Here is a 288,358-nt window from a genome sequence, read left to right as displayed (position 1 = left end):
TTAGGGCTCCAGTTGGTTCAAAATGCTGCTGCCAGACTCTTGACGGGAAGCAGAAAGTTAAACCGCATTACACCCATTTTGGCATCTCTTTACTGGCTTCCTGTTTCTGTGAGATCAGATTTTAAGGTTCTGCTATTAACCTATAAATTTATTCATGGACTACCACCTAACGACGTAGCTGACTTGATAAAATCCTATGTACCCGCCCGGGCTCTGTGCTCTCAGGGAGCAGGACTACTTTGTGTCCCTTGGGTGAATAAAAAGTCTCCGGGTCACAGAGCTTTCTCTTATCGTGCACCTGTTTTGTGGAATGGTCTTCCTATGGAGATAAAACAGTAAGATTCTGTAGAGATATTTAAGTCCAGACTTAAGACACATTTGTTCTCCCTCTTGTATGGCTAGCATACTGGCATAGTATGGTACTATGCTTCCTATCCATTCAAAGTCATTTTATTAGCAGTGGAACAGGTCTTGGCCTCAACTTCATCTAAATTCTGGGTCTGTTAGTGAAGCTTAGGGCTAGTGGCCAGCGATCACCTTCGTATTTTCTCTGCTTTCCTGTCATTTTACTGCTGATGAATTATACTTTAGGTGTGTTTTTTCCGGCCAACTGATTCTGCTCTTTTTCTCTCTATCTAAGATACATATAATGTCGCTTAGGGCCTCTTCACACATAGTACGCATAAGTACAACTCAGGGCGAATTACGGTGGAACAGCTCATATGAGCGAACCACAAAAACAACAAGCCGACGGGCAAGCGTGAACAATGCCGCTGTGAAGGTTTCGTGTATGCGGGAACACAGTGCGAGCAGCAGCTGCTGTGAAAAAATAAATAAATAAAAAAAATTAAAAATACATGCTGTGATGGTTTGGTGCATGCAGGAACACAGTGCGAGCAGCTGCAAGATGTGGTCGCGCAGCTGCTGTGATAATAAAAAAATTTAAAATACATGCCACCTACGGGATTCAAACCTGCAATTTCCAAAAGCTCTGATTGCCAGCCAGAAACTTTACCACTGAGCTACCATCGCTGTAATGTAACAGGTGCAGGAAAATGGCTGATATCAAGGACATGAACGCATTTTAGAAAAAATAAAACCACACCATATAAAAACACCGCATTTTCTAGAATCCCTCTCATCAAGCGGGCAATACAAGTATGATCTATGTTCCTCTGTAGATGACCCATGGTCACAAACATAAAGTCCTGAAATGACATGAATGAGAAGCCGGGTGCTCTTATCATGTCCACATTTGCTGGTGGCACATTCAGCCAACTCCGCATGTGTGTCCTGCCCAATACACGTCTTGTGGACGGCACGCCGCAGGACAGACACCGCGTCATGTGGAACAGAGCTCACGTGGGTGACGTGACATTCAGATCGCCCACTGCGTGTTATGATCTGACGGTCCGTTTCACCTGGGATAGCTTGTCAATGTGTGCACCATGCGCACGCTCGCTGCAGCCCATTGCAACAGCGATATATGTTTTTATGTATATCCATGTGAGGACAGAAAGCAGACACACGCGCATCACAGTGGGCGGTTGTTAGTTCATGTCCGTCCAAACACGGTACATGTTCCCCAGATGTGATGTCCAGAACCAGGGATCTCCACAGCCGCTCTTGTCGGCGGACACACCCCCTGTCCGTTGCACAGGGTGTGTGTTTGCAAAGCCACACTTGTGGGGGCACTTAGACAAATTTCACATCCAGCTCGACAGTGATCGTCTGCTGACTGTTGTCGTGCTAATAGTGTGAATGGCCACACATTTTCGAAGCGCCAAATGAGCCATGTTAGATGTTTGTGTGTGTCAGCTGGAATTTGGCCGACACCTTGCAGCGAGAGGGTTCGATGGACTCTCACAGCACACACTCTGTCTTTCAGCCGCTGGTGTGCGCAAATAGTTGTAGCAACAGGTGTATGAGGCAGCTAAGATTTTACACATATTGCATACGATTCCTGCTTCATGCATATACAGTCGTACTATGTGTGAAGAGGCCCTTTAGGATTGTAGGACTGACTGTTACAAATGGCAGGGTGCCAGACTGCCTGTGAGAAGCCAGGCCTGTAGCTGTGCAGTCTGCGTTTGGCATGGATGTTGTCACAGGAACAGGCCTACTGATGGCATGAGGAAGCCTGGATGATCCCTGCCTGTGGTGCAAACACCTGCATGGACGTCTCTTCAAATGAATCTTTTTTCTTTTGTAAAGTTGTGTTGTTTGATTTCCTGTTTTCTGTTTCTTCAGCGTTGTTAACTTTTCAAAAACCTTGTAACTGGTAGAATAGCCTAAGCAGGAGGTCACCACTTTGAGTCCGGTCTGCTTGAGGTTTCTTTCTCAATATCATCAGAGGGAGTCTTTCGTGTGTGCTTGCTCTAGGGGTTAAGGTTAGACCTTACTCATGTGAAGCGCCTTGAGGCAGTTTTGTTGTGATTAAATGAGTATGTTGTTTTTGCTGTGGTATGTTTATCCTCGATAAGTTTTTGTGTAACTTTTTGTTTGTATCAAATCTGTCAATAAAGATAAAAAAGAAAAAGTTAGCTGCACGCTAACTAGCCAACACGCCCACTGTGCGACTGGGCCGAGGTGACACGCCTACACTCTGATGACCCCTCCCATTTCTGAAACATGCACACAACGTACTAATGTAACACAGCCTCAAAAATGGGAAGGAGCCAAAGCGCTGACTCCACATTTTTGTGTAAAAATAGCCATAAAAAAAAAAAACGACACCAGGTGGAAACTCAAAATAAGGACAGTCACATCTGAAAAGCATTTTCGGACAGAAGACAGTTTTAAGGCTTCACAGTGAGCAAACTTCACGTTCATGTTGGTGCAGATAAACAATCTGCAACACAAGAGCCAAGAAATCAACTGGAAAACATTTGAATCCTTTAACCAGTGATGTCAAATGAATTAAAGGTATTAAATCACTGCTGCTGTCTTGGTAACGGTGAGCCAGAACATCAGCAGCAAGATGATGATATTAAAACTAGAAAAGTGTCTCTTAGAATTCATAAATGTACTTCAAATCCTGCATCCAGATCCAGAATCTTTTCCACATCAGATCTAAAGCAGGTTTCTTGAACATCACTTCAGTACGTATTGATCAGGGGTTATTGATCAGTGGCAGGCTTCTGTGTTGGCTGAGAGATCACAAAATTTCTTTTCATAATTTATTATTTTCATTCATGATACATGTATTTTACAAAAATCATTCCAATTTATTTATTGACATTTAATGATAGTAGGCAATATTTGTACTCTGTCTGAGCCGTGCTGCTTCCACATCAGCTCATATGGATAATTCATTTTATCCAATCAGATTTCTCCCCACTGTCTCTGGGTGAAAAAATCTTCTGAGGCCAAATATTTGCAGGTGTTTAATTATTAAGATCCTATTGTCTTATGGAAACTTTGTACATGTGCAATAAAGCCCCTCAATCAATCAATCAATCAATCAAAAGCAATATTTACATTTTAATGGCGTCTGCAGGAGGCCTTTCTTGTTTGTGTGTACGTGAGCTTTTGACAAGAGCTGAAGTGAAACCACAATGAAGCCGTGGGAGACTTTTGTCAGATTCTGCTGAGAACTGTGAGATATGAAACCAGTCACACATTCTGACTGATTAATAAACAATAGTTATTAGAGCAGTACGTAACATCAAGAACATGTTTGGAGGCTTCAAGAAGTAAAACGTCCATTTACAAGAACTCACAGAGACAGAAAAACCTATTGACACACAAAGTTCAGCAAACATGGAACCAGTACTTTATACTTTTATTCATCCACTGAAAATCATTTTAACTTGTTATGCATTTGCCTGGATGGCCTACAGGAGGTGCTATATTTGCATGAGGAATCTGCTGGCAGTTAAAACAGAGAGTTTATCTTTGATGAACTTTGAGACTTTGGCTTGATGTTTACAACCAGTCACAAACTGTTCTGCTCCTGTTGACCTCTGATGTGACAGAAATAAACAAAGTCCAAACCCGGCATGTTTTTGTGTTTCAGGCGGAACCATAGGGGAGAACATGGGTTCTGCTGGTGTAAATAAAGCCTGTAAGGCCAAGGTCACATTGAAGAAAGCAGTTTGATCATCCATCATGTGTACCTGCAGATTGAAGTTGTTCTCTGAAGATGAGGACTGTGTACTGCAGTACTTTATGTCCACTGTAGAACGGCAGACTGAACATCACTCACATATTAGACAGCAGACACAAATCGACCCGAGACCAAATAGAGCAACTGAAGCTGGATTCACTGCAAGAACGATGTGGAAGGCAGAAGCTAAACTGTGAAGCTTAAAAGACTCTGAACTGAGACTTTAAATCCTGTACTCTGAGTCTGTCCATGGATTAGTCAAGACTGTGGTGGTTCGGTGGTTCGAGCGCTGACTTTCTGTGCAGAAGGTGTGGGTTCCTGTCTTGGTTGGGATTGCTACCTGGGGATTCCCTCTTGTTCCTCCAGCAGTGAAAGGATACCCGCCTGTTTCCACTGGGTTGCAAAGAAAGAAACCAGACACCCAGTTTCATCACGTCATGGCTGGCGTGCGCACTCCTCTAACGATAGTCCGATCAGTTTGCGGGATTTATCTTCATCCTACAAGTTGAACTCTGGCTCTGGATCTCTCCAGTCAGCGCCAGTTCTATGAAGTTCTGAGGTGAGCTTGGAAGTTGACCTCTAGGTCCTTCAGGCTCTGAACCGAGCCTAGAATTTGAACTCTGGCTGCCGTCGCCTCTGACCGAAAGCTGAACATGTACGGGGGCTGAAAGGTCAATTTCTTTCAGTTTCAGAGCAGAGGGAAGATAAATGGATGGATTAGGTAGGAGGAGATGATCTCTGTGGAGCTGAACATTCACTCCCCTCCCCCTCCATCACCTCATCTTTCTCTTTCTCCAGCCTGCTTACATCCCTTCTTTACATTTTCATCTTTTTCATTTCCGTTTTGTCGTCTCTAACCTGCTCCCACTAGCCTTCATCTTTCTCCATGTTCTTCCTCCTTTCACACATCGAATGACAGTGAGGGAGAAAAGAAAAGAAAGCAGCTGTTGCCAAGCAACCCAGCTAACCACTGAAGTGCAGAGAAGTGTGTATTGGTGTGTGTGTGGGGGGGGGGGGGGTGGGGGTTCAGGTGAAAGATGGGAGTGTGGAGGTGGGAATAGGCAAGAGAAAGGGAGGAAGGAGAGGAGGAAAGGAAACAAGGTGATCTATTATTATGCAAGTCCTGTCCACGTCCAGGTCCATTGGTGCGGTGGATGTGGTGATGCTCAGCACCACCAGGTGATCCCAGACATTACTTGACATAATGTTGTGTTCACTCCTGCATACATGAAATCACTGGAAGAGCTCCAGTTTGGAGCCGGACACTGAGCTACAGTTATTGATCGATATTGGTTGCGCCCAGTTTCCTGCACTTGGGCGTTTTCAGGGTTGTCATGTCTACAAAAGATCTTGTAAATTTGTGTCAAAAATGTGAATCCATGTCAGGAGACAGAAGCTATAAACGAACAATTTCATCTACATGCACCACAATGCAGTCTCAAACTGCATTATGGGTAATGACAAAACACCTCTTTGACCAGCTACAAGTCATTATGTCACCAAACCTTCAAGTGCCAGCCGACGAGCTCGGCAGCGTGGGTCGTTTTTATCAAGAGTCATAAGGGCATTTCAGCCTGAAAATGTCTGAAAACATTTCGGTACAGTACAGGGTCATGTGACAATCAGAGTTCTGATTGGTTCTGTGTGTTCAAAAGTCTTTACGGGGTAAAAGGTCTTTGACAGACTTTCTGTGCAGGCGTTTGGCTGGAAGGGTTTGTGACAGCAGTGATGAAGGAATGAGGAGGAGGAAGAGGAGGTGGAAGAAATGGGGAGGTAGAGGAGGAGGAGGAGGTGGTCACTGGCCGGTGATTGCAGGAGTCGCTCCGGCCAATCAATTTCAGCGCGAGCGTGACCAGGGCTGTGCACCATCAATCAAATAGACACTCGCTCCCTCTCTCAGGGGAAAACTCATTCATTACAGATGAATTTAGGAAAGTAAAGAGAAGACAAACAGAAGCGGAGACAGATGACGGACCTGCAGAGGACGCGAGAGTCCGTGTTTCTTCACAAGTCAGAAAACATCATCCCAACCCAACAACCATCAGTACACAGAGTACTTCCACCAGTAACCCACCTGATCTGGATCTGAAACTGAGGTCATGTGGCGCGCGCGCGCACACACACGCACGCACGCACGCCCCAATTTTTAGGAAAGATATGAATCAAGTTTTTAATTCCTGATCAAAAATAAATCAAAGTAGGACAGAGTATTTGTAGTTAAACCGGTAGCAGTAACAGAAAAAGAAGCATGTAGTACTAACAATACGATTCAGGTAATAGCACATCATGTATTAACAGCAGCACCACAGGTACTGGTAGTAGTACAGAAAGTTAGTAGTACTGGATGTACATTACATCTGGATACTATTCACAGTGCTTCACTTTTTCCACATCTTATGTTACAGCCTGATTCCAAAATGGAGCATATATATATTTTTCTCCTCAAAATTCTACTCACAACACCCAATAATGACAACATGAAAAAAGTTTTTTTTTCTTTAATTAATTATCCATCCATCCATCCATTTTCTTCCGCTTTATCCGGAGTCAGGTCGCGGGGGCAGCAGCTCAAGCAAAGCCGCCCAGACCTCCCGATCCACACACACCTCCCCCAGTTCCTCCGGGGGAACCCCAAGGCGTTCCCAAGCCAGCCGAGAGATGTAGTCCCTCCAGCGTGTCCTGGGTCTTCCCCGGGGCCTCCTCCCAGTGGGACGTGCCCGGAACACCTCTCCAGCGAGGCATCCGGGGGCATCCGGAAAAGATGCCCGAGCCACCTCAACTGACTCCTTTCGACGTGGAGGAGCAGCGGCTCGACTCTGAGCTCCTCCCGAGTGACCGAGCTCCTCACCCTATCTCTAAGGGAGCGCCCAGCCACCCTGTGGAGGAAACTCATCTCGGCCGCTTGTACTCGCGATCTCGTTCTTTCGGTCATGAGCCAAATCTCATGACCATAGGTGAGGATCGGAACGTAGATCGATCGGTAAATCGAGAGCTTTGCCCCCCTACTCAGCTCTCTCTTCACCACGATGGTCCAATACAGCGACCGCATCACTGCAGATGCTGCACTGATCCGTTTATCGATCTCACGCTCCATCCGTCCCTCACTCGTGAACAAGACCCCGAGATACTTAAACTCCTCCACTTGAGGCAAGGACACTCCAGCGACCTGAAGAGGGCAAAGCACCTTTTTCCGGTCGAGAACCATGGCCTCGGATTTGGAGGTGCTGATTTTCATCCCGGACGCTTCACACTCGGCTGCAAACCGCCTCAGTGCATGCTGAAGGTCCTGATTTGACGAAGCCAACAGAACCACATCGTCTGCAAACAACAGAGACGAGATTCTGTGGTTCCCAAACCAGACCTCCTCTACACCCTGGCTGCGCCTAGAAATTCTGTCCATAAAAATAATGAACAGAACCGGTGACAAAGGGCAGCCCTGGCGGAGGCCAACGTGCACTGGAAACAGGTTTGACTTACTACCGGCAATGCGAACCAAGCTCCTGCTGCGGTCGTACAGGGACCGGATAGCCCTTAGCAAAGGACCCCAGACCCCGTACTCCCGGAGCACTCCCCACAGGGTGCCCTGAGGGACACGGTCGAACGCCTTCTCCAGATCCATAAAACACATGTGGACTGGTTGGGCGAACTCCCATGAACCCTCGAGCACCCGATGGAGCGTGTAGAGCTGGTCCAGTGTGCCGCGACAAGGACGAAAACCACACTGCTCCTCCTGAATCCGAGGTTTGACCATCGGTCGAATTCTCCTCTCCAGTACTCTGGAATAGACCTTACCGGGGAGGCTGAGGAGTGTGATCCCCCTATAGTTGGAACACACCCTCCGGTCCCTTTAATTAATTTTCTTTAATTAATTCTGCAATGTTTTAATTTCTGGTTTACCGCAGTCTAGCATTAGGGATCTCCAATTGGTTCAAAATGCTGCAGCCAGACTTTTGACACGAAGCAGAAAGTTCAACCACGTTACACCCATTTTGGCATCCCTTCACTGGCTTCCTGTCCCAGTGAGATCAGATTTTAAGGTTCTGCTACTAACCTATAAAATTATTCATGGACTGGCACCCTCCTACCTAGCTGACCTATTTAAACCTTACGTACCGGCCCAGGCTTTACGGTCTCAGGGTGCAGGACTACTTTATGTCCCTAAGGTGACTAAGAAGTCTGCAGGTCACAGAGCTTTCTCTTATCGTGCCCCTGTTCTGTGGAATGATCTCCCTGTGTCAATAAAACAGTCAGATTCTGTGGAGACTTTCAAGTCCAGACTTAAGACACACTTATTTTCCCTTTCATATGGCTAGCATACTGGTACAGTTTTGTTTTATGCTTTTTACTCTTTTAATTCATTTTATCAGTAATTGGAGCGGGACCCCAGGTGGACTCCAGTTAAGCTATAGAAACATCTCAAGGATGATCAGTGGAAGCAGGATGCACCTGAGCTCAATTTTGAACTTCACCGGAAAGGCTGTGAATACTTATGTGCATGTGATTTCTTAGGGGTGTTTTTTATTTTTAATAAATTTGCAAAAATCTAAAAAAACAAAACTTTTTTTCACATTGTCATTATGGGGTATTGAGTGTAGAACTTTGTGGAAAAAAATGAATTTCATCCCTTTTGGAATAAAGCTGTAAGATAAAATGTGTGTGTGTGTGGGGGGGGGGGGGGGGGGGGGGACGCTGTGAATACTTTCCAGATGCACCTTTGAAGCAGGTGTTTTATGTTCTATTGACATTGAAGATGTGTTTTATTTTGAAAGGCATTTTAAAAGTTTTCAGCTTCATGCAGACTGACTGAGCTTCAGTTCTTAATGTCGACTTCATGAAACTTTAGATTATTTACGGTTTATCAGGCATAAAATTCAAAATTCAGAAAATTCAGATCCATATCAAATCTGCTTTGTTGACCCCAAGTGAAAAAAGGGAGAAGCCAAAAGAATTCACTTTTTAAGATTTAATTTTCCTCAAGAATTTCATCTTGACAGACACACAGACATAGATCATATATCTACAAACAGAGGAAGAATGTCCAATGCCAGAGAATTCAGACTCATTACAGAGCTTTATGATGTCATAAAGCACATCCTCCTCTGAGACCTGGGGCCTCATGTACAAAGTGTGCGTACGCACAAAAACCTGGCATACGTCCGTCTCTACGCTGCTGTTCAGATGTACCAAAGTGAAATGACCGTGGAACTGTGCAGTGCGTCACGCAGAAATCCTGGCTGGCGTACACACATTTCTACAGGTGTCCACTGTGGACATGTAAAGGTGATGCTGGGAACTTTTAATAGTGTGAAAACAAGGAGTCATCAGAGTGATGTGCACATCAGTGACACACTGATAAGCAATTAACACACCCACGTGTTTGCAATTATATGGATGGATATAAAAGCATGCGCAGTGATGCGTAAAATGGCACTAAAAATGGCTGTGTTAGCATTGTTAAAGCACTTTGCAAATGGCACAATCCAAGGTGAGCGTGTATTCAGGGAACGCACGAAATTACTTGCAAATGACGATAATTGACTCTGAAACTGATTTCGATTGCCAAGGCCACTGTTACTGGAGTTGCACACAGAACTGCAGCCGGCCCAGAGCACAATATGGCGAGGAGCCAGGAGTTGACTGTGCCCACACACATGCTGACCATGCTGGGTTTCCTGGCATCATGGGCATTCCAGCATGAGCTGACTGATCAGTCAGGAGTGTGCCAGTCAACCTTGAGCCGAGCCATGCCAACTGTGTGGAACACAATCACCTGAATATCATCCAAGTACATTCTAACATTACAGCGCATTTTGCAGCAAGAGCCGGTTTCCCGAATGTAATCAGAGCTATTAAATGCAGACATTTTGCTATGAAGGTGCCATCACATGATGAGTTTGTTTCTGTTAATAGGAAACATTGTCATTCCATCAATGTTCAAATCATGTGTGGTGTGCAAATACGCATCAGGCTGGAGGCTGCACGGTGCGCGATGGGGGGGGGGGGGGGGGGGCTGCTTGGTGGTTAAAGAATTTATCCGTGTAATGTCTTTTTCTTATTTTTGCTTGATGGAGAGCTGCAGAGCTTCTTAACAGGCTTCCTGTGTTTAGTATTTATCAATAAATGCGTTTGTAAATTGTGAATGTCACTGTCAGCGGAGGTGCACCTCACCTTTTTGAACGTCAGTGTGTATGCGCTGTTTTGCGTGTCGGCCTCACACACGCTCTGTCGCTCCCATGAACATTTTTCCAGTTTCATGATTAATCTGTTTAACAGCGTACTGAATAAACTATCCCTGCGTGTCTCCACGTATAATTTATTTTCTCTGGTCATGTTGTCTGATGTGACGTCGTGGGGAATCTCTGCTCCAACGGCCTATTTATATGAAATTGCATATTTAAATGGGGTGTGGCCAGGAGGAGTTTGTTTCCACGCTCAGTTCCACGTTGAGTGGGATGTACAAACAGAACGTGTATGAATTCAGGCCTATGCACACTTTGATACATCTATATTCAGGGCTTTGGCGTACGCCATGTTTTAGTAGAAAGTCCATGCACGTCTCTGTACATGAGTCCCCAGGTCAGTGTAGAGTCCACTATTGTGCAAACTTTTCTTTGAGGCAGTTTTTTGTGTTTGTTGAGATGCTTTGCTTTAATAATGATGATAAACTGTAGTTCTGAACTTGTTTAGGACAACATTCAAAGTAGGATTTGGACCTGGGCAGGGCTCAACAGTAAAGCTTGTCCACTCAAGCTTTACTGTTGAGCCCTGCCCATGTTTCACTGATGTTCCTGAGGCAACAGAAGTGTTTAGACTGATTTAGGACAAATGAAACCTGATTCTCTAAATCTGTACACATTTCCCCCTCACCTTGTCTCATATGTGCGCTGTCACTGGACTGAGCAACACACACTGCACAGCATTCAGCACAAACATGTTAAAAGCACATTATCACACAGCTTCACATTAATGCGCAACACATCACTAGTTTAATCACATCATCAGCAGTGAGTTTGCTGTTTCAGAGCACAATGCCAATGCAAAAAAGAAAAAGAAAAAGCAAAACTTAAATATCTATCTACAACCCCAATTCCACTGAAGTTGGGATGTTGTGTAAAATGTAAATAAAAACAGAAAACAATGATTTGCAAATCCTCTTCAACCTATATTCAATTGAATACACCACAAAGACAAGATATTTAATGTTCCAACTGATAAACTTTATTGTTTTTGTGCAAATATTTGCTCATTTTGAAAAGGATGCCTGCAACACATTTCAAAAAAGTTGGGACGGGGCAACAAAAGACTGGGAAAGTTGATGAATGCTCAAAGAACATCTAACTGATAACAGTTGAGTGTCATGATTGGGTATAAAAGGAGCATCCCCAAATGGCTCACCCCTTCACAAGCTGGGGTGAGGATCACCACGTTGTGAACAACTGTGTGAAAAAATAGTCCAATTGTTTAAGAACGTTTGTCAATGTTCAATTGCAAGGAATTTAGTGATTCCATCATCTACAGTCCATAATATAATCAGAAGATTCAGAGAATCTGGAGAACTTTCTACACGTAAGCAACAATGCTGAAAACCAACATTGAATGTAATGCCCATGACCTTCAGTCCCTTAGGTGGCACTGCATTAAAAACCGGCATCATTGTGTAAAGGACTCAAAGTGGAAAAGTGTGCTGTGGTCTGATGAGTCTACATTTCAAACTGTTTTTGGAAATCATGGACGTCGTGTCCTCTGGACAAAAGAGGAAAAAGACCATCCAGATTGTTACCAGTGCAGAGTTCAAAAGCCAGCATCTGTGATGGTATGGGGGTGTGTTAGTGCCCATGGCATGGGCAACTTACACATCTGTGATGGCACCATCACTGCTGAAAGGTACATCCAGGTTTTGGAGCAACACATGCTGCCATCCAAGCAACGTCTTTTTCAGGGACGTCCCTGGTTATTTCAGCAAGACAATGTGAAGCCACATTCTGCACGTGTTACAACAGCGTGACTTCATGGCAAAAGAGTGAAGGTACTACACTGGCCTGCCTGCAATCCAGACCTGTCGCCCATTGAAAATGTGTGGCGCATTATGAAGCGCAAAATACGACAACGGAGACCCCGGACTGTTGAACAAATGAAGTCGTACATCAAGCAAAAATGGGAAAGAATTCCACCTACAAAGCTTCAATAATTAGTGTCCTCAGTTCCAAAACGCTTATTGAGTGTTGTTAGAAGGAAAGGTGATGTAACACAGTGGTAAACATACCACTGTCCCAGCTTTTTTGAAACGTGTTGCAGGCATCCATTTCAAAATGAGAAAATATTTGCACAAAAACAATAAAGTTTATCAGTTTGAACAATAAATATCTTGTCTTTGTGGTGTATTCAATTGAATATAGGTTGAAGAGGATTTCAATTTCAATTCAATTTTTTTTTTTTTATATAGCGCCAAATCACAACAAACAGTTGCCCCAAGCCGCTTTATATTGTAAGGCAAGGCCATACAATAATTATGTAAAACCCCAACGGTCAAAACAACCCCCTGTGAGCAAGCACTTGGCTACAGTGAGAAGGAAAAACTCCCTTTTAACAGGAAGAAACCTCCAGCAGAACCAGCAGAACCAGATTTGCAAATCATTGTTTTCTGTTTTTATTTACATTTTACACAACGCCCCAACTTCATTGGAATTGGGGTTGTATCTATCTATCTATCAATCTATCTTAGATAGATAGATAGATATTCACTTGCTTTTCCTTCAAATATGCACCACGTGTTTTTCCTCTTGGCTGACACATAATAACTGAAATATGCCATGAGTATTACATTGAGTGTCCTAGTTTTACTCCTACAATTCGGTGCTAAGTGGAATTGAGGAACAATATAAAAAATGAAAACTATCACCCTGAGAGTGGCCGGTATCTTGCCAAAAGACGAACAACAGAGACTACCACGAGGAACGACTACCATGAAGAGGGACTGATGGGCAAGGGAATAAAAAAAATTTCAAAAATTGCAACCAGGAAAGTTGTTTTGTTAAATTTAGTGTTTGGCCTTCCTGTGACCTTGACCTTTTGCCATGAGCTTGGTCCTGTTGTGTGCTGAAAGGTATCTCCATATGACTGCAATGATGACTTACCCTTAAAAATCTAAATTTTGTATTTTTTCATGATGATGTCATGAAATGACATCATAACTTAAAACCTTTGCTGTGTGCTGCACCGCAAGGTAAAGTTGAAAAATGCAATTATTACAAAAAACAAAAAAACAAAAAACATAAAACAACATACTAACATATCTTGCCAAAACGAAGTTTGCAAGATATGTTAGTATGTTGTTTTTTTGGTTTCCTTAAAAAAAAGCCCCTAACCCTTTTCTTAAAGGTCTTTATTATTATTATTATTATTATTATTATTTCTCCTGATTACTTGTCAAGCGTCCACAATGGACTGATTTTTCATGTGCTTTCAATATGTTTCTGTGCAAGTGCTATATCTAGGAAAATACAAGTATCAGATCAGGACTCTATATCGGCAGATATGTATACCTTATCACATGTCTGTTTATGTATCATGCCCTGGGCCAGATATCATGATATTTGGGCATGATATCTGGGCCCTATCATGCTCAGATATCATGATATTTGGGCATGATATCTGGGCCCTATCATGCCCAGATGTATCTGTATGAGCCCTCATCCTCATCTATCTCAGCAACAGATATCTGAAGCATTTGTACAACAATCATTTCAAAATAAATTCAGCATGATTTCATAATAAAAGACGGGGACTGATCAGAGCACAGCAGACGTGCTGCTGCTGCACCTGTCATTTCAGAGCGTCAGTAGCGACTCACCAATTATCGCCTCATTTCTACTTAAAACTGACTTTAGAATGATTTAAGAGGTTTTAATGTGTCATCTGAGGGTTAATAATCACATTATTCCCTTTGATCGCTTTGGGTGAAGATAGTCAAAGTCTCAGATGCATGCGCAGTGAAGGCACAGTGAAGGCACAGTGAAGGCAGGGTGGACCAATTTTTAGAGGGGACCATTTGGTCGGTGACACTGGGTCACAGTGACATGTGAAAGAAGTCTGAGTGACATTATCAGACATCATGTTCACAGTGCTCACATCATAGGAAATGTGGGTATGGTGTATTTGTGTTAAATGAGGGTTGGACTTTTTTGAGGACATCAACACTGCGTTGTATTTCGTTACATTAAACACACAAACTGGTGAACGTGCGTTTTGATTTGTAAAGAGACGTTTTCTCGCTTGTCTTCCTCTAACGTACAGTGAGGTGATGTCATATTGATTTGTGCTGTCGGCGTGTAATCTTATTCTTTCTTTAATTAACCGTTGACTTGATTTATATCATATCCAGTCAGGGACACTTTGGACAGACACGCAGACTTTTTAATGACTCGATGGACAGGAAACACGAGCTGCTTTGCTCCACCTCTGTCATCTTTTCAACACTTTTTTGGAAAGTGTGCCGCCACACAAAGTGACCCCACCCAAAGGGGAGCTGGAGAGGGAGTCCAGGGGCACACACCCGTCACACGCTATGTGTGTGTGTGTGGACAGAACAATCCCAGTGTGAATATTTGTGTTTATGTGCACGTGTGTGTCCTCTAACTAAATGGACGTGTCTAATGACCTCAGAGGGAGGGCCCTCTTCCCCTTCCGCCGCCTCTTAACATTAACGGATATTAAGGGGCCCCAGCGCTCCCGCGGCTCCTACTGAGAAATGAAATACATGACTAATGGTTTATCCCAAACAGGACTAATGCTTTACGCAGACCTCTTAGCATGAATAAATCATCAGGTTTTACTGTGAGACTCCGACTGCCGGCAAACGCACACGTTTCACACATTAAACACAAAAAGCTCTATTTGGCTCCGTTTGTGGCCGAGACCTGATTAAATGTCTTTTTAGCGTCAGCAGCTGCTCAACATTTACAAACGAGAAATGTGGTAATTACATTTCATTCAATCAGAAACACCAGCAAGAGTTCATGAAAAACACAGAGATTAAAAACAACAAACTACAGTTCAGTCAGTCACATATACAACATGTGACTGATTTAAATCAAAAGGTGAAATGACGTGTCTTCATTTAAAAGACAAAAATACATTTCATTGAAATATTGTGACAAAAATATAATAAAAATAATGTCTCACAAAAGTACTCAACCCTCCCCCTACCCCCAATAACACTATAATATCACCTTTACAGCCAGTCAGACAAATCAGGAGATATAAGTCATGCACACATTTGAGTTCAATGTCCACTGCAGTGCACATGTTTGAACCCAATGTCCACTGCTGCGCATGTTTGATCCTGATGTTCACTTCTGTGCACGTGTTTGATGCCTGATGTCTCAGTTGCCTCCGTGTCCTCATTAACCTGTCTTCATCTCTCTGTAATAACGGCCTTGTTCTGTCTCCTCGTTTAAGTTTTCCAATTAAAAAAAAGAGCACGGCTCTATTAGCCCTGCGCCGGCCGCTCTCATTTTTCCAGCTGAATGTTGTTTTGGACAGGACCTCAGGGACGGACCCAGTAGTCATATTTCACCCTGGAATCGGTGTAGATTTTCATGTGGTGACAGTGAGCGGCGGGCCCGCGGCTGAGTTATGGCGGGACGCCGCAGAGGGCAAATCCTACGTTTGTGTGCAGTGCACACATGCACACACACACACAGACACTGAGGTAAAACACCTGCACCTACCTGTTTTTCTCTCTGTGTCTGTCTCCATCCGTGTCTGTCTCTCCGTCTGTGTCTCTCCATCCGTGTCTGTCTCTTTGTCTGCATCTCTCTCTCTCTCTCTGTTTGTCTTGTTTTGTTGTCCTGTTTGCTTAAATGCTAATTACAGTAAATGTTTAGCAGTTTTAAAGAGATGACGCAGCTTTGAGTGAAAGATCAGTTCATGTTTTTGTGAGCGAGACAAGAATAAAAGTATTTTTGTTTTGTATTCTTGACAATGAAGGAAAAACGATATGTTTGACTTTCTGAGGTCATGTGAATAAAGACGTGTTCTACACATAAACTGATTTGGTGAATGTTTAAACATGAGTTAATTGTGTGCTGCAGCATAGATTGACTGCTGATTCCAGTGTAAAACTGACCGATTTAAAACCGACCCAATGACAGACTTCTATTCTTCTGCATAAAGTCTAAATGATTTATTTGACTTATCTTCAGCAGCCTCATTACCCACATCACACATGATGTCACAGCAATGTCATTTGTCAATCATATCATCCCTTTATGTTATTGAAGACTCACCTCAGCAGCAGAGTGCCTGTTTTCATTACAATCTGTAAGACAGAAAGAAATTTAAATCAGCTGCAGAGTGGCACAAAAAAGGCAAAGACTTTCTTCTTCTACAGTTTTCGACAAAACTTACTTTGTGTCACTTATGACATAAATATCCATTTTCTTTACTCTAATAGTCACCTTGACTTTTAAAATAGCTGAGTTTACAATAATAAAGTAAGACCCTTCAGCTGCTCCCTTGTTTGCACTCGGGGACACCAGAGCAAATCCAAGATGGATCTGTATGTTGATTTGGCACAACTTTTACACCGGATGCCCTTCCTGACGCAACTCCACATTACATGGAGAAATTTGGCAGGGGTTTGAAATGGAAACCTTACGCACTGAAACCAAGCGCACTAATCACTTGGCTGAATTTATAATATTGTACAAAACAGGCTCGTCAAGCACGTTGTGATTTTATTTACGTAGACGGTCACACAGATTGTTATGGCTGATTTGCAAGCACAATGCTTTACCTTTCAAAAATATAATTATGTCAGGTGATAGTTTTTGGGCCCCATCATGATGATCATTAGCTTGCTGCATTTGAGGCATGTCCAACTCCACTGTGCTATTTACATGTCAAATAACAGGTTGTATTTACTCACCTGAAATAAACCCGTCAGGTTCTTTGAGGAGCTGGAATGTTCTGGAACCTGGTGCATTAATATTTAGACAGCAGACTTAAGTGAAAGGTTTTCTGGCAAGTTAGCAGACATCAAGACACCAAAGCTTCCTGAGGTGAAGCAGTAAGGCAAAGTTTTTTATTATTTCCATTCATATTTATTTTTGTTATTTCCACTTCCATCTCGTTGTGTGTACAAGCAGTATGGACACATTATGAAGCAGCATATCTGAATATTGTGCTGTATAAATACAGTTGTATGTAAAAGTTTTGGCACACCTGATGATTTCCATGATTTTCCGTTGTAAATAATTGGTTGTTTGGATCAGCAATTTCAGTTAAATATATCATATAGCAGACAAACACAATGATATTTGAGAAGTGAAATGAACTTTATAGGATTTACAGAAAGTGTGTAATAATTCTTTAAACAAAATTAGGCAGGTGCATAAATTTGTTACTGATTCCTGAACATTGTTCTCAAGAATCTGCTGATATTGACTTGAATCCATGTGACCCTCAACTTTAACAAGATTCCCAGTACCTGCACTGGCCACACAGCCCCACAGCCTGATGGAACCACCTCCAAATTTTACTGTAGGTAGCAAGTGTTTTTCTTGGAATCCTGTGTTCTTTTTCAGCCATGCCTACCGCTCCTTGTAATGTCCAAATAATTCAGTTTTAGTTTCATCAGTCCACAGCACCTTATTCCAAAATGAAGCTGGCTTGTCCGAATGTGCTTTAGCAAAGAGATGCAAAGAGGGGAAGCATTTGCAATTGGCCACCTTAAATACCCTTTGTCATGATGGATTCACCTGTGTAAAGCTGGGCAGACACTGTATGATAATTTCAATCATTGTACTCGGCTCCAGCTCAAACTGTACGACAAAACCGCAGGGTGTAAAAGTTCAGAGTGCATGATTTATGTTTGCACACTATACGGCCAGATACTCTGATGCGATCTGACTACTCACATTGTACATTCAAAAACCACACGTCAGACTTGTGTTTCCAGAAGCAAAATGTAAACAGAAGCTTTTTTTTTTCTTTTTCAAACTTTATTTACATTTCTTATTTTTACAAAAACTCTCAATGGGAGACATCAAATTTTTAAACAAAACAAACAAACAAAAAAAAGACTTTGCATGAGTTGAAGAATAAGGGGAAAAAAGAAATAGAAGCTGCTCTCCCAAAGAGATGATCACTGTTTATGCTCTCTCCAATTCCGCATTGGTGTTTGCACATGTGCAGTGCGAGAGGTTGGGGTAAATCGGCTTGTAGACGCTTGTAGCACTGCTTCAACAGCGTAATACCCTCATGAGGGCTGACCAGAATATCAAACAGGTTTGATTTTCATTCGACCATACGATTGCCGATCGGGAGGTGGTCGTGAGAGGTTAAACGCAGCTCGTTACTCCATGTATACTAAACGATGCAGGACGCACGATTAAGCTGAAACTTGGCGTGATACAAAAAATTCTCGCACAAGTGAAAAATTGGCACAATAAGGGCCAAAACTTGTACAGTGTAAGCCCAGCTTTAGGAGGTCAAGGGTCAATGAGCTCACCAAACCGATTTTGTGTTCCAGTAATTAGTGCTAAATGTATTCAAATCAATAAAATGACAAGGGTGCCCAAATTTATGCACCTGCCCAATTTTGTTTAAGTAATTATTACACACTTTCTGTAAATACTAGAAACTTCATTTCACTTGTCAAATATCAGTGTGTTCGTCTGCTAAATGATATATTTAACTGAAATTTCTGATCCAGACAACCAATGATTTATAAAGGAAAATCATGAAAATGATCAGGGGTGCTCAAACTTCTGCATACAACTGTAAAACCCTGCACTCGACTTCTGACCAGATTTTTGGTGGTCTGTGGTAAAATCACTTTGCGCAGCAGTACGGCGCCCAAACACACCTCATTTTAAAGCCAACATGGGTGCACAGATAAGTGCAAGTGCACACACCTTTTAAAGAATGCGCGCTAGACATGATACTGACAGCTGCATCAGTTGGAAACTTGCAACAACACAAATTAAGACAGTGGACTAATTTTTGTTTTGATTTAGCATTGAAGATGTTGTTGAGATTAGATCCATTCACTGTGCGGTCAGTCCTGACTGTCACTGGAGCTTCACTTACAAACCGGACTGTTTCATTAAGTAAAAATTTGCAGGACCACAGCATCTTTTTTTTTTATTGTCCCCATATAATCTGATTAATTAAAATTTTTTCCGTTAACATCACTTTGAGCAGGTGGAATCAGTTAATCAGTGAAATCACCTGGTGGAGTGGATGGTTGCAAAGAAAGCCTGTACTTTCTCTGCCCTTTCTGGAATGAGTTTGAGACCTCTGCTCTAAATGTTTGGATCAGGAAAATCAATGTTTTTTAAAAAAGTACATCCTGTCTGCGTGAGATGTCAGAGTGTTAAAAAGAGTTTGTTTAGAAAAAAAACAGTGGGAGCTTCCCACGCTTTGTTTAAGTGAGAACCCACATGGAGCCCGGCTGAGAACACTAACGGATCAATAGATTTACTGTGGCGTCCAGCCAGCGGCGCTCACACTCTGCTCTCATCAATACTTCCATTGGGTCAGCCGGCAGGCCCCGGGGCCCCCCACAGTGCTCACATTTATTTTTAGAGCGCTGACAGAGTCTGACTGCAGGCCTGATTTTTTCCTCTGTCTTAGCAGTGCATCATTACCGTATCGACCCCAGATCCTGCATCACGCCTAAAACTGCAGGCCTGAAGCTGACTTTTGTCGGCGCCGTGCACGTCCGCTTTCAAATATAACACATATGTGGCAACACGTTTATGTACTTTGTCACTGTTATTTTAAGAAATGTTCATTTGGGCTGGAACAACCTGATTAGTTGAATTCAGTGGTCAGCTGACAGCCTTTAAGCACAACAAACAGAAGCACACAGAATGCACACATGACTGCTGTGAGACATAACATGCTAGGCTAGGCTAGGCTAGGCTAATGGGGTGAAGTGTGCATAGTGAATAAGAAAACTGACGCACAGGGTATGCCATGTTCTGGCTCAGATTTAACTAACTGCCCATAAACATAATGCTCGTAAAACTAACAGGAAGTCAACTTATCAGAATCCTCACAGACAAACTAGGAGCGGATTCCTCCGCCGGGTGATTAACGGCCACCTGCTGACACAGGAGGGTTTTATACTCGCGATATTGTACCTTCAGACAAACAACGAACAGGAATGATCATGTGATCCGAGTTTATCTTATTTGCATGGTTCCCAAAAACTCAAACAGTGAGATAACAGCAACTTATAACAGTGGGAACTAAAATGTACTTCAAAGTTAAAAAGTCTCAGTATAGAAATGTACTCAGAACCAGAACTCTGGCCCCAGGTGTGGGAACTTTGACCAGTTCTCACTTACAGGTTACAGGTTACGACAGTGAGCTATTATAAAACATCTTTTGGACGTTGCTTTTCGTGGGTTGACAGAATTTTGTTCGTGCTTGTCAGCATACAGCGCCACCACAGGAAAGGAATATAGTAACATGTGAAATTCCTTTTGTAGCTTGTAAAAGGTTTGTTTACATTATAAAGAAAGAAAGCTGTAAAAATATATGACTGTAATAGTTATTAACACTAATGCTGGATTCACAGATCAGGAGGAAAAAAAACACTTAAGGCGGTTGATGAAAATGATGTAAGATTTATTTTCTCAATGTTCCTGTTTCACCATTTTTAAAAAGTAAATTGAAATCTGGTTTGTCTCTCTTTTGTGACAAATGGAAAAAGTAAAAAAACATTAACTTTTAAAATATTTGTAATGTGGTGGTGCACGGCTGATGCTCTCACCACCAACATGTGAATGCAGCACATGGCTGGACATTTATTTATTCAAACCATTATGACTAAAATAAGTGTATTTGTTCTTTAAAAGGGAAACGGTTAAAATCCCTCCACCTCCCTCATCCCACTGTTTCTATCTCTGAATGGATCAGGATGTTACCCGTCAACTGGAGCTTGATTAATTAGTCCTTAATTGGTTGTCATGTCACTGACCAATCGTGTCACAGCAGCCCTGGGGGCGGGGTGAGACAGAGGACATGAGAGAGAGAGAGAGAGAGAGAGAGAGAGAGAGAGAGAGAGAGAGAGAGAGAGAGAGAGAACTCATAATCTTCATATTAACATTTTACAAATAAACAAGAGAAAACATTTCATTTTAACCTGAGAATTATCTCTTCACCCAAACAATCATCAAAAGTCTTTGCTTTAAGGGAAAGTGTGCAAAAAGAAAGAGGTGCCAACATAAGTTCTGCACTCTTTTGTAGACTGACATAATTACACGGGCACCTCCACTGAAGGCGCTGCTATTATTTCCTCCACAAACAGAAAGCGGAGGGCCTCTGAATGTTGACTTTTCCCCGTCAGGCCTGCACTTATGTTCGGCCTTTAATGTTAATTTCCTGCAAACAAACAAAAACACCCCAAAACAGTGAACTATGTCACTGTGCGAACCCCATCCAAGACATGTGGGTGGAGACTACAGAGCTTTGTGATGTCATAAGGCCAGCATGCTGAAGGAGAAATCAAAAGAAATTTAAATTTAAAGAGAAATAAAGTCTTAGTAATATATAATAATTGGCTATAGTATTTAAAATAAAGAGCAATGGTGAATAACTTAATGAGACAGACTAAAACCTCAGTGTGTTTTTCGATACAAAGTGAATAAGACTGTATCGAGATAATTAGAGATCAGTTTTCAGTTTTAAAGTGGACTGATTGGCAGATGGACAAGAACCAGACAAATCCCACAAAGGCGTTCTCTCATAATTAATAAATGAAAGATGTTGTTAGTGCATCTGATCAATAGAGTTGTTAGAGAGAAGGAGCAATTGATTGGACGATGGGATGAAGCATGGAGGGGTGAGATGATGGAAATGTGGGGGGGGGGGGGGGTGCTTTTCGCTCTTGTGGCCGTTTCAAATTTTCGCCCTCATTCAGAACAAAGGAGTCTCCTGAGCCTCATCAGGCCTGATAGATACTTAGCACCATCCTGACCTTAACGGAGGAGGCAGGAGGCAGGAAACAAGGACAGAAACAAGGACGGATGTGGATGAACTGAGATAAAAAGGTTTTGTATAGTGAAACTCTACTGAGCTCAAAGACTGTTGATGAGATGAGATTTTAAAAAGTGTTTAACAACAGAAATCATTCTGTAAATTGGAATAAAATCAAAGTGCTAATGCTAATACAATAACGAATAAAAGAAGATGAAAAAGCAGATCACACCAGAATGTACATCACTAAAATACAAAAACTAAATAATGTGGAAATCAGCAGTTACAAACAAAAACATACAAATTAGTGGATTTCATCAGCGTAGAGTTTTCCCTAATATTTAATAAGCTAATGTTAGCGTTCTAGAAAACAGACCTGTTTTTAGTAATGCAAAATTATGAGAGGACATTAAATAATGAGAGGACATTAATGTGACCTAAACCAACCTGCTGCCAGATTTAAGAGTTTTTTTTTGTTTGTTTTTTTTTGGCTTTGCTTCTTTAGTGTCCAACTGTCTGTTCCAGCAGATATTAAACATTAGCTTATTGTCATTTAGCAGACATCTAACATTAGCATATTATCAGTTAGACATCTAACTGATCTAACATCTAACTAGACATTTAGCTGGGCGAAAAAGAAGAAGAGGAGGAGAACGTGTCCACAGACAGTGGGAGAAGAGGAAAACTAGAAGGGTGGAAGTGAGAGTAGGGACTTTGAATGTTGGCAGTATGACTGGTAAAAGGAGAGAGCTGGCTGATATGATGAGTGTGAAGTTGGAAATTGAAGGGATGATGATGAATATCATCAGTGCATATGTCCCACAGGTAGGTTGCAATATGAAGGAGAAGGAAGATTTTTGGAGTGGGTTAGATGAGGCAGTGGAGAGTGTGCCCAAGCATGAAAGAGTGGTGATAGGAGCGGACTTCAATGGGCATGTTGGTGAAGGGAAAAGAGGTGATGAGGAAGTAATGAGTAGATATGGTATCAAGAACAGGAATGTGGAAGGACAGAAGGTAGTTGATTTTGCAAAAGAGATGGAAATGGCTGTGGTAAATACCTACTTTAAGAAAAGGGAGGAGCACAGGGTGACATATAAGAGTGGAGGAAGGTGCACACAGGTGGACTACATTCTTTGCAGAAGATGCAAGTGAAATGAAATTGGACAGTGTAAGGTGGTGGCAGGAAAGAGTGTAGCCAGGCAGGATAGGATGGTGGTTTGTAGGATGACTTTATAGGTAAAGAAGAAGAGGTGAGTGAAAGCTCAACAAAGGATCAGATGGTGGAAACTGAGGGAGGAAGACTGTTGTGTGAAATTGAGTGAGCAGGTGAGAGAGGCACTGGATGAAGGTGAAGCAATGTTGGACAACTGGAAAAGTACTGCAGATGTGGTGAGGGAGACAGCTAGGAAGGTACTGGGTGTGACATCTGGACAATGGAAGGAAGACAAGGAGACTTGGTGGTGGAACGAAGATGTCCAGGAAGAGAAAGAGGTTGGCGAAAAAGATTTGGGATAGTCAGAGAGATGAAGAAAGTAGACAGGAGTACAAGCAGATGCGGCGTAAGGCAAAAAGAGAACTGGCAAAAGCGAAGGAAAAGGCATATTGCAAGGTGTACAAGACGTTGAATAGTAAGAAAGGAGAAAAGGACTTGTACTGATTGGCCAGAAAAAGGGACAGAGCTAGAAAGGATGTGCAGCGGGTTAGGGTGATAAAAGATGCACATGGTAATGTGCTGACAAGTGAGGAGAATGTGTTGAGAAGGTGGATGGAATATTTTAAGATGCTGATGAATGAAGAAAATGAGAGAGAGAAAATGCTGGATTATGTGTCAAGAGTAAATCAGGAAGTACAAGGGGTTAGTAAGGATGAAGTGAGGGCAGCTATGAAGAGGATGAAGAGTGGAAAGGCAGTTGGTCCAGATGACATTCCAGTAGAGGCATGGAAATGATGGCAATGATGAAGAGATGGCATTGGAGTTTCTAACCAGATTGTTTAATAAAATCTTGGAAATTGAGAGGATGCTTGGGGAGTGGAGACAAAATGTGCTGGTTCCTATTTTTAAGAACAAGGATGATGTGCAGAGCTGCAGTAACTACAGACACATAAATTTGATCATTCACAGCATGGTGTTATGGGAAAGAATAGTGGAAGCTAGGCTTAGGCTAGTGATCGATCTCCTGTCTGTATGCAGACTCATGCCCATCAGAGATGAGTCCGATAAGGATTGTATCGTCCGCGAACTTCAGGAGCATTACAGACTGGTGTCTGGAGGTGCAGCTGTTCGTGTACAGGGAGAAGAATCGAGGGGAAAGAATACAGCCTTGGGGGATCTGGTACTGATGGGCCGTGTGCTGGAGAAGACTTGCCCTCCCAGCTTCACATGCTGGCTCCTGTCCAACAGGCAATATGCAGCAGGCAGAAAGTAGATGAGTTTAAATACTTGGGTTCAACTGTCCATAGTAATGGAGAGTGTGGTAGAGAGGTGTAGAAGGGAGTGCAGGCAGGGTGGAGTGGGTGGAGAAAGGTGGCAGGAGTGATTTGTGACCAAAGAATATCAGCAAGAGTGAGGTGGAAAGGCTACAAGACAGTAGTGAGACCAGCTATGTTGTATGCCTTAGAGAGGATGGCACTAATAAAAAGACAGGAGGTGGCGAGCTGGAGATGGCAGAGCTAAAGATGTTGAGATTCTCTTTGGGAGTGACGAGAATGGACAGGAAACATATCAGAGGGACAGTTCAGGTGGGATGGTTTAGAGACAAAGTCAGAGTGGTGAGATTGAGATGATTTCGACATGTTGAGGAGGGACCCAGGGTATATAGGAAGAAGGATGCTGAGGATGGAGCCACCAGGCAGGAGAAGAAGAGGGAGGCCAAAGAAGAGGTTTATGGATGTGCTGAGGAAGAACTTGCAGGTGGTTGGTGTGACAAAGGAAGATACAGAGAACAGGGTGAGATGGAAACAACTGATCTGCTGTGGCGCCCCCCAATGGCAGCAGCCGAAGGAAGAAGACATCTAACATTAGCTTATTATCAGTTAGACATCTAACATTAGCTTATTGTCACTTAGCAGACGTCTAACATTAGTTTATTATCAGTTAAACATCTAGGCATCTTGACACAGGCACGAAACTGATCTCTGCACTGCCGAGGAATTCGTCATGCCAATGTGTCCCGCTTTGTCCTGCTTCACACCACGCAATATAAAATAGTCATTTCATAGCCGATGATGCATTTGCTCTCAGAATTTGGCAGATGAAACCATTCTCCCATAGTTCCCAGAATCACAGAGAAATTATCTAAAGCTACAGGTTGTCTCATGCGTGTCGTGCAGCGGAGAATGCATTTGGAATTTTGTCTCGAAGGTAATTATTTATAATCTATATATTGTAATGGATTGGTAAAACAGTTGCATTTACAACCCCTGGCAAAAATTATGGAATCACCGGCCTCGGAGGATGTTCATTCAGTTGTTTAATTTTGTAGAAAAAAAGCAGATCACAGACATGACACAAAACTAAAGTCATTTCAAATGACAACTTTCTGGCTTTAAGAAACACTATAAGAAATCAAGAAAAAAAAATTGTGGCAGTCAGTAACGGTTACTTTTTTAGACCAAGCAGAGGAAAAAAATATGGAATCACTCAATTCTGAGGAAAAAATTATGGAATCACCCTGTAAATTTTCATCCCCCAAACTAACACCTGCATCAGATCAGATCTACTCGTTGACATTGACCCTATGTGTCTTTTTACAAGGAATGTTTTCGCAGTTTTTGCTCTATGGCAAGATGCATTATCATCTTGAAACATCCCCAAACATCCTTTCAATTGTCCAAAATATCAACGTAAACTTGTGCATTTATTGATGATGTAATGACAGCCATCTCCCCAGTGCCTTTACCTGACATGCAGCCCCATATCATCAATGACTGTGGAAATTTACATGTTCTCTTCAGGCAGTCATCATTATAAATCTCATTGGAACGGCACCAAACAAAAGTTCCAGCATCATCACCTTGCCCAATGCAGATTCGAGATTCATCACTGAATATGACTTTCATCCAGTCATCCACAGTCCACGAATGCTTTTCCTTAGCCCATTGTAACCTTGTTTTTTTTCTGTTTAGGTGTTAATGATGGCTTTCGTTTAGCTTTTCTGTATGTAAATCCCATTTCCTTTAGGTGGTTTCTTACAGTTCGGTCACAGACGTTGACTCCAGTTTCCTCCCATTCGTTCCTCATTTGTTTTGTTGTGCATTTTTCGATTTTTGAGACATATGGTTTTAAGTTTTCTGTCTTGACGCTTTGATGTCTTCCTTGGTCTACCAGTATGTTTGCCTTTAACAACCTTCCCATGTTGTTTGAATTTGGTCCAGAGTTTAGACACAGCTGACTGTGAATAACCAACATTTTTTGCAACATTGCATGATGATTTACTCTCTTTTAAGAGTTTGATAATCCTCTCCTTTGTTTCAATTGACATCTCTCATGTTGGAGCCATGATTCATGTCAGTCCACTTGGTGCAACAGCTCTCCAAGGTGTGTTCACTCCTTTTTAGATGCAGACTAACGAGCAGATCAGATATGATGCAGGTGTTAGTTTTGGGGATGAAAATTTACAGGGTGATTCCATAATTTTTTCCTCAGAATTGAGTGATTCCATATTTTTTTTTCCTCTGCTTGGTCTAAAAAGTAACTGTTACTGACTGCCACAATCTTTTTTTCTTGATTTCTTATAGTGTTTCTTAAAGCCAGAAAGTTGCCATTTGAAATGACTTTAGTTTTGTGTCATGTCTGTGATCTGCTTTTTTTCTACAAAATTAAACAACTGAATGAACATCCTCAGAGGCTGGTGATTCCATAATTTTTGCCAGGGGTTGTATATAGACCATATTTGACCATATTTCATCCGTTCTTTCTTCCCTTCACTAGCTGCCAGTTCGCTATCGTATTGATTTTAAAATTCGATTGTTTTTAAATGTCTCAATGATCTTGCTCCACGGTATCTGTCTGACCTGCTCATGTCTTATTCCCCTTATTAGGTCACGAGATCAAGGTCTGCCTGTAGTTCCTCAGACCAAGCTCAAACTTAGAGATGATAGAGCTTTTTCTGTTGTTGGTCCCAGATTGTGGAATGACCTGCCTCTCTGTATCAGGCAGGCGGAGTCACCTCTAGTCTTCCAATCTCGCCTTAAAACACATTTGTTTTCTTTGGCTTTTGATTAGGGGGTTGATGATTTTACTGTTTTAAAAGCTTTTATCGCTGCCACTGTTATTTACCATGTGATTATTTATTTATTTATGTATTTATTTTGTGTCTTTGTACGGCACTTTGGTTAATTTTGTTGTTTTTAAATGTGCTCTATAAATAAATTGGATTGGAGATATATATATATATATATATATATATATATATATATATATATATATATATATATATATATATATATATATATATATATATATATATATATATATAATATTATACAATTATTGTTATTTACATTAATTATTAAGATCCTATTGTTTTATGTACAATTTGTACATGTTCAGTCAAGCCCCTCTATTGGGCTCTTACATTGTGGTCCTTCTGATAATTTCACAAGGACCACAATGGAAATAAGCGTTTATGCCTCATTGTGTTATCAGAGTATCATTGATACATTCAATTCTGTATGTTTATATTGATGTTGCAGAATATACTCAATCAATCAATCATAAACAAGATTTTATTTAGGTTTTAACAGCATCTGCAGGAAGGCATGCATGTGCGCATACATGAGCATTTGAAAAGGGCAGAAGTTAGCTTTGACCGCTTGTAACGCGTGTGCACACCGACATCCACGAGATGTCTTGTAAATCACTCCAGAGGTATTGTTAGGTTACAAAAACAGCATTTTCTGTTTTAGAAGTGTTTATTTGTTGCTTGCTTTTACATAATAATGAGAAAGAAGTTATATTTACACAGAAACAAAGCAGAGTTAGCAGCTAGCAAGATGTAACCAGGCTAACATCCACAAGATGTGTCGTAAATCACTCCAGAGTTATCAGGTTACAAAAACAGTGTTTTCAGTTTTAGTGTTTATTTCTCACTAGCCTTTACATAATATATGAGAAATGTGTTATATTTAGCCAGAAACAAAGTGGTTTTGGAGTGCCAGAGAGACCAGCCAGTGATGTCAGCCAGTGCTGCTCTACTCTGATTGGCTGCCCCCCACACACACCTAAAAAAAAAAAAAGCAAAAGCAACAGATTTGCATGATTCATAGCATAAAAATGAGAAAAAGATTGTGCCTTTTTGACCTCTTAAAATAGGTCAAGTTTAGCCATCTTTGAACTTGTCCAAGGTCTGTGTCCCAACAATGTTTTCCCTGTTAATCTGAAGACTCTGGTAGTAATAGGACTGGACTTATGCTGAACGCAGACAGACAGACGGAGGGAGGCAAAGCCTTTGCAAAGCCATACTTGATGGACATATTTTGATGGCATCAGGTAAACTAAAAGTGAGTTAAACTGAACTCTGAGTTGGTAATGACTTGAAGTATTCGATGAAAGGATTCCATTTGTGAAAAACTTAGCAGAGCAACCTTTCATAATTAAAGGAATCTTTTTTACATGAAGAAACGACATACGATCCTTAAGCCATAAAGAAACATGGAGGATTCGCTGTTTCGCAGTTGTGAATCTCACGCCATCTGGCGGTCCGTGACTCACGTGAGAGTTCAGTTTCAGCAGAGTTGCGGTTTAGGGCACAATGTAGAGACACCTCATGAAGTATGGACAACAAGACAACATCAGGGCATGGCAGAAGTCAATCACAGGTGCTCCTCTAAATAACCTTCTCAACTTGGGAGAACATATCATCATCATAATCGCCCTTGAACTTGCTGGATCAACGCCATCCACATACTCACTAGCCATTGTTTACATGACCATGAAACACCGGAACTCTGCTGGCGCCACTGTGCATTCTGGGAAGTGCAGGGGGATTATGGGAAACATTAAAGTACCAAATTGGGTGACTTCCAGAGGAGTAAAATAAGTCTCGTCAAAAGGGAAGTAAAAGTAAATATTTCATATTGCAAGGAGGGCGTTTTGAGGGGAACAGAAGAAACCTCAAATATAGCAATGAAAAGTTACAACTGTATCTGAATACCTAAAACATTAGATTGAAATACAAAACCAATCAATCCAATATGTTTGGATAACCTTTTGATAAACGAGACTTTGAAAAGTGGACTCTGTTTAATACCTTGAACTGTATAAGGTGTAAACTGGCACAAGGTGTGCCTGAGCATACATATATTAAGCACAACCATGTCCCACCATTGATTTGTCAGCTCAATACCAAGCTCACTCTCCCAAGCTGTTTTAATTTTGTTTGAACGAGGTATCAAGAGTCATGAGATCAGCATATGTACTAGATATAAGTGATGTCTGTTTAAATCCAAAGATCAAAAGGACATTCCATGGTTGTTCAGCAAGAAGTGAAGGAAAACATGGAAAAAGACAAGAGGCACAATGTCTAATTTGAAAATAAATAAGTGGCACATGGGTAAATAAAATTTGAAGACAAATCAGAAAAACTAATAAAGACACAATCTTTGTAAATGTCTCTGATCATCCCAATATCTTTCATGCCATAATATCTATCTGTGGTGCAAATTTGGTGAGAATCTGTGAAGTAGTTTTGATGCAATACTTCAAAGCCTATATAAAGTGAAATCTTAATCAGAATACAGATCCGGATCATCTCCACAATTCTGTGGAGTCTTCCATGCCCTAATCTGTGGTGTAAATTTGGTGAGAATCCATGGGGTTTTGCCTATGTTAATGGGGTTAATGGGGTTAAGCCTATATAAAGTGTAATGTTGATCCAGAATCTGGATCCGGCTCCGATCCACCTCCAAAATTGAATGGAGTCTTCCATGGCCTAATATCTATCTGCGATGAAAATTTTTGTCAAAATCTGTACATAGTTTTGACGTAATCCTGCTAACAGACAGACAGACAGACATAAATAAACAAGAGCAATCAGAGATACCTGATGTCCGCCAATCCAGATCACCTGCACAATTCAGTGGAGTCTTCCATGTTCTACTATCTGTGGTGTAAATTTGGTGAGAATCCATGAAGTAGTTTTGACATAATCCTTCAAAGCCTATATGAAGTGAAATCTTGATCCAGAATCTGGATCCGGATCACTGCCAAAATTCAGTGGAGTCTTCCATGCCCTAATACAGGGGTGCCCAAGTTCGGTCCTGGAGATCTACCTTCCTGACACTCTTAGGTGTCTCCCTATTCCAACACACCTGAATCCAATGAAAGGCTCATTAATAGCCTGCTAACAAGTCTTTCACTGGATTCAGGTGTGTTGGAACAGGGAGACAACTAAGAGTGTCAGGAAGGCAGATCTGGAGGACTGAACTTGAGCACCCCTGCCCTAATATCTATCGGTGGTGCAAATTTGGTGAGAATCTATGAAGTAATCTTGACTTCATCCTTCAAAGCATATCCGAATCAGGATCACCTCCAAAACTGAATGGAGTCTTCCATCCCCCAATATGTATCTGTGTTGAGAATTTCATCAAAATCCGTGTGGTAGTTTTGACATAATCCTGCTAACAGTAATCCTTCAAAGCCTATATAAAGTGAAACTTGATCCAGAATCAGGATCTGGATCCGGATCACCTCTAAAATTTTATGGATTCTTTCATAACCTAATACATATCTGTGGTGCAAATTTCATCAAAATTTGTGCAGTAGTTTTAAGGTAATCCTGCTAAATGACAGACAGACATAAATAAATAAATGCAGATAATTTTATTACATCCTTGGAGGACGTAAAAATGCTTTGGTAGGAACAAAGGGATGCACTGAAACAAAAAGGCCTGGGTAAAAAGTTTATCTTGACTATATTAATTTTAGCTATTTGGGAAGAGAGTTCTACCTCGGAAAATCTGCTTTGATCTGGGCAACCAGGGGAATAAAATTGCAGACTGGTTGAGTGACAGGGTTAAAGAATTTACAGGGTAACATCTTTAACAGAATGATTTTATAGTCTGAAAATAAACCAAACCTCTGCAACAAAGACAAAATTGTAGGAATACTAATTAGTGGATCAGATAAATATAAAAGGAGGTCATCTGCATACAAGGATATTTTAGGTTCAATACCAGAACAAAGGATGCCGTGAAATGAAGGAAAGGATCTTAATGAAACTGAATAAGGTTCTATGACTAAAGTGAAAAGGAAAGAGGGAAAGAGGATGGCAGCATCATTATTCTGACAGTTTTGTGGTTTCTGAAAAAAAAAGAAAAAAAAAACACAAACAAAACAAAATTTACCAAAAGAAAAAAAAAATCATCTTAGTTATTTAATAGTTTTATGGAGAAAAATAAATAAATTAATTAATAAATAAAACTAACTGAACCCCTAAAAAGGCACACACACAAAGGATCCTGGGAATACTCATAAGTAATTACTTAAAGGTGGCAAAACTCAAGTTTGAATGACTTTCATCTTCTGATGTTTTCAGGTTACTGTCTGGATTACTGGCAGATTTAATTTATGAAAAAAAAAAACCCCTAACATTTAATTGCCTCTGAATAGATTATATGATGATAATAATAATAATTTTATTTCAAGTTGTACAACTTTTTAAATAATTATTTCAGGAACACAAATAGTTGTTTGGATCTGTGATCACATCTGTGATGTTGCTAAAAATGTAGAGTTGAAGTTATGGAACAAACTGAAAACTATTTACTGGATTTTGAATCAATATTTTAGCTCCACCCCCAAAACACAAACACAAGAGATACTGTTTTCAGGATCGCATTTTGGTTTGTCCAAACCACTGATCTATATATATTACTGGATCGCTCATTAGCCCACACACTCCGTACCAACCGCTGATGCAAACTGGCAGCCATCTTATCACTCCCAAGTAGACCTAATAAATGTCTTAAAATAGTTGGTCCAACACAAAACACAACATGTGGCTACACATGTTGTGTTAATAAGCCACTTATTATTATCTTTGCCTATATGCTGGAATAAGGGAGAGAACTCTTCAAATTATTGTTCATTACTTCCCATTACAGTCATACTCACAGATGAAATGTTCATCCACAGCCTTTGATCTAGCAATTTGTGCAGGTTATAGCTGCACATGAAGGTATTTTTTAACAAAATTACTAAGAATAAAGTTGCGTGTGCCTCATTAAAGATCAATAGAAAAGAGCATTCAGGAGCGGGACATTGGAGTGGTAATATGGCAGCCGGTTTGCTTCAAAAATATTGGCTAATGAGCGATCCAGTGTTATATAGAGATCAGTGGTCCAAACCTGTACCAGTTATGTGACATCTTGTACACATATGCCTGTTGCCATGGTTACACAAAAACTGAAAGAATGACTCACCAGTTAATCAAATCTTCTGCTGGTTCACTGTCAACTTCAGAGAAGGACTTTAAAATTTAAACCCCTCACAGCAGTGACATCATCACGAAGACAACTTTGTAGTGAAAATGTGCTTTTGCTCCCTTTGTTTTGCTTGGTGTTCATATTTTGGTATTTTGTTGAGAAGCAGCCATAACATCATTATGGTGCCTTACAGTGCGCCGCTCCAGTTTTCAAGGATTAACCAGCGTCTGCATCAGCTACTCCTAAAAACATTTTTAAAATCTGCTGTCAGTCATTTCACTGACAGAATTTTAACAAATTCATCATTTTGTGGTGAAAAGGCGTTGGCGTCTAAAGGGTTACATGGATTTGCAACACGTCCATTAAGCGCTAACAGCAGCTCATTGCCATTAGTGCTAATGGACCGAACCTTTCGGGACCATCACTTACACTCTTGCTCTGTTGCTGCCAACGCCGACACGCCACACACACGGCTCTCTAACATCCCGGCGGATGGAAGTCAGGCCGTGAGGGGGAGCAGGAAGTGTTTCTGCAGCAACCATGAGAGCCAGCGGCGTGTGTGCCCGTGCTAATGATGGCAGCGCCAAGGGAAAACAAAGTGCCTGTTGCCTGTTTTAATCATTGTTTCTCCTCTTCACACTTCAGCAGAAAAACACACATCAGCGTCCAATCAGAGGCCACCGCCATCAAACAACTGACCTCAGAGGACATGATAGCGTCCAACATGGAGACAAGCATCTTTAGCTCTTTGACGTTTTGTGTAATCATAACACGAGTAATCTGGCAGTGAAGAATTTCATTGTATTTCAAGGAAACATTAAACTGGATCATTTGTGTTGAAGTTTGAAATGTTAATTAATGCCAGACACTCAAATGCAAGTAAAGCACATTGGTAGCCAACGGAATACAGCTAACCACTGTGATGTTAAGCATGTTAGCAGCTAACAAATTAACTTACTGTGATAAAGCACATTGGTGGCTAGTAGATTGGCTCCTGTGATGTACAAATAAGTAACTGTGACATAAAGCACATTGGCAGCTAACAGATTAGCTCGCTGTGATGTACAAATTAACTAATTCTGACATAAAGCATGTTGGCAGCTAACAGATTAGCTTGCTGTGATGTAAAGCATGTTACTGGCTAACATTAGCTAATTGTGACATAAAACACATTGGTGAGTAATAGATTATCTTTTTTACCCCATCTGCATATATAGTAATGATAAATGCCACACTAGCAGAACCATTTATGTACATTAATACACATATATGCAATTCATTCTTGCAAGACAGAAGGTATGTAGTGGGTGAGTGAACATGGTGTGCGTGTGTGACCTCCATCCGCCCTTCCCGATCAGCCTACACCATCCTACTCAAAGGCCAACCGACAACTTGTGTCAAGAAGGGCTGACCACCAAAACAACACGAAGACAGACAAGAACTAAAGACAAGTGGTGAAGGCAATAACTGTGAAGTGTTGAGAAGTGAGACATCGAGGAGACGGGGCCCCAACCATACAACTTACCAGGACAAACAACCACACATGAACAAACAGTGACAGCAACAATCTGTTGCCTAATTAGTGAGCATCCATACCTTAATCTAGAACACCAGAGTCCTGATCCCCTTGAGAGCAACCAAAACCGAGTAGTGACGGCCACAAACCCACAACCATCCACGCACAGAGACACAGATCACAGCTAAATATCCAATCACTACTGTGGCTGGCATGTTGGGCCAAGACAAAAGTACAGAACCTTACCATATGTGGACCACTCTGGCACGTCAGAAGTCAATGGCCGGGCGCATGTAATAACGGAAATGGGTCCACGACGGAGGGCCCCAGGAGAAACCAGGAGGAAAAGGGCAGCGGAAGAGCACAGGGGCCAGGAAGGGCAGCCACCAGAGCCACTGGAGCAGCACGACGAACCACCAGGGGAATGGCCCGGCGGTGCCAGAATGCAACCCCACATGCCCCCCCCCAAGGCGCAGGAAGCAACCCACACCCAAGGGAGGCACATAGGGTGCGGGCATGGGCCCACAAAAGGGGTGGTCCCAGAATCACACCATCCAGGCTACGACCTCCAAAGGGAAGAGCGAGCGGCGGCGGGGTTGGGTAGCCAAGGAGCCACTGCAATCGAATCCAGTGCGCGGGAAGGGACCACCGAGCCAAATGAGGGCGGGGTCCAGAACCCAGACGAGGCGGGACCCAACCCCCCAGGCCCAAAAGCACACCCAAGAGGCCCCCCGACACCCAAGTCTGCCCCAGCACAGCCAGCAGAACCCAACTCCCGCAGCCCCCAATCCACCCCCACCTGGACCCCACACCAAATACCAATGCCCAACATCGGGAGACCACCCAAACAAGAGCAGGGTAACACCCCACCCCACGGAGACCATGGCCCCCACTCCCCCAGCAGCTGTCCACCCCCCCCAGTGTCAACACCCACACCTCCCAATAACCACCCACCCCCCAACGGGCCACGGACCCTGGGTCCAACATGCCTCAGAGTAGCGCCTTGAGACCATGGCAGAAATGGCGAGGCAGACCACCCCAGAGCCCCAGACATCCCCAGCCACCCAGGGCCAACTCCACATACCACATTCACCCCACCTACCAACCCCACCATAGTTGTTATAACTAATCCCCCTTGCTGTGTACGACCCCCTAAGTGAGCAAAGATAAAGTGTTGCATTCAAAGCAGGGCAGGAAATGGCAGGTGGCAGACTGCCATGGGAGGCCGTGACACACCGCTGCACCACCGCCTAGTGACCCCGACTCTAAATTAGTGAATGTGTTTACTAGTGTGTAGAAATAAAGTGTGTGCATTAAAATGGCAGGGCAGGAGTAGAAGGGTAATAGATTATCTAGCTGTGATGTAAAGCTTGTTGGCAGTTAAAATATTAGCTAACTGTGAAGTAAAGCACATTGGTGGCTAACAGCCTGACTAGCTGTGAAGTACAGCACTTTCCGGCCAACATTAGCTAACTCTGACACAAAGCACATTGGTGGCTAACAGATTAGCTAGTTATGATGGATACTGTATTCAAAACCCTTGGTAGGTTGGAGATTCCGACCTTAATCTCGTGGAAAAATGACTTGAATTCTCTGTTGGGCTGGAATTATTGCTCAGAAACTTCTGAGGAAATTGAACAACCTGAGGTATCAGAGTTGATTACACTGCCATGGCAGCCGTGTATGTGACTAGTGAGACAACAATGTTACTGATGTTGAAAATGCATCTTTAAAAGAAAATTTTAACAAGACATTAGTGTAATATATTATTATATATTATTATTAGTGTAATATATTCACATTCTATGTAATATGTATATATATATCGCGGGCATGACAAGCAAAGCTCTTCAAGATCTCACCATGTCATTTAGGTCCTTCAGACTTTTTTTGAGTAAATGCTTTGGTGGAGCATGAGCATGGCTAAAACCTTTCAGCTTCTGGGGGTCTTTATGTTAGAAAGATTAAAAAGAAAATAAACCTTCACTGTGCCTTGTGATAGAATCACTACGGTGACTGGTCCAAGATGGCGGCCGCATTTCTTGTGCATCAGCAACCGATGCGGCGTCTACTCCTCTTTATAATGTCTGTTCATCTACCGTTGGTTTGTGGCTTTTTACGACAACGGTTTGTGGCTTTTTCCCCACTGGGGAGATTTTTTGTGCCATTTCCGGTTTGTGCCTCCGTCTAACATAGAGCGAGCCTTGCAGGGAACCGTTAATAGTATGAAAACAAGAAGTCATCAGAGTGATGTGCACATCTGCGACACACTGATGAACATTTAACACATCCACGTGTTTGCAATTATATGGAAGGATGTAAAAGCACTCGCAAAGCCATGCGTAAAATGGCACTAACAATACCGATGTTAGAGGACCTTGCAAATGGTGCAATCTGACGTGAGCGTGTATTCAGAGAATGCGAGGATTTACTTCCAAATGAGGATAATTGGCTCATAAACTGATTTTGATCACCAGGCCACTATTACTGGAGTTGCGCACAGGATTGTGGTTGGCACAGAGCGCAATACGGCGAGGAGCCAGGGGCTGTCTGTGCCCACACAGGTGCTGACCACACTTGGGCATCCTGGCATCAGGGGCATTTCAGTGTGAGCTGACTGATCAGTCAGGCGTGTGCTAGTCAACCTTGCGCCAAGCCGCAATTATCCAAATGTCATCAGGTACAGTCCAACATTACAGTGCATTTTGCAGCAAGAGCCGGTGTCGGAGCTATTAACTGCACACATTTTGCTATAAAGGCGCCATCACATGATGAATGTTCAAATCATATGTGGAGGCTGCACGGTGTGCAATGGGGGGACGGGGGTGCTTGTGTTTAAATAGTTTATCCATGTAATTGTTCCGAACGAAAACCAGCGTGGACACATTTGGGCATGTGCGCATTCAAATATGTTATTATTATTAATGTCTTTTTTATTTTTGCTTGATGGTGAACTGCAGAGCTTAAGAGGCTTCCTGTGCTCAGTATTTGTCAATAAACGCGTGTGTAAATTGTGAATGATCAGCAGAGGCGTGCCTCATCTTTTTAACGTCAGTGTGTGCGCGCTGTTCTGTGCATGTGTATGGTTTCACACACGCTTTGTAGCTCCCACGAACATTTTTCCAGTTTCATGATTAATCCGTTTAACAGTGTACTGAATAAACTGTCCCTCTGTGTCTCCACGTAATTTCCAGTCATCTATAGTATAATTTCTTTTCTGTGTTCATGTTGTCTGATGTGACGTCGTGGGGAATCCCTGCTCAAAGGGCCTATTTACATGAAATTGCATATTTAAATGGGGCGTGGCCAAGGAGGGGTTTGGTTCCACGCTCAATTCCAAGTTCAGTGTGATATACAAACAGAACGTGCGTGGATTCATGCCTACACACACTTTCATACATCTGAATATATTTGTGCATACGCCAGATTCAGAGTTTTGACATATGCCATGTTTTAGTAGAAAGTCCACGCAAGTCTTTGTACATGCGGCCCCTGAGCTTTAGCTCACAACTGCTGTGGGCAGAAGGGTCAAAGGTCAGCGATGTTACCAGCTGGTGGTTAATATCAGTAATGTAACAGCTCAACAAAACATAATCACAACAGAAACATGACAACGATACCGAAGGACAAATGTTTGTGCGTGAGGATCAATAAACTGAATTCCTTTATTTTCCCACACGTGGTTCCGCCTGTCAATCATGTGAGACATGATAAAGAGCAGCGGTTCTGCTTTTGTGACACCACAAAGACAATCAGCTTTTAATCTGAGTCCAAAGCGGCACCAAAATCAAATATTCATGCTGCAGTCTGGAAACACGGTCGATGGTTTTTCCTTCAGTGTATGAACCAGAAATCAAAGTTGCTAAAAGAAACATGGAGTAATTTTTAAACTGCTGCCCACAAACTACAGCAGCACTCAGAGAGCTGACCTCCGCCACCGTCCACCCGCCAAATGATGCGTCACTCCTGTGCTTTGGAACGCATTTTATAACCAGTTTGAACTGGATTTTCTTCTTTTTTTTTTTTTTTATTTAACTTTTTTTTGGGGGGGGGGGGGGGGGGGGCAAAGTTCAAGGTAACTGCGGTTACAGGTGAAAATTTAGTTTGCCAATTTTGGTCCAAATTGGATATATATATATATATATATATATATATATATATATATATATATATATATATATATTCAACAAAAATATAAACGCAACACTTTTGGTTTTGCTCCCATTTTGTATGAGATGAACTCAAAGATCTAAACCTTTTTCCACATACACAATATCACCATTTCCCTCAAATATTGTTCACAAACCAGTCGAAATCTGTGATAGTGAGCACTTCTCCTTTGCTGAGATAATCCATCCCACCTCACAGGTGTGCCATATCAAGATGCTGATTAGACACCATGATTAGTGCACAGGTGTGCCTTAGACTGCCCACAATAAAAGGCCACTCTGAAAGGTGCAGTTTTGTTTTATTGGGGGGGATACCAGTCAGTATCTGGTGTGACCACCATATGCCTCATGCAGTGCAACACATCTCCTTCGCATCATCTGTGAAGAGAACACCTCTCTAACGTGCCAAACGCCAGCGAATGTGAGCATTTGCCCACTCAAGTCGGTTACGACGACGAACTGGAGTCAGGTCGAGACCCCGATGAGGACGACGAGCATGCAGATGAGCTTCCCTGATACGGTTTCTGACAGTTTGTGCAGAAATTCTTTGGTTATGCAAACCGATTGTTTCAGCAGCTGTCCGAGTGGCTGGTCTCAGACGATCTTGGAGGTGAACATGCTGTATGTGGAGGTCCTGGGCTGGTGTGGTTACACGTGGTCTGCGGTTGTGAGGCTGGTTGGATGTACTGCCAAATTCTCTGAAACGCCTTTGGAGACGGCTTATGGTAGAGAAATGAACATTCAATACATGAGCAACAGCTCTGGTTGACATTCCTGCTGTCAGCATGCCAATTGCACACTCCCTCAAATCTTGCGACATCTGTGGCATTGTGCTGTGTGATAAAACTGCACCTTTCAGAGTGGCCTTTTATTGTGGGCAGTCTAAGGCACACCTGTGCACTAATCATGGTGTCTAATCAGCATCTTGGTATGGCACACCTGTGAGGTGGGATGGATTATCTCAGCAAAGGAGAAGTGCTCACTATCACAGATTTAGACTGGTTTGTGAACAATATTTGAGGGAAATGGTGATATTGTGTATGTGGAAAAAGTTTTAGATCTTTGAGTTCATCTCATACAAAATGGGAGCAAAACCAAAAGTGTTGCGTTTATATTTTTGTTGAGTGTATATATATATATATATATATATATTTCTGGTCTAACCCCCCAATTTTTTATTTTTTTTATTTATTTATTTGATAGCAACTTTTGTGTGAATTATTTCATTTGTTCAAAGTTAACTGATGAAGTTAGATTTTTAATGAAACTGTTAATGAGCCTAAAAACACAACAGCACTTTAATCCTTTAATCCGAGTTCTAATTTGTCATTCGGAGGCTTTTAAACATCTCTGTCAGTCTGTTCAGACTTTTATCTCTACAAAGTGTTTAAGTCGAACCGTCAACCTGCCGAGTTCTTAATCCTGGGAAAGTCTGAGTGAATAATTCAGCGTGGGACAAACAGCGAGCAGTCGATGTTTTGTGCGTTTAGCCGGAGGTTTAAGAGCAGAGACGCTTGGCAGCCGCACAGAACCTCAGTCCCTCAGGCCCACATCAAAACCGGGCCAAGCCCTGAACCGCTTCACTTTCTCACATCAGCAAACAGGGGCCCAAATTAATCACATCGGCCTCACGTTCACTCAGTAAGTCTGCAGCTTAGTGCCGGCATTAAGCCACCGGCTGCTGCTTTCTGTGATTGGAGGTAGAACTGGGAAAGTGATGAGATCAGCACGTTTAGTTTGACCGTTTAAACGTCCGGCTCGTACTTAAGACTCCAGAAGGATGACAGATGTTTGTCCGACACGTATCTGTCCAACGTTCTGCGTAAATCTTAAGGCAGTGATGGGCACAGCTAACCAAAAAGTTAGCTTTGATAGCCATTAATCCACTAATTGAAACTGAAAAGTTAACTTTTATATATATATATATATATATATATATATATATATATATATATATATATATATATATATATATATATATATATATAGCAGAAGTTACCGCTAACTCGGTCACAGCCACATTGGATTACACTGTCAGCTGCTAATAAACCAGTTTCAAATTTAAGCGCCGCAGGGGCTGCTGGGTAAATTCAGGATCACAAACACAAAACGAACGCAAGAAAATAAAATAAAAAATAAAATCCCAAACACGGTCATCATCTTTATAAAAAGCAGTAAATCACAGTTTTAATAGTCAAAGTTTATCTCTGTATTACATTTCTAAACTGTTACAGTAACGGCTCACCCGTGTTGCGTTCAACGCGACTGGTAAAATCTACAACTCACCTGTCTCACTGATCTCCCCATCGAAGAAAACCCATGTAAGTTTTGTCTTTACATAAAAATACAGCAATAAGTGTCTTATAACTTTAAAAAAGTAAAGATTTGCATGTACATGCTGCCTTTAAAGCAGACACACCAACTGTCAGACACACCAACTGTCAATTTACGCTATGGGAGCTCATCTCAACAGAACACCGGTGTCGCAGACCGAACGGTCCACCCCTAAAAATCAGTACCCCCCTTGCATCTGCGCATGCGTCATTTTGGAACACAGCAGCACATCTGAGACAGAGTCTCTTCACCCAAAGCAATCAAATGGATTAATGGGATTATTAGCCATCAGATGATAAAGGTAAAACCTCTTAAAATATTCTAAAGTCAGCTTTAAGTAGAAACAAGGCCGTTTTATGCAGAAACAAGGCGAAATTCTGTGACGTTTTGTAATGTCCGACGCACAGTGAATGCATCAGCTAGCAGCTCATTTAGCTGCAGCTCTCTGATCGCTTCCGCCGACTTTTATGATGAAATAATGCTGAATCTCTGTAGAAATGACTGTTGTACTAAAGCTTCAGATATCTGTCGCTGAGACAGATGATGATTGGTGTGCAGTTTGAAGCAGAAACGAGGTGTTAATCCGTGAACCGCGTCATCAGGGGGGGCAAATTTTTAGGGGGATCGTTCGGTCTGCAACACTGGCCTGACTGTTGCAGACACACAACAAACAGGAACTAACATGTATGAGTTTAGGGTTTACAAACGTTTTTGACCATTAAGCTTTACTCACTTTACCAGCAAAAGAAATGTTAGTGGACAGAAAGTCAGCGGAACTAAATTTAGTGGAAGCCAACTGGTCCGCTGATGGTTTTCAAAGTTATCTGAAAAGCTAATCCGCTAATGAAAAAGTTAGCTTTGCTAATTAGCGGTTAGTGGAACTGTGCCCACCACTGTCTTTAGGAATGTTGAACTGTTTGATTTCAAAAGAATTAACCGAAAATCAGATCGTTAGTTTGCAGCCCTTATAATGACTACAGTCACAGCTTATCGACTAAATGTGGAGCTGCACAGAGGAAAAAAGAAAAAATTACAGAAAGGGAGGGGGTTTGTTTTTAATGTGATGAGTTTGAACACAGGGTGAGCTCCTGTGACCCAGTCATCCACCTGTACCTGTACTTCTGAGCCAAACCACAACCCATCCTTGATACTAAATGCTTGTGAAGTGAAAACCTTGAAAACTGATTGTCATCCATCTGGACGTGATGTGTTGATGGGTTTTACTTCGTGGCACTGAGCTGATCCGTCAGTGCGTGATGGATCACAGAGTGCACGCTCTGAACGGTGACATCTTCAAATAATCATCTTCATTCAGTGACTGAATGAGTTTTCTGCCTACCAATATGGGCCCGCACCAAATGACTGGCGTGTGACGTCATGCCTCTTATAAACATAAATCCCAAAATATGTTGTTCGATACAGAAGTATTTATATATTGATTTATTCTTTTTTTTTTTCCCCTTTGTCTTTGAACAAAAGAAGCATGGGGCATTTGATTGGCCACAAAAACTGATTTGTAGGTTTTGCATGAAATATTTAAATGACAGGAAATGGTGAATGTTAAAAAATTGTCCCAGAAAATGTCCAAACTGGTACAGTGCTCCTTCACAATAAAAGCTTGCAGTTTACAAACTTGCTTGAAACTTTTCCAGCTTTTATCAGTTTGCTACTCTTAAAATGTTTGCAGCTAAAAGTAACATTCTCACATCCAGCTGTGAGAGTTTATCGATTACGAACGTCAGCAGATCTTTGATCTGTTTCAAAGTGAGATAAAAATGCAGCAACGTCTGAAAACATTAATTATATATATATACACTCAGCAAAAATATAAACGCAACACTTTTGGTTTTGCTCCCATTTTGTATGAGATGAACGCAAAGATCTAAAACTTTTTCCACATACACAATATCACCATTTCCCTCAAATATTGTTCACAAACCAGTCTAAATCTGTGATAGTGAGCACTTCTTCTTTGCTGAGATAACCCATCCCATCTCACAGGTGTGCCATATCAAGATTCTGATTAGACACCATGATTAGCGCACAGGTGTGCCTTAGACTGTCCACAATAAAAGGCCACTCTGAAAGGTGCAGTTTTGTTTTATTGGGGGGGGATACCAGTCAGTATCTGGTGTGACCACCATTTGCCTCATGCAGTGCAACACATCTCCTTCGCATAGAGTTGATCAGGTTGTCAATTGTGGCCTGTGGATTGTTGGTCCACTCCTCTTCAATGGCTGTGCGAAGTTGCTGGATATTGGCAGGAACTGGGACATGCTGTCATATACGCCGGTCCACAGCATCCCAAACATGCTCAATGGGTGACATGTCCGGTGAGTATGCCGGCCATGCAAGAACTGGGACATTTTCAGCTTCCAAGAATTGTGTACAGATCCTTGCAACATGGGGCCGTGCATTATCCTGCTGCAACATGAGGTGATGTTCTTGGATGTATGACACAACAGTGGGCCTCAGGATCTTGTCACGGTATCTCTGTGCATTCAAAATGCCATCAATAAAATGCACCTGTGTTCTTCGTCCATAACAGACGCCTGCCCATACCATAACCCCACTGCCACCATGGGCCACTCGATCCACAACAATGACATCAGAAAACCGCTCACCCACACGACGCCACACACGCTGTCTGCCATCTGCCCTGGACAGTGTGAACCGGGATTCATCCGTGAAGAGAACACCTCTCCAACGTGCCAAATGCCAGCGAATGTGTGCATTTGCCACTCAAGTTGGTTACGACGACGAACTGGAGTCAGGTCGAGACCCCGATGAGGACGACGAGCATGCAGATGAGCTTCCCTGAGACGGTTTCTGACAGTTTGTGCAGAAATTCTTTGGTTATGCAAACAGATTGTTTCAGCAGCTGTCCGAGTGGCTGGTCTCAGATGATCTTGGAGGTGAACATGCTGGATGTGGAGGTCCTGGGCTGGTGTGGTTACACGTGGTCTGCGGTTGTGAGGCTAGTTGGATGTACTGCCAAATTCTCTGAAACGCCTTTGGAGACGTCTTATGGTAGAGAAATGAACATTCAATACACGAGCAACAGCTCTGGTTGACTTTCCTGCTGTCAGCATGCCAATTGCACGCTCCCTCAAATCTTGGGACATCTGTGGCATTGTGCTGTGTGATAAAACTGCACCTTTCAGAGTGGCCTTTTATTGTGGGTAGTCTAAGGCACACCTGTGCGCTAATCATGGTGTCTAATCAGCATCTTGATATGGCACACCTGTGAGGTGGGATGGATTATCTCAGCAAAGGAGAAGTGCTCACTATCACAGATTTAGACTGGTTTGTGAACAATATTTGAGGGAAATGGTGATATTGTGTATGTAGAAAAAGTTTTAGATCTTTGAGTTCATCTCATACAAAATGGGAGCAAAACCAAAAGTGTTGCGTTTATATTTTTGTTGAGTGTATATATAAAGCTGCAGTTTGATTCTAGTCTGCTGCTCGACTTTTATCCATGAATACGTGAGGAACTGATTCCTTTCACAATTAAAGCATCTTAAATCTCTGGGGCTGTGACCATGGCTGTCTCGTGCTTCTGGAGTTCAGCTGTGCTCTTTGATTGGATGCCTGGTCTGCAGCCTGTGGGTTCCTCTGAGGTGGGGCAGATCCCTGATCCTGGTCTTCTCTTGCAGGGTGCTTTGGGCTCTTCATTGCTCGCTGGGGCTGCAGGACTCCGTGTGGCCATATTTGGGTTTTGGGGCTATGTGGCTTTGATGCAGTGCTCTGTTGCATTCCACATTATTACAGATCTGTTTTTTTCCGGGGAAGACCCAGGACACGCTGGAGGGACTACGTCTCTCGGCTGGCTTGGGAACACCTCGGGGTTCCCCCGGAGGAGCTGGGGGAGGTGTGTGTGGATCGGGAGGTCTGGGCGGCTTTGCTTGAGCTGCTGCCCCCGCGACCCGACTCCGGATAAAGCGGAAGAAAATGGATGGATGGATGGATGGAAAAAGTTCAATATGTTTTGTCGGATATTTCAGAAAGTGAAAATGTCATATATTCGAGACTCATCACTCACTCACCTTCAACCACTTAGTCCAATTAAGGGTTCCAGGGGCTGGAGCCAATCCCAGCAGTCATAGAGAGCAAGGCAGGGTACACCCTGGACATGAGTTCTATCTTAGAATTGGAATGTATAATCGAAGATATACCTTACTGAATTTTCATGATGCCAGTCTGTTGCAGGGCCACATATACACAAACACATTCACACCTGCACGCACACCCAGGGACAATTTAAAGTTTCCAATCCACCTAACCCGCAAACACAGGGACAACACGCAAACTCCACACAGAAAGGCCACAGGTGGGAATCGAACCAATGACCTTCTCATCGTGAGGCAACAGTGCTAACCACTAAGTCACTGTGCTGCTCTTTGAGACTCATTACACAACCAAATGTGTTTCAAATATTTCAATATATTTGACTTTAATTTTGATAATAATAGTCTCCAATACATAAAATGCGTATTCAAAAATCACAATATTTCAAGTTTGATTAACTCACTATTTCTGTTATGTGTTGGACGCAGGACGGAGAACCGACCAGCGTTTGAAGGACCCAGTATAAAATAAGCAGAGCACGGTACAAAGGATAACAGAGTTTAATAAACATAACAGTGATGTGATAAATATAAGAGTGCGCGGTCTGGCGTGGTGGAATGCGGTGCGTTCCCAGCAGCGCTAACGGTCCGGAGCCAGAACCAGTTCAGACCCAAGGACCCCACCGACACCCCCCAGGTGGCTGCGACAAACCGAGTCTGTGAATGAAGAAATCATCATGTGAGTCCACACTCAACACACAGAGAGACCGCTCAAAGGTGTACAAATAGCAAACACTTCCTGTCTTAATTACTAATCAGCTTCCCACCCTGCAGGCATGGAACACCCTGTTCACAAACTCACTGCAGTGGAAGCTGATTAAAACGACTAACATAACAGCTCAATATAATAAGGTGTGAGGGACACCACATTTACTGACTGTACAAATGTTAGTCACAAAACCTAACGTACCTCAGGAAGTGTGCTGACGAGCGTGAGACCTCACCCTCTCCTCTTTCACAGACCATGCATCAAACCTGGACGTTCTCTGCATCCACTGATGATGAGATGGCTCTCGAGACGACGATCTCACCCGTCTGGTCACAAGGTCGAGTCTCTGGCAAATACACACTGTGTACTCCAGACTTAAATGCCACCATGTTCCAATCCGTGTAGATGCACCACAGCTGTGAGTCCTGACGAGCCGCACCTGATCAGCCTCAGGTGATCAGGGTGAGGTCCTGATAACTCAGCCACACAGCCACTCAGTCCTAAATGCGCACAACCTGGAAGGAAAACCAAAAGACAGAAACAGAAGACCAACAAAAGCCAGCCAGGCACGCCAGCCACAACAATTTCTGCAGCATAAATCCCATGAATCTGTCAGTCTGGTTCGGTCCACACAACCACAATCACGGGGAAGCCTGCTGACCTGACAGTTGTTCAGAAGACGCTCACTGATGTCATCCACAAGGGGGATCAGACACAGAAGGTCCTTGCTGAAAGGGCCCATTGTTCATAGAGTGCTGGATTAACAGGAATTCATGGAAAATTGACTGTGGTCGGAAAAGATGCACAAGTAACAGGGATGACCACAGCCTTGAGAAGATTGTCCAACAACCAATTCAAGAACTTGTGGGAACTTCACACTGAGTGGACTGATGCTAGAGTCAGGGCATCAAGAGCCCCCACAGACAGATGTGTCTAGGAAATGGACTACAGGTGTCACATTCCTTGTGTCAAGCCACTCCTGAACATAATACAATGTCAGATGAGTCTTAGCTGGACTGTGGTACAAAGTATTCTTTTATCAAGGTCTCAGAGTCTGGAGGAGTGAAGAAACACAGAATCCAAGCGGCTTGAACTCCAGTGTGAAGTTTCCACAGACAGTGATGGTTTGGTACCATGTCCTCTGCTGTTGTTGGTCCACTGTGTTTTATCAAGTCCAACAACCCAGCAGTCTACCAGGAAATTTTAGAGCACTTCATGCTTTATGAGCTTTATGGAGATGCTGATTTCGCAGGACTTGGCACCAGCCCACAGTTCCAGGAAAGCACGTCGAGATACGTATGAGAGATTATTTTTGCTGAAAGAGAGATGATAATGAAAATACAAGTGAGAAAGTATGGAGAGAGCAATGGAAGGTAAAGAAAGTTCCAGACTGACTCCAGAAAATGTAGCAGAACCATTAACCCACGGAGATGAGGGAAATGGAGAAATAAAACATTTTGAGATAGGATGCAGATTGACTTATTTTGTGAGGAGCTGACATTTGAGTTACGCACGGCCACAATTTTAGAATGAAGATTCCCACAACATGCCCGACGTATGTCTTCATTATTCCTAAATGTTAAATTCAGCAGGTTTGTACTCTGAGTTTCAGTTGATTTAATGTTTACCTTCAATTTGTCACATTTTATCTTTGTCCACACACACACACACACACACACACACACACACACACACACACACACACACACACACACACACATATATATATATATATATATATATATATATATATATATATATATATATATATATATACACAACCCCTGGCAAAAATTATGGGATCACCGGCCTCGGAGGATGTTCATTCAGTTGTTTAATTTTGTGGAAAAAAAGCAGATCACAGACATGACACAAAACTAAAGTCATTTCAAATGGCAACTTTCTGGCTTTAAGAAACACTATAAGAAATCAAGAAAAAAAAGCTTGTGACAGTCAGTAACGGTTACTTTTTTAGACCAAGCAGAGGAAAAAAAAATATGGAATCACTCAATTCTGAGGAATAAATTATGGAATCACCCTGTAAATTTCCATCCCCCAAACTAAAACCTGCATCAAATCAGATCTGCTCGTTGACATTGACCCTATGCCATGACATTGATCCTATGTGTCTTTTTGCAAGGAACGTTTTCACAGTTTTTGCTCTATGGCAAGATGCATTATCATCTTGAAAAATGATTTCATCATCCCCAAACATCCTTTCAATTGTCCAAAAATATCAACGTAAACTTGTGCATTTATTGATGATGTAATGACAGCCATCTCCCCAGTGCCTTTACCTGACATGCAGCCCCATATCATCAATGACTGACAAAAGTTCCAGCATCATCACCTTGCCCAATGCAGATTTGAGATTCATCACTGAATATCACTTTCATCCAGTCATCCACAGTCCACGATTGCTTTTCCTTAGCCCATTTTAACCTTGTTTATTCTGTTTAGGTGTTAATGATGGCTTTCGTTTAGCTTTTCTGTATGTAAATCCCATTTCCTTTAGGCGGTTTCTTACAGTTCGGCCACAGACGTTGACTCCAGTTTCCTCCCATTCGTTCCTCATTTGTTTTGTTGTGCATTTTCGATTTTTGAGACATATTGCTTTAAGTTTTTGTCTTGACGCTTTGATGTCTTCCTTGGTCTACCAGTATGTTTGCCTTTAACAACCTTCCCATGTTTTTTGTATTTGGTCCAGAGTTTAGACACAGCTGACTGTGAACAACCAACATCTTTTGCAACATTGCATGATGATTTACTCTCTTTTAAAAGTTTGATAATCCTCTCCTTTGTTTCAACTGACATCTCTCGTGTTGGAGCCATGATTCATGTCAGTCCACTTGGTGCAGCAGCTCTCCAAGGTGTGATCACTCCTTTTTAGATGCAGATTAATGAGCAGATCTGATATGATGCAGGTGTTAGTTTTGGGAATTAAAATTTACAGGGTGATTCCATAATTTTTTCCTCAGAATTGAGTGATTCCATATTTTTTTCTCTGCTTGGTCTAAAAAAGTAACCGTTACTGACTGCCACAATCTTTTAGCTTGAGTTTTGTGTCATATGTGTGATCTGCTTTTTTTTTCTACAAAACAACTGAATGAACATCCTCCGAGGCCGGTGATTCCATAATTTTTGCCAGGGGTTGTGTATATATATATATATATATATATATATATATATATATATATATATATATATATATATATATCCATATCCTGGATCTCCTCTAGAATCCACTCAGCTCCTTCAGTGCACTAGATCCATGATTTCTCAAAATGTCAACGCAATATTGAGATGAGACTTTATCTGCAGAGATAAATAGAAGATTAAAACCTGAAAAATAAAACTAAATCCTGATCGCTCTTAAGTTGCCCAAACAAACATGTTTCAGAAGCTGTCAACTTCATCAAACAGATTTCATGGGTTTTTGAAAAAATAAAAATATCTAAGTGGATATTCTTCCATGACCAGAAGAGGACTTACTTTGGCTATTTGTCCAGAACACACTGTGACAGAAGTGACACGGGGGTGGGGGGTGTCTGGGAGTTATGGCTAGGGTACGAAATAGCAAAAACAAACAAACAAACAAACAAAAACAACACGGTCAGGAAAATATTAAAAACCCAGTGACCCGTTAAAGTGGGTAAAATTTACCTTCAAAACTTTAAATAAATCAGGCTTTGTATTTCGACTAATGCTGCTAGATCGTACCTTCCTTGTATGATCCTGTCTCATATTGAATACTGTTGCACAATATGGTCATTTGCTGGTATGACAGTACTAAAACCTTTAGAGCAACTTTATAAAAAAGCCATCAAAGTGTTTGCTAAAAAAACATATTCCACTCACTACTGTGAAATTCTGGAGAAATACCATCTTTTAAGTTTTAACAACTTTATAATGTTTAAGCGTGCTTGTCTCAGCTACAAAACTCTCCATGGCCTAGCACCTCCTCCTCTGGAGGAATTTATTAGACATAGAGAGCCTAACCTCAGGACTCAGTCTGCTTCTAGAAGGGACTGTGAGGTGCCCCTCAGACGAACTGCCACAGGACAAAACACCATCTCTGTGAAGGGTTGTACAAACTGGAACAGCCTTCCAACAACTATACGACAGTCCCACCCTGAGTGCTTTTAAAAATGAGCTTTTAAAAGTGTTCATTAATGTGCATTGTCCTCATCAAATAAATAATAAAGAAAGAAATCAGTGAAATCACCTGGTGGAGTCAGCGGCTACAAAGAAAACCTGCACCCTGTTGGCCCTTTCTGGAACAAGCTGCCCACCCCTGGTCTAAATAAATACATTAAAAAAGTTCTGACTTAAAAGTTTGTCTTCACAAAGTCTTGATGTGAAACTGCTGGATCAGGATTTTGAGACTCTGACTCCATCCGAGGCGCTAAAAAGTCACAGTTTAGTCAAACTTTTCAAACGTCTGCAGGTTGGTTCGGTTTCTGTTGCTCAGCTGCTGATCAATACGATCGATACGCACACACTGATTAAAGGCGCACAGCAGGAGATCACAGGAACTCTGCACAAAAAGTTCACATTCACTGCTGATGTTCCTGCACCATGTCTGGAAGATGTGCACACACACGTGCGCACTGAAAAACTGAGACTCTTCAGAGTTCCTGAAACATTCCACAGTTTGATTTCAGGTTTTGGTACAAACGTTCTTTCAGATTAACGATGAAAATATGAAGCCCAAAGTGTCCGAATGTTAAAAGATCAAAGCAATTACTGGAAATTATTGATCAACTGCTCAGTGATCACACACTTTGATCTTATAACCAGACAGCATTCAAGTCTCATTATCACATATTTAATGTTTAATTTACAACTTCTACCATCAACGATGTGAAAACATTTCAAAATAAAAGTCATACTTGAAACTATTCTTTCAGTGTTTTTCTAGCAACCCCCCCCCCATTTGGTTTCTTTTTGTCATTGTGGTTCAATTTGGTCATTTTTCTTAAAGCCTGATGATGAAGTGCTATTAGTTTATCAACCAGAGATCTAAAACAAACAAAAAACATCCCGGTTAACAGATTTCAGCTAAATGTGCAGGCCAAAGGTCAAAGCATTACGAGTGATTCAAACCAGCATCATCTGTGGTTCAGAAACCGCAAACTTACAAAAACGAAACTGTGGCATCACTTCAGAAGTTCCTGTCAGCCATACTTTCACCACCACACTTGCAAAAAAAAACAAAAAACAAAAACAAACGAAATAAGTGTAAACTTTCACAGAACTTTAAGACACATTTACACCTTTGCAGTTTGTGTGTGTGTTGACCTCTGACCTTGAGGTGGAACGAAAACTCACACTTTGACATGTTTACAGTCACCTGGAAGAAATAAACTTTAAAAAATTCATACAGGTGACGACAGTTTTTTTTTTTTTTTTTATTGGACACAAAGTGAACATGTGGTTCAGAATCACGACACGTGCAACAGTCACTTCTCAGCAACAAAATCAAGAAATACCAAAGTACATTAGCGTGACGGTAATAATTGGACGACTTCGGACCAGATACTGTTTTTTTAAAGAATTTTTTTCTGTATGTTGAAGCAGTGAAACATTTAAATGAAGCACATTCAATGTGTCGACAGTCTGGTCTGAGACCTGCTTCATGCTTCACTCTGAAACTCGGGTCTTCTTTCAGCCTTTTGGTGGCGCTGTAACAAACTATGTGAAACTCATGAGAGGGGAAAAACTCGTGATGGAGAATCACGCTATTTTCATGACCTCTAGGGGGCACTGAGGAATCATCCTGCGTATTTCGTTGTGATCCACTAAAATATTGGATTTTAACTCAAATTTAAAAAAAAGCCCCGCCTCCATGTGTTGATGTAAACACCGCCCCACCTTTATGACAAATGTTCCTTCTTCACCGCTTTAAAAGATATTAGTTATTTTTCTCACTTTTCCTCCTCAAGCATCCTGCAGTGAAACAGTTCATCGCGATGAAGAAAAGCAAAGCTCACAAAGTTGCTAACAGGTCTTTTTTTTTTTTTTTTTTTTTGGAACGTAGGGTGAGTAACTTGAACATGGTGCATTCACAGGAACGTAACAGCACTGGAAAAAGATTCAATCACATCGACGGCTTCAAAAACACACCAACTTAATAAAAATAAATACACTGTAAATTATTATATACGTATATATTTTAATTCTCTGATCAAACTGAGCACTAAAATGATTTTTAGGCAAGAAAGTTTGACATCTGATAAAGTGCAAAAATTTTAACTCAACTTCAAAAGAATCTAATAAAAGAGTTCAAATTGTTTCATTTTAATCAATACGGACAATTTCACCAAGCATCACGATGGTTAGCTTTAGGCTAATCTATCTTTAACCTACATGTACTGAATAATAACACTTAAATCAAAGTTTTAAACTTTTATAGTGACAATGAAACATCTCTTCTCACAAACATGAATCGCGAACGATGACGTCAAAATAGTCAAATCAGCTCTTCTCTCTGAAATTTGTGGTTATATTTTGAATCACCAATATCCTGTTTAAACAAGACATTTAACAGCAACAAGCAACTCATCACGCCTCTTGAAAGTTGCTTTTTTTGTGGTTTCAAGAATGTGTTTTTCAGAATATAGACATTGTCACTTTGTTTATGATGTTACTGATATTAAAATCTGACAGACCTTAATTAAACCTGAAACCTCATTAGGTCCTTCTTCATTATCAGAGGGTTTTTTAAAGCGCGTTCTGAGCCTCAGAAAAATTCACTCATGAGAAAAGAAAATTAAATAGACTAAAACAAAATTAAACTGACTCATTTTAAGAACTAATCAGTGAATGTTTTTCTGTTCTAAAGATTTCAGCTGCAATTAACAGGAGGAAATTACAAGTCTTAAATACAGAAAACATCTGAAAAAAAAAATCTGCCAAGAACTAGGATTTTTAATTTAACTTTGGGAAGATCTGGAGTTTTTCTTTTTAAAACAAGTTCATTTTCTGCTGCTTACTCGGGTCCTGGTGGAAGTAGACCAGCAGCTCATCCACACTTCCCTCAACTCAGCTGAGTCCTCAGTTATCAGGTAATGAATGCAAAAATGATGTGGTTTTGTTTTTAAAGCTCCTTGAATGCATAAAGATGTTTAACATAAGAGACTGTTTCAACATCACTTTTCTTCTGCAAAATTCACACAACAAAACAGCATCACTTTTACAGCAATTATTTGTGTCGATTCAAATTTGTTATAGCGAATAAAAAAAGATGGAAATGTCATTGCTAAAGCACACTATTTAACTTGGAGAACTGGTGAACGTCAGTTTTGAATGGCTAACGCGCAACGGCTGCTCAGAGCTAATGAACTAATGTACGTGATGGCTGCTAAGACATAAAAAAAAAAAAAACTCCCTTCGGCTGCTTCCTTGATTTCACTCTGGGTCGCCACAGCGGATCCAAGGTGGATCTGTATCTTGATTTGGCATGCCCTTCTTAACTCCACATTACATGAAGAAATGGGCAGGGTTGGGGTTTGAACCGGGAACCTTCCACACTGAAACCAAACGCACTAATCACTTGGCCATTGAAATTCTATGTATGCCAAAAGCTCATAAGCTAGCATTCTGTGTATGCTAAAAGCTAATAAGCTAACATTCACCATATGCTAAATAAGCTAACAATGTATGCTAAAAGCTAATGCGACTACTTCTGGTTTATGCTACAAGTGAATAAGCTAACCAACGCATTCCAAATAAACTAACACTATGTGTATGCTAAAAGCTAACAGGCTAACATTCAACATGTACTAAAATCTAACAGGCGAACATTCAACATCTGCTAAAAGCTAATAAGTTAATGTTTTACATCTGCTAAAAGCCAATAAGCTAATGTTCAAGGTCTGCTAAAAGCTAATACTCCAATGTTTAGCATCTGGTCAGTTTATTGCTACAGAACAATAGCTAGCTCCTAAAACAGGATGATGGCTGATACAGGTCACATGATGGATCACTTACTTACAGTCAACTTACTGCATTTAAGGGCTGACTGGAAAAACAAGTCAGGAATCAGATCCTTCTACAAGAAATCTGATCACCTCTAGGGTCGAGTTTCCCATGTACCTTTTGGCAAACTGTAGCTGAAATGACTTTTTATGAGAATCCTTTTGACCCGGCATGACGCTGTGCCTGGTGATGCAACTAACTGAGGTTTCTCCAATCACAGCCACTCCTTCAGAGTTGTCTGGGTGTCTTGGTGGCTTCCCTCACTTGCCACTTACCATATGATTTGCATTTGTCAATGATTGATGGAAATGTTCATGTGTTCATCCTCTGACTGTTTGAAGAAAATGGGCTGGAAAAGTGATGATGTTTCGTGTGTGTTCTGAGGTGGAGTGGTGGTCTGTCCAGGGTAAACCCCACCTCCTAACCAATAACCCAAATCCTGGTGACCCTTAACTGTAATAAGCAGGTTTAGATAATGAATGAGTGAATCTGTCACAGACTGACACAGGAATAATTTTACATATTTTGATCTAAAAAAAAAAAAAAAACACCACATTGCTACCACAAAAAAGAATGTTATTTATTGGTGGAATTAAAAACACATGATGTGTTTTTATTAGCGAGCTGACTTTAGCGATCTCGGACTCAGGAAGTGAAGGAAAATGTTTTTATTTCTCCACCTGACCGTTAATGGATGGATGTTTGGTCCTTTAATAACAACAACAACACATCAACAAAACAAACAGCTGAATGTTGTCGCAAACATTTGCTGCTTTCATTTCACTACTAAAACAAATAAATAAGGATTTCTGTAAACACGATCAGCGAGGATCTGATACGGTTCAGCTTCACAGGAAATAAAAATATGACAGTAAGTTTGAGGTGCGGGCGCTCAAACCCTGGAACCAGAAGCTGCAGGACCTGCGGTGGGTTCAGACCATGAAGCGGTGCTCCTTGCCATCGTGAGCCATCAGGATGACGTTACGGTTGGAGGTCCAGATGAGGCGAGCGAGCTTCAGGTGGTTCTGGGAGCCTGGAGACGCCGGCTGCACCGGAGGAACCTGGTAGGTCTTAATGCAGCGTAGCTGAGGGGCGGAGTTCAGCATCCCGATGCTCCCCAGGAGGCTGGTGTTCATCTGAGGAGGAGTTCAGAGAAGCTTATTAATAACCACGCCGTCTCATCTCTCCAGGTGAGAACTGATGATACCTGTTTGTTTGCCTTCAGTCCCTGTGTCCTGTGCAGGAGGCGGAGCCTGATTCTGAATCTGCTCTGTGTGTTTGTCTGTGTGTGAGAAAAACCCATCACCGTCACCCCTCCCTGTCCCTCTGGAGACAGACTCTGGCGGACACTTGTTACCGTGGCAGCCGTCTGGACGGTGCACTGCAGTGTTTACACTAACAGGAATACCATCGGTGTAGGCTGACAGGTCAAAGGGCAGAGAGAACAGTTTTATACCGGATGCCCTTCCTGATGCAACTCCAAATGTACCAGGAGAGTGGCACATGGACGGGTTTGAAACCCAGTGTGTAACAACTATGTCACTGTATAAGAAATAACAACATGAATGTTCGCAAATCCAAGATGTTCCCATAGGTGCCTCATGGAAAACTTTTTTTTTTCCTAATAACGCAAGTTTAATCTGTTAGAACTTCAAATTTATTTCCACATAACTTTATTTTAAAATAATATTTTGAAGATTTATTTCAGCTTTTATTCAGTGTTCTGAGATGACTGCTTCTTTAAACCACGTGGAGGATTCCAGAAACTGATGCCGTTCCTTTAAAAACGTTACGACTGGATAACCTTGAACACTGAAGTTTTATTGGCAAACATTAACTTAGCCTTTAAGCTGCAAATTCATGAATTTGTCAAATTAATATTTTAGTAATTACTATTTCCTTATTGCAACGTTAAAAGGAATCAAAGTCAACAAGGAAATAATTAGATATTGAAATTACTAAATGAAAACATGTCATCATGAGGTTATATTTATTTAGTGTCTTTTTTGCTGTTTGAAATGGAGATATGAATGTACACATTAAAAATGTACACATTACTTTCATGCCATTTTACAGTATTTGTATAAAAATAAATGTCCAAAGTTCATTATAATGTTAATCAAGAAATCATCTAATCTGAAACAACAACAGACAAGTTATGGTTTTAATTAACAGATGAACAGCAAATATTTCTAAAGAATTTTTTATATTTAAAACTATTTTAATTACAAGTTTTCTAATGTAAGAAATGTTTTTTTTTTTTTACTTCAAAATGTATAGTAATCACAAATTAATCCTGAGGTAAAAATAAACAAACAAACAAACAAAACATTTGTAAGGATTTACTTTAGAAAATGGCTGTGTACAAATCTGTAGCACTGATGTTCCCAGGGATGAGAATGGGCAAAGAAAAAACTCTGAAAATGGGTGGGGTCTGGGGGCCGCTGTAGGCCCCTAGCGGGGTCTGGGAGCAGTGCCCCTGGTGGGGGCTCAGAGGGCGAAGCCCCCAGAACCTCACAGGTTTTGAGCATTTTAGAGGCATTTCGGGGCCACTACAGAGACCTGATTTCATGAATTTCCATTTTATAGTTTTTGTATGTTGGGGAGTGTGGAAACCTGACTGTAATCAAAGAAACTGTCTATGTAGACCTTCTTTCAGTGATACCTGCCTCATGCTACAACATATGTACCTACTATAAATGCCATAGCATTGGACAGATATCACTGAACTTGCCAAAACTAACTTAAAGTCTCGTTCCTTAACCTGCAATGAGCTCTGAAATATACTGAAATTTCATATAACTATGTGTAAATCATTTAAGAGATTAAGAGTAAAAACTGAAGGAATTCAATTGTAAGGTCTGAAAGAAGTTTCTGTAGGAAGTATTTTAGCCATAAGGTCAAGTGAGGTGGGGAAGTGTTGGTTTTTTAAATACTTGAAAGACACTGGATTCATGGATTTAGTGCTGCTATAACAGACTGATGCAGCAGGTGGCAGCAATGCAACAATAAGGATGCTGGCTGCCGTTAAACGCCACAGAAGAAGAAAGAGTTCATTTGTTTTTCTCCATTGGGTCACGTTTGAAGAAAAAGCGCGTTTCGTGTCAAAATAAAGCCATAAGCCATATGGCTTTATTTTGACAGCTCGCGGTTTTATATGACGAAATAAACGGAACATGGAAACAAATTTTGATGAAAATCCGTATACAAACAGGGGTTTTGCAGTGCACAGTATAAATCAGGGCTGTGAAATGACAATTGTGAAATCCAAGGAAAATTTCCAGGGGGTCTGGGGGGTGCCCCCCCCCCCGGGGGAGCCGGGGTCTAGGGCCTCGTGGGGCCCCAGAAACCAAATAAAATTTTCATCTACTGATACATTTTCAACATCTCCTGGAAAAGCAAATCTCAAAATTAGTGCATATTTAAAATGATCCTAGATTCAACCTTTCATTTGAACCGTCAACGATCATGTTGAAATAACAGAATATGACGTGGAAGTAGGAACTGGAATGATTTTCCTTTTAATTGTAAACCAAATTATGCATTAACTCAGAACAATTAAACTACATGAAATTCATGAAGACTGTTAAAGTATTTCAAAAACCACAAAAGACTGTTAAAGTATTTCAAAAACCACAGCTATAGCTTGTAGAATATTTTAAAAATCAGGGTAAAATATCAATAACATACCTTATAGTAAAAAGCCACACTTTCTTGTGTAAATTCCTGTAAATCCACTCAAAGCCACAATGTCTTTTTTCCAATGAAAAAAGTCTACATTAATAAAAACTAATTTACATTGTTGTGTAAATTCATGTGGCCTAAATTCATTCAAAGCCACAATGTCTTTTTTTTTTTCCCAATGAAAGAGTCTAGATTGACTTCCGGTTCCAGCCATGGGAGAGTAAGTCGCAAAGTGTTTCGGCTCTGCAGGTAAACCGAGTAAAAGCTTCAAAATTCGACAAAGTATGTGTTAATCTGTCGGTCATTTAACCTGCTACAGTTATAAACCAAATACTACTCGTGAACACTGAATATGCCGCCTAAAAAAGGGACTTTGAAGTCGGCAGGGACTGATGAGGCGAGCGCAGATGAAACCTCCGGGAGGGGCAGCGAGGCCCGGGCTAATATGGACGGGACGAGTAACCAACAAGTGCTGGATGCTATAGCTGCCTTGCGCTCAGACTTATCTCAGGCAAAAACCGACATTTGTAGTACACTACAAGGTGAAATTGCTGCACTGAGGGCCGATAATGATGCAGCCATCTCCTCTTTGACGAAGCGCCTGGACGAGCATGGTGATAAGCTTAAAGAAATGGCGGAGGTGGCCGAGGGCACAGGTTACACTGTTGCCGAATTGGAGAACAAAGTTAAGCACCTATCAAGCAAACTGGAGGAGCTCGCAGAGAAGTGCATGGGCCTGGAGGGCCACTCCAGGAGACAAAATATTAGGGTGGTCGGGGTAAAAGAGGGCAGAGAACACGGTCAGCGGGTGAGCAGTTTTGTGTCACAGTTGTTACAAGAGACCCTGGATCTGTCCGAGCCTCCACTGCTGGACCGCGCGTACAGAGCAGGGCGCGCGCGCTCGGGAGATGACGGTCCCCCGAGACATCTTATTGCCAGAGTACATTACTGTCACACCTTGGATGAGATTCTACGTAAAGTATTACTGAAAGGTACTCTGAAGATTGGAGAGGACCCCATCTATATTTTTCGAGATCTGCCCCCAGAAGTGGTGAAACGTCGTGCTGCATTTACCCCAACCAGGAAACTGTTACGTGATCAGCCCGGGGTGAGATTCGGCCTCCTGTACCCCACCAGACTGAGAGTGACTCACAATGGATCAGAGCTTATGTTCACGGATGCGGACAAAGCCTATCGTTACGTACAGGAACACGTTGCTACAGCAGAAAGACAGTGACGTGAGGACACCGAGGTGCGCGGAGAGAAAAAAGTGACGAGAAGCACCAAAGTGCACACGGCGGACTTTTGCATTATATAATCTGGGCTCGGGGAAGGTATGGTACTCACTCTTACGTTTATATTTGAATCTAACGCCATAAAGATGTTTATTCACTGTAGAGGGACATTTGTTACGCATTGTTATGCTTTGTCCAATGAGACTATGAGCAGCTGCAGTTGTCTTTGATTGTGGTTTTGGAAGTTAAGATAAAGAGCTTAGTTTTAGTTTGTTTTTTCTTTTCTTTTTATAGTAGTGGCATCCCCCCTTTTTTAGGATGCAGTATTTACGTGTTATGTTTTGCTCTGTTTTTTGTTCAGTGGGTTTTACAAATGGGGAGGGGGAGGGACTGCACATGCACATAACAAATAAACGTGCTAATGTTTTATGTCAACACAAAGTCAAGTGGTTCTGTGACCTACTGTACCTGGAATGTGAAAGGTGTTAATGAGCCTGTGAAGCGAGGAAAAGTCTTATCCCATCTTAAAAGCCTCAAAGCAGACATTATATTCTTACAAGAGACTCATTTAAAAAACGATGCGCATAATAAATTAAGATGCAGATGGATCAATCAGGTATATCATTCAACATTTTCAGCCAAAGTTAGGGGGGTGGCTATTCTCATTAAAAAAGGAGTTGCTTTCAAACAGACATCTACAGTAGTGGATAAAAATGGGAGATATGTGTTGGTTACGGGAGAGCTGCACGCCAATCCAATAATTATGGTGAATATTTATGGTCCTAATTTTGATGACTGTGAATTCTTTAGAAAAATCATTAGCCTAATACCTGACATTCCTAATGTGCAATTAATCATAGGTGGCGATTTTAATTGGGTGCTTGATCCATATTTAGACAAATCACAAACTCGAAAAGTAATAAATTTTAATGCAAGGGATCTGGTTAAAGCATTTATGAAAAATTCTAATTTATGCGATGTTTGGTGGACTCAACCCAACTGGGAGAGAGTACTCTTTCCACTCTCAAGTACACAATGTATATTCAAGGATTGATTATTTTTTGGTTGATGGTAAAATACTTCCTTCCGTCAGTGAATCCAAATATCATAACATAATTATATCGGATCACTGCCCAGTGACTTTCACTTTTAAAATAGGCAACTTAGTGAACTCAGAGAGGGTTTGGAGGTTTGACCCTCAACTTTTAAATAATACAAAATTCAAAGATTACTTAAATCTACACACTAATGTATTTTTTGATACAAATGATTTGGAAGATACCTCACAAGCTACTCTCTGGGAAACCTATAAGGCATACATCAGAGGTTGCATAATTTCTTTTCAGGCTGGTCAGAGGAAGCAAATCATTGCAGAACAAGTGAAACTGGAACAACAGATACAAAATTTAGAGAATGATAATGCTCGTTCACCTTCTTGGGATAAATATAATTCTATTTGTGTTCTAAAGTACAAGCTGAATCAGATCTTATCCAATAATATTAAAAGGACTTTTACCTATATGAAACAAAAGTATTTTGAATTTGGAGATAAGCCACAAAGACTCTTAGCTAGACAACTAAAAAAACTGGAGAGTGACAGATCAATTCATAAAATTAGGTCGAGTATTGGGGAATTGGCAACAAATCACAAGAATATAAATGATTATTTTAAACTGTTCTATGAATCCCTTTATACATCATGTGCCACTGCTGCCCCCAACAGCATGCAGCATTTTTTAGATAAATGTAATCTATCTGTACTTAATCAAACAGATCAAAGTGCTCTTAATGCTAAAATTACATGTGAGGAAATAAATAAAGCAATAGACTCCTTGAAGAACGGCAAATGTCCAGGCCCCGACGGGATAGGCAATGAATTCTATAAACATCTTAAGCTGAAATTGACTCCATATTTACTTAAAATGTACAACAATGCATACAAGGTGGGGTGCTTGCCGCCAACTCTAAATGAAGCAACGATTACTGTTCTCCCTAAAAAAGGGAAAGATTTAGAACAAGTAGCTTCATACAGACCAATCTCACTGTTAAATTCAGATCAGAAAATCCTGGCTAAAATCTTGGCAAAAAGACTCAGCAAAGTGATGGGGAAACTGGTCGACTCTGATCAGACTGGCTTTGTCCCAGACAGGTGCTCACATAGTAATCTTAGGCGTTTGTTCAACATAATTTACTCTCCCAGAATGCAACAGGAATTAGTACTGCTTAGTTTAGATGCCGAAAAGGCATTCGACCAACTTGAATGGCCTTACCTCTTTGCTGTTTTGGAAAAGTATGAACTGGGAAATAATTTCAACTCATGGATTAAAGTGCTCTACAAGGACCCCTCAGCCAAAATACGTACAAACCAAACATTATCCTCCCAATTTTAGCTCTGGAGAGGTACAAGGCAGGGTTGTGTTTTAAGTCCATTACTCTTCTCACTGGCACTAGAACCCCTGGCAGAATCCGTAGGCATCCTCAAATACATGGTTATAACACAAAATATACATTCAATAAAATCTCTTTATACGCGGACGACATTTTATTATATGTGACACAACCACAGATTTCTATCCCGGCTATTCTTTCAGTTATCAATGAATTTGGAACTTTTTCTGGGTATAGGATTAACTGGGGTAAAGGTGAGCTACTGCCTGTAAGTTTGGACCGGTCTGATTGGCTTGCATCTCTCCCTTTTAAAGTGGCCTCAGAAAAAATTACATATTTAGGTATAACAATAACAAAATCTTATGGCTCACTTTTAAGCAATAACTTTACCCCAATTGTTAGAAAAGCTGAAAGATAATATTCTGTTTTGGAAAACACTTCCCATTTAACTTGTAGGCAGGGTGAACGCAATAAAAATGGTATTCCTCCCACAATTTTTGTATTTGCTACAAAATGTACCCGTGTTTTTGTCAAAGTCCTTTTTTAAAAAAATTCATTCGATTATTATGCCTTTCATTTGGAATTACAAAGCCCATAGAATAAAAAAGAACACCTTATAAAACACAAAATTCTTGGAGGACTATCCCTTCCTAGCTTTATGCATTACTATTGGGCTGTAAACATAAAAACAATCTCTTGTCTTCTTGATGATACAGCCCTGATCCCTAAAGGGCTGCAGATGGAACGAGAGGATTGTCTTCCATACTCTATAGAGGCAATACTGCTTTCTCCTACACCACAGACTGGTGAGCGTTATAATAATAATCCTATCATTAGTAATACGGTGAGAGTTTTGAAACAGATGTTAAAACACTTGAAACTTAAAACATTTTCGCTGTACCTACCTATCTCATCCAACCCTTCGTTTCACCCTTCATGTACAGATGGAGCTTTTAATTTATGGAGAGAATTGGGCCTGTGTGTGATTAAAGACCTTTATTTGGACAACTCTTTGTTGACATTTCAACAATTACAAGAAGGATTTGGATTACCAAACAGTCATTTCTTTAGGTATTTACAAATACGAAATTATATCAGGTCTTTTATACCACAATACCAAAATATTGTTCCAGATATATTGGATAGATGTCTAAGTGAAAGCTCAGGCCCCGAGTTGAGAATATCGGCAATTTACCTCCAAGAAGTAGGTAATCCATCGACTGTTCATATCAAAGCAGAGTGGGAGAAGGAATTTGGGGTAGCTATTAGTGAAGAAATTTGGAAACAGGCTTTACTCAATATAAGTAATATTTCAATAAATGCTCGTCACTGCTTAATACAAGATTGTGCATAGGTTACATTATTCAAGATTGAAAATTCATAAAATTTACCCAACAAGTTCACCTTTGTGTGAAAAATGTATGATGGAGCAAGGAACATTACTTCATTCCTATGCACTCTGCTCTAAGTTACAGCTGTTGTGGAGCAATATTTTTGATTTTCTATCAAAAGTTGGGGTCTCAAAAGAAACAAGGAATATGAACCATGCACAATTGTGTTTTGTAGCATACTCTTTAGTTATTGCAAAGAAGCTTATTCTACAGTTTTGGAAAGACAGTGACACTCCCACATTTATGATGTGGGTCACAGAACTGACAGATACATTACACCTTGAGAGAATACGATATTAACTTAATAATGACATAAACATTTTCAACAGGATTTGGCAGCCCTTTTTATCGTTTCTAGAAAATGGCTAGCATGTGCAGTAAGGGGTGGGTAAGGGAGGGTGTCAGGGGGTTCTATGTTCTGGTATTAATATTTGTGGAGTAATAGGACGTTAAGTTCAATTTTGATTTTTTTATACATTTACTTTTCAATATTATTACTGAGGAGGCAATGGAAGTGTGAGTGATGTATATATTTGTTTACTTAGCAAGCCTCGTTAATACTTGAAACGCATTTGTTTATTTTCTATTTATGCACTTTACGTTGCGCTCTGTATAATATAAAAAAAACTGTCAAAATGCATGTTTTAATACTGTTCATGCCTCTAATAAAAATATTTGAAACGAAAGAGTCTAGATTAATGAAAGAAAAAAAGGCACATAATGTTTTCTGAACTTCTGTTTGAACAGCACGATGTTTATTTTCCAGAGATAAAAATTCTTACCAGTTCGCTTTTCCCGTTTATCTTTCAGGTGTGTTCATGAAGCCAGAAACAATTCCATGGATTCTTGTCCTTATCACACTTTTTCAAACCGTCTTTCTCGCCATCTTCGCTCTGTCTGATGTCGCTCCATGACACAGACATGCTGCAAAATTCTTCTTTTAAAAACTTGAAAGTTCTAAAAGTTTGCGATGTCCACATGCTACGTTTAGCTAAGCTTCGCACAGGAGCTACACAGTGTCACCGCAGCAACCAACCAGTCCCGCTTTACGACAACTGCCACAACAGCCAGGCTTTGAGTGACATTTATTCTCCTCGAAACTCCATGGATCCGAGGAAACTGATTTACAGTGGTGGGCACAGATAACCAAAAAAATTACTTTGATAACAGATAATCAGATAACTGAAAAGTTATCTCAGATAAAGATAAAACAATAAACCACCCAAAAATGTATCGGACGTTACAGATAACTCAGGCTCTCAGGCGCCGTCGTCAGCCTGTTCAAGCTGAAAACCTCCACATTTCAGGCTCTATTGATCCAGGACGTCGTGAGAGAACAGAGAAGTTTCAGAAGAAGTCGGTTTCAGCATTTTATCCGGATATTCCACTGTTAAAGGAGATTTTTTTAATGAAAGACGTGCGGATGGATTGCAGCGTCGGCTCGCAGCCGCCGCGACGCTCCGCCACAGGAAAAACACCTCTGTTGGAAGACTTAAGGACAAGTTGGAACATGTCCAGCTGTTAAACAATTTCTCATATACTCACTCCACTGAAAGCCATCAAAAGCTGCCTGGATTTTACAAATGGTTATCAACATGGAGGTGTTTTTCCTGTGCCGCCGCACCGCGTCGGCTGCGTCCTGACGCGCGGACCCGTCCGCACGTCTTTCATTATTAAAATCTCCTTTAACAGTGGAATATCCGGATAAAATGCTGAAACCGACTTCTTCTGAAACTTCTCTGTTCTCTCACGACGTCCTGGATCAATAGAGCCTGAAATGTGGAGGTTTTCAGCTTGAACAGGCTGACGACGGCGGCTGAGAGCGCTGAGCGACGTCTCGCTCCATGGGAAGTCCTTAAAGCGACAGTATCACCTCAAAATCTCTCATCAGCCGTTAAAATTTTCACTGAAAACCAGCTTAATTTTTCGAACCGTGTCCACTTCGATGTGTCTCACAGGTTTAGAAAAAATTTTGATCAAACAAAGCGCCAGTCTCTCAGCAACTTCTCAGACAAAGGAATTCCGACGAGGGGCTGGACGACTCCTCCCACAAGGAGTGCTCACAGGCGAATGACGTCACCGACAGGCGTGGAAAAACTCACGCATGCGCACGAGGGTTCAAGCATGTCTGACGTAAAAACATATGAATGAAATCCATATAGTTTTTGAAAAAAATAAAAAGGACCTATACTTTATGGACAGCCCTCGTAATGTGCAGAGGGCTTTATCAGGGAGGTCTAACTTGCGGACACATTGCCTTTGTCCCGTCCACATCCCGCTCCAACCATATCCATTTAAATCTGTTTTTTTACACCACTACCTATGTCTTTAGTGTGGTCATGCTCCGCTCTCTTGATAATTTTCAGCATGTTAAACACACAGCTGGACAGACTGAAACGTGCAGAAAATCCACATCCGGGTATTTTCAGTGACTTTGTTACTGATATTCTGATTGGTTGAAAGTTCGCTGTTGTAGAAAAAAATAACCAGTGACATTGCGCGTTTTTACTTGTAGTTTCGGCAGCGCTATTATGGTACCCATGCATATGAGGAAATGTTTAACTCGCACGGATGACCCCACTGCACCAACTCCCAAACTTTTTCTCAACAAATTTACACCGATCTCAGAAATGGTCCAGAAACCCAGAAAAAGTTGGAAATCCGCGGATCCACAGAAAATTCTCATCCCTGTTCCTCTGACACATCCTTCCACACTCTGCTGTCTTTCATATTGGACTGATGCCTCCTTTCAATTGGATGTGTGCAGCTATGTCACAGTGCGCAGCTGTGAAAGATGCAATGAGTTGAACTTTGACCGTGGTGAGTTTGACGTCAAGCAGCAGCACGCGCAAGCTCAGTTTTGACCCATCTCAGAAAATAATGGGTTTTAGAGCAAAGAGCGCTGCTTTTGCGTGCTCAGTGTGAAAGGCCCTTCAGAAAACATATGGGTGGAGTCAGTTACCTGCCAGAAGGAGATGTGGCTGTCAGCGTTGGAGTAAGTCGCGAGGTAACGACCATCAGGAGCGAACGACACAGCTGTGATTGGACCTTTATGACCATGAATGTTCTAAAAAGACAAGAACACAGAGTTAGCATCATATTTGTGCGACTGCAAAAAAATGGATTCTTACACGCGCGCGCACACACACACACACACACACACACACACACAGAGAAAAACAAAGAATTCCTTGACATGTCTCACTTTTTTTTTTAAACGTCCCAGTTAGCAAGACAACATAAAAGTAGTCATGATTGCAAGTCTCTCAGCAAATGTGCTAATAATTAGTGATCACTGATGTATTTTATTCCTCTCACTCAGAGTTAGCAGGTGCATTTCCAGAAAACGTACCACTTGGCAATTCTCGGTGTGTGACGCACATTTTAGAATGAGCAGAAACATCCTGATGACTGACAGACAGAGGGAAAAGAACCTGCTCCGTCCAAAAACAAAACTTTGGAGCTTTTGTTCGAAAGTGATGGCTCAGATTTCCAGAGGATTTACAGACAGGAGACGACACACTTCACCCCGAAACACTTAAATTTTTTAGAGTGTCGGATTTTGGAAACTAAAGTGTGGTGACATGCTGTTTGTGTGGATGCTGGTTTATTGAAGCTGTGGACATGGACGTGGGGACATGACACTGTTTTTAACAGACGTCCTGACACGGAGATGGATTTGTTACACTGGAAAAAGTCAGAATACATTATTTCCAGGAGTTAATGGACATTATTTTATGTGACACAATGATGAGATCTAAAGGCGGAGCTGCAGCCAACAAGTGCTTGTGCGTACGTGCGTGCGGCCTCTGATTGTGTGGAGTTTACATTTGGAAATAAATCTACCTCTAGGTGAGTCTGGCATGTTCAGGATTTTACGTTTTGTGCTAGCTTTTTTTTTTTTTTTTTTTTAACTTTAAGTGTGAGTTTGGAGCTGGAGTGTGTGTGTGTGTGTGTGTGTGTGTGTGTGTGCTGTGCAGCTGATGAGAGGCTCCTGCCGCTGTGAACATCTCCACAACGTTTTTGTCCTCGGCAGCAGATGTGTTTTTTTTTTTATTTTATTGACAACAACACTCATAATTAATCGTGCACAAAGCTGAACCTCTAGCAGAGATTGTTACTGGCAGGCTGCATTTATGGCTCACAGCTGCAGGTGCACCGACTCTTCTCAGGACAGCTGCTTTTACCGTGACCACATCAAAAAGAACAGTTTTCACTTAAAAACGAGTCTTCATAACACAACATCACACTTATATAAACTTTGGAATGAATCTGTGCCTCAGTTCTTAACGTTAACAGCTACATTCCATTGAAGCGCACGCTGGGACGCTTCTAATAGCTACGTCACTTGTCGGAAACACCGAGTACTTTGTTTTCAGAAGTCTCTGTAGCTGTTTACTGCGAATGCCGTATACTTTGAAATTGGTCATGGAAGTGCACAAAGTAATCCCAGTGGATCATCGATGGTCACTAACATCCTAAATCTAAATTGTTATGATTTCAGTGCGACATGTCCTTTAAATCCACTGTACACGTGAGTGACAGGATATACACATTTGTGTTTTCAGAAATAAAGCTAAAGTTCTGAGAACTGCTTGTAGCCTGTGTAAAGTTCAGACTGACTATCACAGAACACACCAGTGAATGCACTGGAATTTGAAGGAAATAAAGAAAAAAAAATTCCACCATCACAACTTAATGATTCAGAAAAACAAACCACATGACGACTGAAAACAACAAACGGTGGAATAAACAACTTCAGTGTTTATGAGACCGTTTGTTTCACACAAAACTCAACTCGTCCAAACTGCAGCAGCAGTTAAACTTCAATAAATTCTCATTGAGATGAAGAAGAAATGTGGATACTCGTTAAAATTTCATGGCGACATCTCAGAGAAACTGGTTTCTCTTGGTCGGGATAATTCCATCAGATGTGGGCGGTTTCTTGTCCAACAGATGCTACTAGAACTCGAGGGACCAAATCAAGCGACAGCATTCTGTGTGTAACACAATAAAACATCCCGCCAGATGCACGGCGTGTAACGTAATAAGCGCCCTCACACAAAGCCCCGCCCCCATGCCCGAGATTACACACTCTCACCTCCAGATGAGATTAAGACGCCGCGGCCACAGTGGCCAGAAATAATAACCCACCTACACTGACTAAAACAGAAACTAAATTGATACAATCTCATCTTTCTCTCTTCTCGCTCTTCTTTTTCTTCATTCCTCTGCCATTCGTCTAATTTGCCTTCAGTTCTTACTTTCACTTTCTTCCCATCTTTGAGATCACACTTTTAACCATAAAACAGATTACTGACCTGAAAATCTGACCGCTAAACACCTCGCTGTGCATGTTCAACACACGTTACTAAAAACAGGATGCCAAAGCACAGACGGAGAGACAGGTAAACAGGTCAAGATGTACTGTACAGCAAAACTGGCATATAATGGATTCAGGTGGGCCAGCAAATTTTGTCCTTTATAATCGAAATCCGCTATATGTATAAAATCGAAAAAAGCTGTTACACATACAAAACGGGCAAAATCCCTTACATGTATGTAATGGATTAGTTACAGTCAGGAGGCACCGAACGATCTACGGGGAATCCCCAGCACCAATTAGTCTTACATATTCCCTTGATTAAACCCCTGACCTTGAATAGGGGCCGGCCTCGATTAATGATCAGGTGAAAACTTAGTCTGAAAAAAATAAACGCCTGCATTTAATAAGCACCAGGCATTATGTGCATTGAAAAGATTACATTTGGATGAGTCACTCTTTTTTCTAAGTCAGCTGCTTAGTGGTCCCTTAAAATCCTGAAGCCTGATTTATGCTTCTGCAACTCTGTACCTCTGTGGCCATGCAATGACGTCAACGCGCGTGTGACCCTTTTAAAGTTCTTTGTCGCGTCTCTATGCAATTTGCCGCAGGAACGGCGGCCTTTTCTGGATTGATTTGCCCCTCAACAAGCTCCACATCTTTATACAATCGTCAACCTCCAAACCAACAATACGATACGTACAATTTTCTTCCATGAATTGTGGGTCATTTCAGCGTCTTTTTCTGACTTTGTGTCCTAAAATTGGTCATATTTGCGGACTTTTTTGCCAAATGTATTCGATCCATGATCGAAATGTAATCAGCGTACGAACTGCAAACCTTTTAAAATATGACGGGAGAGGAAGGAGTGAAACTGGAAAAGTGACAAATCACAGCCTCACTGGAATTCTATAAACCCGTATATTTGCAAAGTTGAACGTTTGAGTTGCACAACCATATATGTTTTTTGCACAATAATTGCACAAACTGTGCTGTTTATTATTTTATTTTATTCTTGCTCTTATTTATTTATATTCCCTAGTCTAGTTTATTTAACCACCGGGACCTTTTGAAATATAATCTTGTATCATGTCATGTGGAAGCATATCAGGTATGACAATAAAGACTCCTCAAATTGTTCGAATTGACGAGTACAAAAAACACATTCGAAGCTGCTCCTGATTGACACTCGTTTTTGCAGTGCAGCACCCTCACGAGTAAAATTCTTTCAAACGTAAATCACATCTGCACTGCAAGAATGACATGAAGGAAAAACAACAACAACAAAAAAAACACCTGACAAAAGGAAAACCACCTGATAAGAGTCACGTGAGAAAAATACAAAGCACCTAATGACATCACAACATACAAACGTTTCATCCACAAGGTGGTGTGGAACTGCATCAAACATTCCTGACTTAATCATAACTGAGAGGACATTTTGACTTTGTAGTTCTTCCATACATTTAATATTCAAGTCTTGTGTCTTCCCATCTGTTAATGTACCCGGAGGCCACGCCCCCTAAACATTACAGTGTTTACGGCACCTAAAACATGGACACAGAAAATAAATACACCCAGAAAGTAAGATGTTTATGTCCTCTTAATTAAATGCCAGATTAAATACGCGAGGAGAGTTTTAAAAAACAAACTGTTTACTGTGTCTGTGATATTTCTGTCCGTCAGTCCCAGTGTGCCGGAAAATCAAGCCGCCTATCAGAGAGCAGCGAAGCAATCAAACCATTTACAGCTTCGCCCAACGCCTCAGGACACAACGGTGTGAAATTCAATTTATCCCCACAAGCCTTGGCTATGACTGACAACTCTGCAGCCCCACCCACTCTGCAGAAAAAAAAAAACAAAGAAACAATTTGACAAACACAAACATTTTCTTCAAACATAAATTGAAAAAAGTTTCATGCGACCAGATACACAAGTGGAGCTGTAACAATTAATCAATGAAAAAGATGATTAATCTACTATTTTGATCATTGATTAGTCATTTTGAGTCTTTGTTAAAAATATTACATTTATTTTATGTCCTCCTGTCTGGCAGTAAACAGAGTGTGGACAAAACGAGATGGTTGGAGTCACCATCTTTTGACTCTTAATAATGTTGATTGACATTTTCCAGCATTTTCTGGTATTTGATGCACCGAACACCAAACTGACTAATCAAGAAAATAATCAATTCATTAATCGATTATGGAAAGAATCATTACTTGCAGCCCTACACACCAGAGTTTTGGATGAAACTGACATGGTGACCAATCAGATTACTGAAGTTATTCTGAGTAAAACCAAATTCAGATTGTGATGTTTACATCAATCAATCAATCAATTTTTTTATATAGCGCCAAATCACAACAAACAGTTGCCCCAAGGCGCTTTATATTGTAAGGCAAGGCCATACAATAATTATGTAAAACCCCAACGGTCAAAACGACCCCCTGTGAGCAAGCACTTGGCTACAGTGGGAAGGAAAAACTCCCTTTTAACAGGAAGAAACCTCCAGCAGAACCAGGCTCAGGGAGGGGCAGTCTTCTGCTGGGACTGGTTGGGGCTGAGGGAGAGAACCAGGAAAAACACATGCTGTGGAGGGGAGCAGAGATCGATCACTAATGATTAAATGCAGAGTGGTGCATACAGAGCAAAAAGAGAAAGAAACAGTGCATCATGGGAACCCCCCAGCAGTCTACGTCTATAGCAGCATAACTAAGGGATGGTTCAGGGTCACCTGATCCAGCCCTAACTATAAGATTTAGCAAAAAGGAAAGTTTTAAGCCTAATCTTAAAAGTAGAGAGGGTGTCTGTCTCCCTGATCTGAATTGGGAGCTGGTTCCACAGGAGAGGAGCCTGAAAGCTGAAGGCTCTGCCTCCCATTCTACTCTTACAAACCCTAGGAACTACAAGTAAGCCTGCAGTCTGAGAGCGAAGCGCTCTATTGGGGTGATATGGTACTACGAGGTCCCTAAGATAAGATGGGACCTGATTATTCAAAACCTTATAAGTAAGAAGAAGAATTTTAAATTCTATTCTAGAATTAACAGGAAGCCAATGAAGAGAGGCCAATATGGGTGAGATATGCTCTCTCCTTCTAGTCCCCGTCAGTACTCTAGCTGCAGCATTTTGAATTAACTGAAGGCTTTTTAGGGAACTTTTAGGACAACCTGATAATAATGAATTACAATAGTCCAGCCTAGAGGAAATAAATGCATGAATTAGTTTTTCAGCATCACTCTGAGACAAGACCTTTCTGATTTTAGAGATATTGCGTAAATGCAAAAAAGCAGTCCTACATATTTGTTTAATATGCGCTTTGAATGACATATCCTGATCAAAAATGACTCCAAGATTTCTCACAGTATTACTAGAGGTCAGGGTAATGCCATCCAGAGTAAGGATCTGGTTAGACACCATGTTTCTAAGATTTGTGGGGCCAAGTACAATAACTTCAGTTTTATCTGAGTTTAAAAGCAGGAAATTAGAGGTCATCCATGTCTTTATGTCTGTAAGACAATCCTGCAGTTTAGCTAATTGGTGTGTGTCCTCTGGCTTCATGGATAGATAAAGCTGGGTATCATCTGCGTAACAATGAAAATTTAAGCAATACCGTCTAATAATACTGCCTAAGGGAAGCATGTATAAAGTGAATAAAATTGGTCCTAGCACAGAACCTTGTGGAACTCCATAATTAACTTTAGTCTGTGAAGAAGATTCCCCATTTACATGAACAAATTGTAATCTATTAGACAAATATGATTCAAACCACCGCAGCGCAGTGCCTTTAATACCTATGGCATGCTCTAATCTCTGTAATAAAATTTTATGGTCAACAGTATCAAAAGCAGCACTGAGGTCTAACAGAACAAGCACAGAGATGAGTCCACTGTCCGAGGCCATAAGAAGATCATTTGTAACCTTCACTAATGCTGTTTCTGTACTATGATGAATTCTAAAACCTGACTGAAACTCTTCAAATAGACCATTCCTCTGCAGATGATCAGTTAGCTGTTTTACAACTACCCTTTCAAGAATTTTTGAGAGAAAAGGAAGGTTGGAGATTGGCCTATAATTAGCTAAGATAGCTGGGTCAAGTGATGGCTTTAATTACTGCCACCTTAAAAGCCTGTGGTACATAGCCAACTAACAAAGATAGATTGATCATATTTAAGATTGAAGCATTAAATAATGGTAGGGCTTCCTTGAGCAGCCTGGTAGGAATAGGGTCTAATAAACATGTTGATGGTTTGGATGAAGTAACTAATGAAAATAACTCAGACAGAACAATCGGAGAGAAAGAGTCTAACCAAATACCGGCATCACTGAAAGCAGCCAAAGATAACGATACGTCTTTGGGATGGTTATGAGTAATTTTTTCTCTAATAGTTAAAATTTTGTTAGCAAAGAAAGTCATGAAGTCATTACTAGTTAAAGTTAATGGAATACTCAGCTCAATAGAGCTCTGACTCTTTGTCAGCCTGGCTACAGTGCTGAAAAGAAACCTGGGGTTGTTCTTATTTTCTTCAATTAGTGATGAGTAGAAAGATGTCCTAGCTTTACGGAGGGCTTTTTTTATAGAGCAACAGACTCTTTTTCCAGGCTAAGTGAAGATCTTCTAAGTTAGTGAGACGCCATTTCCTCTCCAACTTACGGGTTATCTGCTTTAAGCTACGAGTTTGTGAGTTATACCACGGAGTCAGGCACTTCTGATTTAAAGCTCTCTTTTTTAGAGGAGCTACAGCATCCAAAGTTGTCTTCAATGAGGATGTAAAACTGTTGACGAGATACTCTATCTCACTTACAGAGTTTAGGTAGCTACTCTGCACTGTGTTGGTATATGGCATTAGAGAACATAAAGAAGGAATCATATCCTTACACCTAGTTACAGCGCTTTCTGAAAGACTTCTAGTGTAATGAAACTTATTCCCCACTGCTGGGTAGTCCATCAGAGTAAATGTAAATGTTATTAAGAAATGATCAGACAGAAGGGAGTTTTCAGGGAATACTGTTAAGTCTTCTATTTCCATACCATAAGTCAGAACAAGATCTAAGATATGATTAAAGTGGTGGGTGGACTCATTTACTTTTTCAGCAAAGCCAATAGAGTCTAATAATAGATTAAATGCAGTGTTGAGGCTGTCATTCTCAGCATCTGTGTGGATGTTAAAATCGCCCACTATAATTATCTTATCTGAGCTAAGCACTAAGTCAGACAAAAGGTCTGAAAATTCACAGAGAAACTCACAGTAACGACCAGGTGGACGATAGATAATAACAAATAAAACTGGTTTTTGGGACTTCCAATTTGGATGGACAAGACTAAGAGTCAAGCTTTGAAATTAATTAAAGCTGAATTACATGACACAGACTCATAGCCACGTCCTCTGTGTCTTATGTTGTAAAACGCTAAAGTTCAACAGGACGTCAGTCTGATGAAGGTGTTTACACGTGGACACTCCAGCCATCAGACTAGGATCAGAAACACAGATTATGGATCCCTCTGATTATGGACTCATTCAGGTTAAAGTCATCAGAAAATCAGAATATCCAGTTACTATGGGAATATTAATGTCCATGTAAACACAGTGAGTGTCATAAAACTGTTTTAAGATCCACAAAGGGCTCAGAACAGTCTGTGATCTGATAGTTTCAGATCTCTTATTAATAACAGAACCAGCAATAATGTTGATGTCTCAGGGTTCTTGGTCTTTGAGATTCAGAGATGCCTGGGAAGATCTTGAGTCATGAGGTCAAAGGTCAGAGGTATTTGGTGATGCCAATATCTTTGTAGGAGAATGAAGGTCCAAGTCTTTAGGATCTTGGTGCTTCCTGTCTGGTTGTGAGACTTGGACTTTAACCAGTGACAAAAAGTGACGAATGGATGTCTTTGGCACCAGGTCTCTGTGCAGGATCTTTGGGTCTCTCTGGAATGACTTTGTGTCTAATAAACGGTTACTTAGTGACAGCCTGATGAGGAAGATCACTGACACTGTGAGGGAACATCAGTTACCATATTTAGTCCATGTGGTCTGTCTCTCTGGACATGACACACAGGTGCCTCAGGGTTGAGGACCACCAGAGAAGGTCATGAGACAGCCCACGTTTCATCTGGTTGTAGCAGACAGATGGTTCCCTATGAAAGGTTTTGATGGACCAGCTGTCTGTCTGGGTGGTTGCCATCCATGACCCAAAGTGGTTCAGTGGAGCGGTGGATGTGGTGATGTGCAGCATCAGCGCCTGCTCCCAGACCAGACTTGACACTACAAATATGTTCACTTCAGGTAGTTAACTTATTATTCATATAGTAGCTTAATTAGCTGGCTAGCTAGACAAAATGTTTTACCAAGTAATTAAACAAGTCTGATTGTGGATTGGTGTTGGTCAGTTAGGTTAATATGTGTTCATTCTGTAACAAAGTCTATGTATCATCAAACTCTGAACTCCTCCCATTTCACCAAATCGCAAACACTGACGCCGGCATATCGCGGCGTAACCTCACACTGAGGCTACAGTCACAATAATGCGTAGACTTACAGGTGACACAGCACTACCTTGTGGCTCACTCAGCAGCTGGAAGTTAGTCAGGCGAGTGGCATCATTTTCAGAGGTACTCAAGAAGCGCCTTTTCATTTGTTAGCTACATGCTAGTTAACCAATCACTGCGTGACTCTCATACAAGCTCACTTCTGAAAAATTCCCAGTTTCACTGAAGTTTGCAAAGTTAGTTCTTGTTGTTGTGATAAACTCTGGTCCAAATGAATTAACTGTTCAGAACTAAATTAGGAACTGTTTTCTTTTTTGTTTTGTCTACAGCCAACAGATACAGGAACCATGTTGCTCCTGGACACATTTTTGCAAATGTGAGCTGCTGTGGAATCTTTCGGTTCTAATTATTTTTATTATTTTTCAGCAAGCTGCCCATGGTCTGACAGTCTGAGGTCCTGGATGATGTCATGGTTCTGGACTGGAGCTCAGCTGAGTTTGGACCTCCTCATCAGTCCACATCTCATGTTGTTCATTTTGTGTAGACGTTTTATAAACTGTTACAAATGCTGCAGGAACCACCCAGTAGTTACTGCAGCATCACAGCTGAAGGAAGGAACTAAAAAAAAATCTTCAGGAACTAAAACGGTTCTCAATCCAAGCAGTCCAGATCGGTGGTTTCTTTGTGTTCAATTAGTCGACTGAGTAAAGTCTGTTAAAGAAGCAGCTGGATGCGCACACGCTGAGTGACAAAAGGCCATTCACCATCGGCTGATCAAAGATACGGCAGATGGTCGCTCAGAGGAACGCCGGCTACGGTTGGACAAACTCATCCAGCAAAAACCAAGTCCAGCTTCCCCCACCAGTCACAATCTTCATGTCCCTTAAACTGAAAACCTAAACCACAACAACACAGACTGTGTGTGTTGCTGTTAAATCTACACATATCATCAGTCAAAAAAGACCATTACACACACATCTGTACTGATCAAACACTAATCAGATCACAGATCAATATCCATTCTGATAAGAAAGAACTTTACCCGTGCTAAGTCTTACTGTAAATATTACAACAGAAATGTTTTACACACACACACACACACACACACACACACACACACACAGTTATCAGATATAAATGATCGCCTCCACCGCTCAGCTTACTACTAATCAATACGTAACAAATTAACCCCTGCCAACACACACATGCACACAATCAAATTTAAATGTGCCTGAAGACAAAAATGTGCTCTGGAGTCTCATCTTTATCGTTAATCTCGGGGAAAACAAGTCAAAACAAAATGGTGTTTAGGCCTTACCCTTTGCGACGACCCAATCAGCTTTTACAGCCACAACCAACATGGGAACAAACTGGTGACAGACCGCCGGCACTCCGCCCCACAAAATAAAAAACACCACATACTTTAAAGTACCCTCATTTCAAATAAAGCTCTTACTGGTACTTGATAATCCTGAGAAAATAGTTCCTACTGGAGACAAAACCTCATGGTTCAGGTCTGAGCTAGGGGTGCGCGGTATATGCGGCAGATGGTATAAATGAAATACATTTGGCCTACGGCAGAGAGATCATTCCATTGTGGTAATGCATGTCAATGGACTGAAGGTGGCAGCAATGCAACAATACGGATACTGGCTGCTGTTAAACGCCATAGAAGAAGAAGATAACAGTTGATGAAACTACCCCTGTATGTTTCACTGCACAATAAGCCAGGTTTTAACAAGTGTTTGTCAGAAAATACTCACAAACGTCCTAACAGAGCACAAACGTCCTAACGGATCAGATGCCTCTGTTGCAGTAGACACTTTGGATTTAATGTTGTATGCTAATGCTGTGAGCACTGTTAGCAGCTGTCTGTACCTTCACCCGTTAGCTCCACTTAATGTATGATTACTGGGAAAAGTATGCGGTTTATAACTATTAATGTCCACAACAAAGTAAACTGTTAGGAGAACCACCGTGCAGTCCCCACAAATATGATTTAATAAACACCCGAACAATAAAGAGCATGGTGCCATGAAACATTAAGGCACTGTTATGCATGTTTAATAATAAAGGTTCTATGTGTATCTTGAAATTTTTGACTATATTTTCGTTTAAAGATAACAATACTTTGTTATAATGTGGTTGTGCCATCATAAAATACTGCATGTAATAAATAGAGATATAAATTGAGAAATGCTTGTGCAACTAGGGACTGTTATGAAAATAGTTGTACAAAATAATGGGGATTTAGGCGGTTCAAAGGTTTTCATTTAAACACAAAATAATTTCAGTGGTGTTAGGCTTGAGTCTGTTCAACTTTGTTACTACCTCTCCAGTTTTGGAGAAGACACGGCACAAAAGTTGCTGGCATATGAAGATAGATGCTGTCCACCTTGTAAAGAGTCAGATAAACAGCAGTTTAGCAGTTTGGGTGTCCTTATGGTCTATGTAACCTGTTATGATATAGTTCTATTATAATATATATCATCATCGCAAGAAGCTGCAGTGCATATCACAATATGGATTTCAGACCATATTGCCCATCGCTAGTCTGAGCTCACTGCTGCTGCATCCATCAAACTACAGAACCAGCTGGGGCCTGGATGACAACCACCCAGTCCCCATGTCTCCAAAGTAACCACCAAATAAGTGAAAGGTGCGTCCTTGGCCTTTTCTAGTTCCTGGGGCCCTCAACACTGAGACACTTGCATTGCGTCCAGAGAAACACATCACATGGACAAAATGTGGTCACTGATATTCCCTCGCAGTTTCAGTGATCGTACTCATTAGTGTTAAAACACACAAAACAAAATGAGAAAATAAACATTATATTTCATTCAGACCCACAAGAAAATGTTTCATCTGAGCATTGGTTCCCGTTAAAAAAATATACAAATTTAAAAATCCATCTCACACACACCACTGACCTGTGATACAGGCCCCACATACTAGGACTCACCACATGCTAATGTTATGCAATGTTACCAAGATCTAAAAGATGACATTTTCAAAACCTGTGAAAGGCTAAATCCACAATGAATCACTGTTTGAAGCCAATTTACCAACCAATTTTCAATTCACATCAAATAATCATAATTTGAATAATTACAGTTCTTTCATTTTTTTAGTTCTACTTCTGATAATCAGCCATGTAGAGAAATGCACCCCCCTCACAAAAAAATATAAATAATTCTTCAATTCCAGATTTTTGTGATAAACTTTGAAACGATCAATAAAAAATGGATGCTCAATGATGTAAGTGGGGAAAAAAGGGATGAATGGATGAATAATGAAGTTATTTCCTCTGTTGGTTAGTTGATCTGTGTGCTAACAAGGTTTTTTCATTTTTTTTTGTTCACGTACCTGGCATTTTCCAGTCCGAACATCGTAGAGGACAACTGAACCCTGACGAGCTCCAACAGCGATGCGGTGACTGCGATCGCAGTAACCAACCATGTAGAACCTGAAGACACACGGCAACATGTTAAACTACGACAGCACTCAGTGAAACCTCTACTGCCACCACACCACCCTGCTGACTCGTGGATATCCAAGCGAATACATGGGACACGTGCAGTATTTCCCCGTGCTGGACAGCGCGCACATTTTTTACGAAGTGAGATAGTTTGCTTTCAGTCGATCATCAACTGTGACATCATCTAGGCGTGGACATATGAGATGATGTCATGGTAGACCAATATTAGTTATGCTGATTCACTGAAATCCAAGTATGTCATCCAATAAAATTATAATCATGTATCAATCACCACAATGGCAACAGGACACACGCGGAATTCCCATACCTGCAAATCTGGTCATCTATTCAGATTTGGAACAAACCATGTAGACACAATATGCGACACATACATCCTCACGTTTTTACATAGGTATGGACAAAAAAAAAAAAAAAAAACTGTCAGCAGAGGCATAACTCGACCTCCTGCAGGAAAAAAAAAGATAAACACGTACCTGCAGATTGCAGGGAAACACTCCTGCAGTCCCTTCTTCTTCACCAGAGAACCTTCAATGCAGTACATGATGATATCCATGACCTGAAGTGTGGACAAGAATCACATTAGAGTGCATGTGTCTGCCAAGTCACAACAATGGCCATGTCTGTCATCTAAAAAGTGATTATCACCGGCCTGACTGTGTGTGTGTGTGGGGGGGGGGGGGGGGGGGGGGGGCAAGGGTCCTCCACAGCTCACTCAGAGTCCAAGTCTGACAACCACACAGTATGACAGGAAGCATCAGGACCATAAAGACTTGGACCTTTGCTCTCCTACTAAGATATCAGCATCAATCTCAAGACTTTCACCACATACAGAGACACTTGTGATGGACATGTCCAGGAAACCATCAAAAGCCTGAATCTTAATCTGGATCCAGGACTCCTCACTCAGCTTATCAAGAATCACTGAGGATTATCCATTGATTCTACAAAGATCACAGCATCATCAACATCAGTAAATGTTTCCTCGCCATCAAAGGTTGGATCCACTGCCTCCAAAAAACATTAAGTTGGTCCACCTGCTTTCTCTGACAGATTGTGGATGATCTCCCCAAAGTTTGGAAGCACTTCAACAGTAAAAATGCCTGCTAAAATAGCTTAGCTATGCCCCTTTACCTCCCAGCTGGTCGACTTTGTGTTGATGTCTGTTCCAGGCTGAATGTTTTTACCAAGTGCTTGTTTGTATAATAGGCTTTGTGGAAATTTGATAAATAAAGTAAGTCCTCTATAGGCTCTGAGGCCCGCTGGCACCGGTGCTTATCTCTGGATTCTGCAGCGTGAAACGGATAAGACTCTATGACTCCCCCTGGAGGGGAACGTCAGTATGGCGTAAGTTACTTCTCCAGTCGAGGCCCCCAGTCGTGGACTGAGACAATGTAGATTAACTGTTGTGTCCAAGGACACGGGTAAGCATGAGCAGGATTGGAACACAGGTCTACATACTGACAGATGATCCACTCATCCACCTCCTCTACATTAAAACAGATCCGAAAAAAAAAAAAATCCAAATTTTTTATGGATTCTCTTGACCTGCTGATGGTCCACATGGAAACCAAATTTTCAGTTGTAATATAAGCACCAACATGAAGCATGCTGGGAGTTTTACGTGGTATTAATGATAGTTACTGCTTCAGAAATAATGTGTGCATTTGCAGACAAAAATTGAAATCCATTTGAAGACATCTTGCTGGAGTCAGGCTTGCAAACACAATAACTCACATCAGTGGCACATTTGTAATGTAACATCTAAAAATCTGTTAACCTCAACCAGCAGGTCCACAACGTCTCCGGGCATCTTCTCTATCAGGATGTCGATAACGCGCAGGATTTCGGTTTTGGCTCTGGCGAGAGTCGTGGTGTGAATGTTCTGCTGGGACTGAGAGTTCGCCTGGGCCGCGTTGTACCGATGAACCTGGAAAACAAAAACAGGAAGTCAAATGACGCCTTGTACCACTGGAGGAAAAAACATCAAAGACCAACATGTTGGAAATGGTGCCATGAAATGGGTTATAGATGTTCCGTCTCACCTCCCTGGCGATGGTAGTTATGAAGGCGGGCGGTCGAGCAGTAGCAATCAGCGAGAGGGCGTGGCGAGCCGAACGGGCTGAATCAGCTGGCGGGTTTAGAGGCAAACCCATCGTGATACTGTGGAGAAACACCAGATCCAGATTAAGTGGACACACACAAGGAATCTAAATATTTCCTCACAGTGGAGAAACTAGAGGGTCCCTCAGAGTCCAGACTTCCATCAACAGTACAGCCATGATAAAAAACAAAAGCTGTCATGCTGCCATGGCAATGAAGAAAAAGGAAAAAAATACCCCTAGTTAACACTGGAATCTTAGTCAACAGCAAAATCCAAGGGGTTCTTCATCTTTCAGATACTGATGGTTTCCTTCATAAACCCTCTCATCTGAAATGTTTAACACAAAGAAAGAAAAGGACCCAGACCAAAATCCACATCCAGATCCTAATACATATGAAGACTGAACAGGATTTTTTGATCTCATTTTCTGATGAATGATATAAAAACCTTCTTGGTGACAACTGGGAGCGTGGCCATGTTGTAACCATGTATTTGGGCAGGTGATGGTCTAGTGGTTAAGCGTCAGACCAGAGGATCCTCAGTTCAAAATTCAGCCTGACCAGTAAATCACTAAGGGCCCTTGGGCAAGGTCCTTAATCCCCTAGTTGCTCCCGGTGTGTAGTGAGCGCCTTATATGGCAGCACCCTGGCATCGGTGTGTGAGTATGTTTGCGTGAATGCGAGGCATAACTGTAAAGCACTTTGAGCTTCTGATGCAGATGGAAAAGTGCAATATAAATGTAGTCCATTTACCAAGCCAAGTCTGTTTATGCTCACAACAAGACAGCTGAACCCCCCCCCGCCCCCACACACACACATTTCAGCTGGCGACACTGTATCCAGGTCACCATAGCGGACCCAATACAGAGCCGCAATGGGATTTGTTTTATTGCAGATGTCCCTCTTGAAGCAACTCCAGTTTTCTTTGGAGAAGCCTGCTCACTGCTCCTAGTTTTCCTAAGTGGCCTCCCAGCCAAGTACTAATCAAACCGGTGTCGCTGACCGAATGGTCCGCCCTTAAAAATCGGTCCACCCTGCCTTCACTGCGCATGCGTCATTTCTGAGCATCAGCAGCGATTCACCGATTATTACCTCGTTTCTGCTTCAAACTGCACTCCAGTCATCATCCATCTCAGCGACAGATAACTGAAGCTTTTGTACAACAATCATTTCCACATTAATTCAGCATTATTTCAGAATGAAAGACGCCACAGCAGCGAGGTCTTACTTTGTCATCTGATGGTTAATAATCACATTATTTCCTTTGATCGCTTTGGGTGTAGAGAGTCAGACTCAGACAGTCAGGCTCAGACACATGCTCAGTGAAGGCAGGGCAGGCCGATTTTTAGAGGGGACCATTCAGCCGGCGACAGCGGATCTGCTTCACTTCAGGAGTTTTGATGGGTTCAACCGAATGTGAATAAAATAACTCCAAAAAAGAAAGGGGGTGGGGGCTGGCCATTTTAGGAGAACCTGGGTAAAATAGACTTTGCTGCCTCCTAATGTGACCGAGCAGCATAACACTTTGAGGCCTTAAACCAGTTTTAGCATGCACATTCTCTAAACCAGTTTAAAATGGTTTGTCACTGATTTAGATCATTTTACATCAGTTACTAACTTGTGAGACAAACTAATGAAATGAGGAAAGAGAAATCAGAGAGAGGGAGGCAATTAACTGGAACGAGAAAAGCAACAATTAAAGAGAAAGATAAAGACAGAAAATAAGGCGAGAAAGAAACCGTTAACAGACAATTTAATTTGAAGCGAGCAAGATAAAACTGAGAACAGAGAGCGAGTGAGGGAGATCGAGCTTTACTAATATATGGAGTGAACAGATTAGTGGCCAGCTTATAATGTCAAGGCCGGGTCAATGGGATCCATTCAGCAGACGACAGCATAATGGACTCCCAGAATGCAACAGGAATTAGACACACAGTCGAACAGCTGGCTGCACACCCCTCCCACTGTGAGCGAGAGAGAGAGAGAGAGAGAGAGAGAGAGAGAGAGAGAGAGAGCGAGACTTGTCTGTTAACATATGAGTGTGTGGGGGGACACAGGGGGAGTGATGGGTGGACGCCCGGGCGAGCTGCACCATCCATCTCCTCTAATTATAGATCACAGCTACAGATTGTCTAATTAATACTGGTAATATATGGGCAATATATCAGCAATAGTGAAAAGTTTAATTTCATTTCCAGACGCGTCTGTAATTGGAAACAGTCAGGACATTGATATAAAGCAGCAAAAGTGCAGGAAGCTAATTGTCCTGAGAACCACTGAGGTTAATAACAGGTGATTAGAACATGTAATGAAACAATCTGGATTATCATTTAAGAACCAGCAGTGTCACTGTGACTACACACAGCAAGAACATAAAAAAAAATAAAATAAATAAATAATAATAAAAAAAAGAATCATAATAAAATCAGAGTTCTCATCTGGGAATGGATCTTTATTTAAATGAGTTCTTCACAGTTTGTATGTAGTTTTAACAGTATTAAACCAAAGTCCGGGGAGCAGTAACCAATTTAACCGCCATTTTGCCATAATAAGAGTATAAGGGCAGGATAAACTTTTTCATAGCTTCATCAGAATAATTTAAAATCATTTCAATAGTTTAGCAACAGGAACTGTTTTGCCATTGGAGGTCATAGGACAAGGATTTTACTGTTCCAGGCCTTTGTTTATTTTTTAATGCTGTATATCGTCTGGTATAATATATATAAATTAATGCAAGCTAGATGAGAAAAACATGAACATCGAACACACGTGAAGAAAGTTAAAATGTTTAGAAAAATTAAATTAAGGTCAACTTTATGGTATAAAGTGTCCAAGAAGCAGATCTGAGAACAGCATTTGTGGCTGTAAACATCATGTTTGTTTGCAGTATAAATGATCTCCTCTGCAGAGGCACCAACAAACATCAGATTTCAATCAGACTGCAGCAGGAAGCTTCCACATGCCTACATACAACGTTTAAATTATTATTACTGACAAACGTTTCAGCTTTTATTTTGTTATGTCTGAGATTAGAGATTGAAGGTGTACGTGAAAGGAACAGAACAGAATCTGATGTCCTCAGTATTACTGATGTTTCACTGGACACAGACACACAACCAGTTACAACACTGTCAGTCAAGAGCAACCTTAAGATCATTTAAAAAAAAAAAACAAGCAAAACTTAGGTTACATCATCGTCCTGTCGTTCAATCAGATCAAAGCCTATAAAGACCGTGTGTGTAGGCGTGCACGTTTTCTGCAGCTGTGAGGCTGAGCGCGTGTGACGTCTCTTTCAGGGGCATTTCTTAATATGATCTTTGTATTCATTGTTTGTGTGTGTGTGTGTGTCTTGCTGTGACCTTTGTACTGTAGCTGGAGGGGTCTTACTGTCTCTGAATTAAATTATTAATATTTTAAAATACTGGACAGGGCAGAAGGTTCTGGTTTTGGTGCCGAGCACTCTGATATGCAAAGCTGCTGGATGGTTTTTGGGTCAAACGGCTCAGGTACAGAGTGTACGGTGGCTGGCAAAGACAAACTTTGTAATTCCTGACTACAATCAGGCAGACAGCGCCTTCTGTATGTGTTCGGACCCACTTGGCCAGCTGTTTCTCGGCTTCGGCACACAGCTCCAGCAGTCCCATCAGCACTGCTGACACGTCCATATATGGCTCCCAGACGGTGAAGCCACGGCCAATCAGATCGATGGCGGTGCGGCGGATGGTGCTGTGGGGTGGAAGCTTGGGGCTCGGCGGCTGCAGCAGCAGGAAGGTCAGCGCTTTACCTGGAAAGAGTAGATAATTGTCAACAGGCTGTGAATGTGAACGCAGGACACTGCAGCTCGCCTTATTGGACAAAAGTGTCAAATCTTACCAAATATTATGGTTCCCTCCTTTAGCTCAACCAGTCTCAGCCTTCTGGTGTTTATAAGGAGTACTGCAGTCTGACTGTACTTTCTCATTACGTTGTTTTGTGTCAGAACTTTCTGCTTTGCCATTGGATGTCCGTCAAACTAAACTTCAAAATAATCCATTTTTCATAAACTCATCAGCAATCAATCAATCAATACTCATCAAACTTGGCAAAATGTTTGGGATAGCTCAGAGTGTTTCAGGTAGAGGATGATTACTGATGTGATAAAGCGTCTGTTGACTGTACCAGGAAAAAACTGAAAAAATAAAAAGCATCATGTTGCTGCCAACAATGAAAAGTGTAAGTTGTTGATAAAGAATTCCGAAGACTCACAATTCGTGTATGGTTTGTGTACAGAGAGTGATAAAGACAGCCAGCAGGATGGAGGTCACCTCAGAGCTGACCTGACATTTGTGCCAGACTGACCATTAAAACTCCAGAAAATACCACCATCGAGTAACACACACACACACACACACACACACACACACACACACACACACACACACACACACACACACACACACACACACACACACACACACAGCTATGCCAAACTCACTATCAATGCTCTAAGGTCCACAGCTTTTAGCAGATAGGGTTCAAACATCAAGGTGCAGCTCACCGCTTCAGTTACTGATAAGCGTTGCTGACTAGATTTATACACTGTGTTGATCAACCATCCTAATCATGAATTAATCAATTAATACACTTATCAATGAATAAAAATGCCACACTTTTAGTGTCAGTTTCTAAAATGTAAAGGAGTGTTGGAGGTATGAACACCAATGAGTGCTGCTTGACTTAAATCCTAGTTTTACCTCTTTTAAGAATATTAATGGACTGCATTTATATAGCACTTTTCTATCTGCATCAGAAGCTCAAAGCGCTTTACAATTATGCCTCACATTCACACCCCTTAACAAAAAATAGTACTGATAAGTATATAAAAAGTAAACTAGAAGTATACTTGAAACGTACTTGCATATACTACTTTTTGATAAGGGACACCATGTCAGGCTGCTGCCATGCAAGTGCTCACTACACACGAGGAGCAACTAGGAGATTAAAGACCTTGCCCAAGGGCCCTTGGTGATTTTCCGGTCTGGCTGGGTTTTGAACAGAGGATCCTCTGGTTTGAAGCCCAACCCTTAACCACTAGAGCATCAATATTCACAGTTCACTGGCTCTGTTCAATGTAATTTAATATTTGAAAAGTTTCTTGTTAAACATTTGTAAAAGTCAATAGCCTGACCGTAGGTTAGACTAGCTCACCTAACATTGCTGTTCCTGTTGTCTCTGACAGTCCCAATAAGTAGAATGCTGAATAGTATGAAGGTCATATTCCCAGTTTTTATTCCAGTTCTTTCAGTTTGACAACATGATTTGTTTTAAATTTTCCTGTTCTCTAAGAAAAACATTTTTGTCATTCAGAGCTGCTCCTTGTTTTATGGCAGTAGGCATCAAGCTTAATGGTGCATTTCCGCCCTTCTGCTTTAAAATGAAAAAAAAAAAATTATACTGAATAATAAGTGCTGAAAGGGATGTTGCCAGATATGATAAATAGATAAGGTCTGCAAACAGTGATATATGCTATGAGTTTGTTTTTATAGTTGGATGCTGCTGAACAGCTCATGCTAATGGTTCAACAGCAAACAAAAATAAGAGAAGGGATGGCAGAGCAACCGCTCTGCATCTAGCGTCTAACATTACTGACCTCCTGATGTCTAAATGAAGTGATAATTAATGAACTGCATGAGGGAATGTGGGGGGATCAGTGTCACGGGTCAAAAGTCACACGTCAAACTCCTTACTGAATGCACGGGTTCGAACTCCTCACACAATGATCCACAAGACAAAGAGGTCAAAGGCCATTTGTTTGAGCAGTGACTGTGGGTGAGATCAGGCGTGGTGTTAACTGGATGATACGATTAAAATTATCACCCTCTGGACACTCCATTAAAGATGGCTACTAACAGGCCTAATTATACAGCCCCTCCCCTCTGTAACACAGCAGTGGGGGGTCCGGACTCCGGTCCATTTCTCGCCACAGACATCTCTGTTTAAAGGCAAACCAACGACCGAATGAACCAACAGCGATCGACAAAACATCAACAGACCGTAATGAGCTGTTCGTTAGAGCACTAAACATGTCCTATTAACACCGAGAAGGTGATTAGAGAGAGAGGGGGAGGAGGAGGACAGACAGAAGGAGAGTGAGAGGGAGAGAGGAAGGGAAAAGGGAGGGGGAGAGAAGGAGCAGAAAGACAGTGATTAGAAAGACGGGGAGGAGGACAGACAGGAGGAGGAGAATGGAGAGGGAGAGAGAAAGACAGAGGTGGGGGAAAGGGAGAGATGGGGAGACAGGCGAAGGACTGCATGATTAGAGGAGTGGAGGAGGGGTTTGGGGGTGAGAGAAGGGAGGAGCAGGGGGGGAGAGAGAAGGAGGATGGTGTGATTAGAGAAGGATTGGGAATAGAGAGAGAGAGGAGAAAGTGGGGAGAGAAGACAGGGTGACAAGAGAAGGCAGAGAGCAATAAGGGGGTGACGGGGAGGTTGAGGAGAGAGGGTTATTAGACAGGAAGGACGGGGAAAAGGAGGTGCTGAGAGGAGACGGGGTGGAGAGAAAATAGGTGTCCTTTGACCAACATACACAAATTGGAAATGATACAAATATTATTTTGTCATCCATTCATTGAAGATGATCATGGCTGAAACATCTAATCAACTCATCCTCCAATAAAGATAGAGCTCTACACCAGCATTCACTAAACTTTACTGAATGGCTGGCTAACGCCGTTCAAACACTTCACTGTAAGTTTTGTCTTGTCTGTAATATGAATCTTTTTGCCTGATTAAAAAGTTTTTTGAACATCTCGTCACATTTCAGACTGGTTCCAGGTGTGAAGAACTTCAACATTCACTGTTAAACACTACATTTGTCATATCAGGATATTTCTGTAAAAAAAAAATGGCTAAAGGAATCCTGCTGGTTCAGGGATCTTCACTCCTCAGAGCAGAAAAGTGTTTCAAGATCACAAACCTGCAACAGAAACTGTTATTTTACCAACAAGAATCAGTGTCACAGGTGCAAGCACCAAAGACATTTGGCCCAAGTTGGTAAGAAAAAATGGGACTTCCTGCTTAGTTTGTAATTCTGACACAAACACATGTGAGCTAGCTAACAGCTGAAGTCCACAATGTCCACATCACCATTTGTTGTGAACAAACTAACTGCTTCATAGTCAAATGTGACACAAATTGCTGGGCCAATCATCAAATCAATCAATCAAAAAAAGGAACTTATGGGAACTAATTGAAGCCGGTGTTTGATCCAGATCCTGACAATACGGGCTGCTGGGTTCCGTTATGGACAGGTGAACTGAGCATCATGGTCTGCAGCCTATCAGTGAGGACACAGGCTCTGTCGCTGGGCGGATTTTCCCAGTGACAGCCAATCAGAGCTCAGGAGCAGCGAGATGGAAGAGCCGATCTGCTGAGTGCAGGTTTGGGGCCCTCACCAAAATCTATAAATGGTCAAGCTCAGCCGATCAAAATCAATTCCAAATCTCTGCTGAAGTCTAATCCGGCTCTGAGATATCTGCTCCGACAGCTCAGGTCTAAAAGTTGGACGTGAACATTTGAGTGTGTTTCAGATACATTGGACAAACAGAGCGACGATGAAGAGAAAAGCCGCAGTAAAACAACAGGTTGATTGACTTTAAAAAGCTCTGAAGTTAAACGGGTTCAAAACGGCTGACTTGGACTTGACTGTTTGAAATTTGGACTTGTTGAAAGACATCTTTGGTTCTGAGACAATTTGAACTGACATTGTTTTAATGTTGCACAGAAACATAATAGACAAATACACACACACACACACACAGAATTTATATTCTGCCAGTATGTACATCTTTGGTTCTGAGACAATTTGAACTGACATTGTTTTAATGTTGCACAGAAACATAATAGACAAATACACACACACACACACACACACAGAATTTATATTCTGCCAGTATGTCTCAGGCTTGTCTAAATGTTGTGCAGCAAACTTTAACGGAGTTTCAATATGCTTTTTCATCAGCAGTGGAGTCTTGCATGGTGAGCGTGCACACAGGCCATGACAGGTGAGTGCATTACTTATTTTCTTTGAAACAACTGTATCTGCTAATTCCAGATCTTTCTGAAGCTCTCCATAAGTGATCCTTGGTTGTTGGACAACTCTTCTGATAATTATTTTCACTCCTCTGTCAGAAATCTTTCAAGGAGCACTTGGTCATGGCCAGTTTATGGTGAAATGATCTGTCCACTTCTGGATTATGGCTCCAAGAGTACTCACGGAAACATTCAGAAGTTTAGAAATCTTTCTGTAACAAATGTCATCAATATGTTTTGTAACAATAAGGTTGCGAAGATTTTGATATCTTGATATTTTATTTTGATATGACTATGCCAGCCACTGCCGCATGTGGGGTGGAAATTGCAATGGTTGAGCATATCAGCGCAAATCAGCAATAGTAATGTACCTGTTCGCAAATGAAATACAAACTGAAACAACAATCCTTTGTCCTTTAACTGACCATAGAGGAGAGATAAAAAAAAAACTATTACATGTCATTGTCTACCTATTTGGTGAAAAGAAACAGTCACGGGGAGTGGTGTTTGGTTCTGATTTTCTTCGCCTCTGGGAACTGATGTTGATGCCACTCAACAACTTGCAGCAGGCACTGGCTCTGCTGTCCATCCTTTGTTAGGATCTGATTGTAATACTGGATAAGTGCAACTCCTCCCTCGGCAAAATCATTGATGCAGCAATGTTATCCAGGACCTGCTGTGACGACTGGAATGATGGGTCATCCTTCCACTCTGAGGGATCCTTCCATTTTGATGTTAAATGCCTCAACAATGCGACCTGAGGCAGATGTAACAACATCTGCCACTAATGAACTAATGTATCCAGTCCATAACTCAAAATGTCACCAGCACATCACAATAAACAGCAGCGGTTAATATTTTTCAAATCTCATGAAATTTCACCCAATTTATTGGGTGAAATTTTTTGGTTCCCAAAAGGAACCAAAAAATGAAAAAGCACCTTGAAAAAGTCAAAGTTTGTTTTTCGGAACCACCCTAATATATATAGCCCCCCCCCCCCCACACACACACACACCCACACACACACACACACACACACACTCTGCATTTTCCACTTTGAATTTCAATTTAATTCAATTTCGATTTATTTTTATTTACATAGCACCAAATTTTCAATTTTTCAACAACAAAACAAAGTTGCCTCAAGGCACTTCACACAAGTAAGGTGTAACCTTACCCCAGAGCAAGCACACAGGTGACAGTGGTAAGGAAAATCTCCCTCTGAGGACAAAACCTCAAGCAGACCAGACTCAAAAGGGGTGACCCTCTTCTTGGTCCATGCTACCAACACAATTTACAAAACAAATATACATTAAAAGTTGCCAGTGCACAGGACAGGAGGGTTACAGAAACAGACACCACACCCATCTCTGGATGGAGGCGCACCTCAAACAGAGAGGAAAAAAAAAAAAAAACAGAATCAGGCATCAGATAGACAACAAATACAGTATAATTTGTCAGCATTAAGCAACAACAACCAAAAAAACCCCAGAAGAAATAATAAGGCACAAAAATTGGGAAGGGTACAGAAACATTTCTGCTGCTTTAAAAGTCCTAATGAGCACAGTGGCCATCCAGAAATGGAAGAAGTTCGGATCCACCAGGACTCTTCCTAGAGCTGGTCGGCAGTCAAACTAAGCGATTGGGGGAGAAGGGCCTTAGTCTGAGAGGTGACCAAAAACTTGATGGTCACTCTGTCAGAGCTCCAGCATTCCTCTCTGGAGAGAGGAGAACCTTCCAGAAGGACAACCATCTCTGCAGCAATCCACCAATCAGACCTGTATGGTAGATTGGCCAGACAGAAGCTACTCCTTAGCAAAAGGCACATGGCAGCCCACGTGGAGTTTGCTAAAAGGCACCCGAAGGACTCTCAGACCATGAGAGACAAAGTTCTCTCATCTGATGAGACAAAGATTGAACTCTTTGGTGTGAATGCCAGATGCCATGTTTGGAGGAAAGCATGAACCATCCCTACAATGAAGCATGGTGGTGGCAGCATCATGCTGTGGGGATGTTTTTCAACGGCAGGAACTGGGAGACTAGTCAGGATTGAGGGAAAGATGAATGCAGCAATGTACAGAGACATCCTGGATGACAACCTGCTCCAGAGTGCTCCTGGCCTCAGACTGGGGTGATGGTTCACCTTTCAGCAGGACAATAACCCTACGTACACAGCCAAGATATCAAAGGAGTAACTTCAGGACAACTCTGTGAATGTCCTTGAGTGGCCCAGCCAGAGTCCAGACCTGAATCCAATTAAACATCTCTGAAGAGATCAGAAAATGTGTGCGCACCAACGCTCCCCATCCAACCTGATGGAGCTTGAGAGGTGCTACAAAGAGGAATAGGCAAAACTGCCCAAAGATAGGTGCACCAAGCTTGTGGCATCATACTCAAGAAGACTTGAGGCTGTAATTGCTGCCAAAGGTGCATCAACAAAGTACTGAGAAATGCCGGTGAATACTTGTGCATATGTGATTCTTAGTTTATTTTTAATAAATCTGCAAAAAAAAAAAAACTTTTTCATGTTATCATTATGAAGTGTTGCGAGTAGAATATTTAGGGAGAAAAATTTCCTCTATTTTGGAATAAGGCTGTAACATGAAATGTAGAAAAAGTGAACCGCTGTGAATACTTTCAGGACACACACACACACACACACACACACACACACACACACACACACACACACACACACACACACACACACACACACACACACACACACACACACACACAGGGAGAACTCGTCCTTCAGTTCTTCCTGTACTTACAGGTGTGCCTGGCTAGTGAGTAGTTGGATGACCCTCCGCTGGTTAGTCCGAAGCCCTCGGGTGCCTGACCGCCGGCTCGAGCTCGGGCTGAACCCTTTGGTGGCTCAATCTCTGCACCAAACTCAGCCCCGATCACTCCCAGCAACACGATGGCGGTGGCCTGTTTCCGGCGCTCCTCGTAGGAGTTGGAGATTTTCTTGGCATTGGGAGGAAGGTTTGATAAACATCCTGATAGGGACACAGATTTGAACCATTTAAATGAATGACAGCCAAGACTGAATAACATTCTCTGTCATCTGTAGAAGTCTAAATCATGTAAAATCTATGAACTACTACATGATGCGTCTCCGAATCAGAGCCAGCGTCCCAATCTATAGGCTGCCTCTCTAGATCAGAGCCAAAGCCCTGAATTCCCTTGAGAGAGTTCTCAAATCTGCACTTTTTAGTCTGGTTAAACTCTGGCACATCTGTACAGGTGTCACAGTAATCATGCTGTGGTGCAGAGCAAAACTGAACAGAGATCCTTGAGGTTTTTTCCCCTCCAGTAAACTGCATTTTTAATTTGTTTCATTTTCCAGCTTGACAATCTTAAATATAAAACAAATCTGTTACGATCACATTCAATACATTTATACATTGAAAAACCACAACTTAAGTTGCCCTGAGGTGTATCTAATCAAAGCAACAGTTTAAAAATAACCTGAATGTAATCTATTATTATAATCTATTATTATTGTTTTTGTCCCCCTCATCTTTGAATTTCCGTATTGTTATTATTGTAATACCAAATTTTGCTTGTGGGAGTGTGTGTGTGTGTGTGTGTGTGTGTTTGTTTGACCTTTGGGTATGGGAGGTGGTTGGGGTGGTTGTTGACATGTAGTTGGAACATAAAGAATGTGGACTAAATGTATAAGTTATCAGCTATTTTCCTTTGCTACACGTCGGGTTTTGTTTGTTAAAAGAAAGTTCAATGAATAAAGTTGGGAAAAAAATAACCTGAATGTGGGGTAAAAAAAAATGATATATATAAACGCAATACTAAAATACCTTTGCCCGTGTGAACATTCTCTTCTTTATAATTTGCAGTTTAATTAATTAAGAGCCTATTGTCTTACATACAATTTGTACATGTTTAATAAAGCCCCTCTATCAATCAATCAAAAACAATATTTATGTTTTAACAGCGTCTGCAGGAGGCCTTGCGTGCGAGTGTGTACATGAGCTTTTGACAAGAGCGGAAGTTGTGCAAATCAAGAAATATTTGTAGATCACCCTCTGTGCATTTGCAGGTATTAGTGAGACAAATTTAACTCCATAGGAAGTTAGCTTTGAGTTAGCAGAAGTTAGCATACACGCTAACGTCTACATAATGTCTTGTAAATGACTCCAGAGGTGTTATCAGGTTACAAAAACAGCGTTTTCAGTTCTAGAAGTGCTTATTTCTCCCTAGCTTTTACATAATATATGACAAAGGAGGTTATATTTACACACCTTATATTCCTTATATTTACACATATTTACACACAAAGGAAATTGAGTTTTGGAGCTAGCTACCAGCCTGTGACATCACCATGCTAACATCTGCAAAATAATAAGTTCAGAGGTGTTATTAGTTTACTTCTCGCTAGCACTTACATAATATATGAGAAACATGTATATAAACACACAAAACTAAGCAGTTTTGTAGAGAGCAGCCACTGACGTCACGGTGCAGATCTACTCTGATTGGCTGTCACCCCGGCCACTCAAAAACAAACCGAACAGTTTGAAACAGAATGTGACTTTTTAACCTCTTAAAATAGGTTAAGGTTAGCCATCTTTGAACTTATCCAGGGTCTGTGTCGCAAGAATGTTCCCTGTGAATTTGAAAACAATCCGACGCGATGGACGCGAATGAAGCGATTTTGAGCGACTGGTGCATTTGTGGCATGATATCACGTCGCGTTGCCCTCCTCCCCAAGTTGAAAAATCTGAACGTTTTCGTCTTGTCGCATCACAATGACCAATCAGGGACTGAATATGTAGTGACGTGGAGATGTCTGGAGTTTATACTTGACGTGGACATGTCCTGTCTCTGGCAGCCAGCCTGTGAGCAGGACTTATGTCCCTTTTGTCCTTTATTTCACAATTATGACAGAGTTTGAGGGGAGAGCGAGCAGCAGCACCACAGCAGCCAGGTTTTTTTTATTTTCACATGTGCGCGCGAATGAATCATCCGTGAAGATTATTTTATTTATTAACTACACAGATGTTTAAGAAAACAAATGGTGACTGATTTATAACACAGTTATGACAGAGTTTGAGGGGAGAGCGAGTAACAGCACCGCAGCAGCGGCAGCAGCCAGTTTTTTTTTTTTTCACGTGCCTGCGCAAATGAATCGTCCGTGAGATAATTTTATTAACTACACAGATGTACAGTCAGTTGCCCAGTTCTGGATCACTTTTTTGAAAGTCCCGCTATACAGAGCCATAATGCAACTGAATATCCTATATTGGGTATTGTTGTATTGGGTATTTGGATGTTATCTAGCTGAAGAAGTCATGGATGAAGAAGGATGGGGTAGCCCGTCTACTTAAAGTGTGAAGCCACATTATGTGTGGTGCAAATATTTTCCAGAAATGGATCACTTTCCCCGGTTCTGGATCACGACACTCTGTGTCACTTTGGGTTCATTCCTGGCATCTGGCTGGAGCCCTTTTAATGCAGAATGATACACACTGTGCCCGAGAATGTGTTTTAAACACAAAATGATATAAATTATGCTTATTAAATGAGAATTTACTTAGTTTCAAAAGGCACTGTTATACGTTTTTATGAGCAAAAAATGAAGTGTTTACTCAAATTGGGTGGCATTCCTTAATAAATGAAGATAAAATAAAATCTGTGGTAATAAACATTCTTAGATTTTGACATCTCCCCCTAAGCTTTTAACTCAATGAAGTGGGTCAGGACAAGATGCCCCAACTTGCTATCATTTTGCACCTTATATTGTTAGAGATGGAGAGCAAAGGAGGGTTTTAAATGTGTGGAGGTGAGATTTCTCCCAAATTAAAAAAGCCCCACATTCATGATGTTGAGATGACCCCCAAAGTACACATGGCTCACAAGTACTGACAAGGCTGCTGCTTCAGTGATCCACAACCTGCAAATTTTCGTGTCGGAGATAAATGTGTGCAGCAATTAAACAGCAAGACATAACACACTGACATTTTCTACCCAAGTAAGTAAGTATTTTCCCACTCTAGAACCAAAAACACCGAATGGCTAACTCACCTTTGCAACTTTTTAGAGATTGTTACTTTAAAACTTGCAGGAATGAGTGAGTCAGAAAATGCACGCACACCACCGAGACCAGATGTTTTGATTCCTCTGCTGATCATAAGGATGGCTGGATCCGGTCGAGCTTGTGGTCATTTGTAGACAAAACATCAGTCTTTCTATTCCAAGTATTAGCTTATTCGCGCTGATTACGAAAAACGGCGGCGCAAATATTACAGCAGTGATCCGGAACTGGCAATGATCCAGAACTGGGCAAGTGACTGTACGAACAAATAAAACAAATGGTGACTGGTTTATAACACAGTTATGACAGAGTTGGAGAGGAGAGTGAGCAACTGCAGCACCAGCCAGTTTTTTTTTTTTTAATTGTTCCCTTCTCTTTCAGAGATGTTGACATGACATTTAGTGAAGCTTTTGTCAAGAAAAACACTGTCACCGTGAAAAATAGAGGCAGGGGAGTGTGTCCAATGATGCAATAAGAAGCCACGGCAGCACACGCCTATTGTCTCCACATTAACCATGAACTGCACATGCTCACGTTCAAAGCCTCACACACATGCACAAACCCTTTGTTACACACACACACACACACACACACACACACACACACACACACACACACACACACACGCACGCACGTGCGTGCGTGATGGGTGGGATCCCCCCTCCCACACACAGTGTGCGTGTTCCCATCAGTACGGCAAACGTTCCTCAAACACAGAAGAAATTGTGTGAATTATGTTCTGAGGGGGAAACGACCTGCTGACATCACTGGACACCTGTCAATCTTAACAGGGTGCTTGTCTGAGAAGTGCTACAGTGCCCCCTTTGGCCACAGAAGCAAAAGACCTTTTTAAAATTGAAAAGAATCCTTCGATACACATTTGTACTGCAGGAGGTGGTGGTCATGTGGTTAGTGCACTCGTTCACAGTGCGAAAGGTTGCGGTTTAAGCCCCACCCCTGCCCATTCTCCATGTATCCGGTGTAAAAACCTGTGCCGATTCAACATGCAAAGCCACCTGAAATTTGATGTGGCAACCCAGAGTGAAAAACAAATTAGAAACCAAAGGGACTTGCATACACATTTGTGTTGTAGTGCACGCACACATGCATGCATGCAGTCCCACGTATATGATGATGAACTGAAGGAGAAAGTCAAGCTCAGTTTTCAGCTTATTAACACCAACAATCATCACTGATTTGACAAATCTTTTTAAAGAAATATCAACACTGGGCTAAAATGACTTCAGAAATGTTTTTCTTTTAAATAAATGTACTGTACACAAGTTTTTAAAATTATCATCTACTGTTCAGGTTCTACAAAAAAATTACATATCTAACACATCCAAACTGATTTTTATAAAATTCAGTTTTAAAATCCATTTGGGGGAGTGACCCACTCCCCAAATAATAATATTAATTAAAAAAAAAGTCACACATAAGGTTGATTCCTTTATTCTGGTTATTTGCTTCAAAGACAAATCAAAGACAGAAAAGAACGCTATCTATAGAAAGTCAAAGTGAGGAAAAGACGGTGGAGATTTTACAGCCCTGCCCATAAAGTGTGACTGACAGGTTGAATGAGTGCATACATTAAAGGAGCAGCATGCAGTTAGGATTAGACAGATTAAAACACTGATCAGAAGGATTACAGCATGAATAATAAAACACAAAGTTCACATCTCCAGTGAAATGTCATGTCTCAAAATTATAATTTCACACAAACATTTCAGATGTGATGTTTTTATTTTAAACAACATGGTGGGCGGGAGTCCTTCTCCCATATTTCCATACTATACCCTGGTCCTCTTTGTAACGAGATTGCTAAAGGGCAGCTGTCATTTGGACGAAGGCCCAGCAGCCAGCTCTGATAAATGGATTATAGATGGCATCCTCCCCCTCAGCCAGACCGGGCCAGAAGATAACAGAATTAGACAACCAATCCTCAACAGAATCCCTAAAAACTTCTGTTTTACAGTCAGACAAAGTAAAGACCTTCAGAAGACGTGCAGGTATCAGACACCACACCTCCACCAAGGCAAACAATCCATGAACACCATCAACATCTCACTCAGCATCTCCTGGATTCATCTCAGGCATCGCTGTCAAAATCCATCGCTTTTTCCTGCATCCCTGCTGGGGTAATCTCCAAATACTGCAGTATTCTACCTCTGCAGCAAAGTTTCATCACAACTGGTCAATAAATTCACTCATAAAAATCAGATGTTTGGTTTTTTTTTCTTTTGTTTGGAAACTTTTCATCCCAAGTTTGGATCAAACCTCAGTTTTGGCCACACAGCTGATCAGACGATGTGTGCAGAGAAAAACAAATATGCTAAAGAGCCACTGTCTATTTGCTATTCACACTCAACATCCATGATCTGAAGTCATTCAGGTAAGGAGAACACTTAGCATTATGCTAAAGAGCCACTGTCTATTTGCTATTCACACTCAACATCCATGATCTGAAGTCATTCAGGTAAGGAGAACACTTAGCATTAGCACATATGCTGCCACCATATGGTCCATTTCGAGGTGGAACGTTTGTCACGGCACTTTTCCAGAAGAACTCAGCAGGACCCGATATGACAAGAACATAAAATTAAGACAAGTTGAATAGAAAATCTGGAATGTTTCTCTAACGATAAACACTGTTGGAGCCAAGTACGAAGTCCCTCGATGGAAACTTTTCCACCAAAACTGTACTCCTGCAGAATTACAAAGCACAAGAAAACTCCAGACCTCGACAGGTGGGAAAGCCATCAGAATTACTTTAGACCAGCTGTACAAGTGGGTGGAACTAAATAGAGATCAAATTACATGAGGTTTGACAGTTATCATCATTCTGACCCATTTGTTATTTTGTTTTTGTGTCTCCACTGAAAACAATGACTAAAGTTCAGGACGAGTATTCAGGACGTGTGTTCACCTGAGTGACCCCATACACCTGTGTGTCAATGTGTATGCAAACACACACACACACACACACACACACACACACACACACACACACACACACACACACACACACACACACACACACACACGTCTGTCTAACTTTGTGGGAGGGGCTGGCTTTCATCTCTGAGTGGGATCTTTAAGGGTGTACTGCTTCATATTTAGCATTTTATGGTGCTGTTCTTTTTTTTTTAACTGTCAGTTTTCATATTTAATAATAATAGTAATAAGTAATTTAATTTAATTATAATTATAATTAATTAATTTAATAATAATAATAATAATAGATGTGTTATACATTGCAAATAAAACTCCCGGCTTTGGAGTGTTTGATGTTTCAAATAGACTGTCAGATGAAGAACAGCGCCACCTATACAGAGTCACTCCACAATGTCATCAAGTCACTAGTGTCAAACAACCACTGATCCAAAATCAATGACTGTGATTACTTTGGCTGAGATCAGTTTCATGTGGATTTGCAAACAGCTGATTGCCAGCTGTGAACAACAGGGCCACAGTACTTGAGGAGAAGCAACTTTAGATATTTATCATAATTATCATGATGAACTTCTCGTCACAATAGTGATGCTAAAGATGACAACACCACGATCATAAAGGAGTGAATAACAGATTTACATTGATTCAGGAGGAATTCTGGAAAGCCACTGATTATAAGACACGCCGTCATTTTACTGAGTAAAAACATGGGTTACATCAGACCTGAAGACGGAGAACCTTTGTAAAAACTGTTTTCAGTGGAGGGGGACGGATTTGCGTCACACGAATGCAGCCGATTGATTTTTGAAGCCAATCGAACTCCTTCAGTGACGAGCAGCAGATCTATTCTAACAACATTGGATTTCAATCTGATTTAACTTGCTCCCAAATGTAACCCAATAAGCTAAAGAGAGGAGGCGGAGCACCGCCCCCTCGCCTCCATGCAGCTAAATCTTCATAAAATCTCTGAAATGACATTATCCATAAAGGAAGAATCCATTTCAAAAAGGGCAGGCTGCTTTAATACCCAGCCACCCGTGGAGTCCAGCCAATCACAATCAAATATGGAAAACACAACACAAACACATTTTCCCACCGTTTACACTCGATGACAAAATATTCTCCTGCCATGAGCTATTTGTGGTAAAAAGGTGCAAAATGTCATGATGACCTTATGACCTTACTGAATCCCAACTTTATTAGCAAAAGTTTCTCTAAAGACCTTCATATTTGACAGAAAAATAATTTATCCAAATTCCAATTTATTAATTTCTATAGCGCCAACTCACGATGAGCTCACTTCAAGGCACTTTACACAACACAATACCGAAAACAGAGAAAAAAAAAACTGAATAAAAATTTTTTTTTAAAACAATAAAAAGACAAAACATAAAAGAGCACAAGAAAAACACATAACACAATAAAACAAGGAAAACAAATGGGTTTTTAGTCTCGATTTAAAAGTCTCCACATTATCTGACTGCCGTATATGTACTGGAAGATCCTTCCACAGAGCTGGGGCACAGTAGGAGAAAGCTCTCTGACCGGCAGACTTTTTATTCACTCTGGGAACACACAAAAGTCCTGCACCTTGCAAGCGCAGGACCCGAGCCTGTACATAGGGCTTGACCAGATCAGCCAGATAGGGAGGTGCAAGTCCATGAACAATTTTAAAAGCCAATAACAGAACCTTAAAACCCGATCTTGCAGCGACAGGAAGCCAGTGAAGGAATGCCAAAATGAGTGTAATATGGTTAAACTTTCTGCCTGAAGTTAAAAGTCTGGCAGCAGCATTTTGAACCAGTTGAAGACCTCTAATGTTGGACTGCGGCAAATCAGAAAATAGAGCATTACAATAGTCCAGTCTTGAAGAGACAAATGCATGTATCAAAGTCTCAGCATCAGCCATAGACGGGATGGGACAAATCTTTGCCTCATTTTACAAATGGAAGAAAGTGTTGGGAAAGTGTCGTGACACGGACCCACAACAGGGGGCGTAAATGAACGGACAATGATAGAGTCAAAAATGAACACTTTTACTGTTGTGAATGAGCACAACCACAATACAACAGATTACAGAATGTAAGACAATAGTCAATCACAAAGGTGACATGTGGGCAGGCTCGAGGATAGAAGACGTCTGTCCTGAGAAGAACTGGAACCACACCATTTTCCTCCACCACTGAACCTGGAGAATACTGGAGCCGCCAAGTCCCAAGTCCCCAGGTGGCCACCGTCTCCGAGCGTCGGATCTGGTACTGCTGGCAAGGAGCAGAAACAATCAAAGGTGGGTGTGTGCACACCCAGTAATAACAAATGGTGGGAATTCCACCTCCACCTCTCATCCACACGTGCAGCTCCTGTCACAAAGCACTTATCTGGCGGGGTGTGAAGCAAAGCTGTCGCCGGTCACGCCAATCTCCAGACAATGCACTCCACAGGAAAAACAGCTGCAAAAATGAGTTCAGACTAAACACAGTTAGTTACACGGCTGAGAATATTACCTCTACTGGTAGATGATATCACGGCAACGAGGTGGAGATGAAGTCCGGTTTTTATGGAGGAGAATGATGAAGTGTAGATGGGTGACAGCTGTCATGAGATGATGAGTAACAGCTGTCACCCCCGGCTGTGTCCGTGGCGGCAGCACCCTCTCGAGCCTGAAGCCCGCACTCCAGGCAGGGCACCATCTGGTGGTGGTGGGCCAGCAGTACCTCCTCTTCTGGCGGCCCACACAACAGGACCCCCCCCTCAACGGGCGCCTCCTGGCGCCCGACCAGGCTTGTCCGGGTGGCGGCGGTAGAAATCGGCCAGGAGGGCCGGATCCAGGATGAAGCTCCTCTTCACCCAGGAGCGTTCTTCGGGTCCATACCCCTCCCAGTCCACCAGATACTGAAACCCCTGGCCCATCCGACGGACGTCCAGGAGCCGGCGCACGGTCCAAGCCGGCTCCCCGTCAATGATGCGGGCAGGAGGCGGCGCCGGACCGGGAGCACAGAGGGGTGAGGTGTGGTGTGGTTTGATCCAGGAAACATGGAACACGGGGTGGATCCGCAGTGAAGCTGGGAGTTGGAGCTTCACTGCGGCCGGGCTGAGGACCTTGAAGATCTTGAAGGGGCCAATGTACCTGTCCTTCAATTTCGGGGAGTCCACTTGTAAGGGAATGTCCTTCGTAGACAACCACACCTCCTGCCCGGGCTGGTATGCAGGGGCCGGGGTCCGCCGGCGGTCTGCATGGGCCTTAGCCTTTGTCCGGGCCTTCAACAAGGCAGAACGGGCGGTGCGCCACACCCGACAGCACCTCTGCAGGTGGGCCTGGACCGAGGGCACACCGACCTCTCCCTCCACCACGGGAAACAATGGGGGCTGGTACCCCAGACACACCTCAAATGGGGAGAGGCCGGTGGCAGAAGACACCTGACTGTTATGGGCATACTCAATCCAGGCCAGATGGTTACTCCAGGCCGTCGGATGCGCGGATGTCACACAGCGAAGGGTCTGTTCCAGCTCTTGGTTGGCCCGTTCATCTGTGGGTGGTACCCGGACGAGAGGCTCACGGTGGCCCCCAGTTCTCTGCAGAAACTCCTCCAGACTTGAGAGGAAAACTGGGGACCACGATCCGAGACAATGTCAGTTGGTATCCCATGCAGACGGACGACGTGGTGGACCAGGAGGTCAGCAGCCTCCTGGGCAGTAGGGAGCTTCGGGAGGGCCACGAAGTGGGCCGCCTTGGAGAATCGGTCCACTATCGTGAGGATGGTGGTGTTGCCCTGGGACAGCGGGAGGCCCGTGACGAAATCCAAGCCGATATGGGACCAGGGGCGATGAGGCACTGGCAGCGGCTGGAGAAGCCCTTGGGTCTTCTTGTGCTCGGCTTTGCCCCTGGCACAGGTGGTGCAGGCCTGGATATACTCCCGGACGTCGGCCTCCATGGACGCCCACCAGAAGCGCTGCCGGATAACTGCCACGGTCCTTCGCACCCCCGGATGACAGGAGAGCTTGGAACCATGACAGAAATCCAGAACTGCAGCTCTAGCCTCTGGTGGGACGTAAAGTCTGTTCCTCGGACCAGTTCCGGGGTCCGGGCTCCGTTCCAGGGCCTCCCGGACGGTCTTCTCAACTTCCCAGGTGAGGGTTGCCATGATAGTGGACTCTGGAATGATGGACTCCGGTGGATCCGACAGCTCAGTTTTGACTTCATCTTCGTGCACCCGGGACAAGGCATCCGATCTCTGGTTCTTGGTCCCGGGGCGGTAAGTGATTTGGAAGTCAAAACGACCGAAGAACAGTGACCATCGGGCTTGCCTGGGGTTCAGCCGCTTGGCAGTCCTGATATACTCCAGGTTCCGATGGTCAGTGAAAACCGTGAATGGCACAGACGCTCCCTCCAACAGGTGTCTCCACTCCTCAAGAGCCTCTTTCACCGCAAGGAGTTCTCGATTGTCGACGTCATAGTTTCGTTCGGCTGGGGTCAACCTGCGGGAAAAATAGGCACACGGGTGAAGAACCTTATCGGTCTCTCCGCTCTGGGAAAGCACGGCTCCTATCCCTGAGTCAGAGGCGTCCACTTCAACCACGAACTGGCGACTAGGGTCGGGCTGCACCAGAACTGGTGCAGTCGAGAACCGTCGTTTCAACTCCTTCACACCGATCCGACCAGGTGAAGGGGACCTTTGGAGAGGTCAGGGCTGTCAGGGGGGCTAACTACCTGACTGTAGCCCTTAATGAACCTCCTGTAGAAATTTGCAAAGCCGAGGAACTGTTGCAGCTTCCTGCGGCGTGATTAAAGGGAGAAGGGTGCCATCTAGTGCCCGCACCTGCAATGGCGAAGGGAGCGCCACCAGAGGGAGCCCTACCTCCCTAGCCCATTCCCTTCCGACCCCGTGTCCACCAGTATGGGGCTTGAAGGGTTAAATCCCCTCTCAGGATTGTAACTGGGAGTCGTGTGGCAATACGTGTGTGTCCCACGTGAATGTTATGACCCCCCCTTAGCCCAGTCTCTAAGGGCGAGTGTTGTCGTTTTGGCCGTTTGGGGCAGTTTTTCTGTATGTGCTCTTTTGAGCTGCAGAGAAAACACTCCCCGCGAACCAGCCTCCTCATTCAGGGCCAAAATGAGAACAGATGACAATCTGTTCTCATTTTGGCCCTGTGCGTTTCCCTAGCAACGTCAGCAGGGGGAGCTGTTGCCACACGGAGCACTGCAGCTGTGGAGCGTGGGGAGGGCGGAACCCTTTCAGAACCGGAAGGGAGAGGGACGGCGCGTACCCGGCCACGTCCTTCGTCTCGCTCCCGACGGCGTTCCTCCAACCGATTGTCTAACCGTATAACGAGATTGATAAGCCCATCTAAATCTCGCGGTTCGTCCTTAGCCACCAGGTGCTCCTTCAGGACCGACGACAGTCTGTTTATGAAGGCGGCGCGGAGCGCAGCGTCATTCCAGCCGGACCTCGCAGCTGCGATGCGGAAGTCGACTGCATAAGTGGCTGCGCTCCGGCGCCCCTGTCTCATTGACAGCAGCACAGCTGAAGCTGTTTCTCCTCTATTAGGGTGATCAAAAATCATTTTGAACTCCCTCACAAACCCAGCATACGTGTGAAGGAGCCGTGAATTTTGCTCCCAAAGCGCCGTAGCCCAGGCGCGTGCCTCACCTCGGAGCAAGTTAATGACATAAGCCACCTTACTGGCGTCAGACGCGTACATTACGGGACGTTGTGCAAAGACGAGCGAACACTGCATAAGAAAGTCTGCGCACGTCTCCACACAACCCCCGTACGGCTCTGGGGGGCTTATGTATGCTTCAGGGGATGGTGGGGGGGGGTTGTTGAACGACCAGTGGAACGTCTGTATTCTGCACTGGGTCGGCAGGAGGAGGAGCTGCAGCAGCGCCCTGAGCGCACGCTTCCACCTGTGCGGTGAGAGCCTCCATCCTGCGATTAAGGATGACGTTTTGCTCGGTCATCTGATCCAACCGAGCAGTAAAGGCGGTGAAGATTTGCTGCAACTCACCAAACACGCCTCCTGCAGACGCCCGTGCACCCTGCTCTTCCACTGGCTGTTCAACGGCTGGGTGACGCCCCTCGGGATCCATGATGCTGGCCGAGATATCGTGTTGGGAAAGTGTCGTGACACGGACCCACAACAGGGGGCGTAAATGAACGGACAATGATAGAGTCAAAAATGAACACTTTTACTGTTGTGAATGAGCACAACCACAATACAACAGATTACAGAATGTAAGACAATAGTCAATCACAAAGGTGACGTGTGGGCAGGCTCGAGGATAGAAGACGTCTGTCCTGAGAAGAACCGGAACCACATGATTTCCTCCGCCACTGAACCTGGAGAATACTGGAGCCGCCAAGTCCCGAGTCCCCAGGTGGCCACCGTCTCCGAGCGTCGGATCTGGTACTGCTGGCGAGGAGCAGAAACAATCAAAGGTGGGTGTGTGCACACCCAGTAATAACAAATGGTGGGAATTCCACCTCCACCTCTCATCCACACGTGCAGCTCCTGTCACAAAGCACTTATCTGGCGGGGTGTGAAGCAAAGCTGTCGCCGGTCACGCCAATCTCCAGACAATGCACTCCACAGGAAAAACAGCTGCAAAAATGAGTTCAGACTAAACACAGTTAGTTACACGGCTGAGAATATTACCTCTACTGGTAGATGATATCTCGGCAACGAGGTGGAGATGAAGTCCAGTTTTTATGGAGGAGAATGATGAAGTGTAGATGGGTGACAGCTGTCATGAGATGATGAGTAACAGCTGTCACCCCCGGCTGTGTCCGCGGCAGCGCCCTCTCAAGCCTGAAGCCTGCACTCCAGGCGGTGGTGGGCCAGCAGTACCTCCTCTTCTGGTGGCCCACACAACAGAAAGCAGTCCTCGTAATGTCTCTGATGTGGAGGTCAAAAATTACCCCAATATTACTCACTTTTTCTGTATGATGTATAACACACAAACCCAAGCTAAATCCCAACTTTGTCAAATTGATGCCGATTCCTCACTGGACCAAGAACCATCATTTCAGTCTTATCAGAGCTTAAAAGCAGGAAGTTACTGGACATCCAACTTCTCACTGATGCAAGCCAATTTTCTAAAGATTTTATGTGAGTAAGATTATCCACATTCTGAAAAACGGAATCATTACAAAACACAGCTTGTATTTTGTCAAAGACGACGCTGTGAGATCTGCTTCCTCCTGTAACACTGGCTGAACTAGATGACTTAGAGGCGGCTGCAAATATGGTTACACCCCCAAATATTTCCTACAAAATGTTTGGTGAAGTGTCAGATGTACTATATATCGTACCAAAAGTCACCACATTCTGACCACAGATGGTCAAAAAAATCCTTAAAAAGCACATTGCTGCATCATTATTCACCAAAAAGAATAATTTTGCTGTCTAACCTGTATTTTAGAGACACAGAAACTTAAACTACAATGATGACATAACTGTGAAATTTGAGACAGAGGACAATATTGTCACAAATGTAAGAAAATGCCCATGACTCGATTATTCATCCTCAACAACTCAGTATGGGACCTTACCCCATGTTTTGGGGATCCAATTAGTATATTTAAACTAAAATGACGTGATTCAATAATATTATGTAATAATGGTTGGAGCATAACATCTAATAGCAAGATCACAAACAAAATCCAGCGTGAACAAAATGCATCTCCTATCCCCAGGGTACAAGTCAATCATTGGCAAGAGCACAGCTGATGACTGACCTGGGTGATCTAATCCTTGGAGAATGACCCCAGGCATCATTCTCAGCCATCTCTGGGTTTCCTGTCTGAAGTTTAGCGACAGCTCCTATCACAGACGTCCATCTTGGATTTCAAATTCGTTTTCACTTCATTATAGTTTAAACAGCCTATTAAGATCCCTAAATCTCCAAAACATGAGATTGGACTCTAAAATTATTTGTCCAAGATGAATAATGAATGAGTAGTGGCCATGTCCATAGTTTTATGACCATATTGGTCCGCCATCTAAGATTTTGCCCAAATGTAATCATTGTTGCTACAATTTCAACATGCTAGTTGGATTTGTAGATCCCAAAAATACAGGGCTAGACACCACAATTAGTTAGGATTAATACTGGAGTAGTTAGGTACATTTTAAGGATTTGGTGGCCATCTTGGACACCATCTTAAAAATTACACCTTTCCAGCTCCAAGATTGTGGTAGACACTAAGTAAGCTACTGAGAACACATGACGGTACAACAAACCATTGAAGAACTTTTTGTAGCATTTGTTTTTTTGCGTAAGGTATTCACACACACACACACACACACACACACACACACACACACACACACACACACACACACACACACACACACACACACACACACCCCGATAACAAATTTTGCTGGACAATATATTGCATAAGAAAATATTGTGATAATCTATAATATCACTATATTGTTGTTGCCGGTATTTTAAGACCTTTGGTACACAGGTAAACTACAGATTATTTGCAAAGTTTACCAAAGTGTGATTTTTGCTTTCTCTTCTGTTATGCAGCGCACTGTGGAGGCATCATGTTCTCCTCACTCATTTGACTTCAGTCTGAAACGTTCCCACACTGGAGCTGTGGAATTAGGCTTCTAAACAAAGCTGATTTGGCTGACTCACTGCATTAGTGTTGTGTGTGTGTGTGTGTGTGTGTGTGTGTGTGTGTGTGTGTGTGTGTGTGTGTGTGTGTGTGTGTGTGTGTGTGTGTGTGTGTGTGTGTGTGTGTGTGTGTTATACAAAGATGCACATGTTGATTTGCGTGATAATCATTCACACTCTCATTCTCACCTACAGTCAATTTAGAGTCACCTGTTCACCTAGCCAGCATGTCTCGAAGTGGGAGAAGACCGGGGCCCATGGCAGGAACCCACACACACACACACACACACACACACACACACACACACACACACACACACGCGCACACACAGGGAGAACATGCAAACTCCACACAGAAAGGAGCAGACAGGAAGAGAACCTGCAACCTTCCCACTGTGACCCAACAGTGCAACTGTGCCACCTCTGGTAAAATGCTGACAAATCAATTTGTAAACTGCTTGAAGAGAACTAATCAGAGTGCAATGTTTCAAATTGGTTTGGGATTTCCTCTTTTTTTGTTCTTAAGATCCACTCCAATTTAATGTCCCCCAAACCGCCACCACCACCCCACCAACACCAGATCTGACTCAAGTGCATTAAAAACGTTTCTTGACTGTTTTCTAACAAATGCAAACTGATAAACTCTCTATCCAATTTATTTGTGTAGCACCAAATCACAAAGCAAGTCGCTCCAAGGTGCTTCACAACTTTCATCAGTTCAGTCATCTTGTTCATTTTGACCAAACAAATGAACATCCCAGCTGGTCTGAACTCTCCCAAACACATTCCCATCAGTGGTAAAACCTGATTAGCAGGGGACTGTAGCCAAGATGGACATGAGGACAAAAACATCTAAATATACATGCTAGTGAAGCTGAACACAGTGCAGAGCTCAAGAAGCAACTTTAAAAAGAAAACCATTGCTGCAGTGACAGTGGTGGGAGGGTGGAGTGAGGTCAGAGGGTTTAAACAGCGGCCGCACACCAAATGTCAGGAGACAGAAAATCTGGGAAATAATTGAAAACACAATTAAGTTGAAGGGGGGAAGGGGGTTTGTCCATCTGAAGGTTAAGTGTATTTTAGTGTCTTAAGACAGAGAGTGGAGCTATCTGAAATACGGCGCTTCAATCACAGAGAGATACAGACGGAAAAACAAAAAGCCAACAGCAAAGGACACAAAGTCTTTATTTAATATAAATTTCTACATAAACTGAAGGGATGCATGAGGTTTTTATACTTAAATTTCTCAGTGAAAATATGGTAATACAGTAATGTGAGGGCAAAAAATTAATTCAATTAACGTTTGGTGCCTTTTCTCTCAATCATGCAACGTCACAGCAGCTGGGTTCTGCTTCCTGTTTCACTTCCTTCAGTTCTGTTATTTAAATTCTCATCAAACAGTGGTAAATTCAAATTATGACATAAAAAAACTTATTAGCCTATCTGCGTCTCAAATCTATGTCCTGCTTCAGACCTCGTTTCTTCAGAAAGTGCCTGCTCTAAACCTTCACAGTGTTTACCGCTGTTAGCAGTGACACCAGGGTAAGAAAAAAGGAAGTACTTTTATACTGAAACTTTTTCATTGGCTGGTAATTGTTTATTCTGTATGTGTGGTGGAATGCTGAAATTGACGCGTAACCTTGCCGCCTGTCTTGGCCAGGACGGTCTTGTAAAAGAGATTTTTAATCTCAATGAGTCTCTTTTCCTGGTTAAATAAAGATTTAATAATAATAATAAAAAAGTAGTTTTAAGACTTGAGCACATATGCTGAAGTCAGGTTCTGGATGCAAGATCACAGTGCACAGATCACTTTGCGTTCCGACTGTTGACGTGTTTTAATGTCACTATGAAATCAATACAAGTGATGATTTGGAAAATCATCAGGATTGTTGGTTTTCTTACATAGCCGACTGCATGTGATAAGAAACCGGAGCGTTTTCTTAATATCGCAGTGAAATTACAGCTCGATTTGTAACCACATCCATTATGTGTTTGTTTTGCAGTTTAATTTTGGATGGAAGAGATTTTTAATATTGCAGCTGTCAGATTCCAGCTGTTAATGGAGTGATGTGAAAAATGAGTGTGGATGTTAATTTTCATAAAGCAGACACTGTGGACGCCTTCATAAAAACTAAATAAGTTTTATTATAGAGACATTCTCCCCTCGCTCCACGACGAGTCAAAGCAATCTGACACCATTAGATTTCAACTCATCCAAATGAAAAAAATTGAATGTTAGAGATGAAACGATCAGCCATGTGTGTGTGTGTGTGAGAGAGAGAGAGAGAGAGAGAGAGAGAGAGAGAGAGAGAGCACCGCTGAGTAAAAACAGGAGGTTAGAGGTCAACCAGCAGTGTTTAGGGCTTTGTGTACTAGTTACTGCTGTCATCACTCATGGATGATGAAGAAGAAGAGCCTTTATTGTCATTGTACTTACAGCAAAACGTGTCCTCTGCATTGAATCATCCCAATTACAGTGACAAGTCTAAGTGCAGCTGTATCTCTAAGTAATACATAGAGTACTTTGTGTACAGACATGTGCTACTGTATGTTACACTATATTGCAACATGCTGCCATGTACTTCAGAGTGTTCTATGACATTACTGTGTACTACAGTGGTGCTGCTCAGTAATGGACTCCAGTACAGAATACTGCTGACTAAATTCCTGTGTGCTACAGACGTTTAATGTTTGCATGTTCTGGGCCCATCTGGTTGAAAACCAGCAGAAACCAGAGTTTTGACCCGACATCGCTCCGTAAGTTCAATCTGTTATGAGGTGAAATGTGATCTGACCCAAATGACCTCCATGCGTCTCCATTAAATTAGCAGGGGATGATAGCATTTCAAATAACCCAATCAAACCCGAGCTAATGACACAGAGAGGCGAGGGTTAATGTGACCTTTGACCTTGACCTCTGCTACTGCAAAACTCCATGCAGGAGGTGAGAGAGGACAGAGAGAATCACCGCTCCTTTTTCCCCGCTGACCTACAGAACTGGGAGCCAAACGCACCGACACCCTTAACAGAACCTGATTTTTATTGCAACATTTTAATGAAACATCATTCTGTACCAACAATAAAAACCTAAACTACGCTGTAAACCAACAAAGAAAATACAAGTAATTGTTGTTGGTTCCACCAACATTTCATTAGAGATGACAGCTGACAGCATTCAGAGGCTGCACCCATCAGCCAACCAAAAGAAGAAAGCAGTCACAATTCAGAACTTTGTGAGATCATGAAGACAGAGATATTTTCATTCAGGTGTAGATCCCAACAAACTTTAATAAATGTTTCCTTTCTACCTTTTGAATGAATAAATTTACTTAAATAAAACCTCAGACCCAGACAGACAGGTCATCTGCTGTTCTTTGCAGCCTGCTGATTTTCATAAACGATTTGGTTTAATTAACCGGGCAGCCCTCCTGACAATTTGCAGGATCCCCTACAAGCTGCTGGACATCATATTCAGCCTATCCACAGGTACTGTGAGTGCTATACATACGGAGCAGGGGCAGAGTCTCTAAACTTTTCTCAGTGATTCCTGGTGTTCCTCAGAGATGTGTTCCGTTTCCTTTACTGTTCACTGCTTGCATGGACTTTGTATTGGATGGAGTTGTGGAAACCAGCAGGTTAGGAGCCTTTGCTGGTGAAGAAAGCTTTACAGACTTCAAAATTTAACAGCCTCTCAGCAGTGATGTCATCAGGAAACAAGGAACTTATGCTTTTCCAGAAGTTACCTTGTGATCTCACAGATTTATTTCAGCATCACATCATCATCATAAAATGTTGGCAGTCTGGTTCATCTATATCCATATGCTTGTATTTTACTGATAAATAGAAATTACAAAACAAGCTGCACTAACATATACTAAAATCTGTAGGTGAAGCGCTCTGATTAGACTGTTCATGCAGCAATGTGATTGAACTGATTTATGTTCTTCCTCCAATCAATCATACAGACAGCAGGACAAAGAACACTGAGGTGATTCATCTGTCGTCGTGGTAACAACAGCCAAGTGCATCTGTACCCATCAAAATCTGTAATTTTTGAAAGTTTTCTCCTCCCCTTCTGTTGCCTCCTCCTGTTCCTCATCACCTAATTTCCTTTAATCATGTTACTTCTCCCTCCTCACTCTTTGGCTTCTCCTGTTTCCTCTGTGGGTCGCCACATGATTTGTCAGTAGCTTTACACCGGATGCAACTCCACATTACATGAAGAATGGACACAGGTGCTCTTGAATCAGGAAACAAGGGCACTGACCACTTGGCTACCACGCTGCCCTACCATCATCTTCTCCATTAAACTTATGTAAAAATAATCCTTCAGAAGTCTGAGAAATCATCTATCTGCTATCTGCCAAATTAAAATAAAACAAATCGCCACGTTGCAAATCTAGAGTCAGTGACTCCACAGGTCAAACCAGGCGATTCTTCACTTCATCCAGTCTGCTCAGTCAGCAGTCCTCTTTATTCAGACTTATCGTATCACACTTTAGCATATTTTGTCATATTGTACTTTTGTGAGGAGAAATTCAGAGATATTTATTCTAATAGCTTCCAGAATCATATGTGACATTTTGATGGACCGTACAGCAGAGCACCAGGACCAACCATCCAGTGTTGCCACAGTTACTTTGAAAAAGTAATCTAATTACTGATTACTCCTTGAAAAAGTAACTTAGTTACTTTACTGATTACTCAATTGTAAAAGTAACTAAGTTAAATTGCTAAGTTACTTTTTTAGTTACTTTCCCCAGCTGCTGACAACAACCCTCTGCCACCTCAACATTACAGTGATACCTGTTGTGGCAAAACTCACTTTATAGTCACCCTTTCTTGACTTCAATGAAAATAAATACTTGTTTTATAAAAAGTAAAATAAAGACCTCTTTCTTGACCTTATATTTAACTGCTGACAGCACTGTAACAGTAAAATGTGCAATTTTTAACCTACATTGTTTATAAATGTAACTATTAAATTCTAACATTTTTCTAACATTTAAATTCTCTCTAAATATTTTACTTGTCAAAATTATTATAAGTAGTATTAGTATTTGTAGTGAAAAAAAAGGCTTCAAAACTGGACCTTTAATCTAGGGGTGTTGTGGGGGGGCACATCCTTGCCCCACGCCCCCCATTCCATCTGGATTTGCCCCTGCTTTGGCGTTTGAGCACAAAGAATGGATAACATTTATTTATGCTGAAAACATGACCAGATTTACAGGTAAGAAAGTTTTATTGCGTTTTCACATCATGTGGTCCTCAGAAAGAGAGTTTAGGTGCATTTGAGTGGAAAATAGTGTTATTTGTTGTGTCGCAACGGATCAGCTGTTTTTAACGAGCAGATATGGAGCGGCTCAGCTCAGAATTCTAAATAAAGGAGAAAAAAAAAGCATGAAATGCTTTGTAAAGCTCAGTGCAGGTGTGCTGTTGTCACCGCGCTTTAAGAGGTGAGGACGAGTCGTAGCTGCTGCAGGAAACCGTGGCTGAAAAGCTCACAGCTCACTTAAAGTGGGCAGTTCAGTCGAACCCCGACCTCCAGGCCACAGACCAAGTTTAATGCTGCTATCGACCCACAATGCAAAAATAATAGTAATGCACAGTGACTTGGAGAAGTAACATTAATCTGATTACTGATTTGGAAAGATTAACGCGTTAGATTACTCGTTACTAAAAAAAGTGGTTAGAGTAACGCGTTACTAATTATCACTGCAACCATCACACCATCTGGTCGGGAAGTCAGAATACACTTTCTCCAGACGTCAACCGACTCAGACGCCTTACATGGCTCTCGAAACAGATGTGTTACACGCCGTTTTTATGTCCCTACCTGCTGTGATATCATCATCAGTGACATCCATTTCCTCCTCAGGAGCCTTTGCCTCCACTGGCTGCGCCTCTGGAGGGGGCAGAGCTGGAGGGGAGGCCTCTGTGGTTGTCCCAGCTGTGGGAGAAAAGGCAAAAAGACGATCAGCTTGAACAATAATCTTATTATGTAACAAGTGGCTAATAAAGCTTTATTGGGCCACCTCGTTATCGGGATAATTAATTGGACACACACACACACACACACACACACACACACATAGCTGTCTCCTCTATATTTAGTGTTTTCATTTAGCCTTTATCTCTCTACTGCCAATTAAAACAAGCTTTTCATTAACGGCTGTACTAATGAATGATACTACGCTAATGAATGAAAGCTACACTGGCCGTGCCGGCTAATCTCCAAACACGCACAGCGTGCATCGAAGCAGCCGTAGCTAAGGTCCATGAACACCACCCCTTCATGAGAATCCAGCCTAGAATGTAAAGCTCCGTATTCTCTGTCAGAACCTGAATGTTCATTAAGTCTTACAAAAACAAGATTCAGGAGTGTTTTCATTCTATTAAAAGGGGTGGAGCTGGAAGCTTGGTGCCACAGCTCATGCAGCCAGCAACGAATTCTTCTTCATGATAAAGTAACAGAACATGCAGCCGTGCGCACACACAAATACACACAGACAAACGGACAGGCATACTTACTCTCTCTCACACACACACATGCACACACATTTATGCTACCGAGACACCTTATGCGTTTGTGTGTGTGTAATTACACTGATTAATCCTTGTTAGCTTTGTGCTTCATGTTCCAATTAACCTACTCACACGCACTGAGACTTAATTATGCGTTTCATTTCCTAAAGTGATAAAACCTCACTGGAATTAAATTATCATGGATGGTCCAATCTCAATGGACAAAAGACAAAACAAACCATCAGTCAACACACGTGGCCAGTCAGAATTTTAATCATGATCACACCTTTATGACATCATAACTTGAGACTGTTAAAAAAAATCAAAGATGATGAAGTGGCTCAGAGATTACAATGAAATTTGGATGGAAGATGGTTTTTAGGTCAAAAAACAGGTGATCGAGCTTTTTCCTTACATCGACTTCCTTAACATTTAAAGATTAGTTTTCCATCTTTCAGAATGTTTTGCCATTATGACCTCACAAAGCTGGTACAGATGACTGAATTGTGACTGCCCTCTGTTGGTTGGTGCAATGTTGCTTCCGATGCAAACTAAGAAAAAAAAAGAAATCATGTGGCTCTCCATATAAGGTTTCTTGGCAGTTTACCAAGTAGTCATAAACATAGAAACGGGCCTGCTGTGTTCATTTACAAACACTACATTCTGTGTGTGCAGGCATGCACATAACTGGTACTCGTGGTGCTTGTGCGTGCTATAAATAAATGATGCAAAGAAAACACAAGGGAAGTGCTTTATTAAAGGAAAGCAATAACAGATTGTAGGAAAAGTGTTTCCCTCTGCTGTACATCAATGATTTTTAGAACACATGAGGACAATGGGTACTAGTTATGTGCACCCCTTCTCATAAGGTAATGTGGGTCCTGTTTTGTATGGGGTGGACACATCATCTAGTCCAATCAAATGTGATTTGCTGATCAGCTGACTTCTCCCACCACATAAAAATCACAATAATTAATTCAGCTTGCAGGACAAATGCAAGTAACCATAATGTGGAGGGGCGTGTCCACATTTCCCCTTCCCATAATGCTGTGCTGTGGACTAAAGCAAGTGTGTTCATATGGATGAGGTGCAGCTGAATGTTCTTAAATAGTTGTGTCCCTCTCCATCTTTTTCTGTTTTCACTCAGCACCACCCACATACACACTGGCCAATCAAATCAGGGCTGATGACATCTGGTACAAAGAGGTTTTGTTTTTTTCCTGTGATTCCATTGCAGTGCGGTGACTACAGACGTAAATGCTTTTCAGACTGCCTCATGCACGTGACCTTTTTCAGTTTCATCCTCTCACAGCGTGACCTATAACACCACTGTAGCGGGTGAGAAAGGGGGAGGGTCAAATGACAGCACGGAAGAAGAGCTGCAAGAAGTGGCAGTGTGTTATGTTCCAAGGTCAAGCTCCTCATATCAGCCATGATGGACAGCTCCCAGCATGCTTTGTTGACCTGTAGAACCTCCTAATCCCTTTTCAACTGTTAAAGAAGTTTTATCCCAATATCACCTGATGTCACTGACAGATGAGGTCTGTCAGTGACATCAGGTGACGTTAAGACCTGTGACATGCAGGATTTTGGCCAGACTGTGGTCCGAGATGAGACACAGCAAACAGTTAAAGAGTGAACACAGAACACAAATAAAATCACAGACTGCTCATCTGGGAGGTGTGTGTACGCAGGTCCAAAAGGCCACACAATGTTTCTCACAACATCCCATCAGACCTTTCTGTGGTGTTCCATGATGACCAGCAGGAATCGTCTTACGCTCTGTCCCAGTCCTGCAGCACTAGAAACAGATCGGATTCAATGACCTTTAACCTCTCTCTCCCCTCCACCCTCCTCCCTCACGCATCCCCTGAGGTCATAGCCCATCACACCTCCTCCTCTGTGCCTCTTCCCGCTTGCAGTACTGCTGCAGTAACACAACACTGGCCAGCACCCGTTTCCATGACAACTGCTCCCCTGAGAAACCCCCAGCATCCTCACCAAGAACAAGATGACTGAACACACACACACACACACACACACACACACACACACACACACACACACACACACACACACACACACACACACACACACACACACACACACACACACACACACACACAGAGTTTGCAGCGACATAGAAATGGATCTTTTCTCTGTTTAGTATGTCTCTAGAAAGACACAGACAGACAGATATCTGGTATCACTGTTATTCCATGTATATGTTTTGCAGACTGTTTGTTGTGAATGTTATTGTAAATGGGCAACCATTGCAAGGATTTACATGATCTTTAATTGCTGCAGTGGTTACTGTAGAGATTCAACTGACGGGGTGGTTACTGTAGAGATTCAACTGACGGGGTGGTTACTGTAGAGATTCAATTGACGGGGTGGTTACTGTAGAGATTCAATTGACGGGGTGGTTACTGTAGAGATTCAATTGACGGGGTGGTTACTGTAGAGATTCAATTGACGGGGTGGTTACTGTAGAGATTCAACTGACGGGGTGGTTACTGTAAAGATTCAATTGACAGGGTGGTTACAGCAGAGATTTAATTGACGGGGTGGTTACAGCAGAGATTTAATTGACGGGGTGGTTACTGTAGAGACTTAATTGACGGGGTGGTTACTGTAGAGACTTAACTGACGGGGTGGTTACTGTAGAGATTTAATTGACGGGGTGGTTACTGTAGAGACTTAATTGACGGGGTGGTTACTGTAGAGATTTAATTGACGGGGTGGTTATTGTAGAGATTCAACTCCTCTGGAATTGATTTGGTGTTATTGTAGAAATTTAACTCCTCTTTAATTGAAGCAGTGTTATTGTAGAGATTTAACTCATCTTTCATAGATGTAAATGGTAATGGACTGCATTTATATAGCGCTTTTCCATTTGCATCACTGCATCACTCAAACTGCTTTACAATTATGCCTCACATTCACACAGACACACCGATGTCAGGGTGCTGCCATGCAAGGTGCTCACTACACATTGGGAGCAACTAGGACCTTGCCCAAGGGCCCTTAGTGATTTTCCGGTCAGGATGGGGTTTGAACCGAAGATCCTCTGGTCTGAAGCCCAACGCTTAACCACTAGTCCATCATCTCCCCAGATGTGGTGGTTATTGAAGAGATTTAACTCATCTCTAATAGATGTGGTGGTTATTGTAGAGATTCAAATGATCTGTAACTGTTCTGATGGTTAATGAAGAGATTTAACTGATCGGGTGGTTATTGTCGAGAAGGAATTTTCTCTGATTGGGCTAATGTGGTGTGCTGTACTTACGGGAGCTGACTGTGTCCACGTACTGAGGCAAGTACGGCGCCCACATGTCGATGGCGTCTTTACGGCCTAACTGACCAATCCTTCTTAACTCAGCCAACAGGAGAGCCTGTGCCGCCTCTCGCACCTGAAGCAGAATGTGAGTTATGATGGAAGAGAAAAAAGTTCTAAAACATTTTGGTTCATCATGAAGACAGTCAAAGACCAGAAACTAGTATAGCCTCTTCCTAACTGGATACAAATTGGTCAGAATCTGTGTGAAGTCTTTCTTGTCCTAGCTATAGGTTGGTGATAATGACTTCAGCCTCATACTTGCATAAAATTCAGAGTTCAGTTACATCACTTGATGGTGATATAAGCGTGTACCTCCAGACAGCGGTCCTGCCATCTTCTCGCCAACATCTCCAGCAGCGGCGGTCTGAACTTGTCGAGGCCAAGGAGATCAGGGAGCATCACGCAGTGCATTGCTGCCAGCTGACTCCAACCTGGATGAACAGAAGAGACACTGCGTTACTGCTGAATGTCAACATGTTCCCGTCCGGACAAACACAAAGTTCACAGGTGTCAGACAATGTGGGGTTTATTTTATGCTGCCCTGTTAACTTCTTAAAGTAATTATACAAGAATTTCTCACAAATGGAGGAATCTTCAAAAGTGAGCAGAGCGCTCAGAGGAGCGATTAGTCATGTTTTAATGAGTAAGCCTGTAATTAAGTGGGCTTATCCTTTGAGAAAAAAATCAATTATAATGGCGAGAAAGAAGATTTTTATGTGACATCAGTGACTTTCATGTATTGCAAAACAATTATAAAGAAATAAGATCTATCATAACCATATATTAACCATGACTCCATGCTGGCTTTTATTTACAGTCTGAATTTAAAGTACTATTCTCCTAAACTGGAACACATTGGTGAGACTGTGGCATCAGGTGGCTCCAAAACCCTGATTATGACACCACGGCATGACATTTTATTTTCCCCAACGCTGAACTGCTGTGGTGGAATTTATCTGATGATGAGCCACAGTCACAATGTTTCTGTATTGCTTTGATTGTGTGCCAGCTCAGAGTGGACCCATCTGAGTGGACAAACATTTACATTTGCAAACAAGCAAGCAAACAAACAAAACAAACATCGGCTTTAACACGTCAGATATATAACACCTTAAATGTTGAGCTGGTAAATGTCAACATTCTGCTCACATATATTGATTCAATATATGGCTTGTGAAGAAGAAACATGTTTGTTTGATCGACTTTGAACTAGCAAAGAAATTTTCATATTTCTGGAAAGAATTTCTTTGCAGCCATCATGTGGACTGACCCTCCACCTTTAACATTTCCACCAAAACACAAAGCACTGCACCAGAACTACACTACAGTCAGTAAAGCTGGAGGTCCACACTGACTGTTTACACAAATATTTAAAAAATAAATAAAGGTCAACATTTAGACAAAAATTTAAAAGCACAGACACGGGGGGGGGGGGGGGGGGGGGGGGTGTCATCTCTACAGATAACCCATCAAACTCTCGTCATCATTGTCTTGCAGAAACTAAAAACACCACATTTGGTCAAATTATGTTTAAAAAAAAAATTTGATACCAACAGCAGGTGGTGGTGCATTAGTCTTTTTGTGCATCTCTGTGGGTCCATGCTTCTGATGGACGTTCTGCAGTCTGGACCTGAGCCACCCCAGATACTCATCGCTTCTTCTAAACAGACTTTTTTAGCCCTCAAATATCTGTGGCTTCCTATTCATCTGTAATCCTGTCTTCTAAAGTCATTTTCTGTTCTCCCAGGTTCCTCTAGACTTCCTTCAACTGCTGGGCAACACGGCAGCATCTGCAAAAAGCTGCAGCAGGTGGACTGCTTTTTAATCTCAGACATCAACACATCCACAACCAGGTGGAAACTATAAGAACTAAAGAACCTGGTCCGTTACTCTGATATTTTCTAATCTTGGTGTTTGTTCCCGCCTAACCAGTGTTGCCAAAATAACTTTGAAAATTTACTTTTAGTTACATTTTACAATTACAGTTTCTTCATTAGCAACTTGGTTATTTTTAAGACTGCATACTCAGGAAAGTAACTAATAGTTACTTTGCTGATTACTCAATCTTCAAAGTAACCAAGTTAGATTACTAGTTACATTACTTATTAGTTGCAAGTTGTCAGCAGCTCCTACCAAAGTAATTTCATAAAGCTGCTAATGAAGTAACTGTATAAAGAAACTTTTCAAAGTAACTGTGGCAACACTGCTCTTAACCAATGCTCATCAACTTGTCTGGTCCTCCTTTCTCCATCATGCACCTTCAAATCTCCTGATGTGTCACCCCACCAGAAAACCTCCACATCAATAAAACACCTGATAGCTTCCATCCATTTTGTATACCTGTTTACTCCAATTAAGGGTCACGGGGGTGGGGGGTGGTGGTGGCTTGAGCCTAATCCAACAGTCATAGGGCGTGAGGTGAGGTACGGTCAGGATGCCAGTCTGTCACAGACACCAGATACCATCACTGCTGCAAACTATCTACTAACCTCTGCTGTACCAACAGTTAATTCAAGTTCAATTGAATTTACTTTACATAGCACCAAAATCACAAAAAAGCTGCCTCAAGGCGCTTCATGTGTGTAAGGGCTAACCTTACCAATTAAACAATTACTATCAGTGTTGCTAATACAGGTAGGACTGAGTCCCAGGCAGGTCACATTCCAGTCTCATCAGTACAAGTTTCAAGACAACCTGACTCATATCCAACTTAAAGTGTTCAAATATGAGTGATTTGACAGGGACTTGTTACCACCTCTTAATGATTAGTTACAGAGCTCTCATACTACTGTTACTGCTACTCCTGCTACCAGCCATTATCACCGCTGATGCTAACAAATATTTCTACAATAGCTGCTGGTAATATTAAAAATTACAACAAGAGCAATCAAGATTTCTGACATTGAGCAATCCGGAACGGGATCACCTCCAAAATTCAGTGGAGTCTTCCATGCCCTAATACATATCTGTGATGCAAATATGGTGAGAATCCGTGAAGTACTTCTGATCTCATAATTCAAAGCCTATAGTAATGTTCAGAATAATAGTAGTGCTATGTGACAAAAAAGATTAATCCAGGTTTTGAGTATATTTCTTATTGTTACATGGGAAACAAGGTACCAGTAGATTCAGTAGATTCTCACAAATCCAACAAGACCAAGCATTCATGATATGCACACTTTTAAGGGTATGAAATTGGCTATTAGTAAAAAAAAGTAGAAGGGGGGGGGGGGGGGTGTTCACAATAATAGTAGTGTGGCATTCAGTCAGTGAGTTTGTCAATTTCATGGAACAAATAGGTGTGAGTCAGGTGTCCCCTATTTAAGGATGAAGCCAGCACCTGTTGAACATGCTTTTCTCTTTGAAAGCCTGAGGAAAATGTTCAAGACATTGTTCAGAAGAACAGCGTAGTTTGATAAAAACGTTGATTGGAGAGGGGAAAACTTATACGCAGGTGCAAAAAATTATAGGCTGTTCATCTACAATGATCTCCAATGCTTTAAAATGGACAAAAAAACCAGAGACGCGTGGAAGAAAACAGAAAACAACTATCAAAATGGATAGAAGAATAACCAGAATGGCAAAGGCTCACCCATTGATCAGCTCCAGGATGATCAAAGACAGTCTGGAGTTACCTGTAAGTGCTGTGACAGTTGGAAGACACCTGTGTGAAGCTAATTTATTTGCAAGAATCCCCCGCAAAGTCCCTCTGTTAAATAAAAGACATGTGCAGAAGAGGTTACAATTTGCCAAAGAACACATCAACTGGCTTAAAGAGAAATGGAGGAATATTTTGTGGACTGATGAGAGTAAAATTGTTCTTTTTGGGTCCAAGGGCCTCAGACAGTTTGTGAGATGACCCCCAAACTCTGAATTCAAGCCACAGTTCACAGTGAAGACAATGAAGCATGGTGGTGCAAGAATCATGATATGGGCATGTTTCTCCTACTATGGTGTTGGGCCTATATATCACATACCAGGTATCATGGATCAGTTTGGATATGTCAAAATACTTGAAGAGGTCATGTTGCCTTATGTTGAAGAGGACATGCCCTTGAAATGGGTGTTTCAACAACACAATGACCCCAAGCACACTAGTACACGAGCAAAATCTTGGTTCCAAACCAACAAAATTATTGCCTCGCAGATGTGAAGAAATCATGAAAAACTGTGGTTATACAACTAAATACTAGTTTAGTGAGTCACAGGATTGCTAAAAAAGCAGTTTGAACATAATAGTTTTGAGTTTGTAACGTCAACAGCAGATGCTACTATTATTGTGAACACCCCCTTTTCTACTTTTTTTTTACTAACAGCCCAATTTCACAGCCTTAAAAGTGTACATATCATGAATACTTGGTCTTGTTGGATTTGTGAGAATCTACTGAATCTACTGGTACCTTGTTGTAACAATAAGAAATACACTCAAAACCTGGATTAATTTTTTTAGTCACATATCACTACTATTATTCTGAACACTACTGTATATAAAGTGAAATCCTGAGCCAGAGTCTGGATCTAGATCACCTCCAAAATTTAATGGAGTCTTCCTTGGCCTAATATCCATCTGTGGTAAAAATTTTGTCAGAATCCGTGCAGTAGTTTTGATGTAATCTTGATTTTATTACGTCCTTGGCAGACATAAAAATGACGAAAACACAGTTTCTGCATGACAGCACGCCTGATGCATCTATCATTAATCCGAGACAAACATCAAAAACTATTTTCACTCTAAATTCTTTCTACATTTGTACTGAGAAGAGTTGTGTGCATGCTTGCCATTTTCCATGTTTGTGCATAATTCTGTCCATTTATTTGTCTGAAAATTTAAAACCAGAAAAAACAAATGATCATTAAGAGTCCCTTTTTCCTATATGCAGACACATTCTGCGTTTGGGAGGGCAGAGCAACAAACCTAACAAAGTAAACATTCTTCTGAAAAATGAATGACTGAATGAACACTGGGAGAAAATGTTTAAATCAAGTATTGAAGCCCAAAAGGAACAGCAGAGATTCTGGTACCAAAAAACTAAACTTTTTTTTTTATCTATTTTAGAAAACCACAATTTCATTGCCAAAAATCAGAGAGCTGTAAACTGTAACATGGCCCAAGTGAAAACAATAAGCCTGCTAACTTAAAAAATAAAATAAAAAAATGCTGCTGTTCAGAAAACACCTTGGATCTAGAACAATTGTTTTATAATTTTCTTTTAATAGTAATTTATTGTGGCCACATTCCCCATTCCCTCAGGTGGAAATAGCAAGCGTGCAAACAGTGAGCACAGAGACGCTGAAACATTACAACACACGGACAGCTAAACGGGACATCAAGATATTGCACACAAGCAAACAACAACACCACCACAAAGACAAAATGATTGGGACACCAAGGAAGTTGTGGTCAGTTCACTCTCATATGCGGCAGTTCATAACGATACCAAGGTGAACTTCTTGCAGACGATGCAACTTTTTACTCTTACAGCTGCACAAGAAAGTATTTTACTCACAGCTGACAAATTACTGACACGTTCGATCTACGTGAAAAGTTCGCAAGTGATTTTTATTTTTTTATTTGTTTTTTAACATGACTGCAACCAGAAATTAAATACAGCACAGTAGATAAAATATTGTGTAATAAAATACAGATTTTTTCTTTCCTTGACAATAAACTTTGTAAGGTGAAGGAACAGAAAAATATCAGTGCTGTTAGGTTGTCAACAATAAATATATTCAATAATTAAAAATAAACTGAAGTATTTTATTCATAATGTTGTGGTGATATGGAAGTTTTGCAAACATTCTTAAAACTTCATAAATCCTGCAGAAATGCAGTACGGGTTAAGCAAAAGTGCAAAAAATGAAGTTTAATTACTGAACATAAAGATATTGATTAAAATAATTGCTCACTAATGTAGCATTAAGATAGTACATTTTTCAAAGAAAGAAAAATCTTGACAGGAAACAATTTTCCTCAAGATTTTTCTAGACTGAAAGTGGACTGAACTCACAGACAAACAAGAGAACCACTGACCAAAACAAGAATAACAACACAGAGAAACTAGAACACCTAAAGCTTCTACTGTTTGCACGGGAGAACAAGAAAGAAAAAAGAGAAGTGAAGAATAAGGGCAAGATGGTCAACAAAGACTAACATAAAAGTACAAGAGAAGGATTAGGTACCAGGGACAGATGACAGAAAACTGAAACAAGTTAAATAGAGACAAGAGTGAAAGAAGGAAGGAAGGAAGGACAGGAGCACCAGAGATTGAGGAAGGAAGATGGCTGTGAAGGTTTCCTAAGCGGTACCAGTCAGTTCAGTCTGTACCTTCATTGACTGAGGGGACGTTATGAGAAGCAGGGTTGGCAGAGCCAGGGGCCCCCTGAGGACGGCCCCCAGAGGCCCCCACAGGCCCGGCAGTGCTGGCAGCTACAGCAGCTTGTAAAAGAAAAAGGAGAGAAATAGTCAAGAAGAAAGACGATATAAATATATATACACAATACCAATAAAGACAGAAGACACGTAGTCAGGCAGCAAAGAAGAAGAAAATGTAGGTAGAATAAATAAAAATAAACTAAAGGAAAGATTAGACAGACCATCAGAAGAAAAAGAAATGGATTTTTACTTTTTTTCTGCTTTTAACGGGGCTGCAATTCAAACGTTTCCAACTGATTCAATCTATAAAACACCAGATAATGAAAGACAAATAAATACATTTCAGTGTCCCAAAGCTTAAAACCACAGCGACAGATTGTGTTTAAGCAGCAGGTCACTGACTAATCAGTGGATCATTAAAATAATTTCCATTGTATGAATCAACTCCTCATTTTAGCACTTAATTATGACAAACTGTAATTAAAAAAAGAAATAATTAAAAACAAATATAGATTAAAAAGCACAAGTAGATAAAGTCAAAATACACAAATTTTAAAATAAATGTTTGCTGAGCTGTTGGCTGTTATTATTAGCCATGTTAAATTTGTATCAAGGCTACCAAAAAAAAAAAAAAAACACAAATCACATTCATACAAGAACTTGCTGACCACATACAATAAGTATATTCTCATACTGTGGATTTAACGATTTTAAACTAACAGGAATTTAGCATGGCTAAAGCTAATGGCATTAGCTAGCAAGTGCATATTATAAACTATTTTTCTATTACATGCTTCACTATAAAAATTAAAACAAAATACAAAGACTTAAGAGTTTAGGTGAAGCACAATGCATTTTGTTCTTTAAAAAAAAAAAAAAATCTGTTCTTTTACAAAGAAAAGCTAATGCTAGCAGTGTGTAGCCGTTGATAACAAAAGGAACCACAACCAACAACAAAACGACCCCATTGCAGCACGAACATTCTAAACTTTAGTCTCAAATAATGTAGAAAATACCTTCACTTTCAGCAAAGACATGTCAACAAAAGAGGAAGTGGTTAAACTTTTGATTTAGAGCTTTTCCAGCAGTTATTTGCTGGATTTGCTCATTGTCCAAAAAGGTTTCAGCATAAAATTTTAAGCATAAAATTTGTTTTATCAAGTTGGCTTTGTTTCTGAAATAAAATGAATTGTGTTTCCACAAATAAAAATATATAATACAAAAATTTTTAATTACTAAAGAAGGAAATTCAATTCTCACACAAAAATCATGACGTGCAAGAAAGAGGCTGAACATAAAATCATGCACAAACGATGACAAAAGTGGAGAAGAGATCTTTTTTTTTTAAAGCAAGAGACAAAAATAAATCCTTTTACAAAAGACAAAAGGATTTTAAAAACGTGAGTTTGATATTACATTAAAAAACACTTTGGTGTAAAAACAAAATAGGTTGACAAAAATGCTTTAAAAAAAGAATAAGAAAAGCATTTTACTAAAACTGCCATATGACTTCTGCTTCAAACGTTCTTCATGCCAAAAAACTGAAACCTTTACAATTTTATTAGACACTTTTTGACATGTGACAGCAGTTAAAAAAATAAAAATAAAAAAAAAATCCAACAGGTACAATTTGAAATAGAAAAGATTTAAAAGATGTGAGTCACAAAGAAAAACTTAGTGAAAAATGAAGAAGATAATGAAGTTTTTAGTCAGAGGACTTTTATTGCACAGACTAAAACTGTGCAGTGTGGGAGGGGGGCGATTACGAAAATACAGATGAAGGATTTTTTTTTTTAATTAAAGGAAACATTTTAGGAACTCAGCATGTCTCAAATCAACCAATGTTATACATTAACTAGATTTTCACCTTCCGATTGGTGGAGATAAAACAAGTTTAACAAGTTACATTTCTAAAGGTTTCTCTGGTCACACAAAATATTTTCGCTAACTCATCCTGTACTTGCTGGTGTATAAATAATTCATTCATGCGTTCAGTGACAGGCTAGCCCTCCCATAAAAAAAATGGTTATTGTCAGTTCGTGAGTTGAGTTTTATGTGAGTATAAATTATGTAAAAATTCTCTGAATTATTATTATGATTTCTTTTTTTTTGCGTCTCTAATATGCATTGCAATGTGCTGATAAATGAGGAGAGTGTGTGCAGAAGGTGGAGGGAATATTTTGAGAAGCTGATGAGCAAAGAAGAGAGAGAAAAGGCTAGATGATGTAGCAAGAGTAAATCAGGAAGTACAAGAGATTAATAAGGTCGACGTGACGGCAGGTATGAAGAGGATGATGAGTGGAAAGGCAGTTGGTCTAGATGACATTCCAGCGGAGGCATGGAAATGTCGAGGAGAGATGGCATTGGAGTGAATTAACCAACTTGTTTACTAGAGGGGTCACCAACCCTGTTTCTGGAAGACACCTGTCCTGCATGTTTTCTAACTCTCCCTGATCCACTCCCAGGCAATTAACTATCAGGTGTGCTCAGCCAATCAACAGCTGGAAGACACCACTTTAAAAAACAGGTGTGACATTAGTAGGTTGACATGGAAAACATACAGGGCAGGGGCTCTCCAGGAACAGGGTTGGTGACCCCTGAGATACAGATTCGAACAAAAGCTCATAATGGTCAGTATTTGTGATTGACTGATGATGAAGTCACAAAGCAGGGGTCATGAGTTTAAACACTTGGGGTCAACTGTCCAAAGTAATGAAGAGTGTGGTAGAGAGGTGAAGAAGAGAGTGCTGGCAGGGTGGAGTGGGTGGAGAAAAGTGGCAGGAGTTATTTTTGACCGAAGAATATCTGCAAGAGTGAATGGGAATGTTTACAAGACAGTAGAGTGACCAGCTATGTTGTGCGGCTTAGAGACAGAAAACACAGGAGACAGAGCTGGAGGTGGCAGAGCTGAAGATGTTGCATTTCTCTTTGGAATGACAGGATTAGGAATAAACATATCAGAGAGAAGGTTTGGAGACAAAGTCAGGGGTGAGACTGAGATGGTTTGGACATGTGCGGAGGAGGGACCCAGGGTACATAGGGAGAAGGATGCTGCGGATGGAACCACCATGCAGGAGGAGAAGAGGGAGGCCAAAGAGGAGGTTTATGAATGTGCTGAGGGAGGACATGCAGGTGGTTGGTGTGATGGAGGAAGATACAGAAGACATGGTGAAATGGAAACGATTGCAAACATCTGCTGTGGCAACCCCTAGTGGGAGCAGCCAAAAGAAGAAGAAGAAATATAATCATGAACTTCGGGGTCTTCTTTTATCCCAGTCATGATATATTCCTCCTGTTTTCTTGGGATAACACACACACACACAAAGTTAATTATTGATAATGTAGTCAGATTTGTTTTTGTATCATTTCTGTATTATTTTTGGATCTGACAGGCTTGAAATGTTGCCTGCAGCGGTAACAGCCTCGGGTTCGGACGTTAAAAATAATAATAATAATAATAATAAAAAACAAAAAAAAAACAAAAAAACTTGTTCTTGTGGATCAGTGTGAAAAATTGTAATTCCACATTTTCAAACAATAATGTCCTTTTTTTAAGGTACTGTAAGAAGTTAGTTTCTGCAGATGCACCGTTCTCTCTGCTGTATCTGTGAGGCCTCCTCCTTCATTTGCATAAGAAAGGGAAGGAAAAGCCGCATTATTTGCGCCCTCCTACCCCCCGCCCTGCACAAAGCGCTAGGTTGGAGTGCATGGGTTATGCTGAGGTCACGGCTCAGCGTTCCCTCTGAATAGCACTGAATAGACGTGTGGCATGAATAAGTCTACATGCTTGTCACACTCTGCCTCCATTAAGGTAGGACAATGGCACAAAAACGCGCCTCCTCCTCCACCGCAGGGTGCCACACCAGGCACGTGTGCAGCAAATTTAGGTGTACATTTGTAGGTACTGAGCACAGTGAGTGAGTGAGTGAGTGAGTGTGTGTGCGTGCGTGCATTGTGTTGGAAGCAGATGGTGACAGCACCGACAGTGTGCAGGTTTATCTCAGGATGAAACAGCCTGAGAAGTTGATCATGTGAATGTAATGAACAAATTTCATCTTAATTTGCCTCAAACTACAGATCAACAAGCTGAAACAGGAAAGCACAACAAAAATCACATTAGCTCCATGTGTCCCGCAACTTACCAAATTTTATTTTTATGTAAATAGGTTCATTAACATGCAACATTAAACTTTTTTTTATGTTGTGGCTCCACCCTTTTGTCTGTCCCAAAGTTTAAGGGCCTCTGCACAAGGATAATGCTAAACGCTTCAAAAAGGTTTGTGAAAACTGCTTATAACATTATGCATGTACTACATCAACATCTTACAAAAACTATCAGATGTCCATTGTACTGGCTCTGCCCCTTTTTGCAGATCAGATATTTGGGAGCAATTTTAACATAATGACCTCAGCATTCTGAATAGTTCTGAGTAGCATTTCCTGCCTCAGAGTGATTTTATTGATAAACACTGATATTATTCGCCAACATGTGGTCCTTAAATAATTATTTGAAAACATGTTTGTTCATCTCTGCTTTCAGTACATTCATAACAGATATCTATACCATGGTATGATCACATGCTCCACCCCTTTATCTCAGCAATGACTGCAAAAAGCCAGCAGTTAACTAAACTAAAATCATGAGCAGTATTTTAAATAAATGTTGACTTCAATGTGCATAGTGGAAATGTGTATGTTACAGCAGGATCCTTTTTTCTGTCTTTAATCCTGTTGAGATGGGATTCATTTTATATGCATGAGAAGGCAGAGTAATGTAATTTTACCATAGCACATCTGTAATAATAATGGCCAATCACATAGGGTAAGAAAGCTAAGTATAAATGACAGAGACGGGAGGAGCTACTCAATAAACAGACATGCTCAGTGTGCTAAAGCAGCCTCCCATACAAGCACAAAAAAAATGATTTTAATCTTCGTGCAGAGATACATTGCCTGCGTGCTGCGTGCTCTGTGCCAAAAATACAACCCCTGGCAAAAATTACGGAATCACCGGCCTCGGAGGATGTTCATTCTGTTGTTTAATTTTGTAGAAAAAAAGCAGATCACAGACATGACACAAAACTAAAGTCATTTCAAATGGCAACTTTCTGGCTTTAAGAAACACTATAAGAAATCAAGAAAAAAAGATTGTGGCAGTCAGTAACGGTTACTTTTTTAGACCAAGCAGAGGAAAAAAATATGGACTCACTCAATTCTGAGGAATAAATTATGGAATCACCCTGTAAATTTCCATCCCCAAAACTAACACCTGCATCAAATCACATCTGCTCGTTGACATTAACCCTATGTCATGAAATTGACCCTATGTGTCTTTTTGCAAGGAATGTTTTCACACTTTTTGCTCTATGGCAAGATGCATTATCTTCTTGAAAAATGATTTCATCATCCTTAAACATCAGAAAAGTGTCCAAAATATCAACATAAACTTGTGCATTTATTGATGATGTAATGACAGCCATCTCCCCAGTGCCTTTACCTGACATGCAGCCCCATATCATCAATGACTGTGGAAATTTACATGTTGTCTTCAGGCAGTCATCTTTATAAATCTCATTGGAACGGCACCAAACAAAAGTTCCAGCATCATCACCTTGCCCAATGCAGATTCGAGATTCATCACTGAATATGACTTTCATCCAGTCATCCACAGTCCACGATTGCTTTTCTTTAGCCCATTGTAACCTTGTTTTTTTCTGTTTAGGTGTTAATGATGGCTTTCGTTTAGCTTTTCTGTATGTAAATCCCATTTCCTTTAGGCGGTTTCTTACAGTTCGGTCACAGACGTTGACTCCAGTTTCCTCCCATTCGTTCCTCATTTGTTTTGTTGTGCATTTTCGATTTTTGCGACATATTGCTTTAAGTTTTCTGTCTTGACACTTTGATGTCTTCCTTGGTCTACCAGTATGTTTGCCTTTAACAACCTTCCCATGTTGTTTGTATTTGGTCCAGAGTTTAGACACAGCTGACTGTGAACAACCAACATCTTTTGCAACATTGCGTGATGATTTACCCTCTTTTAAGAGTTTGATAATCCTCTCCTTTGTTTCAACTGACATGTCTCGTGTTGGAGCCATGATTCATGTCAGTCCACTTGGTGCAACAGCTCTCCAAGGTGTGATCACTCCTTTTTAGATGCAGACTAACAAGCAGATGTGATTTGATGCAGGTGTTAGTTTTGGGGATGAAAATTTACAGGGTGATTCCATAATTTATTCCTCAGAATTGAGTGAGTCCATATTTTTTTCCTCTGCTTGGTCTAAAAAAGTAACCGTTACTGACTGCCACAATCTTTTTTTTTCTTGATTTCTTATAGTGTTTCTTAAAGCCAGAAAGTTGCCATTTGAAATGACTTTAGTTTTGTGTAATGTTTGTGATCTGCTTTTTTTCTACAAAATTAAACAACTGAATGAACATCCTCCGAGGCCGGTGATTCCATAATTTTTGCCAGGGGTTGTAGTGCAGGTGTTCCAATGACACATAGTGACGGAACAGACAGGTGACATGAACATGATCACATGATTTTATAGCAGTGATGCCTGAACAGACGGATACGGAAATTCAACAGAAATAAAACTCAAGCGTGATTATGAAATCTCTGCTGCTGGCGTGATCAGTGATCATCTTTAACAGAAGGTTAAAGGGGCTGGAAGTTTTACAGACACATGAACGTGCACTCAGTAAGAATGACTGAAACGCCACATTTGGACCAGGTAAAAATCACTGATGAACTCGGGCTATAATGACTCTACCCACCTGCTCATATAAAATGAATCTTGTCGGAATAGGACTTGATTTAAACAAATGTGTGGCTGAGCTGCCTTCAGACTCAACAGCACCCCCTCTCCGGCACACACAAACACCTGGTCTCCTGGCTAATGCCTACAGATTTATTAACGTGCACCAACCTTGTCAACAAACTTAATCATCTCATCCGGGTTACAGAAGTGTTACAATTTAACTCCAGTAATGCCTGATTCACACGGCAGCATTTTAAAATTATCTGTAGGTTTCCAAAACCTGAGAGACCACATGTGGAGATAAAAAAAAAAAAAAAAAAAAAAATCACATCTAACAGGTTTGGTCCTACAGTGTGTGGTGTTCAGCCACACGGTAAAGTCAACACACCACACACAAACAGATTTCATACACGAACAGTCCCAGGTCAGACAGGAAATCTCACAAAATCTCTCAAGATTAAATGTGACTTCAGAGTAAACAGACGGAGATAGTTTGTGGACTATTTAAAACAGAGGGGAAAAAAACAATACAAAAAGAAAAGGCGTTCTTTAAAGGAGTGGAGACAGCGCGACCACCGGACTTTCTGGTAAGTCAGAACAGCTATTTTGATTTTATTTTTCACTCCGTACATCGGTCACCTCGATTTCTGATTGGCTACACGTCACAATCAGCAGGCTCGTTTGTGGTCGGGGGACACAACACCCACTGCGATATCGGTCCAAGATAATCCGACATGTTGAATATCCCAGATTTGCGATCAGAGCGCTCCTAACGTCCTTCCGAGCAGATCAGAGCGCTCTTAACACACCACACACGGCAGGAATACCTGATAAGATTAACATAGGCGTCATCACGATTGTCGGGGCGTCCTAAAGATTGTCGGAAGGGAAAGATCGGGGCCGATATCGGCATAATTATCTTGGCATTTGAACCAGGCCTCAGCAGTCAGAGGAGCTACAGTAAAATTAACATGTTATTTAGATGACTCTGCACTGTGCTGCTCCCTGCTAGATGTACTTTTTAGCCCCTTGGTTCCAAAGGGAAAACAAAAATGTGTGAACATACAGCCATGGCTCACGTATTATGAGTACATCAAACATTTAAGAAAAATAAAACAAATTTTCAAAACATGTCTCTGCAGTCTGATCTACACTGAACAAAAATATACACTAAACACTTTTGTTTTTGCTCCCATTTTTCATGAGCTGATCTCAAAGATCTAAAACATTTTCTATATATATAAAAGCAGTGGTGGGCACAGTTCCGCTAATCTACTAACCACTAATTACCTCCGCCAAGGAGGTTATGTTTTCGGTCGCATTTGTTTGTCTGTCTGTCTGTTTGTCTGTTTGTCAGCAGGATAACTCAAAAGGTTTTGAACGGATTCTGATGACATTTTGTTGAGTGGTTGGAAATGATGAGAGGAACAAGTGATTAAATTTTAGTGGTGATCCGGATCACGATCTGGATCCAGGAATGTTTTTAAAGGATTCTTCACCATTGCGGGATAGGGGGAATTTTGACATTCTAGTTTCTAACTCCACAAAAACAAGGCAGAAAGGCTTGAAAAAAATTATGGTGTAACATAGTCAAATGTTCTATCAAACAACAAAGTTTGGTGATGATCGGATCCGGATTCCGGATCTGGTGATCCAGAATATGCAAAAGTATAGGGAAAATAGAAAATGTGTCAGTGTGAGGTGACAAATGAAGCTAGAGATGCACAACTAACACCAAATTGTAGCTGAATCTGTACTGATTCAGTAAGGTGTCATCAGATTTGATGTAGCTTCAAATGTTATGGAGCTAGATCCAGAAGAAAACTGCCATTACCGAAAAATTGTTTTTATACAATAACTTTTGAACTAATAAAGACATAAAAGTGATTCCAATTTTTAGTGGTATGTTTTCATGGTCAAGGATGTCAAATATAAAGGAAAGAAAAGTGTATGTATCATAGTTTTGGTTGTAACACTGAATTGTTGAATAGATCACTGTGCCAAGGAGGGAATCTCTTCAGGGTCAGTGACCCTATGGCCGTGTTTAGAGAAGAGTTTCATAAATGTTAAAAAAAAAAATCATATATTTGCAGTTTAGTTCAATAATAAATTGAATTTTGTCTCTTATTTGTTTTTGTCTATAAGCACATGCAATATCAATATCAGTGCTCAGATGACAGTAGCTTCTGGGAAAGGTGCAAGTTGCAATAAACTGTGATACCAAGCGCTAAGGATACATGCTATCCAGTCACAGCAGATGAAACTTTTTTTTACTACTGAGCAAACATCATTGTTAGACTTTTTTAGGTTCACTGATTCCACGGCATGTAGATGTTATGGCGTCAGTGACCCCATGGCCTTGACGGAGGTTTGCACTCTATGAGTGCTTCTCGTTATCAAAGCTAATGTTTTCATTATTGGATTAGCTTTTCAGATAATTTTGAAAACCATCAGCGGACTAATCTTCCAATAAATTCTGGTCTGATCATTTTTAGACTGCTAACATATTTTTACAGGCATTATGAACAAAGCTTAACAGCTACAAACATTTATGAAGTCTGATATCAAAGATTTGAGTACCTACCTGTTAAATGTTTTGTAGTAGATGTACAGCTCTATCCTCTGCAAACAGAGGAGAGTTGATTCCAGAAGAAACAGCTCTATCCTGTGCAGGCAAAGGAGAACTAGTCACAGAAAAAAAGATAATTTCTTTTGACCCCATACTGATTCGCTGGCAATATCACCCAAGTCATCCAGAGGTATACAGTTTTAACTTATGGTTAAAATTTTAACCAAACTAATTTTGGACAAGTTATTTAAATTAACGTCACGTCTGAAGTTTTATAAAGTGAAAATATCAGATATATGTTTTAGTTTTAAAGTAATGCACTAATTTTGAAGGTTTTAGTGTGGACATGCTGTGTCCAGTGCGTTATGGGTAATCTCAGTACATTCACGACAGGAGAAATGCATTTGAGATGCTCTGATCAGGCTCCAAATGGAAAACAGCATTAAACCCTTTGTATATTGTGCCTAAAACTCTCGGGAATATATTCTCTGGGTTTATTGATGTTGTTATTGTGTTTGTTTTACGTAAAAAAGCCAGAAGCAGCTCAGGTTGCTTCTCGATTATTTTCAATTGGAATCATGAGCTGCAATCACTTCCTGTTTGCTCTTTAACATCCTGCTTATGTCAAACACTGTCTGTGGTCTTTGTTCCAGAGTAATGTATATACGATGTCTGAAATTCAGTTAGCGTTTATTAAATTCCACGCATCTTAAACGTAGCAGACACGGATTATTTATTTGGGATATTTGTTTTGGCAAGTTTTCACGGTCTCTACTGCCCTGCCATCTGTTGGCCAGCAGTGTTCATGGCAGTATTCGCCCTAAGTATTGAAATATCTCATAATCCTTTGCACGCCAGAGAGTTGTTGCAGTCTCTTGCTGCAGCTGATGAAAAAAAATAAAAATGTACACTTTGGTTGTATAATGTTCATTTACAATTGTCGTCGTGTTTTCTCTCTGTGCCTTTTAAACCACAGCAACTCTTTGGCGCACAAAGGATTATGGGTTAGGGTCTGAGTGTCTGGGCGCAAGTAGATGGCAGTGTTCTATTCATTTTGACCCTGGTTAAATAAGACGGTTGTCTAATCACAACTTGACTTTGGCTTTTGTAATTTTTTCTTTCAAATAAAAAAATGGCATATTTTACAAAAGCACATTTATACAGTAGTGTTCAGAATAATAGTGCTATGTGACTAAAAAGATTAATCCAGGTTTTGAGTATATTTCTTATTGTTACATGGGAAACAAGGTACCAGCAGATTCAGTAGATTCTCAAAAATCCAACAAGACCAAGTATTCATGATATGCACTTAAGGCTATGAAATTGGGCTATTAGTAAAAACAAAAAGTAGAAAAGGGGGTGTTCACAATAATAGTAGCATCTGCTGTTGACGCTACAAACTCAAAACTATTATGTTCAAACTGCTTTTTTAGCAATCCTGTGAATCACTATACTAGTATTTAGTTGTATAACCACAGTTTTTCATGATTTCTTCACATCTGTGAGGCATTAATTTTGTTGGTTTGGAACCAAGATTTTGCTCATTTACTGGTGTTCTTGGGGTCATTGTCTTGTTGAAACACCCATTTCAAGGGCATGTCCTCTTCAGCATAAGGCAACATGACCTCTTCAAGTATTTTGACATATCCAAACTGATCCATGATACCTGGTATGCGATATATAGGCCCAACACCATAGTAGGAGAAACACGCCCATATCATGATGGTTGCACCACCATGCTTCACTGTCTTCACTGTGAACTGTGGCTTGAATTCAGAGTTTGGGGGTCGTCTCACAAACTGTCTGAGGCCCTTGGACCCAAAAAGAACAATTTTACTCTCATCAGTCCACAAAATATTCCTCCATTTCTCTTTAGTCCAGTTGATGTGTTCTTTGACAAATTGTAACCTCTTCTGCACATGTCTTTTATTTAACAGAGGGACTTTGCGGGGGATTCTTGCAAATAAATTAGCAGGTGTCTTCTAACTGTCACAGCACTTACAGGTAACTCCAGACTGTCTTTGATCATCCTGGAGCTGATCAATGGGTGAGCCTTTGCCATTCTGGTTATTCTTCTATCCATTTTGATGGTTGTTTTCTGTTTTCTTCCAAGCGTCTGTTTTTTTTTTTTTTTTTGTCCATTTTAAAGCATTGGAGATCATTCTAGATGAACAGCCTATAATTTTTTGCACCTGCGTATAAGTTTTCCCCTCTCCAATCAACTTTTTAATCAAACTACGCTGTTCTTCTGAACAATGTCTTGAACGTACCATTTTCCTCAGGCTTTCAAAGAGAAAAGCATGTTCAACAGGTGCTGGCTTCATCCTTAAATAGAGGACACCTGATTCACACCTATTTGTTCCACAAAATTGACGAACTCACTGACTGAATGTCACACTATTATTATTGTTATTCTACTTTTTTTTTTTTTTTTACTAATATCCCAAATTCATAGCCTTAAGAGTGTGCATATTATGAATGCTTGGTCTTGTTGGATTTGTGAGAATCTACTGAACCTACTGGTACCTTGTTTCCCATGTAACAATAAGAAATATACTCAAAACCTGGATTAATCTTTTTAGTCACATAGCACTACTATTATTCTGAACACTACTGTATGTAGACACCAACACACAGCTCACATTAACATGTTGGTTTTTACATAGAATGAATGAGTCAACCAATCAGTGTTAGCGGAGGCTCATTTTACCTATAATCCCTTTGGCATCTGTCTGTGTTTGTTACAAAACTTCAGAATTACTGTATTATTTAAAATTAAAAGATATGTGTTATTAGGGGTGCCGGAAAAAAATCGATTCACATCCGAATTGCAATTCTTATTTATTACGATTCGGAATCGATCCAAAATGTCCAAGAATCGATTTTTAAAAAGCATTTTTTTTAAACATTTTTTTGCTTACTCGCTGCGTGTACTGTTTGTCAGGCAACGGCTTCCATACTACAGCGTCCCCGTGAGGGGAGGGTCCGACGTGCTTCAAACATTCGTGAGCTGCAGCTTAGCATGGCGGACGAAGAGCTAATTCAGCCAGCACCGTCTTTGCTGAAGGCAAATGTTTGGGCGCATTTTGGATTTTATTATTTGCTGCGTAAGAAGGAGCTTGACGTGACTTATGCAGTGTGCAAAATCTGCAAAATGAAAGTCAAGTACTTCGGAAACACTTCAAATCCGCAAGCCCACATGCTATGCCATCACCCGGAGCTAAAAGAGGGGAGCAGCGGTCTCTGCTGACTACTGACCAGCGCTTCTCTAAACTCCCAGCCAATTCTGAACGAGCAAAGCAGATGAGTAAATTTACATCTAGAATCACTTGATTAACCTTGTAAAGCTGCAATTTTTTAAACATAAACATTTTTTTAAGTAATATAACTATTTCTCAGAGCTCTTTGAATCGAAAATCGATTCTGAATCGAATCGTCACCCCAAGAATCAGAATCAAATTGAATCGTGAGTTGTTGTAAGATTCACATCCCTATGTGTTAGATTTTAACTTTGTACAAATGACAGAATTGACATTAATGAAGTTATTCTATCCAGATTAATCCATCCATTTTCTTCCGCTTCATCCGAGGTTGGGTCGCGGGGGCAGCAGCTCAAGCAAAGCCGCCCAGACCTCCCGATCCACACACATCTCCCCCAGCTCCTCCGGGGGAACCCCGAGGCATTCCCAGCCAGCTGCGAGACATATTAATTTGATTAATCCAGATTAGTTTGATTTCTAAATCAAAACCATAAGTCAAAATTGCTTTATTTTCCAAGACCTCACGGAAGCACTGCTATATTCTGTTAAGGAATAATGAAGGTTTGTGTGTGTGTGAGTGAGTTGAGCTCAACTGCTTCACTGCTGCAAAATATGTAGTAAACAGGAGCTTCCAGCAGTGGGCAGGGCGCACAAAGACAGAAGTGCTGACTCATTGTTTGGGTTTGTGGTCGTCTTTGACCATACCAGAAGCACTCGTGGTGTTAAAACTTAAAATCAGCTTGTTAATAGTTGCAAGTGTACCGGAGACAATACTGAAACTTATCTGTTAGCTGTAGCTTCTGATAATTTTTTGGGGTGGTTTATTGGTTTAGCTTCATAAAAGATAACTTTTCAGTTAGCTGATTAGTTGTTACTGAAGCTACGTTTTTGGTTAGCTGTGCCCACCACTGCATAAAAGACCTATTTCTCTCAAATATTGTTCACAAATCTGTCTAAATCTGTGTTAGAGAAGACTTCTCCTTTGGTGAGATAATCCATTCCACCTCACAGGTGTGGCATATCAAGATGCTGATTAGACAGCATGATGATTGCACAGGTGTGCCCCAGGCTGGCCACAATAAAAGGCCAATGTGCAGTTTTGTTTTATGGGGGGGGTGTGTGTGTGTGTAAGAAAACCAGTCAGTATCTGGTGTTTGCCTCACGCAGTGCAAAATATCTCCTTTGCATAGAGGTGTTCAGTGTAGCTATGTATTATAATAACAGCAAGTTAAATACTTGTTAATGGACTATCAAAGACACAGATCATCTTATTAGAGATGTCCAGTTTGAATGTTATTGGACTTCAGTCCTCTCAGTCCACTGTGGTTCTGTTTATGGGTCCAAATTCAATCTATGTGGCTTAAAAGAAGTTTTAAAGAGAACTGCCCAGATTAAATGTTGCTACAATGACAGCAGCCAAAAAACAAAAGCAGCAGAAGATCGAGTGAGGAGCCATCAGCAGATTCCACTCTGTGATATTTCTGGATTTTTGGGTTTCATGGCCCGTGGGCAGCATTATTTGCCTCCTGCACCCTCCCTCCTCACAGGGACCAGGGGTTGTGTGAAGCAAGTGCCCCAGTTTCTTTTGTAGTTACCTTGTTTGATCTGGGCCTGTAACGCTGGGCTGGAGGGCTGAGGAGGGGCGACCGGCGTCCTGCGATGAGTCTCTGGGGTTCCTCCTGGTCTGGGAGGCCTGGAGGAGGATCACAAAGAGGAGCCATGAAATTTTAACATGCAGACAACACGCACATGCACACACACTTTTTATTGTCGTGAAAGTAACTGGTCGAATTTCAGTGTGTGTGTTCTGAGGCTCCAGCCTTATTGGATTTGGACTGGAGGATCCGCAGGCGCCTTGCTGTCAGACACACAAACACTTCCAATACAGCCATCCCGTGCAGCGATCAATAACTGTTGCCTGGCAACGCCTCACAGCTGACACAGTTTACAAATAGTGGCTTAAACAAACATCAGTGTGAAGGAGTTTTGAGGAGCAGCAGGAAAGTTTTGTTCCCCACTCGAGTTCTACAAACCTAACCGAACAGATTCTCAGGAAGAAGGTAAAATTTTCTTATAGTCACAATTTGATGAAAACCTCTCTGACCAGATATATGATGAGCGTGCACACGAGTGTATGCACAGACTCCACAGGTGAGCCCACTAACCAGTAGAGCAGGTCAGGACTCCGTTTTTCTCCCATCATGTCCTTCTGTACGTACATGTGGTCTTTAATGTCGATTTACTGCACGCACCAAATCACAACCTGAATGCTGGCAGTTTTTAGGGCCCCATCACACCTTGACGATTTAACCAGCGTATGCGATCATAATAAAAATGCTGGCATACGTCCAATAAATTATCCAGCTCTCACACCTTGACGATTTAGCCAGTGTACGCTGACAGTTCTGTTTCCACCGTTCTGTTAGGATCGGTACTGCACAGTGTAGTGTGGATCAGAACGGTTAATTCTGGCTTGGTTTGCTTTTCTATAGCCGGCAGAACCCTTTTGTTTGGCAGGTGGAATACTTAAATATTGACAAGCACAATATCGAGTGCACGTATGCTGTCACGCGACGGCTCACCTGTAATATTTTATGGCAATTTTTTTTAAACCTGGAAGAAATGGCTCTACTAACATGCTTCCTTTGCTTCATTTAATGACAATGAATTAAGTTTAAACTGTATGACCTTGCTGTTTTTGTTTTTTTGTTTTGTTTTTTCAGCAAATGCAACAGATGTGAAGGCATGGCCAAGACAACTGGGGCGGGGCCAAGACTGCCTTAAGTGGCACCGAACTGACCCAAGAGCGAGTCCAACCACCCTGATCTTATCCCTACTGTCTCTGGGTCTGCACAAATCCATCACTTGGCTCAAAACCCTGAAGGTGGAGATTTGTGGTACACAGGGCCTATGAGAGTCTGAGTCTAAGAGAACCAGTCATAAGAACACCAGAACATCTAAATCATGAATGTGCAGACAAAGCAGCACAGAGAAAAAGTGTTCACTCTCCCAGAACTTTGAAGATGGTTCCCAAAAAAGAGTTCCAGCTGTCTGTCCAGAACTGGAGAAGTTTAGGTTTTTGTGCTTGCTGTTATGAAAGACTAAAAATCAGCAAGAGTTGAGGAGTTTCTGCACAGAAGATGAAACCTGATGGTCATAAATCTAAGATGTGCAACATGAAAAACTCAAAACCCCAAGCACCTTCAAATATTCACAACAGCTGGTTTGGAGCTGCCGACTGCAGATGAACAATTGGACAGGAAAGGCTGCTGTTCGACTTTAATGAGACTTTTCATCCAGCTTCTATCTGTAACAACGCAAAAACTGACAGGACAGAAGGGCACTCAGTGAGCGCATGCCTCTGCCAAGGAGGAATTAAGGCAGAATTTTGCTTCATAATGAGTTGTTCCGGATTCAAGCAAGGGCACCAAGACTTTGGAAGGCACTTACTGTTTTTACGCTGCACAGACTCCAACTGACTCTTTAAAGCAGTACCACTTCTGGGGTATTTTTTTTTTAAGATTCAAGTCATAAAAAGAATTTTCTCAGGCACCACTTGTAATTTTATCCCTTAGCATTTAAATAAGGAATTCATAATATTAGGGATGCACCAATACCCCTTTTTTCCAGACTGAGTACGAGTACATACATTTGAGTACTCGTCGGTACCGAGTACCGACACGAATACTTAATGATCCCATTATAGTTTTATGATGACTTTGAAAACATGTTTTATTCATCAGCTGTTCTTTACTTTTGACTGTAACTGCTACCAATATCATTAGCTTTGTTTTATTTTCAAATATTTCACTTAAATCATGTAACTTTAGTTTTGACTACAACAAAGTATGCTTTAACATTGTGTGTTTCTTAAACATGACACTGCCAGACATCTCACTCAAATGTAACCTGTGGACTTACAAACTACACAACACCAGAAACAGAACTGAAATTGTCCATCAGTAACTTTATTTATGTCTGTGAGTACTAAGCCTTTTTTTGAAAATGCGAGGGCAGATTCTTTTTGATGAAAAGAAGCGTCTCTGCATTATCAGCTGTGAGCCTGTTTCTGTTTTCATCTACCATGTGTGACACTGAGCCAAACAACCTTTGCACTCTCCACACTATTTTTTTTAACTTTTAATTAAATACGTACAGATAACATACACAAATACAAACCGCAAATGTTTTTCCCCCCAAAGGTGGAACAGGTAACACTGGAGGAGCACACGCACACACAGTGTTGCGCGGCACCTCCACAACACACGGAGGCAAAACGGACTAATTTTAACATTATTTTATTTTTTCTTTGTGGATCCTGGGATAATTTTCTTGCATTCAGACAGAATAGCCCATTGCCTGTGGTAACTAAGCCGTTAATGAGGCGCAGTGACTCAACTTCTGATGCAAAAATACGGCTCATGGAGGCGAGCGGAGGGTCCGAACTCAGCGCCACAGACATTCAACAAATGGATTACACCAGTAGCATGTCTCCCATCGGCCTGAACACCCACACCAAGGATTGAAACTCACCAACCTGATGGACAATCTCCGCCGCTGAACCCTGATCTGAGTTCTGACGGAGGAACTGGCACAAAGTGCCAAAGTCACGGAGGAACGTTTTTCAGCCACAAGTATTTTTAGAAGATGTTTTACAAACTCAGGAGGCTTTGTGTGGATTACTTTTCTTCAGGATTACAAACTCAGGAGGCTTTGTGTGGATTATTTTTCTTCAGGATCGTGGGATGATGAATTCCACTGAAACAGGTAAGACTTTATTATTTACTCTGTGTGTGAATTTACTCCACATGAGTGACTGCAGCTTTCAGCCAATCAATGGACAGCATTGTCTGACGTATTTTGACTTATGAGTAAATTACATGAAAGCCTGTAAAAATCCACAAATTAGCCGCATCATTGTTTAAGATGCAGTGTTCAAAACATACGAAAAAGTAGCGGATTACGGAGCGTGTGCGTGAAAATTCCACGTGGAGAGGTTGACATCACGCTGCTGTAAAGGGGTATTGGGTGACGTAGTATCGGAGACGTTTTATGATTACAAGTCCAAGTAAATGAATATGGGATCGAGTCAATACCCAATACTGGTATCGGGATCGGTGCATCCCTACATAATATTATATTCCCAGTATGAACAAAATTTGCACTGTCAGGAAACAATTAGAATCCCCCGCCCCTGAGATAAACATGTTCTCTTCATTAAAATGACCTGTAGTTTTGCAACATGTTGCAAAACCAAACTTACATTACAATGCTTGGATTTAAACACAAACTACGTTTACTCAGTTTTGTAAAATCTGAAAGGCAGGATTGCTGAAGACACATTTACACAGACAAGCTTTTAGCTAGTCACCTTGTTTTTAATGCTTATTTTTATCAAGTTTTATATAATTTGGTATGTTATTATTTAATTTTAGTTTTTTATGAAGCACTGATTTTTATCTGTGATAAGTACTGTATAAATAAATCTTATGAGATGGATTCATTCACCACATTTTGAGTCATGCTCCTTGATGATCAGGTGAGCTTGTTGGCATTCATTTCAAAGAAAAGTGAAGAAAGACTTGGCTGAAAACAAAGACTGCCCCTCTGCCTCTTCCTGATGAAGCAGTCATGCTGGACTTAAATTTTTTACACACTGACTGTTATTTTGGGTTTCAGCTGAATGACTGATGGCAGATCAATTGTGTTTTTCACACATTTCCAGCTTACACAATGTTTCAGGATCCTTGGGAACCTTTCAAAATTTAGGTATTTTAATTAGGTAGAAAGATAAAACATGATATTTGCCATATGATCTCAATCAATATGAGATTTAAAAAAATCACATTAAGTACCGTTCTACTTTGGTCAAATGTGCACACTTGTTCAAGCTGTTCATTTGTTTTGTCTGTAGTTTTTATGAGGACCTATAGAAGCATAAATTCCTAAGTTTGCAGAACTTCTGGTCTGTGTATCGGGTCAGAAAGTTTTCACTTGTGCCTCACCTCTCTGCAACCACCTAGGAACACAACTAATCCATCCTGACCTCTCCAAAGTAACCATATATCTGCTGAAGCCAGGTGGATGTAGCTGCATAGTTTGGATTATTATTTGTGCATCATCTCCAAATAGTAAGGACAGTAGTAATATACCATTTACCATTTACTTTATCATCAATTGCTAGGCAACATTTTCACACAACTTTGAAATTTTCAGAATTTTTTTTTTTCTTCATGAAAGATTACAAGGTTACATCAACGAACAGAAGTGAGCAGAATTCACATGATCATCTCCATTTGTATATGAGAAGTCAAAAAACAAAACAAAGCAGAGCAAATTCTGATGAACATTTTTGGTGGTACAGAAGATACCTGATCAATTCAAAACTTTCTGTCTCCATCTGGGTGTTTTTAGAACTGCCTTTATGACATCATGGCTAATCAAATGTCTGAACAGAGTGTGTGTTGTGCTCCAGGGATTAACGACCATCTCTCGAAAAATTCAATAACTAAAGTTCTAAAAACAAACAAACAAAAAAATAGGGGTCAATAGGGGGATCGCATGTGTCAGTGCACATGCCCAGAAGTAGCCCTCATGCAGTGCATCATGGGATACTCTGCTTGGATGCCTACAGCTGGCATCCGTGGATGGAAACAAGAGAGATGTGGTACTTTTAAGCCAATTTTGGAGATGTTTCTGCACTAAATTGTGTCACAAGAAAACTGCTCTGGGCGAAGGGGGATTTACTAAATTATGCATTAACTACTGTACTGGTGGTTTTGATGGAAGTGGTTTGAGAGGAAAAACCGTTGGTTTGTCTAATATGCAAGTTTTCTGGTTGCTGCAGACTCGGTGGGTTGATGTCAGCTTGAACTTACTAAACGTCTATAATTTCCAGCCCTTCCAATATTGTGAATCCATAAATTTCTAAGCATTGCATTCTTAGGAAAATCAACGAAGTTCCCACGTTCATTCCCAAGATGGTTACTGAAGCATCCATGGACACAACAAGTAATCCCGGCAATCTGAACCTTTTGTTTAGTTTTTGAGTGTGTCTATGCGTATGCAGCAGGCACACATTTCCCACAATCCCCTGCGCTACCAAAATCTAACAGCGAGTACGCAATCCCCTATATGTCATCACAAAGATAATTCTCAGAAATGTGACTTCCATTTCAGGGTGTCTGCTGATGTCATTAAAACTCAAATTTAAAACCCCTCCTCCACTGATTTAGCTAGAAGGGCATTCAAAGCACACATGGCCAAAACAGTTATTACCTCTGCTAGCTGACAGACTGCCCTCATATAATTAACATTTTAGTCACTTTAAATTTATTTTGTGTGTTTTCAATTTGTCTGTTTCCATTTGTTCTATTCAGAAAAATGAATTAATGTAATGAAACCATTCATGTTTATTTGTTTGTTTACCTGACTGGTGCCTTCTTCATGTGCTCTCCGACAAAGGTGGCATTGGTCATACCCATCAGCGTGTTGGCCAGCGAGATGACAGACAACAGGTGCTGCGTGGTGACGGCCCTCGACACGCCATACGTCCCCTTCCCCACGATGTCTGACAGCGTCAGCTTACGACCCGTTGCCAGGGACAACTGTCGGAGCAGAGACTCCTAGGGATCAAAGACAAAAGAAAACTGGTATTAAAGTGGTCTGTATCAACAGGCTGACCCAATTTTGAGGGGTAGATAAACTGGATCGACCGCAACAAACATACTGCTGCAGATTTTCAAATATCCTGCGAAAAGCATTTTTCTGGTGTTTGTTAGTTTTACTGAAACACAGTGAGATTTGCAGCACAAATAAACTCAATTGATAAACATGTAGTCTCTGATGTGATTAGTGTTGAGAGAAAAAACATCCTGAAGTCAGAATGGTTTAAGTAGAAGGGTAGTCAGGGGGCACACGCCTCCACCAAGGTCAACACCTTCATTACTTGTACAAGTAATGAAGCCATCTGTTGGCTGGTACATACCAACCAACAGGTGGCTCCCAGAGCTTTCCTGTTATTTAGACTGACTAATTCATTCTGACTCATTTCTTCATAGCTCTGTTTTCAAACATAATGTACTGCATCTTAATTTCTGTGTAGAAGCCATCTTTAAAAACAAATTTTTTTAAATTTAACAATCATTAGTCATTAGAGCTGTCGACCGATCACCACCTGGTGGTGAGTTGGATTCGCTGGGAGGGGAGGAAGCCGGTCAGACCTGGCAGGCCCAAATGTATCGTGAGGGTCTGCTGGGAACGACTGGCGGAACAGGGAGGTCTTCAACTCCCACCTCCAGGAGAGCTTCTCCCAGATCCCGGGGGAGGCTGGAGACATGGAGTCCGAGTGGACCATGTTCTCCACCTCCATTGTTGATGCGGCCGCTCGTAGCTGTGGTCGCAAGGTCTCTGGTGCCTGTCGCGGCAGCAATCCCCGAACCCGGTGGTGGACACCGGACGTAAGGGATGCCGTCAAGCTGAAGAAGGAGTCCTACTTATCTTTGTTGGTAGGTGGGACCCCAGAGGCAGCTGACAGGTACCGGCAGGTGAAGCGTGCTGCAGCCCGTGCGGTCGCAGAGGCAAAAACTCGGGTCTGGGAGGAGTTGGGGAGGCTATGGAGGAGGACTATAGGTCAGCCTTGAAGAGATTCTGGCAAACCGTCTGAAGCCTCAGGAGGCGGAAGCAGCTCTCCACCGGCACTGTTTACGGTGCGGGTGGGAAGCTGTTGACCCTGACTGGGGATGTTATTGGGCGGTGGAAGGAGTACTTCGAGGATCTCCTCAATCCCATCGTCACGTCTTCCAAAGAGGAAGCAGAGACTGGGGACCCAGAGGCGGACTCATCCATTACCCAGGCAGAAGTCACCAAGGTGGTTAGAAAGCTCCTCTGTGGCAAGGCTCCTGGGGTGGATGAAATCTGTCCTGAGTACCTTAAGTCTCTGGATGTTGTGGGACTGTCTTGGCTGACACGCTCTGCAACATCGCATGGCGATCGGGGACAGTGCCTCTGGATTGGCAGACCGGGGTGGTGGTCCCTCTGTTTAAGAAGGGGGACCGGAGGGTGTGTTCCAACTATAGGGGGATCACACTCCTCAGCCTCCCCGGTAAGGTCTATTCCAGAGTACTGGAGAGGAGAATTTGACCGATGGTAGAACCTCGGATTCAGGAGGAGCAGTGTGGTTTTCGTCCTGGTCGCAGCACACTGGACCAGCTCTACACGCTCCATCGGGTGCTCGTGGGTTTTTTGCTAAGGGCTATCCGGTCCCTGTACGTCTGCAGCAGGAGCTTGGTTCGCATTGCCGGTAGTAAGTCAAACCTGTTTACAGTGCATGTTGGCCTCCGCCAGGGCTGCCCTTTGTCACCGGTTCTGTTCATTATTTTTATGGACAGAATTTCTAGGCGCAGCCAGGGTGTAGAGGGGGTCTGGTTTGGGAACCACAGAATTTCGTCTCTGCTGTTTGCGGACGATGTGGTTCTGTTGGCTTCGTCAAATCAGGACCTTCAGCGTGCACTGGGGCGGTTTGCAGCTGAGTGTGAGGCGTCCGGGATGAAAATCAGCACCTCCAAATCTGAGGCCATGGTTCTCGACTGGAAAAAGGTGCTTTGCCCTCTTCAGGTCGGTGGAGTGTCTTTGCCTCAAGTGGAGTTTAAGTATCTCGGGGTCTTGTTCACGAGTGAGGGACGGATGGAGCGTGAGATTGATAGACGGATCGGTGCAGCATCTGCAGTGATGCAGTCACTGTATCGGACCGTCGTGGTGAAGAGAGAGCTGAGTAGCGGGGTAGAGCTCTCGATTTACCGATCGATCTACGTTACGATCCTCACCTATGGTCATGAGATTTGGCTCATGACCGAAAGAACGAGATTGCGGGTACAAGCAGCCGAGATGAGTTTCCCTCGCAGGGTGGCTGGGCGCTCCGTTAGAGATAGGGTGAGGAGCTCGGTCACTCGGGAGGAGCTCGGAGTCGAGCCGCTGCTCCTTCACGTCGAAAGGAGTCAGTGGAGGTGGCTCGGGCATCTTTTCCGGATGCCCCCTGGACGCCTTGCTGGAGAGGTGTTCCGGGCACTTCCCATTGGGAGGAGGCCCCGGGGAAGACCCAGGAGATGCTGGAAGGATTACATCTCTCGGCTGGCTTGGGAACGCCTTGGGGTTCCCCCGGAGAAGCTGGGGGAGGTGTGTGTGGATCGGGAGGTCTGGGCGGCTTTGCTTGAGCTGCTGCCCCCGCGACCCGACTCCAGATAAAGCGGAAGAAAATGGATGGATAAAACCTTATTTTGAAATGCGCTATTTGAGATTTTACCGTGCGTCCAGAAAGTATTCACAGCGCTTCACTTTTCCCACATTTTATGTTACAGCCTTATTCCAAAATGGATTAAATTCATTTTTTCCTCAAAATTCAACACACAATACCCCATAATGACAACGTGAAAAAAAGTCGTTTTTTATTTTTGCAAATTGATTAAAAATAAACAACTAAGAAGTCACATGTACATAAGTATTCACACCCTTTGATCAATACTTTGTTGATGCAACTTTGGGAACAATTACAGCCTCATGTCCTCTTGAATATGATGTCACAAGGTTGGTGCACCTATCTTTGGGCAGTTTTGCCCATTCCTCTTTGCAGCACCTCTCAAGCGCCATCAAGCTGGATGGCGAGCATCAATGCACAGCCATTTTCAGATCTCTCCAGAGATGTTCAATCAGATTCAGGTCTGGGCTCTGGCTGGGCCACTCAAGGACATTCACAGAGTTGTCCTGAAGTCACTCCTTTGATATCTTGGCTGTGTGCTTAGGGTTATTCTCCTGGTGAAAAACATCCCCACATGATGCTGCCACCACGCTTCACTGTAGGGATAGTACCTGGTACCTGACATTCATGCCAAAGAGTTCAATGTTTGTCTCATCAGACCAGAGAATTTTGTTTCTCATGGTCTAAGAGTCCTTCAGGTGCCTTTTGGCAAACTCCAGGTGAGCTCCCACGTGCCTTTTACTAAGGAGTGCCTTCCGTCTGGTCACTCTACCATACAGACCTGATTGGTGGATTGCTGCAGAGATGATTATCCTTCTGGAAGGTTCTCCTCTCTCAACAGAGGAATGCTGGCACTCTGACAGCGTGACCATCGGGTTCTTGGTCACCTCCCTGACTAAGGCCTTTCTCCCCCAATCGCTCAGTTTAGACAGGTGACCAGCTCTAGGAAGAGTTCTGCTGCATACGAACGTCTTCCATTTGTGGTCGACGGAGGCCACTGTGCTCATTGGGACCTTAAAAGCAGTAGAAATGTTTCTGTACCCTTGCCCAGATCTAATCCCGTCTCAGAGGTCTACAGACAATTCCTCAGACTTCATGCTTTGTTTGTACTCTAACACATACTGTCAACTGTGGGACCTTACATGTAGGCAGGTGTGTGCCTTTCCAAATCATGTCCAATCATATAAATTTATCCCAGGTGGACTCCAATTAAGCTGTAGAAACATCTCATGGATGATCAATGGAAACAGGACGCACCTGAGCTCAATTTTGAGCTTCATAGCAAAGGCTGTGAATACTTAAGTACATGTGATTTCTTAGTTTTTTATTTTTCATAGATTTGCAAAAATTGAAGAAAAAAACTTTCACATTGTCATTATGGGGTATTGTGTGTTGAATTCTTAACAAAAAAATTAATTTAATCCATTCTGGAATAAGGCTGTAACATAACAAAATGTGGGAAAAGTGAAGTGCTGTGAATGCTTTCACGACACAATGTATTTATGGCTAAACAGGCACTCTTGGAAATGAGACATCAGCAGCTGTTCAATGAATCACACAGCAACAAACACGCACCTTGAAGGTGGGCAACATGAGGGACATGTGACCACCTCTGGAGATAAGACCAAAGGAGATTGGGCAGTGTGGTCTGAGCATTCCCAGTCGGTCCAGGCAGATGGAGTCCAGCTGCTGGTTCAGGCCCCACGCATGCAGGCAGGACATGAAAAGTTTGGCAGTGTCCATTGTCAGGTTGTACTCCAGCAGACTCAAAGACTTTGACTTCTCCTCACACCTCCTTATCTCCTCTTCTTCCTCCTCGTCTTCATCTAGAAGGTGCTCCTTAATGGTCTCCTTCATTGTTTCCTTCACCTAAGACCATTTCAAACATGAAAAAAGGCTTCACTCATTTCAATTCTGTTTAAATTAATTCTATAATATAAAGTATTTACCATTAGAGGCCCTCACGTGCCCATGGTGTTAGGCCAAACATCAAACAGGCCCATAAAAAGCTTCAAACAAAGTCAAAACACAAATGAAACCCTAACCCTAAAAATGGTCTGAGGATGATTAGATCCCACTCAAAAGAACCAGAGAACTACTGAACCAAAGGACTGCAGAGTCTGTCACCAAACTGACCCAGCTACTTTTTTAAACTCTACTCCAACTCAACCTGAGGATTTTCAGATCCAAACCACAAGAACTCTACAGAATATTGCACCAGACCCAAAATGGAACATTGTTCCCAAATCAAAATGGAGCAATGGATTACTGGGCTAAGCCTTAAAAGGGTTAAAAATCAGATCCCACCCAACACATGCAAAATAGGACCAAGGAATAATTAGAACTGATCCAAATGTGACAATCTGTCCCAGAGAAGCGCAGTGTGAGATACTGAAATTCAAAAAACTGGACCAAAGCGCTGTTTTACCATTTTGTAATTGCGCTCACCTGTTTGAAGATCTTGTTGGCGAGAAACGACGAGCTTTTATCGGCCCCCGCCTGGCTCTTCTGCAGCGTCTCAGGAGACACCAACATAGGGTTGGGCCGCTGAGCTTCCTCAGTCAGCAGCTGGATGATCACCGCCTCCACATCGAAGAACAGTACGTGCATGTCAGGGTCAGTCAGGTTGGTCTTTATTGCCTGGACCACGAGGGCATTATGGGAGTACTTTGGTAGGTTTCCCTGAAGACAGGAGAACAAATTTTACTATCGCAGCCCCCCAAAAATAGGATTTGCCTCCATGTCATCAGTAATGCTACTGATTCTAATGAATGAATATTGTTTCTGTTACAGCACTGAGCTAGTCTTTAATATTTTTCAACCCACCGCCAGACCTAGTCCTCCCATAACCTAAGATCTCTACCTATGTACGTCGACTGACGTGGAAGTAAACTATTCTCTGCCTACGAGATGTGGGCCTCACCTAACTGTTGGTGGGGGAGGTGTGGACATGTGGCTGACCCACGGCTTGCTCCGTTTGGCATGTTCCGCAAACAGCTCAATCCCTAAGCCCAGACACACACAGTGGCTTCTGTCCAGAAGGCAGCTCACGCTTCAGTCAGTTCAGGTTTTTTGTTAAAAGGTGGAAACACCCATACAGTCCACCATGGAGTGTACACAAAGACCGTCTCTTTCTGTAAAATGCATAGTAACAGCAGCATTCTTGGTGTTCCTCGCAGTCTCGTCACAGCGACGCCACGGAAACCACACTCTCTCACTCTTCACACACGCATGATTGGGTATAAGTTAGTGAATCAGCCTGCCACACTCCCTATCAGGTGTCAATCAGTGTTAGATCCTGCTTTAACCCTGCCTACTCCTACACAGAAAACACATACATGCATCAAATTTACATATATGCAACAAATTTAACTTGTGCATCTTCTTACAAACTGTAGTTTGTATTTTCCCGCAGAGTACCCAAGACTAAGTCTGGTGAGACTTCGAAATCCATTTGCTTTATAGGAGCCGCTACTCAATCTGACTGGAAGATTTGTAGACATGGACAAAAATGGAGAACAAAGTTCCTCTGTGGGGCGGCATGGTGGATTAGTGGTTAGCACTGTTGCCTCACAGCGAGAAGGTTGTGGGTTCAATTCCCGTGGCCTTTCTGTGTGGAGTTTGCATGTTCTCCCTGTGTTTGCGTGGGTTTCCTCCGGGTGCTCCAATTTCCTTCCACTTCCAAAGACATGTGGGTTAGGTGGAATGGAATCTTTAAATTGTCCTTAGGTGTGTGTGTGGGTGTATCTGTGTTTGTCTGTCTGTTTGTGGCCCTGCGACAGACTGGCGTCCTGTCCTGGGTGTACCCCGCCTCGCGCCCTATGACTGCTGGGATAGGCTCCAGCCCCCCGCGACCCTTAATTGGACTAAGCGGTAGAAGATGAGTGAGTAAGTGAGTTCCTCTGTGACCAGATCCTGAAATCTGCTAGGGAATGCACTAGATCTGCAATGTCCGCAGAATCAATGGATACTCTGATCGCACCATTTTACAAGCTGAGTGAGGAATCAGAGTGTCAGGGTTTGTAATTGTCCTAGATCCAGACTAATTTCAGTGACTTCCTGGACTCATGCATTGTAAGTGTATCTGTATGTGGTAAAAGTGTTGAACTTGTAGAGACATTCACTGATCTCACCAGTGACATTCATGTCTCTGGATCCTCAACCTTTGAGATCCAGGTGAAAGATCAGAGGCATTTCTGTGATGCTGAAATCTTTGCAGGAGAACAAAGATCCAAGTCTATATGGTCCTGGTGCTTCCTGACTTACTGTGTGGTTGTGAGACTTGGAGGATAACCAGTGACCTAAGATGATGACTGGATGTCTTTGGTACTAGGTGTCTGTGGAGGATCCTTGGGTCCCGTTGGAATGAGTGTGTCAAATGAACCGTTGAGACTCAGATGAGCAGGATCACTGACACTGTGAGGGAACATCATCTACAACATTTACAATTTATTCTTGGTAAACTGCATCAACGATGAAAAATATTTTGATGATTGTCTAATCATTCCAGCTGTAGAAACAATTTTCAACAAACCAGGAAAAGGACAGGTTTGGAATAAATATAAAATCTGAACGCAGATTCACATGTTGCTGCAGTGCAATGAAATTTTACATCAATCCATCCATTTTCTATACCCACATACTCAAATTAAGGGCACGGTGGGGTGGAGCCTATCAGTTATAGGGCAGGAGGTGTGGTACCCCCTGGACAGGACGCCAGTCTATCGCAGGGCTAAATATAGACAAACAAACTGATTCACACTTACATGTACAGCTATGGTCAATTTAACGTTCCCAATTCACCTAACCTGCATGTCTTTGGAAGTGGGAGGAAGCCGGAGCACCCAGAGGAAATCAACGCAAGCAGGGAAAACATGCAAACTCCACACAGAAAGGCACAGCTGGGAAACAATCCACAATCTTCTTGCTTCTCAGGCAGCTGTGCTAACCTACTAATCCACCTTGCCACCAGAAATTTTACATGATTTTTTAATCTTTAAATTCAAGGCATTTATTCCTCATGTGCATAAAGTGCCTTTTAGGGGGTTTTGTTGTCAACAACAACAACAAAAAAAAACTCACAAGCCTCAAACATTTTCCAAGTAAATAAACACTACCATCTACAGGCAAACTGTGACATTACACACTGCACTGTTCATAAAACATGATTGGGTGCGCAATCAAGGATATAGACATAGATCAATCCACAAAGTGATTAACAGAAAACTACAGGGTGGGACAATAAAATGTTACCACTTTTTTTTTTAATTCATACAATTAGAGCGTGTACTACAACAACCCACAGACCATTGAGGCCCTGAAGACCAACATCTGTCAGGAAATTCAGAGAATCCCTCTTGAGATGTGTGGCAATGTCATCACAAACTTCAATGGACTTAGAAAAAGGTTATGATAGGGTGCCAAGAGAAGAGTTGTGGTATTGTATGAGGAAGTCTGGAGTGGCAGAGAAGTATGTTAGGGTAGTACAGGACATGTACAAGAATAGTGTGACAGCGGTGAGATGCGCAGTCAGAATGACAGACTCATTCAAGGTGGAGGTGGGATTACACCAAGGATCAGCTCTGAGTCCTTTCTTATTTGCAATGGTGATGGACAAGTTGACGGATGAGATCAGACAGGAGTCCCCATGGACTATGGTGTTTGCAGATGACATTGTGATCTGTAGTGAGAGTAGAGAGCAAGTTGAGTCTAGTCTGGAGAGGTGGAGATATGCTTTGGAGAGAAGGGGAATGAAAGTCAGTAGAAGCAAGACTGAGTACATGTCTGTGAATGGGAGGGAGCCCAGTGGAATAGTGCAGTTACAAGGAGTAGAAGTGGTGAAAGTAGATGAGTTTAAATATTTGGGGTCAACTGTTCAAAGTAATGGAGAGTGTGGTAAAGAGGTGAAGAAGAGAGTGCAAGCAGGGTGGAGTGGGTGGAGAAAGGTGGCAGGAGTGATTTGTGACCAAAGAATATCAGCAAGAGTGAAGGGGAAAGTTTACAAGACAGTAGTGAGACCAGCTATGTTTTATGGTTTAGAGACGGTGGCACTAACAAAAAGGCAGGAGGCAGAGCTGGAGGTGTTGAAATTCATTAGGAATGAACATATCAGAGGGACAGCTCAGGTGGGACGGTTTGGAGACAAAGTCAGAGAGGTGAGATTGAGATGGTTTGGACATGTGCAGAGGAGGGACCCAGGGTATATAGGGAGAAGGATGCTGAGGATGGATTCACCAGGCAGGAGGAGAAGAGGGAGGCCAAAGAGGAGGTTCATGGATATGCTGAGGGAGGACATGCAGGTGGTTGGTGTGACAGAGGAAGATACAGAGGACAGGGTGAGATGGAAACAATTGATCTGCTGTGGCGACCCCTAATGGGAACAGCCGAAAGACAAAGAAGTAGTTGTTCACAAAGTGGTGATCCTCACCCCATCTTTGCTTGTGAACGGCTGAGACTTTTGCGGATACTCCTTTTATACCCAATCATGAATAGGGATGGGTATCAATATCAACATCATTATAGATTCTGCTTATCAATCCAATTCCTTATCGATACCTCTTGTGAATTTTTTGTGTACTAAAAGTAGGCTTTACAGGTTTTCTATGTCAGCGGGTCAAAGAGCTTTTTCTTATCGTGCACCCGCTCTGTGGAATGGTCTTCCTGCGACCGTGAGGCAGTTGGAGTCCGACAAGACTTAAAGCCTATTTTATTATCTTTCTTATGAATACTTTATATTTTTATCTGTTTTACTCTTTTACTTCTGTTTTTAATTATGTATTTGAATTTTTTCATTTTATTTATTTATTTAAATTTTTTATGTTGAACTGTTCTGTGTGAGGAAAAGATGCCCGAGCCACCTCAACTGACTCCTTTCAACAGCTTGGGAACGCCTTGGGGTTCCCCCGGAGGAGCTGGGGGGAGGTATGTGTGGATCGGGAGGTCTGGGCGGCTTTGCCTGAGCTGCTGCCCCCGCGACCCGACTCCAGATGAAGCAGAAGAAAATGGATGGATGGACGGATGTTCTGTGTGAGGCGCCTTGAGACGGCTTTTGTTGTGATTTGGTGCTTTATAAGCTGATTAAATTGAAACTGAACAACATTTTATTGAGTCTTAAAGTAAATTAAGATTAAAATTGGTTACTGGATCCTTAAACTCTGGACATAATAAACTCTACATGGTGGATCCGTGATCTCTGGATATAAATAGAAATAAAAAAAAATCTGTAGTTTTTGTCAAATCATTTCCTTTCAGACATTATTGGCATGAATGTCTTTCCATACATCTGAGCTGAGCTCTTGCAGCTGGCTGTGCTGCGCATCAGGATGTAATTCATAAAGAAAGAAGGACGTCTCATTTTGAGAGGAAAAAACATTTTAGTCGATTGTCATTTATTGTCTGTATTACAATGTTTGGAAAGAGGTGTCATTTTATTTAAAGCGGCAATTCGTTTGAAGTTATTCATTCCGACCGGACTCTGTCTCGGCAGAGAGCCGCGCAGCCAACGGAACGGAGGACAATTCTCATTTCTTGACTGCAACAAGACAAGAGTCCCAGTTAGTGACTTTAATACACACAAATTTGACTCTCAATATTTTAATGGCTTTGAGAGGGGTTAAGAAGCGGACTTGCCGTTTCTGAAGAGCAACGAATCAAAGAACCAATGAGCTAGCGGATCGAAGCATTGTTTCATTGGTTCACGCTTCAAAGTGGAGTCGCGCTGCAGAAACGGCTGATTACAGAGCAACTACAGGGTCTGTAATCAACGTAGAAAAATGAACATTTTCCCAACAAATGCACTCAAAAACAACGGCCGCTCTGAAGGACTGATAAGGAAATCGTTAAGCACAAAGGCTAATGATCGTTGGATTGAATCATTTCTTAACGATAAACAAAAATAACCGGTTCTCGATACACTCACAATTAGTGTCCTCAGTTCCCAAATGCTTATTGAGTGTTGTTAGAAGGAAAGGTGATGTAACACAGTGGTAAACATACCACTGTCCCAGATTTTTTGAAATGTGTTGCAGTCATCCATTTCAAAATGCCAAATATTTATACAAAACAATAAAGTTTATCAGTTTGAACATTAGATATCTTGTCTTTGTGGTGCATTCAATTTTGAAGAGGATTTGTAAATCATTGTATTCTGCTTTTATTTACATTTTACACAATGTCCCAACTTCACTAGAATTGGGGTTGTATAAGAAAAATCATAGTGAAAGTAAAAATAAAAGAATTTCCAGTTCTCTGTTCTCTATTGAATCAGTAAAATACTTTGGATCTTACAGGGTCATATAAAGATCTATGAATAACTTAAAAACTTTAGAATGTTTCCCTTTATCTCCTCCTCCACTTTTGACATGATGAGATAGGTCCTTTCAGCTCTTAATAATCATATCCAAGTTCTCACATTAGGACATCATAAAGACCTCATGGGGTGGGAGTGCTCCTCTGATGGTTGGTGGAGGAACATTTACTCTGCTGAGGTATGCACTCAGAGTGCACGCCTCGTTCTGACTTATGTTCACGCTGACACTACAGAGGTAAACAGTTTGCACATGGGGATCTCTGCTTTTGTCTTTAGTTGCTGACAGATCAGCCGATAGAAGAACAATCCAGACAGCACACAGTACTAAGACATGCTGCTCGGCAGCTGTACCTTGTCGGCGTTGTCTGCAGCCAGCAGGTTGGTGGCCAGTGTCTGCAGTTTATGCTGAGCCATGTTTTTCAGCGCCGCCAGGCTGCGGCGAGTCATCGCCTGCTTCAGGTTCACTGCTGACTGGCTCAGAGCATACACGGGGGCTGGCGCCAACTCATCACAAGCGTTCAAGATCTCAACAGCAGTTATACCCATCACACAGCGGTCCAAGGCTCCTGCACAGATTTTCATGTTTACATATTAATATCAGAGGTCAAAAACAGAAAACGTATTCCAAATCCTTAACAACATTCCGGATTCCAGAGTTACTGATTTAACACCAAACTAAAATTTGTTCATATGATGCAGCTTTAAATAACTGTACTATGAATCCTGTGACTGGATATGGATCAAAATTTGAGTGTATTGTTTTCCATCACAAACTATCAATCTCTGTCCTTACTGTTTTTATAATGCAGCAGATAACAGAATACTTACAGAGGAATTCTTCAAATGGTGATGCAACTACCAAATTCGGAACAAATACTCCTTAGATATTACTCTTTTGAAAAAAACAGTCTGGCCACTTGAATTTTCAATAGGTGGCCAGATAGGAGTCAATTGAAGAATTACACAGGGGTCAAAATTTAAAAATGCTCCAATCATATTGAAAACTGTACCACATTATTTGTCCGAACATAAAAAGTCCAAAAAGGTATAGTTTGGACTATCTGTGACTTAATGTTATGGAGTTATGTGGTTAAAACAGCAAGAATGGTGACAAAGGTCAATTTCAGTTTGTACAGGGGTCAAAATGAAAGTTTCTTCAATTTTGTTAAAAAGTGATGGAAATTATTGGTTGAATTAATCAGGTTTTCAAAAGGAATGGTTTGCACCATGCGCCATTCCTAGTTATCACGTTACGGGGTAACACGTCACATGTCATAGAATCCAATGGAAGTCAACATTGTTTGACATTTACTTTGGAGACCGAACACAACACAGTCAAAACAATTCCATTTATTAATCCTATTAGTTCAATGTGTTTTTTTCCCAGACCTGCCTAGGGTTCTGTACTGAGGCCACACCTCCATCATTTTCACCTGTATCCATCTGCCAGACGTAGATCGAGCCATCAGAACATCCCACCACCAGGTAGTCGTCAGCTGGACGCCATTTGATGACCTGGATGGGAAAAAGGTGTCGCGATGCCAACATGATACACTTCCTCTCCCTCAGACTGAGCAGGCCAACGGAGTGATCGCTTGCCACGGAGCAGACACAGTGCTGCACACGAGTCTGCACACAACCACCAGAAGGAGGAAATCACAACTCAGCAAGTCAGAAAGCATTCACGATGACATGCCGTATCAACCACAGCATTCTGGTTTGAGAAGAGAAAGCAACTGAAGAAGAGACAAATGGCAGAGCTACTGAAACATCAACCTGTTAAATGACATCAAGAGAAAGTCTGTTGAATGTCACAGCATCAGTGGGCGGGACTATGTTCTGCTTGTTCCTGCATTTTTCTCCAATGAGAGAACATGAGAACACACCCATTTAAGCCTTTATCAGCGGTTTACTGAAAACCATAAGATCATCTGTTGATCTCAAACCCAAATGTTATCAGTGCACAGCAAAAACGAATGAACTGGTCTGAATGTTCCAACACCCTTTACTACCTTTTAGTTTGCACTGAGTAGTTTGGTTCCTCAAACCCAGAGGTTGTTGTTTGTTCAGCCAAACTTAAAATAATTTTTCACCATCCGCCCCTGAATTCAGATAATGCACAACACTGTGCAAAAATGTGAGGCACATTTTGTTAAAAAGCAGTGAAGTGAAAAGGAGGAGGTCAAAAATAAAAACTGATGCAGTATTAAAATGAGTATTTACGCTGCAGTTTTCTGGCGGGATGATGAGCTGAGTGATCTCTCCTCCGTGGACACAGAAGATGTGCTTCATTTCTCCAGTGAAAATGTCCCATACGATGACTGAGAAGTCCACGCCTCCAGACACCAGGGAGCGCTGGTCATACCGAGCAGAGATCTGGTACGGGTACAGAACGCAGGTCACCTTGTTACGGTGACCTCTCAGGGTACGATGAGGAGGCCAACCTGCACAACGAGATGGACAGACAATTAGGACGAGCGCAAAATGACTTCTGTTTCCATCCACATTCATTCATTTGGAAGAACAATTTCTCAAAATGTAACCCTCCGACAGTTGTCTAAGATAAAGACAAGGTTTCAAAAACAGAGTTTGCAGTACGTACAAGTGAGAATAGGGACTGACAGACTGGAACAAACCTACTGCAGATTTTAATGGTGATAAAGTCGACCTCACCTCTCCTCAGCATGTGCTCTCCTTGGAGCAGCTGTACGATGGCAGTCTGAGTGGCAGGAACCAGGATGATGCTGCCGTCTTCCCTGCCACAAACCAGCCGACCCTGAGAGGGGATGTAGATGCTGGCTGTCACCTATCGGAACCATAAAGACCATCAGGATCTGTGCTGACTAGGAAAGTGAATAACTATTACCAACCTTCTGATACATCAACGACCACAGGCACAAGATGTAAGATGGAGGACGAGTCACTGTGATCTTCCACCAGTGCCAAATACAGACAGAGTCTGGTGACACTCACAGGTTAAGCGCACTCACGTTACAAGCTTGTGTTTTTCACTCTGAATGTGTTTGAACTGGAAGGCTTAAGGTGTGTTTACACATAGGCAAGACTCGCTATGAATGTTATATTTGCATCATTCTTGGCACATTCCTGACATTCTTAATGTGACTTAAAGCATCTGAATAGGTTTCTTAATAGTGTGTGTTGGTGCGTGATATTTGTGATTTTCGTGGAGCATGTTTTTGGCTGTCAAAAAATCTTCCACGAATGTCACGCACCACCCTCATTTCATCGCGTGTCGTGGAGGTCGCAACTGAGCGTGTTGAGCCGTCTTGATTAGTGATGATCCTTAATACAGCATGACAGCGTTCTTTTCTGACATGCGCACAATTAAACCCTGCTGCACCGCATTCAGTTTCATTGCTGCAGTATGGTGAAGGAGACAGTGACGCCAAGTCAGCTAAAAGTCTTGTTCCAGTGCTCCTCAGCGTGCTCCTGCAAGTGTTCCACCTGCTACATGTGCCTGATGTTTGGGAAAACAAGTGAGACAAGAGCCGTGTGAAGCCACACATCTGGCTCTGTCCGTGTCCTCCTCCTCTCTGCGCCACTCCACGGCACAGAGCCCAACTAAGCATGCAGTCACAAAGTTCTTCTGCTGTGGAGCAAACTGGAGTGATCTGAATTGTTCAGCAGCTGATGGTTGGATGAATATGGGTGTGTGTGTGTGTGTGTGTGTGTGGAGACAATTCGCCTCATTCACAATGTGACAGAACTTAATGCTGTGCTGTTACGCACGATAGTGGGTAACAGCCCGCAACAACGTGGAACACTATTCTTGACCATGCATAATGGTTCCTGATAATTCTCCAGCAACACGTGCCATTAATCGTAACGCGTGGTAACAGGTTGCAGCAGTTCCTGAGGACACCTGATGCCTCTGCCCCGAATCATCACATTCGTGATCGGTGGCCAAGAATGTATAATTCGTGGCATTTGTGATGTGCCGTCGTTACGTGTAAATGCAGCATAAATCATTTGAGTTCAGACCTTGATGGGTTTCTCTCTGCCGGGCAGGATGCTGAGCTGGTCAATGATTCCGGCAGATACAGGGGTCAGCTTATCGAAGGCCTCCTGCAGACTGATGGTGGAAGAAACCTGCAGCTCTGCAACTGAAATCACAGTTTACACGGTTCGGTTAGTGCAACATAAAAAAATGTGTCAGTTTTATCCTGTATCACTGCCTTCAGACAAAATCTACAATTTCACAAGAGAATAATGAATGAATATTCAGTCATATTCTATAATAGAGAATAACCTTTTAAAAAAAGGCTAATGGGAGCACACAAACAAAAATAAATATTCAGGGATGAAAAACTGCATGGTCATTTTTTAAAAGGGTGTGGTCATTTTCGGGCTGTTCATCCCAGACAGAGATTTTGGGACACATCCCAAGTTTTTCATTGGGGTCATATTAGTCTGCAAGAGTTGAGTTATCCTCTCCTAAATGATGTGCATACATGTCTCAGCTAGGTCCTCTACTAACAGGAGTTATGAAGTCAAAAGAATAAAAATGAAGACAAAGGTCGATTTCAGTTTGTACAGGGTTCAAAAGTTAAAGCTTTGGAGCAGCTTTAACATCTGTAAAAAGTGACACAAATTATTGGTTGAGCTAATAGGATTAATAAATGGAATAATTTTGTCCATGTTGAATGTTTACACCCCAAAGTAAAAGGTCAAACAATGTTGATGTCAACTGGATCCTATGAAATGTTACGCTGTAACCTGAAAACTAAGCACAACACATGGTGCAAACTATTCCTTCTCAAATCCCTGTTTTGCCCCATAACATTCAGTCACAGACAATCCAAACTATACCTTTTTGGAATCACATGACCAGACAAATAATGTCGTACAGTGGTCCCTCGCTATAACGCGGTTCACCTTTCACGGCCTCGCAGTTTCGCGGATTTTAATTTTAATCCAATTTTAATCCAATTTTGCATGCTTTTTTTTTTTTTAACAGCGCATTGTGTTCTGTGTCCTCATCAAGCAGGCTGGTCGCAGCACCGCGAATGGAGAGCACGCGCATTGTGTTCTGCATGTCTGTTTATAAGAATCTTCTCACCCAGAAGAAAAAAGAGCACCAACAACTACCCATAATTGTGTTCTTCACTTGGAAAAAGATACCTGCACCGAGGTGTCACTCAGTGGAAAAAGATGCGACAGCGGAGCGGCACCAGGACGAAGAGGCGCGGTCAGAGGAACTGTGAAATACTGGTCAGTCACTATTACTAATTTCTTATATGTCCAACCTCGTAGGTTGATCGTTAAAATTAAATTTGTTAGTTCTAAAAGCCATCATAATTATTTATAGGAAAATGTTCTATTTTTATTTCTCAAACAAATGTTTGGGCCTGAAAACAGGTTTTGATCTTTGGTTTCATTCTATAATACTGGTCTTTTTTTTCTACTATGGTTTGAACTTTGAGAGTGTTTACACACGAGAGAAAAGTGAGAAAATGTTAATGCCTGTTTGAGAAAAGTGTATAGTGAGGGGTTTTTACAGCCTTAAAACGTCTATAATAATTGTAAAAAATAACGCTGACTACTTCGCGGATTTTGCTATTGCGGGTTATTTTTAGAACGTAACTCCCGCAATAAACGAGGGACCACTGTATACATTTCAAAATGATTGCAGCATTTTAAAAAAACTTCATTGACTGCTACCTGGCCACCACACTGGAGTTTCAATTGGCTAGCACTTTTTTCTTAAACACTGATTTACGAAGAATATTCATGCCAAATCTGATGCTTGTACCACCAAGTGAATGATTCTGGCCAAAAAAGTCATACTTATCTGTCCCACTAGTAAGGACAAATAAGATTTAGTTAGCAGTCCCCTTTTTGTATGTTATCTCAGTCTTGATCCATGATTTAATTTTTTTTATGATTTTGTGAAGGAGTGTCCCTGCCTTTGGTGGAGGGCTGTGATTGCAGCGGCACCATGTCTGGGATGCTCCACAGTGAGAGCCGACCTGCAGAGTCTCCCTGGATCAACAGTTTGTGGAAAGGCTCACGCCGCCCAAAGAAAAAACGAGTCACAGGAGGACAGATCAGGAGCTGCAAGATGGCAGGTGAAAAGAGATGCATCAAAATCTGACTGCGGCGATCAGGTCCAGGAGCCTCATTTTTCAAAGTGTGCATAAAAAATGTTCGACATGTTTCCACACAAACAATTTAGTATGCATCTAAATACAAAAAGAAAACATTGTATTTATCAAACAGATGCACATCAGAATCAGCTGTTGATAAATTCCACATTCTAAACCATGTGCACGTTCATATCATCTGCATTCAGAAACACCATCAATTAACCATATATGGTAACAAAAAAAAACAAAAAAAAACAAACAAGTTATTTACATTCAACATACAGTGCCCCAGACATGTGGCAGGAGACATCAAAGCAAAACACTTTTCACTTATGGTTTTGATTTATAAACAAAACTAATTCCGGACAGGTCATCTTTACAAAGTGAAAATATCACACGTATGTTTTAGTTTTAAAGTAATGCACTAATTCTGAAGGGTGAGCATTAACACAGAGATGCCAAAATGCATTATGGCAGTGTTCTGTGCATTTTGACATTCTACTGGAGTGTGAATAGCAACCAACAATCACACAGTAGCTTATTTAAGAATCACACAATTAAACAGAATTTTCAGTTTTGCAAATGCCTTTTTTAACAAATGAACAAAATTACATATTTACAAATACCAATACACATTACATTACCTTGTGTGTTGGTTTTCACAATTACATCAACAAACTAACCAACCAACCAACCAACCAACCAACCAGTGATCAGAGGAGGCTCATTTTCCCATAATGCCTTTTGGCATCTGTGTGTTAATGCTCAAACCTTCAGAATTAGCGGATTAATTCAATTTCAATTCAATTTTTATTTATACAGCGCCAAATCACAACAAACAGTTGCCCCAAGGCGCTTTATATTGCAAGGCAAGGCCATACAATAATTACGTAAAAACCCCAAAGGTCAAAACGACCCCCTGTGAGCAAGCACTTGGCGACAGTGGGAAGGAAAAACTCCCTTTTAACAGGAAGAAACCTCCAGCAGAACCAGGCTCAGGGAGGGGCAGTCTTCTGCTGGGACTGGTTGGGGCTGAGGGAGAGAACCAGGAAAAAGACATGCTGTGGAGGGGAGCAGAGATCAATCACTAATGATTAAATGCAGAGTGGTGCATACAGAGCAAAAAGAGAAAGAAACACTCAGTGCATCATGGGAACCCCCCCAGCAGTCTAAGTCTATAGCAGCATAACTAAGGGATGGTTCAGGGTCACCTGATCCAGCCCTAACTATAAGCTTTAGCAAAAAGGAAAGTTTTAAGCCTAATCTTAAAAGTAGAGAGGGTGTCTGTCTCCCTGATCCGAATTGGGAGCTGGTTCCACAGGAGAGGAGCCTGAAAGCTGAAGGCTCTGCCTCCCATTCTACTCTTACAAACCCTAGGAACTACAAGTAAGCCTGCAGTCTGAGAGCGAAGCGCTCTATTGGGGTGATATGGTACTATGAGGTCCCTAAGATAAGAAGGGACCTGATTATTCAAAACCTTATAAGTAAGAAGAAGAATTTTAAATTCTATTCTAGAATTAACAGGAAGCCAATGAAGAGAGGCCAATATGGGTGAGATATGCTCTCTCCTTCTAGTCACCGTCAGTACTCTAGCTGCAGCATTTTGAATTAACTGAAGGCTTTTCAGGGAACTTTTAGGACAACCTGATAATAATGAATTACAATAGTCCAGCCTAGAGGAAATAAATGCATGAATTAGTTTTTCAGCATCACTCTGAGACAAGACCTTTCTAATTTTAGAGATATTGCGTAAATGCAAAAAAGCAGTCTTACATATTTGTTTAATATGCGCTTTGAATGACATATCCTGATCAAAAATGACTCCAAGATTTCTCACAGTATTACTAGAGGTCAGGGTAATGCCATCCAGAGTAAGGATCTGGTTAGACACCATGTTTCTAAGATTTGTGGGGCCAAGTACAATAACTTCAGTTTTATCTGAGTTTAAAAGCAGGAAATTAGAGGTCATCCATGTCCTTATGTCTGTAAGACAATCCTGCAGTTTAGCTAATTGGTGTGTGTCCTCTGGCTTCATGGATAGATAAAGCTGGGTATCATCTGCGTAACAATGAAAATTTAAGCAATGCCGTCTAATAATACTGCCTAAGGGAAGCATGTATAAAGTGAATAAAATTGGTCCTAGCACAGAACCTTCTGGAACTCCATAATTAACCTTAGTCTGTGAAGAAGATTCCCCATTTACATGAACAAATTGTAATCTATTAGATAAATATGATTCAAACCACCGCAGCGCAGTGCCTTTAATACCTATGGCATGCTCTAATCTCTGTAATAAAATTATATGGTCAACAGTATCAAAAGCAGCACTGAGGTCTAACAGAACAAGCACAGAGATGAGTCCACTGTCTGAGGCCATAAGAAGATCATTTGTAACCTTCACTAATGCTGTTTCTGTACTATGATGAATTCTAAAACCTGACTGAAACTCTTCAAATAGACCATTCCTCTGCAGATGATCAGTTAGCTGTTTTACAACTACCCTTTCAAGAATTTTTGAGAGAAAAGGAAGGTTGGAGATTGGCCTATAATTAGCTAAGATAGCTGGGTCAAGTGATGGCTTTTTAAGTAATGGTTTAATTACTGCCACCTTAAAAGCCTGTGGTACATAGCCAACTAATAAAGATAGATTGATCATATTTAAGATCGAAGCATTAAATAATGGTAGGGCTTCCTTGAGCAGCCTGGTAGGAATGGGGTCTAATAGACATGTTGATGGTTTGGATGAAGTAACTAATGAAAATAACTCAGACAGAACAATCTGAGAGAAAGAGTCTAACCAAATACCGGCATCAGTGAAAGCAGCCAAAGATAACAATACGTCTTTGGGATGGTTATGAGTAATTTTTTCTCTAATAGTTAAAATTTTATTAGCAAAGAAAGTCATGAAGTCATTACTAGTTAAAGTTAAAGGAATACTCGGCTCAATAGAGCTCTGACTCTTTGTCAGCCTGGCTACAGTGCTGAAAAGAAACCTGGGGTTGTTCTTATTTTCTTCAATTAGTGATGAGTAGTAAGATGTCCTAGCTTTACGGAGGGCTTTTTTTATAGAGCAACAGACTCTTTTTCCAGGCTAAGTGAAGATCTTCTAAATTAGTGAGACGCCATTTCCTCTCCAACTTACGGGTTATCTGCTTTAAGCTGCGAGTTTGTGAGTTATACCACAGAGTCAGGCACTTCTGATTTAAAGCTCTCTTTTTCAGAGGAGGTACAGCATCCAAAGTTGTCTTCAATGAGGATGTAAAACTATTGACGAGATACTCTATCTCACTTACAGAGTTTAGGTAGCTACTCTGCACTGTGTTGGTATATGGCATTAGGGAACATAAAGAAGGAAACATATCCTTAAACCTAGTTACAGCGCTTTCTGAAAGACTTCTAGTGTAATGAAACTTATACCCCACTGCTGGGTAGTCCATCAGAGTAAATGTAAATGTTATTAAGAAATAATCAGACAGAAGGGAGTTTTCAGGGAATACTGTTAAGTCTTCAATTTCCATACCATAAGTCAGAACAAGATCTAAGATATGATTAAAGTGGTGGGTGGACTCATTTACATTTTGAGCAAAGCCAATTGAGTCTAATAATAGATTAAATGCAGTGTTGAGGCTGTCATTGTCAGCATCTGTGTGAATGTTAAAATCACCCACTATAATTATCTTATCTGAGCTAAGCACTAAGTTAGACAAAAGTTCTGAAAATTCACAGAGAAACTCACAGTAACGACCAGGAGGACGATAGATAACAACAAATAAAACTGGTTTTTGGGACTTCCAATTTGGATGGACAAGACTAAGAGTCAAGCTTTCAAATGAATTAAAGCTCTGTCTGGGTTTTTGATTAATTAATAAGCTGGAATGGAAGATTGCTGCTAATCCTCCACCTCGGCCTGTGCTACGAGCATTCTGGCAGTTAGTGTGACTCGGGGGTGTTGACTCATTTAAACTAACATATTCATCCTGCTGTAACCAGGTTTCTGTAAGGCAGAATAAATCAATATGTTGATCAATTATTATATCATTTACTAACAGGGACTTAGAAGAGAGAGACCTAATGTTTAATAGACCACATTTAACTGTTTTAGTCTGTGGTGCAGTTGAAGGTGCTATATTATTTTTTCTTTTTGAATTTTTATGCTTAAATAGATTTTTGCTGGTTATTGGTGGTCTGGGAGCAGGCACTGTCTCTACGGGGATGGGGTAATGAGGGGATGGCAGGGGGAGAGAAGCTGCAGAGAGGTGTGTAAGACTACAACTCTGCTGCCTGGTCCAAACCCTGGATAGTCACGGTTTGGAGGATTTAAGAAAATTGGCCAGATTTCTAGAAATGAGAGCTGCTCCATCCAAAGTGGGATGGATGCCGTCTCTCCTAACAAGACCAGGTTTTCCCCAGAAGCTTTGCCAATTATCTATGAAGCCCACCTCATTTTTTGGACACCACTCAGACAGCCAGCAATTCAAGGAGAACATGTGGCTAAACATGTCACTCCCGGTCCGATTGGGGAGGGGCCCAGAGAAAACTACAGAGTCCGACATTGTTTTTGCAAAGTTACACACCGATTCAATGTTAATTTTAGTGACCTCCGATTGGCGTAACCGGGTGTCATTACTGCCGACGTGAATTACAATCTTACCAAATTTCCGCTTAGCCTTAGCCAGCAGTTTCAAATTTCCTTCAATGTCGCCTGCTCTGGCCTCCGGAAGACAATTGACTATGGTTGCTGGTGTCGCTAACTTCACATTTCTCAAAACAGAGTCGCCAATAACCAGAGTTTGATCCTCGGTGGGTATGTCGCCGAGTGGGGAAAAACGGTTAGAAATGTGAACGGGTTGGCGGTGTACACGGGGCTTCTGTTTAGGGCTACGCTTCCTCCTCACAGTCACCCAGTCGGCCTGCTTTCCCGGCTGCTCGGGATCTGCCAGAGGGAAACTAACGGCGGCTAAGCTACCTTGGTCCGCACCGACTACAGGGGCCTGGCTAGCTGTAGAATTTTCCACGGTGCGGAGCCGAGTCTCCAATTTGCCCAGCCTGGCCTCCAAAGCTACGAATAAGCTACACTTATTACAAGTACCATTACTACTAAAGGAGGCCGAGGAATAACTAAACATTTCACACCCAGAGCAGAAAAGTGCGGGAGAGACAGGAGAAGCCGCCATGCTAAACCGGCTAAGAGCTAGTAGCTGCGCTAAGCTAGCGGATTCCTAAAAACACGCAAAGTGAATAACGTGTAATTATTTTAGAGGTGATTCAGTAGAGGGAGTGCTTTAGTTAATGGCAAGTGAAGATTACACTGTGAAACAAATCGTTATCTAGGTAACTAGATCAATCTAACTGCGCAGATTAAACAGCTAACAGATACAGAAAAACACCGCTGTGCTCCGGAACAGGAAGTGATACAATACCGCAGTGAGAGCCAACCACCAGTAGAGGCAAGCAAGATCAAGCGCAAGATTACTTTAAAACTAAAACATACATGCAATATTTTCACGTTGTATAAATGCCAGAGTTGACGTTAATATCAATGAACTGTCCGGAATTAGTTTAATTTATGAATAAATACCATAAGTAAAACTGTTTTGCTTTTGATGCTCCTGCCACACATCTGTGCTGTTCCATGTTGAAAATCAATGACTCTTTCTTATAGCAGTGGGCAGAATGCACAAAGACAGAAGCTCTGACTCATCATTTGTGTTGGGTTTATGACTGCCTCTGATTTTACTCAGAACCGTCAGCAGTGCTTAAACTCAAAACTGGCTTGTCAGTAGCTACCAGTGTACTAGAGTCAATACTAAAAGTTAGCAGCTAGGAGTTAGCTGTTTTCCGCCAAATGTTTTTAGCAGTTTAGCGTTATAAAAGTTAACTTTCAGTTAGCGGATTAGCGGTTATCGAAGCTAATGTTCTGGTTAGCTGTGCATATAAACCTGACGGCTGCAAAAACATTAAATTGTACACATGCACATGTAAGGTGCAGTAAGACAAAATGTCAAGTACACACGTCTTGAGAGAAAGAACAGATTCTGCAGTGACTAGGTATCACGTGGCAGAGTTTATGAATGGAAGGCTGGGAGGGGTTCTCCGTGATGCTGGCAGCCCTGCTCCTGCATCTAGTGGTGTATGTGTCGCTATTTGGAGGGTGAACATTTGTGGATTACACTGCATGCGCTTGCAGTTCCCCTGTTCTAGCAGTAGATGCTGTGAATACACAGGATCAGAGCTGTCCGTTTATTTAGACACCTTTATAACTCCAAGTTGATAAGTTCCCCACTTTGCATAGAAATGTGTATACACCTGCTTTAAGCACAAATCTGTGCATACAAACAATTGATAAATGAGGTCCATAGACTTCAGAAACTGTAAAACATGTCTGAGTCCAAAAGAAACAAGATGAATGGACCCCTGCACCTGCCCCATGGTGTGTCGATGACCAGACTGTAACAATCACAAAAAATATTGGGGGCTGCCGGTGCTACTCCTCAGCCTCCCTCCCAGTGAAATCCTAAGGTGGCAGAATTCCTGTCTTGACCCGATACACCTTCCTATACATTTGGTGACTCTAGGTTTCTCCATTCCATAACAATCATCCTAATAAGGTCATTGTTGACGCTGCCCAGCCACCAGGGTTACAACAAAAAACAGACCCACCAGAACTGCTGTTCTGGATGGAGCGTTGATACCTTTTAGTCTGTGAGATTGTAAATGTTTGTAGAAACAAGTGACAAAAATGGAAAAGAACAGACAATGATGACAAAGTCAGTGATTGAGGAGTTAAAAATCCTGTGTTCTCAAACTTTATGCTGAACTTTTTAAAAAGTCTGTCATTGTAAAGATGTAGTAAACCTTACTGGAAAAGAATAACTGTCTTTTGCAAATTAAAGATGTGTGAAGACAGAACAGACTAAAGAATGGACCTGTTTGTCAGAGCGCTCAGCAAAGCTGTAGACCAAAGGAGGGACGGCGCCTTCTTTGGTTTTCCCAACATCACTGCGGAAATGTTCACTGGCAGGTAGACAGCTGTTCATAAAATAAAAATAAAACTCATCAGCCTGACAAACCACACAGTGATCTGATTTTATTCCTCTGAGCCACAGTAGAGTTTGCATTTGTATTTAAGACACAAGGAATGCACCTGGACTCACATTAGACATCTCACGATATATCACGCATCGTGGCGCCTGAGTGTATCCAGTCATATCAAATTTGAAAAAGAGTATCATGATACCTTTAAAATAAATAAAAACTATGTGAAAGAAATAATGATTTTCACAAGAACTGCATAACTGATAAAAAAAACATCCAACATGACAAATTATTACTTCTTTAATGTACTCTTAAAATAACACAAATGTGTAGATAAAAACACACACATACACAGAGTAATTCACAAATCATCACCAATAAATATATAAAATCTAGATAATCACATGACAAAAACAAGATCACACCTCAAACTCAAAGCACTAATTTGGTCAGTTGAATTTCTGGCAACATACGCAACTGACAACACCTTTTGAAACACAAAACTGAAGCTGGTAGATTTAAAATGCAATCCACTTTGGAGGGTATGCACTGACATCATGAAACTACACCCTGAGAGGGTCTACCTCCATGTTGAGTTGGAAATTATGGAAAGAAATCAATTATTTACAGTAGCCGAATGTTCCAAAATTCCACAACCTAAGAGCACAATCCTTTTTTGTGGCGAAGTCAGCGAAGGATAGGTATATGATGAATATTGTGTAGCAGTCTAAACAATATTCATCATATTCATCATGGCCTTCAGGACCTGTATTTTTGCGGATGTTTTTGGAGCTGCCGTCATGCAAATATGTTCCTGATATTCAGTACCTGGACATCTACAGCTATTTTGTCAGGGATACAAATAATTTGTTGCAGCGTTCATGAACAAGATCATAAGATGTATCTCAGATCATCATAACGAAGGTGAGTTGCTTTGTGCACATTTTTTTTTTTTTTTATGGCGGCAAGGAAAATCACTCGCATCCACAGCGCACAGGTTAGTTTTTGTTGTTCCTGCTGGTTAGCGAGGCATGCAGGTAAAATGCATGTTAAATACTTTTCATACCAAAGTAACTTGCTTTAATGATTGGTATTGTTTTATCATAAATGCGGGAGTTTGTGCATTTACCAGTTCATAAAATGTTGGTTCAGCTTTAACTGCCGTTATTTAAACAGCCTCACAGAGCTCCAGCAGGCTTAAGACGGTCTAAAGCCATTTGATTCATAATGTTTTTTTTCTGTTCAAGTCTAAAACTGATTGATTCCTGTTCTCACATGTGGACTGTCCCGTCTGAGAACGCAGTTTATGGACGAGGAAACACAGCTGCTGACACTTTGTTTACCATCTAGCATGCCGGTATACTGTTGGCTTCTGGGTTTGGCTATGTCACATGCATACCCTCCATAAAACCTCAAAAATAGATTGGGACAGTTTGAAAAGGATGGAGATGCCGTTAAATCCAAAGGGGTTTTTCCTCCCCTCAGTGAGGTGTAAATATCGACTCCATATGAATGTGTCTGAACAGTAAATGCACGTTCTGAATGGTTCACCTGCCAGGAAGCTTGTAAATGTAACTGCAGCCGTCTTCGGTCCAGATGATGACTTTGTCGGCAGCGATGAACTCTCCTCCACTCCATGTCTGCTCGCTGTCACTCGACACAGAGCAGAGCAGCGAGTAATCATCAGCATCGAAAACCTGACACAAAAAAACGTACCGTGTCACAGACCTGCCAGCGTAAAGACGGACTGACAGCAAACACCTGTGTGGTAAAGTTATTTCTTTTAGCTTCTCCCTTTTTGCTCAAAGTCACCACAGTGGCTCTGGAGTTTTTAAATTATTCAATACTGGCTTTATAATGCTCAACTACACAAAACACTAAAAACACACAACTTTAAAAAGAAAAAATGTACATGTGATGCTCACCTCTCACCAACAAAGCTTCAAATATTGGCAAGTTGCTGTTAACAGCTACTGGCATTAAATAATCTCAAATGTACAATAAATGTACGGAATAGATCCAAATTTCAAAACAGCAGCTGCGACAAGTGCCCCCAAAACATTTTTAAATTGTACTGCTTTTTACACCTGATGGAGTTTAGTTCACTTCAGTTTATTTATATAGCACCAGATCATAACATAAGTCACCGCAAGGAGCTTCACGTGGGTAAGGTCTAACGTTACTAACCCCCCACCGCCCACCCCAACCCCACAAGCAGGTATACAAGCAACTGTGGTGAGGAAAAAACTCCCTGTCTGTTTGTTTTTCTGTTTTTTTTTTTTTTTTTGAGGAAGAAACCTCAAGCAGACCAAACTCAGAGGGGCAACCCACTGCTTAGGCCAAACTACCAAAAACACAAATGAAATAAAGAAAGTACAACAAAGACTTTTCAAACATGTTAAAGAAAAACAGAAAAATAAAAGTTTGGTTATGGTTCTGAGGGTACAATCCAACAGTCGCTATCCAAAAATCTTCCTCAGACAGGCCACACCCTCTGACAGGGGACCACAAAAAGTGTACAGATGTCCACCACAACCATCTCTGAAAGGGTCTGACAATCGCACCTCAACCAGAGAAACCGAGAGCAGGATCAATCAGCTGAAACTAACAACTCTCAAAACACTCTCAGCAGTAAAATATAATATACAGAATCCCAGACAGGATGCTAATGTGTTTGCTGGCAGCTAGCCCTTTACTTCACTAACAGTCCCAGAATTTAGATACAAGTCTGAGCCCTGCTCCATTATTAGCAACAAAATTAGGATGGAGGGGAAAACAATTATTCAACACAACACTAGTATCTTATTCATATGAAAGAGAGAAGAAACGAGTCTTCATTCTGGACTTGAATGACTCCAAAGTGTCAGACTGTTTTATCTCAGGAGACAGATTGTTCCACAGAACAAGAAAGCTCTGTCTGCTATCTTGTTTTTTATCCTTTGGAACAGTAGCCCTGCCTCCTGAGAACACAGAACACGGGCCATACATAAGGTTAAATAAGATCATCCAGACACGGAATAATTACGAGCTATTGTTAAGTAGAGCAGCGCATTTGCACCGTTCAAGTCATTCGTTGTACAGGCGGGCCACCCAAGAAAATGGTCCAGCAGTAATAAACTGAACAGTCAGATCCTTACCCTCCAGTACTTGGAGCAGACCACCAACAGGCTGCTCTGGGTGAAGGTACAAAATGAAATACTCTGACAGCTTTGACAGTAGATCGGTTTGGACTCTTCTTCAAAAACTGGATCCAGGTCCTGAACACAAAAACAGAATCTATCGTGACCCCACAAATCATAATTTATTGTTAAGAAAACACTAACACCCCAAACCTGATCATTCAAGATATTTTAGAGGAACTCTGAAACTTTCAAACTTTTTTTAATAAACAACACATCTGTGAATGCAGAAGACTCATTACAAAATATATTTTACAGATGAATGGATCATTTCCTTTGGAATTCTGGAGCCACACTGCTGAAATGTTCACATTCATTTCTAAATCATACATGCGCCAACATCATGATTATCATTATTAACAATTATAAAGAAATATTCTGATGTTTGTGGCAGGACGGTGGCTTAGTGGTTAGCACTGTTGCCTCACAGCAAGAAGGTCATGGGATTGCTTCCCCCCATTGTGGCCTTTCTGTGTGGAGTTTGCATGTTCTCTCCAGGTGCTCTGGCTTCCCCCCACATCCAAAGCCATGCAGGTTAAGTGAATTGTAAACTAAGTTGTCTGTAGGTGTGCATGTGGGTATGACTGTGTTTGTTTGTCTATATGCGACCCTGCAACAGACTGGCGTCCTGTCCAGGGTCTACACTGCCTCATGCCCTATGCCTACTGGGATAGGCTCCAGCCTCCCGTGACCTGATCTTGGACAAGCTGTTGAAGAGGAGCGTGTGTGTTTATTTTTAAATGTCAGTTTACCTGCATCTTGTTGACCTCAGCTGTTATGATCCAGACCTTCAAAATTCCCATCACTGATACAGCAACCACCGTGTCCTCTGTGGACAGAGACGGACACAGTCAGCGTTCCACAGCTTAACAGGACGACAAAAAGCCTCAAACACACATTACACCATCTACCTGAAGAACATGTGAGCCTCTGACCTGGCGGTGGCACCAGAGTAGTGCTGGGTTGAAAAGATCGATTCGCCAATTTAAATCGATTCTCATTTTAATTCCCACAGATCAATTGACACATCCCAAGATCGATTAAAAAAAAATATATATATATATATATATATATATATATATATATATATATACACACATACACACACACATATATGCACTTCTGGCCAGCGTTGGAACAGCGTCTCTGAAGAAATTACGCTGTAGTTGGGCCGTTGCACTGTTTCAGAGGGTGTGAAAATGATCTTTTCTCGACGCTGACTGCGGACCCACTGGTTCTGATTAAGAAGCAACATGTCCACGATTTATTCATCAACCTCCGTCATGTCAATCATGACGACTGGGACTCTTGTCTGTTGCGGGCAAGACAAGAGAACTGTCCGCTGTTTAATTCACACAGTAATGTTTGTTTTTTTTTTCCCCTCTTTCGTTCCTTATAATGTGCCTTTCCTGGTGTAGACAGACTTTTCAGTCAGTCTTTTCCACCAGCACTCGCTGCATGGCTGTGAGAGCAGACTGACTGAAAAGTCTGTCTGTGCGGATGTTCTCCCGCAGCGTGCCGCGCTGCAGACGCGAGTGTTTGTCATACCCATGACGCTTCACAGCAAAGGCTGCTGAATATCAACTCAATATTTGAAAATTCAGTTTGCTTCTGTCTCATTTGTACACATAAACAACAGCAACCAAGAAAAATTATCTTTTACACATTACTTTAAAATTAAAAACAAGATGAAATAATGACAATAAAATCAATCAACAAAAACAAGCTAAAACAAAATGTAAAGTGATCAAATGGAAAAACTGAACTGGTGTTATTATCCAGTTCTCTGGTCATTTGGTTTTCTCTAGTTTGAAAATATGCAGTGGGCGTGGTCAATCTCAGCGGTGCTTTGAGTGCATGTTAATGTGTTACAGTGCCATCAGGGCAGAACACACTAATGTGTTAAAAAGCAAACACATTATGAAAAGTCAACAAGCTGACATCTGATGAACATTTTGTCATTTGGATAAGACTCATAAGGATCATAATTAATTCAATTACATTTATTACATATCTTTGCATTTGCTGATGAAAAGTCAACATTTGGATTTCTGCTTTTACCTTGTGTCCGGTGAGACCGAATGATGCTCATGGAACTGATCCAATCAGGAGATATTTTGGACACCAACGAGTACAAGACTTCCAGGCTGGTGGCATCCATCACAAGGATTTCTGGGTAATGGCCATGACAAAGCAGGCGCCCCTCTCTCTGAGTGCCAATGGTGAATTGGTAGAACTGTACCAAAAAGGAAGAACATGAAGGGAAATCTTAAAAAAAAAAAATATCTAGTTTTAAAACAGAAGTTTCTTATATTTCTATTTAACTTATTGTATAACTGAGTTTTGGAACTTCTGGACCCACAAGGTAAAGAACAAACCAGCTGTAACCAGCTTTTCACTCCTTTCATTTATGGCTTTTTGCCCAGATTTGAACTCAACACACTATGATCATTAAACAAACAGCTGTTCCCAGATGAAGAAATCCACAAAAAAAACAAAACAAAACAACATAATAATAATTAGTGCCATGGGCACTATAACTCACCTGCATGACACAAGACATCACAGTTTCAGTTAGAAAAGTGGGCACGGCCAAATGCCAAAGGTAGTAGTACCAAGTTAAAAAAAAAATTTCTTAAGAACCCGTCACGTGTTTTGGAGCTACCTACTAACTACCCTTGTACCATATTTCAGCTCAATATCTTTAAAAACTGCTAACTAAGGACTCTACGTATCATTTTCAATATGGCCACCACGGCAGCCATGTGTGACATTAGATTGGAATGTCTCGTACAAACTTTGGTGTACTGACAGGATGGAATATTTATGCCAAGTTTCAGCTTCACTGATGCAACAGTTTTGGAGAAGGGAGATGTTTACACTTGGCACCGATGCCGAGAGACAGGTCACCCACTCTATAAGCCCACCGAACCGTTGATCCAGCTGAGATACAAATTCACAAAACACATCATATTTCATCTTTGGGCTTGCTGATTGCTACCCATGTAGCAAATTTCATTGTAAATGCTGCATAAATGGTTGGCACAAATGGCCGCATATGCGATTTTCAAGATGGCCACCATGGTGGCCATGTTTGAAATCAGATCGGAAAGCCTCAAATAAACTTTGGTGTCCTCATGAGTAGGGACAAGCACACTAAAGTTCAGCTGCATTGACTTAGTGGTTATGGGGAAGATTATGTTTAAAGCAACAACTAGAAAGGTGGTCGTGGTCACAGTCCAGGAGTCATATCAGCAGCACAGTGGCTTAGTGGTTAGCACTGTTGCCTCACAGCAAGAAGATCATGGGATTGATTCCAACCTGTGGCCTTTCTGTGTGGAGTTTGCATGTCCTCCCTGTGTTTGCGTGGGTTTCCTCCGGGTGCTCCGGTTTCCTCCCACATTTAAAGATATGCAGGTTAGGTAATTGGAAAGTTTATAACTGCCCGGGTCTCCCTTGCAAAAGAGACATTGATCTCAATGGGACTAAAGTGGTTAAATAAAGGTTTAATTAAGTACCAAGGTCAAAATTTAAAATCTTGCAAAACCAGTCGGAAATATTTTTGGCTTAATGATAGCTACCCATGTAGCAAATTTCAACTCAACTGCTGCATGAATGGTTGACAAATGGCTGTATATGATATTTTAAAGATGGCCATCATGGCTACCATATTTGAAATTGGACCAGAACGCCTCAAATAAACTTTGTTGTCCTCATGGGTAGGAACGCGCACACATTGTTTAAGCTTCATTGGTCCAGCAGTTTTGAAGATGATGGTTACACATACCGACGACAACGTTTAGACGACCCACGGCATAAGGCGATCGGACCTTCAATCCAGGTGAGGTAAAAATGACTATTGGTGAAGGTCCAACTAGAAGAAACTGTGGAGTATGAACTTTATCTGCACTGTGGAACCATGCCGGAAAAGCCTGCAGAGATTTAATTCTTTCATCCATCCACCTTCATAGGGATGAAATAAACACAGGAGACTTTGAAAGCTGCAACCCTGATTTCACTTGGAGATTACTTGGCTCGTCTCCCAGGCAAGTTCTAACCAGGTTCTACTCTGCTTCCTTTCTGAGATCTAAAAGGATCGAATTATATCCAGTTCATTATTAAAAAAAGAAAAAAAAAAGTCTAAAATGTCCTACACCCACTCTAAAGTTTACTTAAAGTAGTTTACCCGAGCTGGTGTTCAGTTTACTGTAATGCCACATGGAACCTCAACTGGCTCCAACCACATTATAGATGATTTACCAGTATTTTACCATCTGTTTAAACATGTAAAAAACACATTCAAAGGAGACATGCAGTTTAAAACTAGAATATAACTCATTCTGAAAAACGAACAGTTAAATTTAAAAAGCTGCTACTGATGACTATTTTCCTGTTGATATCTAAAGATTTGCGCTGTGGTTTCATGGCCAGTCGGTGCCTTTCTCCGAGCAGCCATTAACACGGGCAGAGCTTTCTCACCTGGATACCCGTGTGTGCGCAGGCCAACTTAGTGAATTCAATGCAGCGTCCATCGTTTACATCCCATAAACACATCTCCCTGGAAACACAAAAACTCGCATCACCTTCATCGAAAGCTGCTTCAACAACAATGGTCACCAGTCACAAGATACTGACCCGCTCTCTGAGGCACTGACGATGTACTGTTTGTCATTGCTCGCGCTGGCTTTAGACAGACACGTGATGGAGGTAGTGTGACCAAACAGCATGGCTCTGGGACAAATCTGACAACAAGACATAAAATGTTCAAACGTCCAGTCAGCCTCTGTTCCAAAGCACACATATAATCCTGTGAATTCTCTGACAAAAACATATTCATTTTATTTGTACAGCGCCAAATCACAACAATGCTACCTCAAAGCGCTTTCCACAAGTACGGACTGGTTAGACCTTAGTAAGGGGGGGGGGGGGGGGGGGTACTTACCAGGGACCAGTGGTAAGGGAGAACTCCCTCTGGTGATAATGAGAAATTAACCTCAAGCAGACCAGTCTCAGAGGGGTGACCCACTGCTTAAGCCATTCTAACAGTTATAGGGTTTTTACAAATTTTACAAACATTTCCTAAACAGAAGAAACAGGAAAAAAAACAGAGGAGCAACAAAAACAGAGTCCTTAATTGAAATTAAAAAGCAGTCCATCTTTAATCTTTGTGCGTCCAATTCCAGAACAGGTAGATCCTGAGCAGGTACGGCCCAAGCAGGTAGGGTTTCCAGTCATTGGTGCAACAGGTAGGCTATCCTGAGGTCAGTCCGGCACCCTGGAGTGCAAGGCCAGCATTTATTGAAGGTCACGACAATGCCTTGGCCAGAGAGAAAAAGAGTAGAATCAGTCGCTGGAAGTAACTGCACCTGAGTCATTAGTTCACCAGCAGTAAAGCCCCTTTCACACCGGGCCTGCATAGAGTTACATTGTGCTGAGTATCTAGTATGCAGTTTTGCGCAGGAGGGAGCTTGGCAGGAATGGCTGCGTAAGTTGTACGCAGGGGTGGAGAAGCTTGGCTCCATGATGCTGTTTTTACAGACTGCCTAGAAATGCAGATGGATTTGATACATTGGGAAAAAGTCAGAGTATGTTATTTTCAGGAGTTAACTGACTTTATTTAACATGCCACAATCGTGAGAGAACTTGAGGAAAAGAAGGCGGAGCTGCAGCCAGCGATCACTCGCGCGATCCGTCTGTGAGAAGTTATAGTGGACGTGAACATGTCCTCTCGCTGACAATCTGTCCGTGAGGAGTTAGGTGATGTGGAAGCTTGGCCTGCCTTTTCTTCTGCCATGGTTTTGAAGCTTCACTGCTGAGGATCAGACAGGTTTTGTCCAGGGAAGGCAGACCCACGATAACATAAGAAGGTCCCTTCATATGATAGAACACATAAAAAAGCATAATTTGGAGGCTATTCTTCTGAGTATGGATGCAGAGAAAGTGGGATGGGAGTTCTTTTACAACGTTATGGAAAGGTTTGGTTTTCACTTAAATTTTATCCAGACCATCAAAACATTATATACAGGACCTAAAGCCAGAATAAAAGTGAACGAGAGTCTATCAGACCCCATTAACCAAGCTATAAGGCAGGATACTGGTTTGCAAGGTATTACAATAAGAGGCTCTGAGTACAAGATCTGCCTTCATGCTGATGATGTTTTAGTTAGTCTTCAAAGCCTAGATACTGGGATCCCAAGACTGATGGAACTGTTGCTGCAATATGGAAATCTATCGGGCTACACTCTAAATATTGAAAAAAAAACGTAAGTCCTGGTGTTTAATTTTGAATCAGCACCTGCCCTAAAAAATAAATACAAATACAATTGGGACTCAAATTCTATGAAATACTTGGGGATAAGGCTAACAAAATAATTATCTGAGCTATATATATATATAAAAAAAAATATCAACCAATTAATGCACATATTAGAGATGGTTTGGACAGGTGGTCACCCATGACCTTAGATCTAAGTAATAGAATAATGGTAATAAAACTAACATCTTGCCCAGACTACTCTGTTTATTCCAGTCTTGGCCTATCCAAATTCTCAATTCAGAGAATGGGATCAAGCCATATCCCACTTTATTTGGAATGTAAAGCCCCACGAATAAGATTCAAAACATTGCAATGTACTCGTCTGAAACGAGTATCCGGCTCAACCCTAGTGTCCATCCGTCACATGTACAGTCGGGAGCTCAGTCTAATATTATTAGTCATTATAAGTAACCTGTCTTTTAAAGATGACATTGGTCAAGTACTGATTACATGTTTATGCTTCACTGAATTTAGGGCCCCTCAGATTAATTACTTGCAATATATCACTTTAGAATGAAGCAGCAATGGAAGTGCAGAAGCACCAAGTGCAGTTCAATGAGTGCATGCTAAGTGCAATCAGTGTCACAGAGTGCAAGCTGTAAACAATATGTTTATTTTGATCGGTGGCTTCACAATCCTCATTTGGACTGGAAATCTTGAACTGTACAGATATAGCCCTACTCTATAAAGCTTTCTGAAGGTGAGTCCCCATGAGTTTCCCGATTTTCCATCAATTCACATTCTTTCAAAAGCTGTTTGTCAAATTTGACTTTTGATAAGTAAAAAATACATGTCACTCGGGAGGAGCTTGGAGTCGAGCCGCTGCTCCTCCACGTTGAAAGGAGTCAGTTGAGGTGGCTCGGGCATCTTTTCGCGATGCCCCCTGGACGCCTCGCTGGAGAGGTGTTCCGGGCACGTCCCATTGGGAGGAGGCCCCGGGGAAGACCCAGGACATGCTGGAGGGACTACATCTCTCGGCTGGCTTGGGAACGCCTTGGGGTTCCCCGGGAGGAGCTGGGGGAGGTGTGTGTGGATCGGGAGGTCTGGGCGGCTTTGCTTGAACTGCTGCCCCCGCGACCCTGACTCCAGATAAAGCGGAAGAAAATGGATGGATGGATGGAAAATACGAGTACATGTGTCAATTATTCTAGGGTGTGCTGAGGTTGGTTTTAGGATGATTCCTTTTTAATGCACATCTGCTATGATTTCCCTTTAAATTCACATCCCACTCTGATAAATCAAGATGGCTACTACATGCATGGCGGCCATATTGATTTTATTTTCTGCCTTATAAATCTTAAAAATGCCTGGTCCTTTTGTTTTCATTTTCTTAAAAGTATGTTAGGGTGGTAAGGATGTTTCATATAGATTTGTGGCATGTTCCAATAATCAAGATGCCCCCATGGCAGCCATCTTGATTTTGGTTTCCACTAAATAACTCATTAATATCTTGTCAATTTGTTTTAATTTCAAGGTATGTTTGGGTGCTTAAAGGGACACTTTCCTCATCAATCTTAACCCCTAAAATAAGAGATTATATATTGAAATAGTGACATCTTAAATGAAAACAAGATTTGCAATAGATTAGCTTAATTTTTATGATTTTTTTTAAAAAACTGACCAGACTTCCATGTGCTACATGTATGAAGTCACAATATTAATACAATAACATGCTTTTGGAGGGCGGTATGCATTTTCAGAGGTTTGATGTTTATGCCCAGTCGCCCAAAATTATTCACCCGAGTTAGACGATATTAAACAATATTTAATGTCATTTCAAAATGCACAACACCCAGCAAACGCGTACATAAAAAGTTGGCTCACTAACTTTTGTCATGTTGGCTGGCGCGCGCTGCTCTCCAAATTCGCCAGTTCGTCCTTTATCAAGCTGGCTGCTTCGGCTGCTGTTCATTGTCGTACTCTCCATGATAAAATCATCCGGAATATCTATACTGGGACCAACACACACTTCTCGCCTTTTTATCTTTTCCTCTGCGGACAGTTCTTGGGCTGCGCGCTATGACATCATTTGTTTACACACAGCAAGCGCCTCGGTAAAGTGATAATAATGGTGGATAATATGTGGTTTATATATTCACTGAGAATTTTTGATATGTCCCACAGTGTCTGTCCATCACATGCACACTGTCCCACAGTGTCCATCCATCACAGATGTTTCAGCACATTCTCTAGAAAATTATGCTCCTTCCTGCAAAACTTCCTGCATAAGGATTGGGCACTACAAAGGGCATGTTTCAAACACAGTTTTATTCTTCTATCTTCTGGCTTTATCACAAAATAAATAAATAAATAAATAAATGAGAAATGGACTGCATTTATATAGCGCTTTTCCATCTGCATCAGACGCTCAAAGTGCTTTACAAATAATGCCTCACATTCACCCCAATGTCAGGGTGCTGCCATACAAGGCGCTCACTACACACTGGGAGCAATAGGGGATTAAAGACCTTGCCCAAGGGCCTTTAGTGATTTTCCAGTCAGGCTGGAATTTGATCTGAGGATCTTCAGGTCTCAAGCCCAATGCCTTTACCACGAGAAAAGGCATTGGGCAAAAAGTAAGAAACTGGCTTAGATTTGAGCTACATAGTGCACACCAGCGTTGATGTTTGTTTTCACAGTTTAATTTTGTATTTAAGTTTGTTTGTTGGCAATTTACCCTTAACAAAGTTGTTACTGTAAAATATGTGGTCTATAATTTCACTGATCATTTTTGATGGTCTATATGTCCCACAGTGTCTGTCTGTCACATGCACATTGTCCCACGGTGTCCGTCCATCACAGATATTTCAACACATTCTCTACATAAAACTATACCCCTTCAGCAAAACCTCTTGCATGAGGCTTGGGCACTACAGAAGGCATGTTTCAAACACAGTTTTTTTTTTCTTCTGGTTTTGTTTTTACAGCAAGTGAAATAATGGACCTGTTAAAAAAAAAAAAAAAAAAAATCAAACTTAACACATTGTTTCCCACACTGCTGCATGGTGCAACAACTGGCATCAATGAAACTGTGCAAGAAGTTAGCATAGTTCCATACCTATTTGGAAATGTGTCTTTTGATCATCTACGAATAAAGATACTTTTGTGGGGCAGGGATCATTATTTTGGCAAAATATTCCAGTTTTTGGGCCTTTTCATGCAAAAGAGTGACCAGGATTTTATTCAGAGAATAAAGATTGTTTTTAAAAAAACTACATTCTCAAGACCCTAGTGGTCCATACTTAAAAGCAAATACATGTTCCACTTGTTTTGAATTTTTTTTTTTTTCTCATTGTTGCTGTTACATTTTGATGCCCAGTTTGGTGAACATGCTTCATAAAGCACTGTGTCTGATGCTGTATGTTGAAAAATTGTGAAAATATTAAACGTTTAATTTTTTGCATCCATCTCACAGACCCCTTCGGCCTTCACGTCCCTTAGCGTATTGCCACGTAGAACTGCATAAACTCGGTAGAGTAGTCAGAATGCCACATTACACAACTCTGTGTTGGCCCGGTGTGAAAAGGGCTTAAGTCAACGGGGAAGCAGAGATATTACTAAGGTGGTCACCAGCAGTTAGCCCTAATCTTCACTAACAGACCCACAATTTAGATGAAGTCAGGCCGAGACGTGTTCCGCTGCTATTAATATGAATTAAAAGGAGTTGAAGCATAGTTCCACTCTACATGGTACACTAGCTATACGAGAAGGAGAATAGATGCGTGTTTAGTCTGGACTTGAATGTCTCTACAGAATCTGACTGTTTTATCTCTGCATGAGATCATTCCACAAGGCAGGCACATGATAAGAGAAGAGCCCATGGCCTGCTGATTTTTTATTTATTTTTTTTTTATCTTTAGGACACAACGTAGTACTGCACCCTGAGAACCCAGAGCACAGGCTGGTATGTAGGGTGTAATTAGGTCAGCTATGTAGGGAGGTGCTAATCCATGAATAATTTTAGTAACAGGGCCTTAAAAAAACAAACTAATTAAAACAAACAGAGCAGTAAGGACATTCAGACACCCACAACCACAACCAGACATTATTACATGTTTGCAGCTTCACCCATTATAACTTCCTTAAGGAGGTTTCACTGAAACAGAACGTTGCACATCTGGAACATTAGCCTCACAGTGGAGGGTCAAACACACCTGTGAATTAATGCTAATCTAAGTACACTGATTGGTTCTTAATCTCCATATGTAATACAGCAAACACATCATCATCATCATCTCTATTCTTACCTCCAGCTCCGGCGTCATGTCCCACAGGCAGATCTGCCCATCATGGCAGCCAGTGATAATGGTGCTGAAGTCATCCATTACCAGTAAACTGCTGATGCAGTGCGTGGGAGCCGTGCGGCCCCAGAGCACTATGGGTAAAACCAGGCTGTTCCCCGACATTATGACAATGTTGCTGCAAGGAAGTATTTAGAAAAAAATATTAACACTCATTCTAAATAAATTAATTAATTAATTAATAAAACACTGATGAAACAAATAGGTGAGACAATGCTGGAATTAAGAACCTCTCAAATCAAAAGAGTGACATAAACACAGCTCAGGTGTCTCAACAACAGGTATTTGAGTTTGTCACCAAAACAAAACCATTTCCAGTGAGGTGCTTTTTTAGGGTTATAAAAACAATCTGTTTTTGTGCTGGTCGACATACACTCTCTCCCGTTGAGGAAGAAACATCTTTTCATGACTGTTTGGCTCACAGAGGACGATACAGACTATGTCCTAATTCGGGGGCTGTGTCCTTCTAAGGCTGTGTTCATAGACCACATACGTCATAGTGGCGAAATGAGGCCATTTCATTTTGAAGGAAGTTGGGAATGCAACTGACAAATGCAACCTTTGTTCCCCTGAAAATGAAGGATACAACCCCTGGCAAAAATTATGGAATCACCGGCCTCAGAGGATGTTGTTCAATTTTGTAGAAAAAAAAGCAGATCACAGACATGACACAAAACTGAAGTCATTTCAAATGGCAACTTTCTGGCTTTAAGAAACACTATAACAAATCAAGAAAAAAAGATTGTGGTGGATTGTTGTCAGTAACGGTTACTTTTTTAGACCAAGCAGAGGAAAAAAATATGGAATCACTCAATTCTGAGGAAAAAATTATGGAATCACCCTGTAAATTTTCATCCCCCAAATTAACACCTGCATCAAATCAGATCTGCTCATTGACATTGACCCTATGCCATGACATTGACCCTATGTGTCTTTTTGCAAGGAATGTTTTTGCAGTTTTTGCTCTATGGCAAGATGCATTATCATCTTGAAAAATGATTTCATCATCCCCAAACATCCTTTCATTTGTCCAAAATATCAACATAAACTTGTGCATTTATTGATGATGTAATGACAGCCATCTCCCCAGTGCCTTTACCTGACATGCAGCCCCATATCATCAATGACTGTGGAAATTTACATGTTCTATTCAGGCAGTCATCTTTATAAATCTCATTGGAAAGGCACCAAACAAAAGTTCCAGCATCATCACCTTGCCCAATGCAGATTCGAGATTCATCACTGAATATGACTTTCATCCAGTCATCCACAGTCCACAATTGCTTTTTCTTAGCCCATTGTAACCTTGTTTCTTTCTGTTTAGGTGTTAATGATGGCTTTCGTTTAGCTTTTCTGTATGTAAATCCCATTTCCTTTAGGTGGTTTCTTACAGTTCGGTCACAGACGTTGACTCCAGTTTCCTCCCATTCGTTCCTCATTTGTTTTGTTGTACATTTTTCGATTTTTGAGACATATTGCTTTAAGTTTTCTGTCTTGACGCTTTGATGTCTTCCTTGGTCTACCAGTATGTTTGCCTTTAACAACCTTCCCATGTTGTTTGTATTTGGTCCAGAGTTTAGACGCAGCTGACTGTGAACAACCAACATCTTTTGCAACATTGCGTGATGATTTACTCTCTTTTAAGAGTTTGATAATCCTCTCCTTTGTTTCAATTGACATCTCTCGTGTTGGAGCCATGATTCATGTCAGTCCACTTGGTGCAACAGCTCTCCAAGGTGTGATCACTCCTTTTTAGATGCAGACTAACGAGCAGATCTGATTTGATGCAGGTGTTAGTTTTGGGGATGAAAATTTACAGGGTGATTCCATAATTTATTCCTCAGAATTGAGTGAGTCCATATTTGTTTTCCCTCTGCTTGGTCTAAAAAAGTAACCGTTACTGACTGCCACAATTATTTTTCCTGATTTCTTATAGTGCTTCTTAAAGCCAGAAAGTTGCCATTTGAAATGACTTTAGTTTTGTGTCATGTCTGTGATCTGCTTTTTTTCTACAAAATTAACTGAATGAACATCCTCCGAGGCCGGTGATTCCATAATTATTGCCAGGGGTTGTAGCTTTCGAAGGATGCAGCCCCTGAATTGAGACGCAGCCAGAGGATCTCACAGGATCAAATCAAAGACTTCTGTGACATATGCAGAGTCTTGACTGGAATAAGGAACTTTGACCACATAATATCTGCCTTCCCTTGATTGGCTGCCAAAGTGTCAGAGCAGTTTTTAAGGTTCTGCTGCTGACCTATATACTGAAAGGATGTGCACACCTTTATCTTGGGGACGTGCTTTTTGCTCTCGGTTGCAGACTGACTCTGTGTTCCTAATGGGCCTACCACACCATGACGATTTAGCCAGAGTATGCCAACTCATGAAAAATCTGGCGAATTCACTGGCGAGGTCGAGTAACTTAGTTAAGAGGAATGGGCCAGGATGTCAATCCTTTTTCTTATCGTGGTCCATTTTTATGAAGTAAGAGGTGAGAAGGTGAAGCTGTTTTTTATAGCAGGGGAGTGTCTAAGTGTGAAAGTAAGAATGATGACACTTTGAAGATATGGAACGACTAGACGCTGATACAATGAGCTCTTTAAAACCAGATTTCCAGGTCGAAATCAACTAAACCTACGATAACAGCAGTTTAAAACACATACGACATATGCTCAAAGCAGTTTTTTAAACAAGTTAGATGAATGTGTTGTGAAATAAAGCCGAAAATGAAGTTATATCACGATGTGTCACTGCATCATTCAGGCTTTTAAAGTTAGCTCCTGGCTAACGCAGCTAGCCTCACTATCTCAGAAAACAAACGCGATTTGTTTTCGATAGTTTCACAACTAGGTTTTAATCCTCGTAACAAAACCTGAAGGCACGCACCAGAAAACAGCCCGTAGATGGAAACTCCCCCCAAAAACCAGCTGAAATCAGTCTTTTCTTTCCTTTTTTTTTCGATCTGCAGTCAGACGGTCATATGACAACTCAGAGATTCTCGCGATAAATATCTTCTTCTATAGCGTCATTTTGAATATAACTGAAGTGCAATACCGCCACCAATTGGCCAAGAGTGTGAAGAGACTATGGAAAGGAAAATAAATAAATAAATAGTTCAAGAATTTGAGTGACGGTGAAACAGCTTTCAGGTATCTAGATATTTCTATTTTTTGTAAAAGAAAATACTCGCAAATTTCGTAACTTGGAAGAGTTGTGAAATGTCTTTCTTGTGTTATCCTCAGCAGTATTTTTATGTATTCTTATGTAATTTTATTGCCAAATCAAATTAAAGACCAACAAAACATCCAGTTTCTGCTGGGTCCAGTCCAGGTTCCGTCATATTCAGGCCCACTTCCTGTGTGCGGTGTACAAGTTTCGTCCCACCATCCAAACATTCACATTAGGTTCAGACTTTGACTTTCACTGTCTTCTGATTAGATCGTTGTCGTTAGGGCGGCAACGTGGTTGTCAGAACATATGTGCTGAGGGTTGCTAATCGAAGTCCAGGCTTGGACCTGATGCGCCCCTGCTGCTTGGTTAGTTTGGTCAAGGTCGTCACCTCAGCACACTGTGGCCCAGATATTGCATGACTCTGAGCCAGCACACAGTGAACGTGAAACAGACCAAAACTGATAAAAGTCTCAGCCCCAACAGTTCTGAGTTTGCAGCTGAATTTGTTTCACGTTGTTTGGGTCGTGCATGTGACATGAATTATAAAACGACATCAGACACCTTTACGATAAATGTTTCCTGTCTTGAAGCTTTTGCTGGAGTTTTTGACGCCCTTAAATTTAAATTCCTTTCTGCACATTTCTCATGCTTTTTTTCCCATCACATTCTTCTTCTTGGGGTCACGACCCTGCTGATCAGACTTGTTTATCTCCTCTCAATTGCTCTTCAGCCTCCTTCACATTTTTACTTTCCTCTATACACACACACACACATGCCCTTTAATTACTGCACTGAAAATCTAGCAGTAAAATAACAGCAGCATTTTATAGTCATTCTAGCAGTGTGCACTTGTGTGAGAGTTAAGATATTTGTGATGACTTCTCCTCTAACAGTCCAAGTTTGTAGATATCAGGCTCTTGAATTTGACAATGTAACTTATGGACATAATGGTCTGTTCATTTGCATGACATGAATAACCTCCCTGGCAGTGATTACATGAATTCATGTACATAACGAAGCTATGCCGTGTCTTCCGGATAAAAAAAAAGTTTTTTTTAAGTTGAAGGTGAAGTTAATATATGATACAGACAACCTAAGTTTGGTATCCAGTGCTTCCAGGTATCAGATTATGTGAGGAGCTACTTCACGCCAAGCTGTAGACTGAATAAATGATACACAAAGATTATAAAACTCTATGTAACATTATGTAACCATATGGCGACTGAACCGGTGCTTTGGACGACAGGCATTATGTGATGGATTAAAGCAGTATGTCCCTTTTCAGGACCTGAGACCCAAAGATGTTACTTCTCCCACCACCCCAATTCCATAAAATAAAACCAGTTTAAGCTTTAAACGTGTTTTTACAAAATGTTATTTTCCAAACTGGCTCCATGTGAGATAAACCTGATGTTAAAAATAACTGAATATATTAGAATTTTAAACCACTTGTCCAAAACAAATTGGATTCTGTCAAATTCAAACTAAGCTTTTCCTATTTTCTAACTTTTTATAAGCTACATAATCAACTCATCATAAACAAATACTGCACAAACAAAGCTGATCAAAAATCCAACTGACAAAAGCCTTTTGTTTTCAAACTTTAATTCCCTTTAAGCAGCGGCCTTAATACTGTACAACATAATCAGGACTGTGAAGCATAAAGAAAAAGAAAAAGCAAACAAAAACTAAAGCTGCACATTCCTGTTTTTGATCCTGAACACATGACCTTTACTGTTAAAGGTAAAGGTTTCAGCTGGTAAAGTTTGACAACAAAACGAGGTTACAAATGAGAGCGTCAGAATGAGATAAATCGTGTAGCACTCACTAGTTAGAACATAATTTTAAAATTTAGCACAAAGATAAATGTAGTGTGGCTACAACTTTTAAAAATAAGTAAGCAAAATAATGCTGAAGCTTCAACAAATGTAAAAAATAATCTCTTGACTGTTGGCAAACAAGCAGTCACTGCAGAGATTTAATCTGAATCACCAACTGCACATTTTCATCTTTTCGTGACAGTAATCTTTCACATCTTACCATGCTAACATTCTGTAAGTTTCATCATATGCATAGTTAAAATTTAATATGAATCCTTGGCATTTTAGCATGTATAAACTGCTTAATATGAAATGATGTAAAGATTAGTAACTGTCAAGCAATTTTTTTATTTTTATATCGCTAATACCTTCTTGATATCAAGCTAGCACTAACGTTAACAAAATTAGCATGTTTATGAAAATGTAATATTCTTCAGCCAAAATATTTCACAATCTGAAGAGATGGATATTCTAAAATGCATGTTTTAAATAACTATTTAAAAGTATTTGAACTCCAATACTGACACACAAACATACCAATATACTGATATAAACATCAGCAAAAGCATCATTAGCTTCAGAATGCTAACATGAACACTTTAGCTAGTTATGAAATATTTATAAAGATATGTTGATGTTTCACATGCTGTCATACCAACCAATCTTAATTTGATACATATCTTAACAGTGCGTAGATGACAACATGATTAGTTTTTGAGGCACTGCAACACATTATCAGGCAAATATGCTAAGTTTAGTGCTAACATGTAAATATATAGCAACCTTTCCCCCAATAATAAAGAAGCAATAATGTTAGCGAGTATCACAGCAGTAATGCTAAATACGTGGGGGGGGGGGGGGGGGGGGGTAATGTCAATGTGCCAGTGGTAAAATTACGCCAACATAACGTTCAGTGCTAACATTTCAAAAACAATCCAGTAGTAATGAAGTAATAATGTCAGCTAATATTGAAGCAGTAATGCTAAATATTGTGGTGTTAGTGTTAATGTGTCTGTGATAAAACACAAAGTTTAGTGCTAACATTTCAAATACAATCCAGTAGTAATGAAGTAATAATGTTAGTTGTGGGCTGTGCTCATGGTATTGTTGTATGTCAACAGTAAAATTAGCATGCTAACATGCTGATAAGAACAGGTTCATAATTACTGAGGTATCTTGTGGTACATTTAAAAACATTATGCAAAGATTATTTAACAGCAATTTGTCTGATCTAATCAAGAGAACCAGGCTGCTAACACAGCTAAAAACCTGAGAATCGAGTCACTGTGACTGAGGGATAGCACATCCCATCCCATCATTCCTGTTTCAGTTTGGCACATTCCCTGCCAATCGGGTGGCTCCTCTCCGATCACATTTACTCTGTTGGAGGTTCAAGTCTTTGAAATTTTCAAACAGACGTGTCAGGGTGATTAGCGTGAAAACGGTGTAGAGATTTATGTTTAAGGAACGCAGCCAGAGACGATGACCTTTTGACCCTGGTAGTGCCTCCAATGGTCAGCAGCCTCTGTCCTGAGGAAGCAGAGGACAAATGATGACGTATGAGATGGTGACGACGCTGCTGTTCTGAGCTGAGGTCTCCTCGCTTGTGTCCTCCCCTGTTGGTCGGTGGCGGAGCCTCCAGCAGCTGGAAGACCTCTGTGGATGTGGAGCTGCTCAGGTACTGCCACGGTTTCTTCCCAGACGTGTCCCTCAAATGGATATCAGCGTTAAATTTATGGACCAGCAGCCGGATGATGTTCTTGTGGCCGTGGATGGCAGCAATATGGAGCGGTGTGTGGCCACACGTTGACCTGGCGTTCACGTCAAATGCTAAACCGGCTTTATCGACTCCGTACCTAAAACAAGTGAAGAACAGACTCTGGTCACGCGAAGAGCTATTTTTAAATATTTTTCTGTCACAATTAAAACTTATTATCATTATTTTTCAAAGTAATTTTATATCATAAAGCTCAGTATCTTTTTGTATGTCGTTTTTTTGAGATACTGGGATCTGGTGGCTGGAGATGACCACATACCACAAGGTGTTGAGGACTCTGTGGTCACCGTGTTTGGCGATCCAGTGCAGGACAGTGAAACCTGAGATGAAGTCCCGTTTGTTAAGTAAAGACGAGTCCTCCCTGAACAGGGAGTAGATGTCGGTCCAGGCGCCCGCTGCCGACTTCACCAGCCACACATGTTCCCTGGGTTCCAGGGGAACTGTGGACTGAGCAGACAAAAATGTTACACCAAAGGCTCAACTGAAGCCAATGCATGAAATGACTCTTTGCAGCACAAAAATCTCACATTCTACTAAAATACTACAATGAAAACATTTACACATCAGTCTTCCACTTGCTGGATGTTTCTGGAATTGTTGCAGGGAATAATCTAATCACGTGCATGATGGATATTCAGATCAGGTGTGCTTGAAGCTATGTTTACAAGATTCTTTAATTTCCATGGTCTCAGTCAGGTGGCCACCAAAGCCATCGCTGCTTAGTTTATTATTACTCATCAAACACTTAGATGTCATGAGAATTAACTGGATCGACTGCAGCCTGTAAACCTTTAATCAGCAGCTTTTTGATGGTCTCACCTGTCGGGTCACGTCTGAACCATCATGCCGAGCACTGGAGGAAACTGAGTGGCTCCTTCTGCCTCCTCTCTGTTCCTCCACTGCTACCATGTCAGCAAAACTGTGGCAGTGTGGCGGCGTGGAGCAAGACGACAGCGAGGAGGATGACAGGTTGTTGCAAAGGCTCAGCGAGGAGGAAATCCGGTGGATGCGGTCCAGTCGTGCCGCCTCACATCCTCTTCCTCTTATGTTGCCAGGGAGGAGCTGATCCAGGTCAGCCCCCAGACTGCGGCACATCCTGCTCCTCAACTTACTCTTGAGTCGTCGGGGGACCGCTGAGCATGGCGGAGATGATGTGGAGTCTTCGCTCATCTCGGCTTCCTCAGAGTCGTCATAAAGATCACCTGTGAGATTGAGTTGGAGTTTAAAGGAGAAGTGATTGAAACAAGGGTCGAGATAGGGTTAGATCATCCAGAACTCTAAATATTAGACCAAACCTGTAGATCGGTGCCACAGCAACCCAGGTGAGGAGATGTCCTGGTCATCATGGAGGTGACCGGTGGAGTGATGCCATGGGGGTGTCATTTTCTGACCACCACGAAGCGTCACAGACTCAACTTTGGAGGCTTGTGCTCGCTGGCGTATTCTGTGGACATCGACCCCACCCCCAAGGTCACCTGACACAGCAGAGACAAACAAAAACAGAAATGTTTAGGATTCTAAAACATCAACATGCAACCAATCAACAGGATCTCAGAAAGAAAAAAATTTAATGATGAACAGCTAATCAACATCAGGTCAGACAGTAAAACTAGAGGACATCTCAGAGTGCAATAAAAATTCACTCCAGGATCTGACATGTTCCCTTGAGCAAAGCATACAGTGTTTATTGCCTTATAACTTCAATAGCCTGTCAGCAGAAATAACACAGTCAGTGTCCAAATATTTATGGACCTTACTGCAGAACAGGTCACGTCTGGGAGCATGTCCTGGTGCCACATCCACCATACTGAGAACTGTTTTAGTCCTGATTGACAACCATCCAGGCAGACAACCTGTCCAAACCCACCTGCTGCTGCAGCCAGGTGAAATGTGGGAGTGTCCTTGACCTTCTCCAACCACTGGGGTCCTCAACACTGAGGCACATACATGCTGGATCATGACCAGAGAAACACGTTACGTGATTAATTTATTGTAGTTGTTGTCCCCTCATAATGTCAGTGATCCTCCTCATCAGAGTCTCACTAAGTAACTGTTCATTTGACACAGAGTCATTCCAGCGGGACCCAAGGATCCTCCACAGAGACATGATACCAAAGACATCCAGTCTTTGGTATCATGTCTTTGGTCTTCAGTCAATGGACGAACCTTATGTCACTGGTTAGAGTCAAAGTCTCACAACCATACAGTAAGACAGGAAGCAAAAGGACCTTCAAGACTTTGAAACCTTGGCTCTACTGCTGCAAACACATCAGCATCACCAAACACATCTGACCTTATGAATCCATAAGATCTTCCTCTGCAACAGTACAGCAGAAGTGTCTGTTGCAACTAAGCCGTCAACTGCTGAGGTGCAGGTTTGGAGGAACAAAATGCTTTGATTTGTCTGTAAGCAGGTTGAGGGTTACTAGACCACAGATGACACCTGATCACAGATTCCTCTATCAAACATCTCCTTGTCTACTCAGAGCTGTCACAGTCCACTTTCTTAGGTCCCTGTACAGCCTCGCGTTTCTATTGAGCTATGCACTACGACTGTTTTGGAAGAAATTCAGAAACTCCTCAGGCCCAAATACTCGTACAATCCCCAGCAACGTTTTGGGCTGGGTCACATAACAACTCACACACTGCATCCTGTTGCGTTACAAACCACTGTGTAACAACATGAAAAATGTTCTTATACGTATTGTAAAATAATTTTTTCCTTGTCATCCGACACAAACACTCATGTACCTTCCGTTGTATGCAGGTCCTCACTGCTGCTGTTCCACGCCGATCCTCTAGGGGATCCAGATGGCACCCGATCATTGCTGGAGCAGCTGGCATTGGATGAGAGTGAGACAATGCTATGACTGGGTGACAGCCACTCCCTCTGGTTTTGGTTGGACCCCTGCATCTGGATGTCAAAAGGATGAAGTTGGAGGTTCTCAGGGTCCAGCTGGATGTTGTGGCTGTGGTGTTGTGGTTCTGCCTCCTCAGCTTGGACTGGAGTTGGCATGGAGCACTCCTCCTCTGTAGGGAGACTCCATTGAATTAACCTTGTGTCTCTTGGGATTAAGACGGATGTGTGTTCTGCTCCATGGCCTGCTAGCTCCACCTCAGTGTTCCAGTGCTGCACTGCACCATGAGCAGGCAGAATTTCCTCATCAACACCTTGAATGTAAATCTTTGGGAGCGGCCTTTCTGACAGGTTAGAAGATATAGATGACATGACAGGTGGCTCTGAGATGGATGGCGTCGAGACAGAGATGGAACTTCCAGTCTGTCCAAGAGGAGTACTCAGAGGCCACACCCCTCCTGCCGAAGATGGCCTCCGTGGCACCTCCTCCTCATCCATTTCTTCTTCTTCGTCATCACAACTGACAGCAGTTTTGTAGCTCTGCCTGTGGCGGACACGGTGTGAGACAACCTGAGGATGAACACCTGAGTGATGAAGAAGTGGGGGTTCTGCTCTGCGTCCCTCAGGCTGCAGCCCAGCCTCTCTCACTCTGTGGGTGTGGCTGACTTGCTGCTGGCTGGTTTCTCCATGATGTGAGGCTGCACTAACTCCAGGAGGTGGGCTCAACGCTGGTTGCTGATGGACGACTTGAGTGCGTAGATCCTGCATGGGCAGCTTGTTAGGAGCAGGTCTCTTTGGTTCTGGTTTCTCGACGATCTGAGCATGGCTCAACACCGGACCTGTTGCTTTTCTGCCATGAATTTCGTTAACGCTGGTTACCTAAAAATCAACATTTACATACATACAATGTCAACCACTGATCTGGGATCGGGTCGTCGAGGCAACAGCTCCAGCAGGGGACCCCAAACTTCACTTTCCTGGGCCACATTAACCACCTCTGACTGGGGGATCCTGAGGTGTTCCCAGGCCAGTGTGGAGATATTATCTCCCCACCTAGTTCTGTATCTTCCCCGGGGTCTCCTCCCTGCTGGATGTGCCTGGAACACCTCCCTAGAGAGGCACCCAGGAGGCATCCTTACCAGATGCCTGAACCACCTCAGCTGGCTCCTTTCAACGTGAAGAAGCAGCAGCTCTACTCTGAGCTCCTCATGAATGACTGAGCTTCTCACCCTATCGCTAAGGGATGGTGATTCCCCTTAAGGCCCTGTCACACCTTCAGGATTTAGCCAGCATATGCTGACGTATGAAAAATGCGCTGAAGAGTAATTAAACTTTTTTTTTTTTTTTTTTTTTGTGTTGGTGGATCATGGGATTTATTTTCATGGCATGCAGTATGCTTAAGAGTCGGGTGATGTCTGTGATAAACGATGTGAATGAATGAGGCGCTGTGACTCTTTCAACCTTTAAAATAAGTTAATTTTCTATTTGTAGCACAAAATGCCGGCATCAAACAGTGGGACTTCTTTTAAAATGCTGTTTCTTCAGCCACAACAAAGAATTAAAGTATTTTCAGATGTCACTGTCTAAAATCAGGATGCTTTATGTGTATAAGTTTTCATCAGGCTGTGATGATGAATCTGACTGAAATGACACGAGTAAGAGTAAGACTTTATATTTATTCAGTATGTGAATGGTTTTAATATTTGAAACAGTCTGAACTGTTCACAGGAAGACTGCAGCTTTCAGTTGTGCTGTCAATCAATGGACAGCATCAATGGATGTATTTTGACTTAAGAGTAACTTATAAGAAACGTGTGTCAACAATTGCATAACTTACCTATAACTTACGGCCCACATATGCCGGATGTATGAGTAATACACTGGCATACACTGAAAATATGGTGCAAGCCCAAACTTTTTCAGCCTACTTGCCGTATTACGACATATATCCGCGTGCTCTTAACTTAGACAAAATTTACCCATAACTTATTAGACATATGCCAGTGGTTTTAATACACTCGGCATATACTGGCTAAATTATTAAAGTGTGATGGGAGTGTCAAAATCAACATTTAATGAACATGAAAATTAAATATTCCTGTTGGGGGGGGGGAAACTGTCTGGTTTACTATTCTGTCTGCAGCTTATTAATATTACCTAGTAATAAACACTGAGGTTGAGAGTTTTAGCGTTCAAGAACTGTGAACACTTCACAGTATACTGTAGTTCCATTAAAAACACTGCAGCTTTAACAGCTTAGCCATTTGTGGAATTTGAAGTTAGAATTTAATCAGCGGTATTTTTCACTTAGATATTTACAATTGTTTTCTTTTTGGTCTTTATAGTTTCCGTTTTGTTTTTTACAACCCCAATTCCGATGAAGTTTGGACGTTGTGTAAAATGTAAATAAAGACAGAATCATACAGAATATGATTTACAAAGCCTCTTCAACCTATATTCAATTGAATACACCACAAAGATAAGATATTTAATGTTCAAACTGATAAACTTTACTGTTTTTGTGCAAATATTTGCTCATTTTGAAATGGATGCCTGCAACACATTTCAAAAAATCTGGGACAGTGGTATGTTTACCACTGTGTTACATCACCTTTCCTTCTAACAACACTTAATAAGCATTTGGGAACTGAGGACACTAATTGTTGAAGCTTTGTCGGTGGAATTCTTTCCTATCATTGCTTGATGTACGACTTCAGTTGTTCAACAGTCCGAGGTCTCCATTGTCGTACTTTGCACTGGTAACAATCTGGATGGTGTTTTTCCTCTTTTGTCCGGAGGACACGACGTCCATGATTTCCAAAAACAATTTGAAATGTGGACTCATCAGACCACAGCACACTTTTCCACTTTGCGTTTGTCCATTTCAAATGAGCCCAGGCCCAGAGAAGGTGGCAGCATTTCAGGATGTTGTTGATGTATGGCTTTCGCTTTGCATGGTAGAGCTTTAACTTGCATTTGGAGATGTAGCGAAGAACTGTGTTAACTGACAGTGGTTTTATGAAGTGTTCCTGAGCCCACGAGGTAAGATCCTTTACACAATGATGTCGGTTTTTAATGCAGTACCGCCTAAGAGATCTAAGGTTACGGGCTTTCAATGTTGGTTTTTGGCCTTGCCGCTTACGTGAAAGTTCTCCAGATTCTCTGAATCTTCTGATTATATTATGGACTGTAGATGATGGAATCCCTAAATTCCTTGCAATTGAATGTTGGGAAACACTGTTCTTAAACTGGACTATTTTTTTCACGCAGCTGTTCACAAAGTGGTGATCCTCGCCCATCTTTGCTTGTGAAAGGCTGAGCCTTTTGGGGATGCTCCTTTTATACCCAATCATGGTACTCACCTGTTTCCAATAAACCTGTTCACCTGTGGAATGTTCCAAACAGGTGTTCTTTTGAGTATTCATCAACTTCCCAGTCTTTTGTTGCACCTGTCCCAGCTTTTTTTTTTCCCAGTCTTTTGTTGCACCTATCCCAGCTTTTTTTTTTAAATGAATTCCACCTACAAAGCTTTAACAATTAGTGTCCTCAGTTCCCAAATGCTTACTGAGTGTTGTTCGAAGGAAAGGCGATGTAACAAAGTGGTAAACATACCACTGTCCTAGCTTTTTTGAAACGTGTTGCAGGCATCCATTTCAAAATGAGCAAATATTTGCAAAAAAGGTTTATCAGTTTGAACATTAAATATCGTCTTTGAGGTGCATTCAATTGAATATAGGTTGAAGAGGATTTGCAAATCATTGTATTCTGTTTTTATTTACATTTCACACAACGTCCCAACTACATTGGAATTGGGGTTTATCTGAGTAGTTTAATTTTTACTGTGTGAGAAATGTGGTAAACATATGTCAATATGGGGAGCTATGTATACAAAAAGAATAATCTGAAAAAAAATTGCATGAAATTTGCATGGCATGATAAGGGAACCTGTCTCAGTTGAACCCTACAATTTGATGATGATTGCATAAAGTGGACACGCCTCATTATGCAAAAGACACTCAAAAATATCCACCCATTTGTCCTACAGAGTTGAAACATTTTCAGCATATCCAGTGAATAAAGACCAAACTTTCACACAATGATGCCTATGGTCTATTCTGAAGTCCATCACTCTACATTTTTCAAAATATGAAAAAAATCAGAATATCTTTTCATATATTATAAATATATTTTTCATGCAGAAATGAAGTGGTTAATTTCTTTTACATTTTGGTCCGACTTTACTATTTTTTATTTTATTTTTCAAAATAAGACTTATAATCTGACAGGGGGCATGGCCCACACCGTACAACTTAGCAAGCTGAAATTTTATGGTTGATAAAGACCTATGTTACTCATATACCAATAATTACATTTACTAACCTGCAGGTGGTGCTATAATAAAGACAAAAGCATTTTGGCTTTAAACTGCCAACTGTGCATCAATCAACTATCAGTCAGTCAAAATTCATCTGTTCCAGCATTCTGTTCAGTGTACTGAAACTTCTACAATGGGCTACGCCCATTTAGACTTTTGCATTTTTATGCAACATTGCATCAAATGTAAAACTGACTTTTTCCAACCTCTGCTTTGGTCATTAGTGTCATCTGCACCACAACCTGCACATTCAGTAGCGCTCAAATGTTTACATACCCTGGCAGAATTTTTTTAAATAGAGAATATAAATGATAACGCAAAAACTTTTTTTCCATTCATGGTTAGTGTTTGTGTTAAGCCATTTATTGTCAAACAACTGTGTTTACTCTTTCTAAATCATGATGACAACAGAAACTACCCAAATGACCCTGATCACATGTATACATACTCTGGTGGTTTGGTTTCTGAGTCATAGGGAAAGCAAAAGAATTGTCAAAGAAAAGGTCATCGTGTTGTGTGGGCCGCTGAAGAGGAGGTACTGCTGGCCCACCACCAGAAGATGGCGCCCTGCTTGAAGTGTGGGCTTCAAGCACGAGAGGGCGTCGGAGCAACCGGGAGTGACAGTTGTCACTCATTATCCGTACCAGCTGTCACTCATCCACTACTCATCACCACCACCATAAAGGCCGGACTGCAACTCCACCTCCCCGCCGAGAAATCAGCTACCATTCAGGTAATTACTTCTCTGCTGAACCTTAACCCGAGCATCAGTCTGATCTCTTTTGCAGCCGTTTTCCTGGGACGGATACCCTGTCTGCTGAGTTGGCGTTTGGTGTGGACTGCGACGGCTTCGCCTCCCACCCCACCCAGATAAGTGGTTATCTCGGGAGCTGCACGAGTGTGTGATTGGAGGTGGAGGTTTTCCCTCCTAACTGTATACAGACTGTGGGATTACTGAGTGTGCGAACTCACACTCATCAGTACTGTCTCTGTTCTCTGCCAGCAGTACCGGGTCTGACTGCTGAAGACAGCGGCCACCTGGGGCGCAGGGCTTGGCGGCTCCGGTGTTCTTCAGCTCCGTTGGTGGTGGAAGCTGTGTGGGATCCGGCTCTTCTCTCGCCAGACGTCTTCTATCGTCGAGCCTGCCCACACGTCACCTTGTGTATAATTGACATTCCACCATATTGTTATTGTCTGTACTTCGCTGTGCGATTCACAACATTAAATTGTTACTTTTGGCTTATCCATTGTCCGTTCATTAACGCCCCCTGTTGTGGGTCCGTGTCACGACACTTTCACAACAGGATTTCTCGGCCAGCGTCATGGATCCCGAGGGGCGTCAACCATCGCTTGAACAACCAATGGAAGAGCGAGGTGCACAGGCGCCAGCAGAAGGCGTGTTGGGTGAGCTGCAGCACATCTTAACCGCCTTTACCGCTCAGTTGGACTTAGTTACCAAGCAGAGCATTATTCTCAATCGTAGGATGGAGGCTCTCACCGCCCAGGTGGAAGCGCATGCTCAGGGCGCTGCTGCAGCACCTCCTCCTGCTGACCGTGTGCCAGAGACAGACATTCCACTGGTCGTTCAACGAACCCCCCCACCTTCCCCTGAAGCATACATAAGCCCTCCGGAGCCGTACGGAGGCTGTGTGGAGACGTGCGCGGACTTCTTGATGCAGTGCTCGCTCGTCTTTTCACAGCGTCCCGTCATGTACGCGTCAGACGCTAGCCGGGTGGCTTACGTTATAAAGTTGCTTCGAGGAGAGGTACGCGCCTGGGCTACGGCGCTCTGGGAGCAGAATTCACGGCTCCTAACAATTTACACTGAGTTTGTGAGGGAGTTCCGACAGGTGTTTGACCACCCTCATAGAGGCGAGACCGCTTCAAGCGTGCTGCTGTCGATACGGCAGGGGCGTCGGAGCGCAGCGAAGTATGCAGTCGACTTCCGCATTGCGGCAGCGCGAGCCGGCTGGAATGCTGTTGCGCTCCGCGCCGCCTTTGTACACGGACTGTCTCTGGTCCTTAAGGAGCACCTGGTGACGAAGGACGAGCCGCAGGATTTAGATGGGCTTATCGACCTGGTTATACGGTTAGACAACCGTTTAACAGAACACCGACGGGAGTGAGACGAAGGGCGTGGTCAGGCACAAGCCGTCCCTCTTCCTCCCGGGTCCGAAAGGGAGCCGACTTCCCCACGCTCCACTGCCAGGGCTCTCCACGTGACGACAGCTCCCCCTGCTGACGTTGCTATGGAAACGAGCAGTGCCAAAAAGCGATCAGATCAGAGACAAAGGAGGCTGATCCGTGGAGAGTGTTTTCTCTGCAGCTCTACCGAGCACACACAGAGAGAATGCCCCAAACGGTCAAAACAGCAGCACTCGTCCTTAGAGACTGGGCTAAGGGTGGGTCACAACACCCACGTGGGGCGACCCCGACGATCTGCACGTATCCCAGTCACGATCCTGAGTGGGGATCTAACCCTTCACGCCCCAGCACTGGTGGACACGGGGTCGGAGGGGAATCTGCTGGATAGCAGATGGGCAAAGGAGGTTGGGCTCCCTCTAGTGGCCTTACCGTCACCATTGTCGGTGCAGCCACTAGATGGCACCCTTCTTCCACTAATCACACACCAGACACAGCCAGTGACATTGGTGGTGTCTGGGAATCACAGGGAGGAGATTGTGTTTTATGTAACACCTTCAACCTCCCGAGTGATTTTGGGTTTTCCATGGGTACTAAAACACAATCCCCGGATTGACTGGCTGTCTGGGGTTGTGGTTCAGTGGAGCGAAACCTGCCACCGGGAGTGTTTAGGATCCTCGGTTCCACCCGGTGTGACGGCTAAGGAGGAGGTTTTAGTCCCCCCCCAATCTGGCGGCGGTGCAGCCGAGTACCACGACCTTGCTGACGTCTTCAGCAAGGATCTGGCACTCACGCTGCCCCCACACCGTCCGTACGATTGTGCCATTGATTTGATACCGGGCGCTGAGTACCCGTCCAGCAGGCTGTACAACCTCTCACGTCCGGAACGCGAATCAATGGAGACCTACATCCGGGACTCGTTAGCTGCCGGGTTGATCCGGAACTCCACCTCCCCGATGGGTGCTGGTTTCTTTTTTGTGGGCAAGAAGGACAGCGGACTCCGTCCATGCATTGATTACAGAGGGCTGAACGAGATCACGGTTCGCAACCGATACCCGTTACCTCTGTTGGATTCAGTGTTCACGCCCCTGCATGGAGCCCAAATTTTCACGAAATTGGATCTTAGGAATGCTTATCACCTGGTTCAGATCCGGGAGGGAGACGAGTGGAAGACGGCATTTAACACCCCGTTAGGTCACTTTGAGTACCTGGTCATGCCGTTCGGCCTCACCAATGCGCCCGCGACGTTCCAAGCATTGGTTAATGACGTCTTGCGGGACTTCCTGCATCGGTTTGTCTTCGTATATCTAGACGATATACTCATCTTTTCTCCGGATCCTGAGACCCATGTCAAGCATGTACGTCAGGTCCTACAGCGGTTGTTGGAGAACCGGCTGTTTGTGAAGGGCGAGAAGTGTGAGTTTCACCGCACTTCTTTGTCTTTCCTGGGGTTCATAATCTCCTCCAACTCCGTCGCCCCTGATCTGGCCAAGGTTGCGGCGGTGAGAGATTGGCCCCAACCAACGAACCGTAGGAAACTACAACAGTTCCTCGGTTTTGCAAATTTCTACCGGAGGTTCATCAAGGGCTACAGTCAGGTAGTTAGCCCCCTGACAGCCCTGACCTCCACAAAAGTCCCCTTCACCTGGTCGGATCGGTGCGAAGCCGTGTTTAGAGAGTTGAAACGCCGGTTCTCGACTGCACCGGTTCTGGTGCAGCCCGATCCCAATCGCCAGTTCGTAGTTGAAGTGGATGCCTCTGACTCAGGGATAGGAGCCGTGCTATCCCAGAGTGGGGAGTCCGACAAGGTTCTCCATCCATGTGCCTACTTTTCCCGCAGGTTGACCCCAGCTGAACGGAACTATGACGTCAGCAATCGGGAACTTCTTGCGGTGAAGGAGGCTCTTGAGGAGTGGAGACACCTGTTGGAGGGAGCATCGGTACCATTTACGGTTTTCACGGACCATCGGAACCTGGAGTACATCCGGACCGCGAAGCATCTGAACCCCAGGCAAGCCCGCTGGTCGCTGTTCTTCGGGCGTTTTGACTTCCAGATCACCTACCGCCCCGGGACAAAAAATCAACGATCTGACGCCCTGTCCCGGGTGCATGAAGAGGAGGTCAAGACCGAGCCGTCAGACCCCCCTGACACCATCATCCCCGAGTCCACTGTCGTGGCCACCCTTACCTGGGACGTGGAGAAGACCGTCCGGGAGGCCCTGACACGGAGCCCGGACCCGGGGACAGGTCCGAAGGACAAGTTGTACGTCCCACCAGAGGCCAGGGCTGCGGTCCTTGACTTCTGTCACGGTTCCAAGCTCTCCTGTCATCCAGGGGTGCGAAGGACCGTGGCAGTGGTCCGGCAGCGCTTCTGGTGGGCATCTATGGAAGCCGACGTCTGGGAGTATGTCCAGGCCTGCACCACCTGTGCCAGGGGCAAAGCCGACCACCACAAGGCCCAAGGCCTCCTCCAGCCTCTGCCCGTGCCTCGTCGTCCCTGGTCTCATATTGGCCTGGACTTTGTCACGGGCCTCCCACCGTCCCAAGGCATGACTTCCATCCTCATGATAGTGGACCGGTTCTCCAAGGCGGCCCACTTCGTGGCCCTCCCGAAGCTCCCGACGGCCCAGGAGACTGCAGACCTCCTGGTCCACCACGTCGTGCGTCTGCATGGGATTCCACCAGACATTGTCTCAGATCGTGGTCCTCAGTTCTCCTCCCAGGTCTGGAGGAGTTTCTGCAGGGAACTGGGGGCCACCGTCAGTCTCTCGTCTGGATACCACCCCCAGATGAACGGGCAGGCAGAGCGGACGAACCAGGAACTGGAGCAGGCCCTCCGCTGCGTGACCTCCGCGCACCCGATGGCCTGGAGTGACCATCTGGCCTGGATCGAGTACGCTCATAATAGTCAAGTCTCATCTGCCACCGGCCTCTCCCCGTTTGAGGTGTGTTTGGGGTACCAGCCCCCATTGTTTCCGCTAGTGGAGGGAGAGGTCGGGGTGCCCTCGGTCCAGGCCCATCTGAGGAAGTGCCGTCGGGTGTAGCGTACCGCCCGCTCTGCCCTGCTCAGAGCCCGGACGAGGGCTAAGGCCCATGCAGACCGCCGGCGTTCCCCGGCCCCTGCATACCAGCCCGGGCAGGAGGTCTGGCTATCCACTAAGGACATCCCCCTGCAGGTGGAATCCCACAAGCTAAAGGACAGGTACATCGGACCATTTCCCATACTCAAAGTCCTCAGTCCAGCCGCAGTGAAGCTGAAGCTGCCAGCTTCACTGCGGATACACCCCGTTTTTCATGTGTCAAGACTCAAGCCCTGCCATACCTCACCACTGTGTGCCCCGGGACCAGCGCCGCCTCCTGCCCGGATCATCGATGGGGAGCCCGCGTGGACGGTACGCCGGCTCCTGGACGTCCGTCGAAAGGGCCGGGGGTTCCAGTATCTGGTGGACTGGGAGGGTTATGGCCCCGAAGAGCGCTCCTGGGTGAAGAGGAGCTTCATCCTGGACCCGGCCCTCCTGGCCGACTTCTACACCCGTCACCCGGACAAGCCTGGTCGGGCGCCAGGAGGCGCCCATTGAGGGGGGGGTCCTGTTGTGTGGGCCGTTTAAGAGGAGGTACTGCTGGCCCACCACCACAAGATGGCGCCCTGCTTGAAGTGCTGGCTTCAAGCACGAGAGGGTGTCGGAGCGACCGGGAGTGACAGCTGTCACTCATCATCCGTACCAGCTGTCACTCATCCACTACTCATCACCATCACCATAAAAGCCGGACTGCAACTCCACCTCCCCGCCGAGAAATCAGCTACCATTCAGGTAATTACTTCTCTGCTGAACCTTAACCCGAGCATCAGTCTGATCTCTTTTGCAGCCGTTTTCCTGGGACGGATACCCTGTCTGCTGAGTTGGCGTTTGGTGTGGACTGCGACGGCTTCGCCTCCCACCCCACCCAGATAAGTGGTTATCTCGGGAGCTGCACGAGTGTGTGATTGGAGGTGGAGGTTTTCCCTCCTAACTGTATACAGACTGTGGGATTACTGAGTGTGCGAACTCACACTCATCAGTACTGTCTCTGTTCTCTGCCAGCAGTACCGGGTCTGACTGCTGAAGACAGCGGCCACCTGGGGCGCAGGGCTTGGCGGCTCCAGTGTTCTTCAGCTCCGTTGGTGGTGGAAGCTGTGTGGGATCCGGCTCTTCTCTCGCCAGACGTCTTCTATCGTCGAGCCTGCCCACACGTCACCTTGTGTATAATTGACATTCCACCATATTGTTATTGTCTGTACTTCGTTGTGCGATTCACAACATTAAATTGTTACTTTTGGCTTATCCATTGTCCGTTCATTAACGCCCCCTGTTGTGGGTCCGTGTCACGACACTTTCATAACACATCGAACTGTATAAAACAGGAAAGGGTTATAAAAAGATATCCAAGGGACTGAGAATGCCAATCAGCAGTGTTCAAATTGTAATTAAGAAGTGGAAAATGAGGGATTCTGTTGGAACCAATCCATTCAAGTGGACCAACAAAAATTTCAGCAACAACTGCAAAGAAAATTGTTTGGGATGCAAAGGAAACCCCACAAATAAATTGACAAAAAGTGGTGTGGCTATTTCAAGATGCACAATAAGGAGGCGCTTGAAGAAAAATGGGCTGCATGGTTGAGTCACCAGAAGAAAGCCATTACTATGCAAATGCCACAAAGTATCTGCTTACAATATGCCAAACAGCACAGAGAACAAAGTCATTTGGAGTGATGAGACCAAAATTGAACTTTTTGGCCATAACCATAAACATTACATTTGGACAGGAGTCAACAAGGACTATGATGAAAGGTACACCCTTCCTACTGTGAAGCACGGAGGAGAATTGCTGATGTTTTGGGGATGTGTGAGCTACAAAGGTACAGGAAACCTGGTCAAAATTGATGGCAGGATGAATGCAGCATGCTATCAGAAAATACTGGAGGAAAATTTGAACTTATCAGCCCGGAAGCTGTGCATGGCACATATTCAGATGCTCCATCATGACAATGATCCAAAACACAAGGCCAAGTCAACCTGTCATTGGCTACAGCAGAATAAAGTCAAGGTTCTCGAGTGGCCATGTCAGTCTCCTGACCTCAATATCATTGAGCCACTCTGGGAAGATCTCAGATGTACAGTTCATGCAAGACAGTCCAGGAATTTACAGGAACTGGAGGCTTTTTGTGCTTTACCATCAGAGAAAATCAAGAGCTTTGTCCACAACTACCACAAAAGACTCCAAGCTGTTATCGATGTTAAAGGGGGCAATACACGGGATTAAGAACTGGGGTATGTAAACTTTTGATTGGGGTCATTTGGGTAGTTTCTGTTGTCATTATGATTTAAAAAGAGTAAACAGGGTGGTTTGACAGTAAATTGCTTCACACAACCACTAACCATGAGTGAAAAAAATTGTGTTATCAATCATATTCTCTGAAAAATGGCCAAAATAATCAAAACTTCTGCCTGGGTATGTAAACTTTTTAGCACAAGTGTAGGTTCAATGGACACGTTTTTATTATTAAGATGGTTAAGTCCAATAAACATGAAACATTGTCCAATGACAGAAAAGTGAACAAAAAGCTGCCTGCCAAATTTCGTAGTAGTCACTCACAAGTTGGTGCCACAAGTGGGGAAGTAATGATCTGAAATTAGATGCATAGAAAAGCATGAAATTCATAAACAACTTATCCAACAAAGACCAGCAATGTTTAAAGAAGAATGTTTGATAATTTTCAGTATGAATAGCTTCAAATTATGTCAACTGAGCATTGCAGATGCAATATTTGCTTAGACTGTTGATGAAGAAGTGGAGAGAAGGCCAGAAGGAGTTGCACTGTTTGTTTGTGGACTTTTAGCTTTTGACAGAGTGCCAAGAGAAAAGGTGTGGTATTGTATGAGGAAGTCTGCTGTGACAGAGAATTATCTGAGGGAGGAGCTGGATATGTGCAAGGACAGTCACCACACTGAGTATGGTGTGCTTGAGGTTCCTTGCTATTCGCTGCATCGCAGTTGTGAATCTCATGGTCCGTGACTCATGCGAGGTCAGTTTCAACAGAGTTTTGGTGTCGCCCACCCAACGGTCCCCTCTGCCTTCACCCTCAGACTTTGTCATCTGATGGTTAAAAATCACATTATTCCCTTTGATCACTTTAGATGTAGAGAGTCAGTCTCAGATGCACTGCTGTGGTCCGAAATGACGCATGTGCAGCAAAGGCAGGGCAGACCAATTTTTAGAGGGGACCATTCGTCTGCGACACTGGTTCAGGGTACAATGTAAAAAACCTCATGAAGTATGGACAACAAGACACCATCAAGGCACGGCAGAAGTTCATCACAGGTACTACACTTCCTCAAGATAACCTTCTCAACTTGCCATCATCATAATCGCCTGTGAATTTTCTGGATCAACGCCATCCATATTCTCATTAGCCATTGTTTACATTTGAGACACCGGTGTCACCGGCCGAATGGTCTGCCCTGCCTTCACTGCGCATGCATCATTAGCCGCGGTTCAGGGATTATCACCTTGTTTCTGCTTAAAACTGCACTCCAATCATCTATCTCAGCAACAGATATCTGAAGCTTTTGTACAACAATCATTTCCACATAAATTCAGCATTATTTCATCATAAAAGACAGATGAAGCGATCAGAGTGCCCCGGCTAGCTGACACATTCACTGTGCGTCGGTCATTTCAAAGTGTCACAGAGTTTCGCCTCGTTTCTACTTAAAACGGCTTCATTTCTGTATATAACTGACTTTAGAATAATTTCAGAGGTTTTAATTTGTCATCTGATGGTTCATAATCACATTATTCCCTTTAGTCGCTTTGGGTGAAGAGAGTCAAGACTCAGACGAACTGCTGTGGTCCCAAATGACGCATGCGCAATGAAGGCAGGTGGACCGATTTTTAGGGGGGCACCGTTCAGCCTATGACACTGGAACTCTGCTGGTGCTGCGGTGCATTCTGGAAAGTGCAAGGGGCAGCCAGGGGGATTATGAGAAACATTAAAGTACTGAATAATCAAAATTCCAGAGGAAGTTTTTTTTTCTGAACATGATTCCCAATGTGCTTGCTCAGGGGATGAGTCAGATTAAACCTTATCAGAAGAAGTGCCTTTAAGTGACTGATATTGTGATTGTCATATTTAAAAAATATTCAACTCAGTGCACTGTCCAACTCTGACCTTTATGTGTACCATAAAGACCATATTTCTATCAGTGTTGTTGTTATTTGGTAGAACCCTTGGTCGAACAGATATGGAGGCAGATTAGATTTTGAATATTGATATAGGCTGACAGACTGTGTTACACCATAGTTACAAAAACACAGCACCTCATGCACGTGGTGGGAGGAACGGCTGTGATTCAGTGTACATCCTGGTCAAGTATGAACGTCAGTCTTCCTGAAGATAAAGTTGGCATGACGGCACCATCGCCCATGTGGTTCTGCGGGTCAGGCCCATGTCTTGCAGCTGCATCGTTACGAGTCACATATAGAGGTGGGCGATACCAGGAATTTTGGTATTCATCCGATACCAAGTAAATACAGGCCCAGTATCGCCAATATCGATACCGATACTTAAAAAAATATCACTCAACACAACTTAAAACAAAATCTCCTGAGGTAGAGGGCTGACAAACCACAATATCACAAAATTAACACACAACAAAATTGGCTGGCGGCGCTGAGCCACGTGACGGCGCAACAACAAAAGATCAGAGGGGGGAGGATGCGCTGCTCTGTTGTGTGACACAGCGCAGCGCTGCTCTTACAGACAGAGAGTAGACTTTGATGAATCTGTGCACAGCAGTCAGTGCGTGCAGGAGAGAAAAAAAAGCTTGAGTATTGATCTTTTTACACAAGGATCATTCAATATCAATACCAGCGTTGGTATCGATATTAGGATCGATCCGCCCACCTCTAGTCTTTGCAGGGGTTCGGGAGGCTGTCCGCACACCATCTAGGTTTGTTTATGTATTTGTCTGCATAGTTTTTTGTTTTTAATCTGCATCATTTGTTTTTTTCCCTCCATAACTCCAAGTAAACTGCCATTTCAACAAACACCTTGATGTGTTTGAACATGTTCCAAACTTCAGTTTGGCGCTGCTCCATGTTTCAAAACATCAGTCACGTGGGCTATGAGGTTTTCTTTGAAGTTGTTGACAACTGCTTCAGTATCCGGTTCTGACAGCAACTCAAAGAACGTAATTTCAAAATAAAACCTGTTTAAGTTGTGTGTAGTGTTAACAGGTATTTAAGTACTTTCGAAGTTAAGTGTAGTTGATTTGCGTTTATTTCCTGTGAGTGATTCTGGTTCAAATGTTTTCCCACCGTGTTGTTGGCGATGATTCCCGCCGCAGGAAGAACCTGTCGGACCTTTTCTCCTGCTGGTTCCGCTTGTAGGAGAACCTGTGGAACCTTTTCTCCCACTGGTTCCCGCCGCGGGGCGGGTCTGCTCCGCTCTCTGATTGGTTCTTGATGTTCGCGGTTAGTTCCCAGAGTCTGTGTAGAGTTCTCGGCGAGGACTCCTGACGGCCCTCCTCCTGCGGGGACGAAGTTCCCGAACTTCTTCCTGACAACTACATACGACACTCCGTCCTCCTGCTTCACGGTGGCCACGTTGTTGACGAACTTCTTGAAGAGTTCCCGGTGCCGGTCCCGGTCCACATGGTCCCGAAGAAAGGAACGGAAGTGTACGAGCAAGTCGGAGTTCTTGACCGAGCCCCCGTGGCTCTGCAGGAACCTGAGGACGGAGTCCTGGGAGAGATCCGCAGCCATTCCTCCACTCTGCTCCTCTGCGCCTCCTCCTGTCACTCAAAGGTCCGACAGACACAAGCTCCGCCCAGCCGGCCTCACCTGTGGAGGTAACCCGGATGTAAACGCAACAAAATAAAGAACTTTTTCCAAAGTTCAAATTTAATGTGTAATAAATAATAATAAAATTAATAAATTCAGCGTTAACGTTGTTTCTGAACCGAAATGTCCACGTGATCTTTATTTTTGTAGTTATGACAACGAAACGTTTTAATCATCAAGTAGATGAACTAATTTCTGGAACTGTGACGTTACAGAATATTGTATTCGTCGTCTCGACGAACAGATTCGGTTTAAACTCGAAATTATTGTTTCGTATAAATCTCAGGACTTGTACAGGTAAGAGTTTGTCTATGTATTTTCAATTTTCAATTTCTTTTCATTTATATAGCGCCAAATCACAACAGAATTGCCTCAAGGTGCTTCACACAAGGTCTAACCTCAACCCCCAGAGCAGCAGTGGTAAGGAAAAACTCCCTCTGAGGAAGAAACCTCAAGCAGACCAGACTCAAAGGGGTGACCCTCTGCTTGGGCCATGCTACAGACATAAATTACAGAAACAATTCACAACACAAAAATACAGGAAATGCGTCTGGTGCACAGGACAGGAGGGTCTCCAGCACAAATATCACACCCATCTCTGGATGGAGCTGCAGCTTAAACAGAGAAGGAAAAAAAAAACAAACAGAATCAGGCATCAGAAAGACAAAAAATGCAGTATAATTTGTCAGCATTAAACAAGAAAAACAGGAAATACTAAGGTCATTGCCGTACACTAGCCCCAAGCTTCACTAAAAGACCCAGAATTTAGGTAAAGTTGAGGCTGCGGCATGCTCTTTCCTAATAAAATAGAGTAAAAAGTGCAGAACTATACTATGCCAGTGTGCTAGCCATACAAATGGGAAAATAAGTGCGTCTTAAGTCTGGACTTGAAAGTCTCCACAGAATCTGACTGTTTTATTGATGCAGGGAGATCATTCCACAGAACAGGGGCACGATAAGAGAAAGCTCTATGACCCGCAGACTTCTTATTCACCCTAGGGACACAAAGCAGTCCTGCACCCTGAGAACGCAAACCCCAGGCTGGTACGTAAGGTTTAATTAGGTCAGCTAGGTAGAGAGGTGCCAGTCCATGAACAATTTTATAGACTAGTAGCAGAACCTTAAAATCTGATCTCACTGTGACAGGAAGCCAGTGAAGAGACGCCAATATGGGTGTAACATGGTTGAACTTTCTGCTTCGTGTCAAAAGTCTGGCTGCAGCATTTTGAACCAGTTGGAGAGCCCTAATGCTGGACTGCGGTAAACCAGAAAATAGAACATTGCAGTAGTCCAGTCTAGAAGAGATAAACGCATGGATCAGGGTCTCAGCATTAGCCATAGACAGGATGGGACGAATCTTCGCTATATTTCGCAGGTGGAAGAAAGCAGTCTTCGTAATATTTCTAATGTGGAGGTCAAAGGACAATGTAGGATCAAAAATTACCCCAAGGTTCAACACTTTGTCAGTGTGATGTATGACACACGAGCCTAGGCTAAGTGTTAACTGGTCAAATTGATGCCGACCTGTCACTGGACCAAGAACCATCATTTCAGTCTTATCAGAGTTTAAAAGTAGGAAGTTTCTAGACATCCAACTTCTCACTGATGCAAGTCAATCTTCTAAGGATTTTAAGTGACTGAGATTACCAGCAGTTATCGGCATGTATAACTGAGTATCATCAGCATAGCAGTGAATGGTAATCCCAAAACGCCGCAATATGTGCCCAAGGGGTGCTATACAAAGGGAGAAAAGCAAGGAGCCTAAGACAGACCCCTGTGGAACCCCAAATTTCATGTCACTAAGGTTATAGGTAGTGTTACTGTACAAAACACAGCGAGAATGACTGGTCAAGTATGACGTCAACCATGCAAGGGCACTCCCAGTAATCCCAAAATGATTTTCCAGCTTATCAAGTAGAATATGATGATCCACGGTATCAAATGCAGTTTTGGGATTATATTGTTTGATGCTCATTGATTTGTTGTCTGAATAATTTTGCACAAAATTACACAAAGTTCTGGGAGCATGCGCCGGTGCCACACTTCACTGCATCCACAACACTGAAGAACCATCTTTGGTTCATAGACAGCAACCACCCAGACAGATAACAAGTCTATCTTCACATCTGTAAAATATAACCATCTATCTGCCGCAGCCAGATGAAATGTGGGTGCTGTGTCCTTGACCTTTTCCAGTGGTTGGGGGCAACAAAGAGACACCTGTTTTCTGGATCATGTCCAGAGAAACACACCACACGGTCAAAATGTGGTGTTTTCCTCAGTGTTATTGATCCTCCTCATCAGAGTCTAAGTCACCATTCATTTGACACAAAGTCATTCCACCCAGACCCAAGGATCCTCCACAGAGACCCGGTACCAAAGACATCCAGTCTTCACCTTAGGTCACTGGTTAGAGTCCAAATCTGACAACCAGACAGTAATACAGGAAGCACCAGGACCCTAAAGACTTAAACCTTCAGTCTCCTGCGAAAACATAAGAATCACCAAACACATCTGACCTTTGATCTCATGACTGCAAAAGATCTTCCCAGGCATCTTTGGATCTTAAAGTCTGAGGACCCAGAGATATGAACGTCTCTACAAGTTCAACACTTTCACCACATAGATGGCCAAGTCCAAGAAGTCAGTGAAAGCCTGGATCTTCATCTGGATCCAGGACAATCAAAAACCCATACACTTGGATTCCTCACTCAACTTCTCAAGTGCTGCAGACAGTGTCCACTGATTCTGCAAAAATCACAGCATTGCATGAAATCAAGGTCAGTGAATGTTTTCACCAACAAAAGCAACTTAACCTCTGGTTTTCACAATATGACCCAACACCTAGTCCATGCCAGGACTGAACAGGGCAGGAGCAAGAACATCCCTGAGGAACACACGTTTTCACTAAGGGGAATGATCATGATTCTCTTTTTGTGGGTTGTTACAAATAATTTTATGAAATTTTTTCCATTTCACAGACCAAAAAGTTTTATTCCATCCTGTGGTCATTGTAAATGTTTCATAATAAAATCCTATTATTAAAAAAACAACTATTGAACAAACTAAAATATAGAAACTGCAGCTTTTTTCTTTTCTCAGCATCAAACTCATGGTAAATAAACTGCATTTATATAGCACTTTTCCATCTGCATCAGATGCTCAAAGTGCTTTACAAATAATGTCTCACATTCACCCCAATGTCAGGGGTGCTGCCATACAAGGTGCTCACTACACACCGGGAGCAACCTTGCCCAAGGGCCCTTAGTGATTTTCCAGTCAGGCGGGGATTTGAACAGAGGATCTTCTGGTCTCAAGCCCAACGCCTTAACCACTTGACCATCACCTCCCTCTCACCTCATATGCTGTAACCTTCAACCTCTGAGGTAGATTCTGTTCAGACATGTTAAAAAAAAAGTCAGACATGAAATACAAAGTGAACACTTTTTTTCCTCCTCTCTTTTATTTCTTTGTTAAAGTTTTACATTGTTTCTTGTGATACATTCAGGTACCAGGAGCAGCAGCCAGCAGCCCCTGCAGCTTACATACTGTACAAACACAAATTAAGATTAAATTCTAGTTTTCTTTAAAACACACAAACAAAAATAGTGCAAACCAGCTTTCATGTGCTTGAACCGGACAAGTTTCTGTAGATTGTTTTCAGACAAAAATCTGAAAAAAATGATTTTCATTGTTGTCTCGTTTCATCTTTTTGGCAACATCACTAAGAATAAATGATTTCCAGGTGTTTTTATGTCCCGAACTATAAAATCTGTGCAGGAGATAAATTCACTGAAATCACACAAAGTTCTGACATCACAAAACTGCAGTAACTTCAAGGGGGTAAAGTGGAATATTACAGAAACAAAACGTACTTTTACAATAAAAATTCAAACATTGAGGGGAATAGTCACGAGACAAGAATAAATGTGTGGGTTTTTACTAAATGTTAATGAGAATAAAAACCAACCATTAGTCAAATTTGTATGAGAATGTCCCAGTATTTAATGCAAAGTTGTGATATTACGAGTCAAATGTTGAGTGTGATTCCAAAAATGTTATATTTTATGAATGAATACTTCAGTATCAGCACTACATTAAACCTACCAGTCATTTTATAATAAAACACGCTCATTAAATACAACTTCAGCCTCAATTTTAATAAAATATGATTTTTATTCTGCTATAATTATGGAAGAAATTATGGATTTATTTTTGGGCAAAACATAACTTTAATGTATAATGTAACCTCATGTTATTTTAATATTTTGGTATTTGGAGAATAACTTTAAAAGGTTTTATCAGCAGTTGGGTTCCCCTAAATTAAATAATAAAAGTTCATCTGTAATTTTATATATATATATATATATATATATATATATATATATATATATATATATATAAACAACCTGACAACCTTCTGAATTTGATTCAAACAATTACAAACAAAGCACATCTGATTATTCCAATTATATAATAACATAATTATCTTAATAAATTTTACTAAAACAAAGGAAGGAAAGAGTGGACAGAAGAAAATATTAAATAATAGATTAATATCAGGTGTGAACAACAATTACAAAACAGAACTTTCACAATAAGACACACTGAGGCCACTTCTATTTTTTTTCCTTTTCCAGTTAATTTTTTAAAATGTTTATAGCTTTTTAACATTTTAACAGTAGATTTTAACAGTAGCAGCATTATTTTTATATATTTTTTTTATGTTTGTATTTTTTTGGGGGGGGGGGGGGGGGGTGTAAAGGCTGCAAGGGCTGATGGGAGTTGACATCAGGTGGCTGAATGCGTGTGTGTGGTTTGAATCAAAATTCTCAAAGACTACGTTTGTATGTTTGTCATGTTTTATGACAAAAAGACAATTTTATTAGCAGCTCAGATGGACAACATTGCAAAAGGAGCTGGTGCAAAATTGCTGGTTTATGGAAAAAATAATAATTTTGCACCTCACAGCAGAGTATTAATGTTTGGGAGGGGGGACTGACCTTTTATAATACTTTGAACAAACTGCAATTTTAGAATTAAATGAAATTCATCCAAAAAAGAATTTTAACCAAAGTATGCGTTAGAAAAACTGTAAATTAGCTTTTCTTCTGACATAACACCAATGTACTATTTACTCACGATGTGCAGCGGTTAGCACTCCTGACTCACAGGTTGTGGGTTCAGACCTTCCCCTGTCTGTTGGAGATCTGGAGTTCTGCCGGAAGAACATCTAGTGTAAAATTTGTACCAAATCAACATGTGACGGCCCTGAGGGAAGGGAAACAGCTGAACGCTCTGATGCAAACAGGGAAAAAAAAAAAAACTCAAACTAAGGAATTCAGAATCTGTCTTTGATTAAAAACCTTTCCTCAAACCTAACACTCTGCCATTGTTGCATATTACAGACGAAGTTGCCATAAAATTGCCTGAATGTCGGGGTTTCTTCAGCCTGTGTTCTATTATCTGTTGTTAAACTGAATTTTGGGGAAAAACTTTATTTTGAAATGGAGTTGTTGTTTATTGTGTGCAGCAGGTTGTGGTTTGGTCCCTAGTAGTTGCTAACAAGGCTGCAGAGGTGGGCAGGGGGAGGAGTTGCTGTTCTCTCGGGACAACATGTTGCTGGTGCCAGCGGTCACTGGTAACACCTCCTCATTGATGGTGGCAGTAGCGTCTTCATTGTAGAGGCGTTTCATGCCATCGTAGAAGTCGTCGTCCTCCATCACCTCCACCTGAACAAACATTTTTCTGTTGACACCATTCTGTTGACCTAGTGTTTTGTTTTTTAAACACTGCGTTACCTTGCGTTTGGCGGATGACTTGCAGCGCAGGGTGACCTTGTGCAGGACGGAAAGATGGCGGAAGTGTGGGGGTGGAGACAGCAGAGCCGGGATGCTGCTGCTGTACGAGCAGAAGCAACGTCCATGGTTCTGCTCCTCTCCAGCTGAGTGAGGGGAGTCCAGAGCAGCGGCACCAGGGGACTGGTACCTGGAACTTCCCATGGTCCCTGCAGAACCCACAACAACAACAGGAAGGTTTCACACATGATTCAGCGACTTTATCACGACTTTATCAGCTGACATGAAACTAGCTTACCCAGGGTCCCGCAGGGGGGTGGAGCCTGCAGGGGATGGTAGATGTAGATGGTGTTTGGAGGCAGGAAAGCTCCAGGTGTGGAGAGGCTACGAGCCACAAACTCTCGGCTCCGGATCAGGTCGGAGCTGTCCATCTGTAAGAAAGACACAAAAATAAAGTCTGTTATTCTGACTTCAACCACACCTGTGGCATGGTGGATTAGCGGCTGGCACTGTTGCCTCGCAGCAAGAAAGTCATACGATCACTTCCCACCTGGTCCTTTCTGTGTGGAGCTTGCATGTTCTCCCTGTGTCTGCGTGGGTCCTCCCGAGAACTCCAATTTCCTCCCACTATCAAAAATATGCTTATTTAGGCAGTGGTGGTGGCCAAGTGGTGCGCTTGGTTTCAGTGCGGAAGGCTCCCGGTTCAAACCTCACCACTGCCACATTTCTGCATTTAATGTTGAGTTGCATCAGGAAGGGCATCTGGTGTAATATTTGTGCCAATTCAGCATGCAGATCCACTTTTGCTCTGCTATGTAGACCCTGAGTGAAAACAAGGGAGCAGCCGAAGGGACTTATCAAAAATATGCTTATTTACACTTATTTAGGGTCTGCCCCTGAGTGGGTCCCTGAGCGCTGGACTGTGGTTGTCTACTGCCCCTAGTGGTTGAATTGTGTCTAACTGTAATTAGGTTGGGTAAATGCAGAGGACAAATTTCATTTGGTCTTCATCTATGTAGAATGACAATAAAGGCCCTTCTTCTTCTGAAGACCCGCAGCGCCCTCTGGTGGGCAAACCAGCAGCCACAAAGAACACTTTCAAAGATTTTGATTGGTGAGAACAGTGTGTGTGTGTGTGTGTGTGTGTGTGTGTGATGACACTTTAACATGGGAAGTGGAACCGGTTGAGAACCTAAATGGAACACTGCGTTGGTTGTGGAATAAATGAACCGAGCTTCAGGTCTGAAAACAACACGTATCAATCACGGTATATCTGACTTAAGTGTGGAGGTGATCAAACTCAGCTCACACAATCAGTGCCTTGCTCAAGGGCAGAGTCAGTGACATCTTACTGCACCAGCAGGATTTCGGAGACATTCGTCTAAGAGTGGAATTGCTCACGCTGGGCAGACGGTACCTGTGCCTTCTTCAGCAGGTCGATCGTGAGAAGCAACCAATCAGGACAGCAGGTCTCCAGACCCAGACTGATGAGCGCCAAAGCCAGCATGGAACCTCTGAACTGTGGACACACACGAGGGATAAACAGTTTCAATATTCAGACTGCTGACAAGCTTCAATTGGGTAAAAAAAAAATGTGTGTGTGTGTGTGTGTATATAAGAGGCATCCCTTTAGCAATGCTCTGCAAAACTTAATAATTCTTAGACCAAACCCCAACCTCCCATCCTCTTATATGAAGCAATTGGCTGCTTGAGGCTCCAAAAGTGAACGGGTTCCTATAGAAGCTCATGTTAAAATGAGCAGAAATGTATATGCTTACAGCTTGGCACAACAACAACAACAATAACAAACGGTTTTGGTCTTTGGTCTCGAGATAATCTCCTTGGAAAAAAGTACAGCAGGAGACCCTTTTTTACAGTAGTGTTCAGAATAATAGTAGTGCTATGTGACAAAAAAGATTAATCCAGGTTTTGAGTATATTTCTTATTGTTACATGGGAAACAAGGTACCAGTAGATTCTCACAAATCCAACAAGACCAAGCATTCATGATATGCACACTCTTAAGGCTATGAAATTGGGCTATTAGTAAAAAAAAGTAGAAAAAGGGATGTTCACAATAACAGTAGTGTGGCATTCAGTCAATGAGTTCGTCAATTTTGTGGAGCAAACAGGTGTGAATCAGGTGTCCCCTATTTAAGGATGAAGCCAGCACCTGTTGAACATGCTTTTCTCTTTGAAAGCCTGAGGAAAATGGGACGTTCAAGACATTGTTCAGAAGAACAGCGTAGTTTGATTAAAAAGTTGATTGGAGAGGGGAAAACTTATAGGCTGTTCATCTACAATGATCTCCAGTGCTTTAAAATTGACAAAAAAAAACAGAGATGCGTGGAAGAAAACGGAAAAAAAAAACATCAAAATGGATAGAAGAATAACCAGAATGGCAAAGGCTCACCCATTGATCAGCTCCAGGATGATCAAAGAAAGTCTGGAGTTACCTGTAAGTGTTGTGACAGTTAGAAGACGCCTGTGTGAAGCTAATTTATTTGCAAGAATCCCCCGCCAAGTCCCTCTGTTAAATAAAAGACGTGCAGAAGAGGTTACAATTTGTCAAAGAACACATCAACTGGCCTAAAGAGAAATGGAGGAATATTCTGTGGACTGATGAGAGTAAAATTGTTCTTTTTGGGTCCAAGGGCCACAGACAGTTTGTGAGACAATCCCCAAACTCTGAATTCAAGCCACAGTTCACAGTGAAGACAGTGAAGCATGGTGGTGCAAGCATCATGATATGGGCATGTTTCTCCTACTATGGTGCTGGGCCTATATATCGCATACCAGGTATCATGGATCAGTTTGGATATGTCAAAATACTTGAAGAGGTCATGTTGCCTTATGCTGAAGAGGACATGCCCTTGAAATGGGTGTTTCAACAAGACAATGACCCCAACCACACTAGTAAACGAGCAAAATCTTGGTTCCAAACCAACAAAATTATTGCCTCGCAGATGTGAAGAAATCATGAAAAACTGTGGTTATACAACTAAATACTAGTTTAGTGATTCATAGGATTGCTAAAAAAGCAGTTTGAACATAATAGTTTTGAGTTTATAGCGTCAACAGCAGATGCTACTATTATTGTGAACACCCCCTTTTCTACTCTTTGTTTTTTGCTAATAGCCCAGTTTCATAGCCTTAAGAGTGTGCATATCATGAATGCTTGGTCTTGTTGGATTTGTGAGAATCTACTGAATCTACTGGTATCTTGTTTCCCATGTAATAATAAGAAACATAATCTTTTTAGTCACATAGCACTACTATTATTCTGAACACTACTGTATATGTTCCTCAGAAAACTTCTAGATGACATCACTAAGGGTTTGTCCAAGGTTTGACTTTACGGTTTAGTTTTTAAATGTGATTTTTTTTTTTCCAAGAAAAAAAAGGTAATTTTCACAATGTTATATTTCTGACTCCACACCTTTAACTGGGCCCACCTCATAATTGATTCCATAACAGGACAACAAACAGCAAGTACAGGCCTGTAGGGGGCGATGTGCACACGCTAGCATGTCATGACTGTTATGTGTATCAAACGTCATGTTCTGAACCAGCACAAAGTTATGCTTCAGATGATTTAATTTCTGCGTCTCCACATCTGACATGCTAATGTGTGCATATCGCCCCCTATAGGCCATTCTGGTTGTTGTGGGGGCTGTGATGGCTACATTAATTCAGAGGTGGACTGAGTTTGTGTGTTTGTTGGTGCATTTACAGGCTGTGGTGAAGAAAAGACAAAAGACTTCAGCATTCGAAGCAGAGTGTGTACCTGGATAAGCGTGTGGTCGGCCAGACAGTCGTAAAGCCGGCGAGTCAGCAAAGCCAGGTGCTGAGACCAGTTCAGTTCCAAGACCTCGTTCAGAAACTCAGACCGGTACGACAACACCATCGCATGGAACTGTTGATGAGAAGACAGAGTACACGGCTGCCACTTGCACCAAAATCACACATTTCACTGCCACACACACTTCAGTCATATGACTTTTCTGACATCACAGAAACCTTAAATCTCATTTTATGGATTGAATGTTGACACACCAAATGATGGCAGTCAACGTGAGATTAATTCTTTTTATTATTATTATTATTTATCCAGGTCAAAATGTGACAACTGTAAACTGTTCAGCCTTTGGCCTTCGACCTGTGATAACATGTCTTCATCAATCAATGTTTTTACGTTCCATAATTTTCTCATGAACAGACATGACAGACTCACGATGTGCAAGAAGTCCAGCGGCGTGGCGGTATGCAGATCCCAGTTCAGTTTGTCCAGGATGATTCTCTCCATCCTCAGGATCTCTGATGGAGAACAGCCGCAGTCACTAGAGGCTGCCAGCTCCTTCAGCGAGGGCACACACTAACACACACACACACACACACACACACACACACACACACACACACACACACACACACACACACACACACACACACACACACACACACACACACACACACACACACACACACACACACACAGAGTTAACTTAGCCCTTCCCCGTGTCAAACCATGTGACTCGCTGCCAGCCTGTGGAAATCAAACTTTTAGGAGATTAAGCTTGTCCAGACTTCTCTATCCTCATCCACAGTCCTCAAACTCTTCCAGGAGTTCCCAGGAACTTTTAGTTCATTCCTCAGCTATTTGAGAAATCATTTAGGTGATTTATTCAAGAAAAAAAAGCCACATTTTATTTATTCCAGCTTCTTAACTGTGATGATTTGATCCTTTTCTCTCTCCTTTTTTGTTTGTTTTTAAAGAGAACTATGTAAGTTTGGTCAGTTCTTTGCAGTTTCATCTGTTTTCTAGTCACATTCTTCTCTACAGAGCTCTCCTTACAGGCAGTACATATGTCACAAAACTTTCATAAAATCAGTCACATGTCATGCTTTCACGGTGAACTCGGCTCCAAAGCTTCCTGCAGTAGCAGGAATGCAGGTCTACATCTGTTTCAGCTCTGCTGTAAGAAAGTCCAACCGAGGTTGACCTGTGTGCGACCCCTCGCTCTGGCATGCTGTGTTTCTTTCTTGCTTCCTCCGACAGCATTTTCTTTTTTTTTTTTTTTTGCTGGCTCTGTAAGAAATAAAGCCTTCGTTGGCTTGTTCTTATAGCCGCTAGTTCGCTGGTGCCTCAACTGGGGAGCATGTATGTGTTGTTGTGGCGCCGTAAAGCAGTTTCTGTTTCTTGCTGTCACACAACTCCTGGTCGGCTTCTCTGAAGGTGCAAGGCTGGTTCTCTGATATGATACCCCTGGTGGGGAAGAGAGAGCCCCCATTCTTCCCAAAACAAGTCATTTAACCATTAGAATTACTCCAAAACCGTAAAATTAAGGACAAAAGCTACTTAGTTCTCCTTTAAGTGTCTGTTCTGTACGATGACTGACTGGTTTAAACAGATTTCAGAGAAATAATTTGATAGAAAAATAGCCAACTTCAGATAAAATATTAACAACAGAGTGTGCAGCTTCTTTTTTCCTGCTTCCTATTTCCTCGCTCTCTTAACCATGTGGGGACTATCACCCAAATCACACAAGAGTTTTTGGGCAGAATAAAAACCATAAACTGTGATCAATGGCACAATGAGCATGAAATCAAAAATCAGCTGCCTTCACTCTGTCGACCTTCAGAGCGGCACTTCAGGGTTGAGGGTTTGTGTGAACTCACCTCATCCTCCTCACAGGTTTTAGCGGCCAAGAAGAAGCAGGCGATGGCAATGCAGCGCAGGTACTTTGGACGAGCCTGGAAACAAACCCACTGATCTTCAAATCAATAAAACCACCAGGATGCAGACTTTCACCACTTCCAATCAACCAATCAATTAAAGACTTCAGATGATGAGATCCAACATACATATGGATGGATGGATGGATAGCTTTATTATCAGTCATTACAACAACGAGATTTCCACACTCACATTCCACAGACAAACAGCAATTAATCCACAATTATTACTTGTTTACCATAATAATCGCACACATCAGAATTAAGACAACACATATACATTTGACATTGTTTATGTGCACTAAACTTGAAACAGTCCGTTTTCCAAATTGAGGCGATGTGAGTGTGTGGTAGCCAATGCAAATGGAGTCGCGCCGCTGCCAGCTTGGGGGAACGGGCACCTGCCACAGCTAAAAACCGCGCACCCCCCGCAGGGGAAGGAATGACGTTGGCGGGCGCCAGAAAGGGGGGGTGTTGATGGGGAGGGAGGGGGTGAGGGAAGGGAATGGAATGGAACATGCTTCAGTCTTGTGAAAAACAGTTTATTGTCTTTGTGAGATGAGATAAGAAACAGCCAATATTTCCCAGGCCAAAACAAATCCCTCTGGAGGAGACAGTAGGGCAATTGGCCTTCAGGCTTGATAAGCCTGTAATCTTATAGTTTCAGCAGTGAAATCACTTTTTAACAGTTCCACTTGCACAACCTAATCCCAATTATGAATTAAGAATATTCCCAATTATGAATTAAGAATATTCACCGGCCTCTGAAATCTTGTATCCTGACCTTCTTGTAGAAAAAATGGTGTCAACAGAGTTCAGAGACCAGCTGATCAATTTCATGGTTAATCCAATGGTAGTCCAATAGATCCAGAATCCAATATAATTTGAGGAATACACAGTCTGGTGAAGTAGGGACTTGAAGGTCAAAGGCAGAGAACAGAGATAAGGGAGAGTGGAGGAGATGCGACCGCCCTCGTCGGAGTCCCAAGATGAAAAGAAGCAGCTAAAAACCGCACAGCCCACTTATTATGATCCTTTGATAATTTACCATCATTTAATTAGTTTCTGTTTTTAACATTTGTAGAAATACAAATACAATACAATACAATACAAATACTAGTACAGCAATACTACTGTAGTATTACTGCAGTACTGGCGATTTTTATTTACCTTGATGGGAGCAAGAAACCGGTCCAGGATGCTAACAGCTAACACCAGGGTTTCTGGGTAAAGCCGCAGTCTGCGGTGGAGTTCTGTCAACCAGCGCACCGCCTCATCACGCTGAGCTGGGGAAATGTCCATTTCCTGATTGAAGTCAAACACACCATAAACTTTCTTTAGCAACACAGGAAGAAATGCAAGTCATACAATGTAAAATTAAAAAGAAAAAATATCTGACATCAATATTGCAGATTCTGATACAATTACTTTTTTCCGCAAATCTGATTGTTTAATCGTGTGAGATTTCAGACCGTATAATATCAGGGTAAAGGTGGCAAAATATGTGACCATTTCACATTTGGATATATTACTCCGCGCCCTGTCCGGTGTTCTGACGAGATGTCATTCCTGTCCTCCGCACAACTGCGCATGTGCACGCATGCGCAATATTGTCAGGATGTGGAACTGTCGATTTATGCGACAAGACGCAATATTGTCGGGACACGGAACTGTCGATTTATGCGACAAGATGCCCAATTTGAAAGAACACCGGCTGCGCGTTGCTAGCTGTTAGCGCTGTTAGCTGAGAGCGAGAAAAAGTAGCGTATCGCCACCGCCGCTGAAATAGGTGAATTTAAGCTACCATACAAAAGTGGATTCTGATACAGAATTACCCTTTCACATTTGATGGATTTCCACATTTGATGGATTACTCCACGCCCTGACCGCTGTCTGAGCGACGCTGCCTCGGCTCAAAGGTAAGCCTTGTGACCAAATTACCTACAGAAAAATAAACCATGCAAACGAAGGAATTGAATTAGAATGGGAATAACCCTGTTGTGTCTGATGATTTGCGGACATTCATGCTGTTACACAGTCGCAAATAACCGTTTTACCGGCTCCACCGGTAAAGCTCAATTTGCGACCATATAACCAGAATGAACATCCGCAAATCATCAGACACAACAGGGTTATTCCCTAAGTGACAAATGGGAACAGAAACAACACTGCCTGCATTTGGTACGAGTTCAGTGAAATCAAACAAACACCACCTTCCTCATTAACAAGCCAGCAATCACTAAGTGCCTTAAAAAAATTTGAATTTTCTGAAGAAAAAGTGGTGCCTCTTCATATATATATATATATATATATATATATATATATACACATATACATAAAGACAGTAAATTAACATTAAGAAATTAAGCAATTAACAGGAAATAAAAGGGCTGACTTCTTCTATAAACTGTTGACATCTAAGGTGCTAAAAACATTCTGGACTTACACCATTCCAACTCATAGAAACTGCATAATTTACCATATTTATCAGCCTTGAAAAATGCCAGGTACCTATTTCATGAACACTACCCAATCTATAGCCCATAGGTATTATAAATGTAACAAATGACAGGAAGTCCGAGAACAGTGAGGAGCAACTTATTCGTTTGAATTCATTAAATCCAGTGTGTAGCTATCAGCACATTTATTACAGATGTAACCTTGAGCAAATAACACACCACCTGAGCATCTTTTCAAACCGCTCGCTGCTGCTATCTACATTACGTATCTGCACTTTTAACAGATGAACTGTGTATTTTGTCCTGAGATCACCTGAGAGATGGACTTCTTTGGCACGTAGACCTTCCACATCTCCACTTCCCTAGAGGCAGCCTTTTCCAGAAGAAAAGACAGCCTCTGGCGTTCCCAGGGTAGGATGAACTTCATTCGTCCTTCCCCTGGTTGGGCTGACCTCCCCTCTGGACACAGCTACCTGCAGGGACACACCAGAAGAGAATTCAGAATCCAGACCCTCACTTCAGAGACAAACCAGATTAAACTTCAGTGATAAATTGGAAACACTGTTTAATCTGGGAGGCGACGGGGAACAGCGCAGACTTAAAGTCATACCACCTACCTGACAGAGGAGGGCAGAGATCACATCATCACTTAACTCTTAAGTTTGAACAAATATTTCAAACTGTAAGATTGATTTAAAAATGACATTTATGTTAGAGAAAATAGACATTCTGAGACAGCTGCAGAAATATTCATTCATTTTAATTTCTAACACTGCACAAAAGACATTTTTCCCCAAGGCCAAAATATGGCCATTGGGTATTGAGAAGACTTTGCATCCATCCGTCTGTCTGTACTCAGCATAAGAACATTTCTATTACTGCCAGGGTCTTCAAATTCACAGAGACCATTCTTCGGACACAGACCTTGGACAAGTTTAAGGATGGCTAACGACCTATTTTAAAAAGGTCAAAAGGTCACATTCTGTTTCCTATTATATGCTCATATGGCCAAGGGTACTTTAGCATTGCATTCTATATTTACATATTACACCAAAATTCTGATTTAAAAGGAGAAGGAGGGCCTTTGTACATATATACACTGAAATTTGTCATCTGAATTTAACCCATCCTAAATACAGTTAGACACAATCCAACCACTAGGGACAGTGGACAGCTAAAGTCCAACTCTCGGGGACCAACTTCAGATGTTGAGACGCTGTCTTGGTCAGGGGCAGAGAAAGGAGCAGATCCTAAATACGCATGTTTTAGATTGTGGAAAGAAACCCACACAGAGACGACAAGCAAACTCCACACAGAAAAGACCAGGTGAGGCACGATCCCAGGACCTTCTTGCTGTGAAGCAACAGTGCTAACCGCTAAGCCACCATCTTGATCCAAATCAGAACCAGGAAGACTATTTTCTTTTCCAAAGTTTGAAGACAGTGATGTTGATTACAGAACTTCTGCCACACACAGGAAATAAGGCATGGGATTATTTTAAAATAAAATCTAAAAAAAATATATTTTTTAATCTGACCTTTATTTAAAGTGGTAATAAGATGTTCTTTTTTTCAATGATGACCTGGACAACAGGTGTCAGCAAAAGCACAAAAACCCCACAGTCCACATAAAACAACAAATCCAGTAAACAACCACACACAATAACATTTTTACAGTGCAACACCAAAATAAAAATGACGAGTGCCAGCACGTTGAAATTAATAGGTCAACATGAGACACAAAAAGTGGTTTCATGAATATTCTTTGACAGAGAAGGTGAGCAGCTACAACTATGACCTGCTGGGTGTTTTTGTTTGAATATGTTAAGTAGAGCCCAAAAGAGGGAAATTTTTTAATGATACAGGTATAAAAAAAAAAAAAAATTCTCTCCACTGTTGGTATGCTACAGGTACAGGTGATAGTAAGTCCCTTTGGCTGTGCAAACATGTTTGTTCTTTTCCTAAAAAGCCAATATTCAGCTGAGGTCCCCTCCTATTATGCTGATTTGATATGGAGCATGGACGTCACATGGAATCCATTTCAATGGTCCCCCTATTTCATGGTGGGGGACAGTGAAAAATGAGTGGAAAAAGGCAAATAATACAGGAAAGAGTAGTTTTCTATTAATTTTCATGCGTGACCTTGACCCTAAGGTCCAAGATCACGCATGGAAATTGTTTACTCAAGGGAGCTGGAATGAATGATTTGCTATAGGTGTTCAATGCAAATTTAAGCTTTAAAGAGAAATTTGGTGCTGAGAAGTCAAAATAAACCCAAAAAGTTTTTTTTTTATCCATTTGTATGTTTGACTTTGACCTTGAAGTTAAAAGTCAATTGTAGTGTGCTAAAGGCAGACAGGACACATGATTTGCTATAGTTTTTCAATACAAATGTAAGCTGTACAATTGATATTTGGGGAGAAAAGGTGGTATTTTGGGGTGAGACGGTGGATGTCTTTGTTGGCTGTTATCTTAGATGAACATGGAAATCTGGGTCAAGGTCATATGCACAGACGTCACATTTGTATCCATTTACAATATGATACAGGTAAGTAATGTCACAGAAAGCTAACGGAAATATATAATTCTCAAAATGTAACACACGCACGGAGGCCAGTTCAAGGTTCCCTTATTCTATGCCATGAGACAAAAATGGTTTCTACCCTACTGTTGTTCTCATATAAAACAATCCACATGCTCTTATTAAAATGTTAGTTAGGACACACACAAAAAAGGTGTTCAAGAACTTTGTGTCTCAGGTGTTAATAACCGAAATCTGTTTTATTTTACTGGGCTGTTTTACAATCAGGGTACATAAATGGATTTTAAGGATAAAGTTTGGTTTAATGACAAAGTGGAAATGACCAGCAAAGTTTAGTTTGCCATGGATAACTACTACTGGTCAATCAGCAGCAATGGTCATTTGGTTTGATATCCCCGTTTGTTTACTAGCAAAACTCTAATTATACCAGTTTTTACCAAAACATCTGTCGTTTCTATGATGTCTAATTTTGATGGGCTGCCAAAACTATTATTTATTTAGTCGGTAACCACTAAATGGACTAGGCTAATTTCCCGATCAAAGCCTAATTACTTTGCTCTAATTCCCAGGATCACTGTCCAGTGTGGAAACAATATGAAACAGACATTCAAAAATAAAATGTCATCTGTCAAAAATGTCCTCTCCAGAAATAGAGTGCATTTCAAACTCAAGTATCAGTGTTTTGTGAATAATAATTTTTGTTTGAAAGAGTTTGAAAGGATGTGTACATAATTCACTCAAATGTCTTTAATATTGGGGTGTAACTCTCCGTCTATCAAAAACTGTCCTCTCTGGAAATGCTTATAGTCCATCACTATTTGAGAATGCAGAAGCACAATAGCAGTACATATTTACCATCCACTGTTTGTAGTAGATAATATATATGGCTAGACTGCATTAATCTTAGTCTATATAATTTACACATCAATTATCTTATAGCCGATCATATCTGTGACCTCATATATGCAAACATCTGACAAGTCTGCAACTTTGGGCATTTAAGTACCCAGTCAGCATAACTTGACCAAAGTAACCACTTTGATTTTTTTGGTGCCAGTGACACATACTTGTGTACTTGTGATTTATTGTGATTTTAGGTTCAATTGGCTTAGTCACTTTAGTTAAGGCCCACTGACATGAGCATGCCTTTGATTCATGCAATAGCATGATCTGTGTCGTGCTGGAGAGTAAACTCATCTTTAACGGGTGCAGACAGGACGCGAGAGGGGCGCCGGTGCATGCTACTGCGCACAGAGAATTTTGAAATGTTCAAAAAAATCTTTCACGCATAAATGTCGTGCTATGCGGTGTGATCTAATCTCCAACACAACGTGCAGCTTGTCAAGTGGAGTAAAGAAAAAGTGAACAGTGCGAGTGGTGGCGTCAGCAGATCGCATCAGAGTGCATCTTGTCTGAAGGATTATAACAAGAACTTTAATCTGTTATAAACATACTTTAACAGCTGCACACAAGAAGGAAAGAACATGCAACTGTTTTATCAAGCCATAATAAGTAAACATGACAAATAATTACCTTTTTAGACGGCTCAAAATGCTTTCTGCAGGTAGTTAGGTGCATGCGTGCACGCGAACGGCTCTGGCTGCAGCCTCCTCTGTGATTCAGGATGCGATTAGAGCCGTTTTCAATGGCCAATTTGCAGGAAAAAAATGATTAATCCACTACAAAATAATTATTTTATATACGCAGCGTCCAGCGCAGAGCACGTGGCAGCTGGTAGAACAAAGAACGGCGTCCAGCTGGGAACACAGCGGGTTGGATCATAACGACAACATTCATGCTATTGCTTGAGTCACAGGCATGCTCGTGTCAGTAGACCTTTATGTTGCTGTTACCATGAATGACTTAAGTGTCATGTTGGTACCATGAGTGAAATATGTACTGCTTTTAATGTCTTCAGCTATTGTCTGTTTGTCAAATTAAACACAACTGCCTACAGCAGATTGCAGACAGACAAAAAGATGTGCATTTGTGCAGTTTTGATCACGCAGAAACTGCAAGAGCTGACATTTGCAGTTTGGTATGGTTATGTATTTTGGGTCAAGGATGAAAGGTACCAAAACTGAATGTTGATAGGATTAATATTTTTAGAGAAGCTACATATATTAGTTAACAACACTGAACAATGGACATTGATATTTACATTCTGGACTCACACGCCATTCCAGCAGGGGGCAGTAAATCATCTATATATTAAAAGCGTGTGTGCATGCGTGACTTTACTTAGTAAGTTCAATGTACATAATATAATTGCAAATATGAGGTCTATTAGACAATAAACCGACCCTTTTATTTTTTTTTAAACTATATGGATTTGAATGACGTGTGATTCCACCAATCATGCTTGAACCCTCGTGCGCATGCGTGAGTTTTTTCACGCGTCGGTGATGTCATTTCCCTGTGGGCAGGCCTTGAGTGAGATGTGGTCCCGCCCTCTCGGCTGAATTCCTTTGTTTCACACGCTGCTCGAGACGGCGTGCGTTGCTTTATCAAAATTTTTTCTGGACCTGTGAGGAATATCCAAGTGGACACTATTCGAGAAATTAAGCTGGTTTTCGGTGAAAAGTTTAACGGCTGATGAGAGATTATGGGGTGTTTCTGTCGGTGTAAAGACTTTCCACAGAACGGGACGTCCTGCAGCGCTTCCAGGCGCCGTCGTCAGCCTGTTTCGACCTGAAAACATCCTAATTTAAGGCTTAATTCACCCAGGACGTCGTGAGAGAACAGAGAAGATTCAGAAGAGGCCGGCATGAGGACTTTATGCGGACATTCCACTGTTTAAGGACATTTTGTAATGAAAGACGTGCGCGCAAATGGAATGTCCGAATAAACTCCTCATGCCGACTTCTTCTGAAAGTTCTCTGTTCTCTGACGACTTCCTGGGTCAACAGAGCCTGAAATGTGGAAGTTTTCAACTTGAAACGGTGAGACACTGCCACCTCGAAGCGCAGATCGCCGTCAGGCGCTGTGGGCCGTCCTTACGGCGACACTACCAGACCAAAATCTCTCATCAGCCATTAAAATTTTTACCGAAAACCAGCTGAATTTATCGAATGGTGTCCACTCAGTTGTGCCTTACAGTTTTGAAAAAATTTTTATCAAACAAAGCAGCAGTCTCTGAGCCATTCCTAAACAATGAAAAAATCGACGAGAGGGTGGGTGACTCCTCACTCAAAGACTGCCCACAGACGAATGACGTAACCGACAGGCGTGAAAAAACTCTTGCATGCCCACGAGGGTTCAAGCATGTCTGACGTAATCACACGTGATTCAAATCCATATGGTTTTTGAAAGAAATAATAACGTCGGATACTTTTCTAATAGACCTCGTACATTAAAAATACATGGATGAAACAATAAAGTAAAAACACTTATTTCCATTGTGGTCCATTTAAAAATCAGCTGTCAAAAAAGAAGCAAAAATAAAATAATATTAATAGTAACATTAATAATAATAATAATGATAATAATAATAATAATAGTAGTAGCAGTAGTAGTGTGTATATGATAACAAGAACCTAAACAATTTATAAATACAGTAAGAGTAAATTAACATAAAAAAATTACATACAACCTCAATTCCAATAAAGTTGGGATGTTGTATGAAATGTAAATAAAAACAGAATACAATGATTTACAAAACCTCTTCAACCTATATTCAATTAAATACACCACAAAGACAAGATATTTAATGTTCAAACTGATAAACTTTATTGTTTTGTGCAAATATTTGCTCATTTTGAAATGGATGCCTGCAAGATGTTTCAAAAAAGCTGGGACAGTGGTATGTTTACCACTGTGTTACATCATCTTTCCTTCTAACAACACTCAATAAACATTTGGGAACTGAGGACACTAATTGTGAGGGTCATGACTGGGTATAAAAGGAGCATCCCCCAAAGGCTCAGCTGTTCACAAGCAAAGATGGGGCGAGGATCACCACTTTATGAACAACTGCATGAAAAAATAGTCCAACAGTTTAAGAACAATGTTTCTCAATGTTCAATCGCAAGGAATTTAGGGATTCCATCATCCACAGTCCAGAATATAATCAGAAGATTCAGAGAATCTGGAGAACGTTCTATGCATAACGGCAAGGCTGAAAACCAACACTGAATGCCCGTGACCTTCAATCCCTCAGGCGGCACAGCATTAAAAACCGACATGGTGTAAAGGATCTTACTGCATGGGCCCAGGAACACTTCAGAAAACCATTGCCAGTTAACACAGTTTGTCGCTACATCTACAAGTGCAAGTTAATACTCTACCATGCAAAGCGAAAGCCATACATCAACAACATCCAGAAACGCCTCCACCTTCTCTGGGACCGAGCTCATTTGAAATGGACAGACGCAAAGTGGAAAAGTGTGCTGTGTCTGATGAGTCCGCATTTCAAATTGTTTTTGGAAATCATGGATGTCGTGTCCTCTGGACAAAAAAAGGAAAAAGACCATCCAGATTGTTACCAGCGCAAAGTTCAAAAGCCAGCATCTGTGATGGTATGGGGGTGTGTTAGTGCCCATGGCACCATCAATGCTGAAAGGTACATCCAGGTTTTGGAGCAACACATACTGCTATCCAAGCAACGTCTTTTTCCTGCTTATTTCAACAAGACAATGCCAAGCCACATTCTGCACGTGTTACAACAGCGTGGCTTCGTAGTAAAAGAGTACGGGTACTAGACTGGCCTGCCTGCAGTCCAGACCTGTCGCCCATTGAAAATTTTGAAGCGCAAACTACGACAACGGAGACCCCAGACTGTTGAACAACTGAAGTCGTACATCAAGCAAGAATGGGAAAGAATTCCACCTAAAAAGCTTCAACAATTAGTGTCCTCAGTTCCCAAACGCTTATTGAGTGCTGTTAGAAGGAAAGGTGATGTAACACAGTGGTAAACATACCACTGTCCCAGCTTTTTTGAAACGTGTTGGATGCATCCATTTCAAAATGAGCAAATATTTGTACAAAAACAATAAAGTTTATCAGTTTGAACATTAAATATCTTGTCTTTGTGGTGTATTCAATTGAATATAGGTTGAAGAGGATTTGCAAATCATTGTATTCTGTTTTTATTTACATTTTACACAACATCCCAACTTCACTGGAATTGGGGTTGTAATTAAGAGGAAATAAAAGGGTTTAGTTCTTCTTCAAAAAACTGTTGAGGTCTAAGTTCTAAAAACATTCTGGACTTACATGCCATTCCAACTTATTATAGAAACTTTGCACAATTTATTACCATCCTTGAAAAATGTGAGCTCCCCATTTTAGAAACACTATCCAATCTAGAGCCCGTGGATCCCCACAGACAACATGCTAGTACTAGATAATATCTACTGATGTGTCTGTTCACATGGGACTGTTATTTTGTATGCAGTTGTATTTTTCTGAATTTAAACCACAGTGGAAATATAATCATTTGGCTTTTTATGTTACCCTTAGCAGGTTTATGGTTCGTGGAATTTATGTACATGTACTAAAGACAGTTTTATTATTATTATTAAATTAAAAATAAACCAACTACTGTTTTGTGGTTCTATTAAATATCATTTTACAGAATAACTAAACTGCACTGTGACTTTAATCTTAAAACAGAAAAAATAAACTACAAAGACTCTGGGCCCTGGTTGGTTGGCGACATTAAAACATTTTGAAGCTGTTTTCGAGTTTATCGTTATGACAATTTTACAACTTTTCGTTTCATGAATCCGGCTACGACTATTGCCTGGATCGTAGCTGTTTTCATATGACAAACAGAAACAACGACACTAGCATAAAATGGCTGCGGTAACGTCACACACAAACAACATTAAGCACAAATAACATTTATTTCATAACATTATGAGTTGTTGTTTTGTTTTTTTAATATCAGGAAACAAAAGAAGTCCGACTCTTGGCCACGAAGATCTGTGGGACATTTAAATGTCCTTGCCGATAAGCAGACGGAGCCCTACCTCCCCTGCCGAGCGGAGAAAACCACAGGAGGATTTCATCCGGTCCACTCAAACCAGGATCGTTAATGGGTTAGAACCGAGGGACCGTTCTGCACTTTAGTCGTCCATCGTGACGTTCATGGCGCTCATTTACTTAAAAATAGGAAAAGAAAAAAAAAAACTAAACGGAATATAGACGATCCGTCTATTTCCGAAGAGGGGCGGGAAGGCAGGAAATCAGGCTCCGCCCACCACGGAAACGCAGCAGCCGTGTTGCCACATCACGCTGCGAAAATCCCCCTCTTGGATGTACATAATACCACAGATATACAGACATTCTCAAATGAATACAATCCTGATCGTCTGATGTTTTTATTATTATTATTATTATTATTTACACAGTGTAATGTACAAAACTTTTGCTGGGAGATAAGCACATTTGAACATTTCACAACAATGTCCAGTAACATACAAATAAAAGATAGAAAACAAAAAGTAAAAAAAAAAAAAAAAAATACATAGCATTTACAAGGCATTTCTTTCGCATAAGCATGTTCGTAATAATTAACATTCAAAACAAATATGTGGAGACATTTTCACAAAGCATTTGTGAGTCTTTACTTGAGTCTTTTAAAGGTGACAGGAACCAAAATGTAAACAGCAGAAGGGATGTTTTTCTACTTTGCCATGTACTTTTATGTATGTGGTATTTACCCATAATTATAACAATATTACAGAGTCTCGTTATCTCTTTTGGCATTTTGTCTATACCATAAAGAATTTGTTCCAATTTAGTTGCGGTATTTTGTCTATTTTGATTTGCATCCACCTTTTAACGTCATTCCCAAAAGATTTTGTTTCAGAACAGGAGAAAAACAGATGTTCAAGATCAAGATATCAAGATGTTCCTGATCGTCTGTAGGATTCCACTAAACAGTCCTCAACATGATCCTGTTACAACGGCAGACTTCACCCTAAATAACCCATCTTTAAGATAAATGGAAGTCTTAGGTTTTTTTTTGGGGGGGGGGGGGGGGGGGGGGGTTTGTTTGTTTGTTTGTTTGTTTTGCACAGCACTCAAATTATTTCATTTTTTGTTTTGTTTTTATTAATTTCACTTAAAAAAAAAAAAAAAAAACCCACAGCTAATGTTTATGCAGGCAAAAGACCAGGGGGGAAATGGCCTACAGGGAGAAAATCTCAAGGAGGAAAATGCCCTGATGAACAAGGTTACAGAGTGGGTGAGTGAGTAAGTCTGGCTCAGCCCGCTTGTGTTAAAAAAAAAGTATCTTCAGCTGCTCCCTTGTTTGTTTGTTTGATTTTTTTTGTACATTCAGGGTCAACACAGCCAATCCAACTCAGATCTTCATGTTGATTTGCCACAAGTTTTACACCAGATACCTCACGCAACTCACATGGATAAACTGGCAGGGGTTTGAACCCCTAACCCTAACAACTTTTGTAGCTAAAGCAAAAACAAATACTCTCATCTTTTTAACTCATCCAAAAAAAAGACAGAACAGTTCAGGAATGTGTCTAATCATTTAGTTTCATACAACCCCTGGCAAAAATTATGGAATCACCGGCCTCGGAGGATGTTCATTCAGTTGTTCTCAAATGATGTTGGTTGTTCACAGTCAGCTGTGTCTAAACTCTGGACCAAATACAAACAACATGGGAAGGTTGTTAAAGGCAAACATACTGGTAGACCAAGGAAGACATCAAAGCGTCAAGACAGAAAACTTAAAGCAATATGTCTCATAAATCGAAAAATGTGCAACAAAACAAATGAGGAACGAAAGGGAGGAAACTGGAGTCAACGTCTGTGACCAAACTGTAAGAAACCGCCTAAAGGAAATGGGATTTACATACAGAAAAGCTAAACGAAAGGCATCATTAACACCTAAACAGAAAAAAACAAGTTTACAATGGGCTAATGAAAAGCAATTGTGGACTGTGGATGACTGGATGAAAGTCATATTCAGTGATGAATCTCGAATCTGCATTGGGCAAGGTGATGATGCTGGAACTTTTGTTTGGTGCCTTTCCAATGAGATTTATAAAGATGACTGCGTGAAGAGAACATCTCAATTTCCACAGTCATTGATGATATGGGGCTGCATGTCAGGTAAAGGCACTGGGGAGATGGCTGTCATTACATCATCAATAAATGCACAAGTTTATGTTGATATTTTGGACAATTGAAAGGATGTTTGGGGATGATGAAATTATTTTTAAGATGATAATGCATCTTGCCATAGAGCAAAAACTGCAAAAACATTCCTTGCAAAAAGACACATAGGGTCAATGTCAATGAGCAGATCTGATTTGATGCAGGTGTTAATTTGGGGGATGAAAATTTACAGGGTGATTCCATAATTTTTTCCTCATAATTGAGTGATTCCATATTTTTTTCCCTCTGCTTGGTCTAAAAAAGTAACCATTACTGACTGTCACAAGCTTTTTTTCTTGATTTCTTATAGTGTTTCTTAAAGCCAGAAAGTTGCCATTTGAAATGACTTTAGTTTTGTGTCATGTCTGTGATCTTGTTGGGAAAGTGTCAGTACACGGACCCACAACAGGGGACGCAAATGAACGGACAATGGAGAAAGTCAAATAACAAGGCTTTACTGTTGTGAACGTGCACAACGAATACAACCAATCACGAAATGGACAACAGTCAATTCACAAAAGTGTCGTGTGGGCAGGCTCGAAGATAGGAGACGCCTCTCCAAGGTAAGACCCGAACCACACGGCTTCCTCCGCCACAGGACCCCGGAAATACTGGAGCCGCCAAGTCCCGAACTCCCAGGTGGCCACTGCCTCCGCGTGTCGGACCTGGTACTGCTGGCGAGGAACAAAGAACAGTTAGATGGGGGCGCGTTTGCACCCAAGACTCCGAACAGCAGGGAAGTTACCTCCACCTCTCGTTGGAACAGTAATCCACAAGCTATACACTAATCCAAAAGGATGCACTCCGTCAGCTTTGATACGTTACCTCGTAGGTAGAAACGATATCTCGGCAATGAGGTGGAGGTGCCGTCCTGCTGATATACCCCACAGATGATTGCCGTCAGCTGTCTCAGGTGATGGGTGACAGCTGTCACCGTAGCTGCTCACGTGAGGCGGCGGCGCCCTCTGGTGCCTGGAGCCCGCACTCCAGGCAGGGCGCCCTCTGGTGGTGGTGGGCCAGCAGTACCTCCTCTTCAGCGGCCCACACAACAGATCTGCTTTTTTTCTACAAAATTAAACAACTGAATGAACATCCTCTGAGGCCGGTGATTCCATAATTTTTGCCAGGGGTTGTATTTAAAAGCTACAGATGGTCTGCACATGCACAAGCACCATGACAGCATCGGTTCTAATAATCAACCACACAAAATCAGTGTCTGTCAATCAGGCCTTACTGGTCGTGGTGCTTGATGCTGCTTTTAAACATTTTACCACCACAATCAATTATTCATGCACCACAAACACTGGCACCATGGTAACCAACAATGATTTACATGGCATTAAATTAGAACATGAGTTACCTCAAACTACTATACACGTTAAGGCTCTGATTGCACCCAGCTCCTGAGCAAGTGGTCAGGAAAAACTCCCTCGGCTGGTTTTTTGGTTGTAGGTCGAAACTTCAAATAGACCAGACTCAGTGTGGTGACCATCTGCTCTGGCCATACTTTAATATATAAAAAAAAAAAAAAAAAAAAAACACTGTATGAACATGGAGCAACAGAAATGTTGCAGCAAAACAACCACGAGTCATTATGTGCAACAGCAGAGGAACAAGACCAGTTGTAGAATCTTAGACAAATAGGCTGCGTTTAATCAGGGGGTTAGCTGGGACGCCAGAAGAGACGCTTCTCTCAAACAGCAAGACTCAAGCTTGTCCAAAAGGCCTATGAGCCTATGATCTAAGGTTCTACATAGAATGTAGATCGACTCTTTGCTGGTGTCAGTTGCTCCACCAAGCAAACATCTTCCCATCCAGGTCCTTAATCCTTCAGGTAGACGTTCTCCTGGAAGTCACTCCGCAACCAGCTGAACCTCACAGATATCCATGAAGCAACCATTTAGTTCCATAAGTGGACGAGGTGCAGGATCCAGCCATTCAGACTAGAGAGGCACAGGCTAGATCAACCAGCCATCCAGGAGACAAAGCAGGTGGAAACTCAGAAACGGGACAGAAAATAATAATGAGACATACAAATCCTCCTTAGCATTCATTTAAAACCCAATCAATAATAATAAAAATAATAAAAGACTATTAACCGACCGCAAGGTTAATAATTTGTTTAATATATGGCTGTTTTTGTTGCTGCATCGACATCTTGCATGTCCATTTTGAGCTCGTTTGCTGTTAATTCCTCTTATAACTTGCAGGTTACCACCTAAAAGGTTTTAAAAATTAAAACTGATCATATTTGACTTATTTGTATTAATTTATAATGAGAATTACAGCACTTCAATCATATTCATCATTCAATATCAGATGGTCTTCAACTAAGCTTCAACTGTTTTTTATTCCCATTAAAGGAAAAGTTTGCATTTTTAAACCCAAGTCATATTCACATGGTGATGACCTCTGACCTCACAGTGACCAGTGAGCACTGGAACACCTGAAATTGCCACAGGCTGCAGGGTGAGACAGTACCACAGGGAGATGCATGTAGGAGTGTATGTTTTATTCAAAGATTAGAGTATGTCATGATCGTGTCCGAATGCCCTTCACAAGCATTGAAAGGTGGACATCTGGAGTCAACTGTAGAAGTGTGTGTTTTATTCACAAGGATTACAGTATTTATACACAGTTCAGTCCTGACAGAGGAAGCATCACTAGGAAGTCGAGCAAGCCCTTTGTCTTATTTCACAGCGAAGCACGAAACATGGGACAGCTTTGTGTATTTTACATCAATAACCACATGAGAGACAGTCGGTCAGGAAGGAGCCTTATTTGCATATAACAAAAGACAGGCGATCGTTTGCCCCCCGCGGTTCATGGGAGACATGAATGAGCCCTGAGACCTTTGTGTGCGTAGAACAAAGGACAGACAGTTGCACGTTGCGCCCTGTGACCACCAGCGGCAAAACTCACATGTGCAGAGCAGGAAAAACACACTGAAATCACAGATGACACACGCTTGGTGAACTTGGTGAATTCTGCCCAATGTGTGGTGGTTTATCACTACACACAGCATGAACCTCTTGACCTTTCCACTTGTGCCCTAGTTCACTGCACCTGGTTCACCAGCGGTGAGAGGCAGGACCCTTGAAAGGACCATGAGCTTCATGATGGCATCAGCAAAGACTCCCTCAGTTGGGGACCATGTCACACCGACAGCGACTGTTACCAGGTAGCCTGAGGAAGCCAGAATCGGGCCGCAACAGTGTCACAATCACCTGCTGTAACCGGTTTGTGTCACAAGTTTTTAGTGTGCATTTTTGGAATGTCTCACAAACAGCTGTTTATTCAAGGAAATGGAACCAGGCATTTATTATACCTACATAATTATGCAAAATATGTGTGAGAATATGTAGAATTTCTGCTTCAAAATAAAGGATAATAAAAATTCTTGTCACTACACTCAAAGAAACATATGTTTGAAGTTGTTCCAGTTAATCAATGAATTGGAAAAAAAATCCAATTTAAACAACCAGGTTTTTTTGGGTCCAGGTGACATAACTAAATACAGTATTTAATTTTTTTTACAGTGTATTTTTTTTTTTTTACTGAATTGGTTTGAAATTTCCAAAACCACTGATTAATAATTGGGCAACACAGACCCTCTTTAGAGTGCATACTGTAGTTCCACCCAAAATGCAGTATACGTTGTAATATTAAAGGCAATAGTTTTCTCATATTTAATATATGTGCTTCTACTACCACTACTAATAATAATAATAGCAATAATTTTGCCTTAACAGTCTTATGTCGTTGTTGTTTAAAAAGCATGAATGCACTCATTGACAAATATGGGTGCTGTCCAAGAGCCTCGCACCCTCTCGCACCCCACCACTGCACTTGGCCTGTTTAATTTGTGATCTTATAAATAAACCCGTCTACTTCAGCAGAATATTCAGAGTATATGATGGAAATAAAAACGTTCCTTGTAATATAACCATAAAAAATACATTTTAAATAAGTTATTTTAAAATGTTTGGATTCTGCCATTATATGTATAATACTATTTAGTAGGTTGCATTCCAGGCCAGAACCAACATAATACAATTACAACAAAACTTTATGTATGAATAAAACATCTTCATGTCACGATGATTAAAAACCTGTTTTAAAATCATTTATCCCCTTCTTGTGTTCTTCACAAACTACTACATGCAGAGTTCACATTTGCACAGATCCAAATTTTGTGTTTTTGACTTCAAAGTAGAACAAATACTAAAAGTGGCTGTACATCAAATGTGAGGAGAACAGGTTGTCCATTAATCAAACGGTCGGTGGTTTGATTCCTGCTTCTTGTTGCCTATGTGTTGAAGTGCCCTTGAACAAGAGGTCGAATTGCAAATATCCTCCAATGTGTCTGCTTCTGTGACAGGTGTATGAATGTGATTGAAAGAAACTTCCTGTAGGACAAAAAAAATGAGTAAGCGTGCATTAGCTGGATATTTTGTAGCATACTGGCTACAACAAAGAAATGTGAACCATTTGCACTGTGCCCCAGAACAAGTGGCAAGATATTAATTATTGTCTGGCCATCACAGGGTGCAACATTCAGAGGAACAGTTGAGTGAACTATTCCATATTTATACAACCCCTGGCAAAAATTATGGAATCACCGGCCTCGGAGGATGTTCATTCAGTTGTTTAATTTTGAAGAAAAAAGCAGATCACAGACATGACACAAAACTAAAGTCATTTCAAATGGCAACTTTCTGTCTTTAAGAAACACTATAAGAAATCAGGAAAAAAAAATTGTGGCAGTCAGTAACGGTTACTTTTTTAGACCAAGCAGAGGGAAAAAAATATGGAATCACTCAATTCTGAGGAAAAAATTATGGAATCATGAAAAACAAAAGAACGCTCCAACACATCACTAGTATTTTGTTGCACCACCTCTGGCTTTTATAACAGCTTGCAGTGTCTGAGGCATGGACTTAATGAGTGACAAACAGTACTCTTCATCAATCTGGCTCCAACTTTCTCTGATTGCTGTTGCCAGATCAGCTTTGCAGGTTGGAGCCTTGTCATGGACCATTTTCTTCAACTTCAACCAAAGATTTTCAATTGGATTAAAATCCGGACTATTTGCAGGCCATGACATTGACCCTATGTGTCTTTTTGCAAGGAATGTTTTCACAGTTCTTGCTCTACGGCAAGATGCATTATCATCTTGAAAAATGATTCCATCATCCCCAAACATCCTTCCAATTGATGGGATAAGAAAAGTGTCCAAAATATCAACGTAAACTTGTGCATTTATTGATGATGTAATGACAGCCATCTCCCCAGTGCCTTTACCTGACATGCAGCCCCATATCATCAATGACTGTGGAAATATACATGTTCTCTTCAGGCAGTCATCTTTATAAATCTCATTGGAACGGCAACAAACAAAAGTTCCAGCATCATCACCTTGCCCAATGCAGATTCGAGATTCATCACTGAATATGACTTTCATGAGTGATTCCATATTTTTTTCCTCTGCTTGGTCTAAAAAAGTAACCGTTACTGACTGCCACAATTTTTTTCTTGATTTCTTATAGTGTTTCTTAAAGCCAGAAAGTTGCCATTTGAAATGACTTTAGTTTTGTGTCATGTCTGTGATCTACTTTTTTCTACAAAATTAAACAACTGAATGAACATCCTCCGAGGCCGGTGATTCCATAATTTTTGCCAGGGGTTGTAGAAAGCTCTCAAAGATTTATAACATCTATAAAGAATATGTGAATTTAAAGCCACATTGCGCAAAACAGAATATGGCATTCATAACCATCTGTTCATTGGTGTATATTTACCTGCACTAACAAATCAATCTGTTTTCATAAATTTACAATGAGGCCTTATATCTAGTTGGGAGTTGGCCCTCTCACGGAGGCTGCCATCTTGATATAGTACCCCAAAAGGGACATACTTACCACACCTTTCACATTTTACAGCACAGTTGGCAGATTGAAGATAAAACAAGAGGAATTAGTCATTACTCTCCTACTGCTACTCTGCTGGCTGCTAGTTTAGGCTAACAAGTTGAAGAAATTTTATTTTTTGAAATGAACGATCAATACACTTACTGGCCACTTTATTAGGTACACCTTGCTAGTGCTGGGTTGCCCCCCCTTTTGCCTTCAGAACTGCCTTAATTCTAGAAGTGGGCGGCTCGATCCTAATATTGATAATATCAATACCAACAGTAGTATTGACATTGACCGATCCTCGTGTAAAAAGATCAATATTCAAGCTTTTGTTCTCTCCCGCCCGCACTGACTGCTGTGCACACAGATTCATCAAAGTCTACTGTCTGTCTGTAAGAGCAGCGCTGCGCTGTGTCACACAACACGGAGCAGCGCACCCTCCCCCCTCTGGTCTTTTGTTGTTGCGCCGTCACGTGGCTCAGCGGCACCAGCCAACAGCCATGCAGGTAGTCTCAGCCTGGCCCGCCCACTCAGCGCTCCTCGAGTCAGCCCTCTGCCTCAGGAGATTTTGTTTTAAGTTGTGTTGAGTGATATTTTTTAAAACAAAAATGTTGATTGTGATAATAAAGTATATTTTGTTGTCATGTACAATGTTTGGCGAAATTCTATTGTAGGTCTTTTGGATCCTTTGGATCTCTGTGTGCGTGTGTATGGCTTCGATCACACAAACAAACAGGGAGAGTTGACATTTGCTGTTTGGTATGCTTATGTATTTTGGGTTAACATTGCAAAAATGGAAAATTGATAGGACAAATATTTTTGGAGAAATTAGCAATTTTAGCTAACCAATAAAGAATGGTTGCTGTGCTGCAATGCACCATGGGAGTTTGGGGTTTTGAGGTTTTAAATATTAGTTAAACAGTGATTTATTGTGTTTTTGTAGCTCAATTGGTTTTGTCAGTTTAGATAAGTCTCATGTTGCTCTTACCATGAGTGATGTAAGTTTCATGTTGGTACCATTAATGAAATGTTTAGTGGTTTTAATGTTTTCAGCCACTGTCTTTGTTTGTTAAATTAAAACCACCTGCTTACAGCAGTGGTGTGGTGTGCGTGCGTGCGTGCGTGCCAGCCTGCAGCAGCTTTGATCCGGTGCAAACAGAACACAGCTGACATTTGGCATGTGTTTTGGGTCGAGGATTAACAGTTCCAAAATGGAACACCAATAGGACTAATAGTTTTGGAGAAGCTATGAATAACAGCTAACGTTGATAATTGCATTTTGGACTCACAAGACTTTCCAGCAGGGGGCAGTAAATCATCTATTAAAAGTGTGAGTGTAAGTGCACGCATACATGGATGACACAAGAAAGTGAAAACACTTATTTCCATTGTGGTCCATTTAAAATTCAAATGACAAAATAGAGGTAATAATAAAATTAAACTAATAACAATAATAAGAATAAAAATTATCATAATAATAACGTGTATATGACATAGGTGGGAAGAAGGCACCATCAAGTCACTCTCAAGTCGTCATTCTGCAAGTCCCAAGTCAAGTCTCAACTCATAATGACCAACAATTGTTTGCAAGCTGACTTGCAGATTGATGACTTGAGAATGACTTGACAGTGACTTCTTCCCACCTCTGGTATATGAACAATAACCTAAATAATTTATAAATACATTAAGACAGCAAATTAACATTAAAAAAATTACACAATTAACGCGGGAAATAAAAGGGTTGAGTTCTTCTAAAAATTGTTGAGGTCTAAGGTTCTAACAACATTCTGGACTCACACACTCCAACTCGAAAAATAGCAGCTACCTATTTCATACGCTCTACACAATCTAGAGCCCATGGATCCCCACAGGCAACAGGCTAGTCACATTTTATTACATTATCTTGAGATTGGTAGGGAGGTTCTGTCAGTCATTTTTTAAATTCTTTATTAAATAGGTTGAACAATGGTGACAATAAAAAGGTCATGCAATTATGAAGATTAATTAATAAACAGTTATTTTGTGTGTGTGTGTTTAAACTGACCATGTTCTTTGTTCAAGTGATTTGGTTCCTATAAAGTTCAGTAACGGGGGAGGGACAGTGGGTGTTGATGTAATAGAAGGTTTTCCAGTTTCAGTCTGGGTGACACTCCCACAACACTGACTCGCGTCACAAAAAACACGCAATTAGACGTAATTAACACAATGACACTGTGATTACGTCACTAATATTCAATATTGCATTTCCTTTTTTAACCGTGTCAGTGTTTTACGTTTGCATGTTTTAATACAGGAACAAAGCACACAAACAGATGTTTTGTACACGTTCTGTACATTTATATGCGCGAATATCACACGAATAATCTGCAACCAAAAAACCTGACGTAATGCTCAAATTACATTACGGTCGGCCAATCAAAACCTCCCATTTTCGGCGGACTATTTGAACGCACCAAACTGACGACCGCTGATTGGTTGAAAGGAATATTGCCCTGTACAGGGACGGTGTCACGTAGCCACACCGCTTTTATAGATTACAGAGTGGTTGAACGATTGCTTTCTGCCGAATTGTCTTCTCTGTCATAAAATAACTGACGTTGATACGAAAATAAAAACCGAAACCATCTTTAAAAAGCACAATTTTTGGGCTTTAAACTCGACACACAGAGACCTGGTCTTGAATCGAAGCATCCGATTGGTGGTTGGCGGCGGACGTATTAAGTGGGCGTGAACGCTGTCGAACATCAACAAAAGGAGAGAAAAGACGAAGAAAGAGACTGCAGATATGTGGATTTAAACACGATAAAAAGGTACGATATGACATTTAGCAATAAGGTAAGATGAAATAACACTTAAAGAACTTAAAGGAAATGTTCATATTGATTTTATGTTTTAGGGTCCTTCAGACAGCAGGGATGAACAAAAAACTACACGGTTTTATCTTAATCTGATTTAAATTCAATTTATGAAAAATTTTCCCATCTCACAGTTTGTATTTTTTAAACGTTTTAGTCGCTCGTTCACAGAAAAAAACCTTTGCTAGATAAAATCTTTCACTTTTGGACAAACTATGACGTTGTTTCCTTGTTCTTGTCACGATTGAAAATGAGACTCTGGGCTAAACTAGACTGAGAATTTTACACTTTTTCAAAAATCATTAAAAAAAAGTATTTATAAACCGTTGCTTTGTTAGTTTGTTCATTGCTAAGCTAACTGAGCCGTAACACGGTTCATCAAAACTCGACTACAAAACCAGCTATTTAACGGTTTGTTAGACAAATATATCAGAGACGTATATAAAACAAGGTATTTTATTTTATTTTTAAAGCTTTATTGCTGTGTAGAGAATCTGCCCCTCCCCCATCAAATGAGTTTAAATGTTACCATGCTAACTCCCGTTAGCTTCTCTGCATATATATATATATATATATAAAAAAAAACACCCACACACAGACGTGTTTTAGTATCCGTGTGGACCATGTTTCTTAAAGCTTATAGCTGTTTGGAAGTAAACGTTTAACCGTCGCGTAGCGGTTGTTTATAGACACTGGAGAAAACGTCGAACCCTGAAATTTGACACCGTCGCTCAGCTGAGGGAAAGTAGGCGGAGCTTTGAGCGGTGACCTGGATGGTTGCTAGTTTCTTTTTTGCTTGTTTTACTGATTTCACGTTTTCACTGATTTTTATTTTTAGGCTACATCAGATGCTCCAGTTCCGGCTGAGATATGGACACTGTGAAGCTGTTGAAGGAACTGAGGCTGAATTATGACCAGGAGGTTTGGTACCGTCCCAAAGAGGCGGGGCTAAACCTGATCGAAACCTCTGCACAGGTGAGATGACGGAATCTGAACCCACACAGGCGATAATTACTGTCACATCTGGATCTGCAGTGAATTATGACCTGCTGACTAGTTCTGCATCAAGCCCAGAAATTTTAAAATAAATTAAACTATATGTCTACAAGTTCATGGGTGATTCTTAGACTACGGGCACTTATGTCCTTTGATCATATTGTATGAAAAACAGAAAAAAGGGGAAATTTCACACTTTTATAGTTATCTTTACAATAAAAGTGTTAAGAAATTTGTTCTAGTAGTCTATGATGTCTTTTTCACCTTTTTTCAGCATCATTATATGCAAATATTGCCGTTTTGTGCTTGTCCCACACCCAGACTTTTGACCTTCAATGATTAAAAATTAATGGTAAAGAAACGTTTTTTCTAATGTTTTAAAATATTAGTAAAATAATCAAAACATAATTGGGGTATTCAATGTCATACAACTATTGTGATTTTTGTTTAAACAAAATGTAGTTGTTCCACACTATTGCCATAATTTCCACCACAACACATAATGTCCCTTTAAACAGTTTGTATGAAAGATTGTTAGGGTAGTTTCTATGGAGATAAACATTGACATCAGAGCACATGTATATAGCGCCAAATCACAACAAACAGTTGCCCCAAGGCGCTTTATATTGTAAGGCAATGGTGTGGTGGAAATTACATTTACAAGGCCAATAGTGCCCGTAGTTAAAGAATCACCCTCATGCTGCTGCTGACATGATTCCTGTCATGTGACGGAGGATGTGGCTGACAGATCAGAGCCACCTTAAAAATCAAACATCTGACAATGTTGAGAATAAAGCCAAGATTCTGAGGAAAAAGACTGTTTAGCCTTTGGATGTATCACATCGATGTTGATGTTCATGGGGTGTGATGGACTAGCAGCCTGCACCAGTGGATACCAGTCAAGACCCAGAGTAGTTCTGTTCAAGTTCGATGCAGCCATGTGTGGCATGTTCTTAGACCTGTCATTTTGTAATAAAATATAAATAAGTAAAACAAACAAAAACAGTGTCCTTATAAACAGCAAGCAGCACATTTAGCACAATGGAAATATCCTTGTGGATGTTTGTCCTTGGTAATAGATTTTATGTAAATTTATAGCCAAAAATGATGGTCAAAATTGTCAAATATAACATAAGTGTAATCCTGCAAGAACATTTATTATAGTTTTTGTTTTACTTTCATGGTAGCATGTATAAAGATAAGAAAAACCTTTTTAGTCACACGATGCAAAGGGATAGTTACAGAAGAATTATGCAAAGTAAGAGCAACTAAGTACCAAAAACACAGAAAGCAAGTACTGTGCAGGAATAACAATATATACAGTAAATACACTAATTCCAAGCAGCAAAAAAAGTGAGAATTGCTGTATTTCATTAGCTTCTGTTGGATAAACGTCACCACCATGTCCTCTGCAGGACGACAGGCGGATCTCTGCGCGCTGCAGAGATGCCAAGGTGGAGGACTTGTGGAGTCTGACCAGCTTCTTTGGGTACAGCACACAGACCTTTGTCCTGGCTGTTAACCTGCTGGATCGATTCCTTGCCATGATGAGGGTATGAGACAAACCTGATTAAAATACTGCAGCTCTGTGCTGACAAAAAGCTGACATGAAGTGTTTGTGTTCTCAGATTCAGCCAAAGCACCTGTCCTGCGTCAGCCTCAGCTGCCTCCACATGGCAGCCAAAGTAACGGAGGAGAAGTACAACCTGACGCCCAGTGATGAGCTGATCCGCATTGGACAGTGCAGGTTCACGGTGTCCGACCTTGGCCGGATGGAGAAGATCATCGCAGAGAAGCTCAACTTCAAGTCCAAAGCCATCACTGCCTTAACCTTTTTGCACATGTACCACCAGATCGCACTTTCACACATGGCAGACAGGTGAGTTTATCACACCATCGATTTACAGAAAGTAAATAGCCAGCCTGTTACCTTATTAGCACCGCAGAGTAGCAGCTTTAGCCACATCACTGACAGTGCAGAGACACTGCTACTTTTTAATTTGTCCGCCTACATTACTAACTCCATTCAGTGTTAGCAAGACTTACAGTATTTGAAGATTTGACATTTGGTCAAACCTGCTAACTTGCACACATGGTGGCGTAAAACATTTGTGTATCAGTTATATACATCCTAATGTTAATATGCTAATATTACTAATGCTAACATTTTTTTTTTTAATTGTAAATGAAGTCACTAATGTGCTAATTTTATCTTGCCAACTCCATTAGTATTACATGCGTTTGACTGGACATGGACAAGGAGGCATTGTCATGATATGTTTATATAACATTGCGAGGTGTTTCTTATAAGCATTTGGGAACACAAGTGGACAAATGGAATGCTAATGAACTGCTGGGTATTTTAAAGCAGTTGCTGCTGTGAGAACTGTGCTTTGATGTGGATCTGTTTGGTCCTGAGCAGGACGGAGATTCTGAGTCTGGAGAAGCTGGAGGCTCAGCTCAAAGCCTGTTTGTGCCGTATCACCTTCTCCAAAGCAAAGGTACAAAACTCACACTTGAAACCCGTTGTGCTGCCAAGGCCATGGTGGAAAAAGTTTAAAAACTGTGTCTGTCTGCGTGCAGCCGTCCGTCTTGGCTTTGTCTCTGCTGAGACATGAGACCAAAGCCGTGCAGTCAGAGGACATGTTGGAAATTGCCCGTCACATCCAGAGACACCTGAAGGTCCGAACTTCTGCTTGTTTTAAAACTTCCATATCTGATAACTAACTTGGCAGAATCTGACATCACTTTGAGCAAACGTGCAATATGTGAAGGTGAACAAACCTGTGTGGTTTTACACATCCGTGTTTGGGTTTCAGATTTTGGATGGTGAGCTGCTGCTGTGGAGCGAGCAGGTTGCACGGTGTCTGTCAGATTACGCTTCACCCGAATGCAGCAAACCTGACCACCGGAGGCTCCAGTGGGTCGTGTCACGGCGCACCGCCCAGAACTTGCACATTAGCCACCGCAGCGTCCCCGAGCTGCCGACCATCCCCGAGGACTGCTGGAACGAGATTGAGAGGTCAGACCGCCACACACTGCTGAGCAAGGCATCAATCAACACTAGAGATAATCGGGAAAGAACAATTGCCAAACGTGTTTTCTCTATAGGTACTTTTTGGGGGATGTACAGCTTTGTTCTCGTTTATTAAAAAGTTAATACAAAAGTCAAAATGCCAGAAATGAGATTAACATTTTTTTCCTTACACTAAGTTTTTGGAAGTCAAATCTTTATGTCCAACAATACGAGTTTTATTTGTATGAAGCCATCAGTGTGGTAATTACTGTTAATTACAGTGTAATTAGTATATTAATTACCGTGTCTGTCTCTGCAGTGAGGACTCATGTGAGGACATGTTGAGTTCTGGTGAGGACAGTCTCAGCTCGTCTCTGGGTAGCGACGCTGAAGGGCCGTTCTTCCCGCTGCATCTGAAACAGCGCCGGTGTGACGTCAGCGCTTGACGTGTTGTCATCACGTTCTCATGTCAATAATCAGAGGTCTCAGGTTTTAGAATCGCCACAATAACTGGCAGCTGATGCAGACCCAGGGTTTTATATATATTCTATGTTTTTAAAAAAAAGTATCATCGAGCTGCCACAGAGCTCTCTATGGGTTTGTGCTTTCTTCTTCTCAGACTGTTTTTCTGTTTCTGATGAACACGTTCATCAGCTGCGCTCAAGCTCAGAATTTTGTTGTTTACAAACTAATGCCAGTTAAATTATTAATTTGTTTGACATTTACCAGTGTCTTTCGCTGGTTTCCTGTCCAAAACAAATATTTGGTTTCTGAGAAAAACTAAAATCTGGAAATTAATCCAGTGAACAAAGTTACCACCAGAAATTTTAACTTGGCCAAAAGATAGAGAATTCATCAGAAAATTTTCACACAATCAGACATTTGGAAGGAGACTTTTCTCATTTCTACCTCAGTCACATTTTGAAACGACAGAAAAATTCTGACAGAAAAATCTTTAAATTACCTCAGATTTAAAATCTTTGAAGTCATGTCAGGGTTTATGATTTGAAGCCGTGAAAAACATTAAAATATATTAAGTGTTCAGCAGTCAACCACATTTCAATGTATAACCGAAGCGCATTCAGTCTCGTTTCCAAACTGATGTGTGTTTATTTTGGTGAGTGTGGGTCATGTTGACCCGGTTTACACAGCGGTTCCTGATTTGCGCAAACTAAAATCCTTTGTCATCATTAAGTCATTGTATTCGTCAGACATAAATGGCGCTGTGACGATGTTCAGTCATAAAGTCCAATTTCTCAAATACTATTCATAATACTGGATGAGTTTCACTATTCTCAAAGCATCAGGACATTTTTAATTGTATAATATTTTGTGCGCTTGGACAAAACAATGTTAATTCTATGTTCCGTTTTCAATAATCAGTAAGATCTGACTGAGCGATAAGGCCCCATTTACAAAAAAAAAAGCTGATCATCCTTTACGTTAGGAAAAAAGTGGTGAGAGGGTGAATTTTTATTTTTTAGAAACATACGTCCTGAAAAATGACAGAGCACCTGCATAGCAAGTGAGAAACTGAAAATATATTAAATAAAACATATAAAATAAAATATGTTTCCATGTTGAATACAGTCAGTGTACTGTACGCAAGTGCATGATAAACACGCATACTGTGTCTGAGTGAGACGGAGCAACTGACTGTAGTTGTCAATGACAACAAGCCTCAACCTCCGAAATTTCGGCAGTCTTCAGCCAAAGCATGCTTGCCACCTAGGGGATGTGCCACTTCTTGTACCAGCTGTACTGCCGTCAGTAACCCCCCCCCCCCCCCCCCCAAAAATGGGCCGCTTTCAGCATGCAGGCAGAGATGATAAACCTTTTTTTTTTTTTTATAAATGGGGCCTAATGGAAAAATGCAAACGCTCAGACTGACGCCTGTGTTATTTTCAGTGCAATAAAATTTTTTATTTTATAGAAGAAAAAAAAAAAACTTAAGACATTTCAGAGACTGATCTTTTGTTCTTTAATTTGCACTTTGTTTTTGGGTCATTTTGAATATTGGAACAGTTTGAAGTAGGTTTGTGTCTGATGTGTCTTGCTCAAAGGCTTCAGCGCTGAGCAACAATCAGCCACAGACATGCCGACATTGGACAGATGTTTGTTTAAAGTGGTTTGTTTGTCTTTTTCTAAGATGTAGTGTGAAAATTATTCAGAAAGAAGTTAAACCAGTGTCAGAAAATGTTATAAAAATATGTAAGTGTAAATGATGTAAAAAAAAAGTGTATAGTTCTTTGTAGATATTAAGTTATTTGTTTTGTCACTGAAACTCTTATAAAATATTATTTTTAATTTGCCTGTTGAGTCTCATTGTGAAAGGAACAGAGTGAAGGTTCTAATTTATTTTTGTCTTCAGCAGGAATTTTTTTTATTAAAAACAATTTAAATGTTACATTTCTCTGACGATCAATCTTAATACATTTGGGAAAGTTTGATTTTTATTTAAAATCATTTTTAAAACTAGATCGATATGCATTAGAATCTTTATGCTAACAGCTCAGTGGCCGTTTGTGTCACAGAGGAGCCGAGTACATTTTCAGAAACTATGCATAAATTTGCATACTAATGAGATATTTATTGGACCTGACATGTTGAGTGGCAGTTTCACCATTTGTGTTTCCACTTGAATTCTTTACCTGTTACATTGAACAAACTTTTTTGTTCCATATTAGCAACACGTTCCACAACACGTTACTTTTTTTGTTTGACATTCTGTTTAGAACTTTTCTGTGATAAACAGGCTTACTTAAAACTAGACATTTTAATCTTTGGTAACCTCTGACCCATAGACAAAAGTTAGCAGTGTCCCAAATGGAGAACAATTTAACGAGCCGTTACACAATCCAGGCTTTTAAAAATCCTGATCAGCATGAACTGTTTGAAAAACACAGCACACCGGTTATACCCCTATTCCACAGAGCGCTGATCAATCTTGAACAGCAAATCAGGATGTGTTTTGAAGCATCACATTAACTTCTTGATCCATCTTTTGTCAATCTTGAATAAACTTGGTATATGGAGCCATAATCAGCACCAGTTTTGAAACAGGTGAAATTTTTGAGCTGGTCAAAAACATTTTTTTATTCTTAACCGCTTCAATCAAACATTCAATTAAACATCTTTAAAAGGGGTAGTCCTAGTGAGTACAACTTGATACTTGTTTGACTGAGTTCCATCAGGGTAAAAATCTGAAGCAAAAGCAGCGTTTGTTGCAGTTCTGCCTAAGAACGCAGCCAGGCACAACTTAACTTTTGTATTGGCGCAGGTTGCCAGGTATCTGCTTTATAAGCCAAACAGTTGTCAGGTCTGCAGTTTATAAGCCAGTTTGATAGACCTGCCAGAGTAAGCCGTCTCCATCCAGTTTTTGGACTTTTTCTGGATCGTGGGGGAGATCGTAGTAGAACAGCACCCCGTGGAATAGGTGTGTCAGCCTGGATTTCATATTCACTTTGGGAATTAGAATCCACACCAGAACAGAGATGTTACTTTAGTAACAAAAAGACAGCTTTGGGAGAGGGCACATGCCAATAATCCAATCAGAATCCCATTCGAGATTTCTTCTTGGGGTGAGACGCCTGCGTCCGTTGACCCAGGGAATTCTGGGACAGACAGAGTCCTCTGTGACTTGAAATCCGAGAACCAATAAGTTGAGAAGATGTGGCAGCGGTGTTCCCCTCCGGCTCCAGGAAATAGTCATTGTGTGAAGGATCATCCTGGAAACAAAAAGGAAGGCAACAGGAGACAACAGTTAAAAACAATAGTTTAAGAACAACACTGAAGCAGTGATCACCACCCAGACTCCATCCACAGCCACGGAACAGACTGAGGTGGTATACATATTGTTCTGGTCACATGATAAGGCTGGTGTGTGTGTGTGTGTGTGTGAGTGAGAGAGAGAGAGACACCCACCAACAATTCATTTCATTTATATAGCATCAAATCACAACAAAAGGTGCTTCAAAGGTAACATCTAACCCCAACCCGCCATCGATCATTTTCACAATCAAAACCTGCCAACAATTAATTTTTAATCAATAAATACTGGGAACATGGCTTAAAAAGAGCCAAACAGTCTGTTCTTACCTGCAGAGCAAGCAGAGGATTGAAGTAATTCTCATGTGGACGTTTAGTTCTCTGAGTAACGGGGGCAGAGTCAGGCTCTGATGGCTGGGACAAGCTAAAGATGGCAGCGCTGCTGGGTATGGTTGGCAGCTGCCCACAGTGCTGTTCTTCTGTTCCTGGACGTGTGCTGAGTGTCTTGGCTGTTGGTGTGGCAGCTCTTGGTGTCCTGGGAGTCACCGTGGCAGCCGCGGTGTCCGTCAGCGTTGTGGCTCGTGGTGTTTCACATACCAAACTGCCCTCTTGTTGGTACGACGCGCTCATACCTTCAGCATCTGACCACACCCCCTGACTAGCCTCAGATGACCAGCCCTTCCAGTCGGTAAGATCATCCAGCTCCATCTGGTAGCTGATGGATGAGGTGAAGCTCCTGGAAAGTGCCATCTGCTGCCTGGCAATTCTCCTTGCCTCCTTGTCCTTCCTCCTCCTCCTCCGCAGCTTCTCCTCCCTTTCCTCCCTGTTGAGTCCCAGGCGGTCCTCCCACCACTCCCTCCAACCTTCATCCCCTTGCCAGGACAGCGTCAGTCGCTGGCTAAGATCATCCGTCCACGCGTCGGTGTCCACCAGGTTCAACAAAGGCGGTGTCTTTTCAGAGCTGTGAGAGGCAGAAACAGTGTCGCCAACCAGCAGCGACCGCTTAGCCATACATGCTCTCAAAGCTCGCCTCTGGTCCTCCATCGCCAGACTTCTGGCCATGTCATCAGGTGCACAGAACAGATCTGAGTTCTTTATCAGCCTGTTCTCCCGAGAGTTTGGACGTGGGCTTATTTTCTGGGCCTTTTGTATCATTTTCTGGAGCCAACGCTTCCACGTGGCGAGAGCGTCATCGCTGAGCGTTGGCACAGTCTGCTGAGCGACACAACGAGGAGACCTGCTGCTTCTTGTCCGTAGACCACAGCCTTCAGTACAGTCAGCGATCAAGTCTGTGGACACATCCAGCTGATCTGGATCATCATTAATGACGACCTGCAGCCCCTTCAGGTTCGGGCGTTTCCTGTCTGACTCTGCATCCTCAGAGGAGGTGTCGTCATCTGTCCCGACAGCAGCATCTTCCTTCTTTTGTGCTTTCAGATTCTGAGTTGGTGCAATCACATCATCATCGCTGGACGAGTCTAAAAATAGAAGCTGCGACTCCGGTGGCGTCGCTGGCTGCTGCGTTCGTTCATCCAAAGTTTTCTGCTGAGACGGCGGTTCCTCCTCCGGCACCAGCAGCCGACTCGTCTTGAAGTCGGACTGCTGTGGAACGAGGGTTTGGTAGAATATATCTCCCACCTCCGTCAGCTGCAAAACGCAGATACAATCCTCGCTGCCTCCTGCGCCGCTGCGCATCTGGATGCACGACAAACCTGACAAACGTTTAAAAAAAAAGAAAAAAAAAGAAAAAAGATGCTGCACTGAAATCACTGTTGGCTGTTCAGATTACACAAACCCAAAACAGATCATTTTCTGCATCATCAAATGTGTGTACAAAACAGAGACCGAGCACCCCCTGCCTGTTGGCACCTGCAGCCGCTGAGGACAGTCTGTTGCTGGCGGTTTCTCTGCGGTGTGGGATCTGACCTGGAAGATGTTTCAGGACATCGCTGGGTTTAAGCAGAGTCTGAGGAGGACCGTGGCTGGAACAGGCATCCACTCCTCCTCCTAAACACCAACACACAGTGGAAAGTTGGTGCAGTTATCATGGAAACTACACCATCCTCACATACTGATGACATCACAAGGATTCACTGAAACTAGTGTGAGCGAATGTGCAGGATTAGTCATATTAAACCTGAGTACTGCAACAGCACCACTTCCTGAGACCTCTGCGATCCTAGCAGGATGTTGGTTGTTCTAGCCCCACCCACTGTGGAGACAGAGCCAGGAAGGACATCACAAAAAACGGGCGGAGACAGCATCATGTGATCCCACTTCAGCATGGGGATGCAGGGAAATCGTTCATCCACTATGTAAGCAGAGTTCTGAGAAAGGAAGAGAAACAAAAACAAGTCGCATTCGCACAACACCCTGAAAACCCTGATCGCCCACTGGTTTCACCACATAGGACATCCACCCTCCTGGAAGAACTTCAACGTGCTAAATGTTACTGAACATTGAACTGATGATGTCACAGTGGATTGGTCGTTCTTATTCATTTCTTCCTGGCGGTGATTGAGATACGGCGTCCCTGTGAAGATTCGTCTCATGGCGATAAGACGGATAAGAATCACCTTCCTATTGGTCTGACCTTTTCTAGAAATGCCCATCAGGGTTAAAAGGGTCAAAATAAAAGTGTCAGACAACCTGAGAGACCTGAACTTCTGACAGTGACGTACCTGAGTGGTAATGAGGTGGTGGAAAGAGTGGATATCATCCAGGTGTCGAGAGAGCAGGAGTCTCTCCCCACTGCAACACTCTGAGGTCTTACTGATCCGAAACAGAGTGTGAGAGGAAGACGGGCTGAGCTACAGGGAGACAGGGTGAGATCAGCAGAAAGACAGAGACGAGAACCAGCAGAATAAAGGCATGTCTGAGGGTGAAGCTAGACATCTTTTTTTTTTTTTTTTACAAACCAATCAGACCAGATTCAGAAGTCTGGAGTCTTTTTGTTCTTCAGAAACAGATCTAATTACAGCGTTGTGTCTCATGCTGTCCATGAACGCATCCTTTCAGCATGTTTACATTTCTGGCTCACCCTGATGTCTGTGAGCTCCGCCCCTGTCCTGTCTGCATACACCATCACCCGCGGGTGGGCAGAGAAGTGGCACCATCTCCATGACGACTTGGCATTGAAGTACAGGTTGCTGTCTTCCTGTCGAACCTTCTGGGTCCTGAACAGAGCATTGCCATAGCATTAATTTAAGGTGGGACTCACCGGTAGCGCCCCCCGCCCCGCCAAATAATCCTCACCCTTTACCGACAGTCCACAGGTTTGCTGCTCCACTCTCACTGGTGACCAGAACTTCACCTGAAACATGAGGACTGACCACAGATCAGTTATTTCACCCACAGCTCAAACCACGAACAGCAGAATTATCAAACCCACAGAGTTTAAAATTAGAGAAGTTTAAAATGTGTTGTTGTTGTCCATTTGGCTGCTCCCGTTGTGTTCGGGGTCGCCACAGCGGATACGGCCCGATCTGCATTCGTAATGTGTGAAAATTACAAAATCTGGATTCAAGTACAGTAATTTTAAAAAAAAATGTTTGAAGTTGTTTGAACACGTATCCCCCTATGGTACCCAGCTCAGCCAAATTTGGTAGGTGTGGTGTTGCCAGGTACATACCTGTCTTCACCAGTAACCTTTTAGTTTGTTTGTTTTAAGAACACCGGCTAAACGCAATCACGGATTTCTCCTTGTGCTTTAATCAATCGGGAAGGGGCACCACACCCCAGCCATCACAGCCAATAATGTAGCAGTAGCGTGCCATCGGTGTCTCACAGTAATTACTCTTTTAAATGTTATCTCCAGTTTCAAACAGATTTCACAAAAGTGAAAACCTATTCACATCAGCACAAACCTGACACTGACGCAGGTCACGACTTCCTTGGTTTTGACAACTTCTAGCAGACGAGGTTCATTTGTTTCATGGAATCGCCAAAGGCCACACAGGTAATCCGACCGCACGCCGACACAGCCTGCCCACAAACAAACAAAAGTGTATTTCTGTGCTTTTGTCAAATACGTCACGCTTCACAAGATGAAGAACAGCTCTCACAATGATCAAACACGGAGGCGGCGCTAATCTGCTTGATGGGACCTTTCAGCTGGAAACTCCGTGCTTTGTGGCTGCTGGTGTCCAAGCAGACTGGTTGTTCTCTGCGGAAGAGCAGCGCCACCCTGTGGAAGTCTGAAGTTTTGCATTAAGAACCAGAAACATTGTGAGCTCATCTTTGGTCTTTCAGGGACTCTGACGCACTTCAAAGATACTGAGGCGGTCCAGGCCTCGGTTTCCAGGGTACACGAGGCAGCCTGGTTTTGAGTCTGTATTATTGGGAGATGAGAATGGTATGAAAGCCAGAGCGCCTCCTGTGGTGGATTCAGAGAACAGAAGTCTGTCTCTCTGCTCCGTCAGCTCTTCGTACAGCAAAGAGCTCAGCAGCTCCGGGGGCACGGCGTGAACGCTGTCTGCTAACAGCACGCTGTACGCATTCATTGTAGGATAATCAAACCCGAGTGGACATCTGAACACACAAAACAAAACAAAAAACACAAACATCAGAGAGACAAACACACTCACAGGCGGAAGCCCAGCACCACCCCCCCCCCCCCCCCCCGCCTAAACACACCATGCTCACATTTTATATTTCAGCATGTCCAGAAAGTTTTTCACCCTCCACATACAAACAGAATCCCGTTGAGCCCCCTGAAACACACAAAACACACCCGTTAATTACCGCTATTACTCACTAGAAGATTTACTTTGGTAGCAAAACAGGCGCGCTCGACTCCAGAATATACCATGAAGCACCCACTCTCAGGCTTGTTCCCATCATATTTCATCTTTGTCAGGCCATGTCCACTGCACAAACATGTTTCGGACCTGAGCCTTCATCAGTGTATAGTGATCACCAGAAAGGAAGATGTTTACCAAAAAAAAAACAAAAAAAAAACGTAACGGGTGACTCCTATGACGTCATCCGATTAGCTGCATCTCAGGATGCGGCGCACAGATTACATGACATTGTAATACAAGATAGCATCATAGCAGCCATGATCAATGGATCCACCGAAGACAAAACAAGGGCCACAATTAAAAAACCAAAAAAAAAAAAAAAAAAAAAAAACACTACACACTGAACCTGAAAACAATTCTCTCTTATTTTCTGGAGTATAAGATGCGTTTTTGTTTTTACTAGATTGGGAGGTCCTGTGATTTATACTCCAGTGCAACTTAGATACAAGAAAAATGGATGAATAAAAATCACTTATTCATCATTAATAATAAAACTAGAGCACTGCGCTCCCAGAACGCAAACCTCCACCAACATGAGTTTCTAATTCCACAAAATTTGACTTTGGAAAAAATTTGCAAGGTCAAAGTCCTGTTAGAAGCGGCTTTTCATAAGCTATCAGGATATGAATAGAATATATAAATATAAGGATATTTATATATTTGGCCGAAACGTTGCTTGCTTGTTTGCTTGATTAAATTCACCCTTGTGTTGTGTTGCAAGTGAGGCAGTGTGCGAGAGTTTTTTGTTAGAATGATATATGTAAAATTGTGGGCTCCAGGCTGTTCACAAACAGACAAACAAACAGGGGCGAGAACTTCTTTCAATATTCCCTCCACCAACTTGGTGGAGGGAATATTGACTATTTTTCCACTGCTGTTCCCAAGAAATCAAGTCATTAAACAAAACAAATTGCAATAATAAAGGAATAAGTGACAAAAAACAAAAATACACCATAACAATGCATAAAAATCCCAAATTAAAGAGCTGAAAACACAGAAAAAAAAGGTGTGACTTATGCTCTGGAAAATACAGTAACTATGTAATGCTGCTGAAAAGTAGCCATCATGTTGTAAGACTATTTTTAAAGTTCTGACCTTTCTCCGCGTCTTTTCAAAGCAGAAGTTGTCTGCCAAAAGTTCACCGATGTTGCAGAAGGCGTCTTGGCAGTGATCTACGAAAAAGTTCTGCATCTAAAGCAACAAAACAGATTCAATTCCAACATCAGTCCAACAAAACACACAATGGCACAGAAACTCCAACGACGTTCACAAACGGAAAAACATCCCATCCTCCCACATTTCAGCCGTCACCACCATTTACTTATTTATTTTTTTAAACAAAATTTGCTTCATATTCCCCAAAGAAATATGACTGGTTTTGGTCTTGGACAGGCAGGATGTGTGGGTCACAAAGGCCATGTGCAGTGAGGAGTGCTGGACAAACCACCGCCTCATTGTCTCCAAGTTCAAAGTTCGTGCCCAGCCCCAGAGACGCCCACAGGGAATAAAAGCACCCAAACGCTTGAACATCAACAAGCTGAAGGTCTTTGACATCAAAAGAAACTTGTCGACACCCTGGAAGCTCGCCTTGAATCCACTGTGCTAGATGGTGATGTGGAGGCAGCATGGGCCACGCTTCGCGGGACGGTGTATGCCACAGCCATGGAGTGTCTAGGACCAAGTGCTAGGAAGCACAAGGATTGGTTTGATGAAAACTGTACAGAAATCCACCAGCTGTTAGAGGAAAGGCGCCGTGCCTACAGAGCGCATATTGATAATCCCAAGTCGACTGCGAAGAAAGACGCACTGAGGAACATATGCAGCAACATCCAACCCAAGCTGCGTCAGATGCAAGACACCTGGCTAAACAACAGAGCAGACAAGAGTCAAGGCTTTGCAGACAGGAATGACATGAAGAACATTTACGATTGCCTGAAAGAAGTCTACGGACCTACCACCTCGGGCACCTCCCCTATCCTCAGCGCAGATGGATCAGCATTGATCACAGACAAAGAGAAAATCCTCCAGCGATGGGCCAAACACTTCAACAGTGTCCTGAATCGTCCCTCTGCCATCAACAACAATGCCATCGATCGGCTACCCCAAGTTCCCATCAATGAAACGCTGGATGCCTTACCCACCTTGGAAGAGACTCAAAAAGCAATACATCTACTTTCCAGTGGCAAAGCACCTGGCTCAGACGCCATTCCAGCTGAAGTCTACAAAGAAGGAGGTGTAGCACTGATGGAAAAACTTCATCGGCTCTTCTAGCTCATATGGCAACATGAGACGGTCCCACAAGACTTCAAAGATTCATCCATCGTGCACCTTTACAAACGGAAAGGAAACCATCAGGCCTGTGACAACCACCGTGGAATCTCCCTGCTTTCAATCGCAGGCAAGACTCTGGCCAGAGTTCTGCTGAATCGTCTCATTGCGCACCTTGAACAAGGTCTACTACCTGAAAGCCAGTGCAGTTTCCGGAAAGAACGTGGAACTATCAATATGGTGTTTGCTGCCAGACAGCTCCAGGAGAAATGTTAAGAGCAAAACACCGACCTGTACTCCACCTATGTCCATCTGACCAAGGCCTTCGACACTGTTAGTAGAGAGGGCCTTTGGAGAATCATGGCAAAGTACGGATGCCCAAGAAAGTTCATCGCCATCGTCCGACAATTCCACGATGGAATGCTGCCGAGAGTCCAAGATAACAGCGAGACCTCCGAACCCTTCCTAGTCTCCAACGGAGTGAAACAGGGCTGTGTGCTTGCTCCCACCCTGTTCAGCCTTATGTTCTTAGCCATGCTGACTGATGCTTTAAGTGATACTAACATAGGCATCGGCATCAGGTATCGAACAGATGGATCAGTTTTCAACCTCAGGAGGCTTCAAGCAAAAACCAAGGTTTCGACAGACACCATTAATGAATTCCTGTTTGCTGATGACTGTGCCCTCAACACTGCCTCGGAAGCCCCCATGCAGCTTTGCGTGGACAAGTTCTCTGACGCCTGCAACAACTTCGGCCTGACAATCAACAAGTGATCAAAAAGTGATGCATCAGCCAGCTCCAGGCAAGCCGTACATTGATCCAAACATCAGCATCAGTGGGCAACGGCTGAATGCAATGGACAAGTTCACCTATCTCGGCAGCACGCTCTCCAAAAACATTGTCATTGACGACGAGGTAAATGCCAGACTATCAAAAGCCAGTGTTGCCTTTGGCAGACTCCACAAGAATATCTGGAACAGGAGGGGCATAACTCAAGAGACCAAAATCAAGGTGTACCGGGCCATAGTTCTTACCACACTACTCTATGGCTGTGAAACCTGGACAGTATACCAGCGTCATGCTAGGAAACTGAATCACTTCCACACGACATGCCTCAGGAAACTCCTAGGCATAAGATGGAAGGACAAGACCCCATACACAGAGGTGTTAATCCTAACTGGTCTGCCTAGCATCTTTACCATCTTGATGCAGGTGCAGCTTCGCTGGGCAGGTCATGTAGCCCGAATGCCAGACCACCGGCTGCCAAAAAAGTTGCTGTTTGGCGAACTGCAAGAGGGAAAGCGCTCTCAAGGCGGCAAGAAGAAGCCCTTCAAGGACACTCTAAAGGCCTCCTTGAACGCTTTCAGCATCAGCCACATGACCTGGGAGCAGACAGCTGAGGACAGAGGCAGCTGGCGAGCAGCCATCTGCCAGGGAGCAAAATCTCACAAGGCAAACAGGATTGCTGCAGCTGAGCAGCATAGAGAGGCCAGGAAAAACTGTGCCAACAGGAGCCCTGCAGCTGCCACCATTTCCTGTCCACACTGCCAGAGACCATTTTGCGCGCAGATTGGCCTCATCAGCCATCTGCGCACCCATAGATCTCGACCCCAAAAATAATAATAATAATAATAATAATAATAATAATAATAATAAAAAGGATGACTAGATGGTCCTCGCTGTATTGACGGACGAAGATGTATGTATGTATTAAACAGGAATCAAGTTACATTTTAAGTCACAGTTCCAGGCCGTGTATAGAAAGTGAGAGAATATAATAAAACTGTGGTTGGCAGCAGCACAAAGATCAGCTGCCAGCATGTACAACACATCAGTCCTCAGTTAACTAGCTGGTCAACATCTGACCACACAAGTGACAAATGTGATTACAGTTATTAAAAAAAAAGTCTGCCTCCCCTTAAAGACGCCAGACTGGAATTTCCTGAATGTAGAGCTTCACATGGCGTGTCACCGTGATTTGATGTTTGACTAGAATCCACCAAACACTTTAGGAGGAATTATACGTACATGTGTGAGCCAGTCAGTTCATAAATTTGTAAGGAGGAACACCCCCCACCCCCCAATTTTTGTTTGCAGGGATATAACTATTGTTCTAACTCAGCCACATGGGGTGTGCAGCCAGTACATTCTGAGTGCCGGTCCCAAGCCCGGATAAATGAGGAGGGTTGTGTCAGGAAGGGCATCCAGCGTAAAACAAGCCAACCCAACCATGCAGACTAAGAATCGAATTGCCATACCGGATCGGTCGAGGCCTGGGTTAACAACATCTGCCGCCGGTGCTGTTGCCCAACAGGGTGCTAGTGGAAATTGGGCTACTGCTGGGCAAAGAAGAGAAGGAGGAGGAGGACGAGGAGGAGAACGTGTCCACAGACAGTGGGAGAAGAGGAAAACTAGAAGGGTAGAAATGAGAGTGGGGAGTGTAACTGGTAAAGGGAGAGAGCTGGCTGATATGATGGAGAGGAGAAAGGTAGACATATTGTGTGTGCAAGAGACCAAGTGGAAGGGAAGTAAGAGCAGGAACATAGGAGGTGGGTTCAACTTGTATCATGGTGTGGATAGGAAGAGAAATGGTGTTGGGGTGATTTTAAAGGAAGAGTATGTTACAAGTGTGTTGGAGTTTAGGCGAGTGTCCAACAGGGTGATGAGTGTGAAGTTGGAAATTGAAGGGGTAATGACAAATATCATCAGTGCATAATGCCCCACGGGTAGGTTGCAAGATGTAGGAGAAAGAAGATTTTTGGAGTGTGGTGGAGAGTGTGCCTAAGCATGAAAGAGTGGTGATAGGAGCAGACTTCATTGGGCATGTTGGTGAAGGGAACAAAAGGTGATGAGGAAGTAATGGGCAGATATGGTATCAAGGACAGGAATGTGGAAGGACAGATGGTTGTTGATTTTGCAAAAGGATGGAAATGGCTGTGGTGAATACCTACTTTAGGAAAAGGGAGGAGCACAGGGTGTGGAGGAAGTTGCACACAGGTGGACTTCATTCTTTATAGGAGATGCAAGCTACAAGAAATCAGAAACTTATGCCACGTTCACACGGACGCCACGCGAGCGACGGCGGCAAGAGACTGCCATGTAATCCCTATGGAAGGACGCGTTGTGGCGCCACAAAAATCCAAGCCACGCATTTGTGGCGCGTTATCGCGTTGCGTGGCCCTCTTCCCCAAGTTGAAAAATCTGAACTTTTTCGTCGTCGCGCCACGATGACCAATCACGGACTGGATATGTAGTGACGTGGAGATGTCTGGAGTTTATACTTGATGTGGACATGTCCTGTTTCTGACAATCAGCCTGTGAGCAGGACTTATGTCCCTTATTTATTTAACACAATTATGACACAGGAGAGCGAGGAACTGCAACAGCAGACAGTTTTTTTTGTTCACATGTGCGCGCGAACGAAGCGTCCGTGAAGATAACTTCATTAACTACACAGATGTATAATAAAACAAATGGTGACTGGTTTATAACACAATTATGACAGAGTTGGAGAATGAGAGCAAGGAACTGCAACAGCAGACAGTTTTTTTTTCTTTGTTCACGTGCGCACGCGAATGGGACAGGAGGTCCTCAAACTTGGTCCTGGAGAGGTGGAAGTACCGCTGAAAGCGACCGTCATCCAGACGCAGCTCCTGCAGGAAATGATGAATTTGTGGTGTTGTGTGGCGTCCAGTGCGAATGCGGCTAAAGCAGAGCGACGCACCGGGCGATGGTGGCACGTCCAACGCCAGGCGAGGGATGCGAATTTGTGTAGTTAGACAACATAGGATGGTGGTTTGTAGGATGACTTTAGAGGTAAAGAAGAAGAAGAGAGTGACAGTTCCACCTTCTGATCCTTTGTTGAAGCTGAAGGAGGAAGACTGTTGTGTGAAATCTAGCAAGCAGGTGAGAGAAGCACTGGATGGAGGGGAAGCAATTTTGGACAACTGGAAAAGTACTGCAGATGTGGTGAGGGAGACAGTTCGGAAGGTAATGGGTGTGACATCTGGACAGTGGAAGGAAGAAAAGGAGAGTTCGTGGTGGAATGAAGAGGTCCAGGAAAGCATAAGGAGAAAGAGGTTGGCTAAAAAGTTTTGGGATAGTTGGAGAGATGAAGAAAGCAGACAGGAGTACAAGGAGATGCGGCATAAGGAGAAAAGAGAAGTGGCAAAAGCGAAGGAAAAGGCATGTTGTGAGCTGTACAAGAAGTTGAATATAGTAAGGAAGGAGAAAAGGACTTGTACCCATTGGCCAGACAAAGGGACAGAGCATTTTCACTTTTATTTCATTACTTTAATATTGAAAACTCATAGTTAGCATTTTTTTTCCATTAAATAAATGAAGTAAATACATGAGCTCAGATACTCACATGTTCTGTAAAGTCCAGCGGGTCTGGCGGTGTTGAAGACCAAAGGAATGCTTGTGGGGTGGGGGAAGCAATTTTACAAGTTATTTCAAACAAACACTGAGGTTGAGAACTGTAAAATCAGAACCACACAGCTGTGATATCCTGACACCTACAGGGATTAAAGGAAACAACAACAACAAAAATCCTTCTGACTGAATTTTTTTTCCCCACAGCCAAACCTTAAGCTGTTCACCATCTACCTTGTTATAGAAAACCCTTTCATGATCACGTACTACGAGTTAAGATAAACAAGGCAGAGACAGCTAAGAAAACAGCAAATTGTTCTCCTGCTGAACAAGATTATATTTACTCTCTAACCATCGCTGCTCTTTTCTAATGCAGGGCTCTGTTTTTGGTTAAATGTGGACTTCTGTTAACAGGGGGTCTGGGGCCGCTCAAAGCCCAAAGAAAATTTGGGGTTTTTGATATCCAGGGATGCATTCTGGAGGGATCTTTGATGGCCATTTTCTCACCCTGATCCCTCTATTTAGTTGTACTGCTTTATGTGTGTTGTATTTTCTTTTGCACATTTTCACCTTTTCTTTGCTTTTAACCAAAATTGATATCACAACCTACATGTTTGTTTGATAAGATTATTAAACACAAGAGCCGGAATAATTTTCATATTTTTTGGCTTCCCTCATCTTAATTAACCTGATTTTAAAGCTCGAACTCCAAACAAACCCAGTAATGCCTGAGCTTAGACATTACATTATAAAAACGATATTGCGTCACATCCCACTTTAGTTATGCAGAAAAGTTAAATTAACTAAACTTATTTTTATAAGGCTCATCAATTAAACTTAGTCCAGATGTACAGTAAAACTTAGGCACAGAGAAATACTGATTTAAAAATTTTAGTTGTTAAAATAATAATAACAATAATAATACTAAAAATGATAACTAGCATATTGCCTGTGGGGATCCATGGGCTCTAGATTGGGTAGTGTTTATAAAATATGTAGCTGACATTTTTCAAGGGCAGTAATAAATTAAGCAAAGCTTGTACAATGAGTTGGAATGTCGTGAGAGTCCAGAATGTTTTTATAACCTAATACCTTAAAATTTTTTAGAAAAGGAACTCAACTCTTATTTCCTGGTAATATGTAATTTTTTAATGTTAATTTACTGTCTTAATGTATTTATAAATTGTTTAGGTTCTTGTTATCATATTACCATTATTGTTTAATTTTATTATTTATATTTTGTCATTTGATTTTTAAATGGACCACAATGGAAATAAGTGTTTTCACTTTCTTGTGTCATCCGTGTATTTTTTAAAGTATTGAACTTACTAAATAAAATCATGCATGCACGCACTCATTCATTTAATATAAAGATTATTTACCCCCCCCCCCCCCCCCGAATGGCATGTTAATCCAGAATATAATTAGAAACGTTAGGTAATACCCGTAGTTTCTCCAAAAATATTAGTCCTATCGACGTTCAGTTTTGGCGCTGTTCATCTTTGAACCAAAATCCATAAGCATGCCAAATAGCAAACGTCAGCTGTCCGCAGGCACATGCATGCAGAGCTTTTTGCTTTTTCTGCATTCTGCTACAAGCATGCGCTTTTAATTTTTACACACGCACAAACAGAGACACGGTAGCAGAAGACATCAAAAGCAATACTCTTTTCACTCATGGTAACAACAACATGACACTTAACTAAACCGACTAAACTAATTGAACTACAATAACACTAACAACACTGTTAAACTTCCATGAACCACAATAACAACATTTAAAATCCCCAAACTGCAAACTCCCATGGTGCATTGCAGCACAATGTCCATTGTTTACTTGTTAACTAAAATCACTATCTTCACAAAAATTATTTGTCCTATCAACTTTCTGTTTTCGTAATGTTCATCCTTGAGCCAAAATGCATAAGCATGCCAAACAGCAAATGTCAGCTCTCCCCGGTTTCACCGTGATCAAAACCACACACATGCAGACAGAGGCCACTGGGCTATTGTAATACAGATAAAACAATAATAACATTTGTAGTAGTAGCATAAAAACTATTTTCAGAAGTGGACATTTAATCAAGGGGTGTTGTCGCTGATCTCATACTCACTCCACCTCTGCCCTTCTTTAGCGTCACGCAAGTGGAAACAAGCTTTGTTGATTAATAATGAATTCACTCCACTGATGATGAATCAGTCACAAAAAATAATTAACACCTCTCTTCATCAAACTGACACTTTATGAATACCAAACTATTATGATGAATAGTACCATTAAATAAATGCAATGTTTGAATTTGTCCCTTCATTCAGACATTGTGTAGCAGGTGGCCAAGTGGTTAGTGCACTTGGTTTCAGTGTGGAAGGTTCCCGGTTCAAACCCCACTCCTGCCACATTTCTTCATGTAATGTGGAGTTGCATCAGGACGGGCATCCGGCGTAAAACTTGTGCCAAATCAACATACAGATCCACCTTTCAGCCGAAGGGACTTAATATTCAGATATGGTGTAATTAATATATATATATGTGTGTGTGTGTGTGTGTGTGTGTGTGTGTGAGAGAGATTTATTTCTTCTTTTTTTGTAAAATGTTTTTTATCAAATATTTCAATAAAATAGAAAATGATTTGTAGACATTATGGTTAGTTACTGGTAAGTTAACCATAGCTGTAATCTCACCCCCCCCCCCCCACCCCCCAAAAATGAATAGCTTACTAATATAATTGTTTGCTACAGCACTGGTGCTGTCAAGACAGCCAAAACTAAAGGACTGGAGGTACAAGGACAGTAAAGGTGGCATAAAATACCCTCATTGGACATCCCCACTAGCCAATTAACCCATGGAATAAATAAATAACTGAGAACTCACAGTGCTTTGGAGACAGAAGGGGAAGTGGAACCGGCTCAGTATGACACCATGTGTCCCCTCTGGCCTGGTGTTTGGAGGTCCAACTGGAGGGAAGACCAGGACCGCCCTGAAACCACAACACCAACCAGAGATAAAAAATTTAAGAAGTCAGACTCAAAACTCAAGGGGAGGGGACGGTCAGTCTAGTCATTAAGTGTTGGGCTTCCCCTACTTGCTCCCAGTGTGTAGGGAGTGCCTAGCATGGCATTGGTGACGTCAGTGTCTGTGCGAGACAGAGCTTCTGATGCAGATGGAAATGCAGTCCATTTGCCTCAAAACCAGTCAGGTTTCAACTGAAAACAGAGAAGCAGTTTTGATAATAAGACTACACCTAATTTTAACTTGTTCTAGTTTCCTGAACCAGTCCTCCTTTTCTCATTTAATAATTCAACCGGCTCTTACATAAATTATGATGTACAACAACATTATAAAATATTCCTCAGCCTTTGAGATCCAAAAGACACTTTGAAAGATGTTGTGATCTTATCATGAGATCAAAGGTCAGACATGTTTGGCAACACTGATGTCTTTGCAGGAGAAAGAAGGTCAGGGTCTTTAGGGTCCTGGTGCTTCCTGAGACATGGACTCTAACCAGTGACCTACGGAGACAACTGGATGTCTTTGGTACCAGGTCTCTGTGGAGGATCCTTGGGTCCCCCTGGAATGACTTTGTGTCAAATGAATGGTTACTTAGTGAGACTCAGCTGAGAAGGATCACTGACACTGTGAGGTAACATCAGCTACCACATTTTGTACATGTGGTGTGTTTCTTTGGACACGATCCAGCACACAGGTCCCTCAGTGTTGAGGACACCAGAGATTGGAGAAGGTCAAGGACATGCCCACGTTTCACCTGGTTGCTGCAGAGCGGTGATTACTTTTGAGATATGGGGGTGAACCAGTTGTCTGCCTGGGTGGTTGTCATCCAGGACCAAAAGCACTTCCCTTACTTTGTAGATGTAGTGACGCGCAGTAACAACGCAGGCTCCCAGACCTCACCATCAAACATTCCAGACAGAAGCACTTTGTAAAAAAATATGTGTGGGAACTCATATGACATGTACAAGTTTACCAACGTAAATGTTCCTTCTGTTAAAGAAAAAACTGTGCAAAAGAACATTCATTCTTAATTATTATTCTGACAAAGTTAAAGTTTTTGTACTTTCACATAAGAAATCATCATCATCATCATCATGTGACGTACAACACAATGCTTTTGAAAAGGTGGACAGAATGTATTCATGTCCACTATCATTTATTGTTGTTATATATTGATTCTGTGTTGTATCTAGTGAATTTGACAGGTCTGGGCATCAAAATTAGCAATAAAAGCTGAGTGATTGATCTGAAGTGGATGTGCACTGACAACCTGTTCCTATATGACGTCATCAGTGGATTTCTTCACTGGTCTGTGTATGAAAGCAGACTGCTGCCACGCCATAAGACTTTTCTAATAAAATTACACATGCATCAGGGCTCCGGATCCTCATCTTGGTTTCCTGAGCTGGAGTGGAAAAAAAAACTAAAACAACAACAAAAACCGACGTCAAAATGCGCACAGAAGGAAATCGTATCGAGCCTTATGTTTTGTTCGTTTGTTTGTTGGTGTATTTGTTGAAATAAAGTTTTGAAAAAAAAGTCAATTAATTTTTAAGGATAATGACACAAACAAGTCGCATTTTGATTTAACAAGCGAAACTGTTTACGATAAAAAAACAAATACGACAGCTTTATAAACTGTGTCTTAGAAAATATTTTGTCCCGGTAAGTTGTCAAGTGCAGTGTGCGTTCAGGGAGTGGTAAGATGGCGGCTGCTGGTTGAACTCCTACCTGCGGTTTGACTCGGCCGTAACTGCACAGTTTTCCAGATCCGTGACCGGACAACCAGTCCGGAGGTCCGCCGAAGAAATAAGAAGGAAACAGCTGCTGCGGGAACTGATAATCCATCTTGGCCTTGTCACAGAATAACAGTCAGCAGACACGCAGCGACACAAACGCCGACGTTTTTCACGTGCTAACCTCAACTCAGCGTCAACCTGAATAAAGTCTGACACAAAGACTCACGGAGTTGTTCTTTTAAAAACTACAAAAATCAACAGTGATGGCGCTTAAACCCAAAAAGAATACACTAAACAAAATAAATAACTTCAGCAAAAAAATTCAGCATGGCGTTCTTCTTCTGCCGAGTTATTGGCGGTTTGCAAACCGACACGGTGCATTACTGCCACCAACTGCTTCGGTGTGGATTATTAATGACTTTGGGATACTTCTCCTGTAGTACATGTAGAATTCGTGTTTTTGGGGTGCTTTTTTCGTACCTGTGGATTTCATGTTTTGGGATACAGCTCCTGTTACTGTGGATTTCATGTTTTGGGATACTTTTATCATACCTGTGGATTTCATGTTTCGGGATACATCTTCCATACCAGTATAATTCATCTTTTGGGATAGATCTCCTGTACTTGTAGATTTCATGTTTTGGGATAAGTCTCGCATACTTGTAGAATTCATGTGATGTACCTGTAGATTTCATGTTTTGGGATACATCTTCAATACTTGTAGATTTCACATTTTGAGATACATCTTTCATATCTGTAGAATTCATGGTTTGGGACAAGTGTCGCATAGGTGTAGAATTCATGTTTTGGGATATATCTTCCATACCTGTATATTTCATCTTTTGGGATACATTTTCCCTACTTGTAGAATTCATGTTTTGGGATACATCTTCCATACTTGTAGATTTCACATTTTGGGATACATCTTCCATACCTGTAGAATTCATCTTTTTGGATATGTCGCTTGTACTTGTACAATTCATGTGGGAATGGGATACATGTTCCATACCTGTGGATTTTATAGTTTGGGATACAGAATTCAGCTTGGGACTCAGACGAGGGCAGTCGTATCTCCTCCACTCTCCCTATCTCTGCTCTCTGCTTTAACCTTCAAGTCCCTACTTCACCAGACTGCGAATTCCTCAAATTAGATTGGATACTGGTTCTATTGGACTACTATTGGATTAACCATGGAATTGATCAGCTGGTCTCTGAATGCTATTGACACCATCTTTTCTACAAGAAGGTCAGGACCGGGGGAATCCTACCTGCCCAGATGGAATGTATCTTGCGGACTATGTGCTTGACTCCTGGGAGTCATGGCGTGTTCCATGCTTTGTGCCTTTCTCTGTTGAGGACGTCGATGATTTATTCATATTTGGTCTTATGGTAGCAGGGCTGGTACTTTTTGGCTTATGTGCTGCCCTGATCTACCGGAAAATTGGCAAGATGGTGGCATCAAGAACCACAGCCCCTCGCTTGTCCGTCATGATTAACGAGGTGGGCAAGGTAGTGCATTCTCAGACTTAGATGACTCTTGAACTCAGACGCAAATTGGATGACATCTTGGAGCAGATGTGTGCCTTGCAGATGAAGATTTCAGAGGTCGGGGAATATTCTTAATTCAATATTCTTAATTCACAATTGGGATTTGGTTGTTCAAGTGAAGCTGTAAAAAGTGTTTTTCACTGCTCAAACCACAACACGGCAGGCTTATCAGCCTGAAGGACAAATTGCCCGACTGTTTTCCTCCAGAGGAATGTCTTCGGCCTGGTGAACATTTGGCTGTTTCTTATCTCAGCTCACAAAGACAAACTGTTTCACAGGACTGAAGCATGCTCCACTCCATCTCCCCACCCCCTCCTACCCCCCATCACACCCCCCATTCCGGCTTCTGCTCACGTCATCCCTTCCCTTCTGCGGGGCGGCGCAGTTTTAGCTGCAGCAGGTCCCTGTTCCTCCCCCCAAGCTGATAGTGGCGCAACTCAGGGTTGCTACGAGACCTTCACCCACTTGCCTCAATTCGGATAATGGACTTCTTCAAATTTAGTGCACATCAACAATGTCAAATGTGTATGTGTTGCCTTTAATTCTGATGTGTGCCATTATTACGGTAAAAAAGTAATAATTGTGGACTAATTGCTGTCTGAGGTAACTGGAGTGTAAACATAATTTCTCCACTGTGAGATCAATAAAGTATATCTCATCTCTCATCTCATCTCCTCTACCTGTGGAATAGTGTTACCACAGTTAGTGAAAATTACTTTAATTTATACAATTACTTCATTCATTTACATTCACTGCCAACAACTTGTAACTAAGACAATAACTAGTAATCTAACTTGGTTACTCTTAAGATTGATAATCAGCAAAGTACCTAATCAGACAAGTAACAAATAGTTAATTTTCTAAGAACTCAATCTTACAAATAACCAAATTAGATTACTAGTTACTTTTTTAGTTACATTCAGCAGCTGCCGACAAGTTGTCCACAGCTGCTAATGAAGTAACTGTAAAATGCAACTGTATAAAGTAACTTTTTAAATTTAACTGTGGCAACACTGCTGTGGAATTCATGTTTTGGGATAATTGTTGCACTGTTAAAGGTTTATAATTTCATGAATAACTGTATAAATGTTGTTATATTGATCAGGATGTAACAGTGGGCTGAAACTGGCAGCCCAGGGGCCGGATCAGGCTTATAAACTGGCCATTTAATACTTCATCACCTGTTGTCTGAAGTTGTGGTTTCACTTTCACTTACTGTTCGTAGTGGATTTCAAAGACTCTATGATGCTGATTGTATTGATCGGAAAATACTCAGTTTGCAGTTTGTCTGCAATAATCTGCTGTACTGAAATGGCTTTTTTTATTTTTAACGGCCAAACATCTAGAAGAACGATCATGTGGATTATTGATCTCACAGTACAATCAGGTTTTGATCACTAACTGATAAATCACAGTCACGGTGATGTCTGTAAAACCAGTGAAAACTGTGGAGACTGTGCTGAAGAAAGTTCACGTGAAGAATCAGGTTTTAGATCAGAAGCAGCTGGATTCAGACTGTAAACTTGTACCCAACCAGGAGTCTGTCACTGCTCTTGAACCGAACAGAGATCAGACACTGAAATCAGATTTCTTTCATGTGTTTATTTTTCATTCTGTATGTTTGATAGGTATCCTGTTTTTGAACCAGATTTGAGTTTTTCCTCATTCTAATAATTGTTTATTTGTGTCAACAAACAGATTGCTGCTGCATAAAATGAGATTTAATATTCTTCTGTCATCATCTCAGTCTTCAAATCTCACTTTGACTCTTCTTAACTTGAAGCATTTATTCAACTTGTTGCTGATGAAGTCGACTATGTGAAGTCGTATAAACCACAGCAGCACCCAGGGTGCAGACTTCCGCCAAAACCAGGACGACCTCTGAGGAACACCGAACGTCTTGTTCGTTTTTGCTTTTGTCATTGTGTAATTCCAAATGGAATCTTCTGTGCCCCAGAATGCTTCAGCTACTTTCTGAAAACTGGTGACACAAAGTAAGAAAACAGCTGAGAAATCAAAGCTCACATTTAATGTTTAGTTCATTGTCTCTTCTGTGAGGAAAACAAATATTTCATACATACATTATTTTAAAATAATTATGATAGAAAAAAAACACCATAGTATCTCTTATTGTGCCTCAGGTCAGAGACTGTAACATTGAAACATCATGTCTGAGTCACACGCGTGTAAAATGAAGCACGTTGAAGAGTTTTCTTGTCGTAAAGGAGACCTGGTGGAGGCCACACCCCTTTTTCCTTCATGCAGAGCAGCTTTTGCTTTGAGTGTCACTTGGATTCTCGTCTGTCCTTCAGTGGTTTCTGTAGCAGCGGCGAGTCCGTTACCTCACAGCGACGTCACAGTCGTGGAGCGTACTGAGTGGGCGTGGCCTTGGATCATCTGTGAAATTGGTGGAAATGGATGAAGGCAGTGGGCGGAGCTCATGAATGGACACAGTCTGGACCAACCGTGAGCCTCCACCAGCTCCGGTGGTAGACTCTCCAGCAGCTGCGTCAGTTGCTCCTCCCTCTGCCGTATGAGGTCATTAAGGTGTCGCTGGCGAATGAGAAGTGAGGGTTTGGTGCTGACAAAGCGGCGATAGTCACAGAGCTGTGGTTCGCTGAGGTAGCCGGACAGAATGCTGTGGACGACACGCTGTCGACGATCCATGTTCTCCTTCAGATCACAAGCATCTTCAGTTTGACAGAGAAGCTGAGCACGTTTGTGATGGAGAGAGATCTGGAAAAACAATTAGCATCACACCGTTCATTGTGAGAATAATGTTCACAGGAGCAAGGTGGGCGTGGTCTTACCCTCTCCTCAGCTGCCGCCTCCTTGTTCTGCTGGTCTCGGTCAATGGTGTTCAGACTTCGGTCGATTCTTGAGAGGCGGCCGCACAGAGACAGCAGCAAGTTGACAATCTTCTCCAGATCACCTGCAAACACACAGTCACCTGCTGGTCAGCTCAGAGCGTCGAGGTGATATTGTTCAAGAGTGTTTTTGGAACATACCAATGAAAATGTTGTATTTGTCCCGCTCGCTGGAACTGCAGTGTTCCTGAATCAGCTTGTCGACATCCGCCCCTAAGGCCTGGTGCTGGATCTGCTCCTCACTCAGGGCCTCCTTCTCCTGCCGCAGAGCTATCAAGCAGTCCTGCAGAGCCTTACACAACTCCACCTGGTGGACACGATTGGGAAATATAAGGTTGTCTACTACCATAAGCAACAGATTTGTCATGTCCCAAGGTTATAGAAATGGAGCAATATCGCCACCTGGTGGACAATTTATACAGGTACAATAGAATTTCACCAAGACTCCATATATTTTCTAAATTGTAAGATTTTTTTAAAATCCAGAAGGGAACTGCTTATGTTACAACTGCACAGATAAACAGAGGCACAAGTAGACATGAAGAACAGTATATAGGAAATATAACTATAAAGGAAGAAAACAAAATCAAAGCTACGCATCCAAATAAGACTGCTTTAAAAAACTCTTTAGCCTGAATTCTTGCACTTCATAGTGCTGATAATGTAGTACCTACAAATGACATATTGCACATTGTGATTGGACAAGTTCATGCACATATGAGTAGCTGCAGACATGTTACTGCACATTTAAGAATCATAAAAAGGAGTACTGATGACCTAGATTAATTTAAAATGAGGGAACACAACGTGATGTTACCTTACAAAAACGCTCAGCTCGCTTTTGATGTTTGGAGTTCCTGTGTTCAACTTTTTCATATTGTCTAATAAACAACTTTAAAATTCATGCAACGACACAAACTAAAGCAGCACTCAGAGTTAAAAGTATACAAACTGTTAAAATACCCCAGATCTGGTCCAGATGAGGACTAAGATTAAAATAAGAAACTCATTGTGCAACAGGCAAAACCTCTATGACAGAACAAATAATGGAAATTAAATTAGTTTTACCTTTCTGGTGTTCAGATCTTTGTTGTGCTGATCCAGATCAGTTTCTGTGTCTACCGAAGGAACACAGACGCCATCCTGGATCCTACAATGGGTTCAACGTTATTTCAAATCCTGAACTTTAAATGGTGTCAAACATTAGTTCCTCATCATCAATCATGATTATACTGAAGTTTAAGGAGCTTGCGTTTTCCTTGATATACCACCTCTGACCACCAGGTGTCAGTGTTGTCCAGCTCATCAGATGTTTGCATGTTTAGTGCAAAATGTTTTCAGATATTTTATTCACATGAACAGTCAAAGGTGCAAATCCTGCCTGACTGTTAACAACAAGAACAAAAACAAACATTTCACTGAACGACACGGAGTGTGATGACATCTGTGGAAACATCTTCTGAACATCAAGTTCACAAATCTTCAAACACATTCACTTTAAATCAGCTTCACAGATAAATTAGTGTTCAAGAACAACAAACCCTGTTTCTGAACCTTCACCATTTACATATATTTTATCTGCTGTATCGTCAGATAAATGGACTGACTGCATTTATATCATGCTTTTCCATCTGTTTCAGAACCTCAAAGCGCTTTCAAAGCACATTCACCCATTCACACACCGATGTCAAGGTGCTGCCATGCAAGGCACTCACTACACACCCCGGGAGCACCTAGGGGTTTAAGGACCTTGCCCAAGGGGTCTTTCTGATTTTCTGACTCTCTGAGCCTGACTCTCTGCACCCAAAGCAATCAAAGGGAATAATATGATTATTAACCATCAGATGACAAAGTAAAACCTCTTAAATCATTCTAAAGTCAGTTTTAAGCAGAAACAAGGTCGTTTTAAGCAGAAACAAGGCGAGGGTTTGAACCGAGGATCTTTTGGTCTGAACCCCAATGCTTAAGCAACAGACCATCACCTCCCCACAATAAAAAAGATCAGGAAACTGCAAACAGTTTTGTGAGCTCCGTAAAGATCATCAAATATCTTGGGCAGATTTAACCCCCCCCCCCCTCCCTTTTTTTCTTGTTTGTTTGTTGTTTTTTTAGCACATCTTACAGTTGTGAAAGGGGGAAAAAAAAACCTAAACACTGTTTGAAATGCACTTTCAGATTTGTGAAGCCTTTTTACTTTATATGAAGATGCAATAAAGGGGCATTTCACTATTCTTGTTTGTTTTGTATTTTTGACCACATTGGTCTGGGTCGAGATCAAAAATTCCTGTACTTTTTGGGTTGAAACATATTTCCAGACATCGCATGTATATTGCCTCCGTCTTACGGGCTGAGCCCCCCCTAAAGACCCGATCCTAGATCCACCCCTGATCTCACCTAATAAAACAGACAAATAATAAACAAAACTCTACAGTTAAACATCTCAGAGTCAGAATCCACTGACATCAGCAGAGATTATGTTCATCTGCAGTTTTTCTTACGGTTATGTCAGGTTTTGTATTGGATTTTCCATTTACCTGTCATCCAGGTTGCTGCTGCCCGTTTGTTGCCATGGTGATTTAACAGTTTTGGGAAAAATCTCCTTCATAAGATCCAGCGTTGTTTTACTTTCCCACAGGTCCAGGAGGGGTGCTAGAGAGCGATCCTGCAGCACCTGGACACAAAAACAAAATTAGAGTTAATGAATCCAAATCTTATTTAAAATACCATCAGCGATGAGGACGTACTAAGTCCTGGCTCAGCATCTGGACCCGCAGCTCCTCCAAAGTCTTCTCCCTGTGGGGCAGCGGCTGGTACTCGAGTTCGTGGCTCTCCTCGACTTTCTGGGTGAGGGGACATGAGGAACCAGAAGCGGTGACAGTGGATTGATGCGGCTCCACAGGAGAGTCACGGCTGGATGCAGGAACAGGAAGAACAGAAGTGGACGGCGATGCTGGAGGTGAATGATGGCAGGAGCTACTGCTGGGACACATGGAATCATTAAGGAAAGTAGGAGGGGCATAAAGATCAAAGGCAACAGATCAAAAAGAAAACAAAGGATAAAAGACAGTGAGAACAAAAAGCTTTTACAGTTAAAAGGAAACACTGGAAACCGAACCTGTCCACAGTCTTCTGTCCTGCTTCCTGTTTCGGACTTAAAAGAGGTGACGTGATGGGTGGAGGAGGTGATGGAGGTGAGGGGGTTTGCAGGAAGACCTCGTCTAAGTCCTCCTGCAGTAAACCCATGGAGGGTTCGAGAGCCACCTGCTGGTCAAAGAAGCTGAACACGCTCGACTCTGAAATCCTCAGTGAGGTGGACAGAGAAGGAGACCACAGGTCATTCTGTCTGTCTGTTCCGCTTGTTGAGGCTGGAGGCTGCACACATGGCGGTGGTGGCGGTGGTGACGGCGGCGGCGTTGACATTATTGTCAGCAGTGGTTCTGTGCTCTCTGGAGGTCTCCTTCTCGTCTCCAAACTGAACGCGCGGTCTCTGAACGCTTCATTCTGCATTTCTCCTGAGGTCACGGCGTCGCTCAGTTGGCTCTTCTTCCATGTTTCGCCATTACTGCTAACAGATGGACTGTCGTCGCTATGATCCACTGTGTTTGTGACTGGGATTCCTGGGAAGGTGATGGAATCCAGGTTGGCTTGGCTAAGCCTCTCCTCAGCGACCCACTCAGCGCTGCCCTCAACTTGAGGTCCGGATGAGGAAAGGGGGCAAGGCAAGCCCACGGAGGCCGCCAGTGTGGAGGTGCTGTGGGCTCGTTGGCGCTCCGTGTTCCTCTGTCGATCTCTCCTTGGTGTGCAAGTCTGGACGGAACCAGGATCTACAACAAGAACAAAGACCCCCAACAAATTTATTACACTCATTTCTGTGTGCACACATGCAAACAGGGTTCTAAATTTGTGTCTGAATGGGAGGAAGATGTTTACAAATAAGCATGTGTAATAGAGGCCAGCAGGTGGCGCTGTGCAGAAGAAGTGAAATAAGCCTCCTGTTCCTAAGGACAAAAGACACGCAAAACGCGTGTCTTCGTCTGCACAGCGCCACCTGTTCGCCTCTCTTACATCTTCTTTCTAAACTTTGTTGCATAGATCGGAAGACAGGTTTATCAACTAGACTCCAAACACACTTATTTTAGCAAGAAGAACCTATTGGATGAAGAGTCTTTAAACCAAAACCTTCAGCTATTTTTACTAAACACGGATGAAAGGATGAGCTCAAAATTAATCTAGTATTGTCACCATGTAGCTCGGTCCAAGCTTCCCCCTCAATCAATTATGTCAGAACCTTACTGAGGTTACAGAAGAAGAAAATGTCAGATGGTTTAAAAGTTGAAAAGGGTGTGTTCATTGCCGCAGAAATGGTCCATCTACTTTCAGAACCTGCTTGTCATGTAACCGAGTGAGTGGCCCCCTGCTAGCTGGCTGGTCGCCGCCATGTGAAAACATGTGGTTGAGGTTTGTGTTCTATCTGAAGTATGTCTGAGCTGTTTTAGAGAGAAGCCTGATGTCTGTGCGGATAGTGTGTTTAAGATCTGACCTGTAGAGGGCGCTGCAGGCTGCACAGTGCTTAGGTGGTTGGAGGACTGAGGAGAGACTATTCTGCGTAAAAGCTGGACATCTGCAGGTCTGAGACACAGACACAAACTGTTTGTGCAACTTTCAAAAGAAATAACATCACGGGGGAAATCATGAATTTTAAATGATGCACTATTTGCTCTTGTGCATCTGAATTTTAATTAAAAAAAATGAATGTGCAACATTTTAGACAGATCAATTACTGTAATCCACAGATTTCTAATCAGATTAACACTTTTAAAAAGGCTGTAAAATATTATATTTGAAACGAGATTCTCAAATAATGAATTTTTAAAAAATTTAATTTCTCAATTTTTTTCTCACACGTTCTCAAATTTATGAAAAATATTTTTAAAACTTTTAAATATTATTTTAGGCTAACTAATTTTGTTTTAACAACAAACGCAACAACAAAGATAACAACAACAAAAGGTAACAGCAACAAATGCAACAACAACTAAAGTAACAACAACAAAAATAGCAACGACGTAACAACAAACGTAACAACAATGAATGCAAGAACAACATAACAACTATAACAACAAACATAACAATTATAACGACAACGACTGTAACAACAAGCGCAATAAAGGAGCTCTTTCAGCCATTAGAGGATTTTAATCAGCTGAGGAAGTGTTTCTTTTGTCTCCACAAGAACAAATTTATTTATGAATAATACATTTAAAAATAACAATTAATCATGAGGATCTGATTCAAAATGTTCTGGAGTTACAGGCGTCTGTCCCTTTCTGTGAGGTTCCATGTCTAAAATTACACTGTCAGACAGAGAATTAAAACATAAAACAATGATGTGATTCCAATGAAGTGAAGCATGAAGCTCTATGAAGCCCTGTGATGTCATCAGCTGCCACTGTGTTGTCAGTGTAGACCGACTTGTGACACACAAATGTGAAACAACACAACTATCAAATTAAATTAGTTTGACTGGTTAGTACCCTAATGTGACTTGATAATTGCGTATATTTTACTTCTCCTCTCAGTTCTGCTTTCCACTTTTTTCCTCATTGACAGATGGACAAAAGAAACTGAAAACCTGACCTGTATGTGAACTGCTTAACTGTACCTGTTCTGAACCACAGAGCAGACACGTGGTTCAGCGATGAAAGTGTCAAATATTCCAACACCTTTGGCTGAGAAGAAGTCCTGAAACACAAAAACAAAAACTGCAGCTGAGATCTTTAAATGAAACCCAATCCATCTGTTTGATGCTGCTTCAAGATTCAGATCATCAAGATTCATTTACATGATAAAATGACACACAAGTAAAACCAGAAGTTTGTGCAAAATGTCAGAAAAATAAAGTCAGATCCCAGTTGATGTTTGTGGTGGAGCTGAATGAACCCCAGAATTGAATGAAACAATCCGAGTGTCATATCAAACAGCTCAAAACAATGACCCACATTAGACAGACGGAGGAGTCTGAGTACGTAGTCGATGTATCAAAGCTTTACCATTAACTCAGAGGCTCGATCTCCAAGCGCCCACTAGAGGTTTTTGTATTCATGGTCGTATTGTAATAAGGAATCAGCAGGCCATAAATTCAAGATAATTTCAGAATCATCGATTTTGTTCCTGGTGACTACTATTTAGTTTTTCAGAAAAACCACATGGGCCTCCTTTGGACTGGGACTCTGTGACATCCTTTTGGGACGAACGTGGTACCTGGTCCAGTCTCTCCACAGAAGGTGATGAGCGAGAGCGGAAGTGTTGAGGTGTCAACTGTCTGTCCTCCGATCGCTCAAGGAGATCCTCAGTGGACGCAGATTTCCCAGAACTATGACCTGATCCGGCCCTCTGCAGAGCCCTGTTGAGCTGTTGAGACAGTCTGCAATCCCCTCTGAACTGGGCAAGCTGGGGTCCGGATTCTAGGTCTGTCCTTAATGCTTGACCTGGTCCTGGTTTTGCGGTGAGGTCCTGGAGGAGGTGGGGACTGCAGATGTGAGGCTGGAGGTCAGGATGGAATCCAGGAGGAGCACTAGGAGGAGAAACCAGAAGAAAAAAACTAGATGGGAACTCGCTGCAACCAGGGTTGCCAGATTTTACAAAGACAAACAAGCAAGCCAGCCTATGAAAACAAGCCCAAGCTCGGTGAATACGAACTGAATACAAACTGGAATATCAGCAGTGCTTCCCTGCTGACTGCAGTACACTGATGTTTGCACAGTGTTTGAATTGACTGAGCAGGCTGATGTCTGAACATGCTGAGCATTCATCAGAGATCTACACACAGACACTGTGAGTGCTGTGTGGAGCAGAAACACAGTGCACGAAGCAGTTACAGATTAAGTGATTAATGCACAGAGCACTTATTGATTAAGTGATTAATGCACGGAGCACTTATAGATTCAGTGATTAATGCACAGAGCACTTATAGATTAAGCGATTAATGCACAGAGCACTTATAGATTAAGCGATTAATGCACGGAGCACTTATAGATTCAGTGATTAATGCACAGAGCACTTATTGATTAAGTGATTAATGCACGGAGCACTTATAGATTAAGTGATTAATGGACAGAGCAGTTATAGATTAACTGATCAATGCACAGAGCAGTTACAGATTAAGTGATTAATGCATGGAGCAGTTATAAAGTTTTCTTTATCTATAACTAGATAAAGTTTTCTTTTTACTTTTTTATGCTTTTAATCTTTTAATTACGCGCTTTGATCTTTTGGTTTAATTTGTTTTATTTTAGTTGTTTACTGTGAAGCACTATGAGGTGACGCTGTCGTGATTTGGGGCTCGATAAATTCAATAAATTGAAATGAATTGATTAATGCACAGAGCAGTTATTAATTAAGTGATTAATGCATGGAACAACTATTGATTAAGTGGTTAATGCACAGAGCAGTTATTGATTAAGTGGTTAATGCACAGTGCAGTTATTGATTAAGTGATTAATGCATGGAGCACTTATAGATTCAGTGATTAATGCAGAGAACAGCTATTGATTAAGTGGTTAATGCACAGAGCAGTTATTGATTTAGTAAATAAATAAAATTTTTTGGGCATTCCAGAAGTTGCTGACCTGACCTTTGTCTTGATAAAAGACTCAAATAATTAAGTCCTTATCAACATTTTAATTGATTATCTGTCCATGGATAAAGCTATGAATGGGTTGATCGTTTCGTACCTCACTCCTGGGCGTGCCGGCGACGTCACCCTGTCTGGGTAGGAACTCTGCAGGCTGGTTCCAGGAGGCAGTGTGGAGCAGAGACGCCTCTCTGTGGGAGAGCATCTCCAATCTGGGCCCGAGTCCTGGAGTGAGAGCAGGCTGGTGGTAGAGGAGAGGCTGATGGTGTCTAAGTGAGAGAAGGAAAAAGAATTAATCAAAGAACTCTCCAGGATTCCATTGTTTTCTTCATCTTCAGCCCACCTGTATGGTTGTTGGTGTTGTTGTCAGGTTGTAGAAACATGCTGGGAACCTTCTGAATACTCCTCTGTCCTCCGTCTTCTCTACTCATCCCTCGTTTCCTCTCCACATATTCAGCCAGGGCGTCCTGCTGAAGCTGGCGTAGATCCATCCGTGATATGGCGTTCTGTGAAGCCCCGCCTACAGGGCGCCTGGCTGCCAGCTCAAACATTTTACGCCGATCGGCCACACTGGTCTCTGACGGATGAAAAAGCGGATTGTATTCCAATTACATATTTTCTGCGAATCTGATTAGTTAATCATGTGAGATTTCAGACCATAAAATATCACGTGGAGAGTGGCAAAATATTAAGACTTTCACATTTGATGCGTTACTCTGCCCCCTGACTGCGTTGCTGTGCAGGTGTCAACAATGGCGCTGTCAACTGAGAGTGACAGAAACTAGTGCAGCAACGACGATCCCGAAATGCTTGGCTTTAACGGATTTAACTGGACTGATTGATGGATTTACCTCAATGCAGCTGACGAGATGGAGAAATCTGTGGGTCTTAGAATTTCCAGTTTGGCATGAAGAAGTTTTGACGAGCCGACCACACCTTTTCACAACGATTCGCTGACCGAATTATTTATAGAAAAATAAACCGTGCAAATGATGTAATTGGATGAGAATGGGAATAACCATGTTGTGTCTGATGATTTGCAGATGTTCATGCGGAATTTTACGGTCACAAATTGAGTTTTACCGGCGACGCGTTAGTGGAGCCGGTAAAAGTCAGTTTGCAGTTTGTTTAGGAATTGTTTTTGGTTCTGTTTCTTCTCCTCATTACTGCGACACTAATGCTGCGTTCACAACGGGCGCAATCAGACGCCACAAATCCGCGGGGGTCGCGTGGCGACGGACGCGCCACCATTACCCGGTGTGTCGCTCTGCTTTTGCTGCGAAAATTCGCCCCGGTGTGTCATCAAATAGGAGGAGCTCCGGTTGTCAGTCAAGTTAACATGACGGACCTTGATCACACGGAGCGAGTTGTTGTGGAAAGCTCCCAATTCGGGGAGTATCATTATTTGCTGTAGGAGCTGCATCTGGATGATGGCCCCTTTCAGCCGCCTCTGCGGGACCCAGTTTGAGGACCTCCTGTCCCGTTCACGCACGCACATGTAAACAATAAAAAAAAAAGAAAAAAGAAACTCTGCTCCCCCTGCTGTGGGGCTGCAGCTCGCTCTTCCCCAAAAAACTCTGTCATAATTGTGTTTAGAAGCCAGTCACCATTTGTTTTATTATACATCTGTGTAGTTAAGTAAAATAATCTCCACGGACGATTCGCTAGCACGCGCACGTAAAAGGAAAAAGAAACTCTGCCCCCCCTGCTGTGGGGCTGCAGCTCACTCTTCCCACAAAAACTCTGTCATAATTGTGTTTAGAAACCAGTCACCATTTGTTTTATTATACATCCGTGTAGTTAATTAATAAAATAATCTCCACAGACAATTCGCTCGTGCGTGCACGTAAAAAAAAAAAAAAAAAAAAAAAAAAAAAAAAAAAAAAAAAAAAAAAAAGAAACTCCGCTCCCCCTGCTGTGGGGCTGCTGCTCACTCCAAAAACTCTGTCATAATTGTGTTTAGAAAGCAGTCACCATTTGTTTTATTATACATCTATGTAGTTAATTCGCTCACGCATGCACGTAAAAAAAAAAAAAAAAGAAACTCCGCTCCCCCTGCTGTGGGGCTGCTGCTCGCTCCAAAAACTCTGTCATAATTGCGAAATAAAGGACAAAAGAGACATAAGTCCTGCTCTCAGGCTGCTACCAGAGACAGGACATATTCACATCTTCAGTCAAACTCCAGACATCTCCACGTCACTACATATTCAGTTCCTGATTGGTCATCGTGGCGCGACAAGACGAAAAACTTCAGATTTTTCAACTTGGGGAGGAGGGCAACGCAACGTGACGCAACGCAATATCGCGCCACAAACACGCCAATTGCTCAAAATCACTTCACTCGCGTCGCTTCATTCGCATCCGTCGCACTGCGTGACTTGGCGCCAAAACGCGTCGTCCCATAGGGATTACATGGCAACCTGTCACTGCTGTCGCTTGCGTCGCGCCCGGTGTGAACGCGGCATTAGAGGATTAATCAGCATCAGCATCCAGACACTGATGCATGCCTCAGCCCCTAAACCGTTTTCCAAACACATAATTACCCGATAAAAACATTTGCTCTGTTTCTGGGTGATACTTTACACATTAAGGTCAACTGATGTTAAAAAAAGCTTTAAATGTACCTCCTCCACGCCTGAAGAGGGCAGTGTTCTCTACATTGGACACCCCAACTTCATTAATTTTTTCTGGCTCAGAGTAAGAGCGCTTCTTCTGGTCCATGGTCAAACGCTTGCGGCCACAGATCCGCACTGTTGCAGGGGGTCTGACTGGAGGAACACTGGGGAGGGCTGGTGGACTCGGGCCGCGAACATCTGGGCTGACTACGTGACGCTCCTTTGGGGTATGAGGAGACATGACTGGCAGCAGTGGTGTAATGACTACGGCCTGAGGTTTTGGCATAGTTTTAGGACCTTTCTTCTCTGGGGCAGGCTGCTTGGAGGACACAGATGGAGGTGGGTGGGTGCTGGTGGAGGAGTATGAGGAGACGATGTGAGGAGGCGTGGGGCTGATGGAGCAGCTGAGGTCTCTCCGTCTGAAGGAGGTGGAGCCAAGGACCTTAGACTGAGCGTCTTTTAGGGAGTCTCTGTACGACCTGATTAAGAACAGGAGTGTCACAGTGTCGATTACCATCAGAAATGGCAAAACATATCTTTGTATTTCAATAAGATTCAGAATGAGACACACAGGAGACGACTCATGGACATTGCCATGACTAAACATGGTGTTCACCTCCATCAACGACTCTGTGGCTTCAGAGTCTCCAACATGTTGAAAGAATGTGATCTGGTCTGATCAGGACCAGGTCTGACCTGTTGAATGAGGTTTCCTGGTTGGAACCCAGAAGTTCCAGGATGTCTGTTCTTGAGGGGTAGCTCTGCCCGTCTCCCTCCTTGGACCTGTCCAGCTGGAAAGTGCTCCGGCTCCTCTGAAGGGCTGAACTGGGATCAGCTGGACTCCTGTGAGAATAATGAGGTGCAGAGCTACAGATTAGCTCAGACTTTGGGTCAGAGGACATCCCCTGTTGTGGTTATGGTCTAAGCCTCCTACCTGGATTGCGCGGAGTCATTACTATTTCCTCTGTAGCTCATTGTCCGCTGGGCTTTGATCACACTATTGCTTCTCTCCAGCATGTTTCTGAGGTCCTCTGCACCACAGGGAGCACCTCGGCCATTCCCGTTTATCTGGTTCTAGGATGAGAAACCATAAAAAGTGATAACAGAATGTCACAGCAGGCAGGCCTAGAGTGTACCATTGCAAATTAGCACTTTAATTAGCATAACTGTAAATTGTTTGTGCCACAATAACACACTGTGAATATAAAGCTTCAAACATAGAAGATTCTCAACCAATATCTGAGAGAGAGAAAACGTTTATCCTTATTAATATGCAAATACAGTGCATCCGGAAAGTATTCACAGCGCTTCACTTTTTCCACATTTTGTTATGTTACAGTCTTATTCCAAAATGGAGTAAATAAATTTTTTTTTTCATCAAAATTCTACTCAGAACACCCCATAATGACAACATGAAAAAGCTTTTTGTTTTTTTTTTATTTTTGCTAATTTATGAAAAAATGATTACAAGTATTCACAGCCTTTGCTCAATACTTTGTTGTTGCACTTCTGGCAGCAATTACAGCCTCAAGTCTTCTTGAATATGTCATCACAGGTTTTACGCACCTATCTTTGCTCAGTTTTGCTCATTCCTCTTTGCAGCACCTCTCAAGCTCCATCAGGTTGGATGGGAAGCGTCAGTGCACAGCCATTTTCAGATCTCTCCAGAGATGATCAGTCAGATTCAAGTCTGGACTCTAGCTGGGCCACTCAAGGACATTCAAAGAGTTGTCCTGAAGCCACTCCATTGATATCTTGGCTGTGTGTTTAAGCCCATTGTCCTGCAGAAAGATGAACCATTGCCTCAGTCTGAGGTCAAGAGCACTCAGGAACAGGTTTCATCCAGGATGTCTCTGTAGATTGCTGCATTCATGTTTCCATCTTGACTAGTCTCCCAGTTCCTGCTGCTCAAAAACATCCCCACAGCATGATGCTGCCACCACCATGCTTCACTGTATAGATGGTGCCTGGATTCCTCCAAACATGACACCTAGCATTCACACTAAAGAGTTCAATCTTTGTCTCATCAGACCAGAGGATTTTGTTTCTCATGGTGTGAGAGTTCTTCAGGTGCCTTTTGGCAAAGTCCAGGCAGCCTACCATGTGCCTTTTCTAAGGAGTGTCTTCCGTCTGGCACTCTACCATACAGGCCTGATTGGTGGACTCCTGCAGAGATGGTTGTCCTTCTGGAAGGTTCTCCTGTCTCTACAGATGAATACTGGAGCTCTGACAGTGACCATCAGGTTCTTGGTCACCTCCCTGACTAAGGTCCTTTTCCCCTGATTGCTCAATTTAGACAGGTGGTCAACTCTAGGAAGAGTCCTGGTGGATCTGAATTTCTTCCATTTATAGATGATGGAGGCCACTGTGCTCACTGGGACCTTTAAAGCAGTAGAAATGTTTCTGTACTCTTCCCCAGATTTGTATCTCAAGACAATCCTGTCTCAGAGGGCTACAGACAATTCCTTTGACTTCATGCTTGGTTTGTGCTCTGACATGCACTGTCAGCTGTGAGACTTTATATGTAGACAGGTCTGTGCCTTTCCAAATCATGTTCAATAAACTGAAGTTACCCCAGGTAGACTCCAATTACAATGTGGAAACATCTCAAAGATGATCAGTGGAAACAGGATGCACCTGAGCTCAATTTTGACCTTGGCAAAGGCTGTGAATACTTATGTACATGAGAATGAATTTCATCTATTTTGGAATAAAGCTGCAACATAACAAAATGTTTAAACAGTGAAATGTTGTGAATACTTTCTGGATGCACTGTACATACACCAAACAACCTTAAAATCTAATCAGCTCATTGGCTCCCCAGTGGGTACCTATGGTGTAAGAACCAAGTGCCTGGGACATATCATTAATGACTTATCACGCTCACAGGCACAAACAGGACAACATTATGTTACGGCATGATGGTGACATATGACAATGATGAAAGTTTAACGCGCTCTAAAAACCCGGCTCACCACCTGTGGCGCCATAACTTTAAATCACAAACGCAAACAAACAGAACTGATGGGTTTTACTTAAGAGGGTGACGACTTTGTTGTCTTCTTCTGTGGCTGATTTACCCGCTGATGGCTGGACCTGCTGCTCATGCGGCTGCTGCTTTGAGTGCGGTGCTTTCCAGAACTTTCCCGCTGCTCAAAGCGACTGATTTTCTCCAGGACAGACAGGCTGCGGGTTGGACCCTGGCTGGATTCACTGGAGATACAGTCGTCGTGATTACTGCTGGTGGTAGCAGCGTTGTCTGGGCCGACATGGTGCTGAACCCCAGTCAGGGAACTTTCCAAACGGCTCAGTGGGTGTTCTTCTTCCCTGTCCATGTACTGGACCTGCAGAGCTGCTGAGTCGCTGTGGTGGCGAGAAGAGGTTTGGGTGGGCAGAGCCTGAGGCTGAACAGGTGAGCGAGAAGGTAGCACCTGACACTGAGCGATCCTGAAAGACACAACAGAATCTGGATGACTGAAAGGCTCGCTGACTGAAACAGATGGCATCAGAATCAGAATCGCCTTTATTGTCATTGTAATTTGCATTACAACGACATTTGAGTGCAACTCCAAAAAGGTGTTTTCCGTGATGCGAGTAATTTTTAGCCAAATAAAAGATAGTGAAATTTAACGGTAAATTATTCAGAGTATATGTACAACTAATATAAACATAAGGTAAAATAAATAAAATGTGGACCAAGTAAAATGTAAAACGAGAATTATATACAACAAACAAACAAAAAACCCTGACAAATGTGTTAATTATTTAATTGTTTAAACTCTAAAACCAACTGACTGAAAAGGTGTTGATGAAGGAGGTGACCGTCTGCGGAATCCTTTTTTGTGTGTGTAGTTAGATTTTTGCCATAAAACAACAAAAACATTAAAAAGCACAAATGCGGTAACTTATTTGTGATTCACTGCCAAATCAAATCCACTTTAAACTGTTTCTGAGGATCTCAGAGAAAAAAAATGAATCATTCTGATTTGTGACCAATCAATTCATAAATATCTGAGTATTTCCTTCTGATAGTGAGTTGAAGAACAGCTTCCTCCTAGAGGAACAATGCTATCTGGTCACATCCTAGAGTCTTGGTCCAGGACAGCACCGCTACCCCTCTGTGTCCAGTATTTGAGTTCTGATCGAGGACAGCACCGTTACCTGTCTCCGTCCAGTACTCGAGTCCTGAGTTGTGCAGAACCAGAAATAGAAGACAAGGAAGATGACATTTTATTTTGTTGTCCGTTCTTCACAGCTGACATCCTTCCATCCTGTAAACCTTCCATCATCCCTCCATCAACCTGCTGATGACCGTTCTTGGTGGCCCGTGCAGGGCACTCGCCCTCGGACCCTGTGCTGGACCTGGGCATTTGGGGGTAGTAGGGTTCGGGTTGGTAAGTGCATGTGGTGGGAATGAGGCATTCGGATTGGGGGGTGGGGCCTGCGGCAGGTGATGTCAGAGGCGGGAAGCCTCCACCCTGTCGTGGCTTTGTGGTGGGGCTGCTCTCCGGGCTCTTCTCGACCACTGTGTGGAGCTGACCCTCAGTACCGTACGAGCCTTTAGCTGCAACCACAGCAATGACATCAGAAAGTTAGAATAAAAAAAACTGAAAACTTTCAAATTCTGAGATCATCCTGTGTCTAAACATTAAACATTTCTTCTATATTTTATAGGGTGATGGCTAAACCCCATCCACCAGTCTATGTAAACTGATATAAAGTAGTCAGCTGAGTGATATTATAACCTAGCCAAGGTGGTTGTGTCAACTGGACTAGGCTAACTAGCTAGCTTGGATGCTTGCTAAACAAACAATTACTTGAAATCATTGTAGTTGAACAATACAGGCAGATTTAAACCGGCTGGCTATTTTTTTTTAAATTTTATTTAACCTTTATTTCACAAGGTTAGTCCCATTGAGCTTGAGATCTCTTTTGCAAGGGAGACCTGGGCAGTTAAAGTTTGCAATCCACCTAACCTGCTTGTCTTAAAATGTGGGAGGAAACCCACGCAAACACGAGAAAAACATGCAAACTCAACACAGAAAGGCCCCAGGTGGGAATCGATCCCATGACATTCTTGCTGTGAGGCAACAATGGTAACCACTATCAACAACATTTTGGTGACTGTTTACATTCTGTAGGTCAAGTCTACAGTAGAAGACCTGTAACTGACATTCCATTCAAATTTCCATATCAAAAATCCATAAATCTGTGACTTTAACATTTGGTCACCAAGCATTCATTTTATCGTCTACCTTACGGCAGAAACCAGCTAGATCTAAAATTGCTGTGGAATGTTAAGAACCAGCAGAACCAATCACATTTTAAAACTAAAAAAATAAGTTTATCAAGAATAATCTACACCTAAATATTTCAGCAAAGTTCAAATATGAAAAAAAACAACCCCAAAGCAAAACCAAATCCAAAAGTCCAAAAAACCAAAACACGATAATTGAAACATACCTGAAGACACACAGCCACTGGAGTGATGCCAAGAACCTTTTTGCAGTGACCTGAGTCAAACACATGAGGACATTATATTTGTGATGAATGTGTAATAAATGTATAATAAATGTGTTATAAATATGCAATAAATGAGTGACAGGTGATAAATGTATAATAAATCTGATAAATGTATACTTGTGTAATAAATGTACAATAAATGTGTGATAACGTATAATAAATCTGTAATAAATGTATCATAAGACTGATAAACGTGTAATAAATGTATGGACTACATTGTTCAGTGTCGTCATAATTGCATTTATCAAAGAAATTCAGTGAGATAGAAAAGAAAGACCTGTTATTAGTCCATATTTATTTTATTTATTCGATCAAGTCCTTTGCATGAAGCTCATTTTTTTTAAGACCAGACCCTTAGCCTAATGAGGCAATGTCAGAGCGAAGTGTCCATCCGTCTGTCCACAATTCACGTAAAATGTTTCTTCTCCTTCAGTTCTTGATGGATTTTCATTCTGGTGGTTTGTTTGATTCATTTGAACACTGTTCACAATTCTTAATTGTAGAATTTGAAATTATTAAAGTTAATGGAAAATACAGACTTGTAGTGCTGAAAACTACAATACACCCAAAATGCTTCTTCTCCTTTAGTTTCTGCTAGATATAAATTGTTACAGTTTTCTTTGATACATCTAAGCAATGTTCACAATTCTTCCTCATAGAATTTTGAAATTTTGGAGAAAAAAAAAAGTCCCCCAAAATAGGCCATGTTCCTGACTTGCATCAAGAAAAAAATCCACCAAAACAAGACACGATTCATGAAAATTTACACATTGGTGTCAACGTTTCACTTCCTGGTGTTTCAAGATCCATTCAAATGTATAATTACAAAAACGCAGAAAAGAAAATTTAGAGTAATGGGAAATAATTTTATTTAAATTATGGCATAATTTTCTTCAACTGCTTATTGTGGGGAAATAGTTCGTAGAATAAACCCAGATGAGTTCTGCACCATTGACTCTGGTTCTTAAGTTAATATAGTGTTGCTGACTGAGCACTGTAATTAATAAGAGGAGTACAGGGTATATGAGGAGAAGGATGCTGAGGACTGAGTCTGGCAGAATTAAACATGAAAATATCACACAGTCTCTGTGTGATAACAGCCTTAGAATACGAGTACTTGGAACTGCTCCAGTATTTTAAGGCTAGTTTGTATTACAGGTTCTAAGCAAAAGTATTGTTCAGCTTATGAAGGAAGCATGAAATTTGGCACACGTACTACAGGGTATATAGAAAATAATTTAGGGGTGGACATCAGTGAAATTAATCTTCTGAGGGGGTGTGGCAACATTTGTTTAAACGTGGCCTCCAGAGTTCTAAAAACAGCTTTTTTTTTTAATAGCTCTGTCTGCTTTTTTGAATAGTTCTGTTTGTTTGTTTTTTTAATGACTGATGGTGAAATTCTTTTAAAGAACTCACAAAGCAATGTGTTGCAGTCTATTAGAAGTCCATTTTCAACATATTTAATCCCTGCCTTTGACTTTCACGTTGCAAAGACTAACTTTTTACTTGAAGAAATTACAGCAATTGTAATAATCGAAGTTTTACTGTTCATTTTTGTATGTTGTTGAAAGAGTAACACTGTATGCATAAAACATAATATTGCATTGTCTTAAATTTCAGAGGCAGTGGTCAGAACCAGTGAAGAATACAACCCCTGGCAATAATTATGGAATCACCGGCCTCAGAGGATGTTCATTCAGTTGTTTAATTTTGTAGAAAAAAAGCAGATCACAGACATGACACAAAACTAAAGTCATTTCAAATGGCAACTTTCTGGCTTTAAGAAAGACTATAAGAAATCAGGAAAAATATATATAATAAATCAGAATAAATTATGGAATCACCCTGTAAATTTTCATCCCCAAAACTAACACCTGCAGGGTCAAATCAGATCTGCTCGTTAGTCTGCATCTAAAAAGGAGTGATCACACCTTGGAGAGCTGTTGCACCAAGTGGACTGACATGAATCATGGCTCCAACACAAGAGATGTCAATTGAAACAAAGGAGAGGATTATCAAACTCTTAAAAGAGGGTAAATCATCACGCAATGTTGCAAAAGATGTTGGTTGTTCACAGTCAGCTGTGTCTAAACTCTGGACCAAATACAAACAACATGGGAAGGTTGTTAAAGGCAAACATACTGGTAGACCAAGGAAGACATCAAAGCGTCAAGACAGAAAACTTAAAGCAATATGTCTCAAAAATCGAAAATGCACAACAAAACAAATGAGGAATGAATGGGAGGAAACTGGAGTCAACGTCTGTGACCGAACTGTAAGAAACCGCCTAAAGGAAATGGGATTTACATACAGAAAAGCTAAACGAAAGCCATCATTAACACCTAAACAGAAAAAAACAAGGTTACAATGGGCTAAGGAAAAGCATTCGTGGACTGTGGATGACTGGATGAAAGTCATATTCAGTGATGAATCTCGAATCTGAATTGGGCAAGGTGATGTTGCTGGAACTTTTGTTTGGTGTCGTTCCAATGAGATTTATAAAGATGACTGCCTGAAGAGAACATGTAAATTTCCACAGTCATTGATGATATGGGGCTGCATGTCAGGTAAAGGCACTGGGGAGATGGCTGTCATTACATCATCAATAAATGCACAAGTTTACGTTGATATTTTGGACACTTTTCTTATCCCATCAATTGAAAGGATGTTTGGGGATGATGAAATCATTTTTCAAGATGATAATGCATCTTGCCATAGAGCAAAAACTGTGAAAACATTCCTTGCAAAAAGACACATAGGGTCAATGTCATGGCCTGCAAATAGTCCGGATCTTAATCCAATTGAAAATCTTTGGTGGAAGTTGAAGAAAATGATCCATGACAAGGCTCCAACCTGCAAAGCTGATCTGGCAACAGCAATCAGAGAAAGTTGGAGCCAGATTGATGAAGAGTACTGTTTGTCACTCATTAAGTCCATGCCTCAGAGACTGCAAGCTGTTATAAAAACCAGAGGTGGTGCAACAAAATACTAGTGATGTGTTGGAGCGTTCTTTTGTTTTTCATGATTCCATAATTTTTTCCTCAGAATTGAGTGATTCCATATTTTTTCCCCTCTGCTTGGTCTAAAAAAGTAACCATTACTGACTGCCACAATTTTTTTTCCTGATTTCTTATAGTGTTTCTTAAAGCCAGAAAGTTGCCATTTGAAATGACTTTAGTTTTGTGTCATGTCTGTGATCTGCTTTTTTTCTGCAAAATTAAACAACTGAATGAACATCCTCCGAGGCCGGTGATTCCATAATTTTTGCCAGGGGTTGTAGTCCAGATACATAGTTACGAGAATAATTCAAGTTTTTTGTTCCAGGCATGAGTATAATGATCGCGCACTTCTCCATCATGTAGAGGTTTGTGTAAGTGCAAGAAAAATGCCCTGACTGGCACCAAATTATGTGCTTGTGAAGGAAGATGTGCAGAGTAGATGAATATATGACACATTCTGTTGCTTTAACATGTATAACTTGTTAGAGGCTTATCATTTTTATTTTAAAAGAGAAATGAAAGGACATTACATGTGTGTTTGTTTAGCATTTTGTGAAAACATCAAGCTGCAGATTCTGATAAATGTATACATACATAACATTCCGAGCTTTCAAAACTGCCACTTGCCGAATATTTAGATGTAGCTCTTTTTAAAGCTGTTCAAATATGATTTGTCTGTTTGTCTGATGAATAGTCACTTGATGACTGTCATACAAGTAGAATCATGCACATGCAGATGTATATGAGAAACGACTTGATAACACCAAACATTTACATACATTGACATAATAATCCTAATTAGTTACAGTGAGAAAAATAATTATTTGAACACCCTGTGGTTTTGCAAGTTCTCCCACTTACAAATCATGGAGGGGTCTGAAATTTTCATCTTAGGTGCATGTCCACTGTGAGAGACATAATCTAAAAAAAAAATCCGGAAATCACAATGTATGATTTTTTTAAATAATTTATTTGTATGATATTGCTGCAAATAAGTATTTAAACACCTGTGAAAATCAATGCTCCCCCTCTAGCTGCCACCTTATCGTGGTGGGGGAGTTTGCATACCCGGATGATCCTAGGAGCTATGTTGTCGGGGGCTTTGTGCTCCCTGTAGGGTCTCCCAAGGCAAACAGGTCCTAGGTGACGGGTCAGACTAAGGGCAGTTCAGAATCTCCATGACCAGTAAAAAATCAAGGACCGAGACGTCGCCCGGTATGGTGGAGCCGGGGTCCCACCCTGGAGCCAGGCCAGGGGTTGGGGCTCGCGCGCGAGCGCCTGGTGGTTGGGCCTTAGCCCATGGGGCCCGGCCGGGCTCAGCCCGAAAGAGCAACGTGGGCCCACCCTCCTGTGGGTTCACCAGCTGCAGAGGGGGCCATGGGGGTCGGGTGCAGAGAGGATTGGGTGGCGGCCGAGGGCAGGTGGCCCGGTCCATGCTCACAGCCCCTGGCTGTTGGGACGTGGAATGTCACCTCGCTAGGGGGGAAAGAGCCTGAGCTTGTGCGGGAGGTTGAGAAATACCGACTAGAGATAGGCAGGTTCACCTCCACACACAGCTTGGGCTCTGGTACCCAACTCCTGGAGAGGAGCTGGATGCTTCATTTTTCTGGCGTTGCCCACGGGGAGAGAGGCTGAGAGCTGGGGTCGCATTGCTTATTGCTCCCCAGCTCAGTCGCTATGTGTTGGAGTTCACTCCGGTGAATGAGAGGGTCGCGTCCCTAAGCCTTCGGCTCGGGGACAGGTCTCTCACCGTTGTCTCGGCCTACGGGCCGAGCAGCAGTGCAGAGTACCCGACCTTCCTGGAGTCCCTGGGAGGGGTACTAGATAGCGCTCTGACTGGGGACTCCTTGTTCTCCTGGGGGATTTCAACGCCCACGTGGGCGGCAACAGTGAGACCTGGAGGGGGGTGATTGGGAAGCACGGCCTCCCCGATCTGAACCCGAGTGGTGTTCAGTTGGTGGACTTCTGTGCTAGTCACAGTTTGTCCATCACGAACACCATGTTCGAGCACAAGGGTGTCCATAAGTGCACGTGGCACCAGGACACCCTGAGCCGGAGGTTGATGATCGACTTTGTAGTCGTATCATCTGACCTTCGGCCACGTGTCTTGGACACTCGAGTGAAGAGAGGGGCAGAGCTGTCGACCGATCACCACCTGGTGGAGAGTTGGATCCGCTGGGAGGGGAGGAAACCAGTCAGTCCTGGCAGGCCCAAATGTATCGTGAGGGTCTGCTGGGAACGACTGGCGGAACCCTCTGTCAGCGAGGTCTTCAACTCCCACCTCCGGGAGAGCTTCTCCCAGATCCCGGGGGAGGTTGGAGACATGGAGTCCGAGTGGACCATGTTCTCCACCTCCATTGTCGATGCGGCTGCTCGTAGCTGTGGTCGCAAGGTCTCTGGTGCCTGTCGCGGCGGCAATCCCTGAACCTGGTGGTGGACACCGGAAGTAAGGGATGCCGTCAAGCTGAAGAAGGAGTCCTACTTATCTTTGTTGGTAGGTGGGACCCCAGAGGCAGCTGACAGGTACCGGCAGGCCAAGCGTGCCGCAGCCCATGCGGTCGCAGAGGCAAAAACTTGGGCCTGGGAGGAGTTTGAGGAGGCTATGGAGTAGGACTATCGGTCGGCCTCGAAGAGATTCTGGCAAACTGTCCGATGCCTCAGGAGGCGGAAGCAGCTCTCCACCAGCATTGTTTACGGTGCGGGTGGGGAGCTGTTGACCCTGACTGGGGATGTTGTCGGGCGGTGGAAGGAGTACTTCGAGGATCTCCTCAATTCCATCGTCACGTCTTCCAAAGAGGAAGCAGAGATTGGGGACTCAGAGGTGGACTCATCCATTACCCAGGCCGAAGTCACCGAGGTGGTTAGAAAGCTCCTTGGTGGCGGGGCTCCTGGGGTGGATGAAATCTGTCCTGAGTACCTTAAGTCTCTGGATGCTGTGGGACTGTCTTGTCTGACATGCCTCTGCAACATCGCGTGGCGATCGGGGACAGTGCCTCTGGATTGGCAGACCAGGGTGGTGGTCCCTCTGTTTAAGAAGGGGGACCGGAGGGTGTGTTCCAACTATAGGGGGATCACACTCCTCGGTAAGGTCTATTCCAGAGTACTGGAGAGGAGAATTCGACCGATGGTCGAACCTCGGATTCAGGAGGAGCAGTGTGGTGTTCATCCTGGTCGCGGCGCACTGGACCAGCTCTACACGCTCCATCGGGTGCTCGAGGGTTCATTGGAGTTCACCCAACCAGTCCA

The 288,358-nt window shown here is 42.0% G+C and overlaps 6 protein-coding genes across 10 annotated transcripts in view; 1 reads left to right on the top strand and 5 right to left on the bottom strand.

The window, feature by feature from the left end:
• Positions 1 to 54,061: 54,061 nt before the first annotated feature.
• LOC117529978 (WD repeat-containing protein 7) lies at positions 54,062 to 182,521 on the bottom strand. Of its 2 annotated transcripts, XM_034192894.1 has the most exons (31): positions 182,388 to 182,521; positions 179,448 to 179,619; positions 173,520 to 173,626; positions 173,364 to 173,442; positions 170,946 to 171,120; positions 169,637 to 169,713; positions 168,843 to 168,962; positions 167,257 to 167,402; positions 165,597 to 165,699; positions 158,491 to 158,638; positions 156,566 to 156,687; positions 155,237 to 155,369; positions 154,787 to 155,007; positions 153,997 to 154,192; positions 152,915 to 153,129; positions 146,704 to 146,937; positions 145,831 to 146,124; positions 141,432 to 141,628; positions 135,599 to 135,696; positions 121,369 to 121,479; positions 115,356 to 115,474; positions 114,993 to 115,116; positions 111,015 to 111,128; positions 90,314 to 90,541; positions 83,067 to 83,253; positions 79,412 to 79,529; positions 79,147 to 79,296; positions 77,843 to 77,925; positions 77,237 to 77,336; positions 65,023 to 65,127; positions 54,062 to 54,498 (listed from the first exon to the last, which is right to left on the bottom strand). In XM_034192894.1, exons 2-31 carry the CDS (start codon positions 179,604 to 179,606, stop codon positions 54,295 to 54,297), a joined length of 4,467 nt encoding a protein of 1,488 aa, XP_034048785.1. In that variant the 5' UTR covers positions 179,607 to 179,619; positions 182,388 to 182,521; the 3' UTR covers positions 54,062 to 54,294. The 2 variants fall into 2 exon arrangements, with proteins under 2 accessions (XP_034048785.1, XP_034048786.1); XM_034192895.1 differs by lacking the exon at positions 121,369 to 121,479.
• Positions 182,522 to 184,849: 2,328 nt separating this feature from the next.
• LOC117529979 lies at positions 184,850 to 204,510 on the bottom strand. Its single transcript, XM_034192896.1, has 6 exons — positions 204,002 to 204,510; positions 189,021 to 190,005; positions 187,565 to 187,744; positions 187,089 to 187,471; positions 186,529 to 186,716; positions 184,850 to 186,348 (listed from the first exon to the last, which is right to left on the bottom strand). The coding sequence occupies exons 1-6, from the start codon at positions 204,446 to 204,448 to the stop codon at positions 185,901 to 185,903; spliced, it is 2,631 nt and encodes an 876-aa protein (XP_034048787.1). The 5' UTR covers positions 204,449 to 204,510; the 3' UTR covers positions 184,850 to 185,900.
• A 4,441-nt stretch (positions 204,511 to 208,951) lies between these two features.
• Positions 208,952 to 227,239, bottom strand: ccni (cyclin I). Of its 2 annotated transcripts, XR_004565937.1 has the most exons (11): positions 227,032 to 227,239; positions 218,832 to 218,991; positions 217,230 to 217,364; positions 216,003 to 216,077; positions 214,558 to 214,698; positions 214,111 to 214,239; positions 211,742 to 211,843; positions 210,623 to 210,755; positions 210,328 to 210,533; positions 210,020 to 210,258; positions 208,952 to 209,278 (listed from the first exon to the last, which is right to left on the bottom strand). XR_004565937.1 is itself a non-coding variant. In XM_034191865.1 (10 exons), exons 2-10 carry the CDS (start codon positions 218,943 to 218,945, stop codon positions 210,088 to 210,090), a joined length of 1,206 nt encoding a protein of 401 aa, XP_034047756.1. In that variant the 5' UTR covers positions 218,946 to 218,991; positions 227,032 to 227,239; the 3' UTR covers positions 209,205 to 210,087. The 2 variants fall into 2 exon arrangements, 1 of the variants encoding a protein (XP_034047756.1); XM_034191865.1 differs by having other exon boundaries at positions 209,205 to 210,258.
• Positions 227,240 to 237,781: 10,542 nt separating this feature from the next.
• Positions 237,782 to 243,378, top strand: ccng2 (cyclin G2). 2 transcript variants are annotated; one of them, XM_034191775.1, is made up of 8 exons: positions 237,782 to 237,907; positions 238,790 to 238,928; positions 240,365 to 240,502; positions 240,578 to 240,822; positions 241,366 to 241,450; positions 241,533 to 241,631; positions 241,769 to 241,971; positions 242,285 to 243,378. In XM_034191775.1, exons 2-8 carry the CDS (start codon positions 238,824 to 238,826, stop codon positions 242,409 to 242,411), a joined length of 1,002 nt encoding a protein of 333 aa, XP_034047666.1. In that variant the 5' UTR covers positions 237,782 to 237,907; positions 238,790 to 238,823; the 3' UTR covers positions 242,412 to 243,378. The 2 variants fall into 2 exon arrangements, with proteins under 2 accessions (XP_034047666.1, XP_034047667.1); XM_034191776.1 differs by having other exon boundaries at positions 240,578 to 240,828; positions 241,372 to 241,450.
• Positions 239,666 to 262,256, bottom strand: taf1c (TATA-box binding protein associated factor, RNA polymerase I subunit C). 2 transcript variants are annotated; one of them, XM_034191774.1, is made up of 16 exons: positions 261,920 to 262,256; positions 260,051 to 260,156; positions 257,174 to 257,223; positions 251,631 to 251,726; positions 250,378 to 250,445; positions 250,010 to 250,263; positions 249,798 to 249,929; positions 249,600 to 249,717; positions 248,989 to 249,060; positions 248,774 to 248,909; positions 248,415 to 248,543; positions 247,871 to 248,060; positions 247,603 to 247,740; positions 246,064 to 247,445; positions 245,501 to 245,693; positions 239,666 to 239,682 (listed from the first exon to the last, which is right to left on the bottom strand). In XM_034191774.1, the coding sequence occupies exons 1-15, from the start codon at positions 262,034 to 262,036 to the stop codon at positions 245,517 to 245,519; spliced, it is 3,165 nt and encodes a 1,054-aa protein (XP_034047665.1). In that variant the 5' UTR covers positions 262,037 to 262,256; the 3' UTR covers positions 239,666 to 239,682; positions 245,501 to 245,516. The 2 variants fall into 2 exon arrangements, with proteins under 2 accessions (XP_034047665.1, XP_034047664.1); XM_034191773.1 differs by lacking the exon at positions 239,666 to 239,682 and having other exon boundaries at positions 243,936 to 245,693.
• A 3,226-nt stretch (positions 262,257 to 265,482) lies between these two features.
• shroom3 (shroom family member 3) overlaps positions 265,483 to 288,358 on the bottom strand; it is an 86,903-nt gene continuing 64,027 nt past the window's right edge. Inside the window, 18 exon segments of the mRNA XM_034191737.1 lie at positions 265,483 to 266,211; positions 266,286 to 266,407; positions 266,484 to 266,649; positions 267,411 to 267,492; positions 268,877 to 269,013; positions 269,087 to 269,318; positions 269,458 to 270,166; positions 270,883 to 270,971; positions 272,005 to 272,084; positions 272,604 to 272,916; positions 274,076 to 274,244; positions 274,319 to 274,552; positions 276,600 to 277,069; positions 277,287 to 277,433; positions 277,525 to 277,664; positions 279,671 to 280,037; positions 280,752 to 281,154; positions 282,054 to 282,103. Coding sequence (XP_034047628.1) covers positions 265,819 to 266,211; positions 266,286 to 266,407; positions 266,484 to 266,649; positions 267,411 to 267,492; positions 268,877 to 269,013; positions 269,087 to 269,318; positions 269,458 to 270,166; positions 270,883 to 270,971; positions 272,005 to 272,084; positions 272,604 to 272,916; positions 274,076 to 274,244; positions 274,319 to 274,552; positions 276,600 to 277,069; positions 277,287 to 277,433; positions 277,525 to 277,664; positions 279,671 to 280,037; positions 280,752 to 281,154; positions 282,054 to 282,103 — 4,303 coding nt within the window. The 3' untranslated portion in view covers positions 265,483 to 265,818.

The sequence above is a fragment of the Thalassophryne amazonica genome, chromosome 17, assembly GCF_902500255.1.
Source record: "Thalassophryne amazonica chromosome 17, fThaAma1.1, whole genome shotgun sequence".
In the NCBI taxonomy this organism is placed as follows: domain Eukaryota; kingdom Metazoa; phylum Chordata; class Actinopteri; order Batrachoidiformes; family Batrachoididae; genus Thalassophryne; species Thalassophryne amazonica.
This window is presented reverse-complemented; position numbering and strand designations above follow the sequence as displayed.

Bases quoted from the DNA above. Each gene is read 5' to 3' on its own strand.
- taf1c (XM_034191774.1), bottom strand. From the start codon at position 262,036: ATGGATTATCAGTTCCCGCAGCAGCTGTTTCCTTCTTATTTCTTCGGC. The intron at 249,061-249,599 runs GTTTGTGCTGAT...ATCTGTGGTCAG, and splicing joins GTGACCTGCGTCAGTGTCAG to TCCTCATGTTTCAGGTGAAG. The intron at 248,910-248,988 runs GTGAGGATTATT...TGCTCTGTTCAG, and splicing joins CTGTGGACTGTCGGTAAAGG to GACCCAGAAGGTTCGACAGG.
- LOC117529978 (XM_034192894.1), bottom strand. From the start codon at position 179,606: ATGTCGGGGAACAGCCTGGTTTTACCCATAGTGCTCTGGGGCCGCACG. The intron at 115,475-121,368 runs GTACAGACTGAA...CTGTTCATCCAG, and splicing joins CGTCCCCTCAGTCAATGAAG to GTTGGAGTCAGCTGGCAGCA. The intron at 79,297-79,411 runs GTGAGACGGAAC...TTTGTTTTCCAG, and splicing joins TAACTACCATCGCCAGGGAG to GTTCATCGGTACAACGCGGC.
- ccng2 (XM_034191775.1), top strand. From the start codon at position 238,824: ATGGACACTGTGAAGCTGTTGAAGGAACTGAGGCTGAATTATGACCAG. The intron at 240,503-240,577 runs GTATGAGACAAA...TTGTGTTCTCAG, and splicing joins GATTCCTTGCCATGATGAGG to ATTCAGCCAAAGCACCTGTC. The intron at 240,823-241,365 runs AGACAGGTGAGT...CTGTTTGGTCCT, and splicing joins ATCGCACTTTCACACATGGC to GAGCAGGACGGAGATTCTGA.
- ccni (XM_034191865.1), bottom strand. From the start codon at position 218,945: ATGAAGTTCATCCTACCCTGGGAACGCCAGAGGCTGTCTTTTCTTCTG. The intron at 217,365-218,831 runs GTGATCTCAGGA...GACTTCAATCAG, and splicing joins CAAAGAAGTCCATCTCTCAG to GAAATGGACATTTCCCCAGC. The intron at 214,240-214,557 runs GTGAGTCTGTCA...TCTCATCAACAG, and splicing joins CGCTGGACTTCTTGCACATC to TTCCATGCGATGGTGTTGTC.
- LOC117529979 (XM_034192896.1), bottom strand. From the start codon at position 204,448: ATGGCTGCGGATCTCTCCCAGGACTCCGTCCTCAGGTTCCTGCAGAGC. The intron at 187,745-189,020 runs GTACATGAGTGT...CTGCTGTGTCAG, and splicing joins GGACCTGCATACAACGGAAG to GTGACCTTGGGGGTGGGGTC. The intron at 187,472-187,564 runs GTTTGGTCTAAT...TCAATCTCACAG, and splicing joins GCTGTGGCACCGATCTACAG to GTGATCTTTATGACGACTCT.